The 288358-nt window shown below is 41.7% G+C and overlaps 5 protein-coding genes across 16 annotated transcripts in view; 2 read left to right on the forward strand and 3 right to left on the reverse strand.

The window, feature by feature from the left end:
• Nucleotides 1–264: 264 nt before the first annotated feature.
• Nucleotides 265–14447, reverse strand: nudt21 (nudix hydrolase 21). Its single transcript, XM_033036066.1, has 7 exons — nt 14092–14447; nt 11143–11343; nt 8761–8824; nt 8037–8126; nt 4935–5010; nt 4009–4123; nt 265–2443 (listed from the first exon to the last, which is right to left on the reverse strand). Exons 1-7 carry the CDS (start codon nt 14202–14204, stop codon nt 2422–2424), a joined length of 681 nt encoding a protein of 226 aa, XP_032891957.1. The 5' UTR covers nt 14205–14447; the 3' UTR covers nt 265–2421.
• Nucleotides 14448–22176: 7729 nt separating this feature from the next.
• amfr (autocrine motility factor receptor) lies at nt 22177–68027 on the forward strand. 2 transcript variants are annotated; one of them, XM_033036067.1, is made up of 14 exons: nt 22177–22761; nt 38938–39030; nt 39915–40079; nt 43881–44033; nt 44270–44310; nt 44680–44812; nt 47309–47442; nt 48936–49046; nt 49759–49949; nt 52448–52551; nt 53742–53876; nt 57512–57595; nt 61985–62172; nt 65927–68027. In XM_033036067.1, exons 1-14 carry the CDS (start codon nt 22369–22371, stop codon nt 66126–66128), a joined length of 2127 nt encoding a protein of 708 aa, XP_032891958.1. In that variant the 5' UTR covers nt 22177–22368; the 3' UTR covers nt 66129–68027. The 2 variants fall into 2 exon arrangements, with proteins under 2 accessions (XP_032891958.1, XP_032891959.1); XM_033036068.1 differs by lacking the exon at nt 57512–57595.
• A 4916-nt stretch (nt 68028–72943) lies between these two features.
• bbs2 (Bardet-Biedl syndrome 2) lies at nt 72944–121194 on the forward strand. Of its 3 annotated transcripts, none has more exons than XM_033036069.1 (18): nt 72944–73061; nt 78219–78344; nt 79488–79715; nt 85641–85766; nt 88207–88269; nt 88588–88665; nt 89569–89673; nt 94189–94275; nt 98268–98403; nt 101948–102087; nt 104904–105048; nt 107577–107748; nt 109182–109311; nt 110937–111068; nt 112905–113042; nt 115844–115956; nt 118014–118162; nt 119264–121194. In XM_033036069.1, the coding sequence occupies exons 1-18, from the start codon at nt 72951–72953 to the stop codon at nt 119368–119370; spliced, it is 2286 nt and encodes a 761-aa protein (XP_032891960.1). In that variant the 5' UTR covers nt 72944–72950; the 3' UTR covers nt 119371–121194. The 3 variants fall into 3 exon arrangements, with proteins under 3 accessions (XP_032891960.1, XP_032891961.1, XP_032891962.1); XM_033036070.1 differs by having other exon boundaries at nt 72952–73056; XM_033036071.1 differs by lacking the exon at nt 72944–73061 and adding an exon at nt 73252–73627.
• A 2801-nt stretch (nt 121195–123995) lies between these two features.
• ndrg4 (NDRG family member 4) lies at nt 123996–235758 on the reverse strand. Of its 9 annotated transcripts, none has more exons than XM_033036076.1 (17): nt 235470–235758; nt 219144–219232; nt 203491–203535; nt 167216–167321; nt 151757–151877; nt 149764–149826; nt 147298–147358; nt 146148–146234; nt 143797–143853; nt 141720–141823; nt 139534–139590; nt 137915–137966; nt 136250–136297; nt 132924–132959; nt 132437–132488; nt 128307–128345; nt 123996–124950 (listed from the first exon to the last, which is right to left on the reverse strand). In XM_033036076.1, the coding sequence occupies exons 2-17, from the start codon at nt 219207–219209 to the stop codon at nt 124784–124786; spliced, it is 1161 nt and encodes a 386-aa protein (XP_032891967.1). In that variant the 5' UTR covers nt 219210–219232; nt 235470–235758; the 3' UTR covers nt 123996–124783. The 9 variants fall into 9 exon arrangements, with proteins under 9 accessions (XP_032891967.1, XP_032891966.1, XP_032891965.1 ...); XM_033036075.1 differs by having other exon boundaries at nt 235443–235758; XM_033036074.1 differs by having other exon boundaries at nt 219144–219234; nt 235439–235758.
• Nucleotides 235759–284302: 48544 nt separating this feature from the next.
• gins3 (GINS complex subunit 3) overlaps nt 284303–288358 on the reverse strand; it is a 6642-nt gene continuing 2586 nt past the window's right edge. Inside the window, exons 2-3 of the mRNA XM_033036081.1 lie at nt 287061–287294; nt 284303–285833 (exon numbers count right to left, since the gene is read on the reverse strand). Coding sequence (XP_032891972.1) covers nt 285603–285833; nt 287061–287294 — 465 coding nt within the window. The 3' untranslated portion in view covers nt 284303–285602. The remainder of the gene's footprint in view (nt 285834–287060; nt 287295–288358) is intronic.

A 288358-nucleotide genomic window follows, 5' to 3' on the forward strand; every position in this document is an offset into this window, starting at 1 on the left:
GATCCACATCGCAGATCAGGGAAGAGGATCGCTATCATTTGCAACAGAGGAAATACCTTGACAGAATCGGAAGCCGACGTGTTAATAACCAGTGCTTTCCAAGACGAAAGCAAGAACAGTAATGCCAGTGTCATACAGGTGCAAACATAAAAACCTATCCTCCCTCATTTATGCTGCGGTACAGTACATTTGGTGCAATGTTATCAACATTTCACAAAGTGAGCTTACGTTCTATAAGAAAATGCCCGTTACTTCAATTTTATAAAAATAATTTTATTTTCACTTAATTAAAACTGTCTTTTCAAATTCATCCACGGCTTGAAGATTATCAGTTGTTGTGACTGCCATCTGTATTGATACAAAACAGAAAAAATTGCCAACCAACAAACCAGGAGAGAAATGCATTGTTCCCTAAAGTGATTAGGGCAGTGCGGAACCACAAGGTGCACTCCAAGTCCTTGCGAGAAGTGACCCTTTCAAATATTTGGACGAAAAGACTTGGATACTCATAGATCGAGTTGAGAAGATCTATAATCTCATTGAATGGCTGAATTTAGAGAACAGCATTTTAAAGAATTATTTCTGGGAGTAAGAACAGATTGGTGCATTTAACATTGGCTTAAATGCAGGCCATACACATATCATATCTAGGCAGTCCTATTCCATTTTTCTACATCTTTTTTCTCTCATGCCCATCAACGTCTCCTACTCAGCTAACCCAGGGTCAATTCACGGTAAAGAGGAAGGAAAGTGAAGGAAACCCACATTGGCATAACATGTTCACATTGCAGAGCATTAGAAGTACAGGTCAGGATAATCTACCACCATTAACTGGTGATTAAAGTACTATTATATATTATGGGATTGGTATAGTGATAGGCTGCCGAGGGCAATAGATGGGGAGAAAAGGAAATCCACTGCCCGACTCTTAACCTACAGTACCCCACAATACATTGGGAGCCCAGAGTCACCCATTATGGATATACAAGCAGCAGTTGTTCATCTCTCCCTTACCAAGGCACAATACCCCACCTCTGCAATAAATTCACCCCAACATGCTTTTGTTCAATTTCGGCAAAACAGTTAGCATTGAATGTAGTTTAAACAAGCAAATCTAATAATTCTGCAAACGTATTTCTTCATTTAGTTCAGCATCTTACAAAGCTGAGGCTGTAATACATTTGGCAGAATGAAAAACAATCAGACAACATAAAAGAAAAATGCTCAGGACCTCTAAAGTGTTAATGAATATTGTAACAATGGAAGAAAAGTTATTTTGAACATTTCTTCATCTATCTGAAACATTCAAGGACATCTGTTACTGAAGTCAGGGTGTTAGTTTTGAGAATGCCAACTTTTTGATGACCAACTTCTGGAATTGTTGAAAAGGAAATCAAATAATTTGAAATACACCAAGAAAGGAATTAAAATCCTCCAAACTGAAGTTTAGAATTGTGCAGCATAAACTATGATTCTTCACGTGAGAACTTCCAAATTAGTTTTTTGCCCCAAAATTGAACCAAACACCAACTAACTGGAAAGACACACTAAGGTCTAGGTCATTAAACTTAAAAGCAAGCAAGACCCACATCAAGAATGGATTTTCATGTTCGCTCGATCAAATTACAACCATTGCACATTTCAGTTTTGCACCGATTTGTGATTTCAAGTATCCCTAACCAATCTGTAATTAGAATACATAATGACAGAATTTTTGAAGATCCACATATACCCAAGATCACCACTTTGCTGCTGATGTAACAATTCACGTTCGAATATATTCAAGTATTTAATGCCTCGACACACTCCTTATAATAGCTGCATAGAATCACTTGTTTATATACCTCAATGGTCCAAAGCATATCACTTAACTGCAAAACATGCAGTTAATATCCCAGATTACAAAACAGCCCTAAAAAGTTCACCATGAAATTGGAGGAAAGAATGATTAATCAGAAGATTTGCTTCAAAATCACTTCTACTATATAAACCAAAGCAGAATAAATCAGATCAGTTTTGTCTTTAATCAATATACATCGACTAGGTTTCTCTCATATCCAATTACAATAGGTCCAAATAAATGGTGAAATACAAAATACACAAACTACAGCTAATTAAAACCCTCAAAAATAAAGGTATTTGTCCATTTAATAAAGTAGAAAACTCAAACAATTACATAAGCAGAAAACATTTCTTAAAAAAAAAGCACCAGTTAAAACTCCTCGGCTTCATAGTTGGTGTACAGTTGAACAAAATCTCACAGGAGCATCAGCTGAGCAGGTCAGGTGCTGCATGCTGTTGGATTTGGTTTGTAGAACCGATTTACTCTCTGGCTGAGAAGCCAGACTACTGGCTTGGAGATGTTCACAAGAAATTGTAGTTGTACATCCATCAGGATCTTGAGCAATGCATCCATACACTTCAGTTATAAATAAAATTAAACCTAAAAGTTAAAGAAGAAACTTCAGGTACATTTAAAAACAAGTGCATACACTGCAGAGGAAAAAAAAACAGATGAGACAAATCTCTTCATATAGAAAATGCATTGGATGAATCAGGCCACATAACTTGAAGCAGACCAAATCAGTGATTTCAGAGTCTCACGATCAGCCAGTTTATGTAGGTAATATTTAGAACAATTCAAAGGTTTCAAAAGCCTTTTATCTTCACGTGTATCAATTAAAGTACAGTGATATTCGAATTACCATTAAAGTAATTACAAAATAATGGTGGTGGTAGCAGGGCCTTTTAGTTGATATCTATAGGACCATTCCCAGCCAACACAAGTTGTGTAAAAACAAAAACGTTCTTCATTCAACTCTGCCGAGGGAGAATTTATTGTGAAAGTTAGGATAATTTAACTACCAAGCCTGGGTGTGTCTGTATAGATTTATATCCCTGGAATTTAAGGCAGGATTTTTTTATTTTTTTTTTTAAAGAATCAAAACTTAAGATATCGAGCAAAAAATGTAAACTGAGAAATTGTTTTGCTGATTCTGGTGCCTTGCACCTGACAATTGGAGTGGAGGGCCAAGTAACGGGTGAAAGTTGGTGGCAAGCAGGCCATAATCAAGAAGGATCTTCAGGGATGAATTGCAACAATTCCTACTCTTTCGCTTGTTCCATGATGTTCCCATATTTGTGTATTAATAACCAGGCCAGTCTTGTATGTACTTTGAAATGAACGATCATAATATTAAATTCTCACACGAGGTGAACATGCAGTTATGAGGATTTTTTTTTTTAGTTTTACTTGCTCAATCCAATTTAAGCACCCGATTTGATGAACATTTTAACGACATCTCTCCATGCTCTTTCAATCCTTAAACCTCTAATGTTTTCACTTTTTCCACACAGAGTGTGAGCCTGTGGAATTCTCTGCCTCAGAGGGCTCAGAGAACTTTCGAGAGAGCTCTTGAAGAAAGCAGAGTCAGGGGATATGGGGAGAAGGCAGGAACGGGGTACTTTCGGCCATGATCACATTGAATGGCGGTGCTTGCTTTGAAGGGCCGTATGTCCTACTCCTGCACCTATTGACTATTGTTTAAGCTTTGTCTTGTGCTTCAAGAATTCGGTCTTACAGCACTTTGTCAGCTTGTTACAAGGAAAAAAAAAAAAAGAGCTGAAGGGTTTAGAAACCCACATTAATCAGAACAATTCGAGCAAATATGGCCTAGTGCAAATATAGTGGCATCTAGATGATCCATGGGGAAAGGAAAAAATTCTAAAAAACAAACATCAGACGTTGGTTTTCAGTTTGTACTAAAAATTAGTTTATTGATAATGGAAGTGCCCAATATAGAAATAGAAAGTGGACCATGCAAAACAATTGTCAGATGGTTGGGAAGATACCTTTCAAATAGTAGTGACTGCATTTAATTTTTAATATGTAAACTAGTGAGGCAAACATGACAGAAAGTAATAAATCCAAGGAGTCATATTCCCAGAAGCATGACTTGACCATTTCAAAAGAAAATTGCTTAAGCTGTTACTGCATTTTTTCATTACCTGCTCAAAAGCTGAGGAAGGCTGGAGATAATGGGCCCATAACCAGGAGCATTGTCATAAAGTTCAAATAACGGAGCGGCAACCAGCTTGTAATTCTTCGGAACTGCAAAAAGGGCTGTTGTAAAGCAAAGACCATTAGAGATCAAAGCCACCCGATAATTATATACAGCAGGGGCTAACAACTATTTAACATAATATAACCAACACAACACCTGGACCCCAACCAACACAATCCAAAATACAAGACAGTGCAGCACAGGAAGAGGCCAATGGGCCTATAACGTTGCGGCACACACAATGCCAAGATAAATTAATTGAAGTGAAGCAGTTAATTTTGTCGAGGGGGTTAATGTGATTAATAATCTGTGAACATTTCTGTGGCGTGTGGCTAGCGCGTGGCGTTTTAACGAAGGTAGAAAGACACATACACACAAATACAAGATGACTTTTATAGGTATAGAGATTGTTGGGGTGTGGTGAAGCATCCATAATATCAGCCAATTTATTACACTTTTTTTGCATCACAAACATCAGCCATCACTTTGTGTCAACATCTAACTCAAAGATAGAGGTGAAATTCAAGTCCTATAAGTAATTGAAGTAGCATTGCATCAGAGTTCCCCTTCGTACAAGCCACTGACTAACCAAACTCCTATACATTTGCTATGCAGATGCCAAAATTCCAATGTTACAGTCAAACAACATAATCCAAGCAACAGCCTAACATATCAATCATATATGCAACTGATGTTCATTGGTCTTGCAGTATATGAACTGTTTGCCCCGCTTTCCTTTTCACTCATTTACCAAAGCACTTGAGACATGCAACAAATCAAATGGTATCTAGTGAGACCACCTTTGTAGCTGAATGTTTTTGTCTGGTCGCATTTTAAATGCCATCATATTTACACAACTGTACATCATACCTTTTTCTTGAAGTTGCACTAAGAATAGCTTTTTGTGCTCTTTGGGTTTGGTGATGTGAGCTGGAATGTAGGGATACTGGAGGAGGGAAAATAACATTTATCTTAATATAAAATATGATGTTTCAGGGCACTTAGATGTATTATTCACCAGCTGTTAAAAAAGATATTGGAACTAATCACCATCAGTGGATGAAAACCAAACAGCAAATCAAGATATCCAAGCAAGTCACTGATATACTAGTCAAGACTATAGTAGCTCTGAATAATAGCTTATTTTTCCAATATAATGAATGGTTCCCAAAGCAGTTTTGTTGTGAGTTGACAGGAATGCCAGAATTAGTGTCTGGAAATACTATGACTCCATACCAGTGACATAACATATAACAAAGAATAAGATTAAATAGTACAATTATTCCTGCAAGACTATTTCCATTCCAAAAAAATCACATTTCAGCCAAAGGAGATCTTTAAAACCAGATAAAGACAAGGAAGGCCTACAGATTAAAATTCTGAATGTGGGCAAGGAAAATTTTGAAGGCATTAGAAAGAAACTCAAGGTGATTGGAGTAGGTTGTTTGCAGGCAAAGGATTATCTGGAAAGTGGGATGCTTTTAAAAATGTGATGACTAGAGTTCAGGGCTTGAGTGTTCCTGCCAGGGTGAAGCCAAGACAGGTGGACGCGAGGAAGCTTGGATGACGAGAGAAATTGAGGCTCTGGTCAGGAAAAAGGAGGTTTTGTGAGGTGTGATCAAGTGTATCCCTGGAGAAGTTTCAGGAACTGAGCAACATACTTAAGGATGAAATCAGGAGGGTAAAAAGAGCTTTGGAGATAACTCCAGCAGATAATGTTAAGGAAAGTCCAAAGAGATTTTAAGTGTGTTAAGGGAAAAAGGGCAACTAGAGGGCGAACAGGACCCCTCAGAACCCAACGCTGTCATCTGTGTGGAGCCCCAGTAGATGAGCAAGGTCTTCATTGAGTATTTCTCCTGTTTTTACCATGGAGAAAGATGAATGAGGAACTTGGGGTTGTCAATGGAAGGGTTTTGGTGACAGTCAGTATTACAGTTGATGAGGTGCTGACATCCCAAGGCGCATGAAGATAGACAAATGTTTCAGGCATGATCAGATATGTCCGTGGACACTGTGGGACATAAGAGAAGTAATTGCAGGCGTCCTGGCTGAAATATGCAAATCTTCATTAAATAAGACTGGATGGAAATGTTGGCTAATGTTGTGCCTCCATTTAAGGAAGGCTGCAAGGAAAGGTTTGGGAATTACAGACCAGTGAGCCTAACATATGCAGCAGGCAAGTTACTGGAGAGTATTTTGAGGGGTAAGATAAATATGGACATTTAGATAGGGTCTGATTAGGGATAGTCAGCATGGTTTTGTACATGGAGGATTGTATCTTACCAACCTGATTACGTTTTTTGAAGATATAATCAAAAAGGTTGATGAGTGCAGAGCTGTAGACATCGTCTATATGGATATCAGCAAGGTATTTGTTACAGTCTGCTGGAAGGCTGCTCTGGAAAGTTAGATTGCATGGAATCCAAGGAGAGCTAGCTGACTGGATAGAAAGGTGGTTCAATGGAAAGAAGCATAGGGGGATGGCAGAAGGCTGTGTTTCAAACTGGTGGCCTGTGACTAGTGGGGTGTCTCAGGGCTCACTGCTGGGCCCATCATAATTTGCAGTTTGGATCAACGATTTGGATGAGAATGTACAAGGCAGAATTAGTAAGTTTGCAGATGACACTAAAGGGGTGGTATTGTAGATAGCAAAGATGACCATCAAAGATTACACGAGGATATTGATCAGTTGGTCAAGTGAGCTAAGGAATGGTTAATGGAGTTCATTGCAGGTAAATGAGAGGAGTTTCATTTTGGGACCTCAAACCAGGGCAGGACCTTCACTGTGAATAGCTGGGTCCTGGGGAGTGTAGCAAAGTGTAAAGATCCAGGAGTGCAGGTATATAATTCTTGAAAGTAGCGTCACAAGTAGATAACGTGGTCAAGAAGCCTTTTGACATAGTGGCCTTTATCAGTCAGGGTACAGAGTATACAAGTTAGGATATTATGTTACAGTTTTACAAGACATCAGTAAGGCTACATTTGGAGTATTTGGTTTAGTTATGGTCACCCCACTAATGGAAAGAAGTTGTCAAGCTGGAAAGAGTGCAAAGAAGATTTACGAGGGTGTTGCTAGAACTTGAGGTCCGAGCTATGGGGAGAGGTTGGGCAGGCTGGTACTTTATTTCTAGGAGCCCAAGAGGATGAGGTTATCAAGCTGTATGAGATCATACGTACATGCACAGGGTCATTTACCTAGAATAGGGGAATCAAGAACCAGAGGACATTTGTTTAGGTGAGAGAGGAAAGTTTTAATAGCAATCTGAGAGTCAACTTTTTCCAGAGGGTGGTGGGTATATGCATGAGCTGCCAGAAGAGATAGTTTCAGCAGATATAAGCATACAACATATAACCATATAACAATTACAGCACGGAAACAGGCCATCTCGGCCCTTCTAGTCCGTGCCAAACACTTATTCTCCCCTAGTCCCAACTACCTGCACTCAGACCATAACCCTCCATTCCTTTCCAGTCCATATACCTATCCAATTTATTTTTAAATGATAAAATCGAACCTGCCTCCACCACTTCCACTGGAAGCTCATTCCACAGCTACCACTCTCCGAGTAAAGAAGATCCCCCTCATGTTACCCCTAAACTTCTGTCCCTTAATTCTCAAATCATGCACTAGAATAGCATTTAAAAGACATTTGGACAGGTACATGGACAGGAATGGCTGAGTGATTTGGGCAGGTGGTACTAGTGCAGATGTGGTAGCTTGGTCAGCATGTTACATATTTGTGTTATACAACTCTAAGTGAAGCCATTTTCTTTAAGTTTTAATAACAAATAGCACTCGGGAACAGCGAGACAGTCGCAAACCTTCGGAAGCACTATTCTTTACATTGTGTTTGAACTAGATCTAATCTTTCTATAAAGCATCAACCATGTTTCAAGACCTTATAGTTATCACATCCATTTTATTATTCGCAAAACATCCGAGAAGAGTTCATAAAATTTAGCACAACTGACCTGAGGGGGCTCAAAATTCGGCCTCCACCAGTTTCCGATGCAATCATCAATTACCCAGTCTTGCTGCACACCATCTTGACGGCCTAAAATCTGTTTTAAAAAGAGAACTTGCAGTTGTATCAGTTCCTCTTCAACATCAAACAGATGTGAACTTCTCTGTCTTGGGGGTAAGGACCACCAAACCCTTGGGGCTTGTCTGATAGGTGCTGGCTTTAATCAGGTTGTTATCACCCCCCCCCCCCCCCCAACCACACCCACCGTCATCCTTCCAAACAACTGAATTGAAGTAAAAATAACTTACGGAAAATTTCTACTGCTTCCCACCCCCATTTAGTTCATGAATTTACACAAATTGACCCGCCCCTTTAAAGAGACAAGAGTAATGAATGTCTTATTTGGCTGATACTTTGACAGCTTATTTAAAAGGTGGGGAAATCAGTGCAAACATAATGGTAAATGGAGCACAAATCACAAGGAATTTCCTGAAAGGCAAGAAAAGCAAAATTGCTGAGGCTAGATGAAGAGACGAGAAGTAGGATTGCAGTTTGTGGGAACCTAAATGACCTTTATGATTCCACTAGTCTTTCCATACTTGCATCTACCCTCAGAAAATTTGCAAGATTCAAATCAGGCCTGCTAGTAAAAAAATGACATCCAAACCAGAATCAAACCAGCTGATCTTTTAGCAAATCTTGAAGTGTTCCCATATGAATGTGCCACATACCTCAGTCATAAGTCGCTTCAAGCCCTCCACTTCATCTTCTGTAGGATTTAGCTCTCCACCGGGCCTACATTAACATAGCAAAAACTGATATAATGCAAAAGCCACAAAAAAATGCACTCTGGTTCACATCTAAACATGTTAGAGCTTAGAATCACAAAAACAGGCCCTTCAGCCTACCTTACCCAAGCTGGCATACTGGGCAAATCTGATTTGCCTGCAATTGGCCCTTAGCTCGCTATACGTTTCCTATCCATACATCTTTTGAAATGCCTTTTACAAGGCATTTTAATCTGCCTCTATTGCTTCCTCTGGCAGTTCATTTCAGATGCAGACTACCTCAATTGCCTGGGGTGCTTCCAAAACCTTTTCCCTCATCTTAAGCCAACGCCCACTAGTTTTAGAATCTTCCATCCTAGGGAAAAGGGCATTAACATTCATTTTTGCCACACCCCTCATGTCCAGTTTACTACATAGATCATTAACACTTTGTTCACAAACACCAAATCTAACTGTGTCCATCACAGTCAGTTATTAAAATGATTCTCATTAGCTCTTGGGTGTGGAGATAGATAGGGTTCTCAATCATTAACTAACAACTGCTGCTAATACCATGTATATTAAGCACACAAGATTTGTATTCTGTTGTTAAGAAGACTAGTGTTCAGAAATAGTCTGCTCTGTAACCATTGCACCAGTTACATTGGTATACACTGATACATCTGTTAACAGCACTGGATTGGAAGGAAGTCAATGGTTTTGGGACAGGAAGCACACCAAGATGAAATAAATTACATGAGATCGGTTTCATAGCATTGAAGTATTCTGAAACAGATTGGTGAGTTTAGATCAGTCTATTCCTCTCAATTAAACACTACATAGCAAATCTTCTACTGCAGGGAATACCCATCTACATTTTCTCACTAGACATCCCCAGACCAAGTTTATCCTGTGAACCAAAGTGTATTGAATTCAAACGTGACAAGAAATTGCAGTTACTAGAACCTGGAGTGTTGGAGGAACTCAAAAGGTTAGGCAGCATCTATGGAGGGAATTGACAGATGATGTTTTGAGTTGGGACCCTTTTTCAGACTGCTCCATTCCCTCCACAGATGCTGCGTGACTGATTGAGTTCCTCCAGTACTGTTGAATTCAATACACTAAAAGTACCTTAGAAAACATATGATCTGCCCACAAAATTCATTTTCCAATATTCTCCAAAAATGCAGTTTAAAATGAAAATATAGGTTAAACTATGACTTCAAGTCAATGTCCTCAACTAAAACAGTTTGATGTTTTTGACATGTCCCCAGTGAATAGAGATGTGAAAGCAGGTCATCCTGAACCCCTTATTTATAAAATGACTATTTTCTATTATGGAGAGAGAATTGAGAAATTGGAGGTGCAAAGCAATTGGGGAGTGCTGGTACAGGATGCCCCAAAACATTAATTTGCAAGTTGAATCGGTAGTAATGACGGCAAATGCAACGCTAGCATTTATTTTAGAGAGGACTAGAATATAAAAACAGGGATGTAATACTGAGGCATTATAAATGCACTAGTCTGACTGCATTTGGTGAATTGTGAGCAGTTTTGGGTCCATATCTGAAGGATGTGCTGGCTTTGGAGAGGGTCCAGATGAGGTTTATTAGAATGATCCCAGGAATTATTAGGTTAACATATGATGAGCATTTAATGGCACTGGGCCTCTAACCGCTGGAGTTTAAAAGGATTGGGGGGGGACTAAATTGAAACTTACTAAACAGTGAAAGGCTCAGATAGAGTGAAGAGGATGCTTCCACTAGAGGGAGAGTCCAGGTCCAGAGGCAATAGCCTCAGAATAAAGAGAGATGAGAGGGATTTTCTTTTGTCAGAGGTTAGCGAATCTTTGGAATTCATTGCCACAGACGGCTGTGGAGACAAAGACAATAGATATGTTTAAGGCAGAGATTGACAGATTCTTGATTAGTACAAGTGTCAGGGGTTAAGGCTAGAAGGCAGGAGAATGGGGTTGAGAAGGAAAGATAGATCAGCCATGACTGAATGGTGGAGTAGACATGATGGACCACATGGCCTAATTCAGCTTCTATAACATAGGAATTTAAGACCTACTAGCTGCACACTATTCATACATATTCATAGAAAATGATCAATGCCTTTTTGTTTCTAACCATCTCATGTCTATCAAATGGAAAACATTTACAACATTTGGCTACAGTCACCATCTGAAGCATGACATTAGTAAGATTGATGGACACCAAAAATACACCAACTCCAGTACACACCACTGATCAGCCACCAAATGTACTTAAAATGTTTCTCAAGGACTTGATTCATACTCCCAACCTTTTAGATGTTATCGATCTCATTGACATATGGACTCACAATTTAAAGAAGGTTGTTCCCAATTGCAGCAATAAAACATGAGGCAACCTGTGTTCATGAACAATCAGGACGCCCTCCACCGTGCGTCTCATGCCGATCTTGTCAAATTCCTCCCTCATGCGCTGAAATCGAGCAGCAACTGAGCAATCTTTTTCATATAAAGGTTCCTTCGTACCAAATGTGTAGTTGGTCAATGGATACCTAAAGAAATTCCACAGATTTATGCACAACATTTTTCCAAGACAGGGATAGACATAGATCTAACATATACTCAGGGTTCTAGGATAAGGATAAATCAAGCTAGACGATAGAGAGATTGCTGTCAATTAGTGAGAAGCCACATTTCTAGAATGTTGTTACTTTTCAATTTTCACATTGAAACAGTGTTAGGTGAAAAGCCACATTAATTCTATTTGCCTTTCCACTGATCAAAACTCATTTAAAAAGATTAAACTTTTTTTTTTTTTTTCATCATTACCCAAAACAGTAAACGTTTATTACAAAAATCAAGAGCTGCTGGAAGAATTCAGTAGGTCAGGTAGTATCAGTGGAGAGAAGAGTGGACAGTTGAATTTTGGATTAAAATCCTTCATTTAAAGTCTAGGTGAAGCGGCTTGGCCCGAAACATCAACTATCCAATTCCCACCACAGTTGCAGTTGAATTGTTCCAGCAGCTCCCTTTTTTTTGCTACAGATTCCAGCAGCTGCAGTCTCTTGAGCCCAGTTGTTTCAATGTTGCACTTTGGAAGTCATGCAGTTCTTTTACTTTGCTCAACTTGCATACTTTCAAAGGATTTCAGGAACCACACTAAACACTTCAAAGGAAAAACATTCTAGAAATGCAGAGAATATTAATTCAGAATACTAGTGGTTTCCCAGTTATGCCAAGCGAAAACAAGGCTACATTCAGATAAAAGGATATATTGAAAGATTTCACAAAGGTATTAAACAGGTCTGGTGGATTTCAGCAGAAATATAGAGCACCTTTTAGCAGTAATCCTAGAGCACAGATTTAAAATAAAGATGCGAATAAGCACAATATTTTTTTAAAGTGTAGAAACAAGAGAGAAGCAAATTCAAGGAGGATATATTTGCAGGACAAATTGAATAGCTCATAAAAGAGATAACAGAAGAAATGTCTAATCCCACGAGAAGCCCACTAATAATGTTCACAATTCAGCATTGTCTTCTGCTACATTGTCAGTTAAAACTTCAAATGTAAGGCAATAATCCTAAGAGGCAAATGAACCATTACATATCAAAATTGTTTGTACTCCTTTCTCAACAGCACAGATAAGTCAGTTAATCAGTGGTCATTTACCAGCACCCCACATAAATGACCATGCCTCACATGAGAACCAAAAGTGATTTAACCATCGAGGCTGCTTACATCTCCCAAATGAAATCAATTATCTTTGTCAAAACTGCAGATTAGCTTATCTTGTTGTTCTCAAATACCCTATTCTCCTAACACAGCCAAGCAGCAGGTGTATTTCAAAAAGACTAGAAGTGCATGCAATAGAGCTGAATGTTTTTCTTCAATAGTTTAGCAATGAAATACTTTGTATTTGCAGAATTAGGGAGGAAGGAAAAAACCATAACGTTTCACTCACAATTAATAGCAAGATATCAAAGTTTTAGACATTGCACTAAATGCCAGGTCGTGGAATACCATCAAAAATGGGCAATGAAACAAGGAATAGGGACCAGGTACTATCATGGAATTGTCACTATAATGAGTTAAGAGATAAATGAGAATAACACAGCCCATGTGTTGTATAAAAGGGATGTCAACATTAAACAAAATTTAGTACTTAAAAAGGCTTCTAAAACTAGATTTAGAGTATTAATATTTTCAATTACATACAACATCCTTTATATCCTGAACAGAGAAGCATAAAGAACATTCACAGATATTGCATACTGGAAAGGCCAGTATTTAATGCTCATTTCTAATTGCTCTTGAACTAAGTGGCTTGCTGGATCAGTGAGTCAACTGCATTATAAGGATCCTGGAGTCCACTTACATAGGAGACTAGTCAAAACATCAGTCATCTATCAAGATTAATTAAAATAATAAAGATAAAACATTTGTGCCCAATATAGTTCCATTTGAACTGATGCCTGGTTCATTACTCCAGCTGACTTGGATTACTAACCATGCTAAAGCAATTTCAGAAGTTTATAAAATTGAGAAGTATGGATAGGATAGACAGTCAGAATTTTTTTTCCCCAGGGTGGAAATGTCAAATACTTGAGGGCATAGCTTTAAGGTAAGAGGGGAAATTTGAAGATTGCAAACAAAGTTTTTTTTTTTTTTTTTTTTTTTTTGCAAAGACAAACTTGGAACATACTGCCAGGCGTGATATCGGGAGAATAAGATAGCGACATTTAAAGAATATATATATATATATGAATTTGCAAGGAATGAAGGGACTGTGGATCGTGCACAGGCAGAAGGATTTGGTTTAATTTGATGTGTTCAGCATAGACATCGTGAGCCAAAAGGCATGCACCCAGGCTAATGATTATGTTAAACAGCACAGTAGAATTGAACAAAGCATTAAAGTTTAAAAAACATTAAAACAAGTTTATAAACACATCGTATCGACAAGTCCGCAAGTAACATTAAGCCCCCTCCAAACTACAAAAGATAACAGTTTTACATTCAAACAACTGTCGGCAAATTCTTGGACTACATTTGCAGGTACCAACACTTGAAATACCCATGTGGTGCAGCTGACGGTGAATAAATAATTTGAACATCACCCAAACTACACACCACACAATGGACCCCAGACTACACATTACTGTTCAATGCTAGGAACAGTCAGTTACTACTTGCTACACGAGTCCTGTCACACAGAAGGGCGTTTAGAAGCTTGGCGGTTCTTAGCAAGATACAGACCACCTATCACCATCCACTACAAAAACACTACGGTTACTCACAGGTTAATGGTCCTTTCCAGGGTCAGGGGCTTGGCCTGCAGATATTTGTTCCCATACTGAGAGACACCTCGAGGCCAGCCAGCCTGCGAGCGGCTCGGTGGAACCACAGACATGGCAGCAGATCTCCGTCTGCGGGAGTAGACTCTAGGACACGGCGAAGCCACGGGAACAGACAAAAGTCTACAACGCTAAGAACTCGAATCTACGAATGAACCTGTCTTGGCGCTTTAACCGATGAGATTCGCTTCCGGGTGAGCACAGCACTTCCGGGTGAGAGAACGGCGCCAGAAGGGATGTGCACGTGATTGGCCGGTCCGTGCCGCCGCCGCCATGTGGGGGCTGCTGCTGCTGTCGGAGTGCGGGCAATTAGCGAGACCAGCAGAGGGAGCTTTTACTTCAGCTGCAAATAAAAACAATATAAAGCAGAAAGACAGTTCTTTGAAGTGAGAATTAAAATATGGAAATACTCGAAAGTTCAGCGCCTGTGAGAGAGAAGCAGTTATCTTTCTTTTTCTTCAAATATCAGCAGTTGTCTGAACTGTTCAGCGTTTCCAGTATATAATTATTATTTTATTTCACAATCCCAGCATATGCAGTATTTTGCTTTTGACTTCTTATAGAAGGGGAGCCTATGCAACCTTTTTCAGACAGAAATGTCAAGTGGATCACCATTTCCTATTCTTGAGGTCTCCACCATCAGAAAGGGCAGTTTTCAGTGAATTTGTTTCACTGCATATGATGCCAAGACTGGAGAAATTGTATTCGGTATAGGATCTAGGGATCGAGAATATCCCAGTGGTTTGGCTGAAGACGTGCTCCAGAACTGCACGCAGCTCTGAGCAAGCTGTTAAGTACATAATTCTATTTGGAAAATTGCCGAGGTAAGAACCAAAGATGATAGAGCGGAGCAAGATACTCAACTCCTACGTAATCCAACGCACTGAGGTGTTGTACGTAACGGAGCGTCACGACCGCCATCTTTCAATGCAAAACGTGACTTCCGTTGTGCCTCTCTCGGTGTAAACCGCTCCATCATCTTTGGTGTAATCAGTGTTGTAGGGGAACAGTGTGTGATATAGCTCATTTATTACTTCACATATTTTAATTAATTTTATTGTAAATGTTTCCCCCCTGTTTCTGCCTATTTCCCTCCCATCCTTCCTCCCCAGCCCCCTCCTTTGTGCAGTTTCCCTTGCATTGTATTGTGCAGTTCCCCTTGTATTGCTTTAACACACACTGCACAAAATTAAATTTAACATAGATGTAAATTTATATATATGAATGTGTGTTTGAGAGGCAAGTTAGAGATAAATAGATAACGTTCCTTCTCATGGATCAGCAACTTTGATTACACTGATGCAATTATAAAGAAAGCACATCATCGCCTCTACTTCCTGAGATTACGGAGAGTCGGTATGTCAAGGAGGACTCTCTCTAACTTCTACAGGTGCACAGTAGAGAGCAGGCTTGGTTCGGCACCTTGAGCGCCCAGGCGCGCAAAAGACTACAAAAAGTAGTAAACACTGCCCAGTCCATCATCGGCTCTGACCTCCCTACCATCGAGGAGATCTATTGCTGCCTCAAAAAGGCTGGCACCACACCATCCTGGTCACACGCTACCTTCAGGTAGAAGGTACAGGAGCCTGAAGACTGCAATGTCCAGGTTCAGGAATAGCTGCTTCCCCACAGCCATCAGGCTATTAAACTCAAATGAAACAAAACTCTGAACATTAATAGACCATTATCTGTTTATTTGCACCTTATCTGTTTATTTATTCATGTGTGTATATATTTATATAATGGTATATGGACCCACTGATCTGTTCTGTATTCATGCCTACTATATTCTGTTGTGCTGAAGCAAAGTAAGAATTTCATTGTACTATCTGGGATGTACATAAACCATGAAGGCAATTATATTTTTAAATATACACATGTAAATATATGGATATATATGGTGTGAGGTTAATTAAACTTTTACGCTGCTCGTAATTTACTAGGGGATGATGGGAGTGTTGAAGGAAGTTCTCGATTTATATTATCAAGGAGTGATGGAGCTGATGGAGAAGACGGACATGGTGCAAGGTCACGAAGTGAGACAGTTGACTGATGTTCATCCTGATACTTGATAGTTGCATAAGAAGGGTTGACATCAGTCAGTTCAACTTCATCAACAAAAGGCTCATTCTTATTTGATCGGACGTATCGACGAAGCAACACAGGCCCAGTGCTGGTCAACCATGATGGCAGAGAAGTACCACTCGAAGAACGGTGTTTCAAGTTAAAGAACCGCTCGTGTGGAGTAGTATTGGTAGCAGTTGACAGTAGAGATCTGATGGAGTGTGTAAATAAGCAGACTGTACAATCTGGTGTTCAAGATCATCTTTAATCAGTACCCATAATGTAGCGGTACAGTAGGTTGTTAGTTGTTAGTTCATCGTTACCGCTTCCAAGACTGACCAGTATAGGAAGTGGGTGTTAGTATGAATCATACAGTAAGGTGGGGTTAGTGATGCTATTTCTACTATGATTGGTTCACATGCAATAACCAATCTACATCCTTCCCCATAAAGAGCGAATATAGTTAAACACACATGCAGCTAGAATTCAAACATACTCGCCATATCTGTCAGGCGGTCTACTAATACGGCCCGAACGCGCACGGACCAACCTCTCTCCCTCTTCGCCAGAGATGTTAGAGGGAGGCGGTGAACCCGGAAGTGAGAAAGGTGCAGGGGACACTCGTGGTGACCAACAGGGAGAGCATGCGGGAGAGGTAGTGTTGTTGTTAGTCATAGCCACCGGACGTGGTGGAGTGAGGGACATGCTGGAACTAGTGGTGGCCATGGCAGCAGATGGCTGGAACAGTAGAGGTGGAGCAAAAGGATCGGCTGGTGGGGACGTGGTTCCTTCACAGCCAGCAAGTGTTGGCGACGGTACAAGGCACCATCGATGTCAACAAGGTAGGATCGGGGTTCTTTTGACGGGCCAACAACGCAACCTAGACGGGAATGTCCCATAGTAGTTTGCAAACGGACGACTTGGCCCGGCAGTAGTGGTTTAAGTGGTTTGCTGGACTTGTCACGTGATCGTTTCTGGATGTTGTGTTTCTCCTGGATGCGCTTCTGGATCGTGGCTGGCTTCAGCACCTGTAGCACCAGCTTCTGCTGAGCGATTGGTATCGGTGGTCTCGTTGTTCTGGACATCAGGCGTTGGGTTGGTGAGCCTAGGACCCCGTCTCGAGCGATGTTTCTGAGGTTTAAAAGGTCGAGGTACACATCCGACTTGGCTAGGTGGGCACGTTCCATCAGCTGTTTCGCGCTTCTGATGGCTCGTTCAACGAGCCCGTTACATTGTGGATACTCGGGGCTGCTCATGACATGGTGTAAATTCCATCGGTTGGCAAAGTATTTGAACGCATAGCTGGTAAATTGTCTTCCGTTGTCGGTTTGCAAGCGGACAGGTGCGCCGAATGTGGAGAAGTGTCTCTATAGCTTTTGAATTACCATTTCTGATGTGATAGCGGGCAGTAAATCAAGTTCGAACCAGTTAGAGTAGGATTCGACCAGGACTAGATAATGTTCATCGTGCCAGCGATGTCCAGGGCAGTGCTGGTGGAGGTTGTTGTAGCAGGGGCTGTCTCTGTTGGTGTGGCACCAGGCTGTTGCAGATGGGGCAGGAGGCTGTCCTGTCCCGTATGTACTTGGCCACTCCAGGCCAGTAAAACATATTCTTTGCGTGGGCCAGCGTGGCATCGGTGCCTGGGTGGCCGCTGTGTGACTCTTTGTAGTATTCGTCACGTAAGGATGAAGGGATCACGACTTTGTGGCCCTTAACTACGACACCGTCCTGTATTACCAGTTCATCACGGACTAAAGAACGGCTGCACCTCCAGTGGTGTGCAGGATTGCCTGTCTGGCCAGCCCCTTTTAATTATGGATGAGAGTCGCTGGAGAGTGGCATCAGCGGCTGTGTGGGCAGAGTCGAGCTGGTCTTGAGATTCTGGTAAGATGCTGGATCTCACTTCTGACACCATGTAAATAAGCAGACTGTACAATCTGGTGTTCAAGATCATCTTTAATCAGTACCCATAATGTAGCGGTACAGCAGGTTGTTAGTTGTTAGTTCATCGTTACTGCTTCCAAGACTGACCAGTATAGGAAGTGGGTGTTAGTATGAATCATACAGTAAGGTGGAGTTAGTGATGTTATTTCTACTATGATTGGTTCACATGCAATAACCAATCTACAGAGTGCAATGCATCTGGTAGAACACATTCCCACTGCTGATCTGATATGTCATTTGACTTTAAAGCCAGCTTCACTGCTTTCCAAATGATTCCGTTATAACTCTCAACCTGATCATCATGCTATCCGTCGCTTCCCGAGGCCCCTATCTGTCAAGGGCCTGCAGGAGTTTATCGGGATGGTTAATATCTACCACCAATTCGTCCCGTCAGCAGCCACCATCTTGCGGCCGTTGTTCCAATGCCTGGCCGGTATGCCAGGTCTGGTCCAAGGAGGCAGAGAAGGCGTTCGAGGGGGCTAAGACTGCATTGGCCAACGCCACTATGCTGGAACATCCTACGGCGTCAGCCCAAACGGCCCTCACCGTGGACGCTTCCGACGTCGCGGTAGGCGCCGTCCTCGAGCAACGAGTATGTAGTCGCTGGGTGCTGCTGGCATTTTTCAGCAGGCAGCTGCGAGCCCCCGAAGTTAAGTATAGCGCTTTCGACCGGAAACATATTGCGCTCTACCTAGCGATCTGCCATTTCTGTTATTTCCTGGAGGGGCGTGCATTCACGGACCACAAGCCACTCACGGTCGCGTAGACCAAGGTATCCGATCCCTGGTCTGCCAGACAGCAGCGGCACCTCGCCTACATTTCCGCATTCACATCTGATATTCGGCATGTGGCGGGGAAGCTGAACGTTGTGGCTGACGCGCTGTCCCGCCCAGCACCGCCCGAAGTTTCAGCGTTAAGTCTAGGTGTGGATTATGCGGAGCTGGCCGCTGCCCAACAGACAGATGCCGGCATGGAGGTTTACAGCAATGCTGAATCAGGTCTCAAGCTGGCTAAGGTGCCCTGCAGCGCCGCCGGCGTGCGAGTCCTTTGCGATATCTCCACGGGCAAAGCCCGTCCCATTGTCCCGGTAGCTTGGAGGCGTATGATTTTCGACACTATCCACAGCCTAGTGCACCCGTCCATTTGCGCCACCTCTGCCTTGGTCGCGGCCAAGATCGTCTGGCATGGGTTGAGAAAGCAGGCCGCAGCATGGGCCCGTTCCTGCATCCCGTGCCAGAATTCCAAGGTGCAGAGACATGTGCGCCGGCCGGTGCAGGATTTCGCTGTCCCGGACGGCAGGTTCCTGCACATCCATGTTGACCTGGTGGGTCCCTTGCCGTGTTCGCTCGGGGCTACTCACCTACTGACTATCGCGGACAGGTTTACCAGGTGGGCGGAGGCGATACCGTTAACGGATACCTCCGCTGAGGCGTGCGCGAGGGCCATTGTCTCGAATTGGATCACTCGTTTCGGGGTTCCCTCTGATATCACTACTGATCCTGGGGCCACGTCCTCCCTGTGGAGTGGTATGGAGCAGCTGTATGGCGCGAAGCTGCACCAGACCACCGCGTATCACCCAGAGTCCAACGGTTTGGTTGAGCGTTTCTACAGGCTCAAGTCGGCGTTGAAAGCTTGGCTCACCGGCCCCAATTGGGTCGACCAGTTGCTTGGGTCCTCCTAGGCATCAGAACCACTCCTAAGGAGGACCTCCACAGCTCCTCTGCCGAGTTGGTTTACAGCTCGGTTTTGCGAGTACCTGGGGATTTCCTGCCCGTCTCCCGGGATCAGGAGATCCCGGCTTCGGCGGTGTTAGCTGACCTTCGCGAGTGGGCGCACGCTTTGGTCCCGGTTCCCACTTCCCGGCATGGTTCGGCTGCGGTGCATGTACCTACTATGTTACGGGATTGTGCTTATGTTTTCCTTTGTATGGATGCTCACCGCTCACCGCTCGCCGTTACAGCGGGTGTACGAGGGTCCGTACAGGGTGTTGAGGACTGGTGCCTCGACGTTTACGTTGGACATGGGTGGCAAGGAGTTCGTCTCTGTGAGCCACCTTAAGCCAGTGCAGGGGGGGAGGGGGGGGGCATGTAGCGGCGCCTGCAGGTATCGAACAGGTTCGGAAGCCGCGGTCACGTGACTCGGGAGGGGCTGCTTGATTTCGCGCGGTTTTGTTTTCGCGCGGCAGATCAGCACTGACCACCATTGTGGCCAGACGTGTCAAGAGATCCTGTAAACTATTTTTTGTCATTATAAATCAGTGGGCTAAGAAGCTGGGTTTGGAACAAGGGGGTATTATAGAGCATACATTATGGCTACCTGTGCCCTATTGGGTTCTTCCTGAACTGTTTATTGAGCTTGCTTTTCTTCAGGAAAAAGATAAGCGCGAGGTGACTCCAAGAATAGTGGAATATCTTAATTCAATCAGTGAGAGCACTTTGATTGTTTTTACAGATGGATCTAAAGATCCAGTTAGTGGGAGAGCTGGGTTTGGAGTGTATGTGGAGCAGCTTGGGTTGAAGATTGGCCGGCGCATTTCTGATGGAAGCTCTGTTCTCACGACTGAATTAATGGCAATTCAATGGGCTCTATGGTGGATTGAGGAAGCCAGTTTTAGTGAAGTCATTATCTGTTCTGATTCTGCAGCTGCTCTTGAAACTTTAAGAGTAGGGAAATCTAAAGCTCGTCCTGACATTCTAAATGAAATCATGAGTGTGTTTTCTAGAATTGGGTTTGCGTGTAACATCACTTTTTGCTGGGTTCCCGGGCATGCTGGGGTGAGGGGGAATGAGCAGGTGGACCTCATAGCAAAGGAGAGTTTAAGAAGAGAAATAGATATCCATGTATTATTGGGGAGAGTGGAACTGAGAGAAATAATTAAAGAGGGCTTAACAAAAGAATGGCAGAGAGGATGGGAAATGGAAGTCAGGGGTAGGCACTACTTTTCTATACAATCTGAAGTTAGGAAAATATGTTTCTGTACATCTTTGTCCCGTAGGGACTCAGTTAAACTGTGTAGATTGAGGTTGGGACACTGTGGGTTAATTTACTATTTGTGCATTGTAGGGAAACATGTTTCTGGCTTGTGCGAATGTGGGAGTAATGAGACAGTTAAGCATGTTTTCCTAGAATGTAAAAAGTACAGGGTAGAAAGAGAAGTATTGTTTGTTAGACTGACAGGACTTGGAGTTGAGGCTTTTTCTGTTTCATCTTTGTTTGGACACAGTGAGAAACATCAACTGATATCCAGGGCTGTTCTTCAATTCCTGCAAGTTACAGGACTGTATGTAAGGATTTAGTTCAAACTTTGACCTGTGGAGGGCAGTAATACGCTTAGCAGCGTCTACACTGCCGGAATCCTACAAGAAGAAGAAGCAGTAGAGCCTGTAAACTGAGGAGTGAATTTCCGAATAAAAATTATTTTAAAAATTCAGTTGTCGTTCTTGCGACCGCCAAAGTATGTTATTTAACGCATGTGTGCCATCCAGGAACAGTTCAGACAGGGAGTACTGAAACGGAATGCAGGGGCTTTGTCAATAGTTTGGTTGCTTCGTGGTCAATAAACTTATTATGAAGTTAAACTACTTGTCGTTATTTCTACAACTTCATAATATGTACTTTAGGGATGTCATCTAACCCGCCGAATTATTCCAGCGCCAAGTGTTCCTAGCGTACCAGACAACAAAATGCTGGAGTAACTCAGCGGGACAGGCAGCATCTCTGGATGGAAGGAATAGGTGACATTTCAGCTTGAGACCTGTCTTCAAACTGAGAGTCAGGGGAGAGGGAGACACAGAGATAAACTCCCACCCCTAAGTGTAAGGTGTGAAAACTAGATATGAAAGAGAAATATAAGATATAATTTCTTCAATTTTCCTCGGCGATTTATAGCAAGATTATCATATGATTACAATTACAATGACCGCAGATGAGAATAATGTCGAGACTGCTGCAGTGACCCCGGAGATTATAACCATGGCAACGTGACCTCACCCCTTTCAGGATGTTCCCTGAACTGTGCTGACGTCTCACACATTTCATTTCCGGGTGCTTTCAACAGATCACCAGCCGCCCCGCTTGTTGGCGACGTCGCCCACTGCTACTCGCCACAAACTCGGGAGGAGCAGGGGAGACAGCGGTTCGCGCCGGCGCTTCGTCACTGGCTAACGGCAGCGCCGCTGTCACCCTCAGCCGCAGTCGAGCCTCGGCCCGATCATGCCGCTGCTTTTCCTCGAACGCTTCCCTTGGCCCAGTCTGAGGTTGTACACAGCCCTCAGCGCGGTACTGCTCGCCGCCAGCCTCTTCAGCGCCTACTCTCACCTCAGCCTGCCCCCGGGCCAAGCTCCGATCTCTGTCCCTCGTTACCATCCCAACCTCGGCGCTCCCATCCCTATTGACGCCATAAGCGGCGATCCACCGGCCGCCGAAGGCAACAGCGACGGGGATACCGGAGCAGACCGCGAGCAGCGCGTCCACCCCGGCACAGGGATCTACGTTGACCATGGTGAGGCCGATTTGGGACTCTCGGGCAGACCGGAGTGGGCTCAAGACCACGGATTCGCCCTGGAAATAGCCTGGTACCTGGTATCAGACGGCTGGTGTATTTGGGTGAGTGTTTGGGTTTCTCCCTTCACCCCGCCCCCTTCCTGCCGCCGGAAATCTAAAAATCGAGAGGAGTTTCTGTCCAAGCTTCATACTTTCAAGAGGCAAAATAGTTAAGGCATTGACTTACTTCTTATTTTTCTAAATGTGCGAAATGTTGAAAGTAAAATTGCAAGTCCCCCAAAGCGTTTTTAAAATATAGGAGTTATAAGTGAATTTTCTGGTGATAATGCGATGTAGTTGAATTATCCCTAAAAACTCCGATGGTCAGATAATATTTCCTTAATTCCCGTGATTTTCTTTGTTGGAAGGAATCGAATATTCTGCAGAACTTTTATTTTGCGTTATTTTAAAATTGGATACTTAAACATTACATTATAATCTTCAAACAATTTACTGAACTGAAAGATATGTTTCACTTGGGATAAATATTTAGAACATACAAAATAACATTGTAAATTAGTCAAATAAATGTGAATCTGATTATTTGCCACTGGCATTGGATTCTTGTTGTGATGTGTTAGGAAATACATTGTATTCGTCATTATATTTAGTTGAAATGTGTGTCCAAAGTTTTAAAGCATTTTGTAAATATTTTGGAAATTTTTCTGTTAAATTCAATATATCGCAAACTTGATAAAACATGATATTTTATAATAGCCATAATGTTGTTCTGCAGTGAGTTAATCAACAGGAAATGCCCTTTAAGCTACTCATGAATCTACATGAATATGAATTGCAAACTTTTTGAACTTTGAAGATGAAATCGGAAACTTGAAACAATTTCAGCTTGGATGCACATGTTTTCATAGGCAAGATGGTGCCCAACAAATATTTATAATGTTTTAGTTAGTGGAATTTAAAGTCTTCAGACTGTTTCTACAATAGCTGTATCCAAGTCTGAGCACAAAAAAAGGTTCCAATTTTTCCCATCCTACTTAAATATTGCCATTTTGTGAATATTATATTTGTCCAAAGTGCTCGGTCTATCTAAACCTAGGCAAGGAAAGCAGGTCAAAGGACTTGGATCACAATTGGATTTAACTGTCATATACCCATACCCATGTATATTAACACTCAGTAGAGATTCATGTGGTCAGAAGTCTCATTTGCTTTTTTATTCTTGCCTTAACCTTCGTGTTTGTATGCAAATGTTAATGCTTTTGCCATATATTCATGCCCACGTATGTTTACACTAGTTATAGAGTCGCTGAATAGTGGTCAGAAGCCTTCCATGTTTTCTCCCCCCCCCCCCCCCCCCCATGAAAATTTTAATGCTTCCCTACTCAAGGTTTATTTTTATGTTTATGCAAACTTTTTCCCATTGCGTAATTTTGTAAAGCTAACTACTTTCAAAATGATATTTTGGTGATGAGTTAGAAGGGGTAGAGATTGTTGGACGTTTTGTACAATAAACAGAAGATTGATAGTTATGCTCAATTAATAAAAGAAAATGGAGCCACATAATGGCAATCTAAATGTCAGGAGGTGCTTTTTGTCTGACAGTATAATCTGAAACATCACCCATTCCTTCTCTCCAGAGATGCTGCCTGTCCCGCTGAGTTACTCCAGTATTTTGTGTCTACAGTATAACATTGGTGGTTGTTGTTTTGACTTTCACATGCAAGATAAAGCCTTCTCACTTCTGTACAGTTTATGGATTATCTAGAAATCTGTGTATATAAACTATCAAAGAGCTCTCATAAAGAACAGCCATAAATTTAAATATTCATTGTACAAGATGTAAAAGTGAATTTATGAGACAATACAAATAGTAAGAGCATACAAAAGAAACCATTTGGACAAGTGCTGTCATGATAAGATAAATTTCCATTGAATGTACTAGATTGTCAATTAAATGTATACAGTTACTTTAGCTAGATTGGAAATTGGTTTAAAAAAAAATGCTCGAAAGACAAATATTTAAATAAATATTTCAGTATAATGTATGTTTATTGAAAATTATAACACTTCTTTGGGAGAAATAATTCGGCCTAGAGAGAAAGTATAGAGTTGGATTAAGAGGTTTATAATGTTGCCGGATGTCTGGGGGCTGGAAGAATTTTAGTAACAAACAAAGAGATGTCAGTAATTGCCAGAGAAAATATAAGAAATAAAATTGGGCAAGAAAGGAATGTGTCTTATTTCTCAGAGGAAATGTAATCTAGGTCCCATTGGATTCTGAAGAAATTAGATTTCAGAATGAGGAAGTACAACAACATTTTTTTGTCTCAACAACATTTTAGAAAATGGGAATAAAGTCTGTAATGGAGCAACGACAAGGTACCAAACGTTAAGGTATTGCAAGTGATTGATCCCTCCAACTTGATATTAACTTTAGAGTTCTTAAAACATATGGCGACAGCTTCTGAAAGTATTATTTGTGATCTTCCAACATAGTCTGCATGAGTTGTCATGCTATTCCAGAAAATTGAAAGAAATGGAGACCTATGTATCGATTAATAATAGATTTTTCAATGGTGATAATTAAATTGCTTGTTAAATCTGTGGATGCTTAACAAATATTTAAGGCTGAGATGAAAGAACATTCGAGGCACGGGGAATTGAAGGATACAATTCTTCGGCTATAAAGTGGAAGTGAGGGTTTGAATGGAGCAGGCTTGAGGGTTTTGCGTTACTCTTGTTCCTAGATTTAAGTTTTGCTTTGAGATGAAGTTGTTTGAAAAGATGTGGTGTGGTTAATGTTTTTGGATGGTCAATAGACAATAGGTGCAGGAGTAGGTGCTTTTGTTTTGATACCAGATACTGATGGTCAGTTTCTGGATCACTTATTTGCAACTGGTAATTTTTTGAATAGGAGGGAATATTTTATGCTCACTTTGAGCAGAGGGTCAATAGAGGAACATCACCTGCCCTTTAGTCTCAGAGGCGCCTATATCAATGATCACTGTGGCAGTTGCAAGATCGGCCTTCCTGAGAGGGAATCTGTGGAATCCTACAATACATGAAACATGAAATTAAAGTGACAAGTTGAAAGCCCAGGATTGGGGATGTGCAAAGATTGGGGAGGGGGAGTGGGGGGGACAGTCTACCCCATGACAGGAGGAGGGATTGTACAGTTTGGTAGCCACAGGGGAAAAGGGCTCTCGTGGCGTTCTGTGCTGAATGTTGGTGGAACCAGTCTGTTGCTGAAGGTGCTCCTCAGGGTTGATCAGTGTGTCATGGAGGGGGTGAGCGGTATTGTCCAAGATGCTCTGCAGTTTGAGGAGTATCATCACCTCCAACACCATCTCCAGTGAATCCAACCTCACCCCCAGGATGGAGCCAGTCTTTCTGATGAGCTTGTTCATTCTGTTGGTGTCTGTGGCCGTCGCCAATTTTATGATGATCACTATTATCCTAGTGCCAAAGAAAACTAAGGTGGCATGCTGTAACTATTGTCCGATGGCTCTAACATTCACTATCATGAAAGTGCGTGGAGAGACTGGTAATGGTGCAAATTAACTCCAGCCTCCCAGACACTTGATCCACTGCAGTTTGTCTCTCGTCACAATATGTTCCAGCGGATGCCATCTCACGAGCCAAGGCTCGCCTTTGGAACACCTACACAACAAGGACACCTATAACCTCATCCAAAATGATCTCCAAATTCCTGGACATTGGAGCCCGCACTGCCATCTGCCATTGGTTCCTCAACATTCTGATCCATAGACCCATTCAGTGAGGATAGGGGACAACACATCGTCCACAATAATTCCTAATACCAGTACCCTGCAAGGATACGTTTTCAGTCCCTTATGATATTCCCTGGACACTCGCAACTGTGTGGACAAATTAAACTCTAACTGCATCTACAAGTTTGCAGACGATACCTCTGTGATGGACTGGATGACAACGACAAGGCTGAGTCCAGAAAATAATGGAGAACCTAGTAACATAATGTCAGGCTAGTGATCTCTCCCTTAATGTTAGCAAGATGAAGGAGCTAGTTATCTACTTCATGAAGAGTGGTGGAGTAAGTACATGCCCCAATTAGCATCAATGCTACTGCAGTGGAATTGATTGAGAACTTTAAATTCCTTGGCTGTGGCTTCAACTGCATTGAAGCCACAGCCAATAAGGAATACTGACATTTCTACTTCCTCAGGTGACTGAAGGAAATGTGGCATGTCTCCAATGACTCTTACAACCTTTTACTATTGCCCCATAGAAAGCATATTGTTGGGTTGCATCACAGCTTTATTTGGTAACAGCTCTGCCCCAGATCATAAGAAATTGCAGATTTGTGGATGTAGCCTAGTTCATCATGCAGAGTATGTCCACCAGATACTTCCTGGTGCTTCGGAAAAGCAGCCAACATTATCAAAGACCTTTCCACCTCTGTCAAGCCCAGAAGATACAGAAGCTTGAAAGCGCGCACCACCAAATTCCCCTCTGAATAGTTCTTCCATAAGATAGGGTACATTCAGATTCTCCTCTACCTCAGATACACACAAAAAGCTGGAGTAACTCAGCGGAACAGGCAGCATCACTGGAGAGAAGGAATGGGTGACGTTTCAGGTCGAGACCCTTTCTTCAGAAACGTAGCAGGTCAGGCAGCATTTGTGTAAATAGAAACAGTTAACATTTTCAGGTCAAAGATGCTTTGTCAGAACTCAAATGGAGCAAAATTTAGTTAGTTTAAAATTATAGAGAAGGCTATGGAAGCAATGGAGTAATAAAATAAATATATTTAATCGAGTTGCTCAGTGGGTAAATAGTAATGGCAATAGATAGTGATAATGTAGACAACATCTTGCAAAATATAGGACATGCCCGCTAAGAGGGATTGAAAAGCTGAATCAATTCCCAGATGGATGGTTTGCAGCAGAAGTGACAGTTCTACAGTCTCTTACTCAGATTGTAAACTATATCTTTCCCTTTTTCCCCTTCCACCCATATCCCACTTTCCAGCTTTACATTTCACTCTTCTATTTTCCTTATCTGATGCCTTTGTCTCCTTCTCAAGCCTAGCCGTTGTCACTCGCCAATGAAACATCCGCACACACCACCGGGCACCTGTATCCACATTACTTGCCAGGCTTCGTTGAACCCCCACCTTTCTTTTCCAGCTTTCTTCCCCCTACTCCAGTCAGTCTGAAATGTTCCGACCCAAAATGTTGTTTGACCATTGCTTCAACAGATCCTTCCTGACCTGTGGGTTTCCTCCAGTACTTTGTTGGTATTATTTGCTCAAGATCCTGGGATTATTTTCTCACCAATGCTGAATTACCTGATTTTACTCAGATTGGTAGAAAACTAGGCAGACTTCAATTCCTCAGGGGTTTTTTTAAAATCTCTTCCTTTTACCCACCACTGCCAATTTGAGTTTTGCAAGTGGAATGGGTAATTTGGATGAGATACAAGAGGGTGCATTGTCTAGAAAGAGTTACAACTATTTTTAATTCCATTGAGACATGTCAACAAAAACACAGTGCAAAAAAATAAAATAAAAATCTTCTGAAGTTTGTTTTGATTATCTGTACACTAGGGAGTATTTCACACAAAATAAACTGAGGTGGCATTTACTGCATGGTGCATAATTGATTTTTTAAAATACACTCACATGTCTGATTTATTTTGCATAACACTGCAATCCCTGAGGTATGCCCCACGTACACTGAGGCCAACTGAAAAGCATTTGGAAAGTTTGTATGAGTCACTGTTGATCTTAAAAGAGGCAAATTAATTATTTTTAGTATATGAGCATGAGTTTTACGCTGCTTGTCATGTTGATATTCTGTCAATTTGTCCACAGCAATCCATTGAGAATGCCAAAAGACTATTCCCAAAGTTTATATCCAATTGATGCACCGTGTGGCTAAACAATGTTCTAGTTGCAGTGCTGAAGAAAGCAATTATTAGTTTGGGCCTGAAGTGGGTTACTACCTTTTGATGATTGCTCCTGACCTTGAGAAGCTTCTGATGATAATTGTCTAAATGCAACAGGTTTAGCTGTCTCTGCAGCTGATCAAGTCACAGGTTTTATCTTGTGAGCATTCTGTTCTTGGCTTGGAATTTCAAGTACTGATGGTTTGGCGGTTTGATTAAACTTGGTCCGCCAAAGCCTACTGAATCTCCTGGTTGCTGACCATTTTAAACCCCCTTCTTATTCCCATACTGACCTTTCTGTTCTGAGCCGCCTCCATTGTCAGAGTGAGGCCATACATAAACTTGGGGACAACACCTCGTATTCTGCTTCAGTATCTTACAACCCAACGGTATGAAAGTTGAATTCTCCAGTTTTAGGTAATTTCTAACCTAGTTTTCAGACTGATCCACCAATACTTTTTTGTACAATATTCCAGCATCCCCAATGTCCTGTAATTTTAATTTTATAGGTTCATATTGACAGCTTTTGGCACACAGCACTGTTCCTGACGTACCTCAACATTGAACTAGGGTTTTCCTTTTGTTCTGATTAGTTGTGTCAGAATCGGGCATATAGTGGTTTATGAAGTTACACTGTGTAATTCTGTTGCTGTTCATGGCCGATAGTGGATCCCAGCTGTTATCTTCCCATTCCAATTCTGACCTTTCATTCCTGGTCCTCCATTGCCAGAATTAGACCTCGAGCAAACTGGAGGAGCACCCCCTTGTATTCCGCTTGGGTAGCTTACAACCTAACTAATTTTAGGTAGCTAACCTACAAACAAACCACCCCCTCTCAACCACTACCCCCACCCCATCGCTTTTCTGTACCTACTTGGACTTATCCCCCCATCCTGCAAGCTGCAAACGCAAATCTCGTTGCACTTATGTGCAATGACAATAAAATACATTATTATTATTATCATCCTCCCCTTCCACCTAGTCTTCGTCTGGTTCACAATTTAAGTGGGCGGCGCGACTTTCGTCAGCAGCGGCCTCTGCAGTCCGTCTGCGTTTTTATTATTTTATGTCTATGTTTTTATGTAGTTTTTGTTATTTTTTGTTGGGGTATGTGTGTGGGGGGGGGGGGTGGGGGTGGTGTGGGGGGGGAGGGGGTAACTTTTAAATCTCTCCCTGCACGGGAGACCCGACCTTTTCTTTGTCGGGTCTCCGTTGTCGTTGGGGCTGCAACGAGGAGCGGCCTCCAACAGGAAGACCGGGGGCTGTGGTGCCGACTACTCACCTCACCGTCGCGGAGCTGGCCGAGTCCAGAGCGGGTGGAGCTGTGGTGGACGCTGCTGCGGCCCGACCTCCGGAGATTCGGTGGCTGCAACTGCGGGTTTGGCGGACGGCGGCACCGGGAGCCCGCGGGTCCCTGGAGGGAGACCGCTTTTCGGGGCTTCCGCAACGGAGACTTCTCCCGCCCGAGTTGCTGGGTTGAAGAGCTCCTGGAGCGGGGCCTTACAGCACCGCCCCGCGCGGCTTGGAATGGCCGCGGGACTGCGAGCGCACGCCGGGGGCTCTAACATCTAGAACCCGGTGCGCGACCTTGCATCACCCGGCGTGGCTTTAATGGCCGCGGGACAATTCGCCATCGCCCGCTGGGGGCTTTGACTTTGACTCTGACATCGGGGGGGAGAGTGCAGTGGAGAGATAAGTTTTTTTGGCCTTCCATCACAGCAATGTGATGGATGTTTATGTAAATTATGTTGTGTCTTGGGTCTATTTGTTTGTAATGTATGGCTGCAGAAACGACATTTCGTTTGGACCTCAAGGGGTCCAAATGACAATAAATTGAATTGTATTGTATTGTATTGTAATTTGCACTTCTAACCTCGCACCTGCTATCTTTTCATCTGTCCTTTGTCCAACCATCTGCCTATCAAACCTCCTGCATCCCCAGCCCACCCTTATCCACATACCACTTGCCAGGCTTTGTCTTGCCCCTCCGCTCTTCCAGCTTTCCTTTCTTCCCCATCACAATCACTCTGAAGAAGGGCCCAGACCTTGGGCTGCCAACACTTTGAAAATACTAGCAGCTAGAAAACTATCACTTTAAGTATTTATTAATTGCAATATGTCAAGGGTGGAAATAGGCACAAAATGCTGGAGTGACTCAGTGGGACAGGCAGCATATCTGGAGAGAAGGAATGGATGACTTTTCGGGTCGAGACCCTTCTTCAGACTGAAAGTCACGGGGTGTAGACGATAATGTAGAGACATAGAACAAATGAATGAAAATGTGCAAAAAAGTAACAATGATAAAGGAAACAGGCCTTTATTGTTAGCTGTTTGCAAGATGAGAAAACGTGGTCTGAGAGCAGGAGGAATCACAGAGGGGGAGCAGCGAGAGAGGATGCTGCTGAACACTCGTTGGAGGGAGGAGGAGAACTTCTTCAAAGTAGACATACCTTGAGATTTAGCAGTGGAGCAGATAAAATGTGTAAGAAGGAACAGCAGATGCTGTTTTAAACCGAAGATAGACACAATGCTGGAGTAACTCAAGCAGCATCTCTCGAGTACAGGAAATGACTAGAGCTATCTTAAAGATTTCATGTCGTACTGTTTTGTTTACCTTCATCACTTCTACAGTGAATAAGGTTTGTAAAACATAAATGTAACACTTACATCTCTGTAGACAACTTAGGTGAGATAGATCCCTTGAATTTCTTTTGGTGAATACATTATCTGCTTTATCGTTTCTCTTTGAATTAGTTATCACATGTCTGCGTATCACAGTTGGCGAAGCTGATATAAATAAATGGAGCCATTCAATATCAAATATATGCGTGGACTGCGATAATACTACATGCTGTTAAATAGTACCTTACTGAGACATGTCACAGGAGTGTTGCAAAAGAGAATTTCACAGAGGTGCAATGAGAGGGAAGGCCAAATGACTCAATACTTGATCAGAGATTGGCATTGAGAACTATCCTGAAACTAAAATATCTGGTTAGAGGGATGCAGACAGGCATTGGCAATTATGCCAATGGGACAATTAAAAGCTAGGATGCTCACGATGCGAACTAGACGTGTGCTGGTACCTTATTCTATTGTAGGGGTGGAGAAGATAACTTTGGAGATAGGTAATAGGAAGGAGTGAGGCATGAACAATATGACAACCAGGAAGAGTATTTTAAAATTGAGACAATGCTTAATTGCGCTCTGCTTTGCCCAGGATTGATGGGCAAATTGGATTTTCTTCAACTTGGGTCACAGTTGCAGCGTCCGGAATGATCTCGAGTTTGTATGGGGCACAACACTGGGAGGATATGTACATGTTGGAAAGGTCAAATCTAAAAATAACTAAGTATATGGGTTTTTGCCAGCAGGCACTGAGGCAGCAAAGTAGTCAGTCAGAAGTGCAAATAATGGTTTTCAAAGCACAATTTGCGGTAGCTGTTCCAAGGGTCAAATATGAAACTATGTCATGATGTATCTGCTAATGAATCAGTTGCCAGGAAGAGGTAGGAATTTGTAACCAAGTAATAGTTTGCATGCTGGATGGCAAATTGCGTAATGAATTGATATGGATTGATTTCACAACTTTGGAAAAATGTCAACCCAGTGCAAAGGCTAAATGAAGATATTGCAAGGTAAATGGTGCACTGTGCTAAATGTGATGGAACATAACAATTTTAAAGTGGAACATTGGGTCACACACAACAGGTGAACACCAGAGGACTTAGGATAGATCAAAGTATGAATTTATGCTTAACTACTGTTGGCAGCAATTGGAGCAAGCACTGTAGAAATATGCGCAGTCTAGTTGGGGAAGTAATTTTGGGGTAATAGACTAAAATATTGGTCAGATTCCTTTCAAGACTATGTCACAATCGTCCATAATTTAATAATGGAAAGGATCTTGTATAAAAGTGAGCATGGTTTATTTAATTAGAGAGCGTGTTCAGTTATAAATGGGGTGGCAATAGCACAGTGATATGATTCCTGGATTAATAGTCTAGATGTCCAGGGCAAAGTCTTTGGGACCTAGATTCGAATCCCATGGCAGACCATAATAAATTTGAAATCCGGGATTTAAAAAATAATGATGATTCTGAAAACAAGTTAATTAGTCCATTATAAAAGATGAGGTTTCTGAGTACCCCACATCCGCACACGATAAAATAGGTTTTGTGAAAGGAAGATGTTGCCTGACAAACCTGCTGGAACTTTTTGAGGAAGTAAATAGCAGGATAAACAAAGGAGAGTCCATGGATATGGTTTACTTGGATTTTCAGAACACCTATGATAAGCTGCCACACAGGAGGCTGCTAAAGAAGATGCGAGTCCATGGTATCACAGGGAGGATACTAGCATAGATAGCAAGTTAGCTGGATAGTAGAAGGTAAAAAGTGGCAATGAAGGAGGCATTTTCTGGTTGGCTACCACTGACCAGTGGTGTTCCGCAGAGGTCCGTACTGGGACTGCTTCTCTTCACGGTGTATATCAACGATTTGGATGAAGGAATTGAAGGCTTCATAGCCACGTTTGCAGATGATACAAAGATTGGTGGAGGGGCAGGTAGTATAGATAAATCAGGGGCTCTGCAAAATGACTTGAACAGGTTGAGAGTGGGCTGGGAAGTGGCAGATCGAGTACAGCGTTGCAAAGTATGGAGTCATGCATTTTGGTAGTAGGAATAGAGGCATAGACTATTTTTTAAATGGGGAGATAATTCAGAAATAGGAGATACAAAGGGACTTGGGAGTGCTGGTGCAGGATTCCCAAAAAGTTAATTTACAAGTCGAATCGGTAGTAGGGAAGGTGAATGCAATGCTTGCATTTATTTAGAGAGGGCAAGAATACAAAAACAGGGATTTAATGGTGAGGCTTTATAAGGTATTGGTTAGACTGCATTTTGAGTATTGTGAGCAGATTTGGGCCCCACATCTGAGGGTGGACGTGATGGTATTCGAGAGGGTCCAGAGGAGGTATACGAGAATTATCTCAGGAATGATTTGGTTAACATATGATGAGCATTTGAAGGCACTGTGCCAGTACTCGCTGTAGTTTAGAAGGATGAGGGGGTACCTCATTGAAACTTACCGTATAGTGAAAGATATGGATAGAGTGAACGTGGAGAAGATGTTTCCACCAGTGGGAGAGTCTTGGACCAGAGGCAACAGCCTCAGAATAAAAGGATGTACCTTTAGAACAGAGATAAGAAATTACTTTGGTCAGAGGGTGGTGAATCTGTGGAATTCATTGCTACAGACAGTTGTGGAGGCCAAGTCAATGGATATATTTTAAAGCTGTGATTGACAGATTCTTGATTAGTAATGGTGTCAATGGTTATGGTAAGGGCAGGAGAATGGGATTGAGAAGGAAAAATAGATCTGCCATGAATCTAACTACACCACAGTTCAGGCATCCTCAGCCCCCTATTGTACTCCCTGTACACACATGACTGTGTGGCTAGGTTCAGCTCCAACTCAATAATTAAGTTTGCTGATGACACTGTGGTGGTGGGCCTGATCTCAGACAACGATGAGAAGGCCTACCGGGAGGAGGTGGCTGATCTAGCACTCTGGTGCCAGGACAACAGCCTCCTCTTGAACATCAAAAAAACTAAGGAGCTGATCGTGGACTTTAGGAGGGCACATCATCCAAGGACGTACACACCATTGAGGATAAATGGGGATACTGTGGATAGGGTGAGCTGTTTTAAATATCTGGGAGTCCACATCTCTGAGGATATGACATGGACATCACACGCCGCAGCACTCGTGAGTAAGGCAAGGCAGCGCCTTTACCACCTCAGGCAATTGAGGAAATTCAGATTGTCTCAGAGGATCCTCCAGTGCTTCTACTCAGCGGCTGTGGAAAGCATCTTGTCCGGAAATATTACCATCTGGTTTGAGAATTGCTCTGCCCAGGACAAGAAGGCTCTGCAGAGAGTAGTGCGTTCGGCCGAACGCACTATGGGAACTTCACTCGCCCCCCCCTGCAGGAACTATACATCAGAAGGTGCAACTCCAGAGCCAATAAAATCATGGGAGACCCCTTCCACCCATACAACGGACTGTTCCAGCTGCTACGGTTAGGCAAACGCCTCCGTTGCCATGCTGTGAGAACGGAGAGGTTGAGAAGGAGTTTCTTCCCAGAGGCCATTCGGACTGTAAACTCCTACCTCACCAGGGACTAACTTTACTGATACAGCCACTTCCCATCAGCTGCCAGCAATGAGGGATAGACTTGGTTATCCCTCAGTACAATAACATCGTTCTTGGCTATCTTTCTTCGCTAATCAATCAATCAATCAATCAAGCACTTTATTCATCCCCGAGGGGCAATTTAAAAGGGCGCATTACAGTAGCTTTTTAAAAAAGAAAGGGACACAATCAACGAAGAGACAAACATTCAAAGCTACTCTCTGCACCAACCGGTCGACCGCACGAGCAGTGACCCGGCAAGGATTGGGTTGTCAGCAGCGATACAATAATAAAGAACACACAAAATGTAACACAAACATCCACCACAGCATTCATCACTGTGGTGGAAGGCACAAACATTTGCCCAGTCCTCCTCCATTTCCCCCCCGTGGACAGGACCAGAGTCCAGAGTCAGTCCAGGATCTGCTCTTCCTCACCGGAGACCGCGGCTTTAGATTGATAACCTCCCAACTTCGGCTTCCAAGACACATGTAAATTTTCGTGCCTTATTTTTGGGTGAAAAATAGCGTCTTCATTGCCGTGCAATACGGTATAGCACCAAGAAATTTACTTACCACATCATTTGTACACGAACTCCATTCTTCTCTCTTTGTTTCTTAAGGTAATGGCAATCCATGTTTGAAAAACCCGCCAAGAAACATGCGCTGTGCATGCGCAGTACTGCAATGGCAGAATTTCAACTGCCTTCAGTCCCCTAGAAATTGACGGCTTGAAGCAGTGTCGACGGCACGTCATCTGCACAGACCTTCGCGTGTTACATGGACTGCGGATGAAAGGCACGGAGAATTATGCCTACCTAAGGGATCGATCTCTTAGGTAGGCATTATTCTCCCATGCCTTTACTATTTATATTTAATAATTACCATTTTATTCCTTTAGTCAGGATAGGCAGTGCCTACCTTGGCTACCCTGACTGCACGTGCCTGGTGTGGTCGATCGATGGAGCTCGAGGTTTTCCAGGCGAGTGCCCTCGAGCTTGAAGATCAGACACTCTTCTGAACTCGCGGATTAGGTCGCCGCTGTGGGACAGCCCCTTTATTCTTTGCCTTTTGCATGCAGCTGGCAGATGAGTGTTAAAAATTACCCCAAATTGTTCAGCTATTTGCATTAATAGTGTTTGTATGCAGAATCCTATCTTCTGCTGTGCCTCAGTTGTCCATGGAAGATCTGTTTTTGGAGGCGGTGTTCTTAATTTTCAGTCATACGAAGGTGTCTTTTTAATAATCTGAAGAAGGGTCCCGACCCAAAACGTCACACATTCTTTCTCTAAAGGGATGCTGCTTGTCCTGCTACGTTACTCCAGCATTCTGTGTCTATCTTTGGTTTCAACCAGCATCTGCAGTTTTTTCCTACACATTTGTAATTGTTATGCTGCTTGTGCAGATTCTTTCCATGGAGTTGGCATTGGTTACTCCATGATGATCATTTTGCTGGGTTTTTCTAATGCCTGGGGACTTATGGACTTTTCTCAGACCTGGCCTGACTTTATTAATCCTGGAGGCCTAAACTAAGATTTTTTTTCTGTAGAAGGGTCTCGACCTGAAATGTCACCCATTCACTCTCTCCAGAGATGCTGCCTGTCCCACTGAGTTACTCCAGGATTTTGTGTCTATCTTCGGTTTAAACCAGCATCTGCAGTTCCTTCCTAAACATCTTTCACTTGCGTTTCTTGCAGGTGGTTGGCTCAACAACGTTGGAATAGATTGGAAATAAATTTGTCTTTGAAAATCAGATGCTTCAGTAGCTATGATGTGAGGATCATAGTTTCAGGGCATTATGGTGTACAAATGACTAAGGAATACTTTCACAAGTAAACTCTCTAGTTCCTTGAAGTTCTGTTTTGTTCATTGATTCATTTCAATGATACTTTATTGTCACTTGTATCTAGGTACCCTGTACAATGAAATTCTTTGTTTTTGCATACAATCCGGTAATATACACCAGACCTCACCTCGGCAGTACACAAAGAGTTGTCACATTACTGGTGCTGACAAAGTTACAAAAGTCAATCCAACAGTCTTCTTGCAGCGGCGAACAAAGTCTCCCGTCCCCCTCCCCCACCGCATCTTGGGAGTCTTCAGCCGCATCTCTGCAGACTTGTATTGCATATTGTGATTTTGTGCTATGAGAAAGCTTTGAAATTCCTTGAATTTGAATGAAGCAACTCGATCACTATATTTTGCAACTGTTATTTTGAAGTCACGCTTTTTGAGTTTAAGGCACCATTTCAGACTAGCCCGATTACATACTGAATATTAATTTTCTGCTGCTGACATTGCTACTGTAAAAGCTAGACCAAGCATAAACAGGTCGACTGCTTCACTGAACACATGAGTTTTGTCCACCAAGGTGTGCTGGATCCCCCAGTTGCTAACTATTTTAACACCCCTTCCCATTCCAATATTGATATTTCTGTCCTGGCAGAGGGAGGCTAAACAAACAGGAGGGGGAGGGAGTGCTGGGGGAGGCAGGGGAAGCGGAATTTGATTATTTTTTTTAGTCCTGGCAGCAAATGCATACTTTTTTTTTAAAGTTAAAAAAAGAGGGAGGATGAAGAGGAGGGGGAGGGAGTGCTGGGGGATATGGGGAAATGAGCCGCCCCAGCGTAGTTGGGGGCTATTCCACCATGAGTGGTGGAATATTGCGTTGAGGGAACGGATTGCATTGGGGGAACGGGTGAGTGGTGGAATATTGCGTTGGGGAATGGGTTGCGTTGGGGGACCAGGCCTCCCATGTGACAGGGACCCAACGGGTCCCACTTGGTCAAGTATAAATTACTAAAACTCTCATGTTTGTTTGTATGTATAAATGCGTGCGTGTAAGTGATATTCCAAAACCCCACCAAAACAGTACATGATAGCGCTACCATTTTTGGCCCAATTTACTCACCATTGTCCTGAGATGAAAAAGAAATACGTTTTGTTCGGATTTATGGTATATTTTATGTTATTGACATTTTAAACTTTAGAAAAATCACTTTTCAAAGAACTTTTCTACTTGCCCTGCCCGTCTGCAGCATTCAATGTCACAATGGGATCCCGAATCTCATTTACATAAAAATTTGCGATTTTGGATGGGGGGGGGGGGGGGGGGGTGGGAAGAGGAAGAGGTGGGGGTAGTGGGGGAGGATAGAGGGAGAGGAGGGCTGTGGAGAGGTGAAGAGTGGGAGTGGGGGAGCAGGGAGATAGAGGGAGCGTAGGGAGGGGCGAGGGTTTATGGAGGGAGGGAGTGACTGAGTGCAGGGGAAAGGGGAGGGAGGTAGATGTGAGGGTGAGAATGAGGGAGGGGAGGGGGAGAGGGGAAAGAAGAGGGTGAAGACGAGCGAGAGGGAGTGCTGGGGGATGAGAGAGAATAGAGGAGGATTGGGGTAGGAAGAGGGATGGCGAGGCGCAGTCGGGGGAGGGTTGCCGTGACACTCGTCACAACGGGAACCCCTCAACCACGCCTGCGCAGTTGGGGGCTATGGGTCAGTGGTGGAATGGTTTGTTGGGGGAGGGGGCCAAAGAGGTCCGCACTTGTTCTAGTATGAACCTAAACGTTTTTTTTTAACTACCATCCAATTTAGAAGCTAATTCCAACCTCTGATAATAATTGTCAGAAACAATGCTGCTGAACATCAATTTTATGTACATTGAGCTGGCCTTATTCTATTCTCAACTTATGATAGAATAGTTTTAGATGACCTATAACTAACTTGCATCATTCAGTTTACCCATTAGTATTTACCTTGCTAATTTGTATTAGCCTCTGGTTAAGTATAGCCTCTTATTTGTTTCATCCTTGGGTTCACTCTTATTGGCTTCATCCCTCTAATCGTCAAATGTCTGTACAATTCTAGCTACTCTGAATTTAATAGCTCCAACTTTAGCAACCCAGACTTCAACTGCCATATCTTTTTATCTTTTTCATGCTCTTTTTAATGCCTACCTCTTTGACAATATCTCATGGCTGAGCAGCATATTCTTTTGTCCCAACTTCGTTTTTTGTTTTTGGTTGAGTGACGGGATTTTGACTCTTGGATGTCTTTTGAGTCATCGTGGAGTCGTGGAAGATTTAGGACACAATAAAGTTATTATGCTCATGGTCTGTAACAGTGAACCACTTGGTGAACTCTTGTTTATTCATTCTCCAGGTGTTGGTGAACACAGCCTGTTGTTTTCTAATGTTGATTGGAAAGCTGATCCAGTATGTCGTGTTTGGAACTCTGCGGGTCAGTGAAAGACAGGTAAGGGGAAAAGCCCTTTCTCTTGATAACACCATATGTTTATGGAAATTCAAGAAGCCATGCTTCTGCCCTTGTATAACAACTGTAGGATTAAAATACCTGTTATTTTAGCATCTCACCTTCCCTCAACCCCGACCCTATTCCTTTAACTGTTGACAATTTAAAAAATGACATCTCTCTCATTGCCATATCAATTCATAAACTGTTTCTTCTCAATTTGGTAAGCTAGCTGAATGATTCCACAAGACATTGTGAAAGTAATACTTGAAGAGGAGTTCATAGCAGTTATTTTATAGTTTTGAAATACAAAATATCGATGTTCGGCTCCTTTTTGCTGTTTTAATGTCCACAATTCGTTAATTGCCAGTAACTGTAAAAGTATTAAGTAGTAGCATACTTCAAATTTTCAGATGTTGGACACCAAATGATTTTAATTTGAAGAGATGCCATGATAATAGCCAACTTGGATAAGTTGCTAGTTTCTACATGTCTCGTGTTCATGCCAAGACTTGTGCTTTTGGTGCAGATAAAGAAAGGAAGTTTTATCTTTTAATTCATATGAATTGAATTTTCACCCCAGACCCATTGCAATAACATGGGGCAGTTCTATATTCTGGATAAAATGTATTTTATAAAATGATTATGTAAGGATAACAAATGGACTCCTAAAGAGGGCATGCACAATTTGCACAGCTGGCTTTTCACTTTAAATAGGATCTATTGCACCCACCATGAAGATGCGGGATGACATTCCTGCCAACTTTGTTGGACATTATGCAATGCAATCAGGAGCTAATGGAATTTTACTGCACTTATTGCGGTGTTAATTTGATCCAATCACAGCCATTATGATTAACTTTACTGACTCTGTGTTACCTTTACAGCATCTGAAGGATAAATTTTGGAATTTCATTTTCTACAAATTTATCTTCATATTTGGTGTGCTGAATGTTCAAACAGTGGAGGAGGTGGTGATGTGGTGCCTTTGGTTTGCTGTTCTTGTCTTCCTTCACCTCATAGTCCAGCTCTGCAAAGACCGCTTTGAATATGTAAGTCATGAACTTAAATTGGAAAAATACAACTTGCACAATGTAACAAAGGTGTGTTCTGGCGATTGCTCGGCTTTGTTTACAAATCCAAAGCAATTTAAATGGAGACTGCTAATGCTAGAATCTAGAGCAAAAATCAAAATGCTGAAGGAACTCAGCAGATGAGGCAGCATCTATGGTAAGAAATGACAGACCAAGATTTGGACGAGATGTTTCTTCAGGTGCATTAGAATATGGTTGACGAGCACAACCATCTGAAGAAGTGAGCTGACATGAAATGTTGTTTGTCTAATCCCTCCATTGATGCAGCCTGGCCTGCTGATTTCCTCTTTGTCTTTTGCAATTTAAATGTGAATTATTACCACCAAATATTATTTGTAATATGTTTTTGCATTTGCTACCTTTTTTTGCCATTTGTTATTTTGTTTGGAAGAACATATTTCTGAATAAGCCAACAGCAATCTAAATTTAGTGCACCTGAATTGAGAATAATTAGTTTAAATTAAAAACGTGAAATGTTGTCTGCCTTTTATTAATTCTAACACCACCTGAGATTTAATAACCTGTGAAATTGTATCATTTAGTATCAAAATGTTTAAGAAAGAACTACAGATGCTGGAGAAATCGAAGGTAGACAAAAAATGCTGGAGAAACTCAGCGGGCGAGGCAGCATCTATGGAGTGAAGGAATAGGTGATGTTTCGGGTCGAGACCCTTCTTCATTTAGTGTCAGCTTGGATACAGTGACAGTTTGGGTAGATTCCATCTGCGCTGCTGTCTTGCCACCTTTACAGCTATGCAAATCATTGCACAATGCCATGAAAATGCCATCTCATCCTGGTAGATCTAACAGAACACAAGGAAATGCATGGGAATATAATTTGTGCAGTTTGAGGCACTCGTAAATAACAAAATCTACAATGAATAAGCATCTTTGAATAATCTCAACCAATTTTACAGAATCAGAAAATGTATGGCAGAAGGAAACCTTTTGTCGCTATGTGTGACTGGTCAATAATGTTTATCCCAACCTAATTCTGTCTACCATAATTTGATCTGTTGCCCTGGAAGTAGGTTATTTTTAAATTCCAAATTACTTTAAAATAGGATAAGGTTTTCTATGACTTCCCTTCTAGGTGTTGAATTCCAGACCTCAACCGCTTTCTGGGAGACTTAAAAAAAAATCTCATCTCATTTTGCATCTCACCCTGCTACCAATTAATCCAAATCTATCAAATAAAACCATATCAAAGCAACTGCAAATGCTGGAAATAAAAAGGAAAATATTGATGGAAAAACTTAATGGGTTAGGTCGCATTTGTGTGGAGTGAGAAAGATAAGGATTCAAATTGACAATATTTTATCAGGATGAAGGAAGAAAATGTAATTTACTGTTTCTCTTTCTATTGATGCTGCCTGATCTATTGGGTATTTAGAATATGATTTTATTTTTCTTTCCATTCACTTCATGTCCTCTCTTTGTTCCAACTAAGGCTCCTGTGAGGCAATGAGAACTGTGATACTCTTACAATTGTTCCAAAATATTCCCGCTTTAATCAGTGCCTTGTATGATAATGAAAAGCATGCAATCTCCCTTTTCTTATTGACTTGTCTATCTTGTTAAAGATCTGTGAACGTTTACTGCAAAGTGTCTCTGTTCCTTGACTTTGCTCAATTTATTGTTTATTTTGAATTCCGTTATTCCAATGATAATCTCTTACTTCTGGATTGAATTCTATTTGTCACTTCAGTCCTATTGACCAGACCTAAAAGTAGAAAGCCTGGCCATTTTGTGTATAATATGCAAACTTTTACTATAGAGACTTAAAATGTCCAAAGATAGACACAGAATGCTGGTGTAACTCCGAGTCAGGCAGCATATCTGGAGAAAGGGAATAGATGAAGTTTCAGGTCTGAATCCTTCTTCTACCTGGTTGTGTTTTAAACAGCCTGCCATGGATGGCCTTGTTCAAAATCTTGTTGAAAGCCACACAGACTTTATGAAATACACTACCTTTGTGGTTTCAACTCGTTTCCTCCTCAAATTCTATTGTTCATCTAATGCATCTTTCTCATAACTGGTTAATGAATTTAGTTTTCTAATTCCATTAATTGTCAGGTCCAAATGGAAAATCTAGGAGGGGGGGTAGCACAGACAAACAAAGGGATTTACACCACTAGTACTTCAATGTTCCACCATTACTTCTGCAGCAATTTTTCTTTTTTAATGGAAGAGTAGCTGCTATATGCTCCATGGCTGCTTTTAACAATCTGGCACATTTTTCATTTGGACCTGACGGCTTTATCCACTTCCAAAGGTGCTAAACCCTTAATGTTTGATTGTCCCATCTACAACACCATTAGCACTATTTTCAGTGTTCCTCTTTCCACACCCACGTACCATGCCTTTTTGTTAGGGTGCATGCAAAATGTTAATTATAAACCCTAAACACATCCCTCACCTTTTTTGTTCCCCAGGAGACCTCGAATTTCCCTCTTTTTCTTGGTTTTTTTTAATGTTTGAAATAAAAAAAATCCAAAGATGTTGCACTTGTCAACTTCTTTTGTGCTACCCATTGGCTTTCCTAGATTCTCACGCGCCTCCTCCATTCTCTCTTCACCCCCCAACCCCGAATGATCTTGTATGTTACACGCTGGAGATATTTTCTGAATGTAGCTCATCTATTGCATGTGATCCCTTCTAATATTTACGTAATTTAGATCTGCCATAATTACTATCGTAGTGCTTTTCCTTTTGTCAAATGTTTGTACGTTTGCTTTTCAAGTTGCCTCAGACAGTTTGGAGTGTACAGTGCTGTCCCCACAGTAATTTTTTGTTTTCCTTTTCCTTCTGTTTCCTTTAGTTCAGCCTTATAGAGCCTCATTAGATATCCTTCTGATATTTCTTACAGCTGTGATTGTCTTGAGTATTCTCAAAAATGCTCAGAATTTTCAAATCAGCCACCTACGTCCACATTACAACAAAGATTGTCTTGAACTGAAATTGCTATTTTTTTAAATTAGCTCCCTCTAATGGTTCTTAAAACTAACTCTTAAACTGTTGATGCAATTACGAAAGTATTGGATAAAATGCTTGCAATGCCAATTTGCAGATGTAGGTGGCATTGGATGTTATGGGATTTGATGTTTAATGCAGTTACATGATTTTAATTTAAAGTTTGGGATTAGCCATCTAGCGATCCCTGCATATTAACACTCCTACACACACTAGGGACAATTTATTTTACACTTACCAAGCCAATTTATGTACATACCTGTATGATCTTTAGAGTGTGGGAAGAAACCGAAGATCTCAGAGAAAAGTCATGAGGAGAACGTACAAACTCCATACAGATGGCACTCGTAGTCGGATCGAACCTGGATCTCTGGCACTAAGTGCTATAAGGCAGAAGCTCTACTGCTGCGCCACTGTGCCATGCCATTGCGATTATTCAAATACTGTTTTAAAATTGATAATCTGGTGACATTTTCACTGGACCTGTCATTTTTAGAGATTACCTATTCCATATCTTGCAACATATTAATCTAGGCAAAACATTTTTAAAATAACGGACATTTTTGCAGGTTAAGTTGATTTTTGCAATTGGTCTCGCTTTCTTTATGAAGAACCTAGCAAGGCAAAGAGATTTTTTTAAACTACATTTTAAAAATTTGATCTTTGAGGAGAGAATTGGCTGTTCCTGGAATAGCCTCATTCAAGCCCAGGTGCATTTTGCATACATTTAATTGTGTCGATTTTCTCTATATACTTTTTATAACATTGCTGTTTCTTCATTTCTAGTTATCTTTCTCACCAACTACTCCAATGAGTAGCCATGTCAGAGTGTTGGCATTGCTGGTTTCCATGTTATTGTCCTGCTGTAGTCTGGCTGTGGTTTGTGTGCTGGTTGGATATTCGCATGGAATGCATACTCTGTCTTTTATGGCAGCTGAGGTAAGATGAGAGAAATGTATGATTTTGGTTTGATAATTGTAAAGAAAAGGCACTTAACAATAAATATTTTTCTGACTTTCTTTGGTTTTCTGGTGTTCACCATCCTAGATTGTTAATATGTAGCTGTAATTGTTGTCTTCAGTGTGCAAACAGAAAATCTGTTCTGATGTTTTCCCTTTTCTACAAACTCTTGTACAGAACTGAATAATGAGACTTTTTAATTTCTTCCTTTCCAGTGTTTGGTTGTGACCGTTCGAACAGCACATGTTATTCTGAGGTAACTAGATGATATTTGGATTGTTTAGAGAATTGTGGATTGGTTGGGACAATTTCCAATGGTAATATTAAATGTGAAATATTCGTTAGTCACTGTTAGAATGTAACGTTAGAATGTTATTCTTCCACTGCTAATGTTATTTTTTGTCTTGCATTTATGATCCTTAAACTTTAAACCTTTTTTTTTAGACTTTGTTTAGTAAAATTATTTGTAACTGAACTGCAGAACCAAGATTATTCTCACGGCACACGAGCATTCAGAGAAGACCGTTTAATTGATGATATTTCTTAGTATTTAAAATGTGTTTGAAGACTTGGGATTGTAATCGAGACATTCCTTTTAGATCTGTGTTCGATCTTTTGTTTGTAGGTACTTTATTCATCTTTGGGACCTGAATCACGAGGGCACTTGGGAGAGCAAAGGCACCTATGTTTATTACACGGATTTTATCATGGAATTGAAACTTCTCTCAGTTGACCTAATGCATCACATTCACATGCTGGTATGTTGTATTTAACAATGCAGGACCCTCCAAATTTGTGGTCTACTGGTTGGTCAAATAGATTTGCAGCTAAGCAATGGAATGCTAACTATTTTTAAAGTCTCTGCTACTGAAGAAAGTTAACGTTCTTTTTTCAGCAAATGTATTCCATGTAAAAGCCAATACTGCTGTTCGTAACATTTACTTTCATAATACTGATATTTGAATTGAATTTTGTAATTTTATTTTTAGTTCTTTTATGCTGCAATCTAATACTGGTCAGGTTCTGATTCCTTGCCTTTTCAAAATTATCTGCGGGATTCTGGCTGATTTTACACTTGCCAAGCAATACGTGAAGAGTCTTGATAGAAAATTTGGAAGACAAGACCATTTGATTTCAATTGAATAAGAAAAGAACTTATCACAAGGACCCTCATTGAGTCTGAAGAAGGGTTTCGGCCCGAAACGTTGCCTATTTCCTTCGCTCCATAGATGCTGCCGTGCTCGCTGAGTTTCTTCAGCAATTTTGTCTACCTTCGATTTTCTAGCATCTGCAGTTCCTTCTTGAACATTACTTTTCCTTCTGAAGTCTTCCCGTTCACTTTCAATCTCAGCACAATCTGTCCACTACGGACTTTCCCATTGAGTTTACAGCAAGGGAAATTCCTCATAATATCTTTTAAAATTTAGTGAGAATTAAGGGGAATGGATTTCCATGTAATCGAATATGTATATGATCTGAATAGATTTCTATTTAATTTATTGTGGATTACTAACCTCCGGCCGATTAGTATTTTAAAAAGATACATTTAAACTTTCAGTTTCTGGGTGAGTCGAGTGCCAAGAGTGTTTAATTGTCACGTGTACCCACAAAGGAACAATTAAATTCTTTCTTGCAGCAGTTTAACTGGCCCATAAACTCAATGCGCATATAATATATAATGCAAAGATGTTATCAAATAAATAACTGCTAAAAATACCTAAGTTCCAGGTGCAACAAAGACAGTCCATAGAAGTTCATAGTTGCTGGGATTAGTGTTCTATAGTGTTCAAGAGCCTCAGGTTTGTAGGAAAGAAGGTATTCTTGAACCTGGTGGTCATTTTTAAGGCTCCTGTGCATTCTTGATGGGAGGAGTGAAATTGCAGTGTGGCTAAGATGATGTGGGTCTTTGGTTTCCCTTTTGAAGCAGAATATCTTACAGATCCCTTCAGTGGTGGGGAGGTCAGTACCGGTGATGGGTTGGGCAATGTCTACCTTTCTCTGTAGTTTCATTTGTTCCTGGGCATTCAAGTTACTTAACCTGGCTGTGATGCAACTAGCCAGGATGCTCTCGACCGTAGCAGTTTGATAGAATAGAAATTCTGGATCAAGATCAAGAAAGTTTATTGTCATGTGTACATGAGAGTTTATTGTCATGTGTACATGAGAGTTTATTGTCATGTACACCTCCAACGTGACCCCACCACTCGCCACATCTTCCCATCTCCCCCCATGTCTGCCTTCCGCAAAGACCGCTCCCTCCGTAACACAATTCTTCCCTTCCCTCCCGTACTACCCCCTCCCCGGGCACTTTCGCTTGCAACTGCAAGAGATGCTACACTTGTCGCTTTACCTCCCCCCTCGACTCCATTCAAGGACCCAAGCAGTCATTCCAGGTGCGACAGAGGTTCACCTGCATCTCCTCCAACCATATCTATTGCATCCGATGTTCTAGATGTCAGCTGATCTACATCGGTGAGACCAAGCGGAGGCTTGGCGATCTTTTCGCCGAACACCTCCGCTCGGTCAGCATTAACCAACCTGACCTCCCGGTGGCTCAGCACTTCAACTCCCCCTCCCATTCCATATCCGACCTCTCCGTCCTGGGTCTCCTCTATGGTCAGAGCGAGCACCACCGGAAATTGGAGGAACAGCACCTCATATTCTGCTTGGGGAGTCTGCATCCTGGGGGCATGAACATTGAATTCTCCCAATTTTGTTAGCCCTTGCTGTCTCCTCCCCTTCCTATCTCTCCCTTAGCCCTTAGGCTCCTCCTCCTCCTTTTTCCTTTCTTCCCCCCACCCACCCCTCATCAGTCTGAAGAAGGGTTTCGGCTATTTGCCTATTTCCTTCGCTCCATAGATGCTGCTGCACCCGCTGAGTTTCTCCAGCATTTTTGTGGACTCTGAACTGTAACAGCCTATTGCACTTTATCTGTTTATTTATGTGTATATGTGTGTTCTATGCTATATAGGCACACTAAAACGTTCTTTATTTATGCTTACAATATTCTGTTCTGCTGCAGCAAGCAAGAATTTCATTGTCCTATCTGGGACACATGACAATAAACTCTCTTGACTTCACCCACACCCAAATCCAAATCCAAGATCAGAATCTTATAAGTATAGAGATTGCTGGGAAGTCTGTTTGAGCTTTGTGGCACTTTTCTTCATCTTTTCCATGTAAAGGTTTTGTGGTTTGAAGGTTTGCATTGTTTAGGCCTTTATTTGTAACAGCTTCATATTTTTTTTCTGCAGTTGTTTGGAAATATTTGGCTATCAATGGCGAGCCTGGTGATATTCATGCAGCTCCGTTATCTTTTCCATGAAGTCCAGCGTCGGTTGAAGCGTCACAAAAACTACTTGCGTGTGGTGGGCAACATGGAGGCAAGGTGAATATTTCGCAGTCTAATTAGAATTTACAACATAATTAGTGGCAAGATATGGGTCCATATTTAAATTACTAAAGAACATCAAATGACAGCTAGTTTTATTTGCTCATGTATTATATATGTCCATTTAATTATCAGTTCCAGATAATTGTGAATACCAGACCCTGTATTTACTATCACTAAAAGTGAGTAACTTTAGTCTTGCCCGATACCAACAGAAACATCCCTTGAGATGCGGAAACTGCTCTATGCCATATTGCTAAATTCCTTGTATTGTTTTATTCTCCTTGTACTTTTAAAATATGTTACCAATAAGAACAATAGAGATGCATTTTATTTTGTTCTAGGTGAATCTAGAAGAGGAAAGGTGGGAATGGAGGGGACAATAGGAGAGCAAAGAGGGGGCAATATTCCAGGACTGGGATAGATTAGATTTGCATGAGGAATAGGTGGCATGTGTTTATTCAGATCATGTGTTTAAAATCCAAGATGGTGTTTGGTTTTCTGGATGCTTTCAAGAGAGAGCTAGATAGGGCTCTTAAAAATAGCGGAGTCAGGGTATATGGGTAGAAGGCAGGAACGGGGTACTGATTAGGGATGATCAGCCATGATCACATTGAATGGCGGTGCTGGCTCGAAGGGCCGAATGACCTACTCCTGCACCTATTGTCTATTGTCTATTGTTTTCCTTTTAAACAGCTTGGGCAGTGCATGTGGCAGGGCTGTTTCATGAGGAAAAGATACGTGTTTACATTCTATGCAGAGCTAGACGAAACAGCTGAGCACTTGAAATGTCATTAATTATGGTTAAGAATTGAGCAACTCATAACTGGGGAACCTTTTTGATCTTTTAGATTTTATTTGCTTATTCCAGTTCAAAATTCGAGCAGTTTATTGTTGAGCAGCATTGTACAATTGATTAAATCAGATTTTACTGCTTTGACTATATGATAAGTTTGCATTGCCTATGTGCAAATCAAACAAAACCTACATGGAACAAAAGTATTACCTGCAATATTTAAAACCCAACTGGGACACTCGTATCCAATGAGATATGTTTGGAGGACTAGGAAGGATAAGATTTTTTATTTATAATGTAGATGTAATGTTGAATTTGCATTCCAGTACTTACTAGAGACCAAGATAGTACTATACATCTTCTGAAATCAAGCTCGTCAAGTTTTATTAAAGATTTGAAAGCATTATTCAGTTATTATTATTCAGTTAGTCTTGGTAAACTTTGTTATTGCCACATCCCTGACCATGGCGTCATTCTATTGACCAAAGTTAGTTTTGATCAAGCTAGAATGTCCTTAAGTTTATGGATTGGGTGTCCTTAATGTTACTGTTATTTAAAAAATAAATAAAGTGTAGTTAATAAATTGGCCAATTGAGCTTTTTCAAATGTAACGATTATGGTGAGTCTTGCATTCAATGCTTCTGCAAGTCAAATGGAATTAACAATAGTAAGTCTCTGAATATTTACTTGACAGGTTTGCAGCCGCCACTCCTGAGGAATTGGCTTCCAATGATGATGATTGTGCCATCTGCTGGGACTCGATGCAGTCTGCTCGCAAACTCCCCTGTGGGCATCTCTTCCACAAGTATGTAATGCAATGTTTTTGGCCTAATCGAATGTATTGGGGAAGGGTTTAATTACTGCAGAACTATAGAAGGCTCTCCAGGAGGCACTTTAACTAATTCAATATTTTTGCTTGGTCTTTCAAGTTTCTCAAAAGTGAAGAGGTTATTAGGTTAGTTCACTTTACTTGTGCATTGCTGCTAAAGACACCATGGCATGATTTTGTTTTAAATCAATGTAACTGTGTATCTATGTGGAGATAGTGTGCCTCCTTTCACCTTGGCTTTTGGGTAGTTTGATATATTGAAAACGGTAAATATGTTCAACAGTTAGGTATCTTATTTCTGTACATAATATTAATTGCTATGGGTTCAAATGTGTTGGCACCCTGGATGTCTGTTTAAATGGAGTCTGAGTAATGTGAATTTACTGAAGCCTGACTCAATGTGGTTTGTTAGGAAGAGGGGATCAGTAAATCGGCTTTAAATTCAGTTGTTTCATGCATTCTCACATCATGACCAAATTTTAAAGCACAAGAAAAGCAATTTTCAGACAAATATCTTCATACCGATGGATATGCAAATAAATATTGCATTAATGCAGTCCTTACTTTATGGAATTTATGTCAGTTTATAACAGAAATATAGCAGAATCTTTGAGATGGTTTAACCTTCACAAAGGATTTTGTTTTGTAGGATGCAGTAACTGATTTTTGCGTTTTTTTACATCAATAGCTCCTGCCTTCGTTCCTGGCTTGAGCAGGACACCTCTTGTCCCACCTGCAGAATGTCACTCAACATTAACGAAGATCGCCGTGTTGGGGAACCTCATCGGCGAGACAACTTGGATGAGAACATTGGTCCTGTACCAGTTGTAGATGGCAGGCCACATCTTAATCATCACAACCACTTCTTCCATTTTGATGGTAAGCTGTTTGTTTTTAATTATTATTAATCATGGTTCTTGCATTTTTTTATTTTAAAATGGCTGTAAAATGTTATTAGATCTTATTTCCTAAATTGTTATATGATGGCTTATTTCATTCACCAATGCGAAAAGAGTGAATCTTAAGAAGAGCAAGTGCATCTTTTGGTAGAGATTGCTGAATCGATGGGAGCATCCACTCAAGGCAAAGAACGTGTTTCACCTGAAGATTGAAGGAGTATTCGAAATATATAGGCAGAGGAAATAGCAGCTGCTTTTCTGATATAAATAACAGGTTAACAGACACAGAAAGCTGGAGTAACTCAGCGGGACAGGCAGCAGCTCTGGAGAGATGGAATGGTTGACGTTTCGGGTCGAGACCCTCCTTCAGACTGAAAGTCATGGGATAGGGAAACGAGAAGTATAGATAATGATGTAGAGAGATATAGAACAAATGAATGAAAGATATGCAACAAAGTAACAAAGGAAACGGGCCATTGTCAACTGTTGCTAGGTGAGAACGATACGCTTGTGTGAATACGGGGTGGGAGGGATGGAGAGAGGGAATGCAGGAGTTACTTGAAGTTAGAGAAATCAAAATCGTACCCCTGAGTTGTAAGCTTTCCAAGCGAAATATGAGATGCTTTTCCCCCAATTTGTGTTTAGCCTCACTCTGACAATGGAGGAGGCCTAGAACCGAAAGGTCAGTGGGAATGGGAAGGGGAATTAAAGTGTTTAGGAACCAGGTTGCTAAACACTTTAATTACCCTTCCCATTCCCATCCTGACCCATTCCTTCTCTCCTGAGATGCTGCCTGTCCTGCTGAGTTACTCCAGCTTTTTGTGTTTATCTACGGTTTAAACCAGCATCTGCAGTTCATTCCTACACACTGCAGGTTAACATAAGCCATGTACTTGATTTTTGTTGAAATGAAATTGCTAATTAACATAAAGCATTGACACATTAATCAACATAAGCATTGAGTTCTGGCAGTAACATTCCTGCTCCCTCCCACATTCAAATAATCTGTGTAAGAGAATGATCTGATGCAGCTATTAGTATTCAGAAGGATTACACAATATGATTTGAACATTCTGATTTTAATTTTATGTTTTTCTTGGACTACTGCAACAAATTTTAAACCATGTTATTAGTTCTTCGACAACCGGGTCACAATTATGAATGAGATTGGCTGCTATAATGTGCATCCTGGTCATATGTTGGTAATTGACAATGGCATTAGATTTGGAAACTGAATGTGATAGATTTCAGCACTTCTCATACTGTCTACACAAATTCAGTATGCACTCAATTATGCAAAACATAAAGATCAAGATTTTCAATCCCTCCCTGAACCACATGTTCCTCACCTGAATTGTTACATCACAGTGATTTGGTCACACAAGGGTATTGGTGTCGGTTAATTATTGTCATGTGTACTGATGTACAGAAAAAAAGCTTTTGTTTGTGTGTTATCCAATTAGATTATACTATTCGTGAGTACAATCAAGCCATTCACAAGTACAACATAGTGCAAAGATACTCTAGCCATGCACAAGGGGCGCCGCACGATTGGCAGCCCCGCCAACAGTCTGTCTGTTTTTTCATCTTTTTTTAAATTTTTAGTGTGTCAAAAGTGTGTAAATGTTCTCCGGTTTGTTTTATGTAGAGAGAGGGGGTCAGGGGAAACTTTTTATCAGTTTCTTACCTTGTCAGAGATGCAATTATTTTCCGGGTCGCATCTCCGGCCAAACTACGGCCTACCATGATGGAGCTGGAGGCCTCCTCAGACTGACTTTGTGCCCCACCGGGGCTTGGACTTAACATCGGAGCCGATCCCTTACCTGGGCTCGCAGTCTCGGGAGAGGCCGAGTCGGAAACTCCAACGACGCAGAGGCTCGACCAGCCCCGTGTGTTGCAAAACATCCTTGGCTAATAAAGTATTATTGTGATTGTGAAGTATAACAGATGTACAACATAGTGCAAAGATAAAATAGTAAAGTGCAGAAGATAGTGTTGAAGCATTATAGAGTTATGCTTTCAGAGGAAAACGTTCAATGTCCACAATGAAGTATGATCTTTCAAGCTTTGATATCTTCTGCTCCAAGGGAGAGGAGTGATTATATTGGCTGCTTTCCTGAGGCAAAGTGTAGATGGAGTTGATGATGGGGATTCTCGTGTGTGTGATGGATTGGGCTACATCCACAACTGTCTGCAGTTTCTTGTAGTCTTGAGCAGAGCTGTCCCAAACCAACATGCAATGCAGGTTGATGGGATGCATTCTACGGTGCACCTGCATAAGTTGGCAATAGTCATTGGAAACATGCCAAACATCCTTGGTCTCCGGAGGAAGTAGAGGCATTTTTTGGCCGTAACGTTGATGTGGCTGGTTCATGTCAAATTGGGGATATTTAGGGGGAGCAGAAAGTGATTAACAATGTTCCTTCCAATGTTTCAAAAATATGACAATAGGATTAATAGTATTTTTAATCATTGCAGGATCACGTATTGCTAGTTGGCTGCCTAGTTTCTCAGTGGAAGTGATGCATACAACAAATATCCTTGGCATTGCACAGGCCAATAATTCCCAGCTCAATGCTATGGTGAGTACAGCCAGACAATGCATGGTATACTCTATTAATTTTGCATTGTTTATGCAAACCAGCAACAACCTGAGTCACAAAGATGTCTTTGTGATAGAGTAATTTTCCCTACAAATATTGTTTAAATGCAGGGTTAGAAAGTGTAGATTGTCAGTTACTGTAAATGCATTTGTGTTCCAGAGCACACAGATATATTGTTTTTGTCACCTTGTGCTTCAGGGCAGAGCAAGCTAAAGCTAGACCTGAACAAATTAGAAAGCCAGGTCATGGATTACCTGCTTTTCATTGCCCTCTATTTTAGTATAGCTTTTGTACCGTTTACTTCATCATATCACATAAACATTATGATAAGATACGATAGAACTTTATTTATCCCAGGAGGGAAATTGATCATAAACCATTGGCTTTTGAATGTGACGTAGGATAAAGGAGAAGTATTTACTGAATCGGTGCACTGGGGTGGGAGATTACAACCTTCACTTGGTCCGCCCTGTTTTGACGAATACAAGCAACCTGGCGTGCACAATCAAATAGAACAAGTTGTCCTACAACTTTAGGCTGTGCACGCCATACGCAAGAAGAGTTGGTGCTCTATTCTAAATCTTAATGTGTAAGCACCTATGCCACGCAAAAGGATGTCTTCCAGTCAACTTCTAGTTATTTTTAAGATTTGGCTCCATTTGCATCTGAAATCTCAAACAGATAATACTTGTAGGTCCTCTGAAACGCAGTCCTTAATTATTTAATATATCTTTCAACTAACTGCTGCAGTTAATTTGCTGATCAATTGCATTGGTGAGCTTTGTATATTTGCATCTGCCTGCATCATCTGGAGCCAATTTGTAATAGGGGTGAATAGATACAGGTTGTCCTAGTTGCACTAAAACAGTCAAATAAATTACTAATCAACATAAAGCATTGACAGAGTTCTGGCAGTAACATTCCTGCTCCCTCCCACATTCAAATAATATGTGCAAAGAATGAATTCAAATCTGTGCACGAGAAGAACCTGATTTTCGTTTTAAAAAAACTGGTTTTGCATTTTTCTTGTTGGCGCCATTAATTGGAAATCCAAACTATAATTTTGTAGTGTTTTAAATTTTATCTATTGGTGTATTTATATGGAGCAGTAAATTTTGTTCCTCATGTTCATGCACCTGGTATAATTTTTGCTTTGTGACTACTTACAGGCTCATCAGATCCAGGAGATGTTTCCCCAAGTTCCGTATCATTTGGTCCTCCAGGACCTACAGTTAACGCGTTCGATGGAAGTCACTACTGATAACATACTAGAAGGAAGAATTCAGGTTCCTTTCCCCCAGCAGGTCAGTGTTCCTTTTTGCTTAGATATTGGGGAAATTTTGCTGAATACTTTCAAATACAGATTTGGCATCAACTGTTTCTGGTTGTCAAATTGTTGGGAGGATGTGAAGGGATTTGGGAAGGTCCAGAAAAGATTTATGAGAATTGTTTCTGGAATAGGGAACTATGGTTACACAGATTGGAGAGGCTAGGGCTGTTTTTGTTGCAAATGGCTGAAAAGAAATTTGAAAGTTAATGGTACAAAAAAAGTTGGAGAAACTCAGCGGGTGCAGCAGCATCTATGGAGCGAAGGAAATAGGCAATGTTTCGGGCCGAAACCCTTCTTCAGACTGATGGGGGGTGGCGGGGAGAAGGAAGGAGAAAGGAGGAGGAGGAGCCCGAGGGCTGGGGGATGGGAGGAGACAGCCCGAGGGCTAAGGAAGTGCTGAGCCACCGGGAGGTCAGGTAGGTTCTTGCGGACCGAGCGGAGGTGTTCGGCGAAACGATCGCCCAACCTCCGCTTGGTCTCACCGATGTAGATCAGCTGACATCTAGCAGCGGATACAGTAGATGAGGTTGGAGGAGATACAGGTGAACCTCTGTCGCACCTGGAACGACTGCTTGGGTCCTTGAATGGTGTCGAGGGGGGAGGTAAAGGGACAGGTGTTGCATTTCTTGCGGTTGCAACAGAAAGTGCCCGGGGAGGGGGTGGTACGGGAGGGAAGGGAAGAATTGACAAGGGAGTTGCGGAGGGAGCGGTTTTTGTGGAAGGCAGACATGGGGGGAGATGGGAAGATGTGGCGAGTGGTGGGGTCACGTTGGAGGTGACGGAAATGACGGAGGATTATTTGTTGTATGTGACGGCTGGTGGGGTGAAAGGTGAGGACTAGGGGGACTCTGCCCTTGTTGCGAGTGTGGGGATGGGGAGAGAGAGCAGTGTTGCGGGGTATGGAAGAGACCCTAGTGCAAGCCTCATCTATGGTGGAGGAGTGGAACCCCCGTTCCATGAAGAATGAGGACATTTCAGATTTGAAAGTTAATGTCCTGGTTATACATGGGTTGTTTGGAATTCTCATTGACACAATACAGAAAGGATATCACTACGTTCCAGAGAGCAGATGTGATTTACAAGGATGTTTACTAGATTGGAGGACTTTGGTTATGAGAGTTTGAATAGACTAGGTTTACTTTCTATGAAGCAAAGGAGGCCGGGCATCGACACTAGGTGTATAAAAATGATGGTGAGCATAGATGGGGTAGATGGTAAGAAACATTTCCCATGGTAGGATATCAAAAACAAGAGGACATAGATTTAAGGTGAGAGAAAGGAGTTTTAGTGTCAATATAAGGTGAAAGTTTTCCATATCAATATCTGGCACTTGCAGTCAAAGGAGGTGGTGGAGTCAGATGCAATCAATACGTTTTTGAGGTTTTTAATCAGGCAGCTGAATAGGTAAGGCACAGAAGGATATGGACCTAATATGGCCAAATGGAATTATAACCAGGCAAAAAGCTCGGTGTGGATGTGGCAGACCAATGGGCCCATTTCTGTGCTATAAACTGACTTCAACTTTATCCAGATCCCTCATAACTTTATATAAAGTGATCATGGGATGCTTTCCTTTTGGTGGATGGGTCGAGAACTAAACGTCATGGGTATAAGAGGAAGGGGAAGTGAAAGAGTAATATAAAGAAAAACGTTCATGTACGTGGATGGAATCTGGTAAGTACCGTCTGCAGATGTGATACAGCCAGGTTTCATTGTTAGCTTAAATAAAGAATTATAGAAATATACAGAGGGGAAAAAATGCAGTTATAGAGCCATAGAGTGATACAGTGTGGAAACGGGCCATTCGGCCCAACTTGCCCACATCAGCCTAGATGTCCCACGTACATTAGTCCCACCTGCCTGCGTTTGGTCTATATCCCTCAAGTTGGCCTATCGTGTACCTGTCTAACTGTTTCTTAAGATGGACACAAAAAGCTGGAGTAACTCAGCGGGACGGGCAGAATCTCTGGAAAGAAGGAATGGGTGACGTTTCAATGGACAATAGACAATGGGTGCAGGTGTAGGCCATTCGGCCCATTGAGCCAGCACTGCCATTCACTGTGATCATGGCTGATCATCCACATTCAGTACCCCGTTCCTGCCTTCTCACCATATCCCCTGACTCTGCTGTCTTTAAGAGCTCTATCTAACTCTTTCTTGAAAGCATCCAGAGAATTGGCCTCCACTGCCTTCTGAGGCAGAGATTCACAACTGTGGTTGAAAAAGTTTTTCCTCATCTCCGTTCTAAATGGTAGAACCTTTATTCTTACACTGTGGCCCCTGGTTCTGGACTCCCCCAACATCGGGGACATGTTTCCTGCCTCTAGCGTGTCCAATCCCTTAATAATCTTATGTTTCAATAGGATCCTCTCTCTCATCCTTGTAAATTCCTGTGTATACAAGCCCAGCCACTCCATTCTATCAACATATGGCAGTCCTGCCATCCTGGGAATTAACCTCGTAAACCCACGCTGCACTCCCTCAATAGCAAAAATATCCTTCCTCAAATTTGGAGACCAAAACTGCACACAATACTCCAGGTGTGGTGTCACTAGGACCCTGTACAACTGCAGAACTACCTCTTTGCTCCTATACTCAACTCCTCTTGTTATGAAGGCCAAGGTTAGCTTTCTTCACTGCCTGCTGTACCTGCATGCTTACTTCAGTGACTGATGAACAAGGACCCCCAGATCTCTTTGTACTTCCCCTTTTCCCAACTCGACTCGACTCAGATGATAATCTGCCTTCACGTTTTTGCCAGCAGAGTGGATACCTATCATTTATCCACGTTAAACTGCATCTGCCCACTCACCCAACCTGTCCAAGTCACCCTGCATCCTCATAGCATCCTCCTCACAGTTCACACTACCACCCAGCTTTGTGCCATCTGCAAATTTGCTAATGTTACTTTGAATCCCTTCATCTAAATCATTGATGTATATTGTAAATAGCTGCGGTCCCAGCACCGAGTCTTGCAGTACCCCACTAATCACTGCCTGCCATCCTGAAAGGGACCCGTTAATCCCTACTCTTTGTTTCCTGTCTGCCAACCAATTTTATATCCGTGTCAGTACCCTACCCCCAATACCATGTGCTCTAATTTTGCACACTAATCTCCCATGTGGGACCTTATCAAATGCTTGAAAGTCCAGGTACACTACATCCGCTGGCTCTCCCTTGTCCATTTTCCTAGTCACATCCTCAAAAAATTCCAGAAGATTAGTCGAGCATGATTTCCCCATCGTAAATCCAGGTTTCAGGTCGAGACCCTGTTTCTTAAATGCTGGGATAGTCTCAGCTTCAACTAGCTTCCCTGGCAGCTTGTTCCATATGCCCACCACTCTTTGTGTGGAAAAAGTTACCCCTCACATTCCTATTAAATCTTTTCCCCTTCACCTTAAATTTATGTCCTCTGGTCCTCGATTCACCTACTCTGTGCAAGAGACTCTGTGCACTCCAATGTTGTACGAGTGATGGATGGAACCAGAGTTGCTCCAGTAAAGAGCTGGTTTGGATGGACGAGGTGGCCTCTTCTGCCGTTACCATTTTGTTTCTGTGATTAATTTAAACTCCTATCGCCCTTATTCATCCCTCCGCTCCCTTCAACAGCGACAAGATAGTAGACCAGCATTAAATGGTGCAGTTGTGGAAGAAGACAATGGTAATCCAGATGATTTGAACAGTGAACAGCAGGTAATTCATATTCCATAGTATTAGCAACACTTGCTACATCCTGTTCTGCTATTTAATAAGCTATTTGATAAATGAGTCCTTGCTATCCTTTGAATAGACTTCATTGATATATAAAATATGCTCTTCTGTACAGTTCTTCCTCCTCGCATATAGAACTCTTAGCGTGATGCTGCCCACCATTGTTTGGATTACCTTTTTAACCCAACACAATGTTTTACTTGTGGTGTTTAGTCCTTCAACTTGGTGTTCCCAATATCCAGAAAGTTATCTTCCACCCTAATTTTTGTACTCAAGAAATTTTAATCTGATCTCCTTAGTTCTTACTGCAGGTTTGTCTGCGTCAGCTTAAATATCAGGTTTATTTTGCAGAAAACATGTCAGATAGTGTGGTTTTGCCCTGTTGATTTTTTTTTTTGGTTATTACAATACACTAAATGGATGCAATATTTCTTACATTGTTGAGTAAAATTAAAAGCTTTTTTGTTTGCACCATCTTTCTATGGTTTCTAAATTATCATGCAGGCATTCTAACATCTAGTACTGGATAAGTAAAATATTCCCAAAACAAGCATTGGAAATAAGTAAATTTGTTACCTTTTTTGACCACAATGTAAACCTATTTCACAGTCATCTTTTCCTTGCTAATTAAGTCAGGCTGCTTTGCTCCCTTGGTATTATGTTTGATTCCAAAGATAAATGTCAGACTGCTAATGCCAATGATATAACACTGGTTGCCTTCTATTTCTGTGAAATCTGACTCCGTCATTGCTCATATAATAAACCCTACGTTCATGTCCATATTTTGAGTCTTCTGGATTTGGCTATTCTGATTCATGACTGACAAGACTCCCTTATGCTCATGTCTCTAGTTTGAGGATAATCAAAACTCTACTGTTTGCGTATCATCTTGTCCCCTTTGCCAGATTGAATTCTTATCCATCCATGCCCACTTCAGCCATGTATTCTTCCCCATTTGCAGCCCTGTGATGGCCTGCCTTCATTTCTGGGCTTCTATATTAACTGGTTAACCATAGGCAATCAAAGATCAAGAACTCCCCCACCCCACCCCCCCAGCCAGTCGCCTAAAAAATTGCCTGTGGGACAGGCCCTTAACATAAATGAAGCATGCTGTGAACTTGTTGAACTTTGCTCCTGATGATTTTTCAAGATGTTGTTTGCCAGTAAATTCATCATGCTAAAGCAATACCGTGCTGGGATTCCTCAATATATGGAATTTATTAGTTAATACAGAAAGTTTTAGTTGCATTAGGTCTGTGATCCCATTTTATTTTGATTGAGATTTTTATGCTTGCAAGGGAAAATGTTTTCTCTAAGCTTGCAGGCATAAAAGGGTCCTGATCCAAAACGCCATCTGTCCATTTCCCTGCACAGAGGCTGCCTGCCCTGCTGAGTACTCCAGCTACTGTAACAACATAAGTCATTTAGACAGGTACATGGATAAGAAGGACTAAGAGGGATATGCGACTAGCTTAGCGCGGGCCGCGGCTATGGACTGGGAATGCGGCCGGAGGCCTTTATCGAGGCGCCGCAATCTCGTTGACTCCTGGAACGCCGCGTAGAAGCCCGAGTCGGGCGAAGCGGCTGACGGAGCCCGCAGCTGCGGCCCAGGCTGGCACCATGGAGGCGTGAAGTGGGGCGTTGACAGTGGTGAGGCCTCAGTGGCAGCCTCGCGATGATGGGACCTTGGCGGTGGTGAAGCCTCACAGCGGTTACGATGCCCAGCAGGTCGACCCATGGTCAATGAGAGCGTGGAGGACCGCCGTGAGGGGGGAGAACAATGGAGGACCCGGCGCGGGGAACCGTCGTGAGGGAGGAGGGCGGAGAACATTGCACAATGTGGGGTGGGGAACAAAGGGGGAACCGGCGTGGGGGAACTGTTGGGGGGGGGGGGGGTGGAACAAAAGGGGGAGCCGGTGTACTTTGTCAGTGCCGTAGGGGCTGCTATTTGTATGCAAGCAAAGAATCGTCACATGTCACAATAAAGCATTCCTATTCCTTAGATAGGGCATCTTGGGCGCATGGGCGGGTTGGGCCGACAGGCCTGTTTTCATGCTGTATGACTCTTGCTCTATGAAGGCATTCTTTTAATTGGTATATTACATTAAACCTTTCACTGAGAATTTTCCTATCCTTGGCCTTGTTCCTCTCAACAGAGAAATCCCTTATCCCTTTTTGTAGAAATTTCACAGGATCTGTGGTTTTAAATGCCGGGGAATCTTTGTGTGCCATGTGTGGTCCAGCCACAGAGCTTAGCTGGAATATTGCTACCAAAGCTTAGCCAACAAGTTTATGATTAGCATGTTTCTGTGTTTACATAACAGCTGCCTAGACCGAGGAATTATGTATTTGGGTTACCAAAAAGACTTCTATAGGCTACTAGATGGTAGCGTAACGTGTATCAAAATGTGTGGAATGAAGGAACAAATAGAAAATTGCAAAAATCCTGGTTCCAAAACAATTGTAGTTATTACTTTCATGCCAAATGATTGGAGTGTTGTCCCTCATTCAGCACTAACATTTCCAAAAAAAATTAAGCCTTTGCCGATTTTTAAATGTGAATATATAATACTAAATTGGAAAGAATATGGCTAATGCAGAGGAAGACAAACTAAGATAGACATGATTTATAACTCAATATACTTGCAAATTGCTTTTTTTTTGTGAAAAGGTCAGAGCTTTGAAAAATATGCCATTAGTAGGGTTGAAGAATGGATGGGATTTGGAGATGCATCCACAAAATGAGGCAACAAGGTTTAAGTCTTTAAAAGGGGAGAAAAATCTCACACAGGACTTCATTTCTCAGTGAATAACATGAAAAGCAAAATAAAGTTTAAATCTTGGCTAGACCAAGTTGTGAAAGATTTTCTTGAATTGTGAGGTTCTCCCCTTTAGTAAGAAAAAACTTTTTTTGGAATACAGAAGATTTAGAGTGGTTCAAAAGCTAGAGGCAGAAATCGTATCACTCACAGGCAGGACCAGTTCTGGTCATAAATATAAAATGATCACCAGTAAATATAATTGTATGAAATGTCTGCTACCATATGTGTGAAAGATACATCTTCTAGATGTAATAGAAAGCATACTATCAGGTTGCATCACATCTTGATGTGGGAACAGCTTTGTCTAAGACAGCAAGAAATGGTTGATGTCGCTCAGTTCATGATACTGACCAGACTTCACAACATTAACTTCATGCTGCCTTGGAAAAGCCGCCAACATAATTAGAGTTGTCCCACACCAGTCATTCCTTTTTCTCCCCGCTCTCGTCTGACAGAAGATACGGAAACTTGAAAGGGCGTACCACCAGAACACCTGCTTCCTCTCCACTATCAGAGTTTTGAGCGGTCTGTCCATAAGCTCAGGGTACTATTTGATTCACCTCTACCCCATCGAGAACATTGGACGGGTTGTGAACTATATTCTGCACTCTATATTCGTCTTTATGTATTGTACTTGAGTTTGAACTGATTGTATCTATGTATAGTATATTTTATCTGTTTAGATAGCATGCAAAATAAAGCTTTTCACTGTTCCTCAGTACAAGTGACAATAATAAACCTAAAATAAATAACGGGTGCTATTAAGATAAGTTAAGTAAGCACAGGGAAGTAAGGGATGCAATGGAGTATTGATAAGTTAGGTGAAGGTGCAGCTCTGTCTGCATGGATCTATCTTGTGAAACAGGCCTGTTTCTATTTTGTCATTGATTTTTGTATGTTTTTGCGTCCAACTTCACATCTTTTAACATTTTCAATAAAACTGATAGTTTATCTTTCTTTTGAATTATAGGTCATTTAACTTTTATCATAATTGTAACTATTACTCATTTCATTTCATATAATTTGAAAAGAACAAGTAAAGAAGAGTCTCGACTCAATACGTCACCCATTCCTTCTCTCCAGAGATGCTGCCTGTCCCTGAGTTACTCCAGCATTTTGTGTCCATCTTCAGTTTAAACCTGTGTCTGCAGTTCCTTTCTACACAAGTAAATTTTAAAGTTTATATTCTGTACCAGTAGCAAAATTAAATTGAGACTTCGTACAGGACACATTTCTTTCCTTGGAGGGTTTACCCCTCCTTCCCTAATTCCTCGATGGATGTGCTCTTAAGTTTTGTATTTGCATTACAACCACATGACAATGTGCATAACTGTGACTTTTTGCATGATGCAAGAAAGACTGATACTTAAAGCTCACTTCATTAATAGTGTTTTAAGATGGGATTAATAAATTAAAACTGCAGATGCTGCAACACTTGGGTTGTTGAAAGGTTTGAGCTTCCTGGAAGACAGTGTATTCTTTCACTTGTTTCCTGGGTTTGTGATTATAATTCTGAGTTTGCTAATGGATTATACCTTTGTATCTTCAGACTGAGCGATCAGCCCTTGAATCCAGTCAAAGTATGGGAGAAACATTCGGAACTGGAACTGAGCTTCTACGAGCTGACCTTCCATCAGAAGATTTTGAGGCACGGGGAAGTCGGTTCTCAAAGTCAACAGATGAGAGACAGCAAATGTTAGTGCAGCGTAAAGAGGAGCTACTGCTGCAAGCACGGAGGTACGGGGAGGATTAGTAAGGATTGTGGGAAGTTTTTATTGAAGATCTGATTAATAACTAATAGGACAAAGTGATGACCATAGCTTTTGATGAATGCACCATTGACCCAAAATATTAACTCTTTCTCTCTACATAGATGTTGCTTGTACAGGTGAGTATTTGTAGATATTTGGTGTTTTATTTCAGATTTACAAAATCTGTAACATCTTGCTTTTGAACTCTACGTTTGCCAGGAGCCTTGAATATGGATACCAATAATTTAAAATATCTGATTTAGAAATGTTAAACTGACTTATTATTGAAGGAATTACTACATATAATTCAGTTAAAGTTAACAAAACTGATGTCTATAGAAAGAAATACAAGCGATTTCAAAATCTTCATTACCATTACCATAGTTACCATAACCTTTTTTTAAAGTCAGCCACATTAATCTAAGAAAATGAAAGATGATTGCAGGCAAGTTGAATAATCTGTAAAGTTTTTAAAGTGAAGGCAAAAATGTTGCATGCTTAATATCTGAAGGAAATACTGAATCGGGAAGTTGTTAAACATAATATGAGAATATGCAGGGTGACTTGGACAGGTTGGGTGAGTGGGCAGAAGCATGGCAGATGCAGTTTAATGTGGATAAATGTGAGGTTATCCACTTTGGTGCAAAAACAGGAAGGCAGATTATTATCTGAATGGTGTCAAGTTGGAAAAAGGGGCAATACAACGAGATCTGGGGGTCATTGTTCATCAGTCTCTGAAAGTAAGCATGCAGAAACAGCAGGCAGTGAAGAAAGCTAATGGCATGTTGGCCTTCATAACAAAAGGCATTGAGTATTGGAGCAAAGAGGTCCTTCTGCAATGGTACAGGGCCATAGTGAGACCACACCTGGAGTATTATGCACTGTTTTGGTCTCCAAATTTGACGAAGGACATTCTTGCTATTGAGGGAGTGCAGCGGAGGATCACAAGGTTAATTCCCAGGATGGCGGGACTGTCATATGATGATAGAATGGAGCAGCTGGGCTTGTATACTCTGTATTTTAGAAGGGTGAGAGGGAATCTTATTGAAACATAAATGATTATTAAGAGATTGGACATGCTAGAGGCAGGAAACATGTTTCTGATGTTAGGGGAATTCAGAACCAGGGGCCACAGTTTAAGAATAAGGGGTAGGCCATTTAGAACGGATGAGGAAAAACTTTTTCACCCAGAGAATTGTGAATCTGTGGAATTCTCCATCTCAGAAGGCAGTGGAGGCCAATTCTTTGGATGCTTTCAAGAGAGAGATAGATAGGACTCTTAAAGATAGCGGAGTCAGAGGATATGGCGAAAAAGCAGGAACAGTACGGATTGTGGAGGATCAGCCAGGATCATATTGAATTGCGGTGCTGGCTCGAAAGGCTGAATGGCCTACTCCTGCACCTATTGTCTATAATAATGACGAACGACAGAATAAAGCTAATTAAAAAGTAATGGAAAATCCCTAGGACACAGGGATACCTTCCCACACAAAGTAAGAGGATATTGTAGAATCTTGAACAAAATTGATGTCAATATATTAGGCCTACAATTAAGAATAATTTAGTTGATGTGGTTGATATTTTAGTTCATCATAGAGAGATGGTGTGGGCTGTCTTTCTTTTGGTTAACAGGTGTTTAATGATTTGAAGACTATCACTTGTAGTCCATAGGACTTCATATTCCATCCTTTGTTTTTAATAGTTAATTGGTTTAAATCTGGGGTATTCTGAAGGTGTATCCTAGATGATAGAAAAATCTCCATATGAGGACATTGAGGAGAAAACCATTTGATTGTTGGAAGATATTGATTTCTCATATGGTGGGGAAGTGGCCAGATAATTGGGAGATTATGCATTGCAGAGAAGCAACAAAATTGGTATAGAGAAAAAAGGATCTTCTAGTGTGCGACAATAATCCTGAAAAGTAGAATGATAGATCAACAGGTTGGAGAAAAAAATCTGCTATGGCTAATAGAATATCATTCTGGATTGGTATGCAACTTGCAGTTGAGTACTGCTTATCATTCTGGTCAACACAGACGAGGGTATGAAATTTGAAGGACCAAGATGGAGTTAGTAGGGAACATCTGGTTTGGGGGGCAGGGGTTAGTCATGTTGTAATAAAGACCTTGTGACAATGGATTGAATAGGTTGAGTGAGTAGATGGCACATGTAGTCTAATGTGAGAAGGTGTGCACTTTCTCCAGAGCTATCCATTGGCTATCTGATTTCTTACAGGAGAGATTGCAAATAAATGATGCAATTTCTTACAGGAGAGATTGCAAATAAATCCTTTAATAGGGCTCCCAGCTCCCGACAATAAAGTGTGGACTGACCAAGTTTAAACATACAATTTTTTTAACATAATTTTTCCAGTTTTTTAAATCTTATCCTTAGGAAATAACTCCTACTGCTTGCCTTTTTTTTTAAAGGGCTTACGTAACTAAGATGCAACTTTGTACTCAAAAATACTTTTTGTTTTCTACTACATCTGGCCTTGATGTGTGACCTTCAACCTCTTCCTACCAAAACAAACTTCCTTACTTCTATCTGTATTCAACTTGCATTTACTGATTGAAAACAGTGCACTGTATATGCTGTAAATCAGATATAAGAAAATAAAATGATAAGGTGCTCAATAGGTCAGGCAGCGCTTGTGGAAGAGAAACTAAGCTTTTGGGTTAACGTTAGTTGACATTGAATATTTCTGATACCCTGATATCAAGAGTTCAAGAATTAAGATCGATTATGTCACAAAAGGGGTGGGGGGTGGGGGGGGGGGGAGATAGAGCTAGGTAGAGGAGGAAGAAAGGCATTAATGAACAACAAAATACATATGGAGGAAGTATACAAAAATACTAGAAGGAAATCTGCTTAAAATATGAACTGTAAGGACTGGAAATGTTTCCCTTGAAATTAATGAACTATGAGTATGAATGGTTTTAATGTGTCCGGTTATAATGCAAGATAGTTTCTTGGGCCTGCATTTGTAGCTTTGTATCTTTGTATTTATCTGAACAGATTGGGTACAGAGTGAAGGGTTGAAATGATAGGCAACTGGATGCTTTGTAGACATTGAACAAATATTCTGTGCAGTAGTCACTGTTCAGCATTTGATGTCCTAACTCTTGAAGAAAGAACACTGTGAGCCACAAATGTGTTTTGGAAGAATTGCAGGTAAATTAGCTGTTTCATCCAGGAAGCCATTTGGTGTCCAGGATGGTGGAAATTGATTATGTAAAGGGGCAGATGTGAATCTTTGATTGTCTAAAAGTACTGGGGAAAGGAGAGTATTCATTGGCTTACTATTCCCATCCTGGCCCGTGTCTTGGAAGGAGAAATCCTTTCAGAATGCTGAGAAGAGAGGGTGGGATCAGAAATGACAAAGATTGAACTGTCATATGTAAAGGCTGCTGCCGTGCAAGACATTGACAATGTTATCCTTATTCTGGGCAGAAAGGTGAGAGCAGAAATGCAGGAAATGAAACATATATCTGAGTGTCGTATCAATTTACAGTGAAGGGAGATCTGTGTATGAGGAAGAGGAAAGCTTATCTGAAGTTATGGTTTGGAAGGTCGCATTATCAAATGAGGTGGAGAATGGAATGAGAGGATGCAATGTTGTAAGAAATTAGATCACAGGATCATGAGTAAATTTGCATATAAATTCAGGGTCTTGGGAAGAGTTGAGTAAAATGATATAGTAGCTTATGACGATGTTACCATTTTTATTCTCTCAGGCGGTACACAAACAGAAACCAGAATGAAACTGACCGTTCATCTAATGGTGACGTGTCCTCTGGATCATCATCGAACAGTATTTCTCTTTCTTTACGGCGTCAAGCCTTGGCAGTTGCAGCCGAAAGAAGACGCCTTCAGCAGCAGCAGGACTCTGGTTTTGACGATGCAAGACTGAGAACACGGAATCTTGACACATCCTGAATCGCATGTTTGGCTCTGCTTTTGCTTGCAGAGTAAGAGCAGGAGGAGCAGCATCCCAAACCACTCTGCAAAGCCATACCATTGAGCTGGGACATTACATTGTCACATATACTGTAGCTGCACTAAAGGAGCCAGAGCTAACAGTATTTGGGGTGGGAAGTGGCATGGATGATTTTTTTTAATATATATACAGCTTTTGTGGAAACAGTAAACGACTTTATACCTGCAAAAGTAAAACTTAATAGCTGCAAGTGTCTGGAAGCTACTTTTTAAACTCGAAGGAATATATGCAGTATACGGGTTTGCTGTGTTTGGACTGTGAAAGGCTGTCTAGTTCTGTGAACTCAGTGGGCAGTGCAACATAGTTTCTTGGGGCATAATCAGCAAAGCTGATGTGCGGTGACGTTTGACAGTCATGTTAACCATCTAATTTTTTTCCATCACGTAAGAAACACAGAACAATTATACACAAGTTTTTCACCAGCCCCTCATACCACCCTTTTCTGCAAATTATATTATTACCTTTGGTACTTCAACAACTTCCTTGCCTGTAAGGAACAAGAGTTTTAATATTGTTTGGTTTTATTTGAATCCTTGGCTGTCTTGTTTCGAATTGCCCATGTAACCTGAACTGTGGTGCCATCATTTGTTGAGTTCAAACATTTCATGTTGAGGGTAATTTTGTATTATCTGGTAGTTTCAGTTTGTGCAATTGGCATTGGATTGGTTTGTTATTTGGCTGCCTAATAGGTTGTTACTTTTTTGGAAATGTAGTGTGGAGATTTAAAACGATGTGATGGAGTTACAAAGTAACATTCCATATTTTCATTAAGATTTTAATCCATAAATTTAATAGGCATGGAAAAATTTCAATCCGGCTTCTCAGAATTAATACACGTGTAACACAGCTCCTCCTATAACCACATCTCTTGATATAACCTGCAATGGAAATTAAGAACTGTATCTAACGAGTATAGACTTGTATATACGAGTAGCAGGTGGGGACATCTTTAGAGCCTGCATTCTGCCTGTACAGGATACATCTGGTGCTCAGTTTGGCTGTATTTAGTCATAAAAATTCTTCACAGATCTAAAACTTTGAGGTGGGTAGACGTTTTATCCAGCTCTCCAGTGTATTTGTGCATGATCTATATTGCTGATCATGTAACAACATGAACATTATTTTAAAGTATTGCATTTTTGCTGTTGCATTTTGCATATTTTCTGGAATTGGCCACATGTAAATTAGGTTCCTTTGATATTTTGTTTCCCTCGTGTTTTGAACATGTACTGATTTTCATAATTGTATGCAATATTTCATGTAATTGGTACTGACCTAAATTTTATTGAGTATTTCCATGTAGACACTTGGGTTTCTTGGTAGGCGACTGTATACTGGAAAAGCATGAAAGAATACTTGTTGGTTCCTGCTTTGACTAATGTTTGGATGTTTTGCCACAATCACGGTTACAGCTACAAATGACTTTTGGCACAATTTTTTTTCAGAAATCTTTTTGGGAAGAGAAAATAAAAGAATAAATCCCAGTATTCTGTTTCGGTTCTTTGTAATTGAAATAACTTGCTAGAAAATTAGTTTAGCAACCAAAATTACATGGAGTTTGAACCTGATTTAAAATTTTCTCCATGAATACTTAAAAGGAACAGTGTTCTGGTTTATTTTCATATTTTACACATGACAATGGTTAGGCAGGAATGCAACTGCTCACTGGTGATTAGACCTTTATATTAGCTTTGTAGATAGGTTTTGGAAGGGAATAAAATCTTCAAATGTCAGTGCAATGTGAGCATGTTGTTACTTTCTTTTCTTAACTGAACTGATGTAAATTGTGGTAGGAAAACTTTAATATGCATTTAAAAATGAAGAGTTTCTGGATCTTATTGTGTCAAACTGAGGAATGAGTGGAGGTGTAGGACTGCAAAAAGCCTTGTGATGCTTTCCTTTGAGAGGACTTCAACTATAGTTTTGCATATTTTAAGCACGATTACCACATTTTCATTTTTTACAATTATTTAAATAAAATGCAATTTTTGGTTTCTCAAAATAAATATTGTGATAATCATTTTTGCCTTTGTGATGCTTCTTAGGCTACTGCACACAAACCTGTTGCAGAACTGATCATATACAATTTGTCATAAAACACTCGCCTGCACTACAAATACATTAACATAAAGTCACAAATAAACAGCATTTGTGTAATGTCAATCAATGCCTACTGTGAAAGATTAATTTGGAAAGTTCACATTTTAAAGAAGGAATCTTGTTTTAACCAATATGTGTTTAATTTATTGTCACGTGTACCGAGGTACAGTGAAAAGCTTTTATTGTGTGCTAACCAGTCAGCAGAAAGACAATACATGATTACAATCGATCCATTTACAGCGTATCGATACATGATAAGGGAATAACATTTGATGCAAGGTAAAACCAGCAAAGTCCATTCAAGGATAGTCCAAGTGTCACCAAAGAGGTAGATAGTAGTTCAGCACTGGGGGGGGGGGGGGGGGGGGGGGGGGGGGGAGGGGAGGGGAGGTGTGGGAGGAGAGTGGTGTTGAACAAGCTTTTAAATATCGCATCTGAATCGGTTTCCATCTGATTACACTCCTTGAGGATGTTCATCTACGTGTTCAATTAATAAAACAACGAGATTGGGGACATTTCTATTCAACCTGTCAAAGGAATTGGGGAGGGGGGGGTGGGTTAGAAATAGTCAGTGAGGTAAACAAACACAATAGTTGAGTGGCAAATGACAATAGTGTTACCTTCCCATTGTTTAACTGAAGGAAATAATGGGTTATCGGGGCTGTATTTTGTGACAGACAGCCCAACACCTTGCATGTTATTTTAATATTACACTTATCCCATCCCTCTGGATATTCCGGATTAATAAATTAAGGTTTAGTCAACTAATTACAAATCAGGCTAATAACAAATCAATAACATTAGCCAACTCTGAAACATGAAGCGCTGAGCATCCAGACATCACGGACAACTGGCCCCAGTTCCCCGCTCATATTTGGCTGTGTTCTCCATCTAAACCAGGGGCCACGGAGCGTTTTTGAAAGTGGGGAGGCTGAGCGATCACTAATCACTGGCCTTTGGGATACCCGGTGAGGGAGTGGAGCAGCAGAGTGGGGAAAGGGCGTGGAAGTGGGGTGTCCCCCTTCCCAGGGTAGGGACTTTTTGAAATTGGATGTATTAAAATCATGTTTTAGTGCATTGAAGAAGTATGATTGTATGGAACAAGCTGCCAGAGGAAGTAGTTGAGGCAAGGATCATCCCAACATCTAAGAAACAGGTAGACTGATACATGGATAGGACAGATTTGGAGGTATGGACCAAAAGCAGGTAGCGTAGCTGGGACATGTTGGCGGGTGTGGGCAAGTTGCACAGAACGGCCTGTTTTCACACTGTATCACTCTATGACCACATTATACTTCCACCATGCATGAATGCTTCAAAATCAAGTGATTGAGTTTTATTGCCATATACTCAAGCATAGAAACATAGAAAATTGGTGCAGGAATAGGTCATTCGGTCCTTCGAGCCAGCACTGCCATTCAATTTGATCATGGCCATTCATCTAAAATCAGTACATCTTTCCTGTTTTTTTCCCCATATCCCTTGATTTTGTTAGCCCCAAGAACTAAATGTAACTCGCTCTTGAAAACATCCAGTGAATTGGCCTGCACTGCCTTCTGTGGCAGAGAATTCCAGATTCACAACTCTCTGTGTGAAGAAAGTTTGTCCTCATCTCAGTACTAACTGGCCTACCCTTTATTCTTAAACTGTGATCCCTGGTTCAGAACTCCCCCAACATTGGGAACATTTTTCCTGCAGTTGCAATAAGTGAAAATCTAGCAGGCAAGCAGGATGCTTTCTCCAACCACCCCCATTTGAAGGCCATTATCTTCTACCGCTTCTACCCAGTGCTTGGTACTTACTTCCAGCAGCCACTGGTTGTCCTCCAGGAGCCTGATCCATGCCGGTCACCTGGGCGAATTTGACACGGAGACTCTCACGGCAGTGGCGCAACGCTTCTAACGCCTGCGACGGCCCGGGATTCTTTTACTGAGGCTGCAGTGAGCGACTTGCCAGCCAGGCAAACACTCGCCAGCCCCACTCCCCGTCTGCATCTGTCCCTGCTGCTGCTTCCAACACCCGTGGCCCATGCAGTTGATATGAGCTTTGAAATTTTTGTTGATCATAGAATTTCTCATGACAGAGCGTGAGAAATTTGTGATCAGCGTGAGAATTTGGCAAAATGCATGAGAATTGGCAGCCCTGCCTCTCTATCCCCCTCTCTCCCCTCCCTCTCTTCCCTATCTCTCTCCCTCCCCCCTTTCTTCCGCTCTCTCTCCTCACCCCCCTCTCTCTCTTCCCCTCTCCCCCCTCCTTTCTCTCCCCTCTCTCCCTCTATCTCTTCCCTCTCTCTTCCCCATCCCTCCCACCTCACAATCCCCCCCTCTCTCATCCCATCTCCTCTCTTTCTACCACTCTCCCCCCTCTTTCCCCTATCTCTCCCCCTCTCTTCTCTCTCCCCATCTTTCCCCCCTCTCTTCCCCCCTCCCTCTTACCCCTCTCTTCCTCCTCGCTTCCTCCTCTCTCCCACCTCACTCTCCCCCCCTCTCTCCCCTCCCCCTCCTCTCTCCCTCTCTCCCCTACCTCTCCCTTGCCTCTCTCTCTCTCCCCCCTCTCCCTCTCCCCATTCTCTCCCCCTCTCTCCCCCTCTCTCCCCCTCTCTCTCCCCCTCTCTCTCCCCACTGTCTCCTTCCCCGCTCTCCCTCCCTTTGAGTGTCTCTGTCCCTTCAGCACAGAGACTCTCATGGCAGCGGCGCAACGCCTCCGACGGCCCGGGACTCTTGCACTGAGGCTGCTCCATGGTCGGAGCTGCAACGAGCGACTCGCCAGCCCCGCAAACACTCGCCAGCCCCGGCTCCCCACATCTTTCCCCGCCGCTGCTTCTGCTTCCATCCCATTTGAAATTTTCGTTGATCACAGAATTTCTCACGATAGAGTGTGAGAAATTTGTGATCCGCGTGAGAATTTGGCCAAATGCGTGGTTCTCACGCTCAAAGCGTGAGAGTTAGCAGCCCTGATGGCATGAGACTCCCTTTGACCAAAAAGGTGCTTGAGGAATGGATGTGGAGTTCTTTCACTGCAGCTGTATGAACTTTTCCAGTTCTTTATATTATTATGGTCTGAAGAAAATTGTCCAGGTGAAGAAATTTCTCTATGATTTCATCAAATCTGCTTTCAAAATCTGGGATTTTGCCACCAGTATTTATATTTATTTTTTTTGCAATGTTTATTTAAGTTGTTGAAGCATTGGTCTGGTGTTAGTTGATTGGGGCATTCAACTGGTACCTGCTCAGATTTCCCCCTTATCTCACATTTACTCTGGATTCATAAAGCCAAATCTGCTGGGCATTAACCTGGGCCCAGTCAGCAAGGACCTGAATACAACTTTGTGCAATTTAATCTAGCCACATGGGCAACCTAAACATGCCCTGCACACTATACAGCTAGATCCTCAGTGTTGCCGTGTGTTAAAATTTAAACCTTTGGGAATGATTAAATTAGTTAATGAAATATTGAAACTTGGTGAAGTAGTTTAACTCTATTTTGAATTTAAATTAATCCCTTGTTACAATGAGATATCTAATGACATGAATGGGATTCAGTGTTGAATCTTCTCTTTAATTGTTGTAAGATTTAAACTGCATATAATGTTGGTGAGACTATATCTGGACTACTCAACTAAACTGGTCTCTGTATTTGAAGGGGGAGGTGGAGCAGTTCAGAAAAGATTTACTTGGTTAAATCCTGACAATGAAGAAATTGTATAGAGGGACAAACTGGACACATTGGAGTTTAGAATGAGAAATGACCTTGTGAAACTGTATGAATCTAGCTCATAGGCAAACACCTTCTCAGCAGCTATTTTGTCAATCATGTTTCAAACAAGGAAGCAGAAAAGAGAGCTATCACATAGAAAACCAAGCCATGATTCCACTTCAGTATTGCCTTTTGTAATTTTCCTGCCCAATCACCATGCCAAACTGAGAGAATAAGTACATGTCATTGTACTATAGGTGAAATTGTGGTATGAAGAACAGATGAAATGGGAGCTTGAGTCAAGATTTCATTAACCATGATCTTTTTGAAGTAGGTTTGAGGTTCAGTGTGGTTTACGGTTAGTTTTATTTACAACCAAATCCCAAAAATGTAAAATCCAGACACTCCGATAACATTTACTGGCATTGGCTGGCAGATTAGGCCTCAGAAAAAACAGTAACAGTGAGGGCAAATGTTAGAGAATGACTAGGAATAAAATTGTTGCTTAAAGCTACCTAGCACAAATATTTATCTTTATTTTAAAAACTGTAGTTAAACAATATTATACTTATTCAACATTCTTGAACTTTTGTTCTATAAAATAACTATCCATATTTTTATGGGTTAGGGTTACAGTTTTATATTGTTGACAAAGATCTTTCCTGAGTGCTCTAAACTTGTCAGGTGGCCAGTCTGGATAGGCCGGGTTTGTAATACCGCTCAATCAAAGATACTGCTCTCAATAACTCAAACCACTCAATGCCCTCCTTAATGGACAGCTAGTCTGTGAGAGCATTTGGAGTGGGAAGAGAGGGAGAGACGTCCGTTCCCAACGAGTTTTGGTGACACGAAGCAATGTCACTACAGTGGACTCTTACAGCATCCTTGAGACCGCCTCTCCTCACTCGACCAGCCAGCAACGGAATGAAGTCCCGCCCTCAAGCAGCGTGCGTGCTGCCTGGTTGATGTCATCGGATAGCAACGGCGAGACGCTGCAACAGGAGGAACGCGGCGGGGGCGGCTCGACGGACGACCCGAGAACGCAAGGCCAGGCCAAGAACGGATGCCGAGGTGAGGAAAGGGGCGGGGAACAAAGCTTTGGCGGAATGAAAGGTCAGGCGGAATGAAAGGCTGAACCTGCGGTGGGGCGAGGGCAGCCGGGCCTGTGCATTACCGACCAAAGATCTCTGTTACCGACCGGGCTGTTGCACTGGTTGGCTCGTCCAAGAGACTCGAGTCGGTACAGGGATAGTAGGCTGCAGGTCGGCTCGGGAATGTCTGACCAGACGTCGTGTCTTAAGCGGAACGCTACCGACCCCAATCATTGTGGGAGATTTGCCTTTGATGGCCAATAATCAAAGTTCAAGATTCAGTTTCATATTTTGAAACTGCTGGGTGGACACCAATTTACTTGATACCCAATGAATCCCCGTGTTTACAATATCACCACAGTACCCGTTTTACTTTATTCAAAAGTGCCTCTATTGTGACAGGAACAGCGAAAAAAGTGTAGATGTTTGGAGAGAGAAAACATTTCGGTTCGTTAACATTTCATCGGCATGTAACCTAAACCTGGCAATGTTACTTATATTCATAGCAGGCAACCTTTCGTTCAATTAGTGTAACATCCCCCAGGGCTTTGGTGAGTGATTTTTTTCAATATCAATTGCTGGTCAGATTCCTAACTACCCCACATTCATATCAGTTTAATCTGCACATCACACTCACGGCCATAAATATTCTGGGCCTAATCAGTAAGGAGCTGTGCAGTTTCAGGTTGATGTAAACAAATCGGATTACGTAGGCAGAATGAAACAAATGCCGCCTGAATAATCCTTCTGATAGTCTGTAAATCCACATCTATACCATTGTGGTAGTCTGAGATCTCACGCTTTTGGAATATGTAATATGCTTGAAATGCAATGATTCTGATGGAATGATATCGATTAGAAATGTTAACTTTTTCTCTCTGAAGACGCTGCCTGACCAGCTGTTTCCTGTATTTTCTGTTTGTGTTTTGTTTTTGTTAATGTCAATGTCACCATAATATTCTCTAACTTCATTACTAGTTGCTGATGTATACATTAAACCGAGAAGCTTATTATTTTGCTGTTTGTGCAACTGGTGGCAATATATATAATATCTGTTGATCATTATACTTCTGCAATGAATGCATTCAGATAATAAATTCCATTATGTTGACAATGTGACATCCTCTTCCCTGTGCCCCACCTTGACCCATGCCTATTTCATCCCTCCCCATCCACCTATATTCCTTCCTCTGGCATCACAAGTCGCGCCTCTTCTATCCTTATCGCAAACCTTTTGTCTTCTCATCTCTGTCCAACCATCTGCCAATCAAAACAAAAGCCCACACCTGTATCTGCTCATCACTTAGCAGGCTTTGCCCAGCCACTCTTCTCTTTCAGTTTTCTTCTACCCCACCACAATCTGACTGAAGAAGCATCCCACCCTGAAACTTCACCAATATGCTATCCATGTTTTCTGGAGATGTTGTCTGACCTGCTGAATTACTCCACCAATTTGTCTTTTTTTTGTAAACCAGCATCTGCAGTTCCTTGTTACTCTATCTCTGGCATTTAGGTCATAAGGTCATAAGTGATAGGAGTAGAATTAGGCCATTCGGTCTACTCCACCATTCCATCATGGCTGATCTATCTCTCCCTCCTAGTGTGCCTGCCCCACTTAAACGATTTTTTGGGCGACTACAGGTGACTGCCACAAAATTTTCAACATGTTGAACATTTTTTGGTGACAGTGGTGACAATTTTTGCTGTCGTAGGTTGTCGCCAGGTGTAGATTAATTCCGTTAAAATTAGAGAGTCGCCTAAGTGGGACAGGCCCATAACCCCATTCTCCTGTTTTTACCGCATAACCTCTGACACCTGTACGAATCAAAAATCTATCTATCTCTGCCTGAAAAATATCTACTGACTTGGCCGCCACAGCCTTCTGTGGCAAAGAATTCCACAGATACACTCCCTCTGACTAAAGAAATTTCTCCTCATCTACTTCCGAAAAGATCATCCTTTAATTCTGAGGCTATGACCTCTAGTCCTAGACTCTCCCACTAGTGGAAACATTGTCTCCACATCCACATTATCCAAGCCTTTCACTATACTGAATGAGTTCCCCCCTCATTCTTCTAAACTCCAGCAAGTACAGGCCCAGTGCCGACAAACGCTCATCATAGGTTAACCTTTTGGCAGTCGCAAGAACGACAACTAAGTTTTTCAACGTATTTTATTCACAAAATAGCTTCTTAGCTCACAGGTTCTCGCAACATGTCTGGCCACAACGGTGGTCAGCACTGAACTGCCACGCGAAAGCAAAACCGCGCAAAAACAAGCAGCCCCTCCCGAGTCACGTGACCGCGGCTTCCGAACGCCTGGTTCGATACCTGCGTGCGCCAGCAAGCGCCGCAACATGCCCCCCCCCCAGAATCCGCGGTACAGAAACGCATGGGTAACCGGATGGTTCGACCGGAACGCGTAGTCCGAGGTTGCATGGCAAGCGTAACAGTAGGGGCCGGTAAAACAGAACCGGAGGGACGCGACGATCGCAAACGAGGGACGGGCGTAACATAGGGGACCGATGCAACATAACCGGGGGTAACAGGTGCAGAGGGCGGTAAATGGCCGGTGGACGTCCTCTATGCCGCGGAGTGGCCACCGCTATCCTCGTTGACGTGTGCTGGCTTAAGGCGGCTCACGGAGACGAACTCCTCCTTGCCACCCATGTCCAACGTTAACGCCGAGGTACCAGTCCTCAGCACCCTGTACGGACCTTCGTACAGACAGCACCCTGTACGGACCCGCTGTAACGGCGAGCGGTGAGCATCCCTAGGAAGCAAAACATTAACACAATCCCGTAACATAGTAGGCACATGCACAGCGGATGACCCGTGCCGAGAAGTGGGAACCGGGACCAAAGCGTGCGCCCGCTCGCGAAGGTCAGCTAACACTGCCGAAGCTGGTACATCCTGATCCCAGGGAACGGGCAGAAAATCCCCAGGTACCCGCAAAACCGAGCTGTAAACCAGCTCGGCTGAGGACGCGTTGAGGTCCTCGTTAGGCGTGGTTCTGATGCCTAAGAGGACCCAAGCAACTGGTTGACCCAATCGGGGCCGGTGAGCCGAGCTTTCAACTCCGACTTGAGGTGCCTGTGGAAACGCTCAACCAAACCGTTGTACTCTGGATTATACGCGGTGGTTTGATGCAGCTTCGCGCCATACAGCTGCGCCATACCACCCCACAGGGAGGACATAAACTGGGCCCCTCGATCAGTAGTGATATCGGAAGGAACCCCGAAACGAGCAATCCAATGTGAGACGATGGCCCGCATGCAAGCCTCAGCGGAGGTATCAGTTAACGCTATCGCCTCCGCCCACCTAGTAAACCCATCTACGATAGTCAGTAGGTGAGTGGCCCTGCGCGAACACGGCAAGGGACCTACCAGGTCGACATGGATGTGCAGGAACCTGCCGTCCGGGACAGCGAAATCCTGCAAGGGCGGGCGCACATGCCTCTGTACCTTGGAAGTCTGGCAGGGGATGCAAGAGCGGGCCCATGCTGCAGCCTGCTTCCGTAACCCAATGCCAGACGAACTTGGCCGCAACCAAGGCAGAGGTGACCCGAATGGACGGGTGGGCTAGGCTGTGGATGGCGTCAAAAATCCGACGCCTCCAGGCTACCGGGACGATTGGGCGGGCTTTGCCCCTGGAGACATCGCAAAGGACCCGCACGCCGGCGCCGCAGGGCACCTTAGCCAGCTTGAGGCCTGATTCAGCATTGGGTAAACCCCCATACCGGCATCTGCCTGTTGGGCAGCGGCCAGCTCCTCATAATCCACGCCTAGACTTAACGCTGAAACCTCGGGGACTGCCGGACGGGACAGCGCGTCAGCCACAACGTTCAGCTTCCCCGCCACATGCCGAATATCAGATGTGAATTCGGATATGTAGGTGAGATGTCTCTGCTGCCTGGCAGACCAGGGATCGGACACCTTGGTCAAAGCGAACGTGAGTGGGCTTGTGGTCCGTGAATGCGGTGAACGCGCGCCCCTCTAGGAAATAACGGAAATGGCGGATCGCTAGGTTGAGCGCGAGGAGTTCCCGATCGAAAGCGCTGTACTTAACTTTGGGGACTCGCAGCTACCTGCTGAAAAATGCCAGCGGCACCCAGCGGCTACCTACTCGTTGTTCGAGGACAGCACCCACCGCGCCGTCGGATGTGTCCACAGTGAGGGCCGTTTGGGCAGACGGCCTAGGGTGTTCCAGCATAGTGGCGTTGGCCAATGCTGTCTTAGTCCCCTCGAACGCCATCTCTGCCTCCTTGGACCAGACTAGGTCCTTAGGCTTACCGGCCAGACATTGGAACAGCGGCCGCATGATGGCGGCTGCTGACGCGATGAATCGGTGGTAGAAATTAACCATACCGATAAACTCCTGTAGGCCCTTGACTGATAGAGGCTTCATGAAGCGACGGATAGCGTTGACCTTCTCGGGCAGTGGCTGTGCGCTGTGGCAGGTGATGCTGTGACCCAAAAAGGAAATGGAACGCAATCCGAACTGGCACTTCACGGGGTTGATCACCAGCCCGTGTTCGCGCAGCCGTTTGAAGAGCAGGCGGAGGTGCCTGACGTGCTCTGCCTGCGAGCTGCTGGCCACCAGAATATCATCGAGGTAGATGAATATGAACGGCAAAGCCTGACCGACCTGATCCATTAGCCTTTGGAACGCCTGAGCAGCGTTCTTCAGGCCAAAAGGCATTCTTAACCATTCGAAAATGCCGAAAGGGGTGATGGCCGTCTTAGGGACGTCGTCGGGATGGACCGGAATTTGATTATATCCACGAATGAGGTCGACCTTCGAGAAAAAGGTTGCGCCCTCCAGATAAGCTGAGAAATCCTGGATGTTCGGGACTGGGTACCGATCTGCCGTGGTTATGGCGTTAAGACGCCTGTAATCACCGTACGGTCTCCAACCCCCGGATGCTTTGGGTACCATGTGCAGCGGGGAAGCCCAAGGGCTATCCAACCGCCGGACAATCCCCATGTCCTCCATAAACTGGAACCCATCTCATACAATTTGTATAAAATGATTTGCATGTTTTGATGCCTTCCCATCCCTCCCATTCCCATATAGTCCTGTTTCTGAATGGTTTTAGAACATGTTCATAGTGATCATCTTTTTTTTCCTTTGGTACCTCCAGCTGAGAACCATGCTTGTTCCAGTGTTCAGCCTCAAGTTAAACCACAGAATCAACCCTCGAATGGTGACTGTGGGAAAATATGATGGCATACATCCCTGCTTGACCGCTGCAACACAGGCTGGAAAGGTACTGCTTCTTGAACTATTGTTACTAAGTGAAGTAGTGGGGGCACTGAGTGAGGGTTTATAACCATCAACAAACTGAACTAGGGGCAGTGGCTTTTTTTTTTAGGATATTGTGCAGCCAAACGGTGGTATTAACACTAGATTAGTAATCGAGACATCCAGGGCAAAATACTGAGGACATGGGTTCTAATCCCACCACAGCAGAGGTGATAAATTCAAATTCAAATTCTGGAATTAATACATTTATTGTTATAAAGAACCATCTGATTCACTAATGTTCGATAGGGGAGGAAATATATCAGATTTACCTGGTCTCCAGAGCCACAGTAATGTGATTGATTAACTGTCCTCTACAATGGCATAGCAAGCCATTCAATTATTATAAACTAGAGAGGCATAAAGAAGCCAATGCGAGCGGTTCACCCAGAATTGTCCTGGGCACTGGAAATGCCAATTGAAAATACAGCCTTGTTGATAGTTTCTATGGCATAACTACGCCTTGAATTTGGTGGAAATGGGAGGAGTCAAAGGAAAAGTTGTTGAGGGTAAGGACCAGCTCCGCTAGGCGGAGGAGAGTATTAGTAGACGGGGATTGGTTGGTTCTGCGGTCGGGCGGAGATTGGTTGAATAAATATTTAATAAATAAACTATATTTATTGAAAGCTTTCATCCTCTATAGAAAGATAGGGAGAGTTAACACATCACTTAATGTGTTTTTCCAATATAATTTAATGCTTTGGCTTTTTTGTGGTTCTTGATGCATTTTCTATCATGTTGCCAATCACAATATCATTGTGAAATTTAGAAACATTTCTTATTTGAACATTTAACATTAATATTATTATTTTAGTTCCATTGCTAATTGCAGTTGTATGAGATTTAATGATGCAGTTCACTTGTGCGGTAATGCAGTAGTCTTCAGGAGTATATTTGACAAATATTTCAGAGCTATATGTACAGTTTCAATTGAACTATAAAGATAAATCATAATATTCAATGGCATACCAAAGGGTAACAGATTTTCACTATTTTCAAATATTTTGAACTGTTGAGACAACACATCTAATTTTGAATGTGACAGGGATATCTTTTGTTTTAAGCGTTTGATTTGTTGTAGTTGGTAATAATTTGCTGTTTATTTTAGGTTTTTATCCACAACCCCCATATCCGTAGCCAGCGAGTTGTTGCCAATCATTTATTGCAAGGTGGCCTGGATTCCGACACCTACCTCCTGAATATAAACCAGAATGTCAGCTGTCTAACTGCAGGAATACTTAATCCCACACTCGGCCATGACACGTTGCTTGTAGGCACACAGACTAACCTACTGGCATATGATGTACATAACAACTCAGATGTTTTCTATAAGGAGGTAAGATTTTAATCCATCACTTGAATGCAGAGCAACCATATGCTAAAGGCTTTGGAACATCCCAAGATGTTTTACTCCCAATATTTTATAAATGCCTTTAAAGTGTAATGTTGGAGATCTGCCCTTTTTGTTTTTTTTTGTTTTTTTCTCAGTCCCAATCTGATAATGACGAGATAATTTCTTTTTAATAAAGATTTTGCTTGACAGTGAAATATTATGTTTTCAAAAGAAAATCTTTGCATTAAAGTGTTGTCTGATTCCAAGTAGCGTTCCGAATATGTGCTCATTGAAAATCCTGCCAACTTTGCCAAAAATATATTTTTTACTTGATAAATGTTGTGCTTCTTGTTGTCAATGTCAAGTGCTTGTTATCTAATTAGATTTCAAAATGTTTTTTGGAGCTAATGACGCATTTTATCCAGACTTTTATTAGATTCTGACTATGAGTGCTGCCTGTACAGAGTTTGCCCGTTCGCCCTGTGCCTACATGGGTTTCCTGTTTCCTCCCACACTCCCAAAGACTTGCATAGTTGTAGGCTAATTGGCTTCTGTAAAATAGTAAATTGTCACTAGTGTATAGGATAGTGCTAGTGTATGGGGTGATTGCTGATTAGCGTGAACTCGGTGGGCTGAATGCTTTGTTTCCACACTGTATCTCTAAAGTCTAAACATCAAGTCTTCCACAAGCAACATCCTCGGAACGATCATACAAATATTGTGCCCGCAAGAGGAAGTTACAGATGGATGACTTACGTCGTTTCTACCCCAAATCTTTCCCTCCATCTGCAGGGTTCTGTGTCTAGAATGTGATGAAAACTCTCCACTTGATGAATGCAGCTCCAATAGCATTCAAGGAGTTCAACACCAGGCAGAGCAACCTGTGTGATTTACACCCACTCATCACCATAAATATTCACTCCCTCCATCACGAGTGCAAGCTCAGTATGTACCATCAGCCGCAAGCTATGAAGACTGCTGCAACAGCAGCTCCATAGCCTGTGAATCGTGTTACGTCAAAATGCAGGGGCACAGTACAATGATCACCACAGAATGATGTGACTTGGAAATATATTACATTTCCTTTATCAATGCAATGGGTCCAAATATTGGAATGCTACAGCCAACATCTCTTTTGGAGAAGGTACAAGGTGTACCTTCTCCAAAAGAACTGCAGAATTTCAAGAAGGTTAGCACACCACATCTTCCCAAGGATAGTGAGGAATGAACAATAAATGGAGCCTTTGTCAGTGAAAGGCACATCCTCTGAATAGGTAAAAAGAGAGGCATTTACATTTTCTATTTAATTTTTTCCAAATCTCAAATGGAATTATGGTAGCTTTGTATCCCAATATATGGCAATGGTATCTTTGTAAAATGCAAGTCCCTCAAATACAAAAATATTAATTTTCTGTAAAGTTTGTTTCAAGACACTCCGACACTGTGAATGGACAGCAAAACATTGTTATTTGGCTGCTGTTGCTCCAAGCTTCTCATTTTTACCTTTTGTGGGACTTGTATTCATTCTTTTCATATTAATATGGCTACCTGCCTTCTGTTTTATTTTCCTCCTTTAAAGTTCCATGCACACTCTGCTTTTTCAAAGCTGAGGTCAGGATTCCCATCTTATTTTGGAATTAAGTCCTGTCCTTTAATTATTCATTTCTCCTACAATCTGACTATTTTCAAAACTCAATCTTACTATCATGCTCATTGACCTTTTTTTCAAATTGAACAAACCTACCATTTAGGGCTTAAGCATATTAGATTGTGGCTGTTTGTAGCCCTTTTAGAGATAACCTGCTGCAACTAAAGAAAAAAAGATTTCATACCCTGTCCATTAGACATATCAATGAACCTGGTGTGATAATCCAACAAACCACCTAAACTTCCTACAGTTGGAGTCTGAGGCTAATATACCCGATTCATACAAAATGACCTACCAGTTTTTATGCGTGATGTTCCCAAAGCCGAAGATTCTGTGGCGGCAAATTTTAAAGTTCAAGTGTTAGGTTGAATAACAATGAAATAAGTTGATTTTACTGACTAGTCCTATACTTTCTCAGTGCTTGGGAAGAGATTGTATCAATATGTTGGTACCTACAAGTTGCTTATTATTTTGCTTAATTGAGAAACTGCTGTATGTGGAGAAATGTTTTTTAAAAGGAGATTTTTTCAACTGCTGTGAAAGTTGCTGTGGGTTTGTGAAGCCAGATCTGGCAAAAATAAGTGTTGGGAATTGATGTTTTTGTAAATTAACCTTTATTAATCCATGCCATTTATAATGTCCACTACACATATGTGCATGCCTCCCTTACATGGTATCACGGTACTACACAACTTTACACTAGCAAGGTCAGCCCATTCTATCTTACAAGCCACGCCGAGTTGGATGAGAATGGCTGGCAGTTTAAATGTTCCTGTTTGCTTATGGAATAAAGACTGATCTTTCACTATGTGTGTGGATCAATCATAAACATGGTGTCAGAAGTGGGATATGAACCCACGCCTCCACAGGAGACTGCGAAAAGCCCTGGGACCACACTCTGCCTTCTATAGGTCCCCGCGACAAACATTAACAACCCCTCGACAATCGCCTACAGCCCCAGGGAGGGTAACCGACCCTCTGGTCCATAACTGGTAATTGCGGTAATATCCGAAATATAGATAAAGATTTAGAAGATCCGGGCTCGTACAGAGCTATATCACTTTTAAATACAGATCAGAAAATTTTAGCAAAGATTTTATCAAGAAGATTAAGCAAATATATTAGTAAATTGATAAACCCTGATCAAACGGGGTTTATACCTAAAAGATACTCATTTAATAATCTGAGACGTCTGTTTAATATAATGTACTCGCATAAAGTAGAGGAAGAAGATATATCAATTATTTCTTTGGATGCAGAGAAAGCATTTGATCAGGTAGAGTGGCAATACTTATATAAAGTACTACAAAAATTTAATATGGGAGAGAATTTTATAAGATGGGTAAAATTATTATATGATAAACCGATGGCAAGAATTTTAACTAATAACATGTTATCTCAAAAATTTCAACTATCAAGGGGTAATAGGCAGGGATGTGCACTATCACCCCTGCTATTTGCCCTTATGATAGAACCCCTGGCTGAAAGTATAAGAATTCATCCGAATATTCAGGGCTATAATACCAGAGACTCAAAGAATAAAATCTCATTATATGCAGACGATATACTTTTATATATTACAAAGTCACAAACGAGCATACCAAATTTATTAAACTTAATAGAGGAATTTGGGTCTTTTTCTGGATATAGAATAAACTGGAATAAAAGTGAAATCATGACATTAAAACCTCAAGAACCTACACACTTACTGAAGTTCCCCTTTAAAATCGCAACAGAAAAATTTAAATATTTGGGTATTCAGATTACTAGAAAATATAAAGCATTATTCAATGCTAATTTCATGCCTTTATTAAATAAACTTAATACGTTGATTAAATTTTGGAAAACACTTCCCTTATCATTATTAGGTAGAATAAATGCAATAAAAATGATCTTCCTACCACAATTACTATACCTATTTCAATCTATACCGGTATATATACCAAAATACTTTTTTTAAAAATTAGACTCTAATATTACTAATTATATTTGGGACTATAGATCACATAGAATCACAAAAAAACACTTATGTAAACCAAAAGAGGTCGGGGGACTTTCACTTCCGAATTTTATGTATTATTACTGGGCAGTGCATATTAAGAATATGATTTATTGGTTGGATAGTGCTACCCAACAGACAGAATGGATAAAAATGGAGAAGGAGGATTGCCATCCTAGTAATATAGGAACGATCCTCTTCTCCCCAAAAAAACTGAATAACACAATATATAAGAAGAACCCAATTATATATGGTACAATAAGAATTTGGAAACAAATAAAATTATCTTTAAAATTAAGAAATCTATCACTGTTAATGCCAATAGCGAATAACCCTTTATTTAAACCATCTCTTATTGATAAGACATATAACCAATGGGAAAGTCTCGGAATTAGAAGGATCGGGGATATGTATGAAATGGGAAACTTACTATCATTCCAACAATTACAATTAAAATTTAAATTGAAAAACAACCAATATTTTAAATATCTTCAGATTTGCGATTTCGTGAAAAAATATATACAAGGATATCAAAAAGTAACTCCTGACTTATTGGAAGAGGCAATGAATATTGAAGCTGACTCACAAAAATTAATATCATATTTATATAATAGTATTCTAAATATAGACCTACCATCGACAGAGGTACTTAGAGAAGAGTGGGAACGGGAACTAATGATAAAAATTACGAAGGTTAAATGGGAAAAATACCTGATATATATTCACAAATGTTCAATTAATGTAAGACATAATTTAATTCAATTTAAAATTGTACATAGATTATATTACTCAAAAACAAGATTGAACAAATTTTATCCAAATATATCCGCCACTTGTGATAAATGTCTAGCCCAAAAGGCAACTATAACACACTCCTTAGTCTCCTGCATAAAACTTTATAGATTTTGGAATGATATTTTTGAAATATTTACAAAATTATTCAAGACAAGAATGGAACCTAATACTGAAATGATTATATTTGGCGTAATGGAAGATGGGAATAAATTGAACACATCTCAAAATCTATTCCTTAACTATGGTTTAATAATAGCAAAAAAATTAATTCTTAAATTTTGGAAGGGTACATCAATACCAACGCTTAAAATGTGGATTGCAAGTATGTTGGACACCGCTCATCTTGAGGAAATGCGATTCCTCCTAATGGATAAATCAGACCAATTCATAACGAGTTGGTCTCCATTCGTCGTTTTTTTGGAATCATATGGTGCAACACAATGGTAAAAAATAACTGTTTCAGGACTGGACGAGGGTTGGTCAAGACTATAAATAATGATCTCTTTTTTTTTTTTTTTTTTTTTTTTTTTTTTTTTCTTTTCTTCTCTCTATTCTCTCTCTCAACTTTTTTCATTTACTCGTTTTCTTTTTTCACACACTATATATTTCACATCTTTCTATCCTTTACTATCTAACTTCTTTTTCTTATTCTAATCTTTTTTCAGTGTAACAAAAAAAAAAAAGAAGTTGTACATAAAATGTATTATGAAAATATATATTAGGCACTTTGGTGCCATATGACTGTACTTACTTCTAATAAAATAAAATATTAAAAAAAAAAAAAAAATTCCGTGAGCAATGCCTCGCTTATGGCAAAACGTGCCACTACTGTAAAAAGAAAGGCCACTTTATCCGGTACTGCTGCCCTCGTGGCAACAGGGCCCAGCCACAACAATCTCTCTAAGCGTTCAAGCCCACACTTTCCCACGAGGCACTGACTGTGCACCAGCTGTCTACCTCTCAAAGTCCCACCCAACAACTACTCGAACAATACAAAGATCTTTTTGATAACCCGCTGATTGGAAAATTCACCGGTAATACTTGAACTGTGCATGACCCGTCTCGTTTTATGAGCTCACATATGCACAAGCATGTACACGTAAAATAATAAATGCTCACATCTTATACTGGTGTTTTACAATATGGTCCATGAACCACTCCACTAACCATATATGCTTTGCTTCTTTAAGAGGAAGGATGTAGATTAATCTTTATTAATCCATGCCATTTATAATCTCCGCTACACATATGTGCATGCCACCCTTGACATGGTATTATGGTACTACACAGCTTTACACTAGCAAGGTCAGCCCGCTCTCTCTCAGAAGCAAAGCCGAGCTGGATGGGAATGGCTGGCAGTTTAAATGTTCCTGTCTGCTAATGGAATAAAGACTCATCTTTCACTATGTGTGTTGTTGTGGATCAATCATAAACAGTTTTGAAAGGCTTGTGGAGGAATTCTGATTTGCTGTTTATCTTTTTGTAGGTTGCAGATGGTGCCAATGCAGTGGTACTTGGGCAGCTGGGGGACATATCCTGTCCATTGGCAATAATTGGAGGGAACTGCACACTCCAAGGTTTCGATAAAGAAGGAAATGATCTTTTCTGGACGGTATGGAAATGCAGAATTGTGCCAGGTCTGAGTCTCAGGCTTTGGTAGGGGAGGCAGGTAGGGTGGCACTACATGGTGCAACGTGTGGAAGTGATACTAAATAGAACAAAGAATCAATATTGTTTTTCCAGATTTGCCGCCACAGTCATAGGACACATCCGCAAAGAGAGCTTCCTCTTAAGTCATCTGTAGATAGACTGGATAATTAGGCGTTTTGGATATTTTGGTTAGTATTTCGCCATGTCAGGCATATTACTCTGTGACGCAGGCATGTAGTGGAAAAGGAAAAATGAAACGGCAAATTACCTTAGTTATGGAACAACCTCAGTAGATGTCTGACAGCCTATATGGTTCCTCCACAAAGAAATAAAAGTATCAATGTCTGAGGGTAATTGAGTAGATTAGTCCATAGCATATAACTTCAATTAACTAATTGAGGTTAAGACTGTTGACGCAGTTGATTTAGTTGCGTTGTCAGGGTGGCAACCTAAATTGGAGAGATTAAAATGGGAAATTATAGGAAAGAGTGGTACAGATTTTTTGAGATTTTCTGAAGCTACATGAAATTAAATTGGGAAATTAGCACAGAAACACAGACCATTTAGACTTAATGGTCTCTGGTAAATATTAGAAGGGCAGACCAGGAACATAAGAATGTTTGAAAATGTCAGTCCTTGGAAATAAATTGATCATCCTCCAAACAATTGATATTTCTTTATTAGATTTAAGATTTACGCATTTTTCAATATCCTTTGTGAAACATGCATATTCCTTGCACTTAAGTTGAATGGTTAAAAACAGTAGAAAAGGCAAATGGATTGACATGCAAAAAACGTTGTTTTGTGTTCCACTTCAGGAAACATTTAGCCCCTCATCGGGAATCCTGGTTGGTTACTTAAAAGAACGTATAAATTAACTGATAGTGAAATGGGTGTACATTTTCAGAAAAAACATTGATGCTTTGAAGCTTGATAGCAAAATGAAATATTAGCAATTTTTTTAAGTAGATTTTTTTTCTTTCGGCTGCCAAAGTGTATCACTCTGATCTCATAATCACTATCAACTGAGTTTTTAGTGTTGAAGGTTAAGCAAGTGTTGTGCATTACTGCAGTATAATGATTAACTTTGCGTATTTCTGTACAGGTAGTTCTGCTGTAACACAACTGTTGCATTCCTAAGAAACTTTGAGTGACAGAAAATCATGCCGAAAGAAGTGATTGTTTAGTCATTTCAATGGCCGCTCTCAGTGAAACTAGCAGCTTGTGGTCTTGAGAGACAATGGTGTCTGATTACTGCAGGGAGGTTATATGGAAACAGTTTATTGTCCCTAAACATTTTTCTACTTGCCAATTTCCAAATTGCTTTCCTTCGTTTCCGATCAAAATCGTGTTTCACCAATTTGGCTTGTGTAATACACGTACTGGTCCCTAATTAGGTGGGGGGAAACAATTGAGATTTAATTGGGAGGTTTAATTGGCAGATGGGTGGCATAAGTGACGAAGGCCAGAGGTGACAAGACAATTGGCAGGGGGAGAGGAAAGAGGGAGGATAAAAGAGAAATGTGGGACTCAGGGATGAGAGACAAATGCATAGAAGGAGAAAGGAGCAGGGTGACTCGAATGGTGGAGAAGTAAGAATTTCATTGTTCCGTTGACGGTACACATGACAATTCTCTCTTGACTCTTGAATTGTGTGCGGAGTGGGGTGGAGGTGGGAGCAGGGAAAGAGACGAGGGTGGCCACTGTATCACTTGAAATTGGAGAATTTGGTGTTCATGCCGTTTGGTTATAAGCTACCAAGCAGAATCTGGCAGCGAAGGAGGCCAAGGACAGAAAAGTCAGTATGGAAAAGGGAAGGGGAGTTAAAATGGTTTGCAATGGTCTTTCTAACCTTTGCTTTCCCTAAGGCCTATGGTTTTGTCTTGTCAAACTTGCGGAAACTTTTAAAACTCTTCCTACTGAGTAAACACATAAGTGATCTCTTGTAAACCCACTGATGTGCCAAATGGTTGGAGGATTGAATAAACCGTTTAATACTCTCAACAAGGTTATGACCTCTCCGAGTATGAACTCAGTATTCCAACAGGAGATTAACTGTGTGGACATTACATCACACATTGATTGAAGATGTGTCCACCCATAAAGCACAAGCAATTTGTCTGAGATGGGTTTTTTTTTACCATTGAAGCACTTCTAAGTCTCCACTGTGCCCCTCCTAAAATTGGACGTACTGGTCCCTACAGTTATCAATATCGTGTGCCATTGAGCATCTTATGCTTGTAAACTTATGTCCATGCACCTCTTGCTAAAATTGCTGAAGGTGTCCTTCAAAGAGCGGGCAATAACTTGAGGAATGGCTGGTTGTCTTAAGTATTGGTTACATTGGAAATTAACATAAATTGTTGAAATAGCACAAGCTAAAATGCTTGTATTTTATACAGGTCACGGGGGATAATGTTCGGTCACTGGCTCTCTGTGATTTTGATGGTGATGGGAAGAAGGAGGTGAGTTCACATCAATGATCAAAAATAAAATTCACGTGACAAAAAAGTTTTTTTTTTAATTTTCCACATCTTAATAATTGTTTACCAGTTAAAGAATGAAGACGTGGATATTATTCACTTTGTATGTGTATATACTTTTATACTCCTCAATTATTCAGAACGCTCATGAATATCCCAACTCTAAACAATGTCTTAGATAAAGAACAGTTAAGCCACAAAAGCTCAAGTAAGAACAACTGGTCATTTTCCAGCTCAATGAACACTGGTTTGAGAAATATAATGCATTTCTAACGGTGTGTTGAACGATTTTCTTTACAGCTTCTGGCTGGCTCGGAGGACTTTGACATCAGGGTCTTCAAAAATGCTGAAATTGTGGCAGAAATGTCAGAAACAGAAGTAAGAAGCAATCTTTCAGTGCTTTTTAGAAAAAGTCCTAAATCAATAATTAGTAATGAAAACTTAATGAATTCTGTGGAATGTTGAGCTTTCAATTGATTTGTTGTGGTGTTGAAGCCTATGGGCTGAATGCTAGAAAATATGATTAGTTTAGGTGCATGCTCTATTGTTGACATGTACATGGTGGGCCAAAGATTGATGCCATAGACTGTTTAAGATGACATCTAACATATATTGCAAAAGAAAGGCAAGTGATCTGGTGTTATTCCTTTGGCTTTGTTGTTTTCTAAGCCAAGACCAATGCTCGGATCAACCTAGAGCTCGCCACAAAGGTTACCACATAATGTGAAAGTGGGCATTTGCTGCTTCATACGACCAAACTAAGCTGAGTTCAAAAACTCTTTAGTGTTGTGCCTTGAATACAAACTTTCTAAGATGCATTTGATACGCAAAATAAATAGATACTGTTGTACAAGGTCCGTAAGGTCATCAGCATTGCACTGAAATTTACTGCTGCTCGCTATTTGTGCAGTGCAGGTGTTGATAGTTTGACAATCACTAACAGTCGCGTTGCATCCAAGATATCACTGCCAAATAGCATTAGGTGCTAATACATGACCAACGTTAACAGTTTAGTTATTGTTATATACAAAAAATAATTTGCACCAATATGATTCTGCTTTACATGCAGTAATGGGTCCCACTGTCTGAAAGTAACCAGTGTTAACAGGTAATTTTCATATTTTGGGGATTTTATGTACAAAGAAATCCTTGCAATAATTAATAAAACTGATTGTACTTTTACTCTTCCCCCAGGATATTGAGGTATTTCTATGTGCAAATATTCACATGCAGGCTTTATTTTCAGCAAGATTTTGGCATGTCGGTATTTTGCCTTTACAGATAATCACAGCCCTGTGCCACATGCATGGAAGCCGATTTGGATATGCCCTGGCAAATGGCACTGTCGGAGTGTACGACCGGGCTACTCGCTACTGGAGAATTAAGGTGCATAATATAATGTTGCTCCAAATGGCCTGGTTTTCACTCTTACTGTAAAAAGTGAACAAATGTACTGGGGTATCAAAGAAACAGATCAGCAAAATTATTGGTTTGTAAATTGCTCGTTTCTAAGTTTCCCCCCCAGTCTAGTTTCAGTAAAAACACTGAATCAAGCACTTGAAACAACTAAATTTTATTTTAATAAAAGCGCATTACAGTTCAACTACTGTACCTATCCCACCGCGGGTTTGAATCTCGTATCTGCCTGTTCAAGCCCTCTAGGCCTCGCTCAGACAGAGACACTCCAGAATTTAACGCAGTCCCAAGCGCTCTCCCAGAAAATCGACGCTGGACCTCGTGGAAGCGGACTTTTATATGTCCCGGGACCTCGAGGGGCTGAACCACATTGGGGGCCGTCTCTTAATAACCCAATTACAGATATCGATTAACCCCATACATAACAGACATTTCCCTAACCCAATAATACAGCAGCTCAATACATTGTATTCAAACTGGACTTCACAAGGAAGCCAACTTAGAAACATTTACCCTGATCTGCCAGAAACCCAGACAAGGCTCAATAGCTCATCCAATCCACACTCAGCAAAGTAGAACTCTGCAACATTATTTACAATCATTTACAAGGTGTATGTCTGGTTTGCTGCCATCCAATCCATTATATGCATTTTGCACCTAATTGACAGGGTCTGCAGATATTCTTATTCTTAGCTTGCAAATTGTATCTAGGCTCTACACACACTGGTACCATGTTCCCGATGTTGGGGGAGTCCAGAACCAGGGGCCACAGTTTAAGAATAAGGAGTATGCCATTTAGAATGGAGATGAGGAAACACTTTTTCTCACAGAGAGTTGTGTGTCTGTGGAATTCTCTGCCTCAGAGGGCGGTGGAGGCAGATTCTCTGGATGCTTTCAAGAGAGAGCTGGATAGGGCTCTTAAAAATAGCAGAGTCAGGGGATATGGGGAGAAGGCAGAAACGGGGTGCTGATTGGGGATGATCAGCCATGATCACATTAAATGGCGGTGCTGGCTCGAAGGGCCGAATGGCCTACTCCTGCACCTGTTGTCTATTGTCTATCACATTGATGCAATACAGGTTGACATTCTCCAGTCTGACAATCTTGGGGCCTGTAGAAAATGCCCGACAGCAGAAATTGACCCTGATCACTTTCCTCTGAGTAGGGGAATTGTTCCTTTTAAGTCTTGGCACTCCAGGTTACGCAAGGGTTCTGAGAACTATTTGTAATGCAACGTATTCTAAATTGGAAAAACTCTCAACTGAGATTGTAAAACTTGTACTGGTAGGTTAATTAGTTACAGATTAGTACAGATCTCAGTTAATTTTAGATTTTAGTTATATCCTGGTCAAATATTGGTTATAACTTGTTAATTAGTACAGCTTTATACTGTAGATTTAAAACATACAAGACCATGAGAGTTGTTGCACCACAGCATGCCGGACATGGAAAGTTTCAACCTGTAGTTGAACCTGTCGGGTAAATATGTGGGGGCAATTTTATTTTGCATCTACTGATCTTAGAATGCTGAACTATAAACACTTATGAGCACAAAATGGCCAATAGTACTTCATTTTAAATGTTTCGCTGTGTTTGAGCTGTTTCTTTTCATGCACAGCAGTATTTTTCAAGTGCAATTCTTCCCTCATGGGGAACTTGAACCTTCCAACACAATGATTTATGTCCTCCAATTACCACATGAGTATTTCTTTGCACCAGGCTGGGAGGGACTTGAATGTACTGCTGAACCTTTCATTCCAGTACTGCATAATAACTTAAACAGCTGAAGATCAGTCCTCCTCAGGATCCATTTTCATTAGTGTGCATTCTCAGTTGAATTTGGTCATGAAAGATTAAAAGGGACTACAATCAAGAAAAGCCATGCTGGCCTATGTTAGGTGTCACCAATAGCAATTGTTATGCAAGGCAGAAATATGTTGTACACCAGGCTATCTAACCTTATCGGAATATCCTGCTTTCCCTTTATGTATCTTACCTGCTTTAATTAATAGACAGAAACAAGAAACTGCAGATGTTCCTTTACAAAAAAGGAAAACAAAGTGCTGGAGTAATTCAGTAGTTGATAGCACCTCCGGTGAATATAGATAGGTAATATTTTGGATCATGGCCCTTCTTCAGACCCCACCTAACACGAAACATCATCTATCCATGTTCTCCCGATATGCTGCCTGACCCACCATGTTACTCCTGCACTTTGTGTCTTTTTTTCCTTAATAGGCATCTGTGCTAGTTATCTAAATTACTGCATGTGATAACAAGTTCCACATACGGTGGTAACATTGAGTAGGAGAAATGGTAGGAGTAGTAGGAGCATCCAAATCAGGACTGATGCAGGTGAGAGGCTGGAAGTTGGTCTGGAAGGTAATGTAAGAAAGTTCAGTGCACAGGATAGGCAGAACCACGGCAATGACCACACCCATGCAGAACTCAAGGACACTCAACTTCACCACCAATTTTCATCCTGCACGCAAATTTACTTGGACCATCTCTGACACCTCCCTCCCCGTTCTTGATCTCACAGTCTCCATCACAGGAAATAGACTATTGACTGACGTCTATTACAAACCCACTGACTCCCACAACTATCTTGACTACACTTCTTCCCACCCTGCTTCCTGCAAAGACTCTATCCCCTACTTCAAATTCCTCTGTCTACGCCGCATCTGCATCCAAGATGAAGTGGTACATACCAGGACATCCAAGGTCCCCTCATTCCTTAGGGAAAGGGGGTTCCTTTAGGGAAAGGGGGGGCTCTGCCCTTGCTCCCCCTCCCTCAAGCCACAAGAGAGACGGAGTCCCCTTGGTCCTTACCTTCCACCCCATCAGTCGTCGCATACATCACATAATCCTCCAAAATTTCCGCCATCTCCAATGGGATCCCACCACTAGCCATATTTTCCCATCTCCACCACTTTCCGTCTACCGCAGAGATCGTTCCCTCCGCAACTCCCTGGTTAACTCATCCCTTCCCACCGAAACCACCCCCTCCCAAGGTACCTTCCTCTGCAACCGCAGAAGATGCAACACCTATCCCAATACCTCCTCCCTCGACTCTATCCAGAGACCCGACAGTCGTTTCAGGTTAGGCAGAGGTTCACTCGCACCTCCTCCAACCTCATCTACAGTATCCGTTGTTCAAGATGTGGACACTTACACATCGGCAAGACCAAACATAGACTGGGCGATCATTTCGCGGAACACCTTCGCTCAGCCTGCCTGAACTTACCTGATCTCCCAGTTGCCATACACATTAATTCTCCTTCCCATTCCTGCACAGACCTTTCTGTCCTGGCATTGTCAGAGTGAGGCTAAATGCAAATTGGAGTAACAGCATCTCGTATTTCGCTTGGGCAGCTTACACCCCAGTGGGATGAATATTTATTTCTCTCACTTCAGGTAGTCCTGGCATTTCCTCTCTCTCTATCCCTCTCCCACCCAAGTCGCACTAACTTCTCGTTTTCACCCTACAAACAACTTACATGCCTGTTTCCTTTATCAACGTTACTTTTTTGCATATCTTTCATTCATTGTTCTTTATCTCTCCACATTACCATCTCTTGTTTCCCTTATCCCTAACCAGTCTGAAGAAGGGTCTTGACCCGAAACGTTATTTATTCCTTCTCTCCAAAGATGCTGCCTGTCCTGCAGAGTTACTCCAGCTTTTTGTGTCAATCCAATCTAATCCCAATTGTCTATGCACAACTGTTGGATTGAATTTCATTTATTTTAATGTAATGGGTAATACAAACACCTGGCTGAGAGGGACAGGACTGGTACCCTAAATGTACAAGGGAACAGGTGCTACAGAAGAGAAAGAGGAGGGGGGTGTTGTCTTATTGATTAAGGAGAATGTGACAGCGGTAGTCTGAGATGGCATTACTGATGGTTCATCCAGTGAGGCTATATGGGTAGATCTGTGAAATAAAAATGGGATGATCACTTTGTTGGGAATGTACTATAGGCCCCCAAATAGTCAACGGGAATTAGAAGAACAAAATGCCGGGTAGATGTAGAGGATTTTAACTTCCCCAATATAGGTTGGGGCTATTATAGTGTCAAGGGCTTAGATGGGGTGAAATTTATCAATTGTGTTAAGGAAGGACAAAGATCGGTTCGCAGAACACCTTCGCTCAGCCTGCCTGAGGGAGCGGGGAAAGCCTGATCTACTCCTAGGAAATTGGGAAGGACAAGTGACTGCAGTGGATAAATCTTTTGGGACCACGACCAGTGCTCTATTAGCTTTAAAATAGTTATTGACAAAGACGGGGCGGATCAACAAGTTAAAATTCTGAATTAAGGCAAGACCAACAATGATGGCTTCCAAATAAGCCTGCAGTTCATTGTTTCTACAAGAAGACTGCCTGTTGACCTTGCACAAGAGTAGAGTTCCAGTTCAATGTTTTCAATCAATTATTTTTTTCTGTATTTTAACTTGACTTTTATGTTTACCACTTTTTTTTGCAGTCTAAAAATCATGCCATGAGTATTCATGCTTTTGACTTGAACTCAGATGGTGTTTGTGAATTGATCACAGGCTGGTCAAATGGGAAGGTGAGTCAGACATGTACTGTCGGAGTTAATAGGAGGAATGTAAAAGGTGAGGATGATTGTCGGGCAGCTATTTTCAGATGGGAAATTAATTTTAGGGTTGGCTTTGTTTTGCATTAGTATCACAAGGGAAAACTTTGAGCAAAAACTTCTGTTTAGTCCATGGTTGGATTCTGTTGATATCTGTGTAATGTTTATTATAAAATAATTTTAGACTGGTTCTACTCTGGCACATGATGACTACTTTGCTATATGGTGCACAGAGCAGCGATCCAAGAGTTTTTTGAAATTAAAACACAATGATTTTGATATTAGTGATATAACTGAGGAGCAGCTGTGAACCTTTTAGTAAATCACTGCTGTAATTCAAGGCCGTGTAATAAACTATCGCTGTGAATTGACCAGAAAATCGTGAGCAGATTTAATTTGAATTTGATACAGGACTTGTTACAACATTGAATTGACATCTAAACTGTATTACAGAACCTCTCACACTCATTGTTGTCATAAGTACAGAAAAGTATCAACTTTATCATCAAATGTTAAAAAGCCTATTTGGATTTTTCTAGGTTTCTCAGACAAGCCTATTCCAATATGTCTCCAGCATGGCCATTGGATAAGGATCAGTGGTTGATGTTGCAATCTCAAATTGTTTATTATGAACATTCATGAACATTTAGGAGAACTACATGGATAGACAGCATCAATACAATGTTAGACACAAAATGTTGGAGTAAGTCTGGATAGAAGGAATGGATGTTGGATATCTGGATAGAATGTTGTTTGGCGATGATATTTGGAAACAAAATACTAGGAAGGTCTGAAGAAGGATCTTGACCTGAAACATCACCCATTCCTTCTCTCCAGAGATGCTGCCTGTCCCGCTAAGGTACTCCAGCATTTTGTGTCTATACAAGGAACGTATTTGTTGCTTAGATTGTAATTAATGTAGCCCAGGGGTCCGCTCATCTATTCTCCAGTTCCACAATATATTTCTTTCTTTGTTGTCCATGAACAAAATGTCATGTCTAACATTGGGTTCTGCCACTTCTATAGCTGCAAATCAATAGCCCCAGGATGCCCCTAAACGTAATATTGAGATGACTGACCAAGCAGTATTATTCCCTCTGTTCAATCGCTGCTCTTACTTCATATTAAATCATTAATAATAATAATAAATTTTATATTTAATGGGCGCCTTTCATACAAAATCTCAAGGACACCTTACATAGTAATCGAAATTAAAACATAATCGGAGTAAAACAAGTAATTAAAGACATCACAGTGACACAAATTAAAAACAGAATTCAATCCAAAAACAGAAAATCAAAAACACAGTGTGAAGAGAGAGCAGCGGCAACCAATTCGCGCCAGCATTGGCTCTGTGTCATGTTCTTCTGTGGAGCAGTGCTTCACATTGCTCTGTATGGTATATGTGTTGATGGTGATAATTAGAGCCAGGATTTTGCCATAAATGCCATGTGCCTTTTCATGCCTTTTTTGATGATTTCACCAAGATAATGCCTTTTTCACGATCGAGTGCCTAAATCGGATTTTTTTTGCCATTTTGCTGAAAGGTCGTGCTATTTTCTCCAGTTGTACCGTGATTATAATAACGTTTTCTATGATAATGTTATTATTAACGTGTTAACATAGTATAAATTACAAGAAAATCTCCACCACCGGGGAGAAACCGAGGGCGCCACCGATCGGTCGTTCATTCGTTCGTGCCGCTGCCCTGCTGGTTCAGTCTTCTCCAAGATCTATTTAAGAATGAACTGCAGATGCTGGAAAAATTGAAGGTAGACAAAACATGCGGGTGAGGCAGCATCTATGAATAGAAGGAATAGGCGACGTTTCAGGTTGAGACCCTTCTTCAGACTGATGTGGGGGGGGGGGGGGGGCGAGAAAAATGAAAGGAAGAGCCTGAGAAAGTAGGACTAGAAGGAGAGCTGGAAAGGGAAGGGGGAGGAGGGAGAAGACAAGGGCTATCTAAAATTAGAGAATTAAATGTTGATACCGCTGGGGTGTAGACTACCCAAGCGAAATACCCAAGCTTGTCTCCTCGCTACATTTACTGCTGGCTCTAGTCGCAAATCTGAGTTTTCGAGTGATCTGTGCAAGGCATTCACAGATCACTTGAAAATCACAGATCAAGGCTGGAATTCCACTGTGGAAATTGGAAAACAAATCTCTCAGAGGGTTTTTTAGAGAAATACACAGAAGAACATATACCAAGTGAGTCATCATTACGGAAAAATTATGTTGACAGCAACTTCAACATTGTTGTGCAGAAAATATGAGATGAAGTTGCATGCAACAAAATATGGATCTCAATAAACGAGACAACCGATGCTGTGGGGAGATATGTTGCCAATGTGGTCATCGGTACACTGGAGGCAGGTCAACCATCAAAGGAGTATTTGTTGACATCGGAAGTATTGGAGAAGACAAACAGCTCAACTATTGCTCAGTTGTTTACATCTTCACTTGCTGTACTTTGGCCAGAAGGTATAAAACACGAGAATGTTCTTCGGTTTGTGACTGACGCAGCTCCTTACATGAAAAAAGCTGCTCGTGCTCTTAAAGTTTTTTCCCCCAAAATGTTGCATTTGACATGCTTAGCTCAAGGATATCATAGAATCGCCAAGCTTATTTCCAAATGTCGATCGCCTAGTTTCCAATGTCAAGAAAATCTTCCTCAAAGCACCATCACGTGTGTAGTTGTTCAAGGAAATGGCACGCAAGATTCCGCTACCTCCTCAGCCCATTTTGACTAGGTGGGGTACATGGCTCTGCTGTACTCTACTATGCTGCAAACTGTTTTGAAGAAGAAGAATCTGCTGTAGTCAGCATCATCAGTGAAATCATGCAGAAAAGGTCCCTCCACCACGATCTTGTGTTTATTGCTTCTAAATTTGCAAACTTCCCAAAAGCTATCACTTCCCTTGAGAAACGTGGCGAAACATTAGTGAATAACTTGCAGGTTTTCAACAAAGTAACTGACGATATTCGTAAAGTTCCTGGCGATGTAGGTAAAGACATACAAGGAAAATGTGAGAGAACGATTTTAGCCAACAAAGATCTTGAAGAAGTACTAAACATAGCTAATGTTCTCAAAGGTAGTTGTAATGCACAAGATATCGACATGAATATAGAGTCTGTAGCTTGTTTCGGGTATGCACCAGTGAATTCAGCTGAGGTAGAAAGAAGTTTTTCACATCTGAAGCATATTCTATCTGACAGACGGCATAGTTTAACACCAGATAATTTGAAAAAAATGCTAGTAGTTATGTGCAACCAGGCAACTTTGGTCATTTAATGTAGAATACCTTTTTATTATCATTTTTAACCATATTTTGGTGGAAATACATGCCATTTTATGCATTTTTTGGGCAATAAATGCCTTTTCGTGCCTTTTTTGTAATTTTATTATGCTTTGCCTGCCTATTTCGGAGTTTTTTAGTGCCTAAATATCCTGGCTCTAATGATAATTTTGGTTGAGTTTAGAGATTCAGTATGGAAAAGGCCCTTCGGTCCACCAAGTCCTCACCGACCATCGGTCACTAATTCACACATTAGTTCTACATACTCACTACTCACTGGGGAGGATTTACAGAGGCCAATTAACCTACAAACCCGCACGTCTTTGGGATTTGGGAGGAAACCGGATCACCAGGAGAAACTCATGCAGTCACGGGGAGAATGTGCAAACCCCACACAGTCTGCATCTGTGTTCAGGATTGAACCCGGGGTTCTGGCACTGAGGCAGCGGCTCTACCAGCTGCACTAAATGTTTTTTGATAACTACGTGGTCTTTTTGATAACTACTTATTGCAGTCCTTTACTGTACATGGTTAGTGCTTATTTCAGGGAGGTAGAATTGGAGAAAATACTCTATTGCGCTACTGCAAGAGTAAATGAGTTAAAGAGTTGCCAATTAGTTATTACCATTCAGTGATGTGATAACCATTGACAGAGTGTGTACTTGCTAGATTGACGCACGTAGTGACCGCACTGGTGAGGTCATCTTCAAGGATAACTTCACTTCCTCTGTTGCCGGAATAGTGGAGGAGGATTACAGGATGGATGGACAGACGCAGCTCATCTGCTGTTCAACAGAAGGAGAAGGTAAATATAGCTTTCTTGTTATTTTCTCTGTTGTGAATTTGGAGCAGCGATTTGCCATTTATCCCCAAAATATGGGGATGTTTTGTATTGGTGGAACAGATTTTTCACCATATTATGGCAATTTGAAAGGTCAAAGTAATTGTATAAACGATTGGGTCTCCCTAAAATCACATTAAGAGCTACAAATCAGAAGGAATGCGTTTGAATTCTTATCTGTCCTTATTTTCTTCATCCTAAAGGCCTACTGGGTCTCGGGCATCTGTGAATCAGACAATCTCGAAATGGTACAATACAGAAATGGTTTCTCTTGTTGGTCATGTCGGCCCAAAAGGAGCTGTTTGGAATAAACCCATATTACAGTTCTCGGTGCAAAGCTTTTAATTTTAAAACAAACCAATTAGTTAATTCGAAAGTCTGCCATCCTTTCATACATTGACTTTTAGATTTTTGCCGTTCCTTGGGTGAATTAGATTAGATTTGCTTCAATTTCTGTCTAGTCATTCTGTCAATCCTTCTGCTTTAAACTGATTCTCTTTAGTTTTTTACCTCTTCTGAGGGGAAGGCGCCTTGCCATATTGCACAAATCTAGTTTGTCATGTGGTGACCAAATCTGTATGCATTATACTAACTGTTGTTTCACTCATGTATATACAGTTCAAATAGGACACCTTGCTCTAAGGTAATGGAATATACAGTACCCTCCATAATGTTTGGGACAAAGACCCATCATTTATTTATTTGCCTCTGTACTTCACAATTTGAGATTTGTAATAGAAAATCTCACATGTGGTTAAAGGCACATTGTCAGATTTTATTAAAGGCCATTTTTGTACATTTTGGTTTCACCATGTAGAAATTACAACTGTGTTTATAGATAGTCCCCCCATTTCAGGACACCATAACGTTTGGGACACATGGCTTTACAGGCATTTGTAATTGCTCAGATGTGTTTAAATGCCTCCTTAATGTAGGTATAAGAGAGCTCTCAGCACCTAGTCTTTCCTCCAGTCTTTCCATCACCCGTGGAAACCTTTATGGCTGTTTATCAACGAGCATTAAAGTTGTGCCAATGAAAGTCAAAGAAGCCATTATGAGACTGAGAAACAATAATAAAACTGTTAGAGACATAAACCAAACCTTAGGCTTACCAAAATCAACTGTTTGGAACATCATTAAGAAGAAAGAGAGCACTGGTGAGCTTACTAATCGCAAAGGAACTGGCAGGCCAAGGAAGACCTCCACAGCTGATGACAGAAGAATTCTCGCTATATTAAAGAAAAATCCCCAAACACCTGTCCGACAGATCAGAAACATTGTTCAGGAGTCAGGTGTGGATTTGTCAATGACTACTGGCTGCAGAAGACTTCATGAACGGAAATATAGAGGCTACACTGCAAGATGCAAACCACTGGTTAGCTGCAAAAATAGGATGGCCAGGTTACAATTTGCCAAGAAGTACTTAAAAGAGCAACCACAGTTCTGGAAAAAGGTCTTGTGGACAGATGAGACGAAGATTAACTTATATCAGATTGCTGGCAAGAGCAAAGTATGGAGGAGAGACATAACTGTCTCATCTGTGAAACACGGTGGTTGGAATGTTATGGCCTGGGCATGTATGGCTGCTGAAGGTACTGGCTCACTTATCTTCATTGATGATAGAACTGCTGATGGTAGTAGCATAATGAATTCTGAAGTGATTTGATCCTATCTGCTCAGGTTCAATCAAATACCTCTATACTCATTGGCTGACGGTTCATTCTACAGCAAGACAATGATCCCAAACATACTGCTAAAGTAACAAAGGAGTTTTTCAAAATAAAAAAATTGTCAATTCTTGAGTGGTCAAGTCAATCACCCGATCTGAAACCAGTTGAACATGCCTTTTATATGCTGAAGAGAAAACTGAAGGGGACTAGCCCCCAAAACAAACATAAGCTAAAGATGACTATAATACAGGCCTGGCAGAGCATCCTCCGAGAAGACACCCAGCAACTGGTGATGTCCATGAATCGCAGACTTCAAGCAGTCATTGCATGCAAAGGATATGCAACAAAATACTAAACATGATTACTTTCATTTACATGACATTGCTGTGTCACAAACATTATGGTGCCCTGAAATGCAGGGACTATGTATAAACACTGCTGTAATTTCTATATGGTGAAAACAAATTGTATAAAAATGGCCTTTATTAAAATCTGACAGTGTGCACTTTAACCACATGAGATTTTTTTCTATTACAAATCTCAAATTGTGGAGTACAGAGGCAAATAAATAAATGATGGGTCTTTGTCCCAAACATTATGGAGGGCACTGTATCTTGTGTACCTTCTTACTTATTTCCACAAATAAGTGGCCATGCATTCCAAACATTGGATCTATCTTCTACAGTTTACATTTCAGTGTACCATTTATATGTATATTTTCCAGGTGCCTTCCTGTTATGCATTGCCTTGCACCTCTTCCGAATGAATTTTGTTTGCCACATTTATGCTCACAATATAAAATCTTTTTAAAAAAAAAGAAATTTGTCTGACTTGATGTTCCCTTAAATCTATACTTTTGATTAATCTGTACTTATTTAAATGTTATTACATCCTCGGATTTTTTCTACTAAATTTCCCAATTCCAATGTTCGACACGTAAGGCTGGGATTATCCATTTTTTCTCGTTCACACCTCTAATCATCATAATCACGTTTGTAGCCTTTTTGTCCACTGGCATGATTGGATTGAACATGTTGGTCTGAGCCTCTGTTGTGCCTCCTTTGCTTCTCCTAAGCACATTTTAACCAGGTCTGCTGATTTATATACTTTTAAAGATGAGCTCTCTATAATCCAGTGGCAATCAATGCTAAGGGAAGATAGACTGCTCCCAGGCAACTGTACAGAGGAATCAACCAATGACCTAAAGGTTGTTGCAACCTTAATGGTTACGGATGCTCTCGACTAACTTGATTTGAAAGATCCCTTAACATTTCCTCCCACTGTGTTTATCAAATCCAATGGTTCACTCTCGTCCTCTGTAGCTGCATTGTCACTGCTTTATGAAAGTAGTCATTTAAAACCACGCTCGTGCTTTCCAGCTCCATCACAAGGTTATGTTATTGGGATCTAATAAATCTTTTAACATCCTTTTGTTATCCTCTTGCTTATTTTGCATGTCTAATGTTATTTTGGATTTTCCTTGAATTTACCTCCAGTGGTGTTCTCATCCATGCTCTTTACCTTTTTCACATTAAATTAATTCCTGCACTTTCTATAGCAGTTATGAATACTTTTTTGGGTGTAAGTTTTCTTGTATTATCTTCTGTGAATCTCCCTGTAACTGTCCACCAGTCATTGATGCTTATGGTATGTATATTAGGTGGTATTGAAAAAAAATCCATCTCCAAGTCCAAAATCAATTATCTGTTGGCATACGTTGCCCACAGTTACACGTGAAGAATATCCATGGGGGAGATTTGTATTTCTTTCTTCGGTGTCTTCAGCAGAAATAGAACACTGGGATCACTGGTGTAAATTAGTTGTCTCATGTTCTATAGTTCGAGGCTATCTGCCTGCCAGTTGGGAGATGAAAGGAAACTTGATGGACACTAATGCTGAACAAGACTTAATCCGTGAACTGAGTCAACGGAAACAGAACCTATTGCTTGAACTGCGTAACTATGAGGAAAATTCAAAGGTTGGTTCTTCTGAGAATGTGGTTCTGTCTAGATACATTAATTGTAAATTTCTTTGAACTCTATTAACTGTGGTACGTTGTGAGAATGAGTGGACTAATTATATTTCAGAATTTCTCACAACATAGATGAAGGGCAGTCAGCTTATTGATGCAAGGTTGGCTGTTATTGCATTCTCATCAGTCCCACGTAATTCCCTGTAACTTGCTCTTTCTCACATGCCCATGAACTCTTTCCACCCTCCTACCCTCCTCACTCTCCCCCCACCATTCCTAGATTTACTTGCCATCCATTTACACCAGGGATGATGTACAGGAACAAATTAACTCATCAACCTACATGTATTTGGATGTGGGAGAAAATGGCACCCAGGGCAAATCTATGTGGTCACAGGAAGAGCATACAAACTCCAGGCAGATAGCTTGTGAGGTCAGGATTGAGCCAGGGTCACTCGAAGTGGAAAGACAGCAGATATAACTACTACATCACCGTGCTGCCAACTTCAGTGCTACTTTTCTACTATTTTCACTCAAGTTAGAATAATAGTCTTACCACACAGAAACAAATCCTTCAGCCCAACACATCCATGCCATTCAATTTGTTCCCTCTAAACCTTTCCTATCTGTGTACCTATTCAAATGTAATTTAAATGTTGTTGTTGTCGTTCCGTATACATATACCCTCTGTGAAAAAGTTTCAACTCGGGTTCCGATTAAATCTTTTCCCTCTCCTAAAATTCCCTACTGTTTCAATCCTATTAGTTTTGGAGCTGTCTGCAATCTCCTGGCATATTTGTTCATCTAATGTTTTGGGGGCCTATAGTCAATTCCGACAAGGTGATCATCCCTTGTTTATTTGGACTCCTGCTGCAGCGTTATCCTTAATTAATAAAGCCATTTCCCCAATTATTTTACCCCCAACTCTCTCTCGCTTGTAGAATGTGTACCTTGGAACAAGAGGCTGCCAGTGCTGTCCATTGCTTAGCCAGGTTTCTGTATTGGATATAACATCCCAGTCGCAAGAACCTATCCACGCCCTGAGTGCATCTACATTACCTTGCATGTCACGTATTGAATTAACTGCAATTTAATCCAACTGTTTTTCCTCACTCCCTGCCAGTTCTGTCCTCTAAACTTGCTGTCATTGACTTCCACAGTGACCTCCAGCCTCTCACCTGCCTCAGTACCGCATTGAATCCCATTTCTCAGCCGGTCTAGTTTAAACTCTTACGAGTAGCACTTGTAAGACTGCCCGCCAGTATATTGGACCTTTCCAGTTCAGGTGCAACCAGTCCCACTTGTACAGGTTACTTCACTGAATAGTCCAAAATCTGAATCCCTGCCCCTACACCAACTCCTCAATCATACATGCACCTGTCCTATCTTCTTAATCGTATCCTCACTAGTATGTAGCACTGGGAATAACCCGGTAAATTGAAAGGCACTGGGAATAACTCCTTGCTGCAGGTCACTTGCTGCCGAAACAAACTTTAGTTGTGAACATGGTAGTTGAATAAGTTTATCTCTAATTTTCGATCTGCCTTTTTCTGAATGGCAATATATAAAGCAAATATCCCATATTGCTGGTGCAGTGTAAAATAATATTGAAGTCCTGTTGTAGCGGGTGTAGGAATGCTCAATACAGATTCAGTATTCAATACAGAGCTTTCCTGTATGAAATCAGTGTTTTTGCTTGACCGGGGTTTTCAAAATACAATACTGTAAACCCTCTTTACAACAGACCATTGGTGGGATGGGGGGGATGGTGTCCGTTATTACTGATTGTCAGCTACAACCGAGTAAGGTGTTATCATTGTATGTGGTTGAAACAAACAATTACAGATGATGGTTAATACACAAAAGGGCACAAAGTTCTGGAGTAACTCAGCGGGTCAGGTAGTATCTCTGGAGAACATGGATAAATGACGTTGGGACCATTCTTCAGACTAATTCAATCTGCTGAGTTACTCCAGCACTATGTGTCATTTCAATTTAAAACTAGACACTGATGCCACTGGTCTGCACCAACGAGCCCTTCTTCACAAGCTACTGCATGGTCCGGTTGCTGCGGCTGTTGTTGCGGCCGACGTTGTAGCCTCTAGCTGTCAGCCCTTTCTTCAGGCCACTGCCAATGACAAGACACACTCGGTCACTGTGGGGCTCCCTCCCCTCTCACCTGCTGCCGGTTCTTCCTGCTGGCTGTCGCTTTGTCCACTCCCCACTCCACAGTCACCACCTCCTCCTCCTTCCCTGCGGCTGCCAAAATCTTCCAAGGTGGAGTATGTCGGCAACTCCGGGGAGAAGGAGGAGGCAGTGGTGGGTGGAGAAGCTGCCGAGTGGACAGCGACAGGAGGAGGAGGCGGCGGTGAAGCAAGGAGCGGACAAAACGACGGCCAGCAGGAAGAAACAGCAAATGGTGAGAGGGGAGGGAGCCCCACTGTGACCAAGTATGTCCTGTCTATGGTGGCGTCCTGAGGAAAGCGTTATCCCCACGGGCTACAACGTGAGCCGCAAACAACAGCTGCGTCACCCGGACTGTGCAGTGGGTGAGGAATCGCTAGCAGGTGCAACTTGCGAGCCGAAGGTGGCGTTGGAAGCCAGGGTTGTTAGCGGCTGGAGAGGCGGTGCAAGCCAGAGGTTGCTTCAGCAAGTCTATCCACTATAACCAAAATCCGTTATAATGGGGTCTGTTAAAATAAGTGTTTACTGTATACGTCAAAAATGCACGTTGCTGCCAGGAAGAGAGAATTACATATGGATGACTGATGATCAAGAAATGTGGCTGCACTACTAATTCTGGATATGCTGCATTTTGTTAGGTTGCATTAAATGCCCTTGGAGGAGACGGGGATGGGCAAATGGGCATTATTCCAGCTAACACACAACTGCAGACAGGCTTGTCTGTTAACATGGGCACTGCTAACCAAAGCCCTCATGTGGAGTTGAACATTTCTACATTCAATGGTAAGTTTACCTTGAGATATGTCGTTAACAATAAAAATATCAAGTAATTTATTGCTTTTTAGTCAGAGCTGCAATTGTCATTATTAATACTGAAAATAATTCTAGACTTTTCAAAAAATATTTCTACAGATTATTATTACATTTATGCTTTTAATGTATTTGTGCTTTAGCTTAGTTTAGTTTAGAGATACAGCTCAGAAACAGGCCCTTCGGCCCACCGCGTCCGTGCCGACCAGAGAACCTAGCATATTAACACTATCGTACGCCCACAAGGGACAATTTTTACATTTACCAACCCAATTAACCTACAAACCTGTACGTCTTTGGAGTGTGGGAGGAAACTAAAGATCTCTGAGAAAACCCATGCAGGTCACGGGGAGAACGTACAAACTCCGTACAGACAGCAACTGCAGTCGGGATCGAACCAGGACCTCCGGCGCTGCATTCGCTGTAAGGCAGCAACTCTAATGCTGTGCCACTGTGACCACCCTTTTTCTTCGCTGTTTAGTTATTTCTGAATATTTCATTCGTTCAGATTTTTTATCAATGCCCTAATGTTGGGAACAAAAGCTATATTATGAATGGGACAATTTACTGCAGGACCATTTTGGACAAAGAGCATGAGAGCTCTTTCTGGCCAATATGCACCCCAGAACAAACTCTGCTAAAATCAGAATATTTGGTTATTATCGCATCACTTTCATGATTGAAAGACTTTGTTGTGTGCAATTTGGCTGCCAGTTTCCTTGCATTTCATGAGTACCTGTACTACTTTCCCTGTGCAGCACTATGGGACATGCTGAGAAAATGTATCAAATTGCACTATTTTTCCCTTTGTCCATGAACTCCTTGTGATTACCACAAACTCACAAATATGTTTTTGGTAACATATTTACCTGTATACTTACCAACCATTTTTTATACTTAATTGGAAGTCATCACTGATCTTTAATATTTTCTCAATGAACAATTTGTATGCTGCAAAGAGCTTTTTTGAGATAAGCTGACAACTTTTACAGTTATTGAGCCTAACAATCACAACAGCATTTGTTAAGTAGTACATCAATCTTACCTGAGGTTGACACATCTGCAAGCTCAATGTACAACTGGTGGACTGATCATTACAAATGGTTTCCAGAACCACTTTTTTTGGGGGGACAGAAATTGAAGAATATAGAAATGGAATTGGTTGTAGTTTTATCTGCTGTGTCTATGTGCTATTGAGAATTGGGGGTTTTGCTATGTTTTAGTGTTACAACTGCAATATTAATTGACCAGATTTATTGAATGAGACAAACAGGGGTCTTTAGCCAAGCGAGTTTCGATCAGTAATAAATCAGCTGACCATATATTAGAGTATTGCACCCCTCTGCCATTTTTTAACCAAACATTGTTTAATATTGAGAATATAAATAAAAGTAGGATTTTTTAAATATGTATTTGCCAGGGTCTTTTGAAAGATTATAACGCATTTTAAAAAAAATACTAGATTTGAGCACAATATTTTACACATTTATTGACATTTATGTTTTTACCTATCCCTATGTTAAAGGAATCATTTTATTAGATAACCATATTTTAATGCTTTAAAGATGTTTTACATTATTGCTAACTGTAGTTAACACGAATGCTCAAAGGAAGGAACCTTTTGTACCTCCTGAAGAAAGGTTGCAATCCGAAACACCACCTATCCAGGGATGACATCTGACCCGCTGGGTCACCCCAGCATATTGTGCTTTTCCTTAGTAAAACAGCATCTGCAGTTCCTTATTTCTTCAACCTTAAGTATCTTTGGATGAGCTGGTTATGGAAAAAAGTAATTGAAGCACTGTGGCTCAAAGGATGAACGTGAACACAGTGTTCTGAAAACAGTTAATGAAGATTTAAAAGGATTTCAAATGTACCCATTGAGACTCCAGTTTGCCATTGGTTGGGGGAGATTGAACATCATGAATAGAAACACATCTTAATGGAATTCTAGGTTATTATTCCATGATTGTATAATTAGGATTAGTTCCCTCATTTGATGCTCTACAATTGATGCTTTTAAATTAGATCGGTTGAGTTGTATTTCAGTATCTATGTACCAAAAGGGTGCACCTATGAAGCTGTGCCTCGTGCCCATGTTCATCAAGGCATTGGGTTGTAATTGGACCTTCATCCCATCATAATAGGGCAGGGCAAAGAAACTTGGCACATTTTGATGGAGGTAACCAATCATTAATGTGAGCAGCAGACACAAGGAACTGCAGATGCTAGATTACAAAATAAGCACAAAGTGCTGAAGTAAATCAGCAAGTCAGGCAGCATCCTTGGAGGACATGGATAGGTGGCATTTCGGGTCGAAATGTCACCTATCCATATCCTCCAGAGATGCTGCCTGATCTGCTGAGTTATTCCAGCACATTGTGTTTATTAATGTGAACTATCTTGTATACTTAGTAAACTTTGTCAGGTTAAGTATAGGTCATTTGTTTAAATTTATTTGCAATTCCCTTATATTACAGTAACTCTGTATTTTTATATAGACACCATCATTCGGGCTGTACTTATCTTCGCTGAGGGTATATTTAATGGAGAGTCTCATGTGGTTCATCCCAGTGCACACAATCTCTCTGGACAAATCCAAGTTCCCATCATTCCACCCAAAGATGTACCAGTGGACCTGCACATTAAGGCTTTTGTGGGCTATAGAAACAGGTGAGCAATGAGAGAAAACTGGATGAGTACTGTGTAGATTGAATGAGATATAACTTGCAGATATCCTCTTTTTATGACTACTGACAAATGTACCATATTTCAGTCACATCATGATGTAATACATCAACTTGAAATGTAAACTGTTAATGTCTCCACAGGTGCTGCCTAGCACACAAACACAGCTTTAATTCTAGAGTGGTCTAAGCATTTGTCTTTGTACAACATCTCTGGATTTTACAGTTATGCTCCAGATGTGAAATACATCCTTTCGCAGGGTGGTACAGCAAGTCAACGCTGTGCATTGAGCATATAGTCTTGTACTTGTGTACTCAGTTTTTGGTAAAAAAAAGTTTTGTATTTAGTCTGTAAGGTCACAATTTGGTGGTCTCCAGTCAACTAACAAGCATGAAGCATGACCGGCCATGTTTGAGCGCTCCAGTACTTGGTCCATATTCAATTGAGGCTGGTCTTCACCTTGATGTCATAAATAACTTTGTTGTAAATTAAGAGCAAAAGTAAGCAGATGCTCACTGAGGATGGTAGGATGCCTCTCTTGCTCCGAGCTAGACGTTTGAAGCTCTGCTTGAGGATTTGAGCATATATTTCACAATTATGTTGTAGTGCGCAATCAGAAATTTCTGCTTTGAAGAAGGTTCCACCTGTTCAATAAAACATTAAACTGCCCTTATGTGCTGATGCATGTTCAGGAATGCATGGTGTGTTTGAAGATGAGACTGGAGATGTCCTTATCAACATTTCTTAATTTACTAACTATATCTGAAATAATTTCCCATTAAAAGAAGATTGACATTTGACTGTTAATTTATTAGATAACACATAGGGTAATGATTTGCAATTAAAAAATGGCAATGCTGTAATTAACAAAATGGTAAGCTTAAGAGGTTGAATAGCATTTTGAGTTCCTATATTCATATTAACCTTGTGTCTTTTATACAATCGAGTGTGCAATATTGGCTGCAGTGCTTGTTTATATAATGATCAGTGTCTTTCACTGTGTCTTTGCACATAAACAGTGTAGGTTACAGATAAATGTTTGCATTTTCTGATTAAAACTGACATGTATCTAATGCCGCTGCTTGTTATTAAGCGAGTCATTATCAGATCTAATATGTGACAATGTTCAAATGGCAAACTGCCAAATTGTTCCATCCCTGTGCAAACGTACATAAGACACATAATGTGCTGAAAAAGCCCTACCAGTGTATTGTGAGGAATCGATTAAAAGACCACAGTGAATTGTAAAAAGGCAATCGTGAGAGACCCCAGGCCAATAATCTGAAAACAAGTGTTGAGTAACCAGGGATTAGTATCTCCACAATGTCTTGAATTATAGAAATAATTAAAGTGTTAACTTTGATGCAGATATTTAGGTTATTGAAAGTGGAGAATGATGTTGTAATAATTTTGCTCAGCATACAGTTCCACGTGTTTGAACTGACAAGACAGCTGCCACGATTCTCAATGTATGCACTACGTACTCCAGGAACTGCTCCCGAAACTCAGAGCTATGTCACCTTCACAATCAGTGATCGTATGCAAAGGGTAAGTTGGCTGCTGGATCACGAATTAAAGAAAGGGTACGTTGGAGCACTACATGGTGATACTTTTGAAAGAATTAGTTATGAATCGGTTGTTGTCATATTTAAGCTTTCCTGGTGTAAAAAGCCAATTGCTATTGCATGATGGGATACTTGGCCAAAAAAATCATGGCAACGTTTTTTTAAGATAAGTTGAATAGTTCACAGATCCATTACAGGTTTTTGAAAGTAGGTTGAATAGTTAATCAGATAAGAAGGGGCCAGGGAAGGATTACTAGTGCCATTGGAGTGCCTGGATTTTGGCAAAGAGTGAAAAACAACTCCATATTTGGAGGTGGCTGATGTTTCCTGTGACATTACCTCATGCAATTGATATTAAGTCTGGGGGGTATATTAACCCCGGTTTTCTGGTATTTCTGTGTGTGTTGCTGGAGAACTCAGACGTAATACTGTTGCCTCTGGGTCTCTAGAACCACACCCGTCGGACGTTAAAATTAAAGCTTTGAATGGGCTTAACTGTTGTCTTTGTCTGTTTCTAAGTGAACTTTTTCACTTTAGTGCGCATCAGTAAAGTTGAAATCACGTTCAAGTAAGTCAGGGTATTGATTAAGTGTCATCAAAATAGGGTGGCACAGTGGCACAGCTGGTAGAGCTGCTGCCTCAAAAAGTGCCTGAGACAGGATCAGGGAATTAAACATTCACTGCATTTCACACAGCTTCTGACTATATTTATGTGGTTAGTTCAATGAAGTTTCTGATCTAATGACATGGCATTGAATTCCAAGGAGAAGTGGTTAGACTCTCTTGTTGAAGTTGTCACCTCCTATCATTTTTGGACAGTAAATTTTACACAAATTCCATCCCATCAAGGCATTTATCACTGCAGTACCGTTTATAACATTGCTATTAGTGACATTTGCTCTGTAACATATGACTTTCTATAATATTTTCTCTATAACTCATTGGACTCTGAATTAATATGATTAACACAGCAGTACTCGCCTTCTTAATGTAGCTCTCTGCATGCTTTATTTTCTCTCACTAATTCCTACTCTGTGTATATATGCAGTTAACTTATGCATTATGACATACTGTCATGAAACATACTTCACAAATCTCCGAGAGTTAATCCACCTTGGTCCCAGCCAATTTCTTTTCTTCCAAAGATTTAGCTCCTGCTGTGTTGTAAAATGTAAATTTCTTTCTCATTAAATTATCAAAATGGTTTCAGCGAAGGCACGGATTCGTAGAATTATTACCCAGTGTTATCAGTAGTTATTAATTATATCATCTGAAAGAACAAAATAATATCCAAGATTGCTTAGCTTGGCTTTTGAATGGGGATGAGCGAGGAACAGGAAATGTTACCGTACTGGTATCACAGTTGTTGCAGAATATTAATCATGATAACTATTTACACCGTTAAATGTATAGGAAGATGTCTAATTGTGATTACTGGACTGTAGTGTGCGGTTGTCAGATTATTGGTGCTAGGTACACAGTTCTCTAGTGTTGTTTGACCACTAACTGATCATGATTATTAACCTTGTGTAACATGATATGTATGGAGCTGTTTGATTTTGGTTACTATGCTCATTCCCCTCTACCATATTTGCTGTTCGTTTACAGGTAGTAATGTGGATGAATCAGAACTTCCTCTTAGCTGAAGATATTGAGTGTCCAAATGCGCCATTGGAAGTCTGTTTCATGTCCCTGAGAGATGGTGGGCAGCTGAGTATTAGAATGAATATGAATGGAGAGGTAATGTTGTTTTATGTAATTGATAAAATAAAACTGAATTAAAAAAATTGCTTTTACAGATGCAAACTGATTAGAAATTTACACAGAGGCCAAATGTCCATCATATTTGTATTGTTTCCTTGCAAGAGTAATCCAAATTAATCTCTCGCTTTTCTCTCTAACTCTTGTGTTTTTCTCCACATTAAATGTTCCATAAAAGGTAGTTAGGTTTTTTTATATGGATTGATCTTTAACGTTCCTCTCCATCTGAAACTTGAAGGTTGACGAAGCAGGTCTGTTAAAATCTGAAACTATAACTGAAGTGAAACATTTAAAACTCCACCTAATCTGCATCCTTCCCGTCCCTGACATGCAGCCAGCCACACATCTGTCCATTTCACCAAGCAGTATAACCAAGGCTCTCCCCCCCCCCCCCCAAATCAAGTGCTGCATCAAATCTGCCCCACCTCTTCCCACATCAAGTGGCTGCTCCCAGATGTCCTCTACTTATCATCACTTTCTGTCGTCTCCTGTGATATCTCTTTACCCCCTCCCTCAACATGCCATTTTGTTTCTCCCTTCCTAACTGGGGGAAGAAGATACAAAAGCCTGAAAGCACATACCACCAGATTCAGGAGCAGCTTCTTCCCCTCTCTTATCAGAATACTGAACAGTTCACTCGTAAGTAGAGTGTAGTTCCAATCTACCAACCTACCTCATTGTGAATATTCAACTTTTTCTCTGTAACGATAATGATACAATGCTGGAAAAATATATTCTGACTCTGACATTTTTCCCTTTGCATTATCTATTGTACTTATGTATGGCTTGATTGTACTTATGAATAGTATGATTTGATACTACTCGGTAGCACATAAACGAGGTGAATCGAGGGCCAGAGAACATAGGTTTAAGGTGAAGGGGAAAAGATTTAATGGGGATCTGAGGAGTAGCTTTTTCCACACAAAGGGTGGTGGATGTATGGAACAAGCTGCCAGAGGAGGTATTTGAGGCAGGGACTATCCCACATGGATAGGACGGGTTTGGAGGGATGGGGACCAAAAGCTGACAGGTGGGACTAGTGTAGCTTGGCCGGTGTGGACAAGTTGGGCTGAAGGGCTTGTTTCCACACTGTATCACTCTGTGACTCTAAATCAAAAATGTTCACTATATCTCAGTACACATGACAATGCAAAACAATACCAATTTTGCATGAAGACTGCTGTGTATCAGAGGGTTGCTGATAAATTTGGGTAATTGCTGATCCAAGTCCTATTCCCAACCCTAGTCGAAGGCTCATTTGGGCTGCAGGCCATCTTCATAAGCCTAATCTTTGGAGAGGAGGACCAGCCAGCATATTTTTGAGTGTTGAAAATTGTAATACTCGAAAACTGGAGACTACCAAAATAGAGATTGTTTTCTATGTGACAGCCAGTTTTCAGTTCATCTAAAAAAATTGCTCATTTGTTTTCCTTTTGCATTTATTGTATGCAGCTTCAGATCTGATCCTCTGATTGAGGACTGGGTGGTGTTTACAGTGAATATAGTATCTTGTCAAAAACACATGATACCAACACCTCTCATTTAATAAGATTGTAAACAAACCAATCCCTCTTCCACTTTGCTTTTATCCCTTGATTTCCTTAAGAGGAAAACTGTCAGAACTCAACTAAATAAATTTCTACTGTACGTGGCAAATATATTCTGCTTTTGGCACAAGGACCAAAATACCACATATTACTCAAGGTATTATTTCATCAGAACTATATAAATCCAGTTGGATTACATTACAATACTTGCTATCAATACCTTTTCCCTGGTGTTATGGTTTTGACCACTTCCAATTGTTCCCAACAGATCACCATTAGAACAGAGGATATTGACCTGACTGGTGAAATCATCCAATCTTTGGCATTGTTTCTAGTCATTGAAGACCTCCAGGTAGAAGCAGACTTTCCTGATTACTTTGAAGAGCTGCACCAAATACTTGTTCAGGTATGTGTTTTACTCATTCAGTAAATCTTAATGCCAATTATCATTATTTATTTTAAACTATGGGTCAGATCTTTAACATGTTCATATTGGAGATTATTGGGATGAACAAAGAGGCATCTTATATCAAAAGTCCCATCATAGAATCAATAAAACAGGTTACTTTCAACTGCTGTTGGTATAATAACTGAGGTGAGATCTCAAAAAATCACTTTCATGGTGTTTTATTAATCTGCAGAGGAAGTATATATTTTAGGTGTCAACAATTCAGCAGTAAAAAGGAAAAGATAAAAACAGAAAATTCTGCAAATCCTCTAGCAGGTCAGGCTACCAGGCAAGCGGTCGTTCAGCAATGACCATGTCAATCCATCTCATAGTGACACATATAATGATGAGATTGCATTTCATTTTTCTAAGCACCCACTCACGCTCTCCTCCTTGCCAAAAACATTGATGGAAATACAAGAGACTGCAGATGCTGGAATCTTAAGCAAAAAACAGAGCACTGGAGGAACTCAGTGGGCCAGGCAGCATTCATGGAGGAAAACGGATAGCCAAAATTTTAAATTGAGACCCTCCTTCAGACTGTTGGAGTCCACAAGCCCGTAGAAAGGTCCCAATCTGAAATGTCTGTCCATTTTGCTCCACAAATGCTTCCCATCCCTAAGTTTCTCTAGCAGTTTGTTTTTTGCTCGAGAAACATTACTGTTTGGTGTTGCTGATGTTCTGTAGTGGGGACAGGTTGGTAGAGGACAATTGTTTCAACATTGGCAAGAACGGGAAGGCAGATTATTATCTGAATGGTGTCAGGTTAGGAAAAGGGGAAGTACAACGAGACCTGGGTATCCTTGTACATCAGTCACTGAAAGTAAGCATGTAGGTACAATAGGCAGTGAAGAAAGCTAATGATGACATGTTGGCCTTCATAACCAGTGGATTGAGTTTAGGAGCAAAGAGGACCTTCTGCAGTTGTACTGGGCCTTGGTGAGACCACATCTGGAGTATTGAGTGCAGTTTTGGTCTCCTAATTTGAGGAAGGACATTCTTGAGGGAGTGCAGCGTAGGTTCACAAGTTTAATTCCCGGGATGGCGGGACTGTCATGTGATGAAAGAATGGAGCGGCTTGTATACACTGGAATTTAGAAGGATGAGTGGGGATCTTATAGAAACATAAAATTCGTAAGGGATTGGACACGCTAGATGCAGGAAACATGATCCAAATGTTGGGGGAGTCCAGAACCAGGGGCCACAGTTTAAGAATAAGGGGTGGGCCATTTAGAACGGGGGTGAGGAAAAACTTTTTCACACAGAAAGTAGTGGAATTCTCTGCCTCAGAAGGCAGTGGAGGAAGATTCACTGGATGCATTCAAAAAAGAGTTAGATAGAGCTCTTAGGGCTAGCAGAATCAAGGGGTATGGGGAAAAGGCAGGAACGGGGTACTGATTGTGGATGATCAGCCATGATCTCTTTGAATGGCGGTGCTGGCTCGACAGGCTGAATGGCCTACTGCACCTATTTAAAGTTCATTTTCTCTAATGCGTCAGCTCAGCTTCCGAGCATGTACAAAGTGCACACTGCAGCTCGACCATCAATGTTGGGTGTCCTTGGTTTTAGAGCGAGGTTGGCTTTGGAATGTAATCATCAAAGATTCGATAGATTCCCATTCATTCAGAATATTAGCTACACTCTAATGGGATGTTTGTTAGAAATAAGGTGCAGTAGTGCAGCGAGAAAGTTTGTTAAATGTTTTGGGCAATGCCATCAGTCTTCATTTAAATTGACTCATTGGTTGACATGTTAATGTGAAACACATTTCTCTGCCAGTTGAATTTCAATTAGGCATGTTATACAATTCAAAACTTAACAATTAATTCAACAATTTCAGTTATCTAGCCTTTTAGGTCTGTGCAAAAAACTGACCATTTCAGATGAAAGGTCACCAACCTCTGTCCCCACAAATGTTCTCAGGTCTCTCTATAGCCACATGGGTTTTCTCCGAGTGCTCCAGTTACATCCCACTTTCAAAAGACGTACAGGTGTGTAGGCTAATTGGCTTCTGTAAATTGACCCGAGTGTGTAGGACAGGTGATTGTTGGTTGTTGCGGACTCAGTGGGCCGAAGGGCTTGTTTCCATTCCATGTTTAGATTCTCACCCAAATCATTGATATAAACCATAAACAGCAATGGCCCAGCATCGATCCCTGAGGGATACCACTAGTCACGGGCCGAGAAACAACATTCCACCGTCACCCTCTGCTTCCTTACATGAAGCCAATTCTCTATCCCATTGCTAGTTCTCTCTACATCCCATGTGATCTAATCTCCTGGAACTGCCAACCCTGTGGTAACTTATCAAATGCCTTGTTGAAATCTAAATAGGCATTGCCCTCATCAATCTTTTTAGTTACTTCTTCAAAAGACAATCAGATTCGTAAGACACGATCTCTGATGTACAAAATCATTAATTATTCCTAATCAGCCCGTCTATGCAAATGCACATTCATTTTTTGATTGTTTTCACTTTACTCAGAAATTATATTTATTTTTATGATAGCAGATGTGAAGTCATACACAAAACCTAACATGCACGCATATAATACTGATCAACCAGGTAGACTTTATGAGCCAGTTGGGATAGAGAGACAAAACGTATGTTAGTGATTGATATTTTTTATTTAATGTAAATTGATGTATTCCTTGTACAGCCTTTTTGTTTCTGATCAAATGGTATCTCACTGCTGTAGCAAACCAATTGAGTGTTTGTTCACACAGATATGCTGATTTAAACTATTCATTCCAAACAGTTAGATGGTTATCATTCCGTGCACCAAAAGCTCACTGCAGAGATGGCCGACCATTCCAATCTGGTCCGTAGCTTACTGATTCGGGCAGAAGATTCTCGTCTAATGGGAGACGTGTGAGTAATGGATGCTGTGTTGCTACATAACAGTCTATCAGTTGAATGATCAATAACATAAAATACTAGCTGTGGTCTTTCTCCCTATAGATGCTGCGTGCCTGACCTGCTGAATATCTCCACCATTTTCCATTTTTATTTTAGATTTCCAGCATTGAATTTTTAACTATGTATTTCTAATGACATTATCAAAATTGGATTATTTTGAATAAGGAGCTAACCCGAGGCCTCAGCTGCTATTTTCCGTGTATGTTAAAGTTCCCATGCTTTAATTTGAAGAACAGGTGTATTAGTTTTTTTAATTAATTCATGAGAGGTGGGCTTTCTGGGTAATGCCAATATTTATTTCCTGTCCCCAATTGCAGAGTCCTCTTCCTATGAAGCACATTTTAGGGTCAATGATGACTTCCTTCCACGACCATTCTGTGGGGTTTCAGGTTATCAATGAACCAGTGTGGGAACCACAGTCCCATGCACACATAGGGTAGGTGGTGCGACAGATGGATGGGTAATTTGTGAAAATATGTGCAATAAAAATGGAAATGCTGGACTGGAAACATTAACTCATTCTCTTTCCACATGCTGAGTACTCCCAGTATTTTCTGGTTTTAGAGGAGATGGTTTGTGAGATGGCGTGCTCCTTCGCTGTTTACTCTGGCCCTTTGATACGTGAACTTGCTACTCTGCCATCCTTATGTTGGCCCTCCTCTTGGGCCAGAGTTTCTCAGGACTCTGGACTTTGCACATTTTCCAGGATGATCCGAATATACCTTTAAATTGTCACCTTTATCTATTTGGTAATATCTTTCAGTGACAGAATACAGAAGTGTCTGGTACTTGGAGTGCTTACACAGCAGAGTCTAGTGTTGGCATCGTTGCTTGGGAAGGGCGCTAATGTTTGTGCACTTGTCCTTCTTATGGATGTCATGGAAACTCTGTTGGTAATATCTCTGCCGAGCATTTATATGCCTGGTGCAGGTGGTCCCTCTCACTAGCATGTTGGAGGGTAGGGAGCACCTCTGTCAATTGGCCCATGGTTCTTGTGCCAGGTTGGGGATCTTGATCTTCAGGTACCCTCTCACAGTTGATCACAAGCTGTGCAATGCACTGTAGGCTATGATAAATCTTGTCATTGGTGTCTGCTTTTTAGAGTGTGAGATGTCCATCACTTATCCTCCTTCGACCTTGCCCAGCAATTGTATGGTACAAAGGTATCTTGCCACTTCTCTGCAAATGCTATCCCAATCGTGCTGCATGTAGGCACCAGCTGATTCCATTTTTGACGTGGTAAATGGAACTAAGTTCTGTGCGGTCATGAACAAACATCATCAATTCTGAACTTGAGAAGCAGCTGAGGAAAATCAAAAAACTGCAGTTGCTCATGAATCTGAAATCAAAACAGAAAATACTGGAACCACTTAACAGTTCGGACAACATGTATGGAAAGAGACACAGAGACAATCTGTCACTTCAAAGACTCTTCATCAGAACCGGGAAGGAAGAAAAGCAAAGGACACAAAGTGCTGGAGTAACTCAGCGGGTCAGGCAGCATCTTTGAAGAACATGGATAGGCGACGCTTCGGCTCAGGACCCTTCAGATTGATTGGGAGGGAGGAGAGGCAGCACAAAGCATGGCAGGTAGACAAAGGTGGGGGGTGGGGGGGTGATAGGCAGATGGTTGGAACAAAGGCCAGAGATTAATACAGGTGTGAGACAAAAGGATTGAAGAGTCAGAAATTGTGAAGCCAGATGCCACATACTCACTGGAGGAACGTCACCTCATATTCCACTTGGGTAGCGTACAACCCAACAGTTTGAACATTGAATTCTACAATTTTAGGTAATCTTTAACAACCCAACCACCCTCCTCTGTGGCCCACCTGGATTTGCACCTATTTCTCTCCTCCCTCAACTTTCCTCCCACATTCTTTCCTCTGGCTCACAATTCACGTGATGTTTTATTATAAATCAACAAAATACAAGGACAGCTTTCAAATAATGCTTATCTGTTGTCACTTTTTTTTCTTCTCTAATCTTTTTTTACTTTCTCCATTTAGGACAAATATGAAGAAGGGATATATGGAACTTTACGATTTAAATCGAGACTTGGTAAATGGTTACAAGATTCGGTGTAACAACCACACAGAGCTTCTGAGCTGTCTACGAGCAGTAAATCAGGCGATCCAGAGGGCGGGACGCCTGCGAGGTGGGTTAGAGCAGGTTACTGTGACTGAATAAAAAAGGAAATGTGATTCCATCTAGTTAGCCAATGGTGGAGAGGAATTGAAGAGTTGAGATGGGGTGAAAGTAATGGGAATGAATTGTTTATCTGTGCTGCAGTGACTGTCATTAGTGACTTTTGTCATTCTCACTTGTGACTGGTAAAAGGTAAAGAAACCAGACTGGTGTGATTCAGATTTGCAGTTGTGGGAAAGCTTGCACAGATATGATACTTGTTAGCACATTAAATAGTTTGATTAAAGGAAGTTGGAAAAGGTGCTCAAGTTTGCAAGGATGGAGGACAACCTGAGTCTGATGTTGGCAGATTGTAATAAAACATTTAATAATTTAATCACTTCATTTGCTGGCTCTGTGTTAAATAGTCAGTCATTTAGTAAGATAAGATCAAGGGAGCAGGAGTTAAATCTATACATCAGCTAAGAGAATATGAGGGAAGAAGAGAAACTATGAGAAGATTGATTTTAACGCAAGGGCAGTGGGAATTTTAGAGGGCGAGAAAAGGAGGAAACAGGTGATGCAACTGAAAAGTTGATCTTATTGTTAGTGACAGACAATTGTACTTATTGTAGAACGTGAAGATAGAGAAGATATTCATGGGGTTAGTGAAGCTGTTATTTTTGCATTTCAGATGAAAATCTTTGAAGTTACTTCAATAGCACCCCTCAAATTCATTATCTATAATTACAAAGGAAGTAGGGTTTGGAAAAAACCCTAGGGTGCTGGTTCCCCTCCACACCATCTGAACTTGGAAATATTCCTTCATTGTTGCAGGGTCTAACTCTTGGAACTCCCTGCCTAACATTATGGGAGTACCTTAACCAGAGCAGTTTAATAGTTCAAAAAGGTGGGTAACCAGCACCTCAAGGGAAATTAAGAGTAGACAATAAAAAATGGTAGCTTTAACACTGATGTCCACGTATCATTCATTAATTAAAAAATGTTTCAGACCCTATTATCTGAAAACTGTCTGACCTTGAAAACATTAAACTAGTTATGGTTGAATGGAAGTTGTTCTTGGTACATTGATGACATTAATTTTTTTAATTGTTTTTTTCTGCCCTTTCAGTTGGGAAACCCAAAACCCAGGTGGTGTCTGCATGCCGAGATGCCATAAAAAATAATAACATCAATGCACTTTTCAAAATCATTCGTGCTGGCAGCACCTCATCCTGAAAAGGTCAGAGGTCACAACTAAACAGACAGAAGAGCTCGAGTTTGTTCATAAAGAGCAACGACGCCGAGAGGTTACAAATGTGCTGAACTGAGCTTGTCTCATCTCCAAGCCACTGTGAACAGATCCAGTTGGATTGCCTGGGGTGCCCCAACTATAAACATCTTATTTTAGATATCATGGGATCAGGGAGTCAAGTATGCAATTCAACCGTGTCTTAAAGGAGCACTAGGATTTAAAATGTACCATTGAATGTTTATAGATTGAATTTATTGATAGAGTGATTTACTTTGTACATCTCTCCACCCAGTTGAACTCGCCCTTGTCACCACTGGGTTAACCTAATAGATTATTCAAAACGAAGAGCTTATACTATCATGTGGTCAGTGTCAGAAGACTAGCTTTGAAAGTGAAAATTCTAGCCAAATATGTTCTTTATTTCATAATGCTTCTGGAGCAGCAGATGGCAACACTGCATCATATTTAATGTTTCTGAAGATTATTTCTTATCAATACCAATTTACATTATAAGAGTTATATACTTCCAGAAAAACAACTGAAATCAACCACGTTTACAAACTCTTCAAAGCTTTATAAATTGAAGTAAACTAACATTGTCTATTTAGTATTAACTGCAGAATCTCCAGAAGCCATGTGTTAACCTCCATTATACAGAATATATTCTGATAATTCAGATCTATTCGTGTTGGCTTCAGCATGTCCAATGTTCACCATTAGTTTAAATGTTCCCTTCGGTCTGCTAAACCTCGCCTCTATGTCATAATTCCATGACACATTTTTATTTCTTCCAGGCTGTTAACCAAATATTGCAAATACTACCCCTTAACAACCCATATTTTATGAACCTTGATCACTTCCAACAAATTCCCACCAAACATTCCAAATCCGTTCTGTTCACTTCGAACTACTCTTATTCATATTCCATTTCATACTCCAACTACTATCATGCCAATTCCAGTCTGCTGTACTCCATGTCAAATTTATAGCTACTGTTACTATTTGCTACCCACTTACATATTTTCGGTATCCCATGGTCACTACATTACCTTTGTACATGTATTGATTCCTAGATGCTGCAAATACCTCCGTAGTCCATGTAGACAAATGCCCCCCAGCACCCACCATTCATTGCTCAAAAGTTCACTACGTCCACCCACACCCACCCCGACCAATAGCCTTAAAGAGTTCAACCTCCAACATCTTTTTAGATGTTGCTTTTCCTTCATTATTTATTAATAAGCTACAACAGGTTTCAAACATCCTAAAATCATGGGAAGCACTATATAAATGCTTTTTGTCCTTTTGTTTTACTTCCAAAGAACAATAACTCCATTTTTGATCCCTACCAAAGGAAGAATTTACTTGCCTTGCAGATGATTAATCAGAATAATTCCCAGGATGAAAGACTCCTCTGAAGTGAAACCATTAGGATGGGCATTTTTTCTAACCTCGTCATAACCCCTAATAGGGCTGGACTATGGATACTGACAAATTGAATGTCTTGAGAATCTACTTTCCAGAATTTTCAATCACATGATTTTAGATTGGTTACTTGAGGACAAATGTTGTTATGTGGAAGATTCTGGAACTCTGGACACCTAAAGGATATTGACAACACTGGGGAGTGGGCTGGAAAGGGATGTTGATGTTAATGATCAGCCATGATTTTGTTGGTATGTAGGCTAGTGGGTCAAATGGCCAAAAGGCATTTCATGATCTTAAATTGACATGTTTCTAATTTTATTGCTGTTTTTCAGGTTGTAGATATTATTTTCATTAAATTATAATAAAAGTCTTTGATGGAATGAGTTGTAAATCTGTGTAGGTGGACTTAAAATTAATGTGACTTCATTTTCTTTTTCTTATTGGTTTATTTACTGCCAGTCAGTAACCTATTTAGCACTTAGATTGCTAAAGCTGTTTCTAATTACAAACAAGACAACGCTTCATATTTCAAGGAACCTGTAGCTTGGGAACATTACAAGAGGGACACGGAAGACATTTGAATCTAGGCAAAGATATTATGGTCAGTCATACAGCACTATACTGGACCATCTGGCATCCATTTACAGTAATCCCATTGTATTCAACCCACATTCTCATCAACTTCCTCCATGTTCTACCACTTACCAACACACATGGGGTAACATACAATGGGCAATTAACCTACTCATCCCTATCATTTTTGGGATGCGGGGTCAACCAAAGCAACCGAAGGATATCCACATGGTCACAAGAAGAATATGCAAATTCCACACCGACAGCACTGGAGGTCAAATTTGAACTTGAATGACTATCAAGCATCATACATGGCAGAAGACATTGTACAGAAGTATCAGTGGAATAATTAGAATTGGAAATAAACATGCAAACCTTCAGCAGCGGACAATGGTGGAGGACAATGTGACTGTCCATGCTAGATAAATAATATAAATGCCAAGAAAGCCTGCTTTTACAGTAAACCCTCGTTTTAACAGACCTCTTTATAACTGATTTTGGTTATAGCGGACTGACCTACTGATCTTCACCGCCAGCTCCAGTTGCCGACTACCACCACCGTTGACCATTACCTGCACTCAGGCCACGACCATTGACTCCACCTGGTCCTCGCCTCTTCGCTGGCCGCAGCAGGCCGCGTCTGTCAACTGACCTGGATTCCAGGTCCCGTTCCAGATCAAGCATATGAAGAAGGGTCTCAACGTGAAACATCATCTATCCATGTTCTCCAGATATGCTGCTAGACCTACTGAGTGACTCCAGTTCTTTTGGGTCCTGTTGTGTATTAACCAGCAACTGTAATTGTTTGTTCCCACTACTTATTTTTTTATTTATTTTTTTAAAAATTATTTTTATTAGAAGTACGGTAAATTACAATAACACACAACACATATCTTAATACATTTTTTGTACCGCTTCATTTTTTTTTTTTTAAAGCTTTAAGAAAAAGATAGAAGTAAGGAAAGTAAAGAAGGTGCGCAAGAGTTGTGAAGTGCAAGAGAGTGTTGGGAAAAGAAAGCCCCTTAGAAAAGAAGTTAGAGAAGGAAGTAAAGTAAGAAAGTAGACCCTAGAAAAGAAAGAAAAAGAAAGTAAGGACAATCGCTCTATTATAACATTAAACTCCGCAGAAAGACTACCAACCAAGACTGTTTTTGTTGTTTTATCTCCCAATGCCAGGTCCTGATACCATTTATTTATTTATTTATTTTTAAAATTACTATTGCACCTCATGCTTGTAATAGGTCCATAAACGTAGACCACGTCTTTTGGAATTGGTTTGCTTTACCTGCTAAGAGGAATCTCATCTCTTCCAGATGTAATGTTTCAAACATATTTGATGTCCACATTTTTATTGTTGGTGTGGGCGCATTTTTCCAGAATTTAAGTATGAGCTTTTTTCCCATTATTAGCCCGTAATTGAGTAAATTCTTCTGATACTCGTTTAATTCAGGGATACCTTCCGATATCCCAAAAATGATCCATTCTGGTTTTGGTACCAGTTTTATTTTAATTAATTTTGAAAAAATATCAAATATTCCATGCCAGAATTTTTGGATTTTTGTACAAAAAACAAAAGAGTGCGCTATGGTAGTTCTTGACACAGACATTTATCACAGATTGGTGAAACATTAGGAAAGATTTTATTTAATTTAGTTTTTGAATAATATAGTCTATGTAATGTTTTGAATTGGATAAGCGTATGTCGTACATTGATCGAGCATTTATGCACCTGTAGTAAATGATTATCCCAGCTCTCTTTTGAAATTTTTATAGCTAATTCTTGTTCCCAGTCTCTTCTAATTCCATCTGTTGTGGGTATTTCTATGTTTAAAATGATATTATATAAGTACGATATTAAGTTAGCTGATTCCGCCTTTGTCTTCATTGCTTCATCCAGTAAGTCGGAAGGCATATTATGATAGTCTTTTGTGTATTTTTTCAAATAATCACAAATTTGAAGATATTTAAAATATTGGTTATTTTTCAAATTATATTTCAGTTGTAGTTGTTGAAATGATAGTAATTTTCCCACTTCATACAGATCTTCGAGCGTTTTGATTCCCATTCTTTCCCATTGTATAAATGATTTGTCTATGATTGATGGTTTAAACGATGAGTTATTGGCTATTGGTATTGAGAGAGATAGGTTTCTTAATTTTAGATTCTGTTTTATTTGTTTCCATGTTCTAATTGTGCTATGTATAATTGGGTTTTTATTATAATTTTTATTATTCAGATTTATTGGTGAGAGGATAATCGCTCCTATATTACTCGGGGAGCAGTCCCCTTTTTCCATTACAATCCAGTCCGCCTGCTGGGCTGAATTGTCCAGCAGGTGAATCATATTTTTAATATTTACTGCCCAATTATAATACATAAAGTTAGTTGTTCCCACTACTTATACAACGGTAATTTCTTAGTCGATTATAGCGGGCAATAGCAGACACCAATCCCTTCCTATGGTCCGTTAAAACAAGGGTTTATTGTATTAGTTCAAGAAACAATACTATATGGCAGCACTGCTAACAAGAGAAGATTAAAGAGAACAAGTGATATCATGAGGCAATAACATGTTCCCCTTGTATTAAAGCAAGGACCGAGACAAGGCTGGTTTTAATACCACACTGACTTTATTTTCATAAACGGTTATTAGTGACATTAAGTGAATTAATTATTATTGTGGTATCCACAGCTGTCAAGTATCAGAACAACAACAAAGGATCATTATACTAAAAAAAGGTTCAATAACACTACATTTATCACAAGATCTGAATGAGACTACCATAAACTTTTCACGTCTTTGTTTTACCATTGCCAAAATTCCAGTTAGGGCAGGGGAATGGGAAATAAATTATCTACAAAACATTTAGTAATGGAACCAGATTTACTATATCTACAGTAATCTGAGCAGCTCTTTTGTATCCTGTGTTACAGAAAGCTTAAAGAGCAGGCATCTAGGACAATTAGTTAACACACCAATGCTCGGAAACGCCTCTACATTTAAAACTACGTAAAATGCGATGCTTTCCCTTTGCACAAATTAAAATAATTGAATACAAGATTACTATTACATTGGCACAGTCTCTTAATATGTACCATGACATTGACTGACTGGCAAAAATAAAACAGGTCTTGTGAAAGCCTGCTAACATGTTGGAAAGGATCAGGTAGCTACATTTACCAAAATAAAATTCACTGACTGCAACTCATGCAAGAAAGAAAAGCAGTAGGCAGCCTTTATTCAAGTTAGGCTAGAAAACTGCAGACTGCTACAGTGAAGGAAGGGAACAATCTCTACACTTTTTAATTGCCCTATACCCAAACTAGTAAGGAACAAACATCCTCCAAAGTGGCTAGGGTTAAGCCATGCTTCTTTCTCTACCTTCGATCAACCTTTTAACATGACACCTCCATGGTGTGTGACATATTCTGAGTAACCTTGTCAACATTGTCACTGCTGTTGGTTTGGGTGCAAATACGTGGACGTTGCCCGTCGACTGAGCTGGCACTGGTCAGCGAGGCTGTGCGGGAACGAGCCAGTCTTGTCATACTAGCAGATGCCACTGTGTGAGAGAAGAGAGACATCATCATTCATTATGATATTTAATAAACACACCAGTTCAACCAAAATCAGCCAAAGCCATTTTAAATGCAAAAAAGTTACTGAAGCAGCAAAATGCGAACAGTTTTCACTGATCTCAGGTACTGAGGACAGTCACAAGAGGGTTTATTCAGTGGTTTGTAGGAAGCCAGACAATGTATCTCCTATGATCACCCATTGCAATATACATCATCTGCCTATAGGAAAGCACAATTGTGACATGCCATTTGGAATGGTATTCAGAAGTCATGCATTTAATTTCTAATGGAGCTTTACAGGTCCATCATGCGGATGATGATGCTGCTTCTCAGCTTTCACGTGCAATTTCTGGCCTAGACTCAGGTTTAGGTCCAGAGCAGCATCTACATTCCTGGGCAGAGAGCAGGGAGAGGCCAGGGTGGCAATAAGCACATATTAGCAAGCAAGCCATGAAACCTACCTTTGGACATACTATTTATGTAACAACTGGCATAGCTGCTGCAGCTCTCAAAACCTTTCCTGTTTCCCACTATACCAGATAAAGAGTTTTAGCACTAAACTGCCCCTTTCCCTATTTATCTCAAACTCTCAAGGCAGCATACCCTAGATTAGTTTGCAAGCAGGTGACGTCCAAGGATTACACCCTTCTTGTGATCAAGTGATGACCCTATATTCCAGGTGATATCTCCCACATTTCACAAAGATCTGCCTGAGGTTGGGTTTAGGATGATAGAGACTGTTCCTTGATGTATCATGCATGACTTCGGCATTGGCAGGACATTACTTCAATGCTTTGCCATCAGATTTGATGGACAGTACAATTTAATAAGAATGCCTTCTCCCAGTCATGTCAGACAAACAGAAATGGAATTAGGTTTTTTTATTCCATGGCTTTAATTTAACATATGAAAAGTTTGGAAACTAGTACTTTTTGGGGATTTTTTTCTCTAATATTTGATTTATAAAGGCAAGGGTTATATGGGCTGAACTTATTTTTGATTCCATAAACCAGTTATTATCAATGATTTGTATCTACTGGACCTAGTTACTTTAAATTGATACTTTGGCTTCATCATATACCACTTACAGTAATGAGTTTTCCCAGTTTCTTCTCATGGCTTAATCTGGTACAACTAAATTCACCAAAAAAATGATTCATGCTAAAACAAAAGCAATACTGTAAATCCAATTTCCAATAAATATTTAATTTATAAAATGCAGGTAGCTTACTGTGTGCGTTGTCTCATTCCATTCAGATTATTACACATTTTCACTAAAATGCTCACAAATCATAAAGCAGTTGAAGAGCATCAGAGCTGAATGACTGAACTATAACCACCTACAGTGAGATGCACATCTCATCTCTAAGATCACGGAGATGAATAGCTCAGATTTCATGTTGATTTCTGCTCTTAAATTTCCCACCAAGGGAACAATCCATTAAGCTTACCCTTATGCTTATTGTCAAATAACTCGTATTGAGGTTGGTTCGAATCCAAGATTCCTGAAGCAAATGACGATTGGGACAATTAAGCATTGTTTGAAAAGCTAATCAGCGTTGCTGCAACACTGACTGAAATCAAAACTGCAAATGGTGGAAAATCTGCCCTCCTCCAGCAAGTAACATTCACTAATGCATGTCAGCCTCTGAACAAGAACAATCGGTTTGGGAAAAAATGATCAGAAATGGTGCTAAACTAAATCAGCCTCGTAATTTCCACCTAAGTAATTAGCTTGAGTAACTCAGCGGGACAGGCAGCATCTCTGAAGTGAAGGAAAAGGTGACGTTTCGGGTTGAGTTCCTTCTTCAGACTAGTTGGGGAAAAGAGAATCGAGAGATATAGATGATGATGTAGAGAGATGTGGAACAATGAATGAAAGATATGCAACAAAAAAAAAGATGATAAAGGAAACAGGCCATTGTTAGCTGTTTATTGTGTGAAAACGAGAAGCTGGTACGACCTGCATGGGGGGGGGGGGGGGGGGGGGGGAGGGGTTCCTTTATCATCGTTACTTTTTTGCATATCTTTCATTCATTGTTCTTTATCTATCTACATCATCGTCTATATCTCTCGTTTCTCTTTATCCCTAACTGGTCTGAAAAAGGAACTCAACATGAAACGTCACCTATTTCTTCACTTTAGAGATGCTGCCAGTCCCGCTGAGTTACTTCAAGCTTTTTGTGTTTATTTTCAGTTTAAACCAGCAACTGCAGTTCTTTCCTACACATAAATAATTATTTTTCCCCCCTAGGTTTGTGTTTTTATTTGCATAATCAGTTTTATCCTTACGCACCCGACTCCCAAAGTAAAATTACTGCACTGAATGCTGATTATTACATTAGTATTTGGTTGCTCACATTTGTCAATTAAAAGTATGGTGGAATCTTTTAGGCAGATGCAGAAGTCAGCTCTTAACATTAAGATTTTAAAATCAAATTACCTGTAGATTCTGAGGCAAGAGAAAACATAGGCAAAGGTGCAATTCCATTTGGATAATATGACTTAGTTCTCTGGTTTCCAATTTAAAAGTGTCACAACACATCAACTGAAAAGCATTGGTACAATGTCAAAGGGGAGGTAAAGTTAATTAAATGTAAGGAAAGGTTCACCATAATATTATGTTCTTTCGTGGTTCAACTACATTGTAATTATATTTGAATAGGATGCTTACTGCATGTGTTTACAATGACCTACATCTGACTTCACTATACTATACACACTATACAATCAATTGGTTCATTTCCCTCAATTCCATCAGTCACAGAATACAAAGAACATGATGTTGGATTCAGCTATCTAAAAGGTAAGCTACACACACATTAAAACTTAATACAAAGTGCTGGAGCAATTCAGGAGTTCAAGTAGCATTTCTGGAGAATAGGGATAGGTAGTGTTTCAGGACGGGACTCTTCTTCTGAAGAACGCCCCTGACCTGAAACATTACCTATCCATTTTCTCCAGAAATGCTCTTTGATCCGCAGAGTTGCTCCAGCACTTTGAGTCTTCTTTTGTAAACCAGCATTTACAGTTCCCTGTCTACACATTAAAGCCTTATTGCAACTTGGAAAATGCAAGAGTATTCATAATTCATAATTCATGTCTCCCATTGCTCAACTGAGAGTGAACGTCAATGACTTGTCAATATATAAGTTACAGCCAAATATTGCAACATATGTGGATTGGCTGTGGGAAGCTGTAGCAAGAAAGAGAACAGTTTTAAATGAAGTATAGAGCACAGATGGGTGAGTGCATGCAGTGGCAAGAGAACGGTGCCTTATCAAACACAAGCTGTAGCACAAGCAATGGAATAGTTCATGAAGAAACAGGAAATGGGTACCTGCTCCACCACTCAGTCGTCTATCCACTAAATATGCAACTGAGCGTGAAATAAGGAAGTAGGAAACGCAGCGTTACAGTCTACATCGAGAGAAAAGCAGACTCACATCCAACTCATACAGGAACGCACACGTACGTATGGTCTCAACCAACTGGGACATCTGTATGACATGTATGGTCTTACATTTGGTGTCCTGACCCAAAACTCTGTTTTGTTTTAAGAATCTTCCACATGTTATTCTCATTTTGTTGAACCTACGATCTAAGCAGTCAATAGTATCGCTATGAAGGTACAAGAGGGAGTTTTAGTAATCAAGATTATCATCCGGGCAGCCCGATATCCCATTCTTCAGGTTTTGTAGGAGAGCAGTGTTTGCATTTTCACCGTTCAAGCATATTTCAAGCATATTTCAAGCACCGATCCAGAGAGATCTGGGCTTCTCCACCGTGTCAGTTTGAAATTACTATATTATGAAACTTGTTCCATTATACAATATTGGATGCAGTTCTGAGAAAACATATTACTGCTTGTACAGAACTTACACAGAAACTGAATTATTCTGCTAATTTGAATTCACAATATGGACCTTTTCTTTCCCTTTCTACTACTCTATCTAGTACTAAATGCAGATAGAAATACTGTGGCTCCTGCAATCGTGTCTAACTAGCCCAACACTTGTATCACACCCCTCATTCCCCGCATCTCCATCTCTCATCTCCTGAGCAGCTTCAGCTGCCTTGAACCCATTTCTTCCTTAAACTGATGGCTCTTCTTCCAGCAAACTCATCAAATGTTCAGTCTTCTAAAACTCTCTCTGCTCTTACAAAGTTCATAAGGTCATGTGATAGGAGCAGAATCAGGCCTTTCGGCCCATCAAGTTTACTCCGCCATTCAATAATGGCTGATCTATCTCTCCCTCCTAATCCCATTCTCCTGCCTTCTACCCATTACCCTTGACACCCGTGCTAATCAAGAATCTATCTATATTTGCCTTAAAAATATCCATTGACGGCCTTCACAGCCTTCTGCGGCAAATAATTCCACAGATTCACCACCCTCTGACTAAAGAAATTCCTCGTTGTCTCCTTCCTAAAGGAACGTTTTTTAATTCCAAGGTTAGGACCTCTAGTCCTGGACTCTCCCACTAGTGGAAACATTCTCTCCACATCCACTCTATCCAAGCCCTTCACTATTCGGTACGTTTCAATCAGGTCCCCCCTCATTCTTCTAAACTCAAGCGAGTACAGGCCCATTGCCATTAAACGCTCATCGTATGTTAACCCACTCATTACTGGGATCATTCTTGCAAACCTCCACTGGACCTATCCAGGGCCAACACATCCTTCCACAGATATGGTGCCCAAAATTGCTCACAATATTCAAACATTACATCCCTGTTTTTGTATTCTAGCCTCTTGAAATGAATGCTAGCATTGCATTTGCCTTCTTTGCTACCGATTCGACTTGCAGATTAACTTTTTGGGAATCCTGCACTAGCACTCCCAAGTACGTTAAGGTTATTTTTTGCATTGCTGGTAGAATATAAATCATCGGCCTAATCTTCTAATTAAACATATTCAGATCAGCCATTATTTATCAATTAATTGGGCAACTGCTCAAGGCTATACAAAGGCTGCTCCGTTAAATTCTGCTCTGCACTAGTAGATTACTTGGAGCCATGGGGAAATCTTGAGTTTACTGGTGTCCTAGCTTTGAAACACACTTTTTCTTGTAGCATGCTTGCAGGCACAGCCTTCCACTAGAAATAAGGTTCCCAGTTCATTGAGCAGTCCAGTATAGCAAAGTCTCTCTGGGCATTTGTGCCAGGTCCCAAACTCGCAACAGTGCCCACTGAAGCAATGATCTCAGGCTTACCAGGTATCAAAGCTATTTGTTCAATGATATGCCTCTGGCAATCACAAACATTGAAATACATGTAGGCACAGTTACAAAACTGATACATCATAACACTAAGCAACACTTGCCACATAAATAATTAAATACATTTATATTAACTTAATTAAACCAAATAAAAAGTAAATTCACATTTATTTATTGTTCTGTGAACAGCCTTTTCTTCCCATTCATTCTGGGAAACCAACCTGCTGAGCCAGAGCAAAGATAAACTCAGTGAGCCCATTGAAATCCATGGGAAGAAACGGCTGTCCACCAAACTGTGAGAACTTGTAGGGAATTAAACTTAGCTAGTTGGTTTGTGTGTGTACGCGTGCGTGTATGTATTGATTTTTTTCAATAATTTTAAGCTTTTTAAAAATAGCACTCTTATTCTGATGAGTGCTTCTGAATGTCTCCCATTGCTCAACTGAGAGTGAACTTCAATGACTGGTCAGTACTTTTATGTAGTTGTGTGTCTTGTTGCTTTTTTAATATGACTGTATGATAATTCGAGTTTCACTGTACCTTCATTGGTACACGTGACAATAAACTGACCTTTGAAACACAAGAAAATGACTGTGGAGCAAGAATGGTGTACACAAATGGTGTACTTGGATAAATTCATACCTAACCATTCAGGAAAAATAATTAAATCTCAATTAACTGTGAATAAATATCTTTAAATTAATCTTTAATCATAGACAAGAAGAAACATGGGAACTGCTTCTGCACATCCCTCAATATTGTCAAGTAACAGTTTCTCCAGACGTATCAACAACAAAACTTTGATCTCTGCAGATGCAGTAATTATTAGACTGAGTGCAAATGTGTTCATATCTGCTCTTCAACTGCTCCAAGCAGTTGCTTTAAACTACAAAGTGCAAGTACAAAGAAAGCTTAGACCTTGTATTTCTCAATTTAAAATATTTTGGGCTCAGTACTAATTCTCACGGGTTCTTCCCCTTTATAAAGTGCTCTGGGACCTGTGAACAGCAGCTTTTATTTTTTTAGGTTTGTAAATATTTAATGTTTATTTCTCCAGTTAGTATATAAACTGTGATGCTCTGTTCACATCTTTGAACATGCAAAGCTTGATGGGCCATTAGAAAACTGCACTTCACTAATTTGATTGATCCTTCTAGACATAGGCCTACGGACTATTACTATAAATGATAATGTTCAAATTAGACACCAAAGCAGGCACAGAAATATGCAGTGTTCACAGAGAGAGACTCCGCCACACACTCTGGAAGCATATAATGATGTGCTCTAGACAACTGACAATGCAATCACTTCTGAATATTACATTGCAAGACAGAATTATGCATAAAAGTCAAAACTATTCCTAAATATCAATCTCTCATTGTTTCCATGCTCTGACTTAGTTATCATGAAATAGAATCTCAGATGTATAAGACGGATCCAATTTAGTGAGAAGTGATCCACATTAAGATCACAATTTTCTCCAGAGCAATCTCTGCCCAATATGGTTTTACTGGCAGTAAACATGTAATTTTGTGTAATTTGTTTACAATTTACATTTTTGTGTGAATCAATGTGCCTTTGATGCTGTTGCAAACAAGATTTCATTGTACCTGTATCTCACTGTGCGTGAGCATATGATAATAAACAAGGCTTGACTTGATGTAGAACATAATTTCACCATGGCAATGCCCCGAGGTAGAACAGTCTCACCTCAGCAATGCCCCACATTAGAACTGCCTCATCATTACTGCGCCTCATGCCGACATCTCTCTCCTTGAAAACAACCTATGTTAAGGAGCCCTTCCTTGGGAACAAATGCGGTGAATAATCTTACCCATGTTTAACAATCCATGTGCAAATAGTGCCATCAATGGCACATCCCATGTCAGTCATTATAAGAACAAGCTACAGCCAACAGTCTCACTGTGAGAATAACCCGTGGCATACAGTTACATTGCAAGAACAACCCATGCCATACATTCTCAATGCCAGAACAACACTGCCAATCAGTCTCACTGCGAGGACAACCTACGGTAAACAATCCCACAGTGACAACATCCCAGAGCCAACAATTTAACCAGGAGATCTCCCCAGACCAAACAGTGTCACCATTAGGTGACACCACTAAGTACAATCCTCTTATCAGTATGTAAGCAATGTGCACCGCCCAGAGTTAGATACGTTCTGTTAATAAAGCTGAAGATAAATCAAAACACATTCATACTTAATGCAGCTCTTCTGATACTTACTGTAGCCCATGCCCTGCAGAAAGTATTTGAAGGCCTCTGTCATCTTTCCAGGCTGTTAGAAGAAAATGTACAAACTAAAAAGTAGTATCAGCCTGAAGACATACAGTATAAAAAAAGAATAAACAGAAGTGCACCACCTTATGGCATCTGCTAATTACCACTTTCAATGGAGTAATAAACAATGTAGGTTAAGACATTGGGAGAAATCTGAAGCTGACAGATGTTGCCATTTTTAAAGACCCACCCTAACCATTAGAATCCATTGACAAGACCTTAAATTCCAAATGTGACACATCAATGCCCCTTGGGAACTTCTTCAGGGCACCTCCTGCCATGCCACCCTAATTTCAAAACATATCCCATGCTGAATTACATTATCACTTCTAGGAGCACATAACCATGGTCTTCTGTTTTGGAGTGAAAGGCACAAACGTGGCAGAAGTTTTGGAAAACAGATCTGTGTAAATGTGAAGTGTGAATTACCCACCTGAGTGATCTGGGGCAAGCCACCACAGTCAGCCATCTAAAAAATAAAACATGGATGAGGGTTACCACTGTGGATGAGGAAATACGAGACGTTTGCCACATTTCTTCAACTAAATCATAATACCACCTGTAATTCACAACGATGTTCACATAACGTAGAAACATAGAAAATAGGTGCAGGAGGAGGCCATTCGGCCCTTCGAGCCAGCACCGCCATTCATTGCGATCATGCCTGATCTTCCCCAATCAATAACCCGTGCCTGCCTTCTCCCCATATCCATTGATTCCACTAGCCCCTAGAGCTCTATCTAACTTTCTCTTAAATCCATCCAGTGATTTGGCCTCCACTGCCCTCTGTGGCAGGGAATTCCACAAATTCACAACTCTCTGGGTCAAAAAGTTTTTTCTCACCTCAGTCTTAAAAGGCCTCCCCTTTATTCTAAGACTGTGGCCCCTGGTTCTGGACTCGCCCAACATTGGGAACATTTTCCCTGCATCTAGCTTGTCCAGTCCTTTTATAATTTTATACGTTTCTATAAGATTCCCCCTCATCCTTCTAAACTCCAGTGAATACAAGCCTAGTCTTTTCAATCTTTCCTCATATGACAGTCCCGCCATCCCAGGGATCAATCTCGTGAACCTATGCTGCACTGCCTCAATCACAAGGATGTCCTTCCTCAAGATGCCCACAAGATGCTTATTTTTTTGGAATTGGAAAAATGCTAACATTTAATACTCTAACAATTGATATCCATAATATATTCAATTCATTTGTTTCATTAAGAGCTAGGGCTTGGATTCAGAGGATTAATTCAAGAAAACAAGGTGATCTATCCATTTATTCCTTCAATCCACATTGGCTGAGTGTTCTATTGGTTCGAGTCTAAATTGGATCAATGTTTTTGAACACAAGGGCTATATATATATTTCCCATCCTAGCCTGGCTCCAGCTGGTCAACATCTCATTCATTACAAGGCTGACTGTATGCCCCGTAGTGACCTGAGCCTGTCTCAATGCACAAGAAATAACAGCCTGGCTCTGATTGTGACTTTAATCTGTTGTGTAATTGTCTAACAGCAATTCGTTTTACGAGTTCCCACAAAGGCTTCACTTTTTTAACTGGCAGGCCTGTGACATACACTATGGATAAATATTCCATTCTGCAGTTTCCAATTTGTGATTGTTTCATAAATAATGTCCATAGTTCCACTGGTCAAATTGAGTCCATCATTGTGTGTTGGGGTGAATGAAGCATGCAATTGTCTGCCTCTGATGAATGAATGAGTCGGAGAATTTTCTTGTAGAGGATGAATAAGATTCATCAATGATTTTGTCAAATTAATGTTTCAGTTGATAGCTTATGGGCCTGTCCCACAGGCAATTTTTCTGGCGACTGCTGGCAACTATCAAGTTGCCGGCAGTCGCCTGAAAAACCGGCGACTGGAACGGCAACTGTCAGAGTGGAACACATACACACACACACATCGCTTCTTTCACCAGCCCATTATGCAGGCGGGGTCAGAGCAAGCGGGAGGAGCGCTGTCTGAGTGAAATTCACATGATGCAGGGCCGTAAGATGTCAAGAGGTTTCTCATTGAAGACCAAAAGAAACTGATGTGTTTAACCATGACTGAACCAATCTAATGAATACATCAGGAATGTTGCTGAAGCAAAATGTTTAGCAATCAGCTGAATCTTAATATTCAGAAATAATTTTATGTAAACACACGCTTCTCAAACTAGACGCATGTGCGAGTATATACTTTAGCTATCCCTAACTAGACAATTGTTCACGGAAAAAGAATCATGGAATACTTACTCCATTCAAGGGAGCCCATCATATCTGTATCGGCTGAGAAAGCTACCAAATGTACTCCTAATTTCCAAGGCAAGGTCCAGATCTCTGTAAACCAACTATGGGACAACCTCTCTGCCCTTGCCTTCCAAAGGAAAGCATCCTAATTAACATTTTTTATGACTTAATTGACCCATCCTGCTGGGTGGAACTGATTTGTCTCCCACACCATTCAGTATTCTGTAGTTTATTGTAAATTCCCTTTCTTTGTTGCTCTCGGAAAAGGGGAGTCGACGCTTCTGGGGAACAGGCAGATAATTAGAGCTGAGGCTAAGTTCAGATCAGTCATGTCCTTAATCAATGACAGAACAGGTATGAGAAGCTGTTTAGTTCAATGCTCCAAGAGTCATAGAGTGATACAGTGTGGAAACATGCCCTTCGGCCCAACTTGCCCACATCGGCCAACATGTCTCAGTTACTCTTGTCCCACCTGCCAGCATTTGGTCCATATCCCTCCAAACCTGTCCTATCTGTGTACCTGCCTAACCATTTCTTAAATGTTGGGATAGTCCCAGCCTCAACTGCCTCCTCTGGCAGCTTGTTCCATACATCCACCACCCTTTGTGTGAAAAAGTTACCCCTTAGATTCCTATTAAATCTTTTCCCCTTCACCTTAAACCTATCTCCTCTGGTCCTCGATTCACCTACTCTGGGCAAGAGACTCTCTGCATCTACCATGCTCCTGTAAAAATGTGGGCCTGTAAGGTGTTAATGGGGTGATAATCGGATGATCAGCCATGATCACATTGAATGGTGGTGCTGGCTCGAATGGCCGAATGGCCTACTCCTGCACCTATTGTATATAATGGACAAAATCAAAATAACAAGTTCTTTAACATTCATTCGGGAGGGAATCTGTGCATCACTCTAACCTACATAATTTGACTCTTATTGTCAATGGGATATTAAAGGATTGACATAAAGATTTCCTTGCTAGATGCCTGAAACGAGAAATGTTGGTTTAGAGATACGGCTTGGAAACAGGCCTATCGGCCCACTGAGACCAAACCGTGCATCAATCACTCGTTTACACTAGTTCTATGTTAGCCCAACATCTCATACACTCCAAACACATTTGGGGTGCTTTTACAGAAGCCAATTAATCACCAAATCTTTGGTATATACGAGGAAACTGGAGCACCCGGAGGATTTCTGCAGGGTCACTTGCAAACTCCACACGGACAGCACTTGAGGTCAGAATCTAACATGGGTCTCTGGCGTTGGGAGGCAGCGATTCTACCAACTGTGCCCCCCTACAGTTTTCAATGAAAATGCGTTTGAGAAAATTTGAGTCTTTTAATGTAAGAACTACTGCACCCCAGTATCTTTGGCTTTTGCATCAGGAAATAATCCCACCCACTCTATAACTTAGGTACGAATGGCCAATTTAAATCAACTGTGCAGAGATTTGTTTCTCCCTAAAATGACATTTATTTGTCAGATTCCACAACCAGTGCAGGTCATTTAATACCTTCAGGAAAGTTGTCTGAGTTGGGTCCAGCTTGGAATTGCATTCCACCTAGAATGAGACAGCAGTGTTAGTTTTACAAAATCAACAATGAGTGATAAAATGAACTGATATTTAACAAAAAAAATCTTTCCTAAAATTAGGGGGGAAATTGCTCAGTACATGTAGCAATTTGTCCATGCTTTAGGTTACGTTTTCATCCATTATTATTTTCAACACTAGTACAAATGTCAGCCAGAGGAAATCTTCACAATACATGCACGGTGCTCCAACTCATATCAACCAGCACAGTTCATACTGTCAGTTGCCTTTCATTATTCTCTGCTTGTTGTCAATTAGAAGTCATGCATAATATTAAGCATCGTAAATTTTGATAAAGTGTCAAACGTAGATCTAATTACACTTTTTCACCATGCTCTGTTGATAAGATGTCTATTGTTACCAAACAGCACTGCTTCTATCTCACACTATCAACATGGAAGACATATATAGATATTGATACAGGTACAATTACATAACCAGGACAGCATTTAACTGAGCTCTCTGATTGCCACATTCCACATATTTGCATAAGTGGACTAAGGGTAACTCGAATGTAACTTAAGAGCTTCAAAATAACTTGGCATTGTTGGTAGACAGACTCCCAGTATTATTTTAGTGAAAGATTAATCCCATTTAAAAACATGTAGAATAACCGAGTTATGTGCTGTACAGAACTCAAACACAATGAGCGAAAGAGATATTCATATTAATGCTGAGATTTGTAGATCAGATGGTAGAAAGTGGAATAAAACTGATGGCAGGAGAATATGAGAGCAACCCAGAGAGATGCAACAATGGATCAATTCTCTCAAGTTTTTAATTTATGCATCACAGCCTGAAGAATGAAGGACGTTGCAGAAAGTGGTGGACATTGCTCGGTCCCTCACAGGTACTGACCTCCTCACCATTGAAGGGATTTACAGAAAGGCAGCTTATACCATCAAAGAATCATACCACCCTGGCCACGCTCTTAAGTCGCCATTACATCAGAAAGAAGGTACAAGAGCCTGAGAACAGTTACCTCCAGATTCAAGAGGAGCTTCTTCCCGTCAAACATCAGGCTCTTGAACCACCGTAATCACAACTTTACCTCAGCACCAAACTATTATGAACTTGGTTTAGGTCACACCACATACTTCAGCTTGCACTATTAAATTCTGGTTACTTAGTATAACTGGTAATTTATTACATTATCGCTTATTTTATACTTATTATGTATAGGTTTAGTTTATTATTGGCATGTGTACAGAGTTACAGTGAAGCTTTGTTTTACATACTATCCAATCAAATTAGATAATATTATACATAAATACAATCAAACTAAACACGGGTTCAGTGGATAGATTGAAGAGAAATATACAGAGTGCAGAATAATCTTGCTTTGTTGTGCTAATGTGCCTGTAAAGATGCAACAAGTAAGAATTTCACTGTTCTGGTCTCAGTGCATATGACAAATAGATGCTCTTGATTCAACTGTTGAATCCAGTGTTCCTAGCTCTTCTAGGCTTATGATTAACCTTCACAATTAGCAATAACTATTCTATCTTCAAGAAGACCAACGCAGAGACAAAGCCTCATATTTGACCCTACCGCCGTGTACGACGCAGTGTTGCACTTCATACTCACCACTCCTTCCTCTGCTGGGGCATTGTCCCCCACCACCAGCATCACTGGACACCTGCAATACACCGGATCATCAGTTCTCTTTCTCACATCTGCAGGCAGATCCTAAACAGCTGTCCCCTCCCCCCACCGCATGGAACCTTCTTCTCACATTTCAAACACAAGGAAAGACCTTCAAGTCACATGTGAGGCCCCTGCTCATATTTAACCCATGGGTTGAAGACATATTGATACGGGGATCAAACTCACAAATAGTAAGTTTAATTAGAGGTCTTATTGAGGTAATGTTAGCACATTACAAATGTTGGATATTTAAGGATTAGGGAGAAACTCCTGCAGGCAAGTGGTCAAGAATTGCACAGGGCATGAGAAGGTTATATCCAGTAAACTGAGAGCTTTCAGCTGTCACCTTTCAGGCACTGTCAATAATTCAGTGACAAGGTACTTTCTCATTTGTAACTTGTTCTCATTTGAAGTACCACTGTGACTAACTGCTCAGTGTTAAGGAGGCAAATCCTTCACCATTTCCTTCAAATGTTTCAAGTGCTTTTATTATTGACTCAGGACATTTGCTGCTTCATAACTGTAACCCAGCAAGGGAGATTTTTCCTCCTGATCATCAGCATAACTTTGTGGGAGTCTGGGCCATTGATCACATTCACCTCTTGCACATTCCATCCCATGTGATGCAGAGGAGGTGGGATTGAGAGCCCAACTTGCGGTCACATACCCCATTAAGACTGCAAGCACGCCGGTTTACTTGATCCATCTTAGAGAGCAAGGTTGGACAATAATAGCAATATAGGTAGTGTGCCACATTCAGAATGCGCGGGAGTAGCTGAAATACAACATGATCCGTGACTACCTCATCTGCAGTGTCTGCAACTTGAGGAATTTCTGCCCAGAGTTTTTGAGGGAGAGTTACTTGCACATTTTAACCTAAGCAGTAGTCAAAGCCATTAGGTTGGCAATGGTACAGACTTGGGTAGTAGCTGGGGGCGGGGCAGGTAACGTAGATTTAGGCAGGTCAGTGGGCCACAATGTAATTGGAGGTGGAGCTGAAGCTTCTGCCATTTGTTCAACAGTGTGGATGAGAGCAGAAGGATGGGCTAACTGACTATAGGAGAAACATAAAGCAGTGATCAATGAGAAATGCAATAGTAGAAAGGGGTAGTGCGGTCTGACAGCTTGGACGAGCTAGACAAAATACCAATGCTTTAAATTGCTTGCATCAGAGGCAGTGATGAGATGAAGCACTCACACTGGGGACAGAGTGAGGGTTGTAACCTCTCATTCTAGTCAGTGAGAGGGATGTAACTTCATAATCTGGGGCCAGAAATGGTGGATGTAATGTCTCACACTATGTCTGATACTATGACCAGTGGGGAGCATTTGTCACTCCTCACAGGGATCACCGAATCCTCCCTATTTTCCCTCAGACCGTGTTCAGTGATGGGAACACACAAGCTGGTCATAAGCTGGAGAAGAATACAAAAATAAAGAATGATGCAATGTTTTGGAATTTCACAACAATAAAATGGACTGCAAGAACAGGTAAGTGTAGTCAGGTTGTGGTATTGAAGAGGATCCTAATCCATGAAGAAATATGGGTGAAGACTTACTGCAGAGTCTTGGCATTGGCCACACTTCCAGGTCTGTTCATTTCCAAATCCCTGCGGCTGTGGAGAAGAAATTGTACATACGGTTATTTTCAAACTATCACACTTTATTGGTCCCATTAAAAATAGGACTAACGCAAGCCCATTCTGAATTGGGACAAGGTGAACTTTAATGGTACTGCACAGGAACTTGCTAAAGTCATTTGGAGTAGAATGTTTACAGATGCTTTTAAAAGAGTGATGGAGATCAAAGCATGCTGGTTCCTGTTAGTGAAGAGCAAGACAGCTGGGAGTAATGCCCCTGTCCCACTAAGGAAACCTGAACGGAAACCTCTGGAGACTTTGTGCCCCACCCAAGATTTCATGCGGTTCCCGGAGGTTTTTGTCAGTCTCCCTACCTGCAACCTCCGGCAGCCACCTGCTACCTCCGGGAACCGCACGGAAACCTTGGGTGGGGCGCAAAGTCTCCAGAGGTTTCCGTTCAGGTTTCCTAAGTGGGACAGGGGCATTAGGAACCCTGGATGACGAGAGAAATTGGGGCTTTGACCAGGAAAAAGGAGACATGGGCTAGGTATTGGTAACTGGGATCAAGTGTAACCATGGAGGAGTTTAGGGGCCTGAGGAGCATATGCAAGGAGGAAATTAGAAAGGCAAAAAAAGGGCCGAAGATAGGTCTGGCAGTTAAAATTAAGGAGAATCCAAAGAGATTTCAGAAGTACATTAAGAGAAGAAGGGTAACTAGAGAGAGAGAATAATGCCCCTCAGAAACCAAAGCAGTCATTTACATGTGGAGCCGCAAGAGATGGGCAATGATTTGGATAAGGAAAGCATGATTAGTAAGTTTGTTAAAGTAGGTGATATTGTAGGCAGTGAAGATGGTTATTAAAAGTCACAACAAGATCTTGATCAGCTGGGCAAGTAGGCTGAGGAATGGCTAATAGATTTTAATTTAAAGTGCGAGATGTAGCATTTTGGGAAGTCAAACCAGGGCAGGGCCTTCACAGTGAATGGTAATGCCTTGGGGAGTGCTGTAAAGCAGAGGTATCTAGCAGTACAGGTACAGTGCATTCATAAAGTATTCACACCTTCACTTTTTCCACATTTTGTTACAATACAGCCTTATTTTAAAATAGATTAAATTCATTTTTTTAAATCATCAATCAATACACAATACCCCAGAATGAAGAAGTGAAAACAGGTATTTAGAAAATTTTGCAAAGTATTTAAAAATAAATAACTGAAATATCACATTTACGTAAGTATTCAGACCCTTTGCTATGACACTCAAAATTGAGCTTAGGTTCATCCTGTTTCCATTGATTATCCTTGAGATGTTTCTACAACTTGATTGGTAAATTCAATTGATTGGACATGATTTGGAAAGGCACATACCTGTCTATATAAGGTCCCACAGTTAACAGTGCATGTCAGAGCAAAAACCGCCATGAAGTCGAAGGAATTGTCCGTAGACCTCCGAGACAGGATTGTGTCCAGACACAGATCTGGGGATGTTTATGTTAAAAGGTATTTTGTGTGTTCCGTTGCTTCTAATTTGTATGACTGTCTTGGCAAATGAAATTCCTTGTATGTTGCAAAACATACTTGGCTAATAAAGTATTATTGTGATTGTTAGTCCCTGTCTTCAAAAAGTAACCTAGGATGTTAGCACGCATATATCAATTCAGTCATCATCTGAGAAGTTGTGAATGTTAATGTGTTTAAGAATGAACTGCAGATGCTGGAAAATCGAAGGTAGACAAAAGTGCTGGAGAAACTCTGGATTGAGGTCCTGAAGAAGGTTTGAAAAAGGTCTGAAGAAGGGTTTTGGCCTGAAACGTTGCCTATTTTCTTCGCTCCATAGATGCTGCCTTACCCGCTGAGTTTCGCCAGCACTTTTGTCTACCTTGTGAATGTTAATGAATATTGAGCAACCATCAATAAACTTTCACATTTCTGACCTTACCGGTGGAGGTGGGATACAGGTGAATAGGTCATTTAATTCATGTCATTAAGCAAATAAGGATTTAATGATGGTTGAAACTAGGACACTTTGTGATAAACTGTCTGTGACAGTGCACTGAAATAGAGGTAGTTGGTGACACGGAGAGAGGATCTCTGTAATACTAATGCCTTCCCTGAGATGTGTTAGTGGTGCCGTTGTTATACTGAGTACCACCTTGGACAATTACCTATTGTACATGTTCCAGAAGAGCTGCAGATTGCTCTGGTTGATGTTGGCTCCTATCTGCTGTCGCAGGCTCTGCACCAGCTCCGTATTGTTCATTAATTCCTCCTGACATGGGGATGGAAAACAATGTTACACAATACTCTGCTGACCAAATATTAAAGAGCCTACTGCCTTTTCCAGAACAGAATTTCTTAAATATTTTCAGAAGGCACCAATCACTGGGAATGCCTGGATGTGATCTACCTATGGCATCTCACCCATGTGTGCACACTTAGGAACTTCATCATTAGCTTACAATTACAAACATTACTCTGGGAGAGTGATAAGGGAAGGAGTAAAGATTTCATTGAAAACTGTCATCTTTACTTGGTCATTCTGATGGTCAACATCGAATTCAATAAAGGAAGCCCATACATTTATGTAGTAGCTTATCCAATCTCTCATGCACATCTCAAAATGCTTCTCACACTTTGGATGGCTTTGCTATCTCAGATATTTTGCAGACAGCAATATATGACAAAGCATTAATTTGTCTGCAGAGATGTTAGCCAATATGGATCGCCCAAGAGCAGCATTCATCGTTGTGACCTCGCTACCCACCCCCACCCAAGCCTGCCTTGCCATTCAATAGCATCATTAATGATTTACCCGGGGCATTAACTCTTCTTCTGTGCCAGTTCTTCGAAGTTCTCAATTTCTCGATCTTTCAAAAATGTATCTTCCTGCCCGTTAAATATCTTCAGGGATCTAGCATTCAGAACCTTCTGAGGTAGAGAATTCCAGAGATTCACCAAACTCTGCGAGAATACATTTCCATGTATCTCAGTTTATCTGACCATCCATCTCCTAATCTTGTAACTGTCTCTTTGTTTGCAACTCTTCCACTAGTGGAAACATAGGATCTTTAATCTTTCAATACGTTCAGGACTTCATGACAGGAAAACACTCTTATCCCACAAATTAAATGAATAAAACAAAGCAAATAACAATGGTTTACTGTCATCACTAATGTCAATGGAATAATCCACACTTCTTTCTGAATTTCCAGCAAATGCAACACTCATAGTTGGATGAACTCTGACATGCACAGCAATAGCCTGCACAGAAGGAGGTAACCGTTCCATAAATAGTAAAACTTTATTCAAATGGTCTATTGTATCCTGATCTTTATTCAATGAGGAGAAACTTGCTGATTTTGTTTTGCCAGACTGATATTGCAAACTGAGCACAAATCTCAGTTGTGGTTCTCAGGATGTGTAAAGTGCTGGTTTTCTACTAATGCATCATGCTGAAGGAAAATTCAGTTTTCATTTCAAATAGCTAAGTAAATAAATCCAAAATCCGTGCTGTTTCAGTCATTTCCAATCATAACTCCTGCAGTGTAACATAATTAATCGCACTATTTATTAACACATACATTTTAACCACCACACCATATTTTAGCTACTTTGCTTCAACCTAACAAATCACATCATAACACGTAGTAGATAGTGTGATAGGATACACTGCATGCTTAAATGTACCAAAATTGTTTAACCAAAGTGATTGCACTGTTCTTTAATATTCGGACTAACCTAATTATGGTATTGTATCTAATCGCCACTAATAGAATATATCCAAATTCTTACACTGCATCAGATTTATCACAATCAATTCTAAATTATTACATTGCATGCATCATATCTCCCTGTCATACTATTTCTCATTCTGGACTTTGAAATACATTTTAGCCTGACTTCAATGTAAATCTTTCCCTACATTGTGGACAATGCCCTTTCAGCTGCCCCAGTTCACCAGTTTAGGTCAGGTAGCTGGCCTGTAAAATGTAGACGAGGTCTGAAATTAAAAGTCACCTGTGGTCCTTACACCAAGGACCAAGGAGGCATTTTCCATCTGCCTACCAAACTCGAAATTAAAGTGAAATACATCAACGTTCAAAATAATTTTTTAAACCCATATCAGCAAATCTCAGGGGTTGATCATCCTGGGCTAGGTTTATTGCCATGGGTTGATGAAGTGTTTTATTAGATGATGTGGCAGGAAACAGGGCCTCTGGTGGTCATGCAGTATCAACTTACCTGGCTGCAGAGATGTGACAGGACGGTGTCAGGGAGAGAGCTGGTTAGACCCGAGAGCTGTCAACAAACAGAAGAGCAATGAGCTTCACTCTCCGCATTCTCCAAAATCTTGAAGGACAACATTTCTCTACACCAATCCATAATCTAAGCTAAACCTGAAGAGGAACCATGAATATGGATTTATACAGTGCTATTTTGAGCAATGCAAAAAAAACCCCACTAATTTAAATTGTAAAGATAACTTTCCGAATTTACACAAGCATAATAGGGGCTTGAATTTTTCAGCTGTGACTTTGGTTCACTTTTGAAGTCGATTTTTCCATTCTCAGTTCTGTTCAGTAAAATTTTACTTAGACATTTTAGTCATTCAAAGAACATTCAAGAGTATCTATAATGTGCAACTAAACTGGAATCTGTAACAATAATAATTAAGGACTCGGTCATTATTTCTTTGACACCATCCTCACAATTGTTCTGTCCAATTGTGAACATCTTTTAGTTTTTTTTTGACACCTTTACATTCAACTTTTACTGGCCTTATTGTTCCACTGACCTGCGCATCACATAAACAAGCAGGATTGCTCAAGGAATGATACAAGCAATTTCTTGCGTCAGAGATAATGGCCATTCTCACTGATCCTATGCCAGTTTTCAGAACAATATCATCTTCTTTCACCTCCACAACATCGCCATAATCAGACCCTCTCTCACACCTCCCGCTGCTGAAAGACTCATCCATGCTTTCATCTCCTCCCGACTGGACTACTGCAACTAACTTCTCCTTGGCATCAGCTCCACCTACATCAACCGACTCCAACTGGTCCAGAACGCAGCCGCCCGACTCATCACCCACACCAAATCCTGGCATCACATCACTCCAGTCCTCAAACAACTTCACTGGCTTCCCATCTCCCACCGGATCACCTACAAAATCCTGGTCCTCACATACAAAGCCCTCCACCATCTGGCCCCCCTATATCTCACTGACCTCCTCTACCCCTACCAACCCTCACGGTCCCTCAGATCCACATCAGCCGGTCTCCTCTCCATCCACAAGTCCAACCTCCGGTGTTTTGGGGATAGAGCCTTCTCCAGGGCAGCTCCCAGGCTCTGGAACTCCCTCCCCCAACTGATCCGCAATTCCGTGTCCCTCACCATCTTCCAGTCCCGCCTCAAGACCCATCTCTTCACCTCTGCCTATCCTTAGCCCCATGTCCCCCTCCCTTTTCATCTGGGCTTGATTTGCCTTACATGTTTTTCCTCTACTTGCTAAATTTATGTAAGGTGTCCTTGAGACTCTTGAAAGGCGCCCATAAATAAAATGTATTATTATTATTAATCATATTCTCCCACTTATACCCTGCAACCCATGTTCTTTTGCACACCATCAACTGCCATCTAATTCTTCTCACAAACATAAAGGGAATCTTTAAAAGCCAATCATCATGATGCCTGTTTAAAGCAAGAAAAATTATATTTCAAAAACAAAATGAATGACAATGTAAATTCTGCATAGCTATATTTTATGCTGCCATGCGTTTTATCCATAGAACTGAAACTCAAGCTATACAAGTCATAATTTAAACTCGTGAATAGGTTCTAGGTCATAAACCATTCCCAGGTACTAATTACTATACCTATTCAGGGTTCCCAAAATTTTGAGACTGGGAGGGCCATTTTCAGGTCTGAGTGAAAACAGACCTTAGTGGAGCTGTCATATTGGAGGGTCCAAGGTGTCCGCCTTCCTCCAAGTAGATGTTTGTTTTTATCTTTTCATTGTGATTAAAACTCAATGAATGGCCACTGCACTCTTCCCTTTAGCCCCTGCTCCTCACTACCCTCAAGGCTTACCTTCCCATATAATTCGTTCAACATCCCTCAATCCTGTCACTACCAACAGTGTATCTCTCCAAACCTAACCCACACCATTGTCTTCACCGACACTCTCTCTAAACCCTGGAAATTCTATCCCCAGTTCACAACTTGCTTTATGATCTCCAATGAAATTCCTCGTATGTTGCAAAACATACTTGGCGAATTAAGTGTGATTCTGATTCTGATTCTGAATTACTGCACCGAGCACTTTTGTGCCTGGTTGAATATCAGAGCTTCCTCTTTAGGAGTGCTTGTCTTCTGCGACCCACATTAAGATTTCCAATAGGCCACATCCCAAATGTATAAAACAATGCAGTCCTAATTGAAATTCCGAACCTAGACTCAGAGATTTGTTTACAAGCATTTAATTTAGTTGGAAAACACATTCATAATGCCTCTACTGTTTTTCAGCTTAAAATAGCAAGATGATGATATGTTTTATTATTTGTCGCAGTTAAATACTTATGTGTACTGACCTTAGTTGCTGCCCAGTCAATCCAACCCTTTCCACAGGGATCAATATTGATCAGGACCATCCCCTCCACCATATCTGGGAAAATCAACTGAAAGAGCACACAGTCAAGTAAGTCCAACAAAACCAGTGAGAGGGACATTAGATTGAGAGAGCTCACTGCACAAGAGATTCCTACACATTAAAGTTCATGAGAAGCCTTGCTTGACAGGCCAATTCAAGGCATACCTGCAGAGCTGCTACAGTTTAAGGGTGTTCGGTACTCAAGAACCAAGAATGTAATGAGTGCTAATATTATCAACAGACCTGTTTATGCATGTCTGAAATTCCTTTGGTAAATCAATTTTAAAAGACAGAAATTATACTCAAAACCATCTGTTACTGGTGTCCAGTAAAGCAAGTCAAAGAGAGTAGGTCCCATATCAAGATACAAAACGTAAATGATGTGTGCTGGAAAATATCAACACATCTGTCAATGTATGAGAGATAACGCAGTTTGATTTAAATGAAGTAGATAAAACTTCATCGGAACATTAAGCCATAATTTGGATAAACTGAGTAACATTTCCTGCTCCATAAACTCCTGCATTTAAATGTTCCTGTCATCTGTGAAGTGGCAAGACTTGCTTCCAGGCCCAAAGCTTACTGCCAAAAGGATTTATCAGCTATTGAGACAATCTGACTTGCTTTCCTATATGGACATGCAGCATTCAGCAAACGCAGTGTCACAACAATGTCACGCAGTGAACAGTCAAAATGACTGAAGAATTCTCACCAAAAGCAAATGAGGAAGTAAAAACTCTAAATTTTAGTAACAGTTCAAATATTTTTTAAATACAAAGTGAAATAAGAATTGGAATCTATTCACTCTCTACGCACCCTCTCTCTAACCATTCTCTGTAATCCGCTATACCAAATGCACTGTCCAGTCAAGTACCTGTGCAAGTTCCACAATGGACAGCAATAAAAGATCTGTAACTGGCCACAATACCACTCGTTTGTGGAAAGTGCTGAGGGCAGTTGGTAGAAGGGAGGCTAATAGTGGGGGTTCAGAGTGTGGAACAAATATCGCATGAACAATTTAAATTTAAGTAAATTTTACAAATCTACTGATATCACATTGCATGGCAGTAGCACAATGCTAAGAGACTCACTGCAAACTTGGCAAGGACATAGGCTCCAGCTCCCACTCCGATTCCAACAATACTCTTAAACCTGGAAGAAGGATAAGGAGAAACAAATACAATTATTCATTGGAACTGTCTTTGGAGTTGTAATATCTTACATTCGATATGAATTACCAAAGAGAAGGTTTGGCGGTTCTAAAGCACATTAAAGTGGATAAATCCACTGGGCCTGACCAAATGTATTCTCAGACCTTGTGTGATACAAGGGAGGAAATTGCAGAGCCCTGCAGAGATATTTGATTTATCTTTAGCCACAGGTCAACTTCCAGAAAACTGAAGGGTGGATAACATTGTACGATTATTTAAGAAGGGCAGCTAGGACAAGCCAGGCAACTACAGGATGAGCCTGATGGCAGTGGTGGAAAGGTTATTGGAAAGGATTCTTACTGACAAAGTCCATCAGCATTTGTATAGGCCCAGACTGATTAAGGATAGTCAGCACGGCTTTATGCATGGAAAACCGTGTCTCACAAATCTGATTGAGTTTTTTTCAAGGTGACCAATGTGGTGCAAATTATTTATATGGACTTTAGCTATGCCTTTGATGAAGTCACATGTGGTAATCTAGCCTGGAAGACAAGAATGCATGGAATCCAAGGTGAGTTAGCCAATTTGATTCAAAATTGACGTGGAGGAAGGAGTCAAATGGTCGTTGCGAAGGATTGGTTATCTAATTGGAGGCCTGTGACCAGTGGAGCCCTACAGAGGTCAATGCTGGGTCCACCGTAGTTTGTTTTCTACATTAATGATTTGGATGACAATGTACTTAAAATTGTTAATAAATTTGCAGATTACACTAAAATTGGTAGTATTGTGGACAAAGACAAAGAACAAAGAAATCTGGGAGTGCAGATACATGGCTCCTTGAAAGTGGCGAGTCTGGTGACAGTGAGATGAAAGCCTTTGGTGTGCTTGCCTTCATTGGGAAGTATATTGAGTACAACAGCTGGAACATCATGATGCAGTTGTACAAGTCAATGGTGACACTCCCCTTGTGTACTACACGGAGTACTATGTGCAGTTCCTGTTGCCGAGCAACGGGAAGAATGTCATTATGTTGGAAAAGGTACAGAAAAGTGTCACCAGGATGTTATCTGGACTTTTGGACATGAGTTATATGTAGAGGTTGGATAGTCTGAGCCTTTTTTCTTTGGAGCATGGGAGGCTGAGGGGTGACCTTATTGATGTGTACAAGATCATGAGATGCATGGATTAAGTGAACGCTCAAGTCTTTTTCCCCAGGGTAGAGAATTCTAAAACTAGAATTCATAGGTTTAAGGAGAGAGGGGAGAGATTTAAAAAGAACTGCAATGGCAACATTTTCACTTGTGTTTGGAATGATCTGCCAGCAGAAACTATAGTAGAAGAAACAATTACAACTTTTAAAAGACATTTGGAATAATTTATGAATAAAAAGGGTTTAGTGGGCCATATGCAGCAAATGGGTCTTGCCCAGTATGCCACCTTGGGATGTACAAGGTGGGAAGTGCCTGTTTCCATGCAATATAGCTATGCCTGAAGTATCACGAGGCCACCATGTTGCTCTGATCCTTCAGGAATCTCACAATACTTGCAAATCCACAGTATTGTGGGATACCTGAAGGATCAGAGCAATAGCTAAAGAAAAAGATAGTGACTTTTTAGAAGTATTAAAGATATGCTTAACAAATAAGGCATGCACGATAGTCTGCTTCCAAAATTTGGTCTATTAATATTCTCAATGCGGAACTTCAGAAATGGGGTTCAGAGCATATATTCCATAATATTAAGTAATTAGTGTTCAAAACTTAGGATATATTTTTACATCACTTCTCGGAGTCTTAAGAGTTAAGCAGCATAGAAAGAGGCCCTTTGGCTCAACTAGTCCATGTCAACCAAAGTTACTAGAGGAGCTCTAGTATATTTGATGTCAACCAAGGTGTCTATCTGCACTAATCACATTTTCCTGCATTCGGCCATATCTTTCTAAACCTCTCCAATCCGTGTATCTATCACATGTCTTCTAACCATTGTAATTGTACCACCCTCGAGCACTTCTCTGGCAGCTCATTTCATATACCCACCACTGCAAGAAGAAATTGACTCTCAGGTACACTTTAAATCTTTCCCCTCTCATCTTAAACCTATGCCCTCTAGTTTATGACTCCCCTACCCTGGGGAAAGGACTGTTACCATCCACCTTTTCTGTGCCCCTCAGAATCTTATCAACATCTTTAAAGTCATCCCGAATAATCCTTCGCTTCAGGGGGAAAAGTCCCAGTCTTTCCACTCTCTCTTTACAACTCATTTATTAGTGTTATGGATGCTTAGCAAATGCTAGTCATTACAGATATTAGGTGCTTAGCAACAAATTATATTTATTCGATATACTACATTCAGAACAACATAATTTAATTTGAGACATGGTGCTTAGCAACTTATAAGATGACTCACCCAAAATGTTGAACTACACTTGGCAACATGGCAGCTAGTTGATCCATGGTTGGGAACTGGTATCTGAAGGAAGAATACAGTGCATAAAATCAATTGGTATGGACATGGGCCTTCTTTATATCAGATGGGGGGCGAAAAAACTACTGCTGGAAACAACAATGAACATTGATATATCACAAAAATTACAAGTACTGGGACTCAAAAAACATGACAAAGTGGTGTTGGAGAGAGGTATCATTTTGCGGTGTCAGTGCAGTTCGGTTGGTAGCTCCACATTAAAAAAGTTGTGGGTTAAAATTTGAGCGAGTTGTTACAGATGCTTATTTTGGATGAGATGCCAAACAGATACCTTATTTGACTTTTGAAGTGGATGTAAGAAAATCTTATCAACCTACTTTGAAAAAGAGCAGGCAAGTTACCTCCAGTGTCCTGACCAATATGTATCCCTCAATCAACATCATTAAAATAGATTAATTGGTCATTTGAAACTTACTGTACAGAAAACTGTGTTTTGAGAGATTTTGAATGGGTCAGGGAAGATGCTCCATAAAAGGAAATGCATTCAATGTGTCAAATGGGATAGTCAAGGACGGAGTTAAAGGGAAAGAGAGTATAGGGATAGTTAATGACCCCAGAATTAACGGGAAAAAAAGCTCACAAAGGGATAGGAGAGTATGGCCAAGTGTAATAGGGATCGATGTGAAAGGTGAGATGCGTTAGGAATTAAAAATATTGTATATGAATGCACGAAGTATAAGAAGTAAAGTAGATTAGCTTGAGGCTCAGTTAGAGGTTGGCAGATATGACATTGTGGGGATTATTTAGATGTGGCTGCAGGAGGATCGGGCCTGGGAACTTAATATTCAGGGTTATACATCCTATAGAAAGGACAGGCAGGTGGGCGGAGGAGGGGGGGGGTAGCTCTGCTGGTGAGGGATGGAATTCAGTCCCTTGCGAGGGAAGACATAGGGACTGACGAGGTAGAGTCCCTGTGGATTGAGTTGAGGAATTGTGTAGGCAAGAAGACACTAATTGGTGTTATCTACAGACCCCCAATTAGTAGCCCGGATGTAGGGTGTAAGTTGCAGCAGGAGTTAAAACTGGCATGTAACAAAGGTAATGCCACTGTGGTGATGGGGGATTTCAATAAGCAAGTAGACTGGGAAAATCAGATCAGTTCAGGACCCCAAAAAAGAGAGTTTGTAGAGTGCCTCCGAGATGGATTCTTAGAGCAGCTTGTAATGGAGCCGACCAGAGAAAAGGCAATTCTGGATTTAGTGTTGTCCAATGAACCAGATTCTATAAGAGAACTCGAGGTAAAGGAACCGCTTGGAGGTAGTGATCATAATATGATTAGTTTTAATCTGCAATTTGAGAAGGAGAAATAGGAAGTGTCAGTGATGCAGCTGAACAAAGGGGACTATGAAGGCATGAGAGCGGTCACGGTGGCACAGCAGTAGAGTTGCTGCCTTACAGCAAAATGCAGCGCCAGAGACCCGGGTTCGATCCCGACTACGGGTGCTGTCTGTATGGAGTTTATATGTTCTCCCCGTGATCTGCGTGGGTTTTCTCCGAGATCTTCGGTTTCCTCCCACACTCCAAAGATGTTATGGTTTGTAGTTTAATTGGCTTGATTAAAATGTAAAATTGTCCAAGTTGGCAATATGCAGAGTACTGCCCTGCCGACTACAAACCTCAGCAGGTTCAGAAGGAGAGAAGAGCTGGCCAACAGATCACAATGGCAGCCAAAAACACCTGCTCAAGGATAATAAAGAATGGCCAATAAACCTATGAAATAATGAATAAAACAGAATTCTGACGAGTTGGTTACAGGCCAATATCATAATCAAAGGGATCAAATGGTTTATATAGTCATTGATAGACAATGAATCCAAAGGGTTGAATGATATAAAATATGGAGAGGGAACTATGACCAGACCGTGAGTATTATACCTCAAATTAAAGATTTGATACAAATGTCAGTGGGACTCACCCTGCAGGGAATTGTGAGGCATTTGTCTGCTGACCAGGAGCATCCACATGGCACACAACAAAGTGTTTAGTAATCTCCTGCATGTCCTCAAAGTTGAAGAATGTGTTGAAGCAGAGTTTATCTGGAAAATAAAGGAAAATAAGTACTCCATTAAATCTAGCAGTAGCTTTACGACTCCAGTTATAGAGAGGATCCTATGAATGAGAGTGGCAACATGCCCGCAGTTGCTTTAGTGTACCAAGGGAATATTGGACAAGGATCCAGATACCAGTACAACCAGCAATTTGTTGAAAATCAAAAATTCCAGCATGCGCAGTTTCTTGTGCTCCTCAACATAACAAAGACCTTTTTTTTTTTACTATGGTCATTCCCTCTTCTCCCTCTCCCATTTGTCGGAAGATACAAATGCTTGAAAGAACATACAACCGGATTCAGGAATAGCTTGTTCCCTGCTATTATCAGACTGTACATTATTTTTTGCACTGTTATTTTTCTCTTTGTACTACCTGTTGTACTTATATATGGCTTGATTATCCTCATGTATGATAGAATTTGATTTGACTGGATAGCAGGCAAAGAAAATCTTTTCACTGAATCTCAGTACAGGTGACAATAATAAACCAATACCCTTCAGAAAGATCATCACCTGGTTTAATGGCAATACCCAGTTTTGTGTTAACATCTCTTGTAAGCCACAGGTTCTTAATTTTTAACTCTGCTATCCATGGGATGTGGTATCAAGAGCAAGGAAAGTATTTGATGCTCATTCCTCAGATGATAGCGCCGTGCCATATTTTTGCACTTTTGCAAACATCTGTGGAATATGTTCCCAGATAAAGAATTGCAGGATTTTGCCCTAGAGATAATAAGGGATGGCATAATATGCTCTGGTCAGGAAGGTGCATGAATTGGAGGATAAGGTGTAGAGGTGGTGTTTTTCCTATGTGCTTTCTGCTCTTGTCCTTTTCGATTGTTATATCCCAGGTTTGGAGGGGCAGTTGAAGAAACCTTTAATGAGATACCTCAGTGCACTCTGTGCCTGATACAATCTGTAATCACATTATGCAAGTGATTGCAACTATTGACGCAGATGGGGTACTAATCAAAGACATTGCTTAGCCCTGGATTTTTAAAAATATATTCATTTGTCTGGATTTGGGCATACAAGACTGGCATTTATTAATCACCCCTAATTGCCCTTGAGAAGCCAGTGGTGAGGGTCAAACTTCTCGAGTGTTGTCAGAGATGCATGTGTGGGGTGTTCCACCACACTACTCATTTGGGTTGTGTAGATGATAGAAGACTTTGAAAACTCAGATGAATCACCCCCTTGCCTGTTTTGTCACTACATTGCATCAAGTGGATCGAGTTAAATTTGTTTTGATTCTGAGATTCTGAGATCCTGTGTTAATTAGGAATAAGATTGCAATTGAACACTAAATCAAAATGTTTAACCTTATTACAACGGTATGGTGTGTATAGTACTTACCATATTAGCCCAAGTCTAATTGTTGCTTAGGTTTTTCAATGCATTAATACAGACTGCTTCATTATCTGGAAAGCCCAGCTTGTCTGTCATCCTCATAGAAGAACAGCTATGCATTTGGGCGGTTGAAACCATTGCTCTTGCCATTGTCATCAATTCCTCTGCTGATCACACAACCCATCCTGAACAGTCTCGACACACTATATTCACTGTGTGATCAAGATCTTCTAATGGGTGAAGTTTCTCTGTGATGGTATGGGGATTTGGACAGATGCCACAAAGGAGTAGGGTGAGATAATATGTGAAAGAGTAGTGAGTCTAATGGTAAACACCTTTGTGAATTGCATCAAGGTGCATCAATGAGATTTGATTTGTGTGAGTGATTTCACCAACTGTAAAGTAATAGCTTGATTAGTCTGTCAAACCCCAAATCCCTTTCTACCTCTCCTTTTTATTAATGATCTAAATAGTAAAGCATAAGTATAAGTGCTTACATTCCAAAATGCAACTCACGTTGATGTAAATAATATGGGGAGATAAATTTGATTGAGGTTACCTGTAGAAAAGGCATGGAAAAGTATGAGCCATTGAACTGAAGCTGAAATTGGGGAGGTGAGAACAATCACCGGCCGGCTTTCTTAAACATATTTAGTTCTTGAATCCAAGAACAAATGACTCCCTCCTGAAGTTTTATATCCAGAGCTCCTCTTCACAAATGATTGCAGCTGGAAGATGTCCTGGTGATGAGGACAGGATGGAGCCTCAATTCTCTGTTTCTATATTCACCCCTGCCCCTCGTGTTGAAAGCCCTTTCACATTCACTGAGCCATTTGATCGGGTGCTGGAGGTCAATCGGAGGACACTGTGTAAATCTTCGGTAAAATAAAACAAAGCTTATGTGGGTTGCTAAATAGTTAAAGAACGACAACAGAATGTGTTCAGATAAGCCACGTGACAAAGCTGCATAAAGCTGGAGTCTGTATGAGTAAATAGAGTCATCAGTCACCCACCACTATGCTTTGATCAGGACTGTGTGTGTCCTTGGATACTGAAATGTGGCACAGCCACTTATCAGTCACTCACCACATTAAATAGTGCAGATCGTCTGTACTGGTGTACAAGCTCTGCTTATTTGTACAGTACAAAATATGGAACTGTTCCAGTATGCACAACCTACTCTGTCTCTGCAGGTGGTCTCTGTCCACAACAGTAAACATACTGTTCCTAGTCTATTTGCAGTCTGCAGATGAGTCTATAGCAGTATAAAGAATATCCCATTAGCAGTATAATGGGGCTTTCTCACGGGGCGACTTGAGGCAAGAGGTAACCAGAGTTGAACATCGTGGGAACCTCATACGATAACCGTACGGCATTCGTGGACCATCGTGGACCACCGTGGCGCTAACGGCAGGTACTCGTGTAACTTGTTGACTCGGGAGAAAAATCAAGCAAGCTTGAATTTCTCCAAGAGTGACTTGTACACTTAACCATATAACCATATAACCATATAACAATTACAACTTGTGGTTGAACATTGAAACATTATATGGACGTAGTGGCCAGTGCGATATCCGTAATAACTCTTGCGTTTACCGTGGGAACTCCTGCGAACGGTGAACCCGGAAGCTGGACAGAGGGGACAGAAGGTGAGTAAAAAAGGTGGTCTCAATATCGCCAATGGAACATGTGTCCATCGAGGACGTCCCACCTCATTGTCATTGTTGGAGAATCTTTTTCACTGGAACACTTGCAGAGATGGCTCCCAGAAAAGCTCAAAGAAAGGGGGTAAAGCATGTCAGAAAGGTTTTTGCCATGCAGGAGAATGAGGAGGAGACGCAGCAAGAGAGACAGGTGGAGAGGCAACAGGAGATGCCACAGATAACACTGCCTGTGGGCTCCTTGGAGCAGGGAGAGGGTGAGCAAGGTGGATTTCAGATTGCCTCCCCAGTAGCCGTTGTAGGAATAGCCTCAACAGACGCGTATATAAAGGGAAGATGGCAGAAGGTAAGGCCATATAACTTCACCAGGGAACAAGAGGGGGGACTTGTAGAATGGTACCAATTCAACGAAATTCTTTACGATAAATCCAGAGAGGATTACAGAAACAGGGAGAAAAAAACGGAACCTGCTAGAGACGAAGGCTGCGGAGTATCCCGGGTGCTCATGTGAGTATATATAACGATATATTAGTACATCAACAGGAAGACCATTTAATGTTATCCATGATTTAAAAACATACATTGCTATTGATGTAAAAGTGCTGTTTTTACAGTTAACTTAAACTTCTCTTATAAGTGTGTCTGTGCCCTGCAGCTGCAAAGTAAAAAAGTCGCAGACAGCTTTTACACGCTCTGTGTTTGAAGTTGGAATCATGTCTCCAAGAGCCATAAAATAAATTATGCATGAGTGCAGGCAATTTCCTCTTCGCTCAGCACATTAAGCAGTTTATCATATTGTCCAAATAGAGGTCTCCGTTGAAAGATGGGCTTCACCCAGTGAGACTTCCTGTTAATTCTCTTTTTAATTAATCTCACCCTTCTGCCTTCACGCAAGCATCCTCGATTCACATAGAGGGCTGCTGCATACAGCGCGTCAATGAAAAACACCACCATCCAGTACTCGAAACTACTTAGTACAGGCATGTCTCCAAATGAGCCAATTCAACCAAGGGAGGATATTTATAGTGTGTGAAAAAAAAAGTGACATCATTTGTGCCACGTGATGATTTAACAACACTTCACAGTTCACAATGTCATTCAAGATTTAACGGGAAAGCTCGGGAGACGGACAAGTCACTCGCACAAATAACAGAAATGCCGAGTACCCGTGGGAACTCTTTATCTACCCCCCGTTATATCGTGTGATATCGTGCTAGACCACGACCACTTCACTCTGGTTACATCTTGCGTCAAGTCGCCCCGTGAGAAAGCCCCATAAGGCTTGTGTCAATATTTTGTTTGCATCCTTAGTGGACACTAAAGCTGTCCATACCAAAAATATGTCTGTCTGCAGACATTAGACTTGTCTCCCTTTTTAAAAATTGAACCCAATGTACAACCAGCTGATCGATTTTAGAGAATTGCATCTGCACTTGAGCTTTGTATTCACGACTGTGACTGAGAACTGCACTCATGATCTTCGGGTTTCATCTGCAGAGTTCTCAAGGTGACCCACACTGCACCACAAATAACATTACAGCACCATTAAAAATTAAACACAAAACCCATTATCTGTAGAAATGATCAATTACTGGCAACTTGAAGGACTGGCTCAGCTCCTCTCAGCCCAACAACCCCATTTCCATAATCTTGCAATGTTAAATTCCTCACGGCAGCAGCCAGTCACAAACAGCAGCAGCTGCCCGTGTTCTGCATCTTAATAACCTTCTGCACCAAAGCAGATTCAAGCAATGTGTTCTGACTGCTAAAACAGATTTAAAAGGACAGGGATATACTTGGCCACAATCGTTCCAACAGTAGGTCAGAACCTGTTGGCCAGTGACAATGATTTAACTTCTTCATTTGGCCTATTTGTGGCCAGTTGGAGCCAGCCCAGCAATTAACTCAGAACAGAGTGCATGAGGAAGCACCTCCCTCGAGTTGAAATTTAGTTGTCCGTAAACAGTCCCGCACTGATAGGATGCTTCAAGTGAATGTTTGAAAATGTACATAAATATCTGTGCATCCAAAAGTTCTTTGTTCTAGTTCCAAACACGATTGCTTACATTTATCCAATCTCAAATCCATTTACTATTCCTCAGCCCCTTGCATTAAAGGGACCCCAGCCCAGATGAATGATGCCTCAGATGCATGACTTTGTATCACCAAACTTTCGAATGCTACCAGCAGATTCCTGTCACCATTGCTCGCAGTTCATCGAGAACCCAAAGTCTGATGATAACCTTGGCAAGGTCATAGTTTGATTCTACTGTAGAATTGAGTACTAGGAATTAAATACTAGGAATCAAAAGTTATTGAAGTGGTGTGGGGTGTTGCAGATGTAGGTTGGAAGGGGCTGGACAAGGGTGGACAAAATAGAATCATGATATTTGAATGGGTTTGGCAGGGTAGGAGCAGGCATAAGCAATGGGTCTGCCAAGGTAGTTTTGCTTGTGCATTTTGGGAAGGAGTTTGAAACGGGCAGAGCAGGGAGCCAATGTGATCAGAAATGTTTGGGAGATGGTGGATTGGTACATGTCTATGAGGTCATGTTGAACGGTAGATACGAGGCGTCCAAAAACTGACGTCCAAAAACTTGAATTCTCTGCCACAGAAGGTAGTTGAGGCCAGTTCATTGGCAATATTTAAGAGGGAGTTAGATGTGGCCCTTGTGGCTAAAGGGATCAGGGGGTATGGAGAGAAGGCAGGTACAGGATACTGAGTTGGATAATCAGCCATGATCATATTGAATGGCGGTGCAGGCTCGAAGGGCCGAATGGCCTACTCCTGCACCTATTTTCTATGTCTATGTCTATGATGCCTGGCCTCAGCACAGTAGAGATCTCCCTGCCAGACTACAATAGCACCTCCCTTGTCAGCAAATTTGAAACAAACTCACTTGTATCCTCCTACTGCTTGCCAGGCCACACCCCACCCTCACCTCTCTTTTCCAGCTTCCCCCCAACCCCCACCAAATTATCATCTATCTATTCTCTTCACAGATGTTGCCTGACCCGCTGAGTTGCTCGAGTACTTTGTGTTTCGCTCTTCCTACTGTTTGCTTGGAAGATATCTCTGCTCATCCGGGAACAGATATTAATGAATCAGTCTGACAGTTTAGAGGCAATGGATGAGTAGGATGGAATACAGTGATTAACATAAGTATAATGAGTATTTTTCACACTCATATAGTTTCTTCACCAAAGATCTGTCTCTCTTTGACATCGCTGGTGATCTGCCACTTCACAATTTTGAGATCTGAATGATCAGAATTTGCACCTGTCCAGATAATTCATAATCATTGGATAACTGGCTAAACAATTGACCACAGAGCTCGCATCAAGTATATCATAAAAGCTCCCAGTGCTAGTGCAATCAGTTAACACCTCCCATAGAATATTTCATCTCAAATAACATTAATATTTCTGATTTTTATTCAAAAGCTTAAATAGTAAAATGAATTTATATTTTCCTTCCACTTGTGGCCCATGGATTTTTCCCCTTCTGTAGTCACAATTGCTTACAGTCATGATGGAGCCTCACAACAGATGGGTTAGAACTACAACTCTCAAGCACAGGCATTTGCAATTTGTCAAACAGGACGCACAACCTTTCCGCCTTCTGCTTTGCAATTCCCTGTTGTATAATATGGGAATTTTAGCAGAAATTACAAAGGCAGGATGAAAACTTCAGTTCTAACACTGTATATCCCTTACCCCCAGTACAACTCATGCATCAGATACCTGACTGCAATGTATCTCTTTCAGGATTCTTTAAGATTAAAGAACCAATTTTATGAACAGACTAGACTAAGTGGTTAGTTGGTTAGTTAGAAATAAAATGATAGTTAGAAATAAAATGAAGATATTAATTGACCAATTTCACAAGATGGTTTGTAGTAGTAGTGATACTTTGCTGAATAGCACTTTGGAAAAAAGAAAAATATTGATGGGTTAGATTGCTGAGCTGTTTGATGGTTACTAATTCTTTGCTGCTCCTTTGGTTCCTTAACATTTAATCAGTTAGATAAATGGACGATTGAAACCAGTGATATTTAACCAGTAGGCATGTGATCCTTTGAGGTGCGCCATCCTGGGGTGTGACACTTTTGATGTAGGGTGCTTAAAAGCTACATTCTCAGTTTTGTTTAAGGTCAGGAATATACAAAAGGTCGAGGACTTTACAGTTGTATTGATATAATCATTGGAAACATTTTATCTATAATATGTTAAAATCTTATATCAACATGTCATATATGCTTTATGCATGGCACCTCAACCCTGTTCTATTGTAAATTCCTATATTGAAATGGCAAATTAAAAATGTCAACCCTATTTCAACCTGCATCCTGGAATAGACCTCGAGTTTGTGATCGACTGGGCAAGTGTCTGGTTTTGAGGAGCAGACCCACATAAAGCATCAATTAATATGTTGCTGGGCTGTAATTATTTGTAAACTATGCGTTTGTGCAGTCACCACAGTTTCAGTATCGGCTCAACGCTGGAACTGGAGATATTACAATCATAATTAGTGTAATGAAGGTCTGTCTCCAAGGTAACACCTGCGCATAAACGACTACACAAGGATTAACAGTATGTGGGCAAAGTGACCATTAAACACTCATTCTCTACCAACTGACCTTTTCTGATACGGTAATTGCTTTCATGATTGGCTCAATATGCCACAACATGTGACTATGGCAGCTTTAACCTTTCACTTCCAAAATACCAAGAAATAAATGCTGCAGAGGACGTCCATTTACATATTTTACGGGTTATTTACAGTATTTAGGCTTACAAACTTAAAAAAAAATGTCTTGGGAGTCTTCAGGAATGAAACATTAATCTGCAGGACACTGCTGGAGCAACCGTAAGGACGTAATATATATTTTTTCCATTTCGGTAGAGATTTCACTTTTCATTCCAAGTATCCACTCATTAAATTCCGTGGTGTTTATGTACACATTTTTAATAAAATCCTTCTCCCCCCCCCCCCCCCCCCCCCCACTCACTCATTTTGTCGCCTCCTACTGGACAGCGACCATAACGGCTGCTGGCGCCCGCATCTCGCCTCAAAGACGCCATTTAAAAACAGCCGCACTGCTGATTCCTGAGCCGCTTCAGTTGGAGGACCACGTCTCCCGTGGGGGCTACGGGTAGGGAACGGCTGCGTTGGGGGAGCAGACCCAACGGGTCTGCACTTGGTCTAGTATAGACATAAAGGTAGACCTTTGCCCTTGTTTGCTTGCATCAATCACACATTACGGAATGCACTGTATTCTGGTCCTGGCATCATTTTCATTGACTGCTATGAATTGGGATTACATTTCAGAGTAGATGACAATGTTACATCGTACTAGATAAAGCAGTCCATTGTTGCCTGTGCTTAAATTACCCCTCTGCAGGGTGGGAATAATTGGGGTCTCAATTTATTGCTGGGGTCAGGTTTGGTGTATGTTCAGAGAGGCAGTGCTCCATGTGGAGTTCAGCATCAGAGGGTGACACATTCTGGACTTCCAATGAGCCATTTGTGTCTCAGACATTATTTTGAAGTGTGGTGGCTCCCTTTGGAACTGCTGGCTCCTGCCAGGAAGATTTGTGCCCCTTTGCAATTCATGCTACTGAATTATGAAGGATCTGTATGACTGAAATGACTGGGATAACATGTGTCAAGCTTAGTCAAGACTTAGCAAGTAACAGCAGGAAGGTTTTGCTACAGTACTTTTGGTCACCAAAGCAGAAATGTATTGGAAGAACAGCCAGTTAAGTAGCATCTGTGGAAAAAGAAACCAGTTAACATTTTGGGTCAAGTGTTCTTCCTTCGAACATGAAATGTATCTTTGAACAGCCAAGCCAAGAAGAAATATATCTCAAGCTGCTCAAACAAACACAGGCTCTGACCATGATTTTCCAATCCTTCCTTGCAACAGAAGCAGTGGCAGAGAATTGAAGAAATGCTAACATTGTCCTCTTGTTTAAAGAAAGAGGCATGGGCAAACCAAACACATACATGGCAATTAGTTTAAGAAGGAACTGCAGATGCTGGTAAATCGAAGGTAGACAAAAGTGCTGGAGGAACTCAGTGGGTGAGGCAGCATCTATGGAGTGAAGGAAATAGGCAATATTTCTGGTCGAAACCCTTCTTCGTGGCAATTAGTACAACTTTGGCTGTGGGCAAATGATTATAATGGACAATATAAACCTTCATTTAGAAAAGCACAGAATAAATCATGGACAGTCAACGTGGATTTGTTAAGGAAAAGCCATATCTGGCTATGTAATGCTGAGTGTCAATGATGGTCTGCACGTGTTTCAGCATGGCATTGTACAAAATCTAAAATGCTATTCTGGTCATTAAAACAAATGCCCATAGGATCCAAACATTGGATTGGATCCAACATTGACTCTGTGTCAGAAAGCAAAGAGGAATGATTTATGGATGATGACTGGTAGGTTCCCAAAGATAGGTTTCCATTAGCTCAACATCTGGTTAAGTGCTTGGTCAATTACTGGTTACTTCAAAAAATTATGTGAATCAAAAATAGTGGTAACTGGGGGAAAATAGGTCTGTGGGGCCAGCTCAAAGTATGGTGTGCATTTGGATCAATGCACTCTGAGTGCAGAATCCATGGAATATGGACTTTGATGATGTTAATCTAGCAGTGACAGAGTGAATTACATTTATTAAATCAGCTAAATCAATCATTTTAAGAAAGGCACGGCAGACAGTGTGTTGAAGCTGCAGTATCTGGGAATTCATAGAAACCATCGCGATCCATGGCAACCACATCTTAAGTATCTACTGCTTGAGAAATGTTGGCTCAGGATGGATGAGCCAAAGTCTGTGATTATGACATATGTACAGTGCATTCAGAAAGTATTCAGACCCCTTCATTTTTTCCACATTTTGTTACGTTACAGCCTTATTTTAAAATGGATTAATTTCATTTTTTTTATCATCAATCTACACACAATACTCCAGAATGAAAAAGCGAAAACAATAATTAAAAAGAAATAACTGAAATATCACATTTACATAAGTATTCAGACCCTTTGCTACAACACTCAAAATTGAGCAAAATTGTCCGTAGACCTCCGAGACAGGATTGTGTTGAGACACAGATCTGGGGAAGGGTATAAAACAATTTCTGCAGCATTGCAAGTCCCGAAGAGCACAGTGGACTCCATCATTATTAAATGGTAGAACTTTGGAACCATCAGGACTCTTCATCGAGCTGGCTGCCTGGCCAAACTGAGCAATCGGGGGAGAAGGGCCTTGGTCAGGAAGGTGACCAAGAACCCGATGGTCACTCTGACAGAGCTCCAGAGTTCCTCTGTGGAGATGGGAGAACCTTCTAGAAGGATAACTATATCTGCAGCACTCCACCAACCAGGCCTTTATGGTAGACTGGCTAGACGAAAGCCACTCCTCAGCAAAAGGTACATGACAGCTCGCTTGGAGTTTGCCAAAAGGCATGAGAAACAAGATTCTCTGGTCTGATGAAACCAAGATTGAACTCTTCGGCCTGATTGCCAAGCATCACATCTGGAGGAAACCAGGCACCACTCATCACCTCACCATAACTACGGTGAAGCATGGTGGTGGCACCATCATGCTGTGGGGATGTTTTTCAGCAGCAGGAACAGGGAGACTAGTCAGGATCGAGGGAAAGATAAACAGAGCAAAGTACAGAGAGATCCTTGATGAAAACCTGCTCCAGAGCATTATAGACCTCAGACTGGGGCGGAGGTTCACCTTCCAACAGGACAATGACCCTCAGCACACAGCCAAGACAACGCAGGAGTGGCTTTGTGACAAGTCTGTGAATGTCCTTGAGTGGCCCAGCCAGAGCCCGGTCTTGAACCCGATCAAACATCTCTGGAGGGACCTGAAAATAGCTGTGCATCGACACTCCCCATCCAACCTGACAGAGCTTGAGAGGATCTGCAGAAAAGAATGGGAGAAATTACCCAAATACAGGTGTGCCAAGCTTGTAGCGTCATACCTAAGAAGACTTGAGGCTGTGATCGCTGCCTCAACAAAGTACTGAGTAAAGGGTCTCTTAAGTAAATGTGATATTTCAAAAAAGCAGAATCTCTCATGACATTTAGGCAATACTTGGATGTGTACTGGAAGAGCCATGATCTACAGGGTTATGGATCAAGTATGGAAGGTGTGCAGCAATCTTTTGACTGGCACAGACACAATGTGACAAATGACCTTTCTCGGTCTCGTCATTTTTCCATTGTTCTAAATGAACAAAGAAAATGTAATATGGTACCATTCACAAATACTGGAATCTTTTTTCCAGTATTAAAATAACAATGATATTCCCTTAGAATTTAATTGAATTATTTGATTATTTGTGTTCACACAATTCTATCTCACTGCTGTGGTGCAAAAATACAGTCAACCCCAAAGTGCATTGAATGACTATAATAAGGAAATGTCGGAAATGTCCTCGTTCTTCAGGGAACGGGGATTCCCCTCCGCCACCATAGATGAGGCTCAGACCAGGGTCTCATCCATACCCCGTAACACTGCTCTCTCTCCCCATCCCCGCACACGCAACAAGGGCAGAGTCCCTCTGGTCCTCACCTTTCACCCCACCAGCCGGCAAATACAACACATAATCCTCCGCCATTTCCGCCACCTCCAACGTGACCCCACCACTCGCCACATCTTCCCATCTCCCCCCATGTCTGCCTTCCGCAAAGACCGCTCCCTCCGCAACTCCCTCGTCAATTCTTCCCTTCCCTCCCGCACCACCCCCTCCCCGGGCACTTTCCGTTGCAACCGCAAGAAATGCAACACCTGTCCCTTCACCTCCCCCCTCGACTCCATTCAAGGTCCCAAGCAGTCGTTCCAGGTGCGACAAAGGTTCACCTGTATCTCCTCCAACCTCATCTACTGCATCCGCTGCTCTAGATGTCAGCTGATTTACATCGGTGAGACCAAGCGTAGGTTGGGCGACCGTTTCGCCGAACACCTCCGCTCAGTCCGCAATAACCTACCTGACCTCCCGGTGGCTCAGCACTTCAACTCCCCCTCCCATTCCCAATCCGACCTCTCTGTCCTGGGTCTCCTCCATTGCCAGAGTGAGCAACAGCGGAAATTGGAGGAACAGCACCTCATATTCCGTCTGGGGTCCTTGCGTCCTTATGGCATCAACATTGAATTCTCCCAATTTGGCTAGCCCGTGCTGTCTCCTCCCCTTCCTTCACCCTCTAGCTGTCTCCTCCCACCCTCCCATCCGCCCGCCCTCGGGCTCCTCCTCCTCCTCCCCTTTTTCCTTCTTTCTTTCCCCACCCCCCATCAGTCTGAAGAAGGGTTTTGGCCCGAAACGTCGCCTATTTCCTTCGCTCCATAGATGCTGCTGCACCCGCTGAGTTTCCCCAGCAATTTTGTGTACCTATAATAAGTGTAATGTGTCGGAAGGAACTGCCGATGCTGGTTTAAACCAAAGATAAACACTGGAGTAAAAGCTGGAGTAACTCAGCGGGACAGGCAGCATCTCTGGAGAGAAGGAATGGGTGATGTTTCGGGTTGAGACCCCTTTTCAGACTGGTTAGGGATAAGGGAAACGAGAGATATAGACGATGATGTAGAGAGATAAAGAACAATGACTGAAAGAAATGCAAAAAAGTAGCGATGATAAAGGAAACAGGCCATTGTTAGCTGTTTGTTGGGTGAAAATGAGAAGTTAGTACGACTTGGGTGGGGGAGGGATAGAGAGAGAGGAAATTCCGGGGTTACTGTGTTATAATGTGTTTAGTTAGTTTCAAAAATAAAGCCTCGGCTGAAAGGTACTTCATAGCAGTTCTCATCTAATTTAAAGGAAATCAAGTCACAATTAGAATTATTATCCAAATTACTGGATGTTAGTCATCTGTTAAACAACTCCATTTCTACTGCACCAATTATAAATTCCACACAAAAAAAATAAAATTTCTGAATCGGTAATATGCAATAGGAAAAAGCAGATTTTCAAAGGGGGAATTTTAGCTGGAAAAAAGGATCCCTCTTTGTTGTGTATTTGGTGCTGGAAACGGACTTTAAATAATACTCGGACACAGGAGTAAACTAACGAGCTACTTTATTTCAGGACGCCACGAAGAGTCTCTCCTGCGCATGCGCCAATTGCGCAAGACCTTAAATATGTTAATCATATTTCATACGCAGCATTACTCCCCCTTTACTTGGAGGCAGGTAACACAATTTCACCTTCACGGTATATGCTCCTTACCTAAAATATAATTGACTAATACAGTTCCAAAATTGTATTATTAAAGTCATCTTACAATACATCCTATTAACCGCAATAATCATACCTAAACTTAGCACTTATAATTTTACATTCCACCCATCTTCCTTAAACCAAATACATTACACCTTGCTCTCTATGTGATATCATTTATAAAGAGCAAAATCCTCAAATCTTTTGGGTGTTCTTTTTGTCCTATCAGACCTGCGTCTCTCTGGCTGTGTCGGACTTTGCCCGTTATCTGAGTCATCAGGCTCTGGTTGTGATGATGTATTATCACTAAGGGCTAGAGGTTCCCCGAATTTCCTTCAGGATCTACGCCAGGTGTTGGAGTCGGCAAAACTATCAGCAGCTCCTCGCTTGGTTGACCCCCTTCTCTTGGCTGGACGTTGACGTGCTCGTCACCGTTTGGCCAGTATGCTCTTATTTGATCGACATGACGACGCACGATTCTTCCCTCATTCAACTTTACGTTGTACATGACTTCACTGATGACTTCTTCTATCATCCCATAAAGCCAAGTATGGCCTGAAGTGAAGTTCTTGACCATGACCTGATCCTTCACTTCAAAGACACGTTCCTTGCTTCCTCGATCTGCTGCCTGTTTCATTGAAGCTTGCTTCCTTCGGACAGCTTTGCTGAGATCGGGTCGCAGACTGTCAAGTTTAGTGCGGATCTTTCGTCTGAACATCAGTTCACTGGGTGACTTTCCAGTCGTTTCTTGAGGTGTGACTCTGGACTTCAACAAGAACTTCTGGAGCGTTAGTTCCAGGTCCGATCCTTTCCCTTTTTTCACATCTGCTTTCACTGTCTGTACACCTCTTTCGACTAGTCCGTTGCTGGACGGGTGTTTGGGTGATGTTTGGATATGGCAGATGTTGTTGCTGCTGAGGAACTTGGCAAATTCCTCAGACACAAACGGCGTACCGTTGTCTGTTACCACCGTTTCCAGTAACCCATGAGTTGCAAACAACCGTCTCAGGGCCCTCACTGTTGCTGCTGCTGTTGCATGTCTCACCCTAATGGCTTCAATCCATTTGCTGTAAGCATTGACCACAATCAGCAAATTCTCCTTGTCCAGGCTGGCATACATGGGCATAAAGCAAACATGGGCAAACTATTTAATCTTGACCCAAGAATTTAAATCATAACACTACTATTAATAGGAAAGGTAAATCTAAAATCAATGTGCAGCTTGGCATTTCATTAAGCCTATGATCAACCTCTGAAATACATTGTTTGGGTAAATAAACCTATCAATTTACACTATTGAATTCAAATGAAAATTAAATACAGATTTATTCTTTAAATTTTAATTTCAAGATGCAAAATATAGGCAATTTGAGACTGTAAGGGCATAATGATTGAGAGGGGAAAATAGACTCATGATGTCCAAAGTTCTCCATGATAGATTGTTTTCACTTCAGACCTAGTATGTTGTAGACTATTTGATAGAGACTGATTTGTCGCCAAATCCATTACGACGGCATCATGAAAGCACAAAGCAAACTAGATATTGCTTGGTCTTTTACCATACAGCGAATCTAACGTTCCCATGAGTTTGCACACCAAGGAGCAGCAGAGATCTGGACCAAGTTCCTTCACATACGATCCTGAATTATGTACAATGCCAAAGGATGAGAATATTTCCAAGTCAATCTGTATGATACACCAGAAGAACCAACTTCCTCTTATTTAACTTTTTATATAGAATTCAAAAAAATATATACTTTTTTATCCATGCCATTGTAAAGAATTTAAATTGATCAATCTCTTCCTATTATACAGAATTCCAATATACCAAATCTTTTCCTATTCAGTTACTCCACCTCCTAACCCCCAATTGTATACATTTTTGAAGGTAAAACTTTTCCCTGCTCATTGTAATTAAGTTGAATTCAATTGAGTTAACCAGCTTTCCACTAACTCTTGATACGAGGAACAATTTTAGGTCACATAATTGGCCATTCATTGCCATTGTGTGTGTAAAAAAATCGATTTCACTAACAATTAGAGCCATATGTGTTTCTTTTATGATAAATGGTACTCACGGTTCATTCCAACATCGTGGTAGGTCAAGATTGCTGGGCGGTTTCCTTTTGGTGCACCACGGATAACAACATGCAACATCCCATAAGGTGTTTCAATGTCATGCTCCTAGTGGGATCAATAATATTAACAGTAAGTGACTTGCAATCTTATTTTTATTTCCCAAAATTCATAATTGTACAGATAACAACTCAAGAGCCTGTCCCATTTGGGCGTCATTTGCTCGTCACGCAGGTGGCGCGCGAGGATTTTGAGAATCCCAAAATCCTGGGGCGCCACATGCTACCGTGCGTCACTGCCTACGCCACCACACGCCATGCGCCCTTAATGCATGCCATGCGCGCGTCGTGCATCGTGACGTGTAAACGATGTCGCATAAATGACACGCAAATGACGCCCAAGTGGGACAGGCCCTATAGGCAAACATCTTACCAACTTTTTATCCATTGTACACAACTGTGCAGACCATAATAGAGCCTTTGTTCAATCATTTTGTATTGTACAGAACCATTCCATGCAGTGTACCTCGCATTAAATTAGACTTACCAACATATTGTTTAATAACTCTACGATTGTAAAAACTCCTCAAAACAGTGTACATGTTGAATCAGTGATTATACAGCTCAACCAGATGCATGACTCTTAAATCATTAATTATCTGTAATCCCCCCCCCCCCGCCTCAAAAAGGCAGCCAGCATCATCAAGGGTCCACACCACCCTGGCCATGTTCTCATTTTACTCTTACCATCAGGGAGAAGGTATTGGAGCTGAAAACCGTGGCTTCTAGGTTCAAGAAAAACGTTTTCCTTACAACCATCAGGTTTTTGAACACTACAAACACTAACTTAACTGAACTTTGAACTCTCTTGGTTGCATTAAGGATTTGGGGTGTTTTGCACTAATTTTTTTGTTTATAATGATAATGAGTACTGTTTTTACAGTCCTGTTATGCTACTGTGTGTAAGAATTTCGTTGTTCTGTTTTCCATAATATGACAATTAGACATTATTAACGTGACTCTCTTGAAAACGCAAGAGTTCGTCATTCGGTCCCTGGTACCTGTGCACCATGGAATAAAATCATAGCTGGTCCCCTGTCTCAGTGCCACACTGAGTTAACTGTATTCATACTTCAACACATATGCAAAGGCACTGAATCTATGTTGGAAGATTAATAATTACTCAGTGATCATGTCAATTGAATTCACCCTGTCTTAAACATACTTACTGCCCTAAACTAAATACACTCATTATCTTGAAATATAATATTTATACTACAATCTAAACAGTCACACTACCCTAAACCTCAATAGTCACATTGAGATAAATGCATACTGACTGTCATTTTGCAGGCACACAGAAATAAATATGTTCACACTATCACAAATAGAAACTCTTATCATTAAGATTAATTCACAATGTGATAAGCAGTCATACACAAATCATTTACATTACAAAAATACATCATACAGGCCAATCGGTTCATGCCAGTGGGAAAGCTCCACAGAATACACCTCCCACCTTTCGAACAGAACGTGATGAGCACGCACAATATGACAGATACACATATTCATGGTGTGACAAATAAGCACTGTGAAACACTATCACAGCTAATGTGATGAAGACTCCTGCACAATGACAACGATAATGGCTCAGATTTTACAGTTAGCGTCAAATGAACAGTGTTATTAGACTTACACTCGCACAGATTTGCGAAACAACTTGGCATCATTGGAGAATCAACAGAACATAGTCCACTCTACAGAGCAACTTATACCGTGTAAAACACAAGGCCAACTGTATGACTCCTTAACCAATATGAGAAATGCTCCTTGAAACACAAATATTTTGACCCTGTCAGTTTAAGTTTAATGCTTAATTAATTCCATCTAAGGAGCAAGAAAATAAGAGGGAGAGAAAGATGGGATTAAAATACTTGTAGTCTTTCATTAAAATATCTCCAACAATAATTAAGATCTGAAGGATCCAAATTTCACTCCTCTAAAATAAAAATTTCAGTGCCAAAGTTGTTGCTTGGCAGCAATATCATTCAATGTGCAAGACCAATTTTTCTGCATTTTAGTGGATAACCAATCTTGTTATATATATGTAAACATTATGTCCTTCAAAGCAGGATCCAAGGAAACAGCAACATACATTAGTTTTCTGATCCCCTTATTTAAATGTGGCTGTAGAAGCTGCTGTTTGACCTGCTTCTTAATAAATACCGTAAAACATTATTCCTAATGGAAAATGTGGCCAATGGGATAAATTGGTTGATTACAATCACAATGTTAAACCTAGACACCTTCATGAAAAGGATTGTCCAGCTTAAACTGGCATACAATAAAATGCATGAGAAGATTAATTCCAAAACTCGTGATTGAGATAGTGGAGTCCCTGAGCTCTTGTTGAAATTCCACTGGAAGTACATGTAAACGCTGTGGATCTTCATTTACAGTAGCCTTTGCAACTATTTGTAATGATTGTGCTTGTGAAGCAACTATTTGTGATGTAGTGTCCCAAAGTAACATCACAGCTTCATTTGTAAATTCATTAAATGTGCACAAGCACTCATCCAAGCATCCCTGGTATACTTCTATAATACTCCCCATTAGCATTTGATTTATCTAATGCCTCTGTCACATTCAGGTTCAACACATCAATGGTTTCCTGGATGGCTTCCCACTTTCCGTCCCTAACTAATGTAAAACGTTGCTCACTGACCTACATTGGCTCACAATCAAGGAACTGCTCCATTTAAAACATATTCTAATGTTCAAATCTATCCAAGGGCTCACTATCTCTCTGTAATTTCCAAAGCTGCAACCACCAAACATCCTTGGGCATCCTCAGTTCTGAGCCTGGCTCGTTTATAATTTTCATTGCTTTTTGATGACTGGCTTCTTCTTTAAGACTGTTTGAGAATATGCTTACTAAATCTGTTTTCTCCTTAATCTTTCTTTCCTACTTTCAGTTGTTCCAAAAATGTTTTATTGCCCATGATTCTGTTCACTTATCCTGAAATTCCCTTATAATACTTCACAATTTAGATATCATTCCCGCTGAGTATATTTTGGTTAATAATACATTTATAATGCTCATTGGAAAGATTTATTTAATTCAAGTTGCAATATAGACAAATGTTCCCTTTGTTGTTATCCTTACAACTATCCTTTTTCATATTTGTTATTCATTCCTCAAATAAATGTATTGACCTTTCTCAGAATCACAGCATGGCTCATTACATATCCCACATCTTCCTAAAGGTCTAAGTAGGTCATATACCAACAGCTCCTATTTGTAAGTGAAGCAGTAGCTGGTTTCTATTTCTCTTTCACAGGATTAATTGTCTATGCAAATTACAAAGATGTACCTCAAGAACGCTGATGGAGCTTACTGCTCCAGAAAAAGGAAGAAAAGGTTTGAGTTTGTCAACAGTCTAAAAGTTGTTAACAAGTTTTTCCTTTGATGTTTATTCTTGTAAATGCATGTTAAGGGCAAACCTGGCACTCCAGAACCATATTGTTATCCAGGAGCTAACATTGTCACGTTGCAGATGATAAGTTTACAATTATGTAAACAAATGCCTCTGCCCCAAATTCAACTTACAGCTAGTTTGATACACTGTACTCTCCATGGCATCTCGGGTCAGGAAATTTAGTACATTTTTGCTACTTGCACACAATGGGCGTGTTTGAACTAAAACCTGACAACAGTCCACATAGGAAAAGGGAAATTCATGGCATGAAGGTGGCTAGACAATTGTGGGCGGCTTTCTTTATGGTTTTCCCATCTACACCCCTTTCCGTCTTCCGCAGAGACCGTTCCCTCCGCAACTCCCTGGTAAATCATCCCTTACCACCCAAACCACCCCCTCCCCAGGTACCTTCCCCTGCAACCACAGAAGATGCAACACCTGTCCCTATACCTCCTCCCTCGACTCTGTCCAGGGACCCTGACAGTACTTTCAGGTTAGGCAGAGGTTCACTTGCACCTTCTCCAACCTCATCTACTGTATCCACAGTTCAAGATGTGGACTCTTATACATCAGCGAGACCAATCGCAGACTGGGTGATCGTTTCGCGGAACACCTTCGCTCAGCCCACGTGCACCAACCTGATCTCCCGGTTGCTGGACAGTTTAATTCTCCTTCCTTTTCCTACACAGACCTTTCTGTCCTCGGTCTCCTTCATTGTCAGAGTGAGGCTAAACGCAAATTGGAGGAACAGCATCTCATATTTCACTTGGGCAGCTTACACCCCACCCAAGTCGCACTAGCTTCTCATTTTCACCCCACAAACAGCTTACAATGGCCTCTTTCCTTTATCATCATTACTTTTTTTGTATATCTCTCATTCATTTCTTTTTATCTTTTCACATCACCGTCCATATCTCTCATTTCCCTTAACCATAAACAGTCTGAAGAAGGGTCTCGACCCGAAACATCACCCATTCCTTCTCTCCAGAGATGCTGCCTGTCCCGCTGAGTTACTCCAGCTTTTTGTGTCTTTCGATAAGGTCAGCTGTGGGTATTATTGGCCAAACACTCATATTAAATTCTGGCTGTAATATAGGGATGGCAAAAACTAATTTACACACAAGAAGTTTCAGCAAGCAGCAATAAAATACATAACCAAATACAGTAACTTGATTTAAGTGTTTTTGTTGTGCAATTAATATAGGTCACAGGAGAGGATTAATTGTTCATTATTCGGAAAAAAGTTTGCATTTTCCTGGAAAGAAAGCACATCCAGACTAAATCACACCCACTGAACTACAGGACTGGCAACCTGAATATTTTATTTTCAAAACTCATGCATGGGGCTTCTAATCATGACTTTCTATTTCAGAAACAAGTGTGTTGCAGGTTGAATGATGACTGAAGAACATGCAACCACACACACATATTCATGATAATGCACTTGCTCAGATATCAATACATTGAAAGAGAAATGCACACATACAATGGTGGTCATCCACATACATCTACACCACATGCACACAACGTTATTCAATTTCTATAGCTTCATACTCATGTGCACGTGCATCAACTATATAGATATAATTCCATTCACAAACACAACAGAAATCCACACTTGGTCAAATTTCACATTGATACACTCCTGCATGCACTTGGACTTTTCATGAAATACCACTAGTCAATGACCCATCGAAAATTGACCCATCAGAGTTGCAGGATCACTGTGGGAGGCAGATTTATTTGCAATGAAGCAGGTTCGCACAAGTAAGAGTTTGGGCTCAGTTTTGTCTACCTGCCTCTTGTAGGTGATATTCTGCCAAGGTTTGTGCAGTTTGTTACTCAAAACTTGCTGACTATTTCCTGCTATGTTTCATAGTTTTTACTTTCTTGTTTGCTTTTTCTCCTTCGCCAACAATTAGAAAACACGGATTGCACCAATGGGTATTCGTATTCCCACTTTACACAAACTGGGTTCAATAATGACCAACCCCACTCACCCACTCCATGCCCTGAAGGTGATCAAGAGCAGCATCTTCAGTCAGAGGCTGATTGCACCAATGTGCAAAACTGAGAGACATAGGAAGTCCTGTTTACCAGCTGCTATAAGGTTATATAATGCTCATAAATAACTGCACTTTTTTTAAATTAATTGTATTTTAACTTGTATTTTAACTTGTTAAGTATGGAAGCCATTTGAGGAAATGTGTGGTGTTATGTCTGTCTTGAAGCTGTCGTGGCACTGTAATTTCCTGTAAAGGATTATTAAAGGTATAATCAATCAATCAATCAATCAATTACAGCTAAATTACTCATGTTTTCTGTCTCCAACATCCTTCAACCTATCAACTAGAATAGTTACATCCACACTTATTACCATAGCAATGCTGGCCTCATTCCATCAGTGACAATCCCTTTGTCCTATCTATCCCTTTTCTGCCATCTATGACACTTGAAACTAACTTGTTTTCTCTTTTTCCCTGTTCTGATGTTGGGGGGGGGGGGGGGGGGGGGGGGGGGGGGGGGGGGGGGGGGGGGGGGTTCTCCACCTGAAACCGTATTCCCACTTTACACAGATACTACTTGACCTGCTGACCATTTCCACTATTTTCTGCCTTTATTTCAGATTTCTGGCAAGTGCCGGCCTTTTGATTTTCAATAGATACTGAAATTTCCAGTAATGCCTAAATCCTGAAAATGTATTAAACATAAAACAGGGTGGAGTAGTGGATTTACCTGGTTTGTTCAAATATTCTCTTTCCCTTTGCTGCACTATGATCTTCCATTGATACCCTTGGCTCTGACTTTGCCTAGCACTTCCTTTACAGGAACAAACAATTAAAGGGACAGCAAGTTTTATTTTTACATAAATTTTCTGGGACATGGGTAGATTAGATTAGATTAGATTATTTAATGACCACACAGTCAAGCTGGTGGAATTCAGGTTCAATACAGGATGTTACAAGGTAGGCTGATTCCCGTCAAACATAACATAAAACACAACATCATACAATATACAGTACATGCATGGGGAGGATATGTGCTGTTATCATAGTGTGTTCAGAATTCGGATTGCGTGTGGGTAAAAACTGTTTTTAAATCGAGATGTCTTGGCGGACAGTGAGCTGTAGCGCCTTCCTGATGGCAGCAGGTGGAAGATGTGGTGAGCTGGGTGGGAGGGATCAGAGATGATTTTCTTCACCCTTGACACAGACCGTTTGTGATGGAGTGATTCTATTGATGGAAGGGGAGTGCTGATGATTTTGGATGCTTTGTTAACTATGCGTTGTAATTTATTACGGGAGTGAGTGTCTAAACTGCACTCCATAAACGGTATTGGTGACTAGGTCAGTATTTATTGTCCATTCCTACATACTCTCCAAATGGTGGCTGTAATCCACATTCTTGAACCACTAAAGTCCTTCTGGCGAAGAATAGATAGAAGGAATGGGTGATGTTTTGGGTCGAGACCCTTGTTGAACATCACCGATTCCTTCTATCCAGAGATGCTGCTTGTCCCACTGAGTTGCTCCAGCATTTTGTGTCTATCTTCGGTGTAAACCAGCATCTGCAGTTCCTTCCTACAGAGATCAAGGGTTTGGCAGGTACTTAGAAACGCCTTGAAGAGTCACAGCAGTGCATTTTGTACATGGTGTACCCTGTGGCCATGGCACACTGGCAGTCGATGGAGTGGCAATCATGTGGGCTGCTTTCTTCTCGATGGTATCAAGCTTCTGGAGCACTAGTGGTGTAAACTAGTCATTCAACATTTCAAGAGTATTCAATCAACCTCTTCACTTGTGCCTTGCAGAATGTATAAAGGTTTTGGGGGACACTAGGGCATGTCACTCATCAGGGGATACCCAGTTTCTGACCTGCTCTTCTAGCTACTGTTTTTGAATGTCATGGAAATAATGTGTTTTATCTGATTATAGAAACCAGGCATAATATCAAATTACAATACAATCAGAGGGGAATCGGAAACTAACTGGTAATAGAAATTTCCTACTCAGTTGAAAATTTAAAAACTGATTTTCGTTTGGCAAGACTGATAAGAATTACAACCAAAAGAGATCAAATAGACATCATTTCCTGCACATGCTCAAAACTGGGTCACAATACCTCTCTGCCCCCCATTACAAGGCAATCATAGGTAAAGGTAAAGAGACCCATTGTAGTAACTATTTCTGAAGGGTTTGATAATCCATTGCTATATCAATATCCAGACATAGGATCATTATGCCTAAGTATGTACAGTGACATACATATATTTACACAGACGTGTGCGAGAAGCAAACCAAAAAAGGCACAACACAAAATATGCAAATTCTTCCATGATCCCCACAACAACATTGCGCTTGTCATATTTAAAGACATTCTTAACTCACATTGTACACACAAACTTCAAGGGATAAATACATGCATGCACGCAGTTATACAAAAAATACATTCAAATGACATATATAGATGGTGTTGGATATTTGTATGTTCTTATGAAAACATTCACACCAAAAACCAAATGCATGCATGTGGTTGCGTACTGATTGTAATTACCAAGTCTTCTTACGCAGCAATACGAATCAAGGATACCCGACTTCCACATTGGTTTTAGTGGTTATGAAGTGGCCAATGAGGTCAACATGGGAATCTCAGATTCTTCCACAGAAGGGGTGAGTGGTGGCCAACAGGACTAACATGGGTAACTTGTGAGATGGTGCATTCCTTCTGCCACGTACCGAGGGCCTGTCTCACATTTTTTGAATGCTTCTTCCTCACTTTGAGCAGTTGTAGGCTAGCGGTTGCTGGGAATCAGTAGGGATTTTGCATTTCTTCAGAGGCTTTGAGCACACCCTTGATTATTTTTCTCTGTCAACCTGGTAATCTCATCCTGTGACAGAGCTACCATGCGCAGGCATGCTGAAACATTTGCATTTTTATGGCACCTTTAATATAATAATAGAGTCCAGATATTTTATCACAAATGTCATTTTAAAAAATTGACATTGAGCCATAAAGGAAATTAAGGTAGATCCAAAAAAATTGTTAGTTAAATTTTAAAGAGCATCTTCAAATCTGTGCATATTAGCACACATTTGCATTTTCGTTCCTCAGCACATGTACGTGCATAATCATGCAGTCACATACATGCACACAGATGTTTGCAAAATGCATATAATGCACTCAATTATAAACATTCACATCCTATGTGTATGAATATTTGTATTTAAACATACACATTGAATCATATACATAAATCTGTATATAAAGTGCTCACATTCCCAAACACCAGTATTAATGTGTCAAACCATTCACTGTCATTGGACCATACATTCTCAGCAACACGCACCCCTGCCTCATCAGATAAATGGCAAAGTCATTTGTAGAATGTCCTTGTACAGTGGTTGCAGCTCTGTGAGAATGTACAAACCTTGCCGCTAGCTGGTTTTCCACAGAAGAAATCCTGCTCCACTAGCACACCCGAGCAAGCTGCAAATTAAACCAGTTTAGCTTTTCTCTCGACCCATTAATAAAGAGGGCTACAGGACATAGGACGCACTATTGTCTCTATTGCCTGCTCCCGATTTTTGCTTACTAATTTATATAAAGTGACCATCCATCAAGCTCATGCTTTTTCAGTGCAGATAAATAACATCTTATTCCCTCTTCTCACCTCGCCCGATTTTCGACTCCATTGGCTCACGATCTACCAGAGCGTACAAAGCTAACAACAAAGGCTGCGTGCCTGCACAGCTTGAACAGTTCCCGAATGCCAGTCGTTTAATATGGATAGAAATCACAAACAGAGGATGAATGGGGGAAGGTGAAACAGGAGGGGAGAAGGATGGCTCGATGGACATATACAGCATCGCTTTCTTCCTCTTCTGTTCACATTTACACTCTCACTCCCTGCAACCCTTTCTCTTCAGCATCCACTTACCCCATCCCAGCACTCAGGCATCTTGAAATAAATTAAGGGCTTGTTTCCAGTTCAGTACAAAGTCCTGAATATAGTGTATGGAAAGCTCAGCCGCATCAGTCTCTATCACAGCTCTGCAGCCTGTCACTCAGAAGCTATGCCTTTTATAGGAACCCAGGATTCTGCAGTCAATGGGCAGTGTGCAAAGCTCATGCATTGGTAGCCATGGAAAGGATGAGAGCTCTGATTGGTTCTGAAACTGCTCATCTCCTTGCTCATTCTGTTTGAGTGTGTGAGCGTGTGTGTATGTGTGTGTTTGTGCATGTGTGTACGTGTTTGCCATGCACTACCTTTCTCACGTTTGGCTTGCACAATCCAGTCCTTTCCATTTGTCATTTATACAGCTTCTGCAGCTGATGTGAATTTCTGTTATTTGCAGCGAGACATGAATGTCACTGCAATGCTCATGATCTCTTTGTGCAGCAGTTGGCGCTGAATCCTGCAGTGCTCAGACATTGGCTCAAAATTTCCCAACCTAGAAAATGTAAACCACAATCATCCACAGGGATTTTCAATACCCAGCCTGCACAATTTCATGAGTGAGAGTGTGCGTGTGTGTGTGTGTGTGTGTGTGTGTGTGTGTGTGTGTGTGTGTGTGTGTGTGTGTGTGTGCGTGTGTGTGTGTGCAAGAGAAAAAAAAAATAGGGCAGGGTTAAAGTGAAAAAGGGAAACAGTGTGACAGTTTTTGAGATTTGCCTTATTAAAATCTCCAGCCACCACTAGCCGCATCAGGCTTCTTGTTTTGGTGTCGACATAATACATCGTGTAGGGCCAATAGTGCCACGTCGGTGTTCGCCTGCGGTGGTATGTAGACGGCTGTGATGAATACCGAGCTGAACTCCCGGGGAAAGTAAAATGGACGGCATGAGATAGTCAGATGCTCCAGGTCCGGTGAGCAGGAACGAGAAAGCGTCTTAATATTCCTAGTTATTCCACCAGTTATTGTTGGTCATGAAGCAACTCCTCCACCCTTGGATTTCCCGGATTCTTCCGTTCTGTCTGCATGGAAAACAGTGAAGGACTCGGTTGGGCAGATTACTTGATCTGGCACCAGCGGGGTCAGCCATGTCTCGGTCAGGCAGAAGATGCTACAGTCTCTTATGTCCCGCTGGAATCTGATCCTCGCCCTGAAGTCATCCAACTTGTTCTCCAGGGACTGGACATTAGCCAAAAGAATGCTGGGCAGAGGTGGACGGAAGGCCTGGGCTATCAGCCTATTCCGAATCCCCCCCCCCCCCCTACTTACCTTTACCACCTCAGGCAGCTGAGGAAATTCAGAGTCTCTCTGAGGATCCTTCAGTGCTTCTACTCTGGGGCTGTAGAAAGCATCTAGGCTGGCAACATCACAATCTGGGTTGGGAACAGCTCTGCCCAGGACAGGAAGGCTCTGCAGAGAGTAGTGCGTTCAGCCGAACGCACGACACTTGCCCCCCTGCAGGACCTATACACCAGGAGGTGCAGATCCAGAGCCAGCAACAGGCTGTGGGTTAAAGATTGGCTAGTCCAACAAGGAGAAGTCACTAGTTCTTCAAAACAGTGCAATAAAATCTTTCACATCCTCAAGGAAGAAGTCAAGTCTTTATTTAAATGTCCCTTTGGAAGAATGCACCTCAAACATTTGGTAATGGGATATTATTGTGGCGTGTATAAAGATACAATGAAAAGCTATATTTGCACACTGTACATGTGTACAAGCGTGTCCCGTTCAAACATAATGCTCATGTCCAAAGCCATCAAAAGAATGTGAAAGATCATTTGATTGCACTTGGAGATTAATTGCCCCTCATCAATGTGGTATAATTGCCAAAGGGCACTATGGCAGCTGAACATTTTCAGGAAAGGAGCATTTTAGGGAGACAGCCATTCATTGTAAACATCTTGTTCGATAGGAAGTGGTAACTTGGCTTGATGGATAATTTTCTTCCAGAATTGAAGCACAAAACTGTTTCCTCTACACATTTAACAGCCTTATATGTACATAAAGAGTTCCAATTCTGAGAATGTACAAGAGGGATGTAACCAAGGAATATAAATCAATTTCTTGGAATTCTACAGAAACATATCAAAAAGATTGAAAGGGCAATAAGTTAGGTATACCAGCCAAAAGTGTGGCTGTGCCAGACCAAACACATGAGCATTTTCCCTGCTCAAGCAAAAATTTCAGTGTTTGACAGATTGCTGGGATCTGGAAAGTTACTTTATTAGGATCTGAAAGTCGCTCCACTGTGGCTGATAACATAACAACACTGAACAGAGTAAAGTTTCCTGTGAGATTTGTCTTAAAGCTAAAATAAAGCCAAATCACAAAGAAATTGCTGGGGTAAAGAATAAGGCAGAAAGGTGGTTAGAGTAAGTGACTGATGCAGAAGTCATGTAATAAGGATTTTGGACTGAGCCATCTGCAATCACCCATCTAGTTAGAGAAAGAACCACTGTTGCTTCCTTTCATAGGCTATGATTTTCTATGCTTCAGGCAGATTACCATTGTTTATCATGGTAATAAATTCATAATTTCTCCATGGATCTCTACTGAATGAGACGAACTGCAGTTTTATTTTCCCCACTCAATGAGATTCTCCAAGCGTACAGGATGGCATTGTCAGGTGCTTTTCCTTCATGAAAGTGCTACAGGATGAGCCAATTGCGTAAATTTGAGGATCATGCAAATTAATGTGAAAATTGCCATTATCCAGACAGATGTTCTATCATCTTTTTGGTATTTTATGCAGTTAAGATTATTAGTGTCACTAAAAACAAAGTGTTCTTTCGAGCCTAAATTTCACTCTCTGACTCACGGTCAAGATTAACAAGAACATGAAGTGCATAATTAGTTTTTATTAAATTTACAAAGAGGTGACCAATACTGCTAATTCCAGAATTTACAGTATCCTTATCTGCCCTAGAGGGAAAAAAATGGTAGACCACCTTTTTAAATGGATCTGATGAAAAGCTGTGGTGGTGTAATGAGAAGGATAGAGAATTCCAGGCTTTAGGTCTGGTTTCGATGTTTGGTCAGCCATTTGGTTCCTAGTTAGCATAATACAAATTTTGAGGGTAATGGGCGAGTGGTTTTCGAGTGGTGCTCCAATCATAGAAACATAGAAAATCGGTGCAGGAGAAGGCCTTTCGGCCCTTCGAGCCTGCAACGCCATTCAATATGATCATGGCTGATCATCCAACTCAGTATCCTGTACCTGCCTTCTCTCCATACCCCCTGATCCCTTTAGCCACAAGGGCCACATCTAACTCCCTCTTAAATATAGCCAATGAACTGGCCTCAACTACTTTCTGTGGCAGGGAATTCCAGATTCACCACTCTGTGTGAAAAATAAATTTCTCATCTCGGTCCTAAAATACTTCTCCCTTATCCTTAAACTGTGACCCCTTGTTCTGGACTTCCCCAACATCGGGAACAATCTTCCTGCATCTAGCCTGTCCAACCCCTTAAGAATTTTGTAAGTTTCTATAAGATCCCACCTCAATCTTCTAAATTCTAGCAAATACAAACCGAGTCTATCCAGTCTTTCTTCATATGAAAGTCCTGCCATCCCAGGAATCAGTCTGGTGAACCTTCTCTGTACTCACTCTATGGCAAGAATGTCTTTCCTCAGATTAGGAGACCAAAACTGTACGCAATACTCCAGGTGTGGTCTCACCAAGGATGTGAGGATGTGATATCCTCTTGCAATCCCTTGCCCTTCCAGGCAGCAATGTTCTCGGGTTTGGGAATTGCTGTCAAAGAAGTCAAGGTGATCTAGACAAACTGCAAATACTGTACATCTTGTAGATAGAACACACTTCAGCCAGGGTATAGCAAAGTGGGCTGCTGTTTTCCGTTTATACAGTGTTGAACTTCTTGACTATTGTGAAGCTACAGTTGTTCGGACGAGTGGGAAATATTCTCTCACACTCATATCTTGTCTTGTAAATGCGGCAAGTATCTTGCTGCAGTATGCATTTATTCTCTGTTCTGCTCCTGTAATCACAGTCTTAATGCAGTTTGTCAATGGCATTCTTGGTCAATGGTGACCCCAGGATGTTGATGGTGGATACCTCATAGTAAATGAACTTTGCATCTGCATCTGAATTAACGCTAATCTGCCCACCACTTACCAACTTCCATGCCTGAATGTCCAGGCCTCGTTGCAAGCAAGCTTCAGTAACAAGTAGGCAACTACACTTCGTCAGGTCAGACATCATAGCTTGCTGCTTGGTGGAACTGAAACCCACTCTGACTATATTTTGCTATTTGCACGCAACCCAGTTGTAACCTCACTACTTAAAAGCCCAATACTGTGGGATCCGACAGGCATGGGCCAAACCACAAAATGCCAGCAGATATTTTTTCTGAAGGAATTACAAAAGCAAATAGAAGTCCAATGTCAATTTGGTAGATGTGTGGTCATAAATACTGAAATTAACCTCTTTATCCAAGTTCCAGATTGTTTAATTAACTGAATTTGAATTTCCTATCTGCTGTGGTGGGTTCTGAATTTCTGCAATATTTATCAGGAAATTGTAACCCATGGAACAAGACTGGAAACTATAGAATGCAACTGTTACACACTGCATGATACAGCACAAGGTGTTGGCAACAAACAATTGGAATGTTTACCAGATATTTTAAATGCTTATCAATACCTACAATCACATAGAAAGCAAATATTTATCCAGGGACTGTACCAAAGATAGTAATTTCTATTAGGAGTCATGCCACGCAAAATGTCTAGTCATAGTCACATAGCTCTTTCGTCCATCATGTTTGCATTGACCATTAATCACTCATTAACAGTAATCCTATACTTTTATTTTATCCTCCCCACATTCTCATCAACTCCCCTCCTGCAGATTCTGTCACTCGCCAACGTACTACATGCCATTTATAACGACTAATTAACCTACCAACCTGCAAATGTTTGGGATGTGGGAGGAAATCAGAATACCCAGAGGAAACAGGGAGAATGTGAAAACTCGAGGCAGCCAGTATGCAAGGTTCGATTGAACAGGAGACTCAGGCACAGTGAGGCTGCTGCTCTCCCAGATGCACTATGTGCACCTAAAATAGCATCCATTATGTTTGTATCTGGCAAAGAGTAGTGTTAATACATCCAAGCAGGCTGTAATGCCCCTCAGGTGCTACACCATACAGAACGTAGTTTCCTTTCATCTCAGTGAGGATCAAGTACAATATATCCAAGTTTACTAATGATACAAAGTTAGTTGGCAGTATGCTCTGTGAGAATGATCACATAGACATCAAGGAGATTGAGACTCATTAGTGGAATGAATACATAGAAACATAGAAATTAGGTGCAGGAGTAGGCCATTCGGCCCTTCGAGCCTGCACCGCCATTCAATATGATCATGGCTGATCATCCAACTCAGTATCCCGTACCTGCCTTCTCTCCATACCCTCTGATCCCCTTAGCCACAAGGGCCACATCTAACTCCCTCTTAAATATAGCCAATGAACTGGCCTCGACTACCCTCTGTGGCAGGGAATACAAACATGGTAAACAGAATATAATGCAAAATTTCACACATGTTAGCAGAAAACAAAATAGAAAGTTTTTTTTAAAGAAGGTGCTAGTTTGAAAGTGGTTTTCAGTGGGATGCCAGATCTTACACATGTATCACTGGATAGCACATACAAGAGGCCTTTTCTCTTGCATTCAAGTCTTTTAGCAATAAAGGCCAATTTTCTTGGCCTATTGTATGTGCAAACAAATAATGTTAAGAGAAAATTGGCCTTTATTGCTAAAAGACTTGAATGCAAGATAAAAGTAATCTTGCTCCGATTACATAGTTACTGGCAAGAATGCACCTGGAAATATCAAATACCAGACTTGTTTTCCTGCCCAATGAAAAATATTCTTACAATGGAGAAAATAAGGAGCAGCATAGTGGCGCAGTGGTAGAGCTGCTGCCTTATAGCGCTAGAGACCTAGGTTCGATCCTCACTAGGGGTGCTGTCTGTATGGAGTTTGTACGTTCTCCCTGTGAGCGTATGGGTTTTCTCCGGGTGCTCCATTTTCCTCTCACACTCCAAAGGCGTACAGGTTTGTAGGTTAATTGGCTTCTGTAAACTGTCATTCGTCCTTAATGCTGACCGGTTGCATCATGGCTTGGTTCGGCAACTTGAGCGACCAGGAGTGGAAAAGACTGCAATAAGTTGTCAACTGCCCAGTCCATCATCGGCTCTGACCGACCTACCATCGAGGGGATCCATCGCAGTCGCTGCCTCAAAAAGGCTACCAGCATCATCAAGGATCCACACCATCCTGGCCACTCACTCATCTCCATGCTGCCTTCAGGTAGAAGGTACAGGAGCCTGAAATCTGCAACATCCAGGTTCAGGAACAACTACTTCCCCACAGCCATTAGGCTATTAAACTGTCCCATCTGGGACACATGACAATAAACTCTTGAATCTTGAATCTCTTGAATCTTGATGAAGTCCCAATGGTCTATGGCCATGATAATCCCAATGACAAACCTTATCGATAAAATGGCTGCAAAAGGATAAAGGCATCAGCGAGTAAAATCATACCCTAAGACATGCCCACTGTCAAGAACGTTGAAAGCTTCTGAATGCCCTGACATGTTGAAACATTCAAATACTGTTAAAAATTAATTAAAATTAAAAAAAAAACAAATAGAACTCTAAAACTTAAATTTATAAAGTTAAAGCAAATCAAATTCCAAATTGTAAATTACCTCTCAGCCATGGCACTTGATTCATATGAATGGTCTTGCTGTTCCTGTGCCAGGTCATTTTTCCTCCACTTCCTCTCTCACACAGTCAATTGTGTACAAAATCATGACTATTTCTTTGATATATTTGTTGAGCAAAACAGGAACAAGTTCAGTTGGCGAATGTCCCAAAGAACTCAGCACAGTTATACTTCACTATTGGACTGAAAGGGAGCCCATATATCTGAAGGATTGGCAAAGTCATCAGCAGTCCATGGTTAACTGTTCTGAGATTTCACGATTCATGTCGGGATCCCAGCCTCATGATACTTGGAGGAGGCTGCAGGACAGGCAGGTTATTGTCAATATTCTTCACCACATTCTTGCCCAGTAAATGGCATCTCCCGGGTCTCTGTACAATTGACCACTCTTAGTAAATCTTAGTCATGCAGTAGAGAAACAGGCCCTTTGGTCCCAACTCATCCATGCCAAGCAAGAGGCCCCATATGAGCTAGTCCCATTTGCCTATGTTTGGCACATATCCTTTTAAACTTTTTCCTATTCATGTCCAAATGATGCTATACAATTCTATAAGAGACTTCTATGCTCAAAGGAACAAAGTACTAGCCTGCTCAATATCTCCCTGCAGCTCAGGCCTCAAGTCCTAGCCAGCTTAATGGCATCTTTCCTATAGCAGGGTGACAAAACTGAACACAATACTCCAAATTAGGCCAAATCAGTGTTTTGTACAAGTGTAACATAACAATCCACTTCCATTCTCAATTCCCTGACTGATGAAGACAATGAGCCAGAAGCCTTCACCACCCTATCTACCTACAATGCCACTTTCAGGGAACTACATGCTTGTTCTCCTATATCCATCTGATCTACAATAATCCTCAGGGCACTACCATTCATTGTGAAGCTCTGTCCGTTTGCAACACCAAAACTACGAATTGAACTAATTTGCCATTGCTCGGCAAACTTCTACAACTGAAGTGAAGAAAAAAATCTTGCTGTAATTCTTGATAATCATCTTCACAGTCTACCCCTATATCATTAGTCTGAAGAAGGGTTTTGACACGAAACGTCACCTATTCCTTCTCTCCATTGGTGCTGCCTCACCCATCTACCTTTGATTTTTCCAACATCAGCAGTTCTTTCTTAAAGAGTTTCTCCAGCATTTTTGTCTACCACTATTTTAAAGTTTTCTGCAAACTTACTGATCATGCCTTGAGCACTCTTCCAAATTATTGATATGGATGGCAAATAGCAATGGACCCAGCACCGATCCCCAAGGCACACCACCAGTCACATTCCTACATTCCAAAAAACAACCTTCCACCCTCTGCTTCCTACAATGAAGTCAATTCTGTATCGTTAGATAACACTCCCTGGATCCCATGCGATCTAACTTTAGCCTATCATGTGGAACTTTAACAAAGGTCTTGCTAAAACACATATAAACTACATCTATGACCCTCCTCTCATTAACCATCTTGGTTATATCTGCAAAAAACTCAATCAAATTTGTGAGTCATGATGCCGCATGCACAAAGCTATGCTGACTATCCCTAATCAACCAGTCTTTGCAAATGAATGGACATAACTTAGCCCTCAGGATCTTCAAAATCCTCATCAGCAACTTTCCTACCACAGGTGTTAGACTTATTGGTCTACATTTCCCAGGTTTTTCTCCACAACATTAGCCACCCATCAGTATCTGGCACCTCATACTACACACGAGGACATCCAGCACCACCTTGACTGTAATACTGATAATCCTAAAGACATCTCCATTTTCTATTCCCTGTCTTCATGTCTTTCTCCATTGTAAAAACAGGAGAAATATTCATTGAGGTTCTTGCCCATCTCCCCACATAAATGACAACTATAAGTTCTGAGAGGCCCTATTCTCTCTCTAGTTAGCTTTATCCCATCCATCCATCTATCTATCCATAACTAAAATTCTGATCTTGTTATCTTCCAGTTTGTGCGGTCTTCCTATTTGCGCAAAAACGGTTCGCGATAGCACTATGACTTTTCGCTAGTTCACTCACCGTTCTCCTGTGCCGCGAATGCACCAAGTTTCATTCCGATTGGTTGAATGTCGTAAAAGTTAGCGAGGTTTAAAAAAGCTTAAAGCACGCGTGCTTAGATCGATCTCTTCTCCTGCCGTCAGCGCCGTGCGGATCAGTCTCTTCCCGTCACTCACCTGGACGGTCCGCCCCTTCCTGCGCCATCGCGTCTTTACTGGAGCCGAGGATGGCCAAAGGAGGTTTCCAACCGGACACAATTTTCGGAGGGACCTGAAGCAGCCCAGACCTGTCCCAAGCAGCCCCGCCCCAAGCAGCCCAGTGTCGGAGACCCAGCCCAGCCTAGCGTGGGAGACCAGGCCCAGCCCAGCGTGGGAGGCCCAGCCCGGAGTCGGAGATGTCGCCAAATGGAAAGCGGAGACTCTGATCCCGGTGGAGGAGAACAACCCGCGACTGTTGTGAGTCCCCATCGCACCGCCAATTCCAGCCACTACCCCTCTGGTCCCCATTGCTGGCTCTTCCCCCATCTTTTCCCACTCAGCTCCAGCCACGTCCATATCAATAACTATTTTAAAGCTAATTGAACTGTGGTTGCCGGTCCTAAAAAGCTTCGTCACTTGCAATACCCAATTACCCATCAGGAAGTCAAGCCTTGCCCTCTCCATTGTAGGGACATAGATATATTCCCCGAGTAAACCTTCCTGAACTAGCTATCCTCACTATCATGTGGCAATCTGCAAGTGATTTCTGGCTGCTCTCCCTCCCTCAAAGTTTCTCGAAGTTTTTCCACTGTCTTTTTATTTTGAGATGACTACATTTGCTATCATCCCCGATTTCAAAATATATTCCCTGAAATTAATTGTAGGTTCTAATACAATACCAAGAGATGCTTGCTGCATATTTGTTTTTAGTCTGGAAAAGCCATTTACTATTATTTTCTGGTTCCTAAACCACTTGACGTACCCAAATTATGCCTTTAATATCATGTTTTTAAAGAGAGTTTAATCAAACATAGTTTCACAGATATGCATTATATCAAAATTAACAAATGTGCCTTATGATCACATGTAGGTGTTAGCTAACAAATGGAACCTAAAATCACAGAGCAAAGGATACCAGGCTTCATCTGGTTTGATTTGGAATTTTGATGGGAGGAAAAGTGGGATAAAATGATAATTGATTTAAATAAAGAGCTAGAACAGATCAAACAAGGATGCCTAATTTTCGCCACACCTTCTTTCTTCCTGATAACAATAGCAATGTGTTTGCCTGATGCTGATTCAATCTGCCAGAATTCATCTGGTTTGGGAAGTTGTTATTGCTTCACTGCTGTGATTAACAGCTGTGCTTTTAGGTAAAGAACCAATTGAAAACCTTTGCATTAATTTAGCTAAATCGTTGACAGAGTAACTATAGTAATTAACTGAAAAAGTCACCATAATTCATGCCTCCAGCCTAACCTTTCAATACCCCCCCCTCCAACCTCACACAGAATAGCTGAGAGCTTTTGCATATTTGATGTGAATTGTATTGAACAAGTCACCCATGTTGATACTGCCTTTAGGACTTAATTCAAAGCAACTTGAGTGTTGTCAGGCGATTGGCCAATCTGCTTGAACAGTTCGATGGCATTACCGTAGTATTGACTGAGGGAATAATGGCTTTGAGGCCTCAGTGCCCCATGCAGATATGATAGATTCATTCAACAGACCCCGCTACCACTAATATGCTGCATTCATGCCTCTGCTCTTATTCAAATCTGAGCTAAACATACTTTTCTGTCATTAATTTGTTTAAATTTGAACACCATCTTGATCTTGCATGTACTTACCCAGTACACATACATGTTTACAGTTATGGAATATCATAGTTATATCAGATTTTTTTAGATTTAAGTTTGCATGTGAAGTTAGTGCTGCCAATCAGCTACCACTCTAGGAACTCTCTCATTTTCACTTCCACTGAATTCTGGAGTAAAATAATACTGGAGTTTTAACTGCATCTTGTCAGTCAGCTGTAAATCTACCCAGTTTGTCTCAGTGCATGTTTGCATTTCAGTGGGAGAGTGTACAGAGTGGGGGAGTGTACAGAGTGGGGGAGTGTACAGAGTGGGGGAGTGTACAGAGTGGGGGAGTGTACAGAGTGGGGGAGTGTACAGAGTGTGTGAATATTTGTGTTCTTATCAATGTTCATTCCAATTAGCATATCGCCCATATAATTACATGGAATTACAGCACAGAAATCAGTCGCTTGGCCCACCTAGTCGGGAATGGTATTTAAATCCCATGAGACTCCTTCAATACTGTTAACCTCATCGCAACCTATTAACATGCTTTGAGATTTGCACTTCTCTCATGCATTGATCTAGTTTTCTTTTGAGCAATCTAACTCATTTGATTCAACCTGTACAACTGCAGAAGGACCTCTTTGCTCCTATACTCAACTCCTCTTGTTATAAAGGCCAACATGCCATTCGCTTTCTTCACTGCCTGCTGTACCTGCATGCTTACTTTCGTTGATACACAAAAATGCTGGAGAAACTCAGCGGGTGCAGCAGCATCTATGGAGCAAAGGAAATAGGTAACGTTTCAGGCCGAAACGTTACCTATTTCCTTTGCTCCATAGATGCTGCTGCACCCGCTGAGTTTCTCCAGCATTTTTGTGTACCTTCGATTTTCCAGCATCTGCAGTTCCTTCTTGAACACTTTGCTTACTTTCGTTGACTGATGAACAAGGACCCCCAGATCCCGTTGTACTTCGCCTTTTCCCAGCTCGACACCATTTAGATCTGCCTTCCTGTTTTTGCTACCAAAGTGGATAACCTCACATTTATCCACATTAAACGTCATCTGCCATGCATCTGCCCACTCACCCAACCTGTCCAAGTCACCCTGCATTCTCATAGCATCCTCCTCACAGTTCACACTGCCACCCAGCTTTGTGTCACCTGCAAATTTGCTAATGTTACTTTGAATCCCTTCATCTAAATCATTGATGTATATTGTAAATAGCTGCGGTCCCAGCACCGAGCCTTGCAGTGCGCCACTAGTCACTGCCTGCCATTCTGAAAGGGACCCGTTAATCCCTACTCTTTGTTTCCTGTCTGCAAACCAATTTTTCTATCCATGTCAGCACCCTACCCCCAATACCATGTGCTCTAATTTTGCCCACTAATTTCCTATGTGGGACCTTATCAAATGCTTTCTGAAAGTCCAGGTACACTACATCCACTGGCTCTCCCTAGTCCATTTTCCTAGTTACACCCTCAAAAAATTCCAGAAGATTAATCAAGCATGATTTCCCTTTCGTAAATCCATGCTGACTCGGACCGATCCTGTTACTGCTATCCAAATGTGCCGCTATTTCATCTTTTATAATTGACTCCAGCATCTTCCCCACCACCGATGTCAAGCTAACTGGTTTATAATTCCCTGTTTTCTCTCTCCCGCCTTTCTTAAAAAGTGGGATAACATTAGCTACCCCCCAATCCACAGGAACTGATCCAGAATCTATAGAACATTGGAACATTTTCACCAATGCATCCAAGATTTCTAGAGCCACTTCCTTAAGTACCCTGGGATGCAGACCATCAGGCCCTGGGGATTTATCAGCCTTCAGTCCCGTCAATCTACCCAACACCATTTCCTGTCTAATGTGGATTTCCTTCAGTTCCTCCGTCACCCCAGATCCTCTGGCCACAAGTATATCAGGAAGATTGTTTGGGTCCTCCTTAGTGAAGGCAGATCCAAAGTACCTGTTCAACTCATCTCCCATTTCCTTGTTCCCCATAATACATTCACCTTTTTCAGTCTTCAAGGGTCAAACTTTGGTCTTAACTATTTGTTTCCTCTTCACATACCTAAAGAAGCTTTTACTATCTATCTATATTACTAAAAGTCTGATCTTGACCACTTCCTATTGTCCTGTATATTGATTTTAGAAAAAACGCTGCCACTTACAGCTGTTATTTTTGGCCATTGTACTCAGAGTCCCCCTCCGCTGCGCAGGACAAGTGGATTTTTCCCATCGATTAAAAATAAAAGAGTTATTAGTGTTTAAAAAATGTTGAGATTCTCTCTCTGAAGGCCATGCCTCTTCCAGAGGGACTATAAAACCCAAAAGTGTTGAGTGCCTCAGTCAGTCTCTGCAAGATGGGGAAGCGAGAGGGTCACGTCTCTCAGTCTGAGCTGTGAATAACACTGAACACATGTCTACTAAACTGTGAGTGGTTTTACTGACCTGTCAGTCCCCTCAATGTGATTTGAAAATGTGGTCTGGAAATGATAAAGCTGTGTTGCCTTTGGTTTGGAAATGCTAAAGCTGTGTTGCCTTTGGTTTGGAAATGCTAAAGCTGTGTTGCCTAATTAAAGTTGCCTTGCCTAATTAAAGTTGCCTTTCCTTCTATATAATTTAAAGTCTAATCTTGTCCACTTCCTGTTTTCGCTTTATATTGATTTTAGAAAAAACGCTACGACATACGGCTGTGATTGTTGGTCATCTTACTCAGAGTCCCACTCCGCTCATCAGGTGCCGAGGATTTTTCCCATCGATTAAAAATAAAACAGTTATTAGTGTTTAAAAAATGTTGAGATTCTCTCTCCTGTCAAACACGCCAGGAAGGCCACGCGCCTTCTGGTGGTAGGGGGAGGGACTATAAAACCCAGAAGTGTGGGCGTGGCTCACTCTCTGCAAGATGGAGGAGGGAGAGGTCACGACTCGCTGTCTTTAGTGGCCTTGCACCCTGCTTGAAATGGTATGAAACTGCACTTGAATTTGGTGGCCTTGCACCCTGCTTGAAGTGGTAAGAAACTGCATTTGAATTTGGTGACCTTGCACCGTGCTTGAAAAGAAATTTTAAGGAATAGCCATTAGTCAACTGCCAGCCCACCAGCCGTGAGTGAGTGAGCTGCCAGCACAACAGGCTTGAGTGACTGAGCCACCAGCCCAAGAATCCATTCGGCCCACTACATGTCCATACTAGCCCTCTGGAAACCAGTCCCTTCAGCCGACAACACCTATACTAGCGCTCCAGAAAGCACCCCCCCTCCACTGGCCACCAATATTGGAATTGGTGGAGAGGTGGAATATTGCATTGGGGGACCAGCCCTCCCGTGTGATGCTGGGACCCAACGGGTCCCACTTAGTCTAGTCCTCCTTTATAAGCTAGCCAAGAATATAATTTCTCCCCGTATTGCCTTTTTAGTTCTTTTTTTTGCTCTTTAAACAATTCTCTTGCGACTTCCGGTGGCACCATGCTGGACTAGCAGGCGCACCATTTAGCTCCGCTGTTGAAAATTCGCGATTTTTCACGTTAAAATCGGGTCTGGAGGTCGGAACCAATTCAAAAACTTACCGGAGCCCCTGGACGTCGCGCTGATGACGTCATCAGTAAGCGCTGTGAATTAAACGGAGGATAAAGGCTTTTAATTTAAAAAAACGTCTCCAGCTCACAGCCCTCAGAGAACAGCCTCAAAACAGCTGCTGAAAAGACAGAAACCTGAAGAACTGACCTCTGAAGCGGTTTCTGTAATGGCTACAAGATCCAAGACTGAGATGGCTACTAAGGAGAAAAATGAACTCGAGGAGATAAAGAATTCGGTAAGAGAACTGAGAAAGGATATTGAGGCTGGAAATTCAAAAATGATGGAAAATATGAATGCAAAAATGATGGAAAATATGTCGAACATCAATGCTGGCAATCAAAAAGTTATTGATTGCATTGGCATTTAAAAAAAACGAATTGATGATGTGCAAGAAGAGTGGAAGAAGATTCCACTAAGAAGTTTAAGGCTGTACATGAAACTGTTTCTTCATATGTAACTGCAATGAAAGACATGCAAACAGCTGCTGCACAAATGTCTGAAGATATGCAGGGAATGAAGTTAGAACAAGACAGCCTCAAGAGTCATCTGGCGAAAGTCTCGGATAAATGCCTCGATCTCGAAGCTCGCTCAAGACGCCAAAATTTAAGAATACTGGGAGTAACAGAGGGAGCAGAGGGAAACAACCCCTGTGAGTTTACTGCCAACTTAATCAAACATGTACTCAATTTACCCGTGGAACCGAAAATTGAAGTGGCACATCGAGTGCCCAGATTTAAGCCAAGATCACAAGTAGATCCAGCCCACCCACGACAGATCATAGTCAAACTTCGGGACATTTCAGCACTGGAAGAGCTGATGAAATAAATCAAACACGGAGTGAAGATGACGTTTGGAAATGACTCTATCAAACTTTTCCGGGATTATCCCTATGAGATCGTGCAAAAGAGAAAACAGTTCTCACAGACAAGACAGATTCTCCAAGGAGTTCAAGATGTCAGATGTCAGCGTACAAATATGCCCGAGATTGTGGCAGAAACAGAGGATTAATGAATGCAGCGGGATGGTATGGACAAATTCTTTCTCTTTATTAGTTCACAGAGAACGCCCGATGATAAGGGAAGAAACACAATTTTCTAAAAGTCTAAAATGGAGGAGTATCTCCACGTGCGCTGGTCTAGACACCTTATCTCCCTCGGACGCTTTGGAATTTAACTCAAGGACACTCTTTGTTCAAAATGAAGGAAAGACTGATTAACAACGGAGAGACGAACAGGAGAGCCGAACGTGGAAAACATCACAAGGACAAATGGCGGTTTAAGATCTTAAAATAGTTTTACAAAACATAGAGAATTAACAATAATTAACAACACTAATATAGAAATAGAAATGGAAACTAACCAGAACTATATAATGGGCAAAATGTAATAATGTTTTAAAAAGACAGACTATCCCGTATATAGAGGGAGACAGTTAAGCAGGGTTAAAGAAATAACAAATAACAAATTTTAGAACTAACGTAGATAATATCACAAGTTTTAGTGCTATGTACTTCGTGTGGGGAAGGGAGGAGACTCAGGCACCTGGCATAGTTCCAGGAGCCTGATTCTGGTTAACCCTCTCAGCCGACAGCTGACTATTATCAAAGGTATAACTATAAATAGTTAGTAGATAAAAGTGTTAGATATATAAGTTTCACAGTAGCTGAACATACGATTTGATAAGTCTTAATGAAATATATATATACTGTAATTGGGTGAAATACAACTGATTTTGAAAAGGTCCCTCCCTCCTAGTCTAAGAGTAATAAAGGGAGCAGAGCTAATTGCATAACATCAACATCGGAAGTCGAATTGATGTCAAACCCCACAGACGTGTGGGACACTCATTACAGTGTCGACTACTCTAGACACTGTAATTTCACTTGTTCAATTTTTTTTTTATCACAAGATGTCACAACCATGTGTTTTTTGTTTTTTTTTAAGGACAATCGCAAAAGGGATCTACCAAAGGAAGTCAGTAACATAAACGTTCCCCAAATATCCAGAGTCCTGAGGTATGGATGCACCATAATAATTAAGGGTATTAAAATCAGCGAAAATGCAAGACGATAAACAAAAGAAAATGGGAGGAATCACATTCTGTAGCTGGAACATAAGGGGTATTAATGAACCAATCAAAAGGGGCAAGATACTAGCTCAGTTGAAATCATACAACACAGACATTACTTTTTTTACAAGAAATGCATCTTAAACACCAAGATCAGATGAGATTGAGGGCGAATTGGATAGGCCAAACACACACCTCGAAATCCAGAGGTACTGCAATTATTATTCGCAAAGGAATACCATTTAAATCAAAGAACATTATATCAGATAAGGAAGGGAGATATCTTATAGTTACAGGAGAGATCCATGCTACGCCAATCACCTTGGTAAATATATTTGCGCCCAATTTTGATAATTCTCAATTTTTCAATAAAATCTTGAATACAATCGCAGAGTTCAACTACCAAAATGTTATAATTGGAGGAGACTTCAACTGTGTTTTAGACCCGTACTTAGATAAATCGATGCAAAAACAAAGAGGTATTATGAAATCTAAAACTAGTGAACTCTTAAATACATACACAAAAAATACAAACATAACAGACGTTTGGAGGATAGCGAATCCGACTGGAAGGGAATACTCGTTTTACTCAATGGTACACAAAACATACTCACGTATAGATTATTTCCTAGTGGATACAAAACTAATCCCTTATACTATGAACCCTAAATATCACACCAATACGATTTCAGATCACTCCCCGCTAACTTTCTTTTTAAAACTGGAAGGAATTTTCTACGAATAAATAGTTCTGGAGGTTTAACTCGCAAATTTTAAAAGACCCACAAGGGAGTATATATCTAAAAAAACAGATGGACTTATTTTTTGAGACAAACGATACACCAGACATACCGCCCACTTTACTATGGGAAGCCTTCAAAGCATTTATTAGAGGAGTCATTATCTCATACCAAGCTTTTCAAAACAAAACAAATAAGAACGAACAAAGACAATTAGAAGAACAAATCAGACAACTAGATATAGATAATGCTAAAGATCCAACTATGGATAAACATAATAAAATATTAATATTGAAATGTAAACTAAATAAGTTATTATCAGAGAAAGTTATAAGACTATTCCAAATTACAAAACAGGAACACTTTGAATTTGGAGATAAACCCCACAAACATCTGGCATGCCAACTGAAAAAACGGGAAAAAGACCACGCAATTTTAAAGATTAAATCAGATAGAGGGGAATTATTAACACTACCCAATGATATCAATAAATGATTCGCTCAATTTAACCAGAATTTATACACATCCAAAACGCTAACAGACAATAATAAAGTTTCAAAGTTCCTGGACAATTGTAATCTTCCAAAACTAGAATTGAAGGAACAAGAGGAACTGGGAGCACAAATTACATCTAAGGAGATAGACGACACAATAAACATACTAAAGAATGTAAAAACACCAGGACCAGACGGATTCAGTAACGAATTTTATAAATGTTTTTACGACATAGTTACACCACGTTTACAGAAAATGTGTACATATGCTTTTAAAGAACAAATCCTACCTGAAACACTAGCAGAATCAACGATTACATTAATACTTAAAAAAGATAAAGACATAGAAGAACCAAGCTCATATAGAGCTATTGCATTGTTAAATACGGATCAAAAAATATTAGCGAAAACACTAGCTAGAAGACTAAGTAAATATGTTAGTAAATTCATAAACGAGGATCAAACGGGATTTATACCCAAGAGACACTCATTTAATAACCTGAGACGTCTGCTTAACATAATGCATTCACACAAACCTCAAGAACAAGAGTTATCAATCATTTTATTGGACGCAGAAAAAGCATTTTATCAAGTAGAATGGGATTATATGATTAAAGTATTGCAAAAATGTCAAATGGGAGAGAACTTCATCGCATGGATAAAATTATTATATAGCAAACCTACGGCTAGAATATTAACTAATAATATACTATCTACGAAATTCCAATTATCAAGGGGCAATAGACAAGGATGTTCATTATCACCGCTGTTATTTGCTCTGGTAATTGAACCTTTAGCTGAAAGAATCCGAACACACCCGGATATTTACGGTTATAATACAAAATATTCAAATAACATAATATCTTTATATGCAGACGATGTACTACTGTACATCACAAAACCCCAAATTAGTATACCAAACATACTAAATCTAATTGAGGACTTTGGATCTTTCTCAGGATACAGAATAAACTGGAACAAAAGTGAAATTATGTCGATAAAACCGAAAGACTCAACACATCTCTTAAAATTCCCCTTTAAAATAGCTACAGAAAAATTTAAATATTTGGGAATTGAAATTACTAGAAACTATCATGCTATGTTTAATGCCAATTATAGTCCCTTACTTAAGAAACTAAATAGTCTAATCAAATTCTGGAAAACGCTCCCGATGTCTTTAATAGGTCGAATAAATGCTATAAAAATGATCTTTCTACCACAAATCCTATATCTATTTCAATCAATACCTATATATCTTCCAAAAATGTTTTTCAGAAAACTGGACTCAGACATTACAAATTTTATGTGGGACTATAAATCCCACAGAATACAAAGAACACACCTTAGTAAACCCAAAGAGCTGGGTGGTCTAGCGCTCCCTAACTTTATGTACTATAATTGGGCAGCAAATATTAAAAATATGATTCACCTGCTGGACAATTGTGCCCAGCATGTGGACTGGATTGTAATGGAGAGAGAGGACTGCTCTCCGTATAATATAGGAGCGACTCTCCTCTCACCAATGAATCTGAATAACAAAAATTACAATAGAAATCCAATTATACATAGCACAATTAGAACTTGGAAACAAATAAAACAGAATCTAAAATTAAGAAATATCTATTTTAATGCCAATAGTCAATAATCCGTTGTTTTAAACCTTCTACTATAGATAAATCATTTACACAATGGGAAAGAATAGGAATCAAAACGCTCGGAGACTTGTATGAATTCGGAAAATTATTATCATTTCAACAATTACAACTGAAATATAATTTGAGAAATAACCAATATTTTAAATATCTTCAATTGTGTGACTATCTTAAAAAATACACAAAAGACTATCATAACATGCCTCCAGACTTACTGGACGAAGCAATGAAGACAAAGGCCGAATCAGCAAACCTAATATCATACTTATACAACACTATTTTAAATATAGAAATACCTACAACTGATGGTATTAGAAGAGACTGGGAACAAGAACTAGCTATAAAAATTTCAAAAGAAAGCTGGGATAAACACTTACTATATGTGCATAAATGATCGATCAACGTACGACATACTCTAATTCAATTCAAAACATTACATAGACTATACTATTCAAAAACAAAAATAAATAAACTTTTCCCTAACGTCTCACCCATTTGTGATAAATGTAAGTCTCATGAAGCTACCATAGCGCACTCTTTTGTTTTTTGTATAAAAATCCAAAAATTCTGGAACGAAATATTTGAAATCTTCACAAAACTATTTAAAATAAAACTCATACCAAAATCAGAATGGATTATTTTTGGAATAACGGAAGGTAGCCCTGAACTAAACGTGTTTCAAACGAATTTACTTAATTACGGGCTAATAATGGGAAAAAAGCTTGTACTCAAATTCTGGAAAAACGCTCCTATACCAACTATAAAAATGTGGATTTCAAACATGTTCGAAACATTACATTTGGAAGAGATGAGACTCCTCCTAGCAGGCAAAGCAGACCACTTCCAAAAGACGTGGTCTGCATTTATGGACTTATTACAAGCATAAGGTGCAATAGTAATTTAAAAAATAAATGGTGCCAGGATCTGGTAACGGGGGGGGGGGGGGTGAAAAATACGGTTGGTATATCCCTTTTTGCGGAGTTTTTTTAAATAATAGAGCGATTGTTATTCTTTCTTTCTTTTCTAGGGTCTGTTTCTTAACTTTCTTCTCTAACTCCTTTTCTAATGGGCTTTCTTTTCCCAACACTTTCCTGCACCTTCACGACTCTTTCTCACTTTCCCTACTTCTTTTATTTCTATCTTTTTTAAAGCTCAAAAAATGAAGGGGTACAACAAATGTAATGAGATATATGTGGTGTGCATTACTGTAACTTATTGTACTTCTAATAAAAATAAAATTTTAAAATAAACAACAAAAAACAAACAATTCTCTTGCTGCCCGCTCATCTTTGCTACGTTGTACTTCTCTTTTATTTTTATACTGTCCCTGGCATCCCTTGTCAGCCACGGTCGCCTCTTACTCCCCTTGGAATCTTTCTTCATCTTTGGAATCAACTGACCCTGCATCTTCTGTATTATTCCCAGAAATACCTGCCATTGTTGTTCCACTGTCATCCCTATCTAGGGTATCTTTCCAGTCAACTTTGGTCAGCTCCTCCCTCATGGCTCCATAGTCCCCTTTATTCAACTGTAACATTGACACCTCCGATTTACCCTTCTCTCTCTCTCCAATTGTAGATTAAACTTATGGTCACTATATCCTAATGGCTCCTTAACCTCAAATTCCTTTATCAAATCCGGTTCATTACATAACGCCAAATCCAGAATTGCCTTCTCCCTGGTAGGCTCCGATACAAGCTGCTCTAAGAATCCATCACGGAGGAACTCCACAAAATCACTTTCTTGGGGCCCAGTAACAACCTGATTTTCCCAGTCTACCTGCATGTTGAAATCTCCCCTAACAACCATAGCATTACCTTTACTACATGCCAATTTTAACTCCTGATTCAACTTGCACCTTATATCCAGGCTACTGTTTGGGGGCCTGTAGATAAGTCCCATTAGGGTCTTTTTACCCTTACAATTCCTTAGTTCTATCCATACTGAGTCCACATCTCCTATTTCAATGTCACCCCTTGCAAGGGACTGAATTTCATTCCTCACCAACAGAGCTACCCCACCCCCTTTGCCCACCTGTCTGGAAAGACATGTTATAGCAGAACTACCTGTGCTTATCCTCTGACTTTCACAATTTGAACAAGTTCTTTAGATTTTCAATGACCTTTCTTCACAGAACATTAGAATAGATTTTTTTTTTAAATTATGCTGCAAACTTTTATCCCTATTGAGAACTATGTGGCTCCAGTATTTATCTTTATGGCATACACCAGAACAGTACTCCAGAAGTTACCTCCTCAATGTCTTTATTCATTCTTGTATTGCAGGTAATTTTAAACAACAAACTTACAGTACTTCAACAGAAGACAAAGATAAATCTAGTGGAAATGCAAAATAAGACAGGAAATTGTGATCACTTGCATTCCCACTCTCAATCCCATTGAGTTTTATTACTTATTTTTAATTGGTGCGACAATTTGCATTGATTTGTATTAGACTGTGCTTTCCAAAAATTTCCCCTTTCTGTAAGCAATCCATGATGTTCTGTCTTTCCATATATTTTAATAGAATACCCCTTATTTTTGCTATTAACAGTTAATATTATTCACTCAAAATTTAAACCCAAATAATTTATGTAAACAAAACTATTCTCATTCTTTCTTACTGCAACATTGCAACTCACCTCCCATACATTTCCCTTATGAAGGAAGCAAATCAGAATAATGTGTCTTAAATATACATCTTTAAAAGCCTATCAACTTACGTCTACAGTTACTCGAGGTTCAAGACTTTAGATACTATCTACAATTTCTGTACAAAAAACAAACTAAGAATATACAAGACAATCAGAATACATTCACTTCATTCAAAGGGAGGAAACAATGTTAAATTATTAACCCGTGAAGGGTCTAGGATATCATATTTTCATATTTCCACTGTATTTTTGGACACTGGAGAAATTCTCTCTGCCATTTATAGATTTAACAGAAACAATATGTTCAACAGGACAGAAGGACATGCTTTTTTTAAATCACTATGTTGAATATGTACTAATTTAACCTTGTAGTAGAAATTTAATATTGTGTAGACTGAATCAAGTAACAATATGAAGGAAAAATAAATCTCAAGGGTAATCTCAGTCCACAAAAAGTTGTAACTGAAATCTGGCAATAATAAAGAGGCACCAAAGCCATTGATTATTATCCAGAGGCAATGCTGGGAATTGAATACGATGATCAGTTCGGGAAAATAAAATAGAGCACAGTACATGTGCACAATGTTTCAATAGCCTACCCACATTCACTTGTGTGCAAGCTACAGTAGTTGTTAAACTATCCTCACGTGCATCATAAAATCAGTAGTCATAGGGTCATGCAGCACAGAAACAGGTCCTTTAGAACAACCCAACCTTGCTCGCCAAGATGCCCATCTAAGCTAGTCCCATTTTCTCACCTTTGACCCATATACATCTAAAAGCTTTCCAATTCATGTTCCTGTCCAAATGTCTTTTAAATGGTGTTATTGCACATGCTTTAACCATTTCCTCTGACAATTCATTCCGTATGCATACCACCCTATGTGGAAAAAAGTTACCCCTCGGGTTCATGTCAAATCCTTTCCCGCTCACATAAATCCTCTGCCATTTAGTTATTTATTCCCAAAATCCAACACTTCACACATCGAAATTAAATTCTATTTGCCATCTCTTGACCCACTTACTCAGCTGATCAAGATCACAAGGCAATTCCTGATAACCTTCACTGTCTACAAAATTGATATTTTAGTGTCATATGCAAACTTACTAACTAAGCTTGGAACATTCTCATCCAAATCGTTAAATGTAGATAGCAACCAATCACAGACCCCCGGAAGCACACCAGTCACGGGCGTCCAGTCTGAAAAACAATGTTCCACCATAACCCCATGCTGCCTGCCATCTAACTAATGACACATCTTATTAGTTAGCCCTCCTTGGATCCCAACTTTCCAGAACCTTCCTATATGCATAATCTTACCAAAGGCCCTGCTGAAGGCCTACATTGACTACATTGACTGTGGCTATCACCTTGCCCTCATTAAATTGCTTGGTTACTTCTTCATAAAACTTAAATCAAATTGGTGATGAGACATGATCTCCCATGCGTAAAACCAGTAAGGAAGTGAAGAGTCATTCAATCCTTTGTCTGCACAAGCCCATTCAAGGAATAATCTGGTTAATCGAACTTCCTGTCCTGCAGCGACACAAAAAGCCGGAGTAACTCAGTGGGTCAGACAATATCTCTGGAGAAAATAATTAGGTGGCGTTTCGGATCGAGACCCTTCTTCAAACAACTTCTTCTGATGAAGGGTCTTGCCCCGCAACATCATTTATTCCTTTTCTCCAGAGATGCTGTCTGACCCGTTGAGTTATTCCAACTTTTTTTCTGCATCTTTTTATCTGCAGTTCCTTTCTACTGCCCTGCATTTTCGCATTCTTGTTTTTTTGTTCTCCTTAAAGTACATAACTGCCTACTACTGAACATCCATCTTCCAGGTTACAGGGCAGAGTATTATAAACCCTAACCCCTCAAGTTATAAAAATCTTCTTCATATTACCTCTGGTTTGTTAACAAGTTATTTAGATTTCTAGTCCCCTTGTTATTGACAACCACCACCCATAAGCAACATTCTCTTTATTTACTCGTGTAAACTCTTCATGGTTTTAATTGGATATCAATGTTTTTGCCAGCCTTCACCCAGGCGAATAATATATCCAGTGTAATCCCAAATCCTGGAACCATTCCAGTAACTCTCTTCTGCAACCTCATCAAAGGCCTTGCTGAACCTTCATATCCTTCCACAATTGTGTTGTTCAGAAATGGATACAATACTCCAACAACAGGAAAGTGAAAGAAACATTCAATGCTGCCAAGAAGACAAAACAAAGCATCAGCACACAATTCACCACATGAAACTATACTTCCTTGGACCTCCTAGCTCAACCAATCTTGGTAACAATAACTCTGACTAATGATTCATACTCTTGGTACCAGAGTAGATGTTTTCTTGCTAACCAATAGCATTTCCCTTTAATGGTCCCTTCAATCCAACACTATTCATAGACACAAAATGCTGGAGTAACTCAGTGGGGCAGGCAGCATCTGTGGAGAGAAGGAATGGGTGATGTTTTGGGTCGAGACCCTTCTTCTTCAGGATCTGCAGAAGAAGGGCCTTGATCCGAAACGTCACCCTTTCCTCTCTCCAGAGATGCTGCCTGTCCCGCTGAGTTACTCCAGCATTTTGTGTCCATCTTAAATGCAGGTAATCAAATCAGACATTGTTAATGGGCAATGGGCAATCGGGGAGACTAAGCGGAGGTTGGTCGATCGTTTCGCCGAACACCTCCGCTCAGTCCGCAATAACCTACCTGAATTCCCGGTGGCTCAGCACTTCAACTCCCCCTCCCATTCCCAATCCGACCTCTCTGTCCTGGGTCTCCTCCATTGCCAGAGTGAGCAACACCGGAAATTGGAGGAACAGCACCTCATATTCTGCCTGGGTTGCTTGCGTCCGGATGGCATGAACGTTGAATTCTCCCAGTTTTGCTAGCCCTTGCTGTCTCCTCCCCTTCCTTAACCCTCGAGCTGTTGCTCCCATCCCCCCGCCCTCGGGCTCCTCCTCCTCCCTTTTTCCTTCCTTCTCCCCCCCCATCAGTCTGAAGAAGGGTTTCGGCCCGAAACGTCGCCTATTTCCTTCGCTCCATAGATGCTGCTGCACCCGCTGAGTTTCTCCAGCATTTTTGTGTACCTTCAGACATTGTTAATGGTTACCATCAAGGTAAGAACAGTGCAAAACAGATTAGAACCAGAAGATAGAAAATGTACAGCACAATAGTATATAGGTTATTCATATCATTAAGTGGGTGTCAGTTCTCTGCACAAGTTACCCAGTTAATCCCTTTCTTCATACTCATACAGAAAAAAAAATCTTGTTCTAAACTATTCTAGTTGCTGAGTAAAAGCCTTTAAACATTCTGCAGTGTGCAGTAGAGCATTGTGTGCGTAAACAGCCCTTTTGGTTCCCTGTTGCATCTCTAGTTTTCACATCTGTTCACTAACACTGTGTCGTCTCTGGGTGCTAGTTATGTCCAAATTAGCTGCTACTAGTTTGGACATACATAGTGTGTGGACACGTTAAATATACAATGACTACACTTTTAAACAAGACCATTAAATGTGGAAGTCCCATTAGGTATTAAACACAAGCTATTTTGTTTTCTTCAGAACCCATTGTTCATTTCCTAAATATACGTGTTTTTTAAAATTATTTATTTGAACCCAGTGAGTCATCCAAAATAAAAAGATCTAATTAGCACGTGGAAACTAGGACCAAGTATAATGGCACTTATGGCGGGTGTTAATTTAACACATGACATTCAAATAGAAATGCATTTGAAACTCGTGCTTGCTTTCCATATTGGAAACTAAACTTTTACCAATTAGGGAATAAACATTAGAATTACTCTTGGAGTGTCAGACTGAATATTCAACTTATTCCTGCAATATCTATTAAGTTTTGGTTTATAATTGGAGGTGAGAATGCATTAATATTTTTAATTTATTATGTAAATTATTGTTTGACCAACAAGTGACTAAAATATCAGATGCCCTGCAGGATCTTGATCTGCCAAGCATCCATATGCAAAAGTTCCATCAAGAAATTCCAAATACATAACTATACAACCTTATTCCTCAAAGGCTTTGCTCTAATTTTTAACACCGAGTCTGCTGGCCATAGAAACTCCAACGAAAAGAATTAGTGCATCATTATCAGTGTAATCAGTCACCCTTGATATTTAAAAAACTTTACTCAAATTACCGCCTTTTAAATTAAAGTAATTCAAAAGCCAAATAAATACTCTAGAAGGTGAAAAATCTGAAGTGTCAGCAGGAAACAATGCATGTTAAGCGACATATGAGGAAGAGTAGCAGCTAACCTTGTCGGTCAATGGTACACAAAATTGCTGGGGAAACTCAGCGGGTGCAGCAGCATCTATGGAGCGAAGGAAATAGGCGACGTTTCGGGCCGAAACCCTTCTTCAGACTGGATTATAAACCAAAACTTGTCGGTCAATGATTTAGCATCAGTCTTATGAATAGTCACCTACTGAGTATTTACAGCATTTCCTATTTTCGATCCGGGGATTCAAATCTTTCTGTCTCCATCACACTCCATCACTCAAAGACATCTGAGTTGTCCTTGTTCTTCAGTATACGTGGTTTCCCACGCTGTTGTGGAAGGAGCCCTAATCCACGTCTCCTGTATCCAGTTGTTCTACTCTCCCTACTCCTCCCCCCTGACAGAACAACAAGAGTTCCCTTGATCCCCACCAGCCTCTGTATTCAACACATCATTCTCTGACATTTCTGCAACCTTAAACATGATTCCACCAGTCTCATCCTCTCATTCCTCACCCCATTCCACTTTCTTCAGAAATCACACTCTCCCCAATCCTTTGGTCTGCTCATCTCTTCCCACTCAACCCATCTCCTCCCCAGGCACTTTCTCCTGAAACCACAGGAGATCCAATACCCATTCCTACATCTCCTCCCCCACTTTCATCCAGGGATCCCAGCAACCTTCCAGGTGGGACAGTGGTTCACATGCATTCAGTGCTCACAATGTGGGCTCCTTTACATCAGCATGGATGTGTTAGGCCAAAGGGCCTGTTTCCGTGCTGTACAGCTTAACAGCTTTTACTGTAATTTCTAGGAATCAAAATATCAACAGCACAGAAAACTCCTGGATTGCAATGTTAAAAATAAGTACACTGTACCTGCCAGTTTGAGTCCACAGGTGGTAGGAAAACGTCACAATTCTCCTGCAGAGAGAGAAAAAAGTCACCATGTGATATTATGACTATTAAAAAAGGGCAAAAGTCACACTAAGTTAGAGATTGGTTGGCATGTAATCAAAGTGCTTTCCTTTTATTCCAAGTGTTTCAATTACCAAAAAGATAGCCAAGTAGCCTGAGTGGAGAGAGGAACAGAGATGACATTTCAACACAAGCATCCTTCATCAGAACTCAAAAAATGAGAAAACAATTGCAGTGAAAGTTAGGGGTGGAAAACAGAGGGAATATCTTAAAAGGGTGCAGACCAGCATTGGCAAGTTAACAATTACTTCTTTTTTTTTTTTAAGCAGGCAATTGGAAAAGCAAAAAATAAATTGAAAAAGGATTGAGAAAAATAAAATTGAGTTGTGAGTTAATACCAGAAATTGTTAGTTCAATGTTATGCACCAATGGTTTTTAATGTACTAAGGTGGAAGATAAGATGCTATTTTGAGCAGAGAGATCAGCAGAGTGTGAGAGTGGGATGGAGAATTCAGGTGATTAATGAATGAAAGCTTTTGGTCACCCTTATGCCCCTGTCCCACTTAGGAAACCTGAACGGAAACTTCTGGAGACTTTGCGCCCCACCCAAGGTTTCCGTGCGGTTCCCGGAGGTTGCAGGTGGTTGCCGGAGGTTGCAGGTAGTGGAAGCAGGTAGGGAGAATGACAAAAACCTCCGGGAACCGCACGGAAACCTTGGGTGGGCGCAAAGTCTCCAGAGGTTACTGTTCAGGTTTCCTAAGTGGGACAGGGGCATTACAGACCAAATGGAGGTCTTCAGCAATGTGGTCACCAAATCTATGTTTACTTTTCCCAACATAGAAGAAACCACATTGTGAAAATCAAAGGCAATGCACCTTAAAAACAATACACTGAATTGGAGGAAATGCATATGAACCATTGTGTCACCTGGATGAATTGTTTGGGTCCCTGGATGGTGAGAAGACAGAAAGGTAAAAAGGACAGATGCTACATTTCCTGCAGTCACATGGTTAACTATCATGAAAAGAGGAGGATTTGTCCAAGACAGGAGAGTCGTCCACATTGTCACAAAGCAACACTTAAAATGGAGGGGACGGGAACATGTATCTGTGGTTGAAAATTATGAAGGATGATCCTTTGTATGCATGGTCGTCCCCATTCCAAATGATGGTTACTCGAGGGCCTTTGTCTTATAGTTGAGTTCCACAGTCCATTATCTTCCATGCTTTAGAGAACAACCCATACTTTGGAACACAACAAAGATTTTCAAACACATAGTCAGCTTACTGTTGCTTGCTACCAAGGATTGTGTGAACTTGGTTCTAGTGTAGTTACAGTTGACTGAACAGTTTCCATTAGTTCTGAAGATGAGCTCCATTCCCATAGGTGGTTTCTTGTAGGTGAAGTCTAAAGTTGCAGTGAAAAAGGCTGAGAAATTCCAGGGCAATGGCAGAGACATGTTAATACTAGATTGGCTTTTCATGGTTGCATGCCATCATGAAGCAAATGCAATGTAGAAATTAATTTCTGTGGGCAGCTGAATTTGAGGAAAATTCTCCACAGTTCCCTCCAATTAAAGGCTTTTGTGAGGTTCAGAAAGGTATGATGGTGTTGCAGTTATCGACACTTCTTTTGGAGCTTATGCATTGTGAAGATCATATTCACTATGTCTCTAGATGACAATAGACAATAGGTGCAGGAGTAGGCCATTCGGCCCTTCGAGCCAGCACTGCCATTCAATGTGATCATGGCTGATCATCCACAATCAGTACCCCGTTCCTGCTTTCTCACCATATCACTTTACTCCGATACCTTTAACAGCTCTATCTAACTCTCTCTTGAAAGCATCCAGAGAATTGGCCTCCACTGCCTTCTGAGGCAGAGAATTGCACAGATTCACAATTCCCTAGGTGAAAAATATTTTCCTCATCTCCGTTCTAAATGGCTTATCCCTTATTCTTAAACTGTGGCCCCTGGTTCTGGACTCCAACATCGGGAACATGTTTCCTGCCTCTAGCGTGTCCAATCCCATAATAATCTTATATATTTTAATAAGATCCCCTCTCATCCTTCTAAATTCCAGACTAAACAAGCCCAGTCGCTCCATTCTATCAACATATGACAGTCCCGCCATCCCAGAAATTAACCTCGTGAACTTGCGCTGCACTCCCTCAATAGCAAGAATGTCCTTCCTCAAATTTGGACCAAAACTGCACACAATACTCAAGGTGTGGTCTCACTAGGGCCCTGTACAACTGCAGAAGGACCTCTTTGCCCCTATACTCAACTCCTCTTGTTATGAAGGCCAACATGTCATTAACAGAATCCACATAGTAATTCAAGGATCAAAGATACTAGTCACCAGGTGGTGGTCAAGGAGTATCCTGGCAATTAATTTTTCTGTACCCTTAATCAATGATGACCCTCTATTGTTATCACAGTTGGACTTGCACGTGACAAGAGGACACAAAAAAGAAATTTTTTAATCTTTTGAAGAAATTTCCCAATGGTTTAGCATAAAAACAGATTTTTAGAAATCAGCAAAATTCACACTTCTCTGGTTGGCAAGATACTTTAGAATATTGAACCTGATCATTTTAATTGAAAGTAGAGGCGACAAAGGACTAACATTCCATGATATTAGATTAGCGTCAAGATTCAGGGTTTGGCTCAGCACAAATCTTGATGGAATAGGTAACTCAGTGCTGTGGATGGATCGTGTTGGAAAAGGAAATGCCTTACTCAACAGTACTTGCTACTATTACAATATTGTTGTAGTTTATTAGAGCAAAGCAAATAAGTTTGACCTGCAATCAATTAATGCTATGTACAACATGGGAGTGAGCTAAAGCAGAGGAAGGTATAATGAGTAATGTGGCCACATTGAGGAAGTTTTACTAAGTACAGAATTCATAATGCAAATTGAATATTATGATTGAAGAATTTGATAACATGGATGTATTGCCCGGACCAAATTGGTTTACAACAATCTGATCGGGAACAAGAGAACCACTTAAAAGTTACTTTGGAAATGGACAAGCAGAAAAAACGCAGCCTTAGAAAAAAAGTATTGGAAAAAATTGTTTCCATGGAACCACTCTCCATTAAAGCAGACACCATTATCACTTAAGCACACAGCTACACAGCTGTTGGCCGCTGAAAATGACAAGCAATCATTTCTACTGACGTGTGCAACGATTAAACAAAAAAACACATAGCCTTTAGTACTTTTAATTTGCAATAACAAAAACAAACTTAGAGCTATTAAGAGCTTTATAAAAAAAAAAATTCTGCAGGATAATTGTGTGCTCGAAATTCTCTAGCGTCTAACCCCCTTTTCCACATTGACACAATTGTTTTTATAACACAATTTTCTATTACACGAGAAATAAATATAATTTTATAGCAGAATTACCTGTATCACTATATACCTGGGACACACAGGAGGAGGAAGAGACAGAAGACCAGATTTGTGCTGCACATGACCCCAATATCCCAAAACACCTTAATGAAAAAACAGGTGACCATTTTGTGCACAGGCTCCCACAGACAGCAATGTGGTAATTACCACTTAATTTATCGATAAATACAGCCCAGTACATCAAGGATGGCAGCCCTGCTATTCTCCAGAACAATGCTGTGCGATCTTTTAAAAACTAATGGACAGTTGACAAGGTCTCAATTTAACATTTTATTCAAATGGTGGCACCGCAGAATGCAACACTCCTTTAGCACTGCACCGTGTCACCCGAGCAGTGTGTTCAAGGTGTTACCAAATGAAGCAAAATGGATAACTAACATCAGCAGATTAGAAACGGTTCCATTTATAGCAACATCGGATTCTATCTGCAATTCAGCAGTTTCTGAATTTCCAATATTTACATGATCCATATTAAAATTTGATGCTTTTTCTATTTTGAGAAGATCCTCAAGGAAACGTTGACAAATCTGGAGGTGTGACTGATTCCAAGCAGATGAGCTAGAACAATGTGTGACAGACTGCAAGAACAGAGCCAACTATGAAAATTGAATCATTCTCAGCAGCCAACTCATGATAACATTTTAATTTCCGGTTGTTGACTTCATACTAGTCGACAGTTTGCCGTAATGTTACTTCACTAATATCTAATCCAGGGACATGCAAACACCATTATGGTGGGAAAAATAGCTGATAGCAGGCTCTAGCCAAGTTAATGTAGTAAGGGTCTTGACCCGAAACGTCACCCATTCCTTCTCTCCAGGGATGCTGCCTGTCCCGCTGAGTTACTCCAGCATTTTGTGTCTACCTTTAATTTCTAGCCACATTGGATATGGATGTGTTTCTGGCATTCAAACTCTCCAGAAACTTACACATACACCACCAACAACTCATCAGTAATTGCACCTTACAGCTTGGGGTAGGTATCATTAACTGGTTAGTCTTCCGAGAACATTACTCGCCTGGATAATGGTACCTTATTCAGGCATTGCTCTTAGAAAATATAGATATGTGGTCACACTAATTAACACTTTAAAAGTCATGACTGTATCAGGCAGGTTGGCCTGTTTCATTCCATCTGGGACAATGCAAGTCCTGAAAGATCTATAAAATAAATTATTTCCCAACTCCCCATTCTCAGTTGCCAGCTAGTGATCAGGGTAGGAAATAAAAAAGGAGTTCATTTTTCTGGGCTTTTGCAAGATTTGAAATTGTTTTCTAATTACTAGACCCGAGGGCACCGGATGCAAATAAAAGGGTTCTCAAAACTTAGAAAGTTTCTCCTTTCTTGGCCAACCCAATTCAACACAACTTGTTCCACGGGCACCCTAAAGATCCAAGCCATTATCCTCAAAACTGAAAAATTTCAGCTCAGTGAAATTATGTTTGCTGAGGTACAGCAACGCACTCAGATGAGCATGGGACATCTGGTTACAGACCACTAGAATCATTTTATGTCTGAAATTTGCTTAATCAACTTTTTCCATTTAATGTTTTGGTCAGGGCCGGATTTAGAGGAAGAGAGGCCCTACGCTATTCCACTTGTGAGGCCCCTCCCAATCCCCCACGACGAGAGGAAGATGGAAGAGTCTACCAGATTGACAACGATGTGCAGCCGAGCGTGGCCAATGAGATGGGCTGGAAAGCTGCACTTTTTATTTATTGCCAGTGCTAGTGTCGAGTTATCGGCTTAAAACACTATTATTCTGAAATGGAGGGCAAGGAAAATTACTGAAGTGTTGTTTAGAGACTATAGTGAGTTGAGCCAGCATATGCAAGAAAGGCCTATGACAGAGTCAAAAATAATATACACCAGGCCCGTACGAAGCTTTTCAAAAAGGGGGGTGGCATGCCAGGATTACAAACATTTTGTGTGAAATAAGTGCACGCAGTGCATATCACAAGCGCAAGGACCCTTGCAACCGGGGTCCAGGGCCCGCTTAAGGGCCGTGGAAGCTCTGGGGTTTTAGATGCTCTCTGGTGCATTTTGGACCTTATTTTGGAGCATTTTTGCACCAAATTTATGACCAATATTTCAGAAATAATTTTGGTTGAGGCAAGAGTAATGAGTGGTTGGAATGGGAAGATTGGAGTCATTGTTGTATACATTTTTTTAAATCAAGAATTGAAGCTGTCCTTGGTTTAATAATCAAGTTGTACTGTAAAATGTTATGTAAAATGTTATAAAGGAGCATGCAAACACTACAAATAAAATACTGTAAGTTTTTGAAGTAAATAAAACCTTTTTTTAGAAAATGTTTTGTGTGTTGATTTGATTGCCTGTTACTGTTCGACTGTGTTAGTGTGTGCACATTAAAAATATGATGCAACAAAAAGTCGCAAACTATGGAATTCATACTTTTCAGTATTTTTATCAAGGAAAAGAAAGCAGTTCCAATTGTTTGATATTATTCATATGGAGGAGAAATTATAATTGCTCTAAAACCTACCTTAATTTTGCAATCTCACTAAAGATAATCCCCCTTTCCCTCCCCCCTCCCTCCCCACTCTGTCTCAACGCGCCCTTTCCCCCTCTCATATCCCCCCTCTCTCCCTCCCATGCAGCGACGCTCTGACTCCGCGCCGCAGACACCGCAGCCCCCCCCCCCCCCCTGGAGAAACAGGCACTCCCGCAAGGCAATATTCAATGACTTACCTGGAGTAGACACCTAGGATCTTTGGTAGACACGAGGCATCGAGGTGATTGTGTGGAGTGCAAATGGAGATCTGAACCCGCCCGGGGCCCACTGCGCACGCGCGGAGAGACAGCGCCATTTTGCATCACCGGCTTCCCCCAACTGCGCAGGCGCAGATGTTCGCAATTTTTTCCCCCAAAACTTCCAGCGGGCCGGAACCAGAATTTTGGGTAATTTCCGTCAAAGTGGAAACGCTGATAGCGCTCCAATTTTTTTTTTCCCTCGGGTTGTTTTTATTCTGGGGAAAAAACACCTTGGCTGGAGGCCCCCTAGATTTTGAGGCCCCAGGCTTCAGTCTATGAAGCCTATAGGTAAATCCGGCCCTGCCGAGGCCCTCCTAAATCTCGAGGCCCTAGGCTTAAGCCTATGATGCTTATGTGTAAATCCGGCCTTGGTTTTGGTAAAAGCAAAAAGGCTCACAGCAAGGCCGGATAAGGAATTGCTCCATAGGAGGCAATTAATATGCAGTACACTAAATGTATTATTTTTAATTGGTTTAATGACTGTATATCTCTTCATACACCATGGGCCAGTGCAAGGGGCTGGATTTTGCCGAGGGGTGCTCATGATGCATAGCCAGTGGATTAATTATTACCTGATGTACACCCACAAGATCAAACAAACTGAACAAAGCATCTTGAAACAAGTGAGGCTCAAGGTGGAGGTAAGCCCTTTCAGTAAACCAAAATATGGGGCTTTTACTTTCTGTTACACCTTTCAAGCTTTAGAAGTTTTTTTGAACATCAATAACATTGATTAGCCTGGGATGTTTTCTTTGCCATAAAGAAGGCTAAAAGGAAACTTGACATGAAAAAATTGCAAGGGGGCTAACTCAGAAGCACTAGTGATCTTTACTTGAGAGATCAATAATAAGCAGCAGAGATTCAAAATAATTGGTGGATGGACACAAAGAATTTGAGGTCAGAAAATCTCTGTCCAAATTGGGTTGAGACAGAAAGGCTCATTGCATTTAAAAAAGAGCTCTCATATAAATATTTCAAGCGTTGCAAAATGAATATCTGCACTTCAGATTCTGGTAAGTTGGATGGAAATGTGCAGCCCTTCGTCTTTTGGCTTGGACACATTCGCCAATATGATGCAATATATTTTCTGGTGAAGAATAGATAGGTGATATGGGTGATGTTTCAGGTCAAGACCCTTGTTGAACATCACCCATTGCTTCTATCCAGAGATGCTGCCTGTCCCGCTGAGTTACTTCAGCATTTTGTGTCTACCTTCGATTTAAACCAGCATCTGCAGTTCTTTCCTGCACACACATTTGTCAAGTTCCTTTTTGGTGCAGTTAAATGGAACAACTCTTTCTGCGACAGGCCTATCCACACATTGCTTGTTCTGTTATAGCCTTGTTTGAAACTGGTTCTATTTAAAGCTTTGCTTTCCATTGTTTTCAGTCACAATGCAAGCCTTATAACCTGTGCGGATCTAGAAAGAGTTGACGGTGACAGAGCTCCACCTCAGAATGCGTGCGGGGCAAAGCAGCACCAGCATTCTGCAGTTTGAGGGATTAAAATGTGCAGGTGTTGGCTGAACTGTTTGCCATTTGTCCTGTAGATTTTTTCCACACCATCAGGAAGCTTGTTAGAAGTGGAGTACATTACTGCATTTCTCAGTCTTTCTGGATTGAGGAAAAAAAGTGCAATTATCCAAACATGACTGACATTGGTGTTTATGGTGAGGAGGTTTGTTATCTTTCTGTTGGGAAAGTCTTGGCTTTCACAATGGATGCAAAATTTATTTGTGAATGATTCTCCACACTCCATCTTGAATGACAGAACAATAACATTTTGCTTGTTTAACAAAGGCCATTTACTGGTTGACTTTACTCTCTGCTTTTCTCTTGAAGTTGGCACATAGTGAAAATCATGCCCACTGTGCAAATAGTGGCCAGAACACACACTACAACTTGGGAAGCATCTCTTTGACTAATAAGAAAAAATGGTCAAGGAGGATCCTAAACGAGGAATCATCTCCATAGGTTGCAAAATCCAATGGTATTTTGGGGAGGGGAGAAGAGGGAATAACTGGGGTGAAAACGAACCTTGGTTATTCTGGCTGCTTTCCTGAGGCAATGTGAAAGTAGGTGGAGTTGATGGAAGGTGGGAGATTGGGTTATGTAATGGACTGGGCCACTCTCAATGTAAAAAACTTGCACATCTCCTTTAAATTTTGCCCCTCTCGCCTTAAACCTATGCCTCTAGTCTTTGACATTTCCATCAAGGCAAAAAAAACCGGAATGACTACCCCTTCTATGCCTTTCAAAATTTTATATACAGTAAACCCGCGTTTTAATGGACCCCTTTAATGCCCCATGCTCACTCTCACCATCTCCCCAGCCACTTGGAGCCAAGGCACCCGACGCCACCCCCGACTTGCAAGGTGCACCAGCAAGTCCTTTTTCACCAATTGCACGGTCCCTTGACATTGCACGCTGTAGCCCCTGGGAACAGCGCTTACTTCAAGTTGTAGGATGTGCTCAGTCACCATGGAGGTCCAAACTTCCCACCTACTGCTGCTTCCTGCCAGCCATCGTTTTGTTCACTCCACACTAGACCGTCGCCACCTCCTCCTTCTATCACTCTGTCCATTCGGCCTGTCTGCCCTCCACCCTCCACTCCTGCCTCCTCCTCCTTCCCCCCGGAGTTGCTGACATACTTCACCTTGGAAGCAACAGCAGCTGAGAGGGGAGGGAGCTCCATGGTGACAAAGCACATCTTGTCTGTGGCAGCCACTGTCCACAGGAGCTACAATGTGAGCCACATTGAAAAGCTCACTGGTGCAGACCAGCAGCATTGGCACCTAGTTTAAAGGTGAAACAACACAAAGTGCTCGACTAACTCAGCAGACCAAAGGGGAGGCCATTTCAGACTGAGGCGAGAAAAAACGTTTTCACGCAGAGAGTTGTGAATTTGTGTAATTCCCTGCCACAGAGGGCAGTGGAGGCCAAATCACTGGATGGATTAAAGAGAGAATTAGATAGAGTTATAGGGGCTAGTGGAAACAAGGGATTATGGGGAGAAGGCAGGCACGGGTTATTGATTGGGGACGATCAGCCATGATCACAATGAATGGCGGTGCTGGCTCGAAGGGCCGAATGGCCTCCTCCTGCACCTATTTTCTATGTTTCTAAAATTTGATACACGAGACCACAGGACAATGTGAGGTGGTCTAAAAATTATAGCACTAATGTGTACCGTTTTGGCATAATTCAGGGCATGAATCACAGACACACGCACGCACACTCACAAACAAGCAAGATGAGTGTTTTAGTAATATATATATAGATACCCTCCAATCCAGGCAGATTCTGGTAAACCACTTCTGCACCCTCTTCAAAGCCTCCACACCCATCCTGTCATGGAGTAACCAGAACTGTGTGGTCTAACCAAAGACCTCCAAACATGACTTTCTTACTCTTATACTCAACGAAGGCAAGCAGACTAGATGGCATCTTTACCACTCTATTGATGTGTGTTGCCACTTTCAGTGAGCTATGGACTTGGACCCCAAGATCCCTCTGTACCTCAATGTGTTCAGTCTTGTGGCTAACTTTATAACTTCCCAAAGTATAATACCTCACAAAATATACCATATTAAATGTCAACTGCCATTCTTCTGCCCATTTCTGTAGCTGATCTATAATCTACTATATACTTGACCGTTTTCCTCACCGATTGCTATTCCACCAATTTTGGTGACATCTGCAAGCTGACATGTGGTGTGTGAACACACATACGTACAGGGATCCACAGGGTTAAGTGTTGTTTGCCAGCCACCATAACATCCCTCCACCGCAACTCTGATTTCTATGTCAGTTCTAAATCCATACAACCAAGTCACTGGATCTCATGCATCTTAATCTTCTGGAGCTGCTTACCATGTGTGACTTTATCAAATACCTTACTAAAAACCATCTAATTATCTGCAATGTATTGTGGTCTAGGGAAGAGATGCTGTTGTAATGCACCCCAGTAGGAAGTTTTCTACATTGGTCTCATCAAAATCAATGGGAGTAGACGCAAGTCATCTGTGATTTTGAGGAACCCATTATGAAAATATTCTGATAAAGCTGTGGGAGCCAGTGCACTTGCAATGGATATTGATTGTTGATCTTTCCTGTGGAGGAGCAGAGTTTTTTTTTTTAAGGAAAAATCAGATGGACCATTTAAAAAGTGAGAGCACAGAAATGGGCAAAAGGTTTTAGAGGAGCAGGAAGCAGCATCAATACAGTTATCAAGTGTAACCATAAAATAACCAGAGGGGGAACCAAATATTCTTCAGGTACAACTTTGACCAGTAACAGTTCCCAGAACGATACTTTGATTTGCAGAAAGCAGGTGGAATTAAAGAAGTTGTTCAATATGAAAATTAGTTCAACCAGGTGAAGGGAAGGAGGGTGATAGAAGAGGGGACCATTGGTCTTCTGTTCACTGAAACAAAGAGCCTTCGGGCCATTCTGATGCGTGACAGAGATGAGCGAGATTGGTCGTACCTAGTGAAATTAGTCAGCTGAGTCAAAGATACTGAAAACTGTCAAAATAGTGGAGGGTGTCGGAGGGAACAAGATTTCAAAACAATGCTGTGTGTGCATTAATTTTTTGTACATGGGATGCAGATTAGAATCAAAAGGCAAGTATTGAATCCCCTTTTTGCAGCCAATTTTTCTTCTCACACATTTGCTGAAAATGAGGGCACAACAGTCAATTCTTGATCTGTGACTGCAGATAAAAATTGTACTATTTCTGTCAGCATCACCAAGAAGCATATTTTCTTCAAGCATTGCTCCTTGCCATGGAGAACGTAAAAAGCTGCTCCTCAAATACTTTTTGCCTTAACCTTCCTCTTATCCTTATCATGTTAAAGGCCGAGAGGAAGATCATGGTCAAAGCCTCCATGTCTGGAAGCAAAAATGTTTGCCAAACTCTAAAATATTGGATGCGATTCTTACAGTTGCCACACCTTGTTACAGACTATAGGGGATCTAAAACCTTAAACGAAGGTTTCTCTACAACCAGTGTACCTTAAAATAAATTATGAGCAATTTATGAATTAATCAATTCAATTGTTAAGAGGGCATACTGCTGTTAAACAACAGGTTTTCCCATCAGAGTTGAAAATGCAGCAGTAACCATCTTGTTGAGGTCCATTTTGACTGGGCAACATCATATCAATATTGCGTTAGGACAATCCCACATACATCATATGACACTGAACAACACAAATCACATCTGTGTACCCTACTCAGAAAATCCTAGGGTGGCTCGGCTGTAGAGTTGCTGCCTTACAGCGCCAGAGACCCGAGTTCAATCCTGACTACGGGTGTTGTCTGTACGGAGTTCGTACATTCTGCCTGCGACTTGTGTGGGTTTTCTCCAGGTGCTCCGATTTCCTCCAACACTCCAAATATGTTAATTGGCTTTAGTAAAATTGTAAATTGTCCCTAGTTTGCGTAGGATCCTGTTAATGTGCAGGGATCACTGGTCGGCGCGGACTCAGTGGACCAACAGACCTGTTTCTGCGCTGTATCCCTAAAAACTAAAAATTAAAAAAACAAAATCTTCACGTACAGTAGGTATGTTACAATACTTAACTTCAGCGGCGCTGCAGTTCTGCCACTGGCCGTGTGCGCGATTTTGGCGTGTTTGGGGGGGGGGGGCGGGGTTAAAACGCTGCTTTCTCCTACCTTGTCCTGTATTATATTTTGTTGGGGTGCAAGCTTTTGCTGAAGAATTGTTCCGACGGCCGTTCTGTGTCTTTTTAAAAAAAACATTCCAATTGATCGCGTTCCAGAAAAACCCACTCGCAAGTTGATTTAAATGGCCATTAATTTACAGGTATTAAACATTAAATTCCTTCCATTTGGCCTATAAAACCATGACAAAGAGATAAAAAAATTATGTTATATTCACACAAGAATTCACAATGTTCTTTGGACACTTAGGCTATTTAAAAATGTTAATCTCTTAAGAAATGGATAGATGTTTAGATCTAGTAATTGAATTTTGTAATTAGCTACAATTAGGTAACTAACTAATTATATGCTTTAATTTCAAGTCATCTAAGTAAGATTGTTTCATATTTGTTTCACAATGCTTCAATCCAAAATAACTGAAAATTTCTTTCAGTTCTCTTAATTTTTAATGGGCTTTTGACTGTTCACGATCACAGCTTTTGTGTTAAGTCAATGGAAAAGCAATAGGGAACAAGATGCTAATTTCCGAGTATGAAAATGGCCATAACTTTTGTAATACTGAAGATATGAAAGTGAATTAGGTGTCAAATTAAACTTCTTTTTATGCTTTATCTGATGGGATAAATTACAGACTTGATTTTTTAAATCTCAAAATCTTGTAACATTGCTACATACAGCACCCAAACAAAATAGCACAGATGAATTTTGTAAACAAGATATTTAATTGTAAAAGTATTAAAGCATTTTAATTGTGTTGCTGCAAAGAAATTCAGTGCATGTGCCAGAAATGAAACCATCGGTATAGTTTGGTGGGAAATAAGCTTGACGGACAAGAATACCATGCTTTGAGAGTGATGGAACTGCTAAGGATTTCAGGCTGGAGCCAAACCAGGAATGGGAAAATATAAAGAGACCGAGGCAAACAGAGACTGAGAACTGAATGTAGAGGTCAAAGCATCTGGATGGGAATAAAGCAAGTTTTGAGATAGAGCACAAAATGTAGGCAGGGTTAGGATCAAGGTTCAGAACTGAAGTTATTTATGGAACCAAAGCTTGAATGGAAGATAGAGATTGTGGCAGTTCCTGTCTTATACAATATATCCTCACACTATCTCCCAAAGTCCTTGGATTTAGTTAATTATATTGTTTGACCATTTAAGTTACTTTAGCTACAAGTTAATGTTTCATTTATCTTTTGCCTAATCATTAAGTACCCCAAATCGTCTGGGTATTGGTACCTTCAGACTCCTCTATCACTGAAGCCTTCACTTTGCACACATAGACGAGTACATTAGATTCAATAAGTGAGCATTCTTTTAAATGATGTGGATATTGGCATAGATGGTGCAGACTCCACTTGAGGAATGACAGGAAAATCTTATCTTGCCCCAATAAAATAGGAATGTAGTGTTCAGCATTCCCACATTGCACCATCTGAATAAATAAGTGGATGATTCACCTCTACCCCATTGGACATTGACTATGGAACTGATGTGCTACAATGTTGAGAACTATATTTTGCATTCCATATCTCCCCCTTTGCTTTATTTATTGTACTTGAGTTTGACTTGATTGTAGTTATGTATAGTATATTTGATCTGTTTGGATAGCCTGCAAAACAAAGTTATGCGTTGTATGCAAATGTTACACGTGACAATAATAAACCTAAACACTGGATGGCAAAGGACATCTCTTCAAATCTCACTTACTGACAGTTACTATCCCATTTTGTTGAATGCAAGTGACGGTATAAACTACTTCTCGCAACTTTGTTGATGGTTTAGGATCCAATTAGAGGTATTAGGTGATGACGAGATAGTTAAGGGGGGAGGGAAGAGAAAAAAGACATTTAATGCAACTACCCCTACACCATCCTTCAGAAACTGCAAAGCCTGGAAGAAACTAGGAATTAGCACAGCAATTTCAGGAACCATTTGTGCACTCAGTAATTCTGCTCGTACTGCATTCTTGGCATAGAAGCACAAGACGCTCAGGGCCAATATTCCTGCACAGATAGAGAGAGCAGCAACATTGCCATTCCAAATTTATTTTGCATGATTATATTCTCAAATGTTATTTTTTGGCGAGGGTCATAACACATTGACTGAACATTACATTAAAGCCTTTGACTAACATCAACATGTGCTGTGGAAAATCTTCTCTGCAAGGAACAAGAAGCTGCCTTAATCTTTGTGATTAAAAAACATGATATTTATATTTTGTAAAGGAATGTGTGGGAGAGGATAATGAACATCTCAGGACCAAAGGACAAAGAACAGCTTGAGCTTGGCTGTTAAATGCTCACTGCTTCATCCGAGCCTCTCAGTGAGATTATCTTCTTGGATTCAATGACATATTCTTGGTAATATTACTCATGTTCCAGTTGAAGACTCTTGTAATTTTGAGTACCGTACTGAGAAAAATGAAAAAGTAACCCACAGTAAATTAAATGCTTGGAAAAATCACATTTAAAGCATGCATAATTTCTACATTTCCTGATTAAATTTTGTGTTGCCATCACCACACACTAACATGTCCTGCCACCCATTTTCTTCTACTGGGAAAGCCACTACTCCAAGAAATCTCTCGCTATCCATTATAGCCAGCCAAAAACAATTACAATTTTAAAAACAGGCTATTTGCTCCATTGCCTGTGCGGGGGCTGCTAATGTTTGTCTTTAAATTGCAAATGTTCATACTAATCTCCCTCCTCATGGCCTTGATCCAGACATCTCAGATAGAAGACAGTACTGCAGTGAACAAGACACAAAAGTAGAAAGTGAAAGTTGAAAAAGAGAAATCAGTTAAATAATTAGAGTCAGACTAGATGCAAAGAAAAATGCATTTGGTTCTTGGAGAGAAGTGATCAGATGTTTGAGGCATTATTGCAGGAATTCTCCATAGAACCTCAGGTCTTTGGATGAAGTATCTCGAGCTGTTTCTTAGATCTTTCCTCTGCCATTCAGTCGAATGGAGTCATACACTGGCAGTTCAAGGGAATTCAGCTCCACTCTGATTTTGTCTGATAATAAAGCAGTCCATGTCAGCACAGAACACAAACTAAATGACATGCAGATGTGTTGACAAGTGGCAGGTAACATTTTCACCATAGAATCGAAAGGCCAGGGTTAATTCAACATTGCCCTATAAAGTAGCAAAACATCTGAGTGTTTGAAAGGCAATACCAGAAGCCTATAAGTCACAATATAAAAGGGATTGTTGTTACATATAGGTCAGAATAACAAGATAGGCCTAAAATAGGTTTTAGTAAACCGGCAGTAGACAAAAATGCTGGAGAAACTCAGCAGGTGAGGCAGCATCTATGGAGCGAAGGAAATAGTCAACGTTTTGGGTCGAAACCCTTCTTTATAATTTTTACAACATTTTTAAAAAGCCGATTTGATTTTATGACTCTCCTTTAACAAACGGAATTAAAATTCTCAAGTTTACCAGTACAGCAGACTGGAGCTGTATTGATGGAAACTAGGGCAAGCCGAAAGCAAGCTTTCTTAAAAGAACTGGTCAGACACATGTGGACTTGCATTAATTAGAATGGAAAGGAATTATAATTAAGGAGCAGACGTGCTTTGTAAAGCTCAGGGGAAATAATTTCAATATCATAATTCAGTTACTGATAAAACACACAAGCACTTACATCTCTCAGAAAAGCGACTCGCATTAGGGTTACTGGGACATTTGCTTTTAAAAATCATTTCCTACAATGACTCACCATTGACATCTGCTCCCGCAGCAGAGGCTTTTCCTCTGTCATTCGGATCTCTTGTAGGCCAGCCATTTCCAATCGGTGCCAGTCAAATCCTGCAACAACAGAGCAACATTTGCAGACATCAACTGGGATACTGACTGATTATTTAGCAAGACATCTTTCTTTCTGAAAGCCAGCATAGAATTCAAATCTCTGCAAGACTAACCCTTTAACATTTGGTGCTTGCCCATGCTTCCCACTTCAGTGTGGATTGCAGAATCCTGCTGAATCCCCAAGGAGATAAGGGAAGCTGGGGAACAGTTCCTCCTCGACTCCAATTCCAGAGTGTCTGCCCAGCTAACCGGTAGGTGGAACCTGCAGTGTGTTACTGTGACAGGGCAGCCAGACTGATACACTGTCCAAAGCTTAAAGGGGAAATCATCCAGAGTTGCAGCAAATAATATTTAAAGGGGAGGTCAACTGATAATCAGGTAATTAGATTTAAAATACAAAAAGATAGATCACTTTGATATACAGCGCGTTTTATTTACAAGACAAGGTCATTCATACTGCCCGTTTGATTTTAATTGAAAATCTACTTACATTCCATTCCTCTATTTAAAAGGGAAATGCAAAATAGCTTACAGCAAAGGATTCCAGATTGCTAACCTCCTGAAGCAGGTCACCAACCACAATGTGGAATATGTTTTTTTTACTTTGCACCAATGTTGATCCATAATACCAAATATATATTTTAAGAGATGAAAGCAGAGCCAGTATTTCTATGCCTGCAGACATTGTTTACAGTTTCAAGTCAAGATTTAGTTGGAATGTAATTGTAATTTACAAAGGCTTTATGCCCCTCTGCTAGTCTTCACATGAAGTTATTTTAACACCCTCAGTGAAGGAAGGATTCACCATACATAAAGGAAGGAATACCCTCAGAAATGAATTCAATGTAAACAAATACCAAGCTGTTCTGTTTTCAATTTATCACACTATTCCTTGATAGAATTAACCGTACCTGAAGTGCAATAACAAGGAGACCATACCAATTAAACCCACCATCGGTAGACCTGTTTCTTCCAGTGACTTGGAAGGATTTAATGAGCGTGGGCTGGGAAGAGAACAAGTAATTCACATTAAGGTGGCAAAGCAGTGGAGGAGTTGTGTCACTAATTATATGGGAGCAAATTAAAGATTTTTTTTTTTTTTACACCTTAGCAATTGCATCAATGTGCTGCTGACGAACTGATGATGTGCGAACCGTTACCATAGGAACAAATAACTTTCACTGGCCTGAAAGTGGTCTTCAAAATTGAGTTTATGTCTTTACTCAATTTCTGAATGTGCCTCTCAGAACTCTGATCAAATTTGACTCACAATTTGGAGGTTTAAAGATGTCCTGAGTTAACCCCATCTACATCTCTGACCTACTTAAATGGAAAAACATATTGGAGTTTCCACTGTAACAGACTGCAAGAGATTAGAATACAGGTACATCAATCACTAGTCCAGACGATACAAACAACAGTTTGCTTATAATCTCCTTAATTTCTTTAGTTTGTTCCCTTTAGTGATACCGTTGTATTGTCTCTGTCATTCACTTCATGGTTCCCCATTATTTCTATTTATTCAGTAAAGACCAGTACGTTTAGAAACATAGAAACATAGAAATTAGGTGCAGGAGTAGGCCATTCGGCCCTTCGAGCCTGCACCGCCATTCAATATGATCATGGCTGATCATCCAACTCAGTATCCCGTACCTGCCTTCTCTCCATACCCTCTGATCCCCTTAGCCACAAGGGCCACATCTAACTCCCTCTTAAATATAGCCAATGAACTGGCCTCGACTACCCTCTGTGGCAGAGAGTTCCAGAGACTCACCACTCGTAAATCGGGGAGCACCTGTATAGAAGTTAGCAAATGGTAATCTTAAGCACAAATGCCGGGCATTTAAGAAAGATTGCCTGTAGAAGGGTCTGGCCCAAATCGTGAGGGCTTTTAAAACAGGGATGTAATGCTGAGGCTTTATATGACACTGGTCAAACTGCATTTGGAGAATTGTGAGCAGTTTCGAGCCTCATATCTGAGGAAGGATGTGTTGGCTTTGGAGAGGGTCCAGAGGAGGTTTATGAGAATGATCCCAGGAATGATTAGGCTAACATACGATGAGTGTTTGTTTTGTCTCAACCATATTTTTTAATTTCCATTTAATTGCTCATGATTTTTCCTCTCAGAGTGAATTCATACATATCGTGCTTCTCTTTCCCTTTTTACATAGTTGTAAAACCTTTAACAATTTTTAATATTTCATGCTAATTTACTTTTATGCTATATCTCCATCCACTTTCAATTATTCATCAACAGAAAATGAATTCATTTTCTAAATCATCATACTTGCTCCACTTTATTTTAGGTCTCTTTCAAACTAAAACTGTAGAAGGCCACAGGTGGACCACCTCTCTTCCCACCTCCCAGATTTCTCATTGACAGATAGACTTGTTAGAATTACAAAATAATCCTTTACATATGCTGACAAACCCAAAGAAAAAAAATCTAATTATACTAGCCAATTTGCCTCTCAGAAACTATATGAATAGCCTTATTTACTTTCAAGACTCTTGTTTGCAAAACATGTTTTTGTTTTTAAGTTATTATTAAAAATTGCAATACTACAACCATTTTCTAGAAGGATCCCTCACTTTGAATTAAATAATTAACTATGAAAAAGTAATCCATTATGTTCAATTATCTACCAAATAGCTAGCTTCTTGGTTTTCCCAGGAAAATGTCCCAAATGTATCCTGCAAACAACTTTTGTTAATTTACACTGCTAGGAGTGATGGTGGAGGAAGAAACAATAGAGGGGTCCAAGAGGATTTTCATTAGGCACATGGACATTCAGGGAATGGAGGGTAGGATCATATGCAGGCAGGATGAGATTAGTTTACCGTGGCAATATGTTTGGCATGGACATTGTGGGCCGAAGGGCCTGTTCCATAGTGTATTTTGCTATATTCTATGCTTGCCTGGTTTATTCAAATATTTTAGCTCTTCATAACTATTTTTGTATTACTTTTGCTCCCAATTCTTCAGATTTCTAAATTACTTCTCTCTACAGTAGCACTGCTCTCGTCCTGGGATCTTTAACTATCATTGACACGTTTTGTTGTCCCTGGTTATTACATCCCCACACAGTGATGTCCCTGGTTATTACATCGCCACACAGTGATTCTACCTCTTATTTTTAGCCACAATCATTTTCACATTCATGCGCTATGGGTCAGCCAATATGTTCAAGGTCAAGTTCAAGATTCAAGAGAGTTTATTGTCATGTGTCCCAGATAGGACAATGAAATTCTTGCTTTGCTTCAGCACAACAGAATATTGTACGCATAAATAAATACAGAACAGATCAGTGTGTCCATACACCATTGTATAAATATATACACACATGAATAAATAAAACAGATAAAGTGCAAATAAACTGATAATGGGCTATTAATGTTCAGAGTTTTGTTTGAGTTGAGTTCAATAACCTGATGGCTGTGGGGAAGTAGCTGTTTCTGAACCTGGACGTTGCAGTCTTCAGGCTCCTGTACCTTCTACCTGAAGGTATCGGGGAGATGAGTGTGTGACCAGGACGGTGTGGGTCCTTGATGATGCTACCAGCCTTTTTGAGGCAGCGACTGCGATAGATCCCCTCGATGGTAGGGAGGTCAGAGCCGATGATGGACTGGGCAGTGTTTACTACTTTTTGTAGTTTTTTCGCACCTGGGCACTCAAGTTGCCGAACCAGGCCACGATGCAACCGGTCAGCATGCTCTCTACTGTGCACCTGTAGAAGTTAGAGAGTGTCCTCCTTGACATACCGACTCTCTGTAACTTCTCAGGAAGTAGAGGCGCTGATGTGCTTTCTTTATAATAGCATCAGTGTTCTCGGACCAGGAGAGATCTTCAGAGATGTGCACGCCCAGGAATTTGAAGCTCTTGACCCTTTCCACCATCGACCCATTGATATAAACGGGACTGTGGGTCCCCATCCTACCCCTTTCAAAGTCCACAATCAGTTCCTTGGTTTTGCTGGTGTTGAGGGCCAGGTTATTGTGCTGGCACCATTTGGTCAGTCGGTCGATCCCACTTCTATACTCTGACGTCCCCATCGGTGATACGTCCCACAACAGCGGTGTCGTTAGCGAACTTGATGATGGAGTTCGCACTATGACCGGCTACGCAGTCATGAGTATAGAGTGAGTACAGCAGGGGGGCTGAGCACACAGCCTTGAGGTGCTCCTGTGCCGATTGTTATCGAGTCTGACACTTTTCCATCAATTCGAACAGTCTGTGGTCTGTGAATAAGGAAGTCAAGGATCCAATTGCAGAGAGATGCGCAGAGACCCAGTTTTGAGGGTTTGATAACCAGCTTGGAGGGGATGTATTATATGCCGAGCTGTAATCAATGCATAACAGCCTGACATATGAGTTTTTGTTGTCCAAGTGGTCCAGAGCAGAGTGGAGAGCCAGCGAGATCTGTTGTGGCGGTAAGCGAACTGCAGTGGGTCCAGGTTTTTCTCGAGGTAGGAGTTGATTTGCACCATGATCAATCTCTCGATGCACTTCATCACTACCGACGTTAGTGCCACTGGTCGATAGTCGTTGAGGCACATCACCTTGCTCTTCTTGGGCACCAGTATTATTGATGCCCTTTTAAAGCAGGTGGGATCCTTGGACCTCAGAAGTGCCAGGTTGAAAATGTCCGTAAAAACTCCAGCCAGTTGGTCCGCACAGGTTTTTAAAACACAACCATCAGGTCCACGCTCTTTTCGAGGGTTCACCCATCGGAAGGATTTTCTGACGCAGGCATCTGTGACTGTGACTGAAATACCATCTCAGCGAATGGGGGCTTCAATATATATTTTACACTTATGGCGATCGAACAGGTGTTTCAACATGTGGAAGTGTGCACTTGACACGCAGGATCAGCTATGATCTTATTGAATAATGGAACAAAATCAAGGGAGCTCATTTTCAACAGTTCTTTCTATTTCCTATCTTCTATTCAAATATATCAAAATTTACTAGACCTACAGTTTAATTTTGCTTATTGTCCACTTATTTTTTGTCCACTTATCTTTTGTCTCACACAAAAGGCAATTGTAAATTATTCTATCACTCCGTTGACCTGTGGATACTGGAAAGACTTTGCGTAGTTATTTTGCAACAATAAAACCCAGTTTTTGACCTGCTCTGCCAATCATATTGTCATGTTGCTAGTCCAGATATGCTTCTGGGCACTGATGACCCAGAATGTTGAAGTTGGGAAAATTAATACATTCCAGTAACAAGTAGAAATGATTAGAATCTCTTCTGTGGGGATGGCCACAGTGCGGCAGATATAGCTTCAGCCCGACATTCTCCAAATGTTGGGGATGGAACTAAGCATCACTGATGATGTGTTCAGGAGCATCAATAGATGTATTTTTATCAATCTGTGTTGGCAAAACCAGTGGTGACCAGGAATAGACTGGTTGACAACCAAGAATAGGGCAGCGACGACTGGACAGAGGACAGCTCGGAAGGATGGCAACCGGGGCGGGGTGGGTTGGCAGCCCAAACCTGAGAGGAGGAGACCTAGTCAAGCTACAGAAAAACATGGAAAAATACCACCAGGGGTGCCAGAGAGGGGAAGGGGAGGCTGGGGAGAAAGGATGAGCACCCCAATTTGACGGATCAAAGGCTAATGACTAATGGCAATGGACAACCGACTGCGTATGAAATGCAGATGTGGAAAGGTCTGCAAGAACAGCCGAGGCCTGAAGATTCACCAGACCCAGATGAAGTGTTTGGAGGGAGAGGGAGTGTCACATCGCACAGGTATATTACCTGGTGAGATGCAGGAGGAGCCGGGTCCGGATGCACCCCATAGAGTAGGTATGTACAAAACTTACCCTCAGCGTTGCTGCAGTTCTGCCACTGGCCCAGTGCGCGACTTTGGCGCCTTTCAGGGAGGCGGGATTAAAATGCCGTTTTCTCCTGCCTGTCGGAGTCGATCTTTCTCAGCCTGTTCAGCTGCTGAAGAAAAATCGATCCGACATCCGTTCTCTGAAGTTTTATTAAAACATCGCTGGACAATTTAATGGCTGGAGTAAAGTAAATATCTACTTCTACTTCGTACGGGACAAATGAAGGTAAGCCATTTATTTTACATATAAACTTGCTTCTTAGGATTACTTTAATCCAAGTTTTACGTTGCGAAAAGGTGATTTAGCCCCATACGAACCGGCAGTGTTTTTCCTGCCGATATGGGGTTTAAATTCACTGCAAACCGCAACGTTCCAAACGATCGCGTTCCACAAAATCCCACTCGCAAGATGATTTAAATAGCCATTAATTTACGGGAATTAAACACTAAATTCCTTCCATTTGGCTTATAAATTCATGACAATGAAATTTTAAAATCATGTTATATTGTGAATTCTTGTGTGAATGTTATTTGGACACTTAGGCTATTTAAAAATGTTAACATTTTCTTAAGAAATGGATAGATGTTTAGATCTAGTAATTGAATTTTGCAATTAGCGACAATTAGGTAACTAACTAATTATATGCTTTAATTTCAGGTCATCCAAGTAAGATTGTTTAATATTTGTTTCAGAATGCTTCAATCTATAATAACTAAAAATTTCATTCAGTTCTCTTAATTTTTAAGAAAGTTATGGGCTTTTGACTGTCCTTGATCACAGCTTTTGAGTGAAGTCAATGGAAAAGCAATAGGGAACAAGATGCTAATTTCCGAGTATGAAAATGGCCATAACATTTTTAATACTGAAGATATGAAAGTGAATTGGGTGTCAAATTAAACTTCTTTTTATGCTTCATGTGATGGGATAAATTGCAGACTTGATTTTTAAAATCTCAAAATTTTGTAACATTGCTACATGGAGCCTGAACCTCCAAGTGGCGCAACTAGTACCTCAGAGCAGACCTCCGGAGAAGGTTCAAGTCAAATGGCCACAGGCCTGCAAGATGGCAGTCTGGCATCAGTTCGATGATGATGTCGACAAGGTGCTAGAAGCAACAGCAAAGGGAGGCGTGGATCGAAGGTTGCGGACGATGATGACAATCATCGTCAGCCTAGCTGTGGAAAGGTTTGGAGCAGTGGAGACGAAGCCTGCCAGAACACCTTTCACCATGAACCAAAGAGCAGCAAAGATCCACAAAATCTGGCAGGACTGAAGTCCCTCAAGAAGCAGTACAGAGAGACCAGCGAAGAGCAACGTCCCCCCTTGGCTGAGCTGTGAACCATCCTGAGGAAGAAGCTGCTGACCCTCTGTAGAGCTGAGGAGGACCGTCTGGAGGAGACCCACGAGAGGAAGAATGCCAAGTATGAAGAGCTGGTCATAGACTCCTATAAGCAGGGCTCGAAGGCAAGGTGTAGGCCCATCGAGGTTTGCTGCTGAGGTTTTGCAGGGCAATCGTTCTACAAAGCCTTGAGTGCATTAGGCAGCAACGGAATGGAGAGGGGAAGAGCCATCAAGAACACCACAGAGGCAGCGAAGAAGGCCTGGATCAGGAGAGGCTGTCCATGGGGAGGATCGAATGCCACCTGAACATGTTGTGGTCTGATCAACCACGGCTGGGTCGCCTGGGTGAGGGCGTCTGATGTTGCAAGACCCGAAACACCCAATGACCCCAAGTTACATCACTGATGATGTGTTCAGGAGCATCAATAGATGTATTTCTATCAATCAGTGAACTATTTGACCTTGAACATCTGATGGAAGGAAAGCTATTGTTGAAGCATCTAAAACTTTCTTTTTTCCCCAGTAATGTTGTGAAATCAGGATGCATGGCTTCCAGCCATCATCCATAATGTTAAGGAAGGCTTCTGTCAGTGGAAAACATTTCCTCCAAATTCCACAGACATCAATTTTATTGGTCTACTTGATATGAAACTTGATATAAATACCAGTTTTAAAGCATTAAATTAATACTGTTTTAATGTCAAAGGCTACCATTTTCACCTTAGGAATTTAGCTAATTTATTTATGCTTGGATCAACAATTAGGCAGGGATTCAAGTAGATACAAGGAACTGCAGATGCTAGATAAAAAATTAATTAAAAAATGCTGGAGTAACTCAGAGGTTGGGACCCTTCCTCAGACTCTGAAAAATGTCTTGATGTTCTCCAGGGAGGCTGCCTTACCCACTTTGGTTTCCAGGACTATGCGTATTTTTATAAAAAACAAGTTGGCTTGGTGAAACTCAAGATGTGCAATTGGGATGAATAGCGATGTTGCATTTGAAGTGATGCATATTTGAGGGAGATAAGAATAGTAGAAGGGGTGGAGGATGTTTGTGAAAAGTAGAAGTTTAACCTGTTCCCTATTGGCCATGACCTGAGTATACTCGGGGGTGGCACTGAACGGTTAAATTTGTCCCCATGTGCTAAATAAAAGAAGTTCCATGAAATCCAGATTCCCCAAAGCACCTTACAGCCAAGGTAGCATTTTTCTGAAGAATAGTCATGCTGTATTGGAAAAGCCATAAATCAATTTGCACATTACTAGATTTAACATGATAACATCTAGATAAAATTAATAGTTTAGGTATTGGTAGAGAAATAAATGTAGGCCAAGATTAACTGATGTTTTTTCTTCCTATAGTTCTATGAGATCTGTTACAACCACTGGAGAGTGAAAATTCGGATTCAGATTAGTTTACTGTAATATACACCGGGGAGCAATGAAATTCCTTGTTCGCATCAAACTCAGAGTAAACAGTAAATGATAGAAACAGCAATAAACATGAATGTAAAACAGCAAAATGGTATAAAGATTGTAGTGCAATTTGAAATGGTGCAATAAGAAACTAATGTACAATTTAACAGATTCATCCAGTGAGTTAGAATTAGGAGTAAGAATACATGGCAGCACTTTGTGAATGAGGTGTGAAAGGTGATTGGTTCAGGAGTCTGCTTGCTGTGGGGAAGGTGTTGTTCTTAAATTGGATGTCAGTGAATTCAGCTCTAGTATATTTTCCCAGAAGGTGAGAGAGATGGAGAGAAAAGGGATCAGCCAAGCTGCAGGCATCTTTGGTTTATTGTTACAGTCGTATGTATCAAAATTCCCCTGAAAAAAAGTTGTTTGAGTATTACCTAGGCAAGTCATACCATACGCAAGTACATCAATCAGACCCTCTCTCACACCTCCCGCTGCTGAAAGACTCATCCATGCCTTCATCTCCTCCCGACTGGACTACTGCAACTCACTTCTCCTTGGCATCAGCTCCACCTACATCAACCGACTCCAACTGGTCCAGAACGCAGCCGCCCGCCTCATCACCCACACCAAATCCTGGCATCACATCACTCCAGTCCTCAAACAACTTCACTGGCTTCCCATCTCCCACCGGATCACCTACAAAATCCTGGTCCTCACCTACAAAGCCCTCCACCATCTGGCCCCCCCATATCTCACTGGCCTCCTCTCCCCCTACCAACCCTCACGGTCCCTCAGATCCACATCAGCCGGTCTCCTCTCCATCCACAAATCGAACCTCCGCAGTTTTGGGGACAGAGCCTTCTCCAGGGCAGCTCCCAGGCTCTGGAACTCCCTCCCCCAACTGATCCGCAATTCCGTGTTCCTCACCATCTTCCTGTCCCGCCTCAAGACCCATCTCTTCACCTCTGCCTATCCTTAGCCCCACGTCCCGCTCCCTTTTCATCTGTGCTTGAATTGCCTCATATTGTGTTTTGAATTGAATTCTGTCTTTAATTTGTGTACTAGTCATGTCTCTACTATTTATTTCATTCCGCTTACATGTTTTTCCTCTACTTGCTAAATTTTTGTAAGGTGTCCTTGAGACTCTTGAAAGGCGCCCATAAATAAAATTTATTATTATTATTATTATCAAGGCATACAAGAGAGAAAAGAAAACAGAATGCAGAATTAAGCATTACAGCTATAGAGAAAATGCAAAGGAGGAAAGTACAAGGGCCACAATGAGGTATATTGGGAGTTCATGAACTTATCTTTGCATACGAGAGGTTAATTCAAGAGACTGATAACAAAGAAGCTGTTATTGTGAAATTCCTTTTTTGCATACAGTTCAGTAAAAATCTTACTGTACATAGGCATAATCATACTTGTACAAGAATAGTAGATTACACTGAGGTAGTACACATAAGTTGCTATGTTTCCGGACCATCACGTACCCTTCAAGTTCACAGTTGTTAAAAATAGTCTTAACTTGGCCATAGAGGGCCATTTTCCTGGCATTGGCACTGGGTCAGGTATGATGCAGTTCTCAACAAATTCCCTGATGAGACCATTGATGACTGAGCTATACTCATTCAGGCTGGATGATATGGTCTTGAATATGTTCTAATCCACAAACTCAAAGCAGCCGTAAAGTAGATGGTTGGCTCCCTCAGATCTGTGTGGTATTACTCTCTTCATTGGAGCCTCACACTTCAATCTGCCTGTAAGCCAGCAGGAACAATACCAACAAATGATCAAACCGGCCAAAACAAAAGTGAGAGATGGAGCTATAGATGTGCTTGATGGTGGTGTAGCAGAGGTCCAGAGTTCTAACATCTTCTGTGGGATAGTATACACGATGATGGTATTTGGGGAAGGCATTCTTGAAGTTTGCTTGATTGAACTCACCGGCGATAATGAATAAGATGTGAAACTTTGCTGATACAAAAACTTTGCTGATGAAAGTTGATGACCAAGTATAACAGTGCTACTTTGGTATTGTTTGTGGTACAGTCAATGCCAAGTAGGCATTTCATGATCAAGTATTCCAGATCAGGAAAGTCGAATTGAGCCAAGATTGTCACACCAGTTAATTACAAAGTGTGGATCAAAAAGCAGATGCTGCAGCCTATCCCCTTGCCCAAGGATGCTACACGACAATACGATAAATGGTTAAACCCTCAGGTTTTGGGGTCTGGAGAGTTATGGGTGAGCCATGTTTAAGTGAAACAAAAACACAACAAACCCTAATCTCCCTTTGAAACAGCAGACTTGCTCTAAGCTCTTCAAGCCTGTTCTCTAGTGATAGAACCATTATTCATTAGGCACATCCACAGCACCACATTCCTCCAGTACTGTAATTTTGTAAGCCTAGATTTTTGAAAACAATGCTTGAATACAACTTGAACCCAAAAACTTCTGAGCCAATGGCACATCCAAGAAACAGTTTAAGATTCCACAAATGCCGCCATTAGGCTGTTCAGGGCCAGATACAAAAGTTAAATACAGGCTACAATCACTATATTATTGCCTCATTCGTATGCTAGTATAATATTGTCTATATTAAATTCTCACACTGCAATTACAGAATGCATTAAACACCAAGCGGAAATCCCTCTGCGTGGCCAAGGGCCTAAATTATATTTACATTTCCAATCCCACATGAATAATCCTGATGATCTCTTATGCCAGACGTAGAATCAAAAGAGATATAGCATGTAACTAGGGTATGAGCCCGTTGAGTTCATGCCAACCAATAAGCACCCAATAGTATCCTTATCCCAAGCTATTTTCCTCTCCCTAAACTCAGCTCAACCTACAAAGTTTAATCGTTTCAACTGAATATTATCAGTTACAGCAGCTGATTGGAAGGTAAACCAGACACTATTCCAGTAGTCGATACTTGGTGGCAGCTTTTTAGAATTATGATATTTTTGTACTGTGGATGTGTTGCCTATTTATGCCCATACGGTCATTTTTCACAGCAGCCCTGCAGCTGAGGGGGTGAAAAGATAAACTCTTACCCTCTACTCCAAAATGTAAATTATCCTAGAATTCACTTTTGAGATATTTCAATGCTACAAGGTAACAGAAACAAGCAATGGAACCCTTGATCCCACACTTGAAAGGCGACTTACTTGAAAGTATACTGCACCACCACAGCATATGCCAAACAAATATTAAATTGTTGGTGGATTCAGTCAAACTAATGAATTTAACAGCAATTTTAGAAGACATAGCAGTGGTCTTGCTCCTAGGAGCAAGCATCATATTGGATTTCTTTCTCCCTCAATTACAGCCATACTTGTTCTGGGTATGGCCCAAAGAGAGTTTTCCACCCCAGGCAAGAAAGGAAAATTACACTTGAGCTTTATTTTTGTACTGAGATACAGGGGAAAATGTTTGGTTTTGTGTCCTATCTAGGCAGATCATACCACACATGAATACAACAGGCAGTGCAAAAGCAAAAAAATAAACAATGTTACAGCTACAGAGAACATGCAGATGCAAAAGAAAATGTACAAGGGTTGCCTTAGGAAGTTTGAGAATACATTCTTAGGATAGGAGGTGCATTCATGAGTCGGATAATAGTGCAGAAGAATCTGTTCTTGAATCTGGCGGCACATGGTTTTAAGCTTTTGTATCTTCTTTCCAACAGGACAGGAGAGAAGAAAATAAATAATTATGTGAATGGTCCTTAATAATGCAGGCTTCTTTCTCAAGACAAAGTGAAGTTTAGATGGAGCCTCCATACATGGCTGCAGGGCGAATCACAGCATGGGGACAACATTATTTAAAGACATTAAATTCTAAAAATTATGAGGAACAGGTTTGAAATGTTCTAACTTTCTCCTTATCCTGCAATCCTCACACAGAATTCATTCCCTTTTGTGAACAGAAATGTAATAATGGTGTGAATGCAAACTTAACCAGAAACTGAAAACACTCAGTCCAACTATATATTTTAACAGATTTTGAGATGATTTTTCAAGGCAGTGGTTTAAATATCAGAATTTAAATGGAAATTATATTAATCGGAGCTAGACATTGTTGTTTCCCCATATCACCAAAACTCCTCCAATAGGCTTAAAATGATCTGTTTTAAAAAATCCCAACATCTATTCAGTGTTCAATTTATTGATTTATTGCAGCTTTTTCTGGTTCTCTCTACGAGACTCAAAAGGTCAGAAGTCTGGTTGCTAACCCATATTTATACCCTTAATTGACTTTGTTTTTAAATAACTTCTGGCCATCATCACATCACTGCCTTTAGCGGCTATGCTGCTCAGAGTACAGCAATATTAACTCTTCAAAAACTTCAATGGCTGTAAAGCACATTGAGCGTTCTGACTTGGAATACTTAAATTCAAGCATCTCAATTAAATATTTTGCATTATTTATCATCAAATCCCTCTCTATTTCACTTGTATTCTCATTTCACATGTTTCATAGTCATACTTGTTGAACCATTTTCTTTTGGTGGTTTGGTTTCACAAGGCCTTTGGCTACATTTCTCTCCTCAGCACGCTATCAATCTCTAAAGGAATCCCTCTCCATGCACACTCTGTGCTGCATCTGTCAACATTGCTCTCCTTCCGCTCTCCAAACTGTCATTCTTCCAAACACAGCCTCCTCAGGCTATACTTGACACAAAGCATTCACCGGAGCACATTATTACTCAAACGTTCTGCGATTTATACATTCTCTCCTCCCCACCTCTGCACCATTTGAATGATCCAAATGGATATTTCTGAACTGCCCTGTTGTCATCAACAAAACAGATACATTTACACATTCATTCCATCTCTGATCACAGTTTATAAAAAGAACTTAAACAGGAATTATACCATAAGCAAAATCGGAGGGAAAGTAACAAAATTATACCAGAGATCCCCATCTTTTTCCAACAGTGGTCATTTGCCAAACTACACATTTCAACTCCATTATCTGAAGAAGGGTCTCGACCCGAAACATCACCTATTCATTCGCTCCATGAATACTGCCTCACCCGCTGAGTTTCTCCAGCATTTTGTCCAGCATTTTTCTCCAGCATTTTTCCCAGCATCTGCAGTTCTTTCTTAAACATCAACTCCATTATCCATCCATAAAGAATTAAAAATGGAATCATGAAATTATCTCATATTTAACATTTCAACCACTTCTACAGCCTACGTACATCTTACTGTCGACCTCTGTATGTATGCTTAAGAAAAGGAACAATCATGCTTTTGCAGAGTGTGAGCTTCTTAATTCCAACATTTTCCATCTGTAAATCACTTCCATTTGATGCTGTAATATTACTGACATATACAGCACAGAGGAAGCTACTGACCTATTTTGCCCATGTTTGCCACAATAGAACGATAGCGGCTGAACCAACTTTATCGTCTCAGCCTGTGGTCTTACGAGTTACAGCACATCATGTGACTATCTAGGAACATTTTTAAAAAATATATTGGGGGCTTCAATCTCAATCCATCCCATTCATGCAGCCAAATCTAGACATTCTTTGCATGCAAAGATTTTTCTCAATGCACTTCTTTTTTTTGTTACTTAAGTTTAGAAGAACCATATAACCATATAACCATATGAATATCTTTTAAAATAAACAAAATTATCATGAGGCCTAACAGAGTGGGTGCAGAGCCATTGTTTCTTTTACCATGAGCATATGGAATCATAAGCCCATTATCAAAGTAAATGAACTGGCAGTTTAGAGACAAAATGTAACCTCTTCGCCTAGTGGGTAGAAAATCTTTTCTCTTCTCAAAAGGTCTGTAGAGACTCAAATTGCTGAATGCATTCACAATAGAAATCGATAGTTCAAGGGAAACTGGTCAACAAGTTTCAGATCTTTCTGAATGAAAGGACAAGCACGATGGGGTAAATAACCTATTTCTATTTCTATGTACTGGTAACCATAAACGTATGGCCTTGGTCATTGACCTTTTCGATAAGGAAAAATAGTTCTATCATGATTTTATATGCTGCAATTAAATTTTCCCTCGGCTCCAAAGAAAACAGTCAATCTTTCCTCATAACCAGCTCTGACAAATGGTTTTTTTTTGTGATTCTCCCTATAGCTACCATGTCCTTCCTATATCGTGGTGGGCAAAATTGTACACAGTACACTACCTGGGGTCTGAAAATGTTTTAAACAGCTCTAGTATGATCCAACTTACAATTTATGTTTTGGCCAACAAAGAAAAGCATCCCATGCTTAAGCCTAGCTTCTATCTACCCTGCTGCATTCAGGAATCTACTTTCTCACTATCTAACTATTTTTTATTTTTATATAATGTTTGGTCCTTGCTTGACATCCCCAAATGAATTACTACACACTTTTCTGGATTGGTCATCAGACTATTCCATTAATAACTTCTTGCAGTCACTAACATTTTCCCTTTATTATAAAAATGTTTGATAGCGAGTGAGAAAGGCACTTAGAAAAACACCAGCAAGTTACTTAATTTTGATCCTTAACATTGGTCAAAATCATTAATAAATAACACAGAAAGCAAAAGACCTAGCACAGAGGATGCGACATTCCACTTTCTATTCTCTAAAATTACCATCAACCATTAAACTTTGCCCTTGGACAAATTATCATTTTATCCTTGAACTTTTACTTTTCTGATCATTGTATCGCGAGTGGCTTTCAAACAAATTTCTCAAAAACATCTAGACCTCGCCTGATCAATGCTCCTCTTGCCTCCTAATCAGGATTCAAATAGCCATCCATGAGTTTCCCTAAAACTAATTAGTTATATTGCTTTCAGAGTCGTTTCTTGAAAATGTACCATAACTAAAAAGTATTGCATCACAACAAATGGAGTTGCTTTTAAGGGGTTAATGTACGCATTAAAAAAAATCCTGGATGGCTAATCAAAATCTCCACCACCACCATCAACATTTTCAAAATATAATGAATCACAACATTATTTTCCTTATCATTCCCATCCCTCACCCCCACCTTATAATGGCGATGCCTCAATGGGGTGCAACTATACCCTGCTGATATCCAAAGCACTCTTAGCATGTTCTGTTATTTATGACCACACGAGGACTATTCGTCGCCTTTTCTTTATCAATGCCAGAAATGTCCAGCGGAGCCAATGTTCACACGGATAAAACGTGTCAAACCACACGGTTGACTCCAACCTTGTTTACCACCAGCACCCACGTCCATCCACAGCCCCGGACCGTGGGTCAAGCCGCAGGCATCCACCGCTCCCATTGAACGCGGTACTTGGACCGCAGTTACACCGCCCTTACACCTCGGACATAGCACACACACACACACACAAAGGCATGCCCACCGCCTTCAACTTGGCGGTTGATTCGATTACTTTTCCAAAAACGTATTCGATATCAAAATTAGGATTTAGAATATGAAAACATATAACTGTAGGATTTACACAAAGTTACCGAAATGCTGAGATTTACCCTCCGTTGCAGCTTGTCAGACCGACAGGTCGATTTAATGAACCTGTCGCAATTAACCGGTTAATCATCAAAGCCGTGCACAGAACCCTTAACCCTCCCGCGTCCCTTCTACCTCGTCCCCGTGGAAACTTCTGCTCACTTCGCTCCGACTTGTCCCGGTCGGGGGTCGCGGCTGGTGAGCACCGCTGGCGCCAGCGGACGAAGGCTGTCCTGTCCTGCCCTGAACGCGCGGCGCCTCGGCTCTTCTCCGCGCTCCCGAGGGCGCTCGAGAAATAGGGGGCGAGCTGGAGGTGCACCGGCGATGGTTGGTTGGTTGGTTGGTCACTGACCGAGCGATCGCCCAGCGTCAGTAACGCGGGATGCTCGCAGACAATTAAGCAATCGGCCAGTTAGCCTTACAGTATCACTAGCGGTGATGCTTCCTTGCCTGTCTCCAATAGTTACCCAGCATCCCTACATACAGCAATACACACACCGCCACACCATTCAAGAACAATCCGGCACTGAAATAGTTAAGGGACGACAGGGAGATATTTAGTAGTTTGACTACACACTGCTGGCATGTCTGCTATGCTAGAAACGTGTGACAAATACAGATCTATCAGTCTGGCTTACAGTCCATGTAAACTAATGGCATTGATTATCTGGAGAAAGCTCGAGGGCCGTCTTATGTAACAATAACCGCGGTAAAAAGGCTCGGTCTGTTCTGGGTAAGCTCTATTTTTCCCCTTTATCCATTGTTCTGATAACGCCTGCATTTACTGCCGATCCTCGTGGAACAGGACACAATTAAGAGTCAAATACATTGATGGATCTGGAGTCACAGATGGATAAAGATAATAGATTTCCTCCCCTGAAGGACAAGAGTGACCAGATGGATTTTTAGGACAGTGATAAGTTGGTCACTCGTTAACCATTCAATGGACTAGTATTGTTTGGAGCCATAGAATCATACAGCACTGAAACGAGCCCTTTGGCCCAACTCATTCATGCAAAACTCCTGTTCCACCTAAGCAAGTCCATCTGCCCGCATTTGACCCATATCTATTTAAACCTGTCCTATCCATGCACCTGCTGCAACTACTTCCTCTGGCAGCTCATTCCATAAACCCACCACGCCGTGGAAAAGGTTTCCCCTCCGGTTCCTGTTAAATCTTTCCCGTCTTGCCTTAAACCTTTGTTCTACAATTATTTTTTGATCCCCATACTTTGGGGGAAATTCTGTGCATTCACTCTATCTATTCCTTCATGATTTTATACGTCTTTATAAGAACACCTCTCAGCCTCCAAGTAATAAAATACAAGACTATCTAATTGTTCTCTATAGTTCAGGCTCTTGAGTCCTGACGACATCCTAGAAAGTCTTCTTTGCACGCTTTCAGGGAAGTGGTGATCGCAAAATATCCAGATTAATAACTGAATTGTAATTATACAAACATCATAGTGAGATATGAAAGACCAGACCGGCAATTCAATTACTGCTTCGCCACCACACCCCAGTGAATAATGTCCCACAGTGAACAACAGTGGAGCATCAAATTTTCACTGTAAACATTAATGATAAACAATACAGAATTGTGTGTATCCATGTTTTTAAATTATGCACAGTTTGAAGCAATCATAAACAATTGGATTTAATATTTTATTCAAAATGGTAAAGAAGAAATAATAGAAGTTAAGAAAACAAATGAAAATGGTTGGGACATTGAAAGAAATAGGCCAAGAAATTGCATTTGTTAAAAATCTTAAAATCTCCAGATTCAGATTTTTTTTCTTTTAGATTGGTAAAGTGTTTCTGAGTGAGAAGAGAGGGGAAAAAAAACAAATCGCTGTAGATTATATAAACACAAATTGTGGGGAAATTACATAACTATCATAAGATATCTATCACAAGAGAAACAAGTACAAAGGACTTTGGTTTTTCAGTTTGAAGACACATGATTGTTGAGGGTGTATTCTTTGAGGAGTGGAACGAGAGGGTATGATTTCAAACTATTTAACCAAAATGTAGAGCTAATGCTGGAGATTCTTCTTCACATAAATGTGTCAAAATCGTTCAGATGTAACCATAGAGGCAAACAACCATTATTTAAGAAGCAATTGAATGTTGCAATGGGAGAATTATGGGATACTTTCAGCTGGGTAAAACAAGTTATGCCAAATAACCTGGCTCTTCTAGAATTATTTTAATGTACATCTTATACATACCTAGATCTGCAATAAACACCAAGTGCAGGACACAACGAAACAAAAGATTCAATAATATTAAAATTCAGATATTCCAATTTCTATCTCTACCTGGCGAATTTACTCAAATGTCTTAACAATCCAATGCAATCTACCATGTCCACCCCCATTGGTACAGCTGCAGTAGATTCCGCATATTTGTTTCTGGAAATTATGCTATTTCCCCAGACTCTGCCTTGCTCTCAGAACACTTTTGAGGATTTAAACCCCTTAATGTTCTCCTTGACTGCTGCCCATCACTGCACTGGAGAGTCAAAGGATCGCTTAACAGTTCTCCAATTTGCGCAATCCTTCTTCAGTTCCTCAACAGTTTCTGGGGTCAGCAGTTAGATGTTCAACCTTCAAGCTTCGTGCTAGCCCTTCAGTCTTCCTGTCAGCGAAAGTCAGCCAGGAGACAATGGTTCAAGAAGAACACTGGCATGAAATTAGTGGATCTGACCATGAATTTGTTGATAGCAAACAGTAAGTCTATACAGAACCTGACTGAGCAGGTGACATTGCCTATTTCCCAGCATTATGTATCCTGTATTGAGTCATAATGCATACTGCAAGATCTCATGCCAGCTTTGCTGAAACAAAGAGATAATTTCAAAGGAAAGATTGGACGCAAATTGTGGGCAAGGCCAAAATTGTTGTTTTTCTCCGGTAACTAAAGAATTGAGTATCTTTCAGGGCCGTTAGATATCACATATAGGTCAGATCAAATATGGCCAACAGATTTATTTCTCTAACGGAATTCACAAAATGATCACCGTTACGGTGTTTTTGTTATTTTCAGATTCATACTTAAATGTTCCCCTAATTTCCTAATAAGATTCAAAAACAAGTCTCTGGTTCATTAGATCCCCTGCACCTTAGCCACTGTACCACCATACCCTTTGAAATATTAATATGTGATGGAGTCAAGCAAAGCAAAACAAAGCAAGGATCGCTGTAACTTTCAAACAGTTAATTGTTTATTTTGAAGGAATTCATCCAGTATCTACAAACCTTTACACAGGAATATAAATTAGTTCTGAACCACCGAGAAGCTGAAGGAAAATTGATTTATGATAGCACACAAGATCAATAAATTTGCTAGTTACAGTAATGACAAGCATACAATTTTCATTAATTAATCAAGGACTTCAAGCAACATGTGACTGAACTAAAACATGTTGGATGTATAAACTTTAAGTTACTTAATAGCCCTCATGCCCCGATTCAAAAGACTGTGGATTAAAGTCCCACTCCAGAGGTTTCAGCTATTTCTATGCTCACTGTCCAAAGGGGTAATTGAAGGAATGTAAATCTGTGAGAGGTAGAGCGTTTGGATTATTCCTTACAACAGAACTCCATCTAATCTTTCACTTCGACATAATATAATTGCAACACATTATTTAGGAAGAGTAGGGGCATTTTGATTAATTGATTTTCTCTGTTCTTTTGATATTTGTTTCCCAATTAAAAGCTAGCAATTGATTTTATTAATGTGCCTGTAGAATATTTTATTATCTTGTTTAAAATGTCTTCCTCTTAGCTAAATTGATAGAATGCAGACAGATTAAGTCCCTCATGACCTTGCTACCATTTATAGAAATTTGCTCTTGAGAATTTAAAAGTCACTTTACTGACTGCAAAACCTGAGGATGTCCTGATGGCATGAAAGGGGTCATAGAAATGCAAGTTATTTCTTTATTAGTAGAAGCGAAGCTGTTTAGAGTAAGCACATATAAACAAAGATATGTTGGTGTCTGCCTTATTGCAGCCCTTTTATTATTTTACTTAAAATGTATTTATCTTAGCTAAATGGATAGACAACAAAGAGGTTAAGTCTCTCAATTCTTATATCATCCAACTAAATTCATAAGTGATTCAATCCACCAAGTCTACTCCGTAATTCAATCATGGCTGATCTATATTTCCCGATCTTAACCCCATTCTCCTGCCTTCTCCCCATAACCCTTGACATCTGTATTAATCAAGTAAGCTCTCTCCATAAATCTCCCCAGATCATTGACATCATTCCTAAAGCATTATGCAGAGAACTCTATGCAATTCTCCATATTACACCTAACTAAATATTACCACAAAAAAAAATTATGCATTTATTGGCAAAAAGTATGCAATATGCTTTCTTGATTATTTTAAACCCAAAATGCAAGTACAACAAGGGATTAGCATGAAAATATTTGAATACAGGAGTAAGTAAGACTTACTGAAGTTGAAAGGTGCTTTGAGGCAACTACTCAAAACTAAGAAAGTTTAATTTTAAAAGGATTCACTAAACTTGCTTTTGTCGTATGATGAGAGATTGAATAGAAAATGGCTGTATTCAGAAGAATGAGGAAATCTCATTGAATCTTACAAGAATGTTGACAGAGTTCAATATGCAAAATGCAGGGAGGATGTTACCTATGGCTGCAGAGTATAGGATCAGGAGACAGTCTCAGAATAAGGGACGGGAACTTTAGGACTGAGATTAGGATAAATGTCATCCCTCGGAGAATGGCGAAGTTTTGTAATTCTCAAACCTGAAAGGCTGCAAGAGGCTCAGTTGTTGAGTTAATTCAAACCAGAGATCAATAGATTTCTAGACATCATGGGAATCAAATATTATGGAGAGAGTGCAAGAAAATGTAACTGAGAAAGAAGATCAGCCGTGATCTTGTTGAATGACAAATAACCTCAATAAACCAGATACTGTTCCTGTTTCTTATACTTGTTCTCTCAATGTGCAAATTATCAGTTAAAAAATTTGAGATCCATCTCCTCTTTAGTTGGATCTCTGCATACATGACACTTTCTTAGTATATGCTGCACCTCTGTGCCACATGATGATGGACAGAACAGATCCCATAGGATTTATTCAAAGAAGAACAGATGAGTTCCGGTCAATATTTGCCACAAGCAAACTTCACCAAGAAAGGATTACAGGGTTAATCACACTGATGTGTGAAAGTTGCAGTGCATGAATTGCCTGCCAGTTTTCACATTACAACAATAAACTGCATAAACAGTAAACTTCACAATTCAAAGGTTCTTGACCATATAATGGATGCAACCATGGAGTCATTTGCGAGTAAATTATTTTCTATTTGCACATAACCAGCTTCTTCCAGCAAATTAACTTTAATTGGCAATGTTCCTTTTAAACACGGTGGTGGTGTTGATAGGGAGGTGGGACGACTAAAAGAGCCTCTTCATGTCATGAGAACAATTTCCATCTACAGGCTGAGGCAATGTTATTTGAATTTGTAATCTAAGGAATTGCGATATCCAATTACGAGATACAATAGAAACAAATATTTATTTTTATTTTCTGAGGCAAAATCAATTTACAAGCTCAAATCTTGGTGCAAAAACTGGACAAAAACAACACTTATTTTGAATGTAACCTTGACTAAGAATTTCAATAGGGGCATTCATACTTGGCACCATTTTGAATGCAAATGCAATTTGATATTGGCAAACTCAATTTCAGCATGCATTAAGAATGCAAATTAAGTCAAATGGGTTTCTTTGTTTGGAGGAAACAATGGCAAGTAATTAACGATAATGGTACCAGAAACATAACCTTTAAAAAAAACATCTAATGACCATCAGACCGAACAACTTTACCTCAGGATATAACCAACTGAGTCTGCCAGTCAAAACCAAAGATCTTATAGCGGAGATCTTTGGTCAAAACCAGCAAGAAATCTCCACAGCAGTGGCCTGAGAATGACGGTAGTCAACAGCAAAGCCTGCTCAAGAATGCGAATACCAGACTTGACTGGAATATAAATACAGGAGGAACAGAGAGCTGTGCCACTATGAATAATACTACCCAATTAAATTTGTTTATCTGAATAAATCTGAGATCTAGATTCCTATCAATGGGAAATCTGTTTTATCAGACAGATATGCAATTGCACTGCTTGCCCTTACTGTCTACTATTCAGACTAACAACACCAGAAATATGTTTTATGAGCCTCTTTGTATTCTGACAGCAATCGCATTATAATGGCATCCCTGGGGCATATTCACCTTCGACAACCACAGTTGGTGCTGTTGGTGCCAATATATGAATACTAAAAACTCTGACCTAGAAAAAAAGATAAGAAAAGCACTGGCACAAAATATCGGGTTTTTCCCCCATAATCTATTTCTCCTAACAAAGAGATTTTTCCCTGAATTTTCTATAGTTTGTCCGAACTATATTTTTCTCTGTGCTTTCTGTTCGTCCTCCTGAATGTGATGATTACTTTTTAACTGCCATCTCTGTAATAACGTTACAAGGATATTTGCGAGCACCAGTTGACCAGAGTCGTGAGTTTATGCTTCCTCCTGCTTCTAGTTATATACATGAAACCACTGAACAGATCAGATAGCTCAGCAGAGACCATGAATCTTGTTGCTCCGAAATCCTCAATACCACATCACGCAGAACATGTACCCACACAATTATAAAATCATAAAGCAAAGAAACAGGCCTTTTGGCCCACCTCATCCATCTATGCTAGTCCCATTTGCCTACATTTGATCTGTATCCCTTGTGACGTCAGGGATGGCACCAAGTCGACAAACTGACACTCAGAGGATGAACTCACATGATATAATTTATTTATAGTGAAGGATAGTAGTAACAAGAAATTCCAGGTCCACGTGGGTGCACAGACCATCTGTCTGTGAGGAGACTCTGGTAATCTTGGGCTTGTCCTGGCAGCTCAGACTTGGCCTCGAAGAAGAGGCACAGGCAATTTTGAGCTTGTCCCAGCAGCTCACTCTGGCCTCAAGAGGTGGTGCTGGTGATCTCAGGCTTGTCCTGGTAGCTCAGTATTCTAGCGAGCTGCAAAAAGAGGCTCATCTTATAGAGAGTGAGAGTCTTTGCTTCCTCTCTCTCCTGCTGCCTCCCCTGGCTAGAATTCAATTGGTTTATTAGGAGTAGGGCTGACAAGGTGCAGGTGAGTTGATCCAATAACAGCTAACTGGGTGCAGCTTTTTCTGCTTTGGCTGTGGCCTCAGCTCAGCCCAGAGTGCCGGTGTTTTCTGGCAGTCAGGTGCTGTCCATGGTGCTGGTCATTGGCTTCTCCTGGACTGTCTCTGTGCTCAATTCTGTGCTCAATTCCCTGATGGATGAATGCTAGTACGCCAAAAGCGTTCTTTACCACCCTAGAGCGATGCCACTTTCAGGAAACTACAGTGCATTCAGAAAGTATTCAGATCCTTCCACTTTTTTCACATATTGTTATGTTACAGCCTTATTCTAAAATGGATTAAATTATCTTTTTTTAAATCATCAATCTACATACAATACCCCATAATAAAAAAAGCAAAAACAGGTGTTTAGAAATGTTTGCAAAGTAATTAAAGAGAAATATCTGAAATATCACATTTACATAAGTATTCAGACCCTTTACTTAGTACTTTGTTGTGGCACCTTTGGCAGCGATTACAGCCTCAAGTCTTCTTGGGTATGATGCTACAAGCTTAGCACACCTGTATTTTGGGTAATTTCTCCCATTCTTCTCTGCAGATCCTCTCAAGCTTTGTCAGGTTGGATGGGGAGTGTTGATGCACAGCTATTTTCAGGTCCCTCCAGAGATGTTCGATCGGGTTCAAGTCCGGGTTCTGGCTGGGCCACTCAAGGACATTCACAGACTTGTCATGAAGCCACTCCTGCATTGTCTTGGCTGTGTGCTTAGGGTCATTGTCCTGTTGGAAGTTGAACCTCCGCCCCAGTCTGAGGTCCAGAATGCTCTGGAGCAGGTTTTCATCAAGGAACTCTCTGTACTTTGCTCCGTTCATCTTTCCCACGATCCTGACTAGTCTCCCAGTTCCTGCCGCTGAAAAACATCCCCACAGCATGATGCTGCCACCACCATGCTGCACAGTAGGTATGGTATTAGCCAAGTGATGAGTGATGCCTGGTTTCCTGCAGATGTGACGCTTGGCATTCAGGCCAAAGAGTTCAATCTTGGCTTTTTGGCAAACTCCAAGTGGGCTGTCATGTGCCTTTTACTGAGGAGTGGCTTCCGTCTGACCACTCTACCATAAAGTCCTGATAGGTGGAGTGCTGCAGATATAGTTGTCCTTCTGGAAGGTTCTCCCATCTCCACAGAGGAACCCTGAACCTCTGTCAGTGACCATCGGGTTCTTGGTCACCTTCCTGACCAAGGCCCTTCTCACCCAAGTGTTCAGTTTGGCCGAGCGGCCAGCTCTATGAAGAGTCCTGGTGGTTCCAAATTTCTTCCATTTAAGAATGACAGAGGCCACTGTGCTCTTCTGGACCTGCAATGGTGCAGAAATTGTTTTATATCCTTCCCCAGATCTGTGTCTCGACATAATCCTGTCTCGCAGATCTACGGACAATTTCTTTGTGGCTTGGTTTTTGCTCCGACATGCACTGTCAACTGTGGGACCTTATATAGACAGGTGTGTGCCTTTCCAATCATGTCCAATCAATTTAATTTACCACTGGTGGACTCCAATCAAGTTGTAGAAACATCTCAAGGATAATCAATGGAAACAGGATGAACCCAAGCTCAATCTTGAGTGTCATAGCAAAGGGTCTGAATACTTGGATGTAAATGTGATATTTCAGTTATTTCTTTTGAATTACTTTGCAAACATTTCTAAACACCTGTTTTCGCTTCTTTATTCTGGGGTATTGTGTGTAGATTGATTTTTTTTAAATGCATTTAATCCATTTTAAAATAAGGTTGTAATGTAACAAAATGTGGAAAAAATGAAGGGATCTGAATACTTTCTGAATGCACTGTATATGCTTGTGCTCCTACAGGACTCACCGGGGATCTACTATTCACAATGAAATTCTTGTTCTGGTTAGACTTCCCCAAAATGCAACATATCACAATTAACAGAATTAAATGCCATTAGCATTTCTTCAGTCCACTTGCCCAGCTGATCAAGATCCCGTTGTAATTTTTGATAACCACCTTCACTGTCTGTGATTTAATCTATTTCAGTGTCTTCTGCAGATTTATTAATCATGCCTTGTACATTCTCATCCAACCGGTTGATAGAGATGACACCAGAAATTGGCCTAGTATCAATCCCTGAGGTGCACCACTAGTCACAGGTCTCCAGTCCAATTCTGTATCCAATTAGATAGCTCTCGTTGGATCCTATGCAATCTAACTTTCCAGAGCAGCTTACCACATAGAACCTTATCAAACGTCTTGCTGAAGTCCATATAGACTAGTCTACAGCCCAGCCCTCATTAACCTTCATAGTTACTCCTTCCAAAAAAAATCAAACTCATGTGATATGATCTTCCAAACACAAAGCTATGCTGACTATACCCTAATCAACCCCTTGTCTTTCCAAATGAATGTATATCTTATATCCTGAATTCTCTCTGGTAAATTTTGTAGCATAGACCAGGATTAGGATTACTGATCTATAGTTCCCAGGTTTTTCTTTGCAGCCCTCCTTGAACCGAGGCACAACATTAGCCACTCTCCAGTCATGGGGTGCATCTCCAATGTCTGACAAAGGTATCAAAGGTATTTTATTGGTCACATTCACATACATCGAGGTGTAATGAAGTGAAATGCTTTTTGCCATTTTGCAGCACACAAAGAAAGAATACAGACATAACACCAATGAGAGTCTTAAACACAAAGAACATCCCCCCACAATGGCTCCCACCATGAGGGAAGGCACAAAGTCCAGTCCCCAACCCCAGTTCACCCATAGTCAGGCCTATTGAGGCCTCCACAGTTGCCTCTACGGAGGCCCGATGTTCCTGGCCGTTCTCGCCGGGTGGTGGTGCTCCGGCGTCGGGAGAGTCCTCACAGCGGCATGGGAACCCTGGAACGGCCGCCTCCTTACTGGGGGCCGCGGCTTCCGAAGCCGACAAGGCCGCGCCGGTTGGAGCTCCACAACTGGTGATCTCGTCGCGAGATCCCAGGCTCCCGGTGTAAAATTCAGCGCCGCAGCCCGCAGCTGGCTGCTCCACAGTCCTGCAGCTCCGCGATGTTTTACCTGGCGGTCTCAGCTCACCGGAGCTCCTGCGCGGCGACCCAGACAAGGCATCGCCCGCTCCACGATAGCACTCCAGCGCTGTGCCGCAGCCGAAGCCGAGGTTCTGGGCGGTCCGCGACAGGAAACGCCGCTCCAGGCCCGCTGGTAGGCCGCGAGGACGGGTCGAAGCTGCAGCCCGGAGAAAAGCTGCCTCTCCGACCAGGTAGGGACCCTGAAAGGCAGTTTCCCCCTCCCCCCCTCCCCACCCTCCCCACCCCCCACACAAAAAAGTCTAGACCTCCAAACAAAACACTTTAACTAACTAAAAATAAAAATAAAACGGTGAAATGACAGACAACTGCTGACGATGATTTATATAATTGCAGGACACCTGCAATTTCATCTCTAGCTTCTCAATGTTCTTGGGTGTATCTGATTAAGGCTGGGAGATTTTTCGACCTTCACATTAAGCACCCCCTCAGCTATGATATGGATTGTCCTTAAGATATTGCCATTAACTTTCCCAAGTTCCCTCTATTTCATGTATTTTTCCATGGCAAAAACAGGAGAAATAATAATTGAAAACCTTGCTCATCTCCTGCAGTTCCATACGGCTCTTTCTCTTTCTGGTTACCCTTTATCCCTCAATATACATAAAATCTCTGTAGATTCTCTTTAATCTTATATACCAGTGCAATCTCATGCCACATTTTTGCCCTCTTGATTCCCAACACTCCTCTGGGGATATATTTGATCCCTGCTGCCTATGCCTCTTTGTTTTTCATGACCAGCGCCACATTTTCTCTGATCATGCTGGGTTTGATATTTTTACCTGCCTTGCCCTTCACTCTGACAGGAACATGCATATCTCGATCTCTATCACACTTTTGAAAGTATTCCACTTCCCAGACACCCTTTTGTTCATAAACAACCTACTCCAATCAACTTTTGCAAATTCCTGTCTCATACCGTCAAAGTTGACCTTGCCCCAATTTAAAAATTTAATTGTAGACCAGCCTTCTCCTCATCCACCTAATTTAAAGCTAATAGCACTATGGTCACTGGTCCCAAAAAGCTTGCCCACTGATCTTCAATCATTTGCCTTGCCAAATTCCATGAAAGTAAGTCAAGCTGTGATCTCTCCCTTGTAGATCCCATATTACCTGAAGAATCTTTCCTTAATACACTTCACAAATTCCATCCCATCTACAAGCTCTTGGTAGGGAGGAACTGCAGATGCTGGTGTCTGAAGAAGGGTCTCGACCCGAAACATCACCCATTCCTTCGCTCCAAAGATGCTGCCTGTCCTGCTGAGTTACATCAGAATTTTTTGACTAAACTCTTGGTACTATGGCTGTCCCAGTCAATATTGGGAAAGTTCAATCCGCTACTATGACAACCCTACTTGTCTTGCAGCTGTCTGTATTTCTCTCAGTATATTTGTTCCTCTAATTCATGTTGATTGTTTTGGGGGCTATAGTATAATCTCAATAAGCTGATCATCTCCTTTTTATTCCTCAGGTCCACCCATATAACCCCACGAGATGATCTTTCGGTACTGTTATCTCTGACTATTGCCACGATTTTCTCGTTAATCAACAAATCAACCCCTCCACCTCGATCTCACCTGCAATCCCTGCCCTCTGCAGCTACTCCTCAGCCACACAATCAATTATCCTATCTTCCTGTTCCTATCCTCACCAGCGTGTGGCTCCCTTGATGTCAAGCTTATTCCCTTTTTTCTCTCTGCAGGACCGCATCCCTTTTCCTACCTGTGTCATTTGTGCCAATGTGCACAATGACTATTGGCTGCTACCCCTCCTGTTGAGTACGTTCTGCAGCAACTCCTAGTCCATCTAGGCCCTGCTCCAGGGAGGCAACACATCATCAGAATAATCAGAGTCCCGCTTGCTGCCGCACAATTTTCTGTCTCTCCTCATCACCATTGAGTCTCCCATCACTGAAACCCTGTATGGTTTCACCCTTCCCTGTTGTGTTTCAGAGCCAGGTCTGTGTCGCAGTCCTGTCCGCTGTCACTGTTCTTCTCTGAGCAGTCATCCCCAAGGGTATCCAAAAGAAGATATTGATGTGACGGGAATGGCCACAGGGGAGTCCTGAACTCTCTGCCTATTCCTTTTTCTGATTGTCACACATCTATTTCCTGCCTGCACTTAGATGTAACCATCTCATTATAACCCATCGATGAAGCCCTCCGTCTCCCTGTCGATCCTGAGCTCATCCAGCTGCAGCTTCAGTTCCCTTATGTGGTCAGTCAGGAGTTGCACTGGACATACATCCCACAGGTGTAGTCTTCAGGGACTGGAAGTTTCCCTGACTACCCACATCCTATAGTAGAAGCATATTAGTGCTCTAACTTCTTCTTCTTCTTGCGTATGGTGTGCACAGCCTAAAGTTGTAAGACAACTTGTTCTGTTTGTGCACATCAGGTTGATTGCATTCGTCGAAACAGGGCAGATCACGTGAAGGTTGCAATCTCCCACCCCAGTGCTCTAACTGCCATGCCAACTGCACTAAGACTAAAGAAGAGTTACAAAAAAGAGAGACCTTACCTTATCTTGCTGTTACCTTCTACAGCCTCCTTGTCGAAGCCTCTTGAGCCAAGCCCCCAGCACTTGCCCTCAAAACATAACACTTGGACCTCAGAACATGGCCATTCCCAAAAAGACCATTCACAAATGGCCACTCCACTAGTGCCTGCCTTTCTTTTATACATTACCAGGAGCAGTCAATGGAGACACCTACGGCTGCTTTTTCAATCAACCACGCAGCTCCTCCTTTCAGCAGTAAAGTTGTCCTGGTCTCGTACTAATGGTTGTTTTTTGTTTTGTTTTTTTTATGAGTAAAGTACAGCATTTTCTCTGTTTGCGCATCCACACGAATCAGGCAAGTTATTTTTCCATAACAGATTCATCTTAGAAACTAACTGAAAAGAAACAGAAACTAGGGTGTCAATTCACATCATAGAACATTGCTCACGCAAGTGGCAGATCCCTCATTCATTTTCTTACCTTGGCGTATTGTTGCTCCTGTAAAGGTTCACTCTCTCCATATAGCACAAGTGATCTATTTTACTCTTTCAATGCTATAAAGGGAAATGTTTTACAAAGTGTTACCATAGATTACAAAATTAACTGAACCGAACTCATGAATAGTGATCTATTTTCACATATACATTATTTTACACTTGTTGTTTGCTCAAAATCAGCAGTCACCGCCCCGCTTCAAGCATTGCAAATACACAAAGTACTCACCATCATATGAATTAACTTTCTTCAATGTCACTCCTTGCTTGATATATATGCTTGAATTATGTAGATGTGCTCACAGTGAAAATGCTCTCCTCATAAATGACTGTGTGGGTACATGTATCGCATAAGGTGGCACTGAACATTTCAAAGCTGTTCATGGACTGCACGACCAATGTCAATTGGGCTGATATTTAACCTGTCTTCTAATTCACAGTATAATTGTTTTGGAATCCATTCCATCTAAGTGACATTTATATCTACATTATCAATATCTTATTATTGCAAAGATCTGGATGATGTTCTCTCCTCATCCGCAGCCGGCGATTGAGCTCCCTTATTGGGGCGGTCTAAGCTCCCGCATCGGGGCGGTCGAACTTCTGCAGCTTGGAGTTCCCGAAATAGGTCCCTTACCAGGGACAGTGAGCTTCACAATGTTAAAGTCCGCAGCTTCTGCAGGTCGGAGCACCAAAGGCCGACCCTTGGCAAAGGGATTGCCTGCTCCAAGATGTCAAAGTCCACAGGCTCCACAGGTTTGGAGCTCTAGAAATCCCAAACAAGAGGTCGCCAACTCCACGATGTTAGGCCGCAGTGCGGATGGAGATACGACACGGAAAAAGTCGTATTTCCGTTGTGGAAAGAGATTAAAAAAGTTCCCCCCCCCCCATAATACAAAACTAAAGATAAACTAAAACATACATTTTACAACAAACTAAAAATACAAAGAAGGAAAAGACGAAGACAGACCGTTGGCGAGGCAGCCATCGTGCGGTGACCCCTGGTGTCAAGGATATAGTAAGAAGGGGATGGATATCCCTCAGGATCAGCTCAGATCTAATTGAGTGGTGCTGCAACGGCAACTTCTCGGTCATCGTCAATAAAACCTGGGAACTAACCGTTGATCTCAGCAAGGGAAAGTCTGGACACCACACTCAAGTTTATATTAGTCTGTCAGCAGTGGACAGTTAGCAGGTTTACCTTCCTTGTGTTAACATCACAGAAGTCTTGTCCTGGGCTCAATACTTAAATGTAATCATGAAGAAAGCATAATAATATATCTACTTTCCAAGATGTTTAAAGGATTTGACATATCATTGAATACTTTAAAAAATACTTCTACATACGCACTGTCGAAAGTACCAGATTATTGCATTATGGCATGATATGGTAATTCCAATGCACAGGAAAGCAGGCGGCTTTAGTGAGTAATGGACACAGCCCAGTCCATCAGGGGCACAGCCCTCTCAACCAGTACATTGCCAAGAGGTTTTGTCTCAAGAAGACAGCATTTATCATCAAGGATCTGCACCATCCGTCTCATGCCATCTTCTTGCTGCTACCTTTGGGTATGAAGTATGGAAGCCTGATGTCCCACACCAACAGGTTTAGGAACAGCTAATTTCCTACAACAATCAGGTTCTTGAACCTACCTGCACCACCTAATCCTATCTCAGCAAGAGAACACTACAGACCACCTCTTGCACTACCATGATCTTGTTTCTAATTGTGTTGTTGCACTAATGTCTTGCTTTGCACAGTTTTTCTCTATAATTGTTTTATATATGTATGTCTAATTTATGTGTTATGTGTATTGTCTGAGTCTATGTATCTGTGATGCTGCTGGTACTACCTTTTATTGTACCTCCACCTCACTGTACCTGTACACATGACAATAAACTCGACTTGATATGGCTTGATTTTCTATGAAGCGGGTTCTAAGAAAGTTGGTTTGGAATCAAAGGGGTCACTAGTATGTGGATGGTAAGAGAATGAGGTGAGTTAATAGGCAGCTTGAGAGAAAACTGATGTTCAGGGATGTGGAAGAAAGAATAGGATTACTCCGAGTTCCAGCATAGACTCTTTGGGCCGAATGTCCTTTATGTAGATACATGCTGTAATGAGAAATTGTTCAAGGTTGTCCATATATTTCAATCTGAAATCAGTGATATATTGGGTGGAAAATGATAGAGTATGCAGGATAAAGAAAACCAGACATCAGTTGCCATGGCAACAGATTATTTTAGCAGTCTGTATTTTACATTTCCACATTTATACATTAGACAAAACAGATGCAACATCACATTAGATGAACTTCATTTGGATTTATTTTACAAATAATCCATAATAGCAAAGAATAGAGAGCAGGATGGTCCTGGATTGCTTTGAACTGATGAATAGTATGGATGTACTTGTGGTGGATGCATGGATTAAGCACTATGTTGGACATGGTGATTGTGACTTCTTTCCACTCTTACCGAGTCCAAATTTCTCCAACCACTCTAGTTTCCTGTCATAACTCCCTCTTTGATCCATCAAACGCTCTGTTACTCAATTAATCTTTCCACTCTGACCACTGATCTTGTCTGTTTTCCTACAGTTGTGTCTTTACCTTTGAGTCATAAAGAAAATGACAGGAATAATGGTAATCTGTGTGTATTGGGAAGGGGCAGAGTAAGCAAGGGTTGGTTTGTGTCAACAAAGGGTTGGAGTAAGGAAAGAGAAAGTCAAAAGTGCATAGAAATCGGAAAGACAGTTCACGCTAGATTGTCTGTGAAAATGGAATTTAATTTGCATGTATGTCAATGCACAGAATGTGCGGTAAATAAAATTAATGAACTATGGACTCGGGTAACTGTGGGGAAATAATTTGGTGACAATAACAGAAACTTGGCGCAAAAAGAGGCCAGGAAGGATAGGAAAGAAAGGAGGAGGGGGAATCAGTATCAATGAAACATAATATTATAATGCTGGAGAGAGAGGATGTTGCAGTGAAGCCAAAGACAGAATCTGTAGGAAGGAACTGCAGATGCTGGTTTAAACCGAAATAGATACAAAATGCTGGAGTAAATCAGCAGTCAGACAGCATCTCCAGAGAATAGGAATAGGTGCCGTTTCAGGTCGAGACCCTTTTTCAGACTGAGGGTTCAAGAGAAAGGGGAGAAGGGAAACGAGAGATTTCGACGATGATATAAAGAGATATAGAACAAATGAATGAAATATATGCAAAAAAAATAACGATGATAAAGGAAATGGTCCGTTGTTAGCTGTGGGCTAGGGGAAAATTAGTCAAACAGGCAAATAAACTCACCTGGATGACAGTGAGACTAGTACAACAACAAGGGTGGGGGAATGGGGATGCAAAGGTTAGAGAAATCAATATTCATATTCATACCACTGGGTTGTAAGCTGCCCAAGTGAAATATGAGATGTTGCTCCTCCAATTTGCGTTTGGGCTCACTCTGTCAATGGAGGAGGCTCAGGACAGAGAGGTCAATATGGGAATGGGAAGGGGAGTTAAAGTGTTTGGCAATCAGGAGATCATGTAGACGACCCCGGTGGACTGAGCGAAGGTGTTCAGCGAAACGATCGCCCAGTCTACGTTTCGTCTTGCTGATGTATAAGAGTCTACACCTGGAAAAACAAGTACAGTAGATGAGGTTGGAGGAGGAGCGAGTGAACCTCTATCTAACCTGAGAGGACTGTTGGGGTCCCTGGACAGAGTATAGGAACAGGTGTGGAAATCTCTTGCGGCTGCAGGGGAAGGTACCTGGGGGGTGGGTGGTTTGGGTCGGAAAGGATGAAGTGACTAGGGAGTTGCAGAGGGAGCAGTCTGTGCGGAAGGCGGAAAGGGATGGAGATGGGAAGATGCGACTAGTGGTGGGATCCCGTTGGAGGTGATGTGACTACAATAAATGGGACATGGATGGGAATCCAAAAGTGTTTTCTAGGTATGAAAACAGTGGAAATGCAACAAGGCCTATTAAGGATAAAAATGGGAACTTGTACAAGGATACTGAAAGCATTGTCAAGCTGCTAAATTAATACTTTGCTTCAGTCTTCAGCTCTTCCTGACAGACCCTTTTCCTCTTCCCCATTCTATTGCCTTACTCTTTCTCCTTTGTTCTGATCAGCTTCACAGTAATGTCCTCTTTTACCCTAACTCTCCTATCACCCTAATCTCATGTACCCACTTTAGAAGCTATATACTCTGACAGATCCTTCTGAATGTCTCAGTGCTCCACTTTCCAATCCCTTTTCCCCATTAACGTGGCTAATGCTGTTGCCACATCCTCTCCCTTTGGATCTGTTTAGCTCTCCTTTATTCCATTCTTTGCTTCAGTCTTCAGCTCTTCCTGACAGACCCCTGCTCTTTCTCCTCCAGTTCCAATTTTGTTTACACTTTGAGCCCCTGGTCTTTTCCCTCTTTAAGAATGACTCTCCACTCCAACCCACTCTCCACTTCCAATTCTCCTTTACCTCATAGTCCTTTCTGACCTAACTTGCTGGCAAGCTACCACCCATTTGTCAGGCAAAATAGCTCTGGCGAGGCATAGTCACAGAGGTATTACACTGGAGTCTGTAATTTTAATTCTGTTAAAGGTTTCCTTTTCATACAGTGACATTCAAATCAATTCAAATGTTTCAAAGTGACTAGCTGCTGCACAAATGCTCTTAGTAAATGCAGTACTGTTTGGATAAATCCCAAATAAACAAGCAACATATAGGGAACCTCCAATTAGAACAGTCTCCAGTTCAGCACTGATTTCACAAATGTCAAAGGAATTATCGGCATAACAGCTGTACTTTCTCTAATTAATTTAGCTGCGCTTCTACATGCTCATCATGGGTCTTAGTAAACAGCCACCCTTTTGTTTATTTAACCTTGACAGAACTGACCACGCATATTACTGTGAAAGACAAACATCTCAAGGGCAAGCTGGGCAACACATTATCATGGTTGTTGTAGGAATTTACACTCAACAACATATGCAAATATTTGATAAGAAAATATTTCTCTTAACTCACACGCTCATGTTGTTATTGGGATATGACAATGTGTAATGGCACTGCAATGTCATTGAGACATCATTGCACATGATATCAATCTAAAATGCCATACATTTCATTATGCTTGGGCATACTTTTTCTGTTTTGCTGGCTAGAATTATGGGATCATTTGGGCACAGCAGCAGGAGAAAAATCAGATGAGGTAAGCACAAATTCATATAGAAACCACACATTTAATTAATTAATGCACAAATCACATACTTTATCCTAATGGTGTGTATTCTAATGCTCTTCATGTGAACATTCAGCTATGTTGCAGGCAAAATACCAAATAAATGAAAGGAACTGGATTATCTGCCCCAGAAATTGGGATAAACATAACATAGAACTTTGCAGCACAGGAACGGGCCCTTTGGCCCACAATGTTTGCACCGAACATGATGCCCAGTTAAACTGATCTCATCTCCATGTACATGATCCATATTCCTCAATTCCCTGCACTACGTATGCTTATCTAAAAGCCTCTTAAATGCCACTATCACATCTGCCTTCATCACATCCCCTGGCAATACATTACATGTCCCTACTTGTCTCTGTGTAAATAAACCTGTCTGCACATCTTATAGCTATCCCCTCTAATATTGGACATTTCCACCATTGTGAAAACTGCTCTGATAGTCTACACTATTTATTCCTCTCATATTTCTGTCAAGTCTCCCCTCAACCTTGCATACTGTAATATCGTTACACAACTAAAAAGTTACTTAATCATGTCTTTTTCCCCATGTCCATTTGTGCCATCTTTATGGGTGCCCTAAGAGAAATTATGTGGACACTATTATCCCATCCATTTATGACTAAAAAAGCGGCGATTCCCTAAATTTATTGTTGATAATACCTCTTAGATGACATTTGTGAGAAGAGCCTTTCATCACATTTTGATATAAATTTGGCTTTAGAAGTGAAAGGACAGTTTTTTTACAGTAGTGCATACATCATATTCCTTCTTTATTACCATTATCCTGCTACAAAATGCATAATTGTTCTATTATGTACTCAGTGACTGGTAAATGCCTACATTACAAGTCGTTTAGTAACTAGTATATGCTGTACAAAGACAGAAAATGATAAAAAAAAATTTAAAAGGTCTGATAACATTAACATTTCTCTTTCTATGCTGCCTGTTTCCAGTCTTGTCTGCCTTCGTCTCAGATTTCTACTAGCTGCAGTATTTTTGTTTTGATTTTCACTATGCTGTACACGTGGATGGAATGGAATACTTTATTGTCACATGTGACTAGGCAGTGAAATTCATTGCTTGCATACCCAATGTATACAGTACAAATAGCGGCCACCTACAGCGCTGACAAAGTTACAAAGCATGCCGGCTCCTCCTTTTGTTCGCCCCAAACATCGGTTCCCCCCGCCGGGTCCCCATTGTCCTTTGTTCCTCCCCACTTATTGTCCATTGATATTCGCCCCCCACCCCACTGTAGTCCTTCCACGCAGGGTCCTCCATTGTTCTTTAACCCCCCCCCCCCCCACAGCAGTCCCCCCACGCATCTGTTGACCCACGAGGCATCGCCGCTGTGAGACTTCACCACCACCAAGGCCCCATCGCTGCGAGGCTTCACCGCTGCCGCCGCTTCACCGCCATCAAGGCCTCATCGCTGCCGATGCGCCACTTCACGTGTCCGTGCCGTCCGTCAATCAGCGTCATCATTGGCCGTGCACCGACCTATCCACAACACTGCTGAGTCCTCTCCTGAGGCCTCCGCGTTGCCGACCCGTGCCCCAGCCGTCACCTGCAGATAAAATCAGATCATTATTAGATAATAATAATTAAATATAATAACATGTTTAACGATATTATACACATATTAAAGCTAATATTCCAAACCTAGAACCCAAGGTTTGAAAGGGAAACATTACTAGCACGACTCAACAATCCAGATTTTGCTGTCAATGACAAAAGATTAATGCTCACCACACATACACGTAATGTGCTGTAATTAGAGAGTTGAAATAGGACAGGGAATCTGGGACATGTCTCCTTAAACAAGATGACTAAAGAATCATCCTCAAGCCATGCACATCACAGACTGCGAATTAGGACATTCAATTCAAAACTGCAGCACATATGCAAAGGGAATGAAAGGGGAAAGTAAAGGGCCTGTCCCACTTAGGCAAATTTTTAGGTGACTTCCAGTGACTAGGCTGTCACCAAATGGTCGCCGGGGTGTCGCCTGTATAGTCGTGAGTAGTCTCCTCAGTCGCCCAGAGTCGTAGCGTTTTTCTGGTCGCCGCTGTATTTTGAAATGTTCAAAACTTTTCGGCGACAGTTGGCGACTGTGGGTTTGTCGTATCTTGTCTTCTCCTGACATAGGTGCTGTCATAGGTTGTCGTCTGGATGGCGTAGGTTGTTGCCAGGATGACGTAGCTTGTCGCTGGTGCTGACTTCGGTGAATTCCATTGTCGTAATCGCTGACAGTTGCCTAAAAAAATCGCCTAAGTGGGACAGGCCCATAAGTCCAGTCGCCGGTTTTTCGGCAAACTGCTACGAATATGACAGTTGCCGGCAGTCACCTAAAAGATCGCCTAGTGGGACAGGCCCTTAAAATGTGATTAAGATGAAAGGGAATTTTAAAATGGTTAGGAAATTTGTTTTCACTTCTAATATTTAAACAAAAGAATGTGATTTTACACTTCCAATCATTTGGCAGCAAGAACAATCTATAAACATGATAAATCATAAGATTTATAAACAGGTTATAAACGTAAACTAACAAACACAACATTTTCTGATGTTTGGTGGATATCCGGTGAACACGATCCACATCACTATGCCCTTCATTTATTTGAATGTTGTTTACCTTGGCACTATCCCAGCACAGTGCAGCTTTCACAGTTTAACTTAAACTAGACTAAGTGGGACCCGTTGGGTCCCAGCTTCACACGGGAGGGCTGGTCCCCCAACATAATATTCCACCTCTCCACCATTTCCAATATACACACACTCACAGACTCACACACACGCACACACACTCACACATACACTCACAAACTCTCACACACACACACTCACAAACACACACTCACACACCATATATATGACAGTAAACCTTCTTGAATCTACTCACACGGCTGAGTGTGGCCTCTCCACTGTGGGGCTTCCGCAGTCAGCGGCACTTCCGTAATCAGGGTGACCTCTGCACTTACCATAAATTACGCAATCAGAGCGACCTCTGCATTCACCGGAAATTACGCAATCAGCGCGACCTGTCTACTAAGAGGAAGTCACGAAATGATCAGGACTTTTGGACAAAACAGTCGGACCTAATAAAGCATTTATTTCTTCCAAACGCATTCAGACCTAATAAAGCATTTATTCCTTCCAAACACAGTCGGACCTAATAAAGCATATATTCCTTCCAAACAGTCGGACCTAATAAAGCATTGCAGTTTCAAGCACAGGCAGGGCAGCAGGCCAAACAACTCATGGCATTGTCATTTCATTTCCAATTAACCATTGCACTTTCAAGCACAGGCAGGGCAGGAGGCCAAACAACTCATGGCATTGTCATTAAGGGCTAATAAATCATTTATTGCAAGTACATTGCAGACTCACAGTTTATTTGATTCACAGCTTAGAATGACAGTCATGGCCTCTCCCTCGCGATCTTGCAGAGTGACTGACTCGCGTCCAGGCATCCGGGGTTTTATAGCCCTGCCCCCCCCCTTGGAAGGGGCGTTACCTTCATTACGGTGATTGACAGGCGAGAGGAACAATCAGCTGATCCCAAGTTTTTTTAAACACTCATAACTTTTTTATTTTTCATCGATGAGAAAAATCCTCGGGGCTGGCTCAGCGGAGGAGGACTGTGAGTAAGATGGCCAAAAATCACAGCGATACATGTTAGCGTTTTTTCTAAAATCAAAATACAGCGCAGACAGGAAGTGGTCAAGATGACTTTTAATTTAACAGTGCATGTGTGGATGCCAAAAGTTGTTTCCTACATAATAATGACCACCAGAATACTTTTACTACAAATGCTAGATCAATCTTACTGAACCCAGTCGTAATTGACCCATAGTACATTCAGACATACTGTGCTCGATTCTAGGCTGTTACAATTTAGGTTCGAGTTGTTAAAATATATAGCATTGTCTGGTTTAAAAAATCTTATGGTAGGTTACAAATAAGTAAATTGCTCTCACCAATTCTTGTAGATTTCTTTATCAACTAATAGAAAGCCATTCAACACATCACTTCTATACCAACTCCCAGCACATTCACATTCCCCCACTTGTTTCTCTATAACATTTTCTCTGATGCCCACCAACTGCCCTCCAGTTCTTGTGTCATTCAACAATCCTAGGGGCCATCTTGCTGTGGCAAACTAACCTACCAAAGAACACATCCTACGAAAGAAACCAGAGGAAACTCATGCAGTCACAAAGAGAATGTGCAAGCTCTTCAAACACTCACCGGAGGTCAGGATTGAACCAAATTATATTCACTATTTTGGCGAGTCGAGACAGTGAGTGAATTCAAAAGGTTCTATTTTGTAACAGTAAAACAATGAATAAACTCTGGTCAGTAAGACAGCCAACAAACGCGATGTTACTTCCACAAGTGTGGCGCTAGAATTAAACAACTCGGTAAAAAGCGCGCGGGTATCGCCCCCCGCGCCCACCTGACTGGAGCAGCCAATACGAGGGTTTGACTACCCAAAGACACCACCAGGTGCCGCTACAGGATTCCCCCCCCAGAACCCGAGGTATGGAACCGAGCAGGGACCCGAACACAGCGCGGTCAGCGGAAGCGGGGCGGGCGTTACAAGAGGGACTGGCCGAACAGGGCCAGGAGACTGTAACGGGGCGGGAGGAACGGGTACAACCGAATCAGGGGAAACAGGCACAACAGGTGCAGCTGGATCGGCCGGCGGACGACCTCTACGTCGGGGCTGTGTGACCTCTACGTCGGGGCTGTCAACGTCGACATGGGCAGGCTTGGGTCGATCTCCTCTCGGCCCCCCACGTCCAAGGTGAAGGTGGCGACTCCATACCGCAACACCCGGAACGGCCCCTCGTAGACGCGCTGCAAGGGGGATCTGTGAGCGTCACTGCGAACGAAAACAAACATACAATGTCTAGCCTGCTAACCCGCTCCCAGAGGGTCGCAAGCAACACCGGGGCAGAGTCCACCCGCCCTCGGACGGCAGGGAGAAAGTCCCCACGCACCCGAAGGGCCGAGCCGTTCACGAGCTCGGCGGAGGAAGCGGCTAAGTCCTCCTTGGTGCAGTTCCCGAGCACCACCCACGGCAACTGGTCCACCCAGTCCGGGCCCGTGAGCCGAGCATTCAACGCCGACTTGAGGTGGCAGTGAAAGCGCTCAACGAGCCCGTTGGCCGGTGGTGGTGTGATGTAACCGCGCCCCGTACAGCTGAGCGAAGGAAGACCATAAAGAGGAAGTGAATTGGGCCCCCTGGTTGGTGGAGATATCCGTCGGGACCCCGAACCGGGCAATCCAGTTAGCCGCCAGGGCCCGGGCGCAAGACGCGGTGGAGGGGTCCGAGAACGGGATAACCTCCGGCCACCTCGTGAATCGATCCACGACGGTGAGTAAATGGGTGGCGCCGCAGGATGTCAGCAGAGGGCCCACTAGGTCAACATGAATATGCAGGAAACGGCCTGCAGGGACCTCAAAATCCTGCACCGGGGGCTGCACGTGCCGCTGGACCTTGGAGGTCTGACAGGGAAGGCAGGCATGGGCCCAGGCCGCCACCTGCTTGCGAAGACCACGCCAAACTATTTTTTTACGCCACCAGCACCAGCACGGGTGGGCCAGACTGTGGATGGAGTAAAAAAACTGACAACGCCAACGTATGGGGATGATGGGGCGAGGTCGACCCGTAGAGACATCGCAGAGGGCCATCGTGCCCGAGGATCCACACGGGACAGCCAACTGGAGGCCAGAAAGAGCAGTGCGGTAGTCCGCCATCCCAGCGTCCACACGCTGTGCCGCAGCCAGCTCTTCGTAGTCCACGACGTGGTCTACGGCCAAAATGGAGGGGAGGGCGGGGCGGGACAGAGCATCAGCGACGGTGTTGAGCTTGCCCGCGACGTGCTGAACGTCCGTGGTGAACTCGGAGATATAAGCGAGGTGTTGCTGCTGGCTGTCGGACCACGGGTCGGAGACCTTACCCAAGGGAAAGGTGAGGGGTTTGTGGTCAGTGAAGGCAGTGAAAATGTGACCTTTGAGAAAGTAGCGGAAGTGCCTAATGGCCAGGTACAATGCCAGGAGCTCCCTGTCGAAGGCGCTGTAGTTGCGCTTGGGGGCTCATAGCTGACCGCTGAAAAAGGCCAGCGGCCATCGACGAACCGCTCCAGGACGCCGCCCAAAGCCGTGTCCGAGGCGTCCACAGTGAGGGCCGTTGAGGCTGAGGCCCGCGGGTGGACCAACATGGTTGCATAGGCCAGGGCCGCGTTGGCACCCTCGAACGCCGCGTCTGCCTCGGAGGACCACTCGAGCTCCCGCGGCTTGCCCGCGAAGCACTGGAAAAGGGGGCGCATGATGTTGGCAGCTGCTGGCACGAAACCATGGTAAAAATTCACCATGCCAACAAATTCCTGCAACCCCCTTACCGTGCGCGGCCGGGGAAACTGCCAAATGACGTCCACCTTCGAGGGTAGAGGGGCAGCGCCTTGAGGTGTGACGCTGTGCCCCGGAAAGGAGATGGAACGGAGGCCAAGCTGGCACTTGGCGGGGTTGATTATGAGGCCATGGTCGAGGAGGCGCTGGAAGAGAGTCCGCGGGTGCACGATGTGCTCGCCCTGGATGGGGCTTGTGACCAGGATGTCATCGAGGTAGATGAAGACGAATGGCAGACCCCTCCCGACCCTGTCCATAAGCCTTTGGAACGCCTGCGCGGCGTTCTTCAACCCAAAGGGCATACGCAGCCATTCGAACAACCTGAACGGGGTGATTGTTGTGGTCTTGGGGACGTCGTCCGGGTGGACTGGGATCTGGTTATAGCCACGGACAAGGTCGACTTTCGAGAAGAAGGCGGCACCCTCGAGGTGGGCAGAAAAGTCCTGGATATGGGGCACCGGGTAGCGTTCCGCAGTTGTCATGGCGTTCAGACGCCTGTAAACCCCACATGGTCTACACCCCCCAGATGCTTTGGGGACCATGTGCAGCGGGGATGCCCGCGGGCTGTCCGAGCGCCGGACGATCCCCATGTCCTCCATGAGCTGAAACTCGTCCCGGGTGATGCGCAGCTTGTCCGGTGGAAGACGGCGCGCCCGGGCGTGTACCGGAGGGCCTACAGTGGGAATGTGATGGAAGACCCCGTGCTTGGGGGCTGCTGCGCTGAAACGGGGAGTGAGGAGCTCAGGGAAATCAGTGAGGAGGGAGGCATGGGTGCCCTCGACCTCGGGATCATGCGCCCACACCGCACATCGACTAGGAGGGAGAAAGCCCGCAGGAAGTCAGCACCCAGGAGCGGTTGTGCGACATCGGCCACGATGCAGAAGGAACGGTCTCTGCAGAAGGCGGAAAGGGGTGGAGATGGGAAAATGTGGCTAGTGGTGGGATCCCGTTGGAGGTGGTGGAAATTTTGGATTATGTGTTGTATGCAATGGCTGATGGGGTGGAAGGTAAGGACTAGGGGGACTCTGTCTCTGTTGCGACTAGGGGGAGGGGAGCAAGGGGAGGGCTGCAGGGTACTGAGGAGATATGAGTGAGTGCCTCATCTATGATAGGAGGGGAACCCCCGTTCCCTAAAGAATGAGGACATCTCGGATGTTCTAGTATGGAACACCTCATCTTGGGCGCAGATTCGGCGTAGACGGAGGAATAGGGGGTAGGGGATAGAGTCCTTACAGGAAGCAGGGTGGGAAAAAGTGTAGTCAAGATAGTTGTTGGAGTCAGTGGTTTGTAATAGACGTCAGTCAATAGTCTATTTGTTGTGATGGAGACTGTGAGATCAAGAATGGGGAGGGAAGTGTCGGAGATGGTCCAAGTAAATATGAGTGCAGGATGAAAATTGGTGGTGAAATTGGAGAAGTCCATGAGTGCAGGAGGTAGCACCGATGCAGTCATCAATGTAACGGAGATAGGGTTCGGGGATAGGGCCAGTGTATGCCTGGCAAAGAGATTGTTCAACGTATCCTCCAAAGAGGCAGGCATAGCTGGGGCCCATGCGGGTGCCCCTAACTACGCCTTGGACTTGGAGGAAGTGGGATGAGTCAAAGGAGAAGTTGCTGAGGGTGAGGACCTAGGTTGAGTAGAGTGTATGCAGAGGGAAATTGGATGGTTCTGCGGTCGAGGAAGAAACGGAGGGCTTTAAGGCCTTCCTAGTGGGGGATGGAGGTGCAGAGTGACTGAACGTCCATAGTAAAGATGAGGGAGCGGGGGCTCGGAAAACGGAAGTCTTTACAGAGACAAAGGGCATGTGAGATATCTTGGACATAGGTCGGGAGAGATTGGGCAAAGGGGGATAGGATGGAGTCGAGGTACGTGGAAATCATTTATGTGGGACTGAGGCAGGCAGAAACAATGGGTCTGCCAGGGCAGTTGTATTTGTGGATTTTGGGGAGAAGGTAAAGACGGGCTGTGTGGAGCTGGGAAACGATAAGGTTGGAGGCTGTGGAAGGTAGACAGCCAGAAGTGATGAAATCAGTAATAGTGTTTGAGATTAAGGCCTGATGCTCATCTGTGGGATCATGGTCCAGGGATAAGTAGGAGGAGGTGTCTGAGAGTTGTCACCTGGCCTCAGCCCAGTAGAGGTCAGCGCACCAGACTACCACGGCACCTCGCTTGTCGGCGGGTTTGATTATAATGTCAAGGTTGCTGCAGAGTGAGCGGAGGGCTGTACTTTCAGAAGGGGTGAGGTTGGAGTAGATAAGGGGAATGGAAAAGTTGAGACAGTTGATGTCATGCTGGCAGTTAGAAATAAAGAGGTCTGGAGAGGGTAGAAGGCCGTTCTGGGAAGTCCAAGAGGAGGGGAACCAGTAGAAACGGGGTCATCACTGTGTGGTGAGGACTCCTTCCCATGAAAAAAGGCAGAGAGGCAGAGGCGACGGAAGAAAAACTCTATGTTGTGGCGGACCTGGAATTTGTTCTGGTGGGGGCGGAGGGAAACGAGGATGAGGACTCTGTCACTTGCCCATATTCTCTCCCCTTCCCCTTGTGATCCCCTTTGAGATGAAAGATAGCAAAGGAAAGGCACTTCCAGAGCATTTGCTTCAGTGGATCACATAGAGAATTACCACATGCAAAATTTGCTCTGCAATTCAGGGTTTCGTTGTCTCGAATCTAAAATGTAGTTTCCAATAAAATGTATACAGCCATAATAAACAGTACAAGATCCCTCCACACTTTTTATCCTCTGCCACCTTTGATTACTTGTTAACATGAAATATTAACTGAACAATGCAACCTCACTAGAATTCCATACAGCAGTCTATGCCTTTATTGGCAGCATTCCATTATATATGCGAACAATAAGGTATGAACAATTTAATACCTCAGTCAGTTTTGCTATATTTCTCAATTTGCTTCCTGTAACTTGGAGATTATAATTTTACTGCTGCCGCTAACTCTCAGTCCTATTTCATTTGTCATTTTCCAATTTGTGCACTCTCCCTAAATTATTCAAAATTCCCCCAATACTAATTTCACAGTAAGGACTCCATCATTCCCTTCCTATCATCATCATCATCATCGGCGGTAACTCGAAACGAGTATGACAGTCCTCTCCTCTCCATAGGGTCGTCTACTTGTGGGTCTGCAGATGTCTGTAGAGGCCGATCCGCGATCCACACACCTTGGTGCAACGTGGGCAGACGAGACTGGTGGTGGTTGGTAGTCGTCAAGCCCCCTTCTCTCTCTCTCTCCTTACGGTGCTGTCGCTTTGTCTCTGTGACACGGTGTAGTTCCATTTCATGACGTGCAGCTCCTTCCTGCACAGATTTCCTCCACGAGCGCGTGTCCAATGCAATGTGCTCCCAGTTGCTCGATGTGATGTGGAATTTCTTTAGACTGTACTTGATGTTGACCTTGAAGCGTTTCTTTGGCCCGCCGGGGGCTTGCCGACCTTCCTTCAATTGAGAGTACAGGATTTGTTTAGCGAGACGCGTGTTGGACATGCGGATGACATGGCCAGTCCATCGAAGTTGGTGCTGCATTATTGTGGTGGTGATGCTGGTCATGTTGGCTTCCTCCAAAATGCTTCTGTTGGTGCGTTTGTCGTCCCAGCTGATCCTCAGAATCTTTCGTAAGGATCTTTATTGGTATTGTTCCAGGGCTCTCAGGTGCCTGTTGTAGGTGGTCCATGACTTGGCTCCATACAACAGGGTGGAGAGGACAACAGCTCTGCAGACCAGCAGTTTTGTTTGAGCCTTTAGGTCTCTGTCTTCAAAGACTCTTTTCCTGAGTCTGGCGTAGACTCCGCTGGCACCTCAGGCGATGGTTGACCTCAGAGTCCATGTCAGCTTTTGAGGAAAGAATGCTGCCAAGGTAGGGGAAATTGTCAACGTTTTCAAGAGTGGTGTTGTCCACTTTTATAGTGGGCTGGGTAGACAGCTGGTTGGGTGGAGGTTGATGTAGGACCTGGGTCTTCTTGATATTTAAGACTAGGCCCATGGCTCTGTATGCCTTGGCAAAGGCATTCAGGATGTCCTGGAGGTCTTCTGCAGAGTGTGCTGCAGTGGCGCAGTTGTCCACATACTGAAGTCCTAGGTGGTGGTGTTACTAATTTTGCTCTTGTCCTTCAACCTATTAAAGTTGAAGAGCCCACCGTCAATTCTGTAGAGGATCCCCTGTGACAGCTCTTCACCAATGAGGTGAAGTATGGCAGCAATGACGACGACAAAAGGGTGGGTGCGATGATGCATCCCTGTTTGACCCTCGTTTCCACAGTGAAGGGCTCGGACTCAGAGCCGCAGTTGCTGAGCACTGTGACCGACACGCCATAATGTAGAAGCCTCAATATTCTGATATACTTGTCGTGACAACCGTACCTTGATAGTATTCTCCAAAGAGCCTGGCGGTCTACCGAGTCAAAAGCCTTTGTCAGTTCTATGAAGGCCATGTACAAAGGCTGCCTTTGTTCACGGCATTTTTCCTGGAGTGGGCGTGCTGTGAATATCATGTCTGCTGTACCTCTGGATGGGCGGAAGCCACACTGTGATTCTGGGAGTACCTCTGCAGACAGTGGTAAAGTAAGTTGGCGAGGACACGAGCAAGGACTTTGCCTGTTGTTGACTCAGCTTTCGGCAGCGGCCCGGAGCTGAGGTAGCGGGACTCGGAGCTGAGGCAGCGGGACTCGGAGCTGAGGCAGCGGGACTCGGAGCTGAGGCAGCGGGACTTGGAGCTGAGGCAGCGGTGGCCCGACTCGCTGAGGCAGCGTTCCAGCTTTCGGCAGCGGCCCGACTCGGAGCTGAGGCTGTGGTGGGCCGACTCGGAGCGGAGACGGCGTTCCGGCTTTCGGCAGCGGCGACATCACCACGGAGGTCCGCTGGACTGGAGGGCGGCATCTTCAGCCTGAATCGCCTCAGCGCAGAGGGAGAACAAGGAGGGAAGAGACAGAGACTAAGACTTTTGCCTCCATCACAGTGAGGAGGTGCTTGCTGAACTCACTGTGGTGGATGTTAATTTGTGTTTATTGTATGTTTTGTTATTTATTATTATTGTGTATGACAGCAGGCAACGAAATTACGTTCAGACCGAAAGGTCTGAATGACAATAAAAAATCCAATTCAAAATTCAAGAGCTAGATGCCCCTGTAGTTTCCACATTCAGCCTTGTCCCTCTTCTTAAAAATGGTCACTCTTGGAGCATCCCTCAGTTCTGAGGGTTCTTCTTTTTCACAGACCTTGAGGGGTAGGTTGTGGATGTGGTACAGTAGCTCTGGTCCACCTTCCTATAAGATCTCAGCTGGGATCCCATCTGGACCGGTGGCATTGTTGTTTTTAAGGCTCTTGATGGCATCTTAAATCTCTGTCATAGTGGGAGGTTCTTCCAGGTCTTCTCTGATGGGACTCTGGGGGATGCGGTGGGTAATGTCTGGTTCAGTTGTGCTGTCACAGTTGAGGAGTTCCTGGAAGTGCTCTTTCCATCGGCGTTAATGGACTAATTGTCCTTCAGCAGTTCTTGTCTGTCTTCCATGCCACTGGATCCTGACCCAGATCTGTCAAGGACCGTGTGGTGGCTGTTGTGCATCAGTCTCTCCACATTAAACAAAGTCGCGCACAGGCGACCCTAACACCCTGGATTAAGTCCACTGGTGATCAGCAAGTGGCGACGGGGGCAGGATTGTGAGATCTGGAAGCCCCCAGTCATGAGCTGGCACATCAGGCGGTGGGTGCTAGATTCAGGCACTGGACTCTTGGAACGAGGCAGAAGGGCCTTTCGGCAGCTGCACCCATGACTGCGCAGTCCTCTTTAGGATCCACTCTGCTCACCCCACTTGGGGAAAGGGCTAGAAAAGGTGCCCTAAAAATAGCCTGCCCCAAACTTACCGACTGGATTACCGCGTCCAGAAGTATCACCACACGCGGTCAGAAACACAGAAATATGAATATGAACTTTGGAGCATGGAATGTGCATACATTGATGGATAGTGCAACCAGTAACAGACCAGAGAGGAGAACCGCGATCATCGCATGAGAACTGAGAAGATGCCGCATTGACATAGCTGCCCTTTCTGAAACCCAGCCGGCAGACGAAGAAAAACTGAAGGAGGAGAAGGGTGGCTACACTTTCTTCTGGAAAGGAAAAGTTGCTGATGAGCCCAGGATCCATGTTGGGTTTGCCATCAGGAACCAGCTCATCAGCCACCTCTCTGAACTTCCTGTGGGAATCAGTGAGCGTCTCATGACCATCCGTCTGGTGCTTGCCAACAACCAGATGGCAACAGTTGTGAGTGCCTATGCCCCTACTTTAGACCCTGAAGAGGAAGCAAAAGAGACCTTCTATGCCTGCTTGGACGAGACACTGTCTAAAATCCCCAGGAAGGATAAGATTATTCTCCTAGGAGACTTCAACACCAGGGTTGGCCGGGACCAACAGCTCTGGAAGGGTACCATAGGAAAGGATGGCACCGGGAACATCAACTCCAATGGAGCTCTGCTTATCAGCAAATGTGCTCAGCACGACCTCTGCATCACTAACACCCTCTTTCGACAGAACAAACTCAAGGCACCTTGGAAAGACCCACGCTCCAAACAGTGGCATCTCATTGACTATGTCATTCTACGAGCAAGGGACCACCGCCGTGACGTGAACAGCACAAGTACCATGATCGATGCAGATGACAGCCGGACAGATCCCTTCCTATACTCTTTGCCCTTTAATAAGTCACTCTTCAAACAATGATTTCTAAGTAAATTCCTGTCTTAATGTCTCATGCAGCTGAAGAGAAATTATGGTTGATACTAACATGGGGTTTATGATATATATTGGATACTCCATATGACAACTGCCAAAGGATATTATCTGACCTCATTCACCCTTGATTTTGTACACTAATGTCCCAAAGAGAAAAACAAATTTATTATTGATGGGATATCAGTGAGAAATTGAAAATTACGTTAGTCAGAAAATCAAGAAAGTTGAGTATTTGCCTTGTACTTGAAACAAAAGGACCAGTATTTAGAAAGCAACCATGCAATCAAAGTCAATTATCTACATTAAACCAAAGGAACATGTCAAAGCTAATTAATGAGAAGGAAATGGATTTCCCTGCATTTCACAATGAGAACAATTCCATCCAAATGAAGTGCATTGATTGGAATGTTCTCAAGGACATCCTTACTATTGAGGCAGTGCAGCATAGGTTCACAAGGTTAATCCCCAGGTTGGCGGGACCAAAGATCCTATAGCAAGCAAGATAGTCCACTCGACGAAAAAGACGTAGTACGGTCATGGGCAGATTCATGGGTAAATTTCGGCCGCATTTCCGTAACCGGCTTCCTTCTCCGCCATCTTTGTCCGCCATAGCGGAGCAAAGATACTAGTGCGGAGACAGAAGCCTGTTACGGAAACATCCTCGTAAAAATCAAACATCTTTGGTAAAAATCTCCTCATTTTCTTTCTGCCTCTCTGCCACAACAAAAAGCAAAAATATGCCTATGTTCCACAGCGTGTGAGAAGTCTGTCCCGGATCAGCACGGCTGGGACGCCAGGGTAAAGTTGCGGGGAGGTTTGCATTGTGTTTTTATGTCATGTTGTCCCTTGTCTGGGCCTTGAGTCCAAAATAAAGTGTATCATTCTCTATAAAAATCTGGAGAAATATATATGTGTGTGTTATATGATTATAAACATCTATATCACGTTCATATATGTGTGTGTGTATGTGTGTTCTTTCCTGCACAATCTGATCAGTTGTATGCTCGCTGAATAAAACCATCCTTAAGTTATACATCATTTTTTAATCTAGCTCAAAACAATTTTTAGTTTGTTAAATACTTTAATTAGATAACCCCACCATTACAGACAGATCTCATTCCACTCTCTGGCTATTGGGAAGACCAGACCCATTTTATTGTTGAAAAACAATTCCATAGAGACAAAAAATCATTAAGGAACATTAAGGAACATTCCAAGAGTAGTGCAACTGGAATCTTCATATTGCTATTATTTTTTCAAACACCGCAGTTGTGAACAGTGTGATTAGATGAATTACAGAGTGCAAGTGTAATAAAAAAATCAACTCAAACACAGCACATGAGCCATTTAAAAAGAAAAGTTACAAAAAATAACATTAAAAAAGACAATTAACAGAATCATAATTTGTTGACATATTAATCTTTAACATTAACAGAATTATGAATGAACAGAATTATGAATCTAACCCTATATCACACACACAAACTGTTCCCCAGCAACGCTGATTACACTGCGAGAGGGATATACAGTCAGGTCGGGTTACTAAATGGACGAAGAAATGGCCCATGTTCCGCGCCTTCGCATACAGCGGGGAGCAGTCAATGGGGAGCGGGAGGAGGGGGTGAGATGAGGAGGAGGGGAGGAGAGGGGGAAGAGGAGAGGAGGGGGAGGGGAGAGAATAGGGAGAGGAGGGGGGGAGAGGAGCAGCAGGGAGCGGGCATCAACCAAAGAAGGGGGGGGGGGGTGATGACACTCGCAGCATGAGCAAGACGGTGCAGACTTCAACGTTTGTCAGATTTAAAAAAAAATTTCATTAATAACTCGAGAAATAAAGCATGACATTTTCAGATAAGGCAATTTGGACTCCAGGGGAAAAATCTCTACCGGAATATGTTAAAATCTTACCGTTAGCACGTTGTTTTTTCGAGAAAATGTGATTATACACAAACAAACACACACACAATCAAACACACACACATCCAAGATCAAACTTTTAATAGTTACTAGGCCAAGTGCGAACTGTTTGGTCCCATCCCCTCAATGCACGGTTGCGGGTGGGGGGGAGCGGCCTGCGGCGTCACACACACACTCTAACCACCCCCCCCCCCCCCCCCCCCCCAAGCACACACACTAACCACCCTCCTTGATATTATATTAATATTATTCATTGGCTCCTTTTACCCCATCCCCGCCCTATGCACTGACGCATAGCCCCCAACTCACAGGCGCATCTGGAGAGGGAGGTACAGAGGGGGCGGAGACAGAGAGAGGGGGGGGAGAGAGAGGGGGGAGAGAGAGGAGGGGGGGAGAGAGAGGGGGGGAGAGAGAGGGGGGGAGGAGGAGAGGGAGGGGGGGGGAGGAGAGGGAGGGGGGAGAGAGGGGGGGGTAGAGACGAGGGGGGGAGAGACGAGGGGGGGAGAGAGACGAGGGGGGGGGAGAGACGAGGGGGGGAGAGACGAGGGGGGGAGAGAGAGACGAGGGGGGGAGAGAGACGAGGGGGGGGCAGAGACGAGGGGGGGAGAGAGACGAGGGGGGGGAGAGACGAGGGGGGGAGAGACGGGGGGGAAGACGAGGGGGGGGAGGAGGAGGCAATTGTCAAAACCGTGATCGGTGAATTATATTGAGAATAAATCTAATTTAAACCAACCGCCTTTGTTTTATCCGCCAAATTGGTGACCCCGACTCGTCTAACAGGAGTTAGACGGTAAGAATATGCAGGACAATTATCTTCCCACCGACGCTGCGGGCGCCCATCAGGACATGGTCAGCCTCAGACTGCCTCCGTTTTGGCCCGATCAGCCCCAAGTATGGTTTGCGCACGTGGAGGTGCAGTTCCATCTGAACCACATCGACGCTGACGAGACGAGATATTTCCATCTGGTGGGAGCCCTACCGCAGGAGCCTGCCTCCCGTTTGCTGCCCTACCTGCAACGGCCAAGTACGATGGCCTCAAGGCCCTGTTGCTGCACACATTCGGGCTTCGTCGTGGTGACCTTGCCGCAAGGATCCTTCACATGGACAGTATGGGTGATCGAAGACCCTCCGCCCTGATGGCCTGGATGCTGGCCTTGATGGATGGGCACCGCCCCTGCTTGCTCTTTGAGTAGGCCTTCCTTGAACAGATGCCCGATGATGTCCGCCTGATGCTCGCCGGCGCCGATTTCAAAGATCCTCAACAGCCCGCGGAGAGGGCCGATGAGCTGTGGATGACACGGCACCAGGAGGTCTGCGCCTTCAGCCGCCCGGCTGCACCAGCTCGATTATCGCCACCTTTGAGGAACCGCCGCCACGCCCCTAGACCCGTAGTAGTCGCCACTGGTGCTACTATCACCTCCGTTTCGGCGCGGAGGCGCAACGCTGCCGAAATCCTTGCACGTTTCAGGGTAATGCGTCGGACGATTGCCTGTAGAGGCGACCACGATTGGCCCGAATGAACGCCTCTACGTCCGTGACCACCACACTGGCCACTGTTGTCTTGTGGACTCCGGTGCTATCATCAGCATCCATCCCCCGACCAGCCATGATACCCGTGATGGTAAGAGAGACCCTGTCCTCTCGGCCGTTAAGGGGAGTGACATTCGAACGTACGGTACGCGTAACTTTAATCTCTTTTCGACTCCCACCCATACAGGTGGAAGTTCATCGTTGCTAACGTTGCCCAGCCGATCTTGGGGACCGATTTCCTGCGCACATTCTCCCTTATTTATAAATCAGAGCATTGAGTATAGAAGTTGGGATGTAATGTTAAAATTGTACAAGGCATTGGTGAGGCCAATTCTGGAGTATGGTGTACAATTTTGGTCGCCTAATTATAGGAAGGATGTCAACAAAATAGAGAGAGTACAGAGGAGATTTACTAGAATGTTGCCTGGGTTTCAGCAACTAAGTTACAGAGAAAGGTTGAACAAGTTAGGGCTTTATTCTTTGGAGCGCAGAAGGTTAAGGGGGGACTTGATAGAGGTTTTTAAAATGATGAGAGGGATAGACAGAGTTGACGTGGAAAAGCTTTTCCCACTGAGAGTAGGGAAGATTCAAACAAGGGGACATGACTTGAGAATTAAGGGACTGAAGTTTAGGGGTAACATGAGGGGGAACTTCTTTACTCAGAGAGTGGTAGCTGTGTGGAATGAGCTTCCAGTGAAGGTGGTGGAGGCAGGTTCGTTTTTATCATTTAAAAATAAATTGGATAGTTATATGGATGGGAAAGGAATGGAGGGTTATGGTCTGAGCGCAGGTATATGGGACTAGGGGAGACTATGTGTTCGGCACGGACTAGAGGGGTCGAGATGGCCTGTTTCCGTGCTGTAATTGTTATATGGTTATATGGTTATATGGTTATTGTCGACATGTGTGGTGGTCGTATGGTCAGACCTCTTCCTCGATGCTCCGCGCAGCTTACCCCCGCCCGACCCGCAACCTGACGACATCGCGGAGGTTGAGGGCCCTTTCGCCGCTCTGCTCTTTACGTCCCGTTTCAGCGGGACAGCGCCCCGTCATGGTATAGTGCATCATATTCCTACCGAAGGCCCACCGGTGCTGCTCATCACCCGCGATGAATTACAATTGATGGAAAACATGGGCATTGTCCGGCGGTCCGATAGTTCGTGGGCCTCCCCGCTCCATATGGTCCCGAAGGCGTTCGGAGGGTGGAGTGTGGAGGCTGTGCGGTGATTACAGGCGGCTTAACGCTGTAACCACGGCGGACCGTTACCCGGTGCCCCATATACAAGATTTTTCGGCGCACCTCGAGGGCGCCACTTTCTACTCGAAAGTGGACCTGGTCCGGGGTTACAATCAGATCCCCGTCCACCCTGATGACATCCCCCAGATGGCCATCAACACCCTTTTCGAATGGCTTTGAATGCCGTTCGGCCTAAAGCTCGCCCGGTTATTCCCCTCAGTTGGCGGCGGCGGGTTTTCGATTCGGTCCACAGTTTAGCCCATCCGTCTATTCGTGCCACGTCCATCCTGGTAGCGTCCAGGTTCATCTGGCACGGACTCCGCAAGCAGGTGGCCGCCTGGGCCTGCGAGTGCATTCCGTGCCAGACTTTCAAGGTTCAGCGTCATGTGCGGCCACCCGTACACAATTTTGCTGTGCCTGATGGCAGATTCCTGCATATACACGTCGATCTTGTAGGTCCCTTGCCTTATTCGTGGGGTGCCACGCACCTGCTTACCGTGGTGGACAGGTTTTCTCGATGGCCAGAGGCTATCCCGTTATCGGATACCTCCGCGGAGGTTTGCACCCGGGCTCTGGCACCCAACTGGATCGCCCGTTTTGGGGTACCCTCCGACATCACCACAGGCCCAGTTCATCTCATCTCATCTCTGTGGTCCGCACTGACGCAGCTATACGACTCCCGTCTGCACCAAACGGGCGCCGTATAGCTTATCACCCGGAGACGAATGGGCTGGTCGAGAGATTTCATCGGCACCTTAAGTCGGCGTTGAAGGCCCGGTTCACCGTTCCGGATTGGGTGGACCAGTTGCCCTGGGTCCTCCTGGGCATTCGTACTACGCCTAAGGAGGACCTGGCCTCCTCCTCGGCTGAGCTAGTTTACGGCTCAGCCTTACGGGTGCCTGGGGATTTCCTGCCTGCGGCCCGTGGTCATGAGGTTTCGGCTTCGGTGGTATTGACCAAACTTCATGAACGGGTGCGCACGTTGGCCCCCGTCCCTACTTCCAGGCATGGGTCGACCTCGGTGCCAGTGCCACAGGCATTGCAGAATTGTGCTTATGTTTTCCTTTGCAGGGACGCTCACCGCTCGCCACTGCAGCGGGTTTATGAGGGGCCGTTTCGGGTGCTGCGAACCGGAGTAGCCACATTCACGTTGGACGTGGGTGGGCGGGAGGAGTTTGTCTCCGTCGGCCATCTCAAGCCCGCTCATGTGGACAAGAACAGCCCAGTGGTAGTTTGGCTACACCGCAGCGTAGAGGTCATCCGCCAGCCAGTCAGCCCTACCCTAGTACTGTTCCCGGTGCTGTTTCTCCGGTCCCTGTTGTTACGCCCGTCCCTCGTTCGCGGTTTTCGCATCCTCCCGGCCCTGTTCCGCCGGTCCCTGTTGTTACACCCGTCCCGCGTTTGAGGACCTCGCGTTCCGGCCGTACCATTCGGCTCCTGGTTCGTTTCCGTACCTCGGTTTCCGGGCGGGGGGGGGGGGGGAAGGGGGGGGGGGGGCGGCATGTAGTGGCACCTGCTGGCAAAGATCCTATAGCAGAGCAAGATAGACCACTCCTCCGAAATTCAATGGACTGACGTGTAGTACGTGACGGAACGTCACGGCCGCCATTTCTTTATGCCACCCGCTGTGATCCAAAGCAAAGATCCTCGAGTATCTTGTACCGGGAACAGCCTCCTCCTTTGCGTAGTTTCCCTTGCATTGTATTGTGCAGTTTCCCTTGTATTGCTTTAACACACACTGCACAAAATTAAATTTAACGTATATATATTTTATATATTTATATGAATGTGTGTCTGTGTGAGAGGCAAGTTAGAGATAATAAAGTTTATTCTCATGGATCAGAAGCAACTTTGATTTAAATAATCACTATTAATTTATTTGTCTTGTAAGCTATACATAAACCATGAAGGCAATTATATATATAATTATATAGTAATAATAAATATATGCATATATATATATTTATACACATACATATATATACATACATATATACACACACATATATACACATACATACACATGTATACACATACATACAATACAAATGCACACATACATATGGATACATTTATATGCATATACACACATATATATACATACATATACACACATATACATATACATGCATATATACACATACATGCATATATACACATACATATATATTTATACATATGATCATTTTCCAACGATCAATAGATTTACGATCAGTTCCTGTGGATTGGAGGATAGCTAATGCTATCCCACTTTTCAAGAAAGGAGCGTGAGAGAAAACGGGGAATTACAGACCAGTTAGCCCGACTTTGGTGGTGTGAAAGATGCTGGAGTCAATTATTAAAGATGTAATAATGGGGCATTTGGATAGCAGTAAAAGAATTAGTCCAAGTCAACATGGATTTATGAAAGGGAAATCATGTTTGACTAAGCTTCTGGATTTTTTTGTCGCAAGGCTTGGTGTTGGGGCCGCAACTGTTTACCATATATATTAATGATTTGGAAAAGGGAATTAGGAGCAAAACTAATGCATACATACCTACATATTTAAATTCATCTGATAAGTTGGTCAAATAACATGGGCACCTTCTTGCTTTTTTTGAGACATGGATTTTTTAAATGTGAATGTCTCATAGCAACACATTTGTGGGTCAGCAGTATTTTGTACCAACCCCCACAATTTCAAATAATTCTAAATTAAACTTCTTAAACAAGGAAAACAATTTTTATTTACATCATTTTGTGTGGCTGTCAAGGCGGCTGTGTTGACTGTAATTATGAGACTGCCGGGCAGTATCACTGTGAATGGCGGTGGCTGTGTGTTTTAATGCAAGTGTGAAAAGGAGAGTAAATTTAAAGAGACAATGTGAGAACCATCAGGGTTTCATCCAAGAACCAATTTAAAGGCAAGGTTCCATCAATTACAGTATTTTAATTGAAAATCTTACTCTTAATATTCTTCCTAATTAGGCTTTTTGTGTTCCCTCTTGAACCTTGTGCCTCCCAGAGCCTCTGGGGAGGTTCTGGAGATACAATAATCCAATCTTGAGGCAAATAACGATCTTTAAAACTGGCATTGCCTCTGCCTTTAATTCTACATTCTCCGAGGATGCTGGATGCCGCGACAATCTCCTGCAACAAGTACAGAAAGGCAGTCAACTGCAAAAACATCAAAGAGAGGAAAGAGTATGGAAGGGAAAGGCTTTTCAGAATCATAATCAGATTTTATTTGCCAAGTATGTTTTGCAACATATGAGGAATTTCATTGGCCAGGTCAGTCATACAATTAAAAGCAACAGCACTCAAAAACACATTTTAATACGGACATTCACCACAGTGACTCCTACACATTCCTCACTGTGATGGAAGGGGAAATAAAGTTCAAGTCCCTTCCTTTTGTTCTTCCTCGGTCGGGGGCCTCAAGCCCCCCGTTCAAACTCCGTTCAATGGTGAACTCCTCTTGGTCTCCAGGCCTATAGTGCTGCACAAATCACTGCACCACATGCATCTATTTATTCCCTTTTCACATGGTTCATGCAGCTGGATATTAACTTGCCGACATGAAAAGAGATGCAGTGAGCAGTCAATAGTTCAGACTTCTGGGTGAATTAAGGGGCTGCTTGATGGGCTGAGGGTAATCGAGATTGTCTGATTGTCATTCTTTTGGAAGAACTGATGGAAGTTCTTATGGAAAAGCTGATGAATTGACTACGGGATGAGCTGGTGGGCTCGACCATTGCTGGATGAGTGTTCTAGAAACATAGAAAATAGGTGCAGGAGGAGGCCATTTGGCCCTTCGAGCCAGCACCGCCATTCATTGTGATCATGGCTGATCACAGGGGATCGCGGGTCAAAGGAGTTGGAGGAATTGAGTGAAATCCAGGTTAGCCGGGAAGTGGTGTTGGGTAAATTAAATGGATTAAAGGCCGATAAATCCCCAGGGCCAGATAGGCTGCATCCCAGAGTACTTAAGTTAGTAGCTCCAGAAATAGTGGATGCATTAGTAATAATCTTTCAAAACTCTTTAGATTCTGGAGTAGTTCCTGAGGATTGGCGGGTAGCAAACGTAACCCCACTTTTTAAGAAGGGAGGGAGAGAGAAAACGGGGAATTACAGACCAGTTAGTCTAACATCGGTAGTGGGGAAACGGCTAGAGTCAGTTATTAAAGATGGGATAGCAGCACATTTGGAAAGTGGTGAAATCATTGGACAAAGTCAGCATGGATTTACAAAAGGTAAATCATGTCTGACGAATCTTATAGAATTTTTCGAGGATGTAACTAGTAGCGTGGATAGGGGAGAACCAGTGAATGTGGTGTATCTGGACTTCCAGAAGGCTTTCGACAAGGTCCCACATAAGAGATTAGTTTACAAACTTAAAGCACACGGCATTGGGGGTTCAGTATTGATGTGGATAGAGAACTGGCTGGCAAACAGGAAGCAAAGAGTAGGAGTAAACGGGTCCTTTTCACAATGGCAGGCAGTGACTAGTGGGGTACCGCAAGGCTCAGTGCTGGGACCCCAGCTATTTACAATATATATTAATGATCTGGATGAGGGAATTGAAGGCAATATCTCCAAGTTTGCGGATGACACTAAGCTGGGGGGCAGTGTTAGCTGTGAGGAGGATGCTAGGAGACTGCAAGGTGACTTGGATAGGCTGGGTGAGTGGGCAAATGTTTGGCAGATGCAGTATAATGTGGATAAATGTGAGGTTCTCCATTTTGGTGGCAAAAACAGGAAAGCAGACTATTATCTAAATGGTGGCCGACTAGGAAAAGGGGAGATGCAGCGAGAACTGGGTGTCATGGTACACCAGTCATTGAAAGTGGGCATGCAGGTGCAGCAGGCAGTGAAGAAAGCGAATGGTATGTTAGCTTTCATAGCAAAAGGATTTGAGTATAGGAGCAGGGAGGTTCTACTGCAGTTGTACAGGGTCTTGGTGAGACCACACCTGGAGTATTGCGTACAGTTTTGGTCTCCAAATCTGAGGAAGGACATTATTGCCATAGAGGGAGTGCAGAGAAGGTTCACCAGACTGATTCCTGGGATGTCAGGACTGTCTTATGAAGAAAGACTGGATAGACTTGGTTTATACTCTCTAGAATTTAGGAGATTGAGAGGGGATCTTATAGAAACTTACAAAATTCTTAAGGGGTTGGACAGGCTAGATGCAGGAAGATTGCTCCCGATGTTGGGGAAGTCCAGGACAAGGGGTCACAGCTTAAGGATAAGGGGGAAATCCTTTAAAACCGAGATGAGAAGAACTTTTTTCACACAGAGAGTGGTGAATCTCTGGAACTCCCTGCCACAGAGGGTAGTCGAGGCCAGTTCATTGGCTATATTTAAGAGGGAGTTAGATGTGGCCCTTGTGGCTAAGGGGATCAGAGGGTATGGAGAGAAGGCAGGTACGGGATACTGAGTTGGATGATCAGCCATGATCATATTGAATGGCGGTGCAGGCTCGAAGGGCCGAATGGCCTACTCCTGCACCTAATTTCTATGTTTCTATGTTTCTATAACCCGTGCCTGCCTTCTCCCCATATCCCTTGATTCCACTAGCCCCTAGAGATCTATCTAACTCTCTCTTAAATCCACCCAGTGATTTGGCCTCCACTGCCCTCTGTGGCAGGGAATTCCACAAATTCACAACTCTCTGGGTGGAAAAAGTTTTTTCTCACCTCAGTCTTAAATGGCCTCCCCTTTGTTCTAAGACTGTGGCCCCTGGTTCTGGACTCGCCCAACATTGGGAACATTTTTCCTGTATTTAGCTTGTTCAGTCCTTTTATTCATTTATATGTTTCTATAAGATCCCCTTGCATCTAACAAGAGTGTTTTATTGTCATGTAGAACAATTTCCTGCATCTAGCTTGTCCCAGATAGAACAATTAAATTCTTACTTTCAGCAGCACAACAGAATCTGTAAACATAGTACACTGTAAACAATATGATAAGATCCCTCCTAATCCTTCTAAACTCCAGTGAATACAAGCCTAGTCTTTTCAATCTTTCCTCATATGACAGTTCTGTTAGGTTATTTTTTGGTTAGGACAGGTTTAGAGGGGTATGGGCCAAATGCAGGCATGTGGGACTAGTGTAGATGGGACATGTTGGCCAGCGTGGGCAAGTTGAGCTGAAGGGCCTGCTTCTACGCTGTGAGACTCTATGACTAGGTGATCTGTTGAGGCTGGTGGTATGCCATGCGGAACAATGGGCATGGACCTTTGTAAACCACCACCTGGTTGAGTCTCCTTGAGTCACCATCGGCATTGATAACATCAGTCAGGGGTTGATGATCTGCAAAAAACAAGTTGGTCTCATTCTTGTTCTCTCATGCGATACAGGCAGCAGCTCTGAACTGCCTGTGTTTGCCCTCTTGGCTGTCTTGTCAAATTACGCTGGAGATTAGAGTCACCCCTGAAACAAACAGTGCCTTGTGATCCACAGGGGAAAAAATAAAATCTAAATGCAGAACAATGGATGGTTTAAATCAAAGAAAATAATACAAAGAGGCCATTAGAGCAATACCGATCTAGGAAACTGAGAGCAGATTTTACAATGCATTTAAACCTCTCCCATTTTTATGAGATGCATTCCTGGAATATGTAGGAAGTTTATTGTAACCTAGTGCCCTTGTGGATTAAGGGCGGCATGGTGGTGCAGCGGTAAAGTTGCTGCCTTACAGTGGGTGCTGTCTGTACGGAGTTCGTAGGTTCTCTCCGTGACTGAATGGGTGTTCTCCAAGATCTTCGGTTTCCTCCCACACTCCAAAGACATACAGGTTTGTAGGCTTGGTATAAGTGTAAATTGTCCCTAGTGTGTGTAGGATGGTGTTAGTGTGCGGGGATCGCTGGTCGCGGTGGGCCAAAGGGCCTGTTTCCGCGCTGTATCTCTGTAAGAAATAGAAGCAAGGATAAGCCATCTAAGTTCACACCACCATCAGTAAGATTATTGTTGATCCTGCACCTCAACACCTTATTCCCACATTCTCTCCATTATCCTTCATCCTTTTCGTATTTGAAAAAAAATATCTCTCCTTTCAAGGACTCGACTTCCACCATCTCACGCGATCAAGAATTCCAAGATTCACAGTCCTTGACTGAAGAAACTGCTCCTTGTCTCATTACTAAATATCATGACCCATATTCTGAGACTTTGGCCCTCGTTCTAGATCACCAGACCAGCCGCAATCTCCACCCACGAGTCCAATCTAAACAGAGATAGACACAAAATGCTGGAGTAACTCTGTGGGTCAGGCAGCATCTCTGGAGAAAAGGAATAGGTGACGTTGCAGGTCGGAAGCCTTCTTCAGACTGCGTTCTGACACTTCTTCTACTTCTTCTTGCGTATGGCGTGCACAGCCTAAAGTTGTAGGACAACTTGTTCTATTTGATCTTATTTGACTGTGCACACCGGGTTGATTGCATTTGTCGAAACAGGGCGGACCACGTGAAGGTTGCAATCTCCCACCCCGCGTTCTGACACCAAAGAGCAAAATGTCCAACGTAGATACAATAATAAATATATCGCCACTTGCATTAGTTTTGTGCAGTTAACAAATCACAATTTCACACAATGTACATAAGACGGCAGTTATTTGACAAATACTCTGCAGTTCGGTGCAGGAGATCTTGTCGACGAGTATTCTGGACCCACTATTGACATCTGAAATTACAGGAGATATCATTTAGGATTAACTAATAAGAAAAAAGATGATCATAACTACATGCCTGAACAATGGATGATATATCACTTAAATGCAATTGTTTTCAGTTGTGTGGAGAGACCTGTATGTGGAAGATGCTTTTTGCTTCTAATATGTCAATTTACCTTAAATGTAGAAGAGCTTATTAAAATCTTCTTACAAAGACCATTAAGTATTTTCTTTCTATCATCTTTTGGACCCAAGGCATAGCAGAGCTGCCAACTCTCACGAAGAGGTAAGGGAGGGAGAGAGGTAAGGGAGGGAGAGAGGGAAGGGAGGGAGATCGAGAGAAGAGAGAGAGATCGAGAGAAGAGAGGGAGAGAGAGATCGAGAGAAGAGAGGGGAGAGAGAGATCGAGAGAAGAGAGGGGAGAGAGAGATCGAGAGAAGAGAGGGGAGAGAGAGATCGAAAGAGAGGGGAGAGAGAGATCGAGAGAAGAGAGGGAGAAGGGGGGAGAGGGAGAAGGGGAAAAGGGAGAAGGGGAAAAGGGAGAAGGGGAAAAGGGGGGAGAGGGAGAAGGGGGGGAGAGGGAGAAGGGGGACAGGGAGAAGGGGGAGAGGGAGTGGCACGATAGCACATTATAACGTGCAGCCGTCCCATTCCGACCAAAGATTATAGAGCAGATCTCCTCTCGTATCTTTGATTGCGGCCGCCGCCGCCGAACCCCCCGGCCCAAAGATGACAGAGCAGAGTTGTATAATATTTGATTACACCCTTCTTCACGGTGGGCTTGTGATCTTTGCTTGTGATGTCTCGACAATTCGAGGGATATAACGGGTAACAGCCGCCGCATTCTCGGACTTGAATCTGAGCTCGAAAAATCTCGTGGTCACTGGGCCTAATGTGTCCCGCGGGCCATATTTTGGAGACCAATCCCTTACAAGAACAAAACCAAAAACGTACAGAAGTGTTAAAATTGTCTTTATTATTATGGTAAGTAAAGATCTATTAAAAATAAGTCTAATAACTTTCTAATGTACCGACAAACCTAGTTTCCCAATGGCCGTTGATGGGAGAACAGAAAATAACATTTTCACGACAGAATATCGACTGAAAATAATAATAATATTTTCTCACCTTTCTTTTTTATTGGGGAACCTAAAGAATGACAGGTCGGGTCGTTTAGATTTACGATTAGAACAATTGATAGCAGAGCAGTGATGTGAAAATTTAGATAAGGACGCCATGACAGTGTGGGGCAAAGATTAGTGTGGGGGAAGCCCAATAAAATGGCGTCGACAATCACACACGTCATACTACGCGTTTTTCGAGGAGTGGTCTATCTTGCTCCTCTATAATCTTTGCCTGCTGGTGCTCGCAAGTATCGAACCCTGCAGTCGGAATCCGCGCGCAGGTGACTCTGGGAGGGGTCGTGTTTTCGCGCAGTTTTCAGAGCTATGCCCTTCAGTCGTTGTGAGACAACTGTTGTGGTCAGTTGTGTTTTCAGTAGCAATTGTCAAGACCATGAATTATACTGAGAATAAATCTAATTTAAACCAACCGCCTTTGTCTTGATCTGCCAAAACATAACATTTTACAACAGTACAACTTGATTATTAAAACAAGGACAACTTCAATCTTGATTTTAAAAATGTATACAATAATGACCCCAATCATCCCATTCCACCCACTCATTACTCTTGCTTTAACCAAAATTATTTCTGAAATATTGGTCATAAATATGGTGCAAAAATGCTCCAAAATAAGGCTCAGAATGCACCAGAGAGTGCATCAGAAAACCCCAGAGTTTCCAGGGCCCTTAAGTGGTCCCTGGACCCCGGCTGCAAGGGACTTCGAGCTTCATGCTCGTGATGTGCGCTGTGCGCACATTTCACATGAAATTTTTGTAATCCTGTCATGCCACCCCCCTTTTTGAAAAGCTTCATACGGGCCTGTTGGGAGAGTCCAGAACCAGGGGCCAGTTTAAGAATAATGGGTAAGCCATTTAGAACAGAGATGAGGAAATACTTTTTCACACAGTTGTGAGTCTGTGGATTTCTCTGCCTCAGAGGGCAGTGGAGGCCGATTCTCTGGATACTTTGAAGAGAGAGTTAGATAGGGCTCTTAATGATAGCGGAGTCAGGGGATATGGGGAGAAGGCAGGAACAGGGTACTGATTGTGGATGATCAGCCATGATCGCATCGAATGGCGGTGCTTGCTCGAAGGGCCGAATGGCCTACTCCTGCACCTATTTGTCTATTGTCTACTGAGAGGGTATCTTATTGAAACACATAATATTATAAAAGAACTGGACAAGATAGATGCAGGAAAAATGTTCCCAATGTTGGGGGAGTCCAGAACAGGGGCCAGTCTAAGAATAAAGGGAAGGCCATTTAAAACTGAGATGAGAAAAAAAAGTTTTCACCCAGAGAGTTGTGAATTTGTGGAATTCTCTGCCACAGAAAGCAGTAGAGGCCAATTCACTGGATGAAATTAAGAGAGTTTGATAGAGCTCTAGGGGCTAGCGGAATCAAGGGATATGGGGAGAAGGCAGGCACGGGTTACTGATTGTGGATGATCAGCCATGATCACAACGAATGACGGTGCATGCTCGAAGGGCCAAATGGCTTCCTCCTGCATCTAATCTCTATGTTCTTGTTCTAATGCCTCGGGCATCTTCTAGGATATCTAAATCCAACGCCACAGAGAAAATTGTTCAAAATACAAATGTCACAAATGGAAGGCGAGATTAAAAAAAGATGGAAGAAGCAATAATGGGAACAGAGGGACAAATTAAGTCAGAAGAACATAAATAAGATGGGGTTAGGGTACAAGCAACACAATATGATAAATGACAAATAAAAGCAGACAATGCAGAAAAGAGGAAGGAATGGAATACACATAGGGCTAAAATGGGAAGACCAGGCCGAATAGATAAGTAAAAAAACATAACAATTACTGTCAAATCTAATAGAGCCCATTAATTTACACACAGAAGTTGCAATGGCTCTCTACCGATATTTATTCAGCACTAGTAAAGGATCTCCACTATGCCAGTGTAGCTTGCTCAGCTGTAAAAAGACAATGGAGCAACAGTTCTTCAATGATGGAGATTGGAATAGGTGGAATGTTGACAAGTTGGTAGGTGAAGAGGAAGTCTACCATGGGTGGTATACCACTATCATAGGTGAGACGATAATCCAGAGGAAGAAAATAGGCAAACCAGAAGTTCCAAGTATGTGAGTGGTAGTACAGCATCACCAAGTACTTTTTGTACTTGCTGCTAATTTTATAAAGTACAGCATCTTCTATCTTCCATCTATACTATTACTAAAACTCACATCTTGTCCCTGTTTGCGCTGTTTTAAAATTTGCACAAAAACGGTACCCTATATATCGCTAGGATTTTTTCGCCAACTTACTCACCGTTCTCCTATGCTCCAAGTGCACCAAGTTTTGTTCCGATCGGTGGAATATTACAAAAGTTATGAAAGTTTAAAAAGTCGTGAGATCAGCAGATTGGTCTTCTCGCCTGTCATTCACCATAAAGGTAACCCGGCACCCGCTGTCAATCACTAGGGCGAGAAGAAAAAGTCCCCGCGAGCCGGGCTGAATGAGTCCACAAGCCGTGCGTGCTGCTTCTGCAGCGACCTGCACGACGAGCCGGGAACTGTTAAGTTGAACTGGAAGCCTCTGAGTGGACGGAGTGGGACCGGGAGTGACTGCGTGAGGCGGAAAACTGAAGGTGCAGGTGGTTGGTATGCAAAAGGGCGTGCTTCCATGGTATATCTCAACAGAAACCTCTCTCTCCAACAACCGTGGTTACTCCAGTGAATGCCGATCATTTAATTTGCTTTAATTGCTTATTTTAGAAAAACATGGCTGCAGTGAAACAATGAAAATCTTCACCTTTCCCAATATGATCAAGAAGCAACATTGTTAGAGAAACTTTTTTGCTTTTCAAACTGGAAAAAAAAAAGTTAGTGCATAGAGAATGTTGTATTTCACACGACACAACCTAGATTTTCTTCTACATTCTGCATAAGGTTCTGGATGACAAAAGACAGTGCTGTTTCCTAGCATCCAGCATAGGGTATGGCAGGGCAGCAGGGTGTTTAAAAGCGGCCTCAAAATCAAAGCAGTTTTAAAAGACATTTCATTTAAAACTACCTTAAAACCTCCACTTTGGCACAACATCCTAGTAATTCTAACCCCACGGAAATTCTGATGCACAGAAATCTGGCAAAGGCCAAAGCAGCAAGTAGAGTTTCCATTATAATGATAGTGTTTGGATAAGTAGAATATCCTGCTTCTGTGTCCACAAATTATACTCATTTGTATACAACAATTGGGTGTAATGAAAAAATTCCTCTGTTCTTCAATTTTGATCCAGTTTCAGATGTGCATAATTTAAAACAATTGCAACATTTCCCTGCACAAGACATTGATTATGGAGTGGTCTCTTAGCAAGATTGAAATTTTAGAGGGGTTTTGTGCCAAGGGTCTACAACTATTAAGAAGTAGGGCAAGATTATTCAAACACACAACTCTTGCAGCTCATCAAAAGAAGATTCAAGTACAGAACCTGATGTTTATGGTGATTCAGCAATTCATCTCCAAGAAGTACTTCAGTCAGAAATCAATAGGAATCCATGGTCTGGGGCTGCCAAAATTGTTTATACAAATGCGGAGAAAATGGTGAATGAAGATTATGAGAAATATTTTTAAACCAATTAATTATTATAATTTGGAATTTCTTCATCTGAAAATATTTGGAGTGCATTCAAATTACATATTTCAAAAGGGGAAATATGTACACTTGCCAAGGTTAAACCACCCCCCCCCCCCCCCCCCATTACAATGCTGAAGAGATGAGCAGTCAGATTACTTGGTCCCCTTTTCCAAGGAATCGAACAGGTATGGGGGGGGGGGGGGGGGGGGGGGGGCGCTGAATGGTCTTTCAGTTACATAGCTCTATTCATAAAAATAGTGACAGCACTAAAATCAGTGACAATTTATACAAAACTTTGTAATGTAAAAACCACAGAACAGCATAAAGATACAAAATCAAAGCAAAATTGAAATTCAAAAGTTCAGTTATTAAAAGATTAGCAGTTGGTATACTTACAGCTCTATGTAGGCTTACAGTACATATATATTAAAAGCTCTATATATTTAGATGAGGATTGCATAATCAATATTTTGACACACTTTTGCATATCCTTTACCTTTTAAAAAAATATATCATCAGAAGCCCACGACTGTTACTGCAAAATGTATCCATCCATCAATGTGAAACAAGTTATATAAATTAAGTGATTTAGACAACAATCTACTTTCCACTGGCTGGTAACGGAAACCCAAAGGTACAATTATACTTTAAGATAAAAATATCCAGAGGAATATATGGTGATTTAGAATTGAAATCTCATGGTCATGTATTGTTACTATTGAACGACACTACAAGCTGCACCTCTCATGCCCCCACCAGTAGCAGGAGAGGCACTGCAACATCTTAAGGCATCTTCCAATTGCCATGTACAAGTTGTCTCTAGTTCAGAGCAAGTTTTGGTACTGCCTACTGACAGTTGAGGAGCCAAAACAAAGGCAAATTAAAATAGAAAAATACTGGAGCTAGTCCAGTCACCCACCTAAACTGAAGAATTTCCAAATTAAAAACACAAAATTAAAAAGGCGAGCTTTGGTCAAATTCAAATAACCAATGATACTTAAATCCAAAGGCAGAACATTCCCTGTTTTCAGGAAGTGTGAAAACAATGATTCAATATTAGTGCAGCCTTCGTTAAAGGTCTAAACAAGAAAACCCCTGTATTGCACTGTGTATCAAGCACAAACCTACACCAAACACTTCCAACTGGCTTCAAACTTGCAATTTTAAAAACTCGACACCGAAAGTATTCGGAATTTAGTTTGTTTTTAAACAAGCTATTGCTTCAGGGATTGCATAGTGAATGTAAACAGGGCTCAAAATGAAAGTAGACCCGTGACAAAAAAAAAATCTAAAACGCCATCGAAGTTAAGTAATTAAATTGCAGTAAAAATATTTGACTTCATAAGTAGCATAGTGTGCATGGAAGGTGGGTGGTGAACAGGTACCTGTGGAATCACTCCATCAGTAAAATTCTGCTTTATTTCATTGTAATGTCTGTCTACTTTAGCTTTGATCACTGAATAACCGTCACAACTTATGCACAATTATTTAAGGAAATTCACATATATTGGAGAGGAATCTTCATATTATTAACTTTATCATGTCTATGACCAGCTTTACAGAAATTTTAGGCATCCAAATCTGAATACTTCCTTTTGCCATAGCTCTGGACCAAGCAGGAGGTAGTAATTTGGATAGCTTGCCCCTTCTCCCACTTTTGGAAGTCATTCAATCCCTTTTGACCAGCACGGAACAAATCCCGCTCCAGTTCGTCCAGATGAGCCACCAGTGTTGAAATGTCTTTGTTGTATGCATTTTGTGAGGAATCCATGATCCAACGGAACCGATTTACGAATGTCTGTGCCAAGAACAATGCGAGTCAGAGCTTGTAAAGCAGTACATTTCAATAGCTACATATAGCGATACTATAAATTCCACCTTGAGCTAATTTCCATATTAATCACATCAAGAGACTGCACTATTATAATTGTATTGATTTTGCACACATAACATGCATTACCTGCACTTAGGTCATTCTGAAAATCAATAGACCAACTATTATTAATATCATATATTCTATAATTTACTTTATTCGAAACTAGTCAACTAGAAATCTTTGTTTGTTCATGATATATAGTAAGTTGCACTCATCCTACTAAGTGGTATTCATACCTACTACAACTTACAAGGAGCAATAGGTTGTTCCTTTTAGCAGCAATGCTCCTCAGTTGTGTTTTGATTTAAAATTGGGGCTGCACAGTGGCACAATGGTAGAGCTACTGCCTTACAGTGCCAGAGAACCATGTTTGATCCTGACTAGGAGTGCTGTATGGTGTTTTTATGTTTCCCCTGTGACCGCATGGGTTTTATCCCAGTGCTCCGGTTTCCTCCTACATTCCAAAGAAGTGCAGGTTTGTAGGCTTCTGTAAATTGTCCCTAGTGTGTAGGATAGAACTAGTGTAAAGGTGATCTCTGGTTAGCGCGAACTTGGTGGACCGAAGCTAGTTAACCATCAAACCTGCAATTCCTGAGTGTGGGAAGAAACCGGAGCACCTGGAACAAACCCACACAGTCACAGGGAGAACATACAAACTCCATACAGACAGCACCAGTAGTCTGGGTTGAACCCGTGTCTCTGGCGTTGTCAGGCAGCAACTCTACCGTGGAACCATTGTGCCAACCTGTGAAACAGCACGTTCAAGTGCATTTGACTCTAAAACACAGGAAACTATGAACACACAACTGAAAAGAATGGCAGCACAATTGTGTATCCCTGGAAAGTTACATAAATAGAATGGTAACTCTGTTCTATATCGGTTACATCCATACAAGCATTATTAAAATGCTGGAAACAATCAGCTGGTTATGCAGCCCATAGAAACTTAGAAAATAGGTGCAGGAGGAGGCCATTCGGCCCTTCGAGCGAGCACCGCCATTCATTGTGATCATGGCTGATCGTCCCCAATCAATAACCCGTGCCTGCCTTCTCCCCATATCCCTTGATTCTACTAGCCCTTAGAGCTCTATCTAACTCTCTCTTAAATCCATCCAGACACCCAGAAATGTAGCAAAACAGAATACTTACCTGTAGGAGAGATTGTGCAATCTCTGTATTCTCAGGATTGTTGAAATGCAGCAGCTGTGTTCCAAACCCATAATAATATGGCCCCATTTTGTGCAAGTCAACAACCTTTGCATCAGCACCGAAAATAGTCCGCCAACCACCTCTATACACTTTTGGAGTGTTGGCAGACACGATGCGACGTTTGGGGTCACACAACCCTTTGGCCATCCAAAGAGGCAGTTCCATTTTTGTACCCTGTTAAAACAAAAATAAATTTACCGAAAAATAAGATAACAGCAACTCAATCCAAAATGAAGTGCAGCCGGTAATTCTTGGCAAAACAGAAATTCAGGGCACCGATCATTTGCTAGAAAAGATACAATAAGGAATAAGGAAGGATGCATGAAACACTCTTTACATCTTTAGCCTGTTCCAAAGTTCTTCATTACCAATGAGGAAACTTTGGAAATATAAATGTTGGAACATGGATAAACATGGCACCTGTTTGGTCTCACAAGTAGGGGATAATCGACCTGATAATCCACACAAGTAGTATTGGATTTATGGAAGAACATTAGAACTTGCATGTTCTTACTAAACTATTGCTATGAATGTTCAAATGCATTAATGGGACGGTCTTTAATATTTTAACTAAAATATAAAGTCTTTGACAGCGTCGCACTGAAATCTCAGTCTAGAACCCTCCAACACAAGAGGTGAGAATGGGAATTGGAAATCCAAAGTTTTCCATGGATTTAAATTAAATTTTCATCAAGGAATAAGATTTTTTTCATTACAACATTGTGCTATGGATGGCAAAAAATTCCTGCTAAAAATACTCAGTAATAAAAATTTCCTGTACTCACTTGAAAATCCAGTTCCTAGCCTTGGTCCTCTTGCAGCCATGTCTCTGTAATTCCCACATCATACTTGCCAATTTCTAACTGAGCCTCAAGTTCATCCACTTTATTTCTTATACTTCGCATGTTCATATACAACACTTTAACTTCCATATTCATCTCCTCTCTCACACAGGTCACTATAGGCCCTGACATTATTCTCTTATCCCTTTTCATAATGTAATATAATATAATCCCATAATGGAATTAATGGGAATCAAAGATTCCCATTAATTTGGGAATCTTTTGTAACTTTTCCTGTACTCACTTCCCCTTTAACTCCATCTTTATACTCCCAATTTGTCTGCTGGGAAGAAACTGGCCCTGAATCCGGTGGTGTACGTTTTCACACTTCTATACCTTTTGCATGATGGCAGAAAGAAGAGGTAGTGGCCAGGGTGCAACTCATCCTTGATTATG

The sequence above is a fragment of the Amblyraja radiata genome, chromosome 17, assembly GCF_010909765.2.
Source record: "Amblyraja radiata isolate CabotCenter1 chromosome 17, sAmbRad1.1.pri, whole genome shotgun sequence".
Classification (NCBI taxonomy): Eukaryota; Metazoa; Chordata; class Chondrichthyes; order Rajiformes; family Rajidae; genus Amblyraja; species Amblyraja radiata.

Bases quoted from the DNA above. Each gene is read 5' to 3' on its own strand.
- nudt21 (XM_033036066.1), bottom strand. From the start codon at position 14,204: ATGTCTGTGGTTCCACCGAGCCGCTCGCAGGCTGGCTGGCCTCGAGGT. The intron at 11,344-14,091 runs GTGAGTAACCGT...GAATTTCTTTAG, and splicing joins CTGGAAAGGACCATTAACCT to GTATCCATTGACCAACTACA. The intron at 8,825-11,142 runs GTGAGTCCATAT...ATGTTAATGTAG, and splicing joins GGAACAACCTTCTTTAAATT to GCCCGGTGGAGAGCTAAATC.
- amfr (XM_033036067.1), top strand. From the start codon at position 22,369: ATGCCGCTGCTTTTCCTCGAACGCTTCCCTTGGCCCAGTCTGAGGTTG. The intron at 57,596-61,984 runs GTAATTCATATT...TTGTATCTTCAG, and splicing joins ATTTGAACAGTGAACAGCAG to ACTGAGCGATCAGCCCTTGA. The intron at 62,173-65,926 runs GTACGGGGAGGA...TTATTCTCTCAG, and splicing joins CTACTGCTGCAAGCACGGAG to GCGGTACACAAACAGAAACC.
- ndrg4 (XM_033036072.1), bottom strand. From the start codon at position 219,370: ATGGGCAAGCACCAAATGTTAAAGG. The intron at 147,359-149,763 runs GTGAGTCATCTT...TCCTTCTTCCAG, and splicing joins AGTGTAGTTCAACATTTTGG to GTTTAAGAGTATTGTTGGAA. The intron at 143,854-146,147 runs GTCAGTACACAT...GTTTGTTGACAG, and splicing joins TTGACTGGGCAGCAACTAAG to CTCTCGGGTCTAACCAGCTC.
- bbs2 (XM_033036069.1), top strand. From the start codon at position 72,951: ATGTCATCGGATAGCAACGGCGAGACGCTGCAACAGGAGGAACGCGGC. The intron at 85,767-88,206 runs GTATGGAAATGC...TATTTTATACAG, and splicing joins GAAATGATCTTTTCTGGACG to GTCACGGGGGATAATGTTCG. The intron at 115,957-118,013 runs GTGAGTAATGGA...TTCTCCATTTAG, and splicing joins TCTCGTCTAATGGGAGACGT to GACAAATATGAAGAAGGGAT.